Source organism: Mytilus edulis, chromosome 3 (assembly GCF_963676685.1).
Source record: "Mytilus edulis chromosome 3, xbMytEdul2.2, whole genome shotgun sequence".
Lineage (NCBI taxonomy): Eukaryota > Metazoa > Mollusca > Bivalvia > Mytilida > Mytilidae > Mytilus > Mytilus edulis.
Genome location: NC_092346.1, coordinates 69,095,249 through 69,331,720, shown reverse-complemented (window position 1 = coordinate 69,331,720; position 236,472 = coordinate 69,095,249). Strand labels below are relative to the sequence as shown.

The 236,472-nt window shown below is 32.0% G+C and overlaps 3 protein-coding genes and 1 pseudogene across 5 annotated transcripts; 2 read left to right on the top strand and 2 right to left on the bottom strand.

Moving 5' to 3' along the window:
* Window positions 1–14,759: 14,759 nt before the first annotated feature.
* Window positions 14,760–51,433, bottom strand: LOC139517272 (uncharacterized). The gene is made up of 3 exons (XM_071308163.1): window positions 50,778–51,433; window positions 17,372–17,597; window positions 14,760–15,438 (listed from the first exon to the last, which is right to left on the bottom strand). Exons 1-3 carry the CDS (start codon window positions 51,017–51,019, stop codon window positions 15,307–15,309), a joined length of 600 nt encoding a protein of 199 aa, XP_071164264.1. The 5' UTR covers window positions 51,020–51,433; the 3' UTR covers window positions 14,760–15,306.
* Window positions 51,434–112,404: 60,971 nt separating this feature from the next.
* Window positions 112,405–181,992, top strand: LOC139517271 (putative leucine-rich repeat-containing protein DDB_G0290503). Of its 2 annotated transcripts, none has more exons than XM_071308161.1 (23): window positions 112,405–112,512; window positions 127,317–127,378; window positions 137,047–137,298; window positions 139,669–142,961; window positions 143,570–143,821; window positions 145,254–145,403; window positions 158,915–159,019; window positions 159,307–159,430; window positions 160,240–160,353; window positions 161,903–161,947; window positions 165,518–165,603; window positions 165,967–166,014; window positions 167,130–167,194; window positions 169,094–169,148; window positions 169,761–169,892; window positions 170,460–170,538; window positions 171,186–171,331; window positions 174,259–174,355; window positions 174,986–175,131; window positions 175,678–175,763; window positions 176,439–176,517; window positions 180,879–181,000; window positions 181,312–181,992. In XM_071308161.1, exons 2-23 carry the CDS (start codon window positions 127,321–127,323, stop codon window positions 181,475–181,477), a joined length of 5,700 nt encoding a protein of 1,899 aa, XP_071164262.1. In that variant the 5' UTR covers window positions 112,405–112,512; window positions 127,317–127,320; the 3' UTR covers window positions 181,478–181,992. The 2 variants fall into 2 exon arrangements, with proteins under 2 accessions (XP_071164262.1, XP_071164263.1); XM_071308162.1 differs by having other exon boundaries at window positions 174,259–174,359; window positions 174,990–175,131.
* Window positions 181,993–188,937: 6,945 nt separating this feature from the next.
* LOC139517270 (pecanex-like protein 1) lies at window positions 188,938–235,604 on the bottom strand. 2 transcript variants are annotated; one of them, XM_071308159.1, is made up of 38 exons: window positions 235,293–235,604; window positions 233,225–233,403; window positions 232,679–232,842; window positions 231,314–231,421; window positions 229,450–230,391; window positions 228,870–229,190; window positions 228,333–228,476; window positions 227,964–228,014; window positions 225,109–225,283; window positions 223,185–223,351; window positions 222,928–223,021; window positions 222,183–222,494; window positions 220,468–220,621; window positions 219,051–219,083; window positions 218,652–218,823; window positions 217,859–217,969; window positions 217,427–217,518; window positions 217,102–217,229; window positions 213,203–213,302; window positions 212,511–212,603; window positions 212,074–212,224; window positions 211,098–211,233; window positions 210,275–210,452; window positions 208,783–208,891; window positions 208,281–208,410; window positions 207,800–207,858; window positions 205,691–205,906; window positions 205,199–205,258; window positions 204,757–204,950; window positions 203,899–204,129; window positions 203,203–203,309; window positions 202,511–202,658; window positions 200,923–201,074; window positions 197,119–197,197; window positions 196,450–196,724; window positions 194,899–195,014; window positions 194,448–194,635; window positions 188,938–193,564 (listed from the first exon to the last, which is right to left on the bottom strand). In XM_071308159.1, the coding sequence occupies exons 1-38, from the start codon at window positions 235,443–235,445 to the stop codon at window positions 193,283–193,285; spliced, it is 6,504 nt and encodes a 2,167-aa protein (XP_071164260.1). In that variant the 5' UTR covers window positions 235,446–235,604; the 3' UTR covers window positions 188,938–193,282. The 2 variants fall into 2 exon arrangements, with proteins under 2 accessions (XP_071164260.1, XP_071164261.1); XM_071308160.1 differs by having other exon boundaries at window positions 225,232–225,283.
* LOC139518176 (uncharacterized) lies at window positions 213,315–216,662 on the top strand (annotated as a pseudogene).
* Window positions 235,605–236,472: the final 868 nt, after the last annotated feature.

Below are 236,472 nucleotides of genomic sequence, written 5' to 3'. Positions count from 1 at the left end.
CATCATGACTTTTAATATTATCAAATAAAAAATGTCAGAATTAACCTATTTTGTCATAATTACAGTAGGGTAGTCTATAATAAAAAAAAATCATGAAACGATATACTATCTGCGTTAACTATATTGCGTATATGGTCTAACATATACGATTTATCATATCCTGTTTCTACGATTGACAAATGTTGACAGATTGTTTGCATGGCATAAAAACTATGGTTATACTTTAAATCAGTTTCAGAACTGTTTGAGAACTTTTTGGTTTGTACCAGTGTTTATACATATTCTTTAAAAAAAAGATGAGTGCATCTAGTTTGGCATTTTTTTATGTTTAAATCAATTACAATGTCATTTACAATGTTTCAAGTACCTTTGTCCGATGCAACTGTATATACGATTATAATAAAATGCAATGTGTTCATCATCCTGCTGAAGGAACAGGAAAATATTACACGTCTGACAACATATTTCAATGAAAGGAATTCAAAATCCATGTTTATTAACTGTTATATCCTGACGTAACAAAATTTCAAATGAAAAAAAAACATTTGAATTGTGCGAACAAGTGGCGTGATATTGTGAAATGTTTGTTCACGTTAGACTTCAAAAGAGGGCGAAAGATACCAGAAGGACAGTCAAACTCATAGATAGAAAATAAACTGACAACGCCATGGCTAAAAATAAAAATACAAACAGACAAATAGTAGTACAAAAGACAAAACATAGAAAACTAAAGACTAAGCAACACCAACCCAACCAAACACTGGGGTGATCTCAGGAGCTCCGGAAGGGTAAGCAGATCCTGCTCCACATGTGGCAACCGTCCTGCTGCTTATGTTATTACAAATCCGGTTAAACGTCTAATTCAGTAGCGCTTGATGTATAAGTATCGAATAAACTCTTCATATATCGATATCAGGTTTAAAAACATGTTTATGCCAGATGAGCGTTTTGTGTTAAAAAACCTACTGAAATCAAAAGCGTTAAACTGATACTAAGTACGAAGTGGAAGAACATCGATGACTCAAAATTCCGAAAAGTTTTTGACAAATACAGCTAGGGTGTTCTTACCTTTGGTAGAAAACTCTTACGATTTCGTAAAATTCTCAGTTTTGTAAAAAAAGTTAATGCAACGTTATGCCCAGAAGAATGATAACTCATGTCATCACAGAAGTGCTGGCCACTTGGTCGGGGAGAAAACCACCACCAACAATGGTATCGACCTAGTGGTTGTAAATAAATTCTTCAAAGATACCAGGATTAACCATTTCTTCGTCAGACGTGCTTAAATAAAAAATAAAAAAAATAGCACGGTCTTTTCTTATTGTTGATAAAACTGACATTGACTAGCATTGAGGTTTCAAAATTCCAAAAGGTTTTGACCAACTCAACTAAGGTGATATATTTCTTGTTAAGGAAATTCTAAGTAATTCATCATTTTTTTGTAAACAGTGATATTAAACCTATGACATACCAATGATAATTGATATTAACACATAAGTGCTGAATACCTGGCTGGTGAATCGTTTTTTGATACAAAAAAAAATGTTTATATTCAACTTGTTTATATATCAGTTATCCGATTCCCAAATATTATAGATTCAAAATCAAACTCTTTTTTATTTTATGTGAATATTTCTGTTTTAATAAACAAGATAATTCAAAACATTGTAGATGTTTGGAATAAGATAGTTGTTAAATCAATCCTCAGTAGTACATCAACCTGACTTTTTATATTGTATCTTATTGTCAGTATGGCTTGTCTCTCTTTGTCTACATACACTTCACAATTTTTTAGCCACTGATAAGAAGTGGATGATATTTGATATAATTAACTGTGATTTGAGACTGTTTGATATTTCATATTGTGCTTTACATTTTGTTTGTGTCCATTATTAACTGTTGTTTGCTTAACGTTCATGCAAACATTAAATGGGTATTTAGGATATCAATAACAAATTAACATAAATACAATAGGTACAAACATAGGTTCCAAACAGTGAACCGACCTGCATGAAGGAAACTATAGAAAATAAGGGTACATGTGCATGTTGTATAGTAGTTGGTATTTCACCGCCTCCTCTAATAATTTTTTCAGGAGTTTTTTTCATCGTGCATAGAAATAAGTAAAATCACAAAAATACTTAACTCGGAGGAAAATTCAAACGGAAAGCCACTAATCAAATGACAAAGTCAAAAGTTCAAACACATCAAATGAATGGATAACAATCGTCATACTCCTGATTTGATACAGGCATTTTCCTATGTAGAAAATGGTGGATTACGCTGGTTTTATAGCTAGCTAAATCTCTAACTTGAATGACAGTCGCATAAATATAGGTTAGCACTCTCCATCAAGGAGATATTTGAACGTCTCCGTTCCGATCGGTTGCGAAAGCGTACCTATGAATCCATCACCGAAAAATATTCCACTCCAACATAGGTGTAACTGCCTGGTTTGATAAAACCAGGTTACCAAATGTTTGTATCATTTCAACCCTTAAGATTTCTGTACCAAATTATTTACTATTTTCTGAAACAAAATCTTGGTTCATCTTCCTTTGAGGATACATTTTATGTAACTAATTTGCATATTAAATTTTATTATTAGAAAAAGAAGTTATTCTGACGATGGAACTCTTCGAATTAAGAATGTTGGCTACTTTGTTTCAAATGGCAAACTTTTTAAAAGACTGTTATGAGTTTATAATCTTTAAATAAAGAAATTTTTTATTTGATAAAATAAAGGATCCGTGTGCTTGTTTTCGAGATTTGAGCCATTGAAACTTAGTCGAAACTGATTCTCTCTAGATTTTTCAAATATATAACAAATTTTTTTTCAAAAACTATGACAAAGTAGTTTGGATTATAATTTTATATATTTTTTAATATGGCTTTTTTAACAATATGTTATAAAATTATGTAAAGAAAAGGAGAGATTAGCGGGAGCATTTGTTATTTGCACTACATGGATAAAATAGAGGATTTCAAATATCTGACAAAACGTCAAACAGGAGTACCAAACATCTTAAAACAACAATTTCTGTACATATTACTGTCACAAGATACTGGTTGATGTCGATAGTGCTATTGGTTCATTTATTTCTAAGTAATACTTGATTAAGAACAAAACAAGTAAGCGAACAGAAAGCGTGACTGCCTTCTTGTATAAATGTCAGAAATCATTAAATTTGTAAATGTAGCAAAAATATTTGGGTTATTTCTTTCAAAATAAAAAAAAACTTGATTGTCTTCACGCATACAATCAACTGACATGCTTCTTCAAGATGGTATAAACTAGGGATTCTGCATGCCATTACGTCTCAAATTCTTATAGTTAGAACCGTCTATATATACTAGTCAACAAAAGAAACGATACACGACTTTTTTTCAACTTAAAGATGAAGTTTTTCCGTTTATAGGACCACATAATCCTTTTTTTATTACATGAGGACGAGAAATCAACAATCGGAAATTAAAAGTTTTTTTGAGAAAATGTTTCAATGTTTTTTGTTTTAAATTAACGTAATATATCACAGCTAATGCTTAGGCAATCTTTAAGTTCACATGCCGTATTAGTAAAAGGTATACTTGTATATAGATATAACGTTGAAAAATCAATTTAATATTATCTAACATTATCCTATTCTAAACTTCCATATGATGAAGACATAATCTTTCAATCAGTTTAATTGAGGTCTGGAGCTGGCATGTCAGTTAACAGCTAGTAGTCTGTTGTTATTTATGTATTATTGTCATTTTATTTATTTTCTTTTGTTACATCTTTTGACATCGGACTCGGACTTCTCTTGAACTGAATTTTAATGTGCGTATTGTTATGCGTTTACTTTTCTACATTGGCTAGAGGTATAGGGGGAGGGTTGAGATCTCATACACATGTTTAACACCGCCGCAATTTTGCGCCTATCCCAAGTCAGGAGCCTCTGGCCTTTGTTAGTCTTGTATGATTTTTAATTTTAGTTTCTTGTGTATAATTCGGAGTTTAGTATGACGTCCATTATCACTGTACTAGTATACATATTTTAGGGGCCAGCTGAAGGACACCTACGGTGCGGGAATTCTCGCTACATTGAAGACCCATTGGTGGCCTTCGGCTGTTGTCTGTTCCATGGTCGGACTGTTGTCGCTTTGACACATTCCCCATTTCCTTTCTCAATTTTATTCATTTATAGGTTTTATTCCGTCTGTGTTTTACTAAATACCTTATTGCTTTCCGATGACCTGTTGTTTTTAAAGTCTTTTTCCTTTAGTCTTGACGGATACCATATCTCCTTAATTTTATATCAACTATTGAGGTTAACAAAATTGATTAAAGAGGTCAAAGGATTTGTTTGTGTATAGCGCTGGTACAGTATGAATTTTGTCATTTATTCATAAATATGATACTCATTTGAAGTATATCTATGACCGTAGATATTCATTATTAAGGACACTAACACTGTAAAGTACCCTTTATGGAAAGCAAACTATGCGTATACGCGATACTGCACGTAAATTTAGACATGTTGATGACATATTTAAAGAAATAATACAGTTTCCACACATTGCTCAAAATAATGTGTGAAATATTTTGATCCTATAAAGATGCATTTAATGTCAAAAACCACATAACTATACTAGTCAACAAAATAAATGATACACAACTTTGGAATAAAATTGATCAAAAAGTATTAAATATAAAACAAAATGAGATTTACTATTTTAAAAAGCTTTAATTTCCAATCTAGGCACATATGATAATGCATATCAAAACCTGCCGGAAAGTAACTAAATTGCGTGTAAACGATCATAGGGGGCAAATTATTTTTGCGAAAAGTTGGATAAAAAAATCAACACACAATTTTCTAAGTACTAAATGAACTTCTTTGTTTAAAAATATTCAATATTTTAACCAAGTTATGTTCATGTTGTAACTAATGGGTTGATATACCGTTTTTCTAAATTTTTGGTAAAAAATGATTTTTTTTATATCTCAAAAAATGCAAAAAAAATATGCAATTGGTTTCGTCACACATCAATGCTTTAGATATGAAAACAACACAGCTGTAAATTTGGAACCTTTCTGATTAGTTTTAAAATTGTTCCCGTTTTTTAATTTCACTTTACACATACTGTCTATGGTAAATCATAGATAAATTAATGTTTACATCAAATGATCATAACGATTTCTTGTAGGGCAGAACTTTGCTTTACAAATAAACAAAGAAACATTGTGACTTTTAAAAAAGAATTAATGGCAAACATTGTCTCTACCTTTAAATGAGAGGTTGTCATCATTATTTGACACTTCCGTTTTTAAAATTGTCGTTTATGTAAATTTTGTCAATAAATTAAAATTTCGCCAATTAACGTCATGAATTAGAAAAAAAAAATTATATTTCCTTGGTCATTAAGTATTACTACCTTCAATATTGGTCCTATAAACGGAAAAACTTCATCTTTAAGTTAAAAAAAAAGTCGTGTATCGTTTCTTTTGTTGACTAGTATATATAGACGGTTCTAACTATAAGAATTTGAGACGTGATGGCATGCAGAATCCCTAGTTTATACCATCTTGAAGAAACATGTCAGTTGATTGTATGTGTGAAGACAATCAAGTTTTTTTCTATTTCGAAAGAAATAACCCAAATATTTTTGCTACATTTACAAATTTAATGATTTCTGACATTTACACAAGAAGGCAGTCACGCTTTCTGTTCGCTTACTTGTTTTGTTCTTAATCAAGTATTACTTAGAAATAAATGAACCAACAGCACAATGTATCGGAATATTTTTTCATATGTATTATTCTTTTTAAAAAAGGGAAATAAAACAGACAGAAACTATGACATACGGAACAAACAAACATAATTTAACAACATGTAATGCTTTTAAATAAACTAAAAAAACTATGTTCACTATAATCTTTTTTTAATTTGTCATAAAGCTAGATACGAGCCGTCTAAATGAAGGCAGTAGTATACCGCTGTTCGAAAGTCATAAATCGATTGAAAGAAAACAAATCTGGGTTACAAACTACAACTGAGGTTACACTTCAACTATAAGAGGAAAACAACGATACATCAGAAACACTGAAGTGCAACAAAAAACCAAAACGACAATGCAACCCACACATAACTATAACAACGAAGAAGCATAGATGACCACATTACTATTTGTCAGTCAAAAATGACATCAACATGATATAATTGTCATGCGTCCGAGGCTCTTTTCTGGATTTATCTTTATCAGGAACACTAAATGCCAAACCAACCCCTCATGCATGTTAAAATTGAGGTCAAGCAAATATCTTAAAATACTTATAAAAATAAGTTTTCAATGTTTTCAGTTTTGACACCTCGGAACGAAAAGTTCTTTACTTTTCTATATCAAGTTAATATTTTTGAATATAAAAACACAATTTTGTTGATTATGTTTGTTTTTTTTTTTGTTCAATACACATATATTAAAATAAATGAATAAGTAAATATTTAACTTACGACAGTGCGATTCGTTGTTCTGATTTTTGGACATCAATTGTCCGACTACTCTAATTTATAGAAAACAAAGATAATAAGGGATCATACTGCATGGTCCAGTTGCATCTAATATGATTGAAATGATATAAGACACTTATAGTGATAGTATTTTAAACTAGTATAAATTACAACATATTTTTTTCTATTAGTTTATCTTTGTATCACCATGGATACAAGTACATGTATGTACTATTTTAAGTTACAGGAAAACAGAAATACCTTAAATGTTAGTGCTAAATTACGTTCAGCTTTAATTATTTCTATATATATACATATATATAAGATATATATGGTTAATAGACGATTGTAGTTTACACCTATTACAACTTAGCACATTGTTATGTTTTTTAAATGTTATTTGGAAATATAGTATAGTTTAATAACTGCTTCATGTTGAATTTCAGATCGGTTATTGTAAAGTACTTTTACAAATTACTATTCATGAGAATTAAATTACTTTCTCAAGTTTCGATCTGAACAGAGGATTCTGTCTTCTGTCGTACCTTTTTCAAAATCAATGTAGCATTTTGATTTCCAACTGGTTGAAGTTTGTTACAGTTGAAAGTGTCATTTCACCTTTTTTTAATATATGTACTTAAACATTATCATGTTTGTATCTTCCTTGGAGTTCGGTATTTTTGTTACTCTTTAATCATCCATTAAAGAAAAAAACAGGATTCAATATTTCATCGTTGATTGAACTTTAAAACGAACACAGAATTTGTCAATGATTAGGTACTATTTTATCTTTGGTAAGTGTCGTTGTAGAATTATTTGGGTTTCAATGTGAATTATTAATACCCATATTCTTACATCAAGCAGTTTATGTAAATAGTGTGGTTTCACAAACAAAACAACATTCTTTTGTCTACTGTGTCAATTTGTTTGTCATAGATTTATGCAATTTACAGCACTAATCATCTGGAAAGAGCTTTCTCGTTTTCACATTTTTGACCAATGGCTGTTATATACAGCATCAAAATCCATTACTATATTTAAGAAATGTTTTCATTTTATGTTTTCAAGATTATTGTATATCGGCCCTATTATCTAACACATTTCGTAGGGACAAGTGTAAATGACAACGTGTCTGAAACTAGAACTTGTCTGCATGTGTTAAACGTCATCGCTTTGCAATTCCCTGTTTACGGCTTCTTACTATTCTTTGCGCTTGGTATTTTAAATTACAAGTTATCACGTGTTGCAGTTTTACGCTTTGTATGTTGTGTTTTGTGTACTTTTATTTTTTATGTTGGTCTTTTTTTTTAGCCATGGCTTTGTCAGTTTATTTTCGACAATATTGACAACTTCAAGTTTAAACCTCGTGATTGCACCTGTGCTAGTGCCCAATTTATATATAATTTCGACTGTCTACGTTATAGCTGGTACATAAAAATTTTCAATGCACAGACATTGTCAAACACACGTTTCTGTGAAATGCGTTATCCAAAGGCCCGAACTATTGAGTGTTATTTCATGGAGAAAAAAATAGCCAACGTAGATACAGGTATCTTGTCTCAGAGAGGAATAAATAGTACTTTGTGAAATAATCAACCGATTCAAATAAAACATTTATGAATCTGACATTATTAAGATGTTTGATTTCTTTATTGACAACATATTTGTAACGTTTTAAGGACGCGTTTTTCAACAACAATCAGCATTCAATGGAAACCAACTTTTCTTATATTCTTGTCCACTTATTCTTTTATTCACGTGAGGCTGATTTTATACAGGAGCTTCTAATCACGAAAGAAAAGAATCTTGCATTATTCTTAAACTTTATTTTCTGTTTTACAAATGCTGTCTTCTCACTAGATATTTTAAAGTTTGGTGATAACGTTGGACGCATCTGACCCATCGAACTTGGGATGAGGAATACATATGATACAGCTTAATTTGCCTCATTTCTTGACTTCTATATAGAAATTGACAGTGATGGTCGGTTGAAAACAAAAGAGATGCTTCTAACTTCCCAATTGTGAACGTTTCATTTCTATGTAGACACATTCTAGTCGCGGCTGAAAAAGGAGTATAGTTCACCCATTGGAGACGATATTCCAGGGCTTTTATTCTCTATCAGGATTTCCAGAATTGATGATCGCCGCTCAGACGGAAGTTATCAAACAAAGAATTCTAAGCGGTTAAGTTTAAACCATTTTTTCGTAATTTTCTGCACGAATTGGTTGACAGTTATTGAATATTTCATTCGTAGATGACAATAGATCTGTTCAAATTGTCGTAAATAAAATCCTGTCTTCTCTTCCAAGATTTGACGTACCTAATTAGACTTATCACCAAGCTAGTACTTGGAAGACCAACAAGATTGATTCCACAAGTAGATCAGGATATTCTGCTTATCCTTCCAGAGCACCTGAGATAATCCTTGATTTTTGGTGGGGTACATGGTTTTCCTTTTTGCTCAGTCTTTAGTTTTCTATGTTGTGAGTTGATTACTGTTGTATGTCTTTCTGGTTGTTTTTTTTTTCGATGACATTTCCAATTTATTTTTCCCTTTGACCGCTTTTTAAATCATATTCGAACATCATTTTCTTTGTGTTATTTTTGCGCCATTGAGGGGCCTGTATCAATCAGCTAACTTTAAATTTTGGTTGGTTTAAACTATTAAACATTTTGTTATATATCATTTACTTATGTAAGGTATGAATGAAGGGTGATTTAGGGTAAACCTCAATCATTATGCAACCAAATAACACATAAAACTATAATACATCTGGTTGTCAACTTACGGAAGTTAAGTGTCTTGAATTTCAGCATGGATAATTGTTTACACTAAGATTTCTGTAAAAAGATGGCAGCGATTGTCACGGATGTTACGGAAATTAAAACATCATTGTTGAAGCTGTTAAAACTGAATAACAGTTGTCTGTATCTTGCATTGAATGCATGTGTAGAAATAACCTAACAGCTGGCTTTCCATTATTCTTACTAAAATTCACATATGTCAACATGCTTGCGTCAGTGAAATTCATAAGTGGAAAATATGATTAACTAAAAAGACATAAAAGAGAACACCGGACCACAACAGTTAAGAACAATCGACACCTCTGTGAAAATAGGCTTACAAGGACAAATATCAACGTACAACAGATGACCCAGATATCCCAAAAATTAACAGGTACTTTTTGGGGTGGTGCCTTAACACAAACATGCGCGTTTATAAGTCTTCAATATACGCATACAATTATAAAAAAATCGCACAGTTGAGTTACCAACGGGATGACCACTAAGTTGCATATATTGAGCGTGTAAATGTTACTCCTAATCTGCTCGGGCAAATTATTTAACGGAACATTAATTCGCATTCAAAGTCAACTGTGACATACAGCATACGATTTTAATTGCTTTTTTCGTTAAAAATCTTCTTTCTAAACATTCAAAATGTACTTATAAGTCTCATTTAATTGGTGTTCAACATCAGCATTTGCTGGATATTACTAGATACGTAAAGAAAATAAAATCGGTAAAAGACTACTCGAGTCTTCCTTGCGCTTAAGTAAAAAGACATAACAAAAAACAAGCACTGATGACGCTGCACATCAGTAACGGTATATGAACATGTTGCGGGCTAACTTAATTTTTGAAACTCTAATAAGGGAACAAAAACACAGTTACAAGCAAAGAAATGTAACATTATACAGTATAAAAGAATCCTCAATATATCTGACAACCATTTCTTAATTCAACTTTCTGACGTAAATCATTCCGTCATACACTTTTATATCAGAATACGTCATGCGGAAGAAGAAAGCTACGCAAGTTTCACGGTTGCTATCTCGAATAATTTAATTGATACGATGTGTTTGTTTACGAGAGATTTTTTTCGCGAGATCTTAAGCAATACAATAATCTTTTGATTTGTAGATATTCCGATCAAAACCTAACACTATTTTGACATTTTATATCCTTACTTGTCGGGACATAGTCGGGATGTATATGAAAGAGGGACGAAAGATACCAAAGGGACAGTCAAACTCATAAATCTAAAACAAACTGACAACGCCATGGCTAAAAACGAAAAAGACAAACAGAAAAACAATAGTACACATGACACAACATAGAAAACTAAAGAATAAACAACACGAACCCACCAAAAACTAGGGGTGACCTCAGGTGCTCCGGAAGGGTAAGCAGATCCTGCTCCACATACGGCACCCGTCGTGTTGCTTATGTGATAACAAATCCGGTAAATAGTCTAGTTCGGTAGGTCACATTCAGGAAAGGGAAGGGGATTGTAGTTACGACGTAAGGAACATATCCGATATCATTTGTGATACGGTTGTTCCATAACGGTCAACCAACTCGTGATGGCGTCCGTAAAATTTACGAAGGGATGATTTCAACTTTACCATTTGGAACTCTTGGTTTAATAGCTTCATTGTGAGCAGCAACCCTCTATCAAGAAAATCATGATAGGAAATGCAAGCACGGGAATATCGTATCAATTGGGAGATACATACCCGTATGCAGGTGCTGCTGGAATGTTGCTACTTAGAAATGGAAAGTTCACAATTGGAAAGCTGAAATCATCTCTTTTGTCGTAAAGTTTTGTTTTCAACCGACCCTCATTGTCAATTTCTAGATGTCAGTCAAGATATGAGGCCGACTTAACTGTATCTGTAGTATCCTTTATCTCTAGCTCGATTGGATAGATGCGTTCCACATAGTCACCAAATTTTGAATTATTTAGTGAAAGAACATCATCTATATAGCGAAACGTAGAGTTAAAGGATAGTGCTAACTTCTTATCTTTCTTCCTAAGAAGTTCCTGCATGAAGTCAGTCTCATAATAATAAAGAAACAAGTCGGCAAGTAGAGGGGCACAGTTTGTTCCCATTGGAATGCCGACAGTCTGTTGAAAAACACGTCCTCCGAACGTAACAAATATGTTGCCAATCAAGAAATCAAGCATCTTGATAATATCAGTTTCAGAGAATTTTTTGTTCGAATCAGAGTGATCCTTTACAAAGTAGGATTTATCCCTCCCTAAGACAAGATACTTGTATCTACGTTGGCCATTCTTTTTTACGAAGCAGAGCAATACCAACTCTTTTAATTTGTCTTTTAGTTTGGAATGTGGAGTACTAGTGTACAGAGTAGAAAAGTCAAATGTTTTAATACTGTTACAAGATGAAAGAGAGTTAGATTGTATGTACTCTAAAAGATCTTTGGAATTTTTAAGTATCCACATCTGATTCACGCCCCTCTAGAATAGGCAGTTTCACAATAACTTTGAAGCCCGTCTTTGATTGCTGATGAAATAGATGTTTATAATTTAGAAAGAGGTTTCGTGGAGCACTTGGAAGACCCAGCAATATACCGTTGTTTGTAAGGACACTTATGTAGTTTAGGTATCCAATACAGTGATGGCAGATCCAGTTCTTCATCTTTGGTTGAAAGTCCAAAGGAGTACAGAACAGACCTATGATTATTCAGGATTTCCTCTTTGGTAAGTGTCGTGAGTGTATATGTTGAGTTTCCAAGTGAATTGTCAATATCTAATTCGTTTATCAAGCAGTTAATGTAATGAGTTTTACATACAAAAACGATGTTGTTTGGGGCTTTATCTGCGGGGACAACAACATATTTGTCATGGAGGTAGGATAGGTGTTTTGCAACATTTGGGTCTTTAAAGATTGACGTAGCATGGGCATTGATAGACCCATTCAGTTTCTTAATTCTGATTTGTATCAACGACCTCACTGCCTTAATCCATTAGGAAAAAGAGTGTCTACGTCTTCCTTCTCGCGCTTAGCCCATTGCCTGGCATAACCCTCAACTGAATCCATCAAAATTTTAAAGTTGAATTTCCAATTGATGGATTTAGGCTCACGATATTTCGGACCTTTCGATAACACATTTCGTAGAGAAGTGTTATTAACCATGTTGAGGTCACCGATAATAACGTGGCCAGCGGCATTATATGTGAATTGGGAACTAGCACAAGTGCAATCGGGAGGTTTAGACTTGAAGTCGTCAATATCGAGATCCTGCAAAACGTGTTTGTAATTGAAAATTTTAGTTGCAATAGGTTTGGTATAGGTATAAGAAATGATTGGTACAGACTGGTCTTTGAAATAAGGAGGTGTTTTCGATTGAACTAATTTATGATGAAGGATATTGCCTAAGTTGACGCCATCGATACCTTTGTTGACAAAGGAAAGATTAAGGAAAGATCTTTTCTCTTTTTCGTCCGTCACACATTAAATTTAATTTTTTTAGATAGGACTGCTTTTTGAAATCGGTTGGATTTTTAGGGAATATTTTCTACCACTAAACAGAGTACAATTTCAAGTTTTGTCATTTTCTCTTGTTCTGTTCTTGAGTTATGATACTTAGTTATTTGAAAAATTCTTAATATTTAGGTTTCCAATATTTTGGTTTTCAGATTAGATTGATATTTGGGAAACCACACTTTCTGAATATGATATGACTTTTAATGGCATATTTTGGACCACTTAAGATATAATAGGATCAATGTTCGTTATTCTTACTTTTACTAACACAATGTTGTGATACTTTCATTGGAAAATTTCGTTTGCGAATAATATTTTTTTTATTTTTGTTTGAGTTTTTAGAAAAAGTTTTTTTACCACCAAAGATTAGTCACTTTTACCGTTTCAAAATGATACTTCATTATAGAAAAAATCGTTTATCAAATGGATTGAAATTTTTTGTATTAATTGTTTTCATAGAATTTACCTGTTCAAAAACATTTTCCTGGTAAAAACTAACCGCCCCACCACGTTAGTACGTCCGTCCGTTCGTCCGTCTGTCCCGCTTCAGGTTAAAGTTTTTGATCAAGGTAGTTTTTGATGAAGCTGAAGTCCAATCAACTTGAAACTTAGTACACATGTGCCCTTTGTATCTGTTTAGTTAACGCATCAATGTAAATATAACGGATTTTGATGAGACTGTCATCAAAGTGCGAGGGTTAGCGCTATAAAACAAGGTTTAATCCACCATTTTCTACATTTGACAATGCCTGTACCAAGTCAGGAATATGACAGTTCTTGTCCATTCGTTTTTGATGCGTTTTGTTATTTGATTTTGCCATGTGATTATGGACTTTCCGAATTGATTTTCCTCTAAGTTCAGTATTTTTGTGATTTTACTTTTTGATATGATCTTGCTAATTTTAATGCCAAATTAGGTTTTGACCCCAATTTAACGGTTCACTGAACTTAGAAAATGATAGTGCAAATTTCAGGTTAAGGTTTTTGGTCAAGGTAGTTTTTGATGAAGTTGAAGTCCAATCATCTTGAAACTTAGAATATATGTTCCCTATGATATGACCTTTTGAATTAGAGTTTTTAGCTCAAATTCACGGTCACTAAACATAGTAAATGATAGTGTGAGTTGGGCATCCGTGTACTACGGACACATTCTTGTTGAAAAATGATTGAAATTTAAATTATTGGAATGTTTTTTCGTCGTGTATAATGTAACTGTTCTAGGGTAAAGGCACTTTTTGTTGGAAAAAATAATGAAATTGGTTGGATTTTATTGAAACAATTTAAACAACAACCGAATGCCTGCATATTCATTTTACGGTTCCAGAGCTAGGTACATAATTGGTAAATATTCAAAACGGCGTGGTTTCTAAATAAAAGATGGAATATTCCTGATATGAAATTATGTTAGCAATTTAGATTTTTTTTACTGCCCTCTTTACACACATTTCGTTTATTTTGGTCGTTTGTATTTCATTATTTCATTCCAGAGTTGTGCATTTGAATGTTGGAAATTTTGTGGTATATGAATGATGCATTTGTTTTTAATTTTTATTTTTATTTTACCATTAAAAAGTAATAGTACTTGATTGGTGGTTTTTTGGATAATAAATGGAAAATCCTTTTTAATTAATTTAATTAAAATGTAATTGGAATTTTTTTTTGATGCACAAGATAATCATGAATTGTTTCGGGTGGCGCTATCTATGATCACTGTTCACTTCTCCAGTAAAATATGTCGGATGATGCATGTATAGCAGTAATCACTCACTTTGTCGACTACAAGCTCATATTAAAGCTCATACCATTTCCACGTGTACTTTATCAAAAATAATGCCCTCGTCAGAATTTCCTTGATATAAGAAACACTTCTGTAAGTAAATGTGCGTTGAAATTTGACGATGTGGAGAAGCATACGAAAGACAATAGAGGCTAACCATGGCAAATTCAAACCAATATACAACTGAGCTCATGCAAAAGGTTTTTTTAATAGTAAAATGTGTACGAACAAAATACTTAAACACAAACTCGTAATATAGAGGTACATTTTGATATTGAGAATGAATGATTTTGTAGTGAGATGTTCACTGTATTAAATATTAATCATGATCAGTCATATTTCTTCAGCAGATTTCATAGATAATTAACGTCAACTTTAATTATCTCTGTATTATAAACATTCAAGTTGTTGATAACATTTTATAATCATTAAGCCATGTATCTTTTATTGATAGAGTGTATGCTACGTTAACCAGATTAATATCTTAAATGCATTCTAAATTCGTCTGCCATTTCAGGAAATGTTACAGTTATCTAATTGTGTGCTGTTGGTACATGACACATCGACGTCAAAATTAAAATTGATTGTTTATTGACGTTATTAAGTCAAGTGGGAATGATTGTCAATTTCCATACCTAGTATTAAATTTTTTAACAATATAACTGATTATGACCAGTACACTAACTCATTGTAATATTTCGGAACGTCTTTGTAAATAGAATATAAGATACAACTTCTAAAATGTCATTGCTGTTTTCATAAGCTGCGATATCATTTTAAACAAATCTGACCACGCCTCTTCAACTTCTCTATTCCATTGTTCTTTCAAAGCTGGTTGTATTGCCCATATAAACTGCGGGCCTATCAACTGAAAAAGAATAATTTTCAATAGTAAAGATTATAATATTTTTGTGAACTATCAAAATATGCTAATTATAAAAAAAAATCTAAATTCTTATGCATCTAAAGGATATGTAATGCTAAGTTATTTTGCATGATGTCGGCTGTCAATTCCACTGGTGACGGTCGCAATTATTGCCAACAACTGTGTGCAATTATTGTTTATCTTTTCATAGTATTTCAAATGTTTAAATGTAAAATGCTTAACTACTATTAAAATGGGATAACAGTACTGTATTAATTCTAAAGGTTGCAATCGTCAATTGAGATTTGATAAATACTTGTTTCGGTATTTGGAACTTAAAAACCTGAACTGGAGTTTTCAGAACTTGTAAATAACGTCTTCATGCCTTAAGACAAAACTTGTCCTTATAATCGAATTAACACGGTCGATTTTGCTATTGATATAAGTAGATATAACCTAGACTAGTCAATCCAAGGCTGTAAGGACGTATACATTTGGTTACTCTGGATTCTTATGTCCGATAGTAGCAACCACTCTATGGACATTTCAACTGAATAATAAAATGATCATTGATACCAAAATTGAAAATTTGAATTTGTGCCTGACGCGCTTTTCGTCTGCAAATAAGTCATCGGTGACGCTCGAAAAAAAAGTTGATTGGCCAAATGATGTTTGAAGCTGCAGAGTATTGAGGACCAAAATTCCTAAAATTACCAAATACAGCTAAGGTAATATATTCCTTAGGTAGAACTGGTTGTCTACATACGTCATGTCCAGTCCGAATGAAAATGCATTGCAAAGTATAAATACATGTTTTGTGGGGTAAATGTAGAGTATGTTTACTTTTATTACACATTCAATAAATCCATTGGTTGTTTGATGTATATTGGGTAATGTTTTAGTCTTAGATACTTGATTTTTTTTATAGGAATTGTTGTCATTAGATTTGAACTAACTTTCAGTAACTGCAAGTACATAGCATCTTTTGTGAATTTGCTAGTTTTTATTTGGGCTATCTATCGATCTGATGATTTTTAATGTTCAATTAAAGGTTATGTCGTTTTGTTCCAGCATAAAGTAAAAACACAAAAAAAACTGAACTCCGAGTATAATTCAAAACGGAAAGTCCCTAATCAAAGCACGCAAAATCAAATGACAAAACACATCAAACCAGTGGACAATAACTGCCATATTCCTGACTTGTTAAAGGTATTTTCTTATGTAGAAAATGGTGAATTAAACTTGATTTCAAAGCGATCAACCTCTCACTTGTATGACAGTCGCATAAAATTTCCTTATATTGACAATAACGTATGATAAAAATAAATAGACATAATGGGTAAAAAAGTCATAATTAGGGGTACAGCAGTCAAATGTGTCAATCTTCATCTCAATAAAAAACAAACTAATATTTAACAAAGAAGAACAAAAACGTATATATAAAATTTAACAACCTCATTCCTTGCTTTCTTACTTTCGTATTTTATTTGTGTATGTTCAATCATTGAAAGATGTTTAAGTATTTGGACCGAATGATTATATTATCATTAAATCTGACATAGAATCGCGCGTCAGTACCATGTCCGGAATGTGACATTTATGTTCCATTCGTTCTGACGGTTGATACAGTCGAGTTTTCGGTCCTGTCATGTTTTATAGACTCCCCCTTTTTTTAACTTACCTTGGAAATCGGTATTTTTATTCCTTCTTTGATAGAATAAAAACGCTCATGTAGGACATCGGCAATGTGGTCAAGTAATCAACAGTTTTACATAAAGTATTTAAATGTAGATGTGTGGATTGATTTTTTTGTATTTAAAGTTGTAAAAAGTCAGCATGGAAAAATGGTGTAATATTGTTCTTTTATTTTAAATGCACTCCTATATGTCAAGTATTCCAAGAATACTAAAATCAGTCCTCATTTTAAGATACTTACATCAATGTAGTCTACTTTGGCATTGTACATCACGTGTCTAGAGCCTAAATCATGGAGCATTTCTTCAATTTTTTTTGTGTCATCGATTCTAGCAAGGCATTTATCGACAGTCCCCATCACCCGTAAAGCATGTGTTTTCAATTGATTGCTGTATTGCAAGTCTTCTTTTGTCATCCCTTTGAAAGGCATAAAAACTTCCTGTACATCAGGGTGGGTTTCAAATAATCTGGAGAAGAAAAAACGGGTCGCATATAATATAACTATTCCTTATCCAAAATTAAGGGTATTTTGCACAAACTGTAAAATTGACACTACAACAACTATAATACAATGCATAAGTAATGAAATATTTATGAGATGTTCCTACTTTGTGGGTATTTTTTTTAATATTATATATTTTTCTAATCTTTTTTTAATTTCCTAGTATATTTCGATTGAAATTATGTGTTTTATATTTTACTTCAATCATGAGTGCTTGGACGTTCAGAAAACTGAGAAAGAATTTTGTAAAGCATTTGTAATTGAAGTGAAGCAATAAAATCATATTCGTATTGCATTTATCTGTGTAACGTATTGCATAGGTTCACACCTATCCAAACATTTTCCTTTTGTTGACTCACTGTTGATATTTTACAATATGAATTCAATTTTCCTATTGTGAACTATTCCAATTAAACATTATCCCAGAAGAATCTACATATGGAGAATGAGTTTCTAAAATATTCCACAACCTGTATTTTTATCAAGAGAATCTACAATTAAGCAATTATACATCTGGGTTGTACTTGCGAACTAAAGCTTGTTGCGAGTTTTGTTAAACTGAACCTGTAACAATCTTACGGTGTAAAATACCCAGCACGAAAAATATTCAACTCCAAATTATTTACATCATGACCATTATGAAATTTCATAATAGCGATACACTCGTTAGCTAGGGGAATACAAATTCCATTTCATCTAGATTCTATTACAATTGTTTAGGATGAATAAGCATGGTTTTGTCAGGTGTTATTGATAACATGTGTTTTTCTTCTTCTTCTTTTTCTTTATTTTACTTAAACTAGATATGGGAGATAATTCTAAAATGTATATATCAGTACAAATAGATGTTCACAGCACAGTAACACAAATGTAGTTAACTCATCATAGATTCCAGGATTACATTGTGTACACCAGACACGCGTTTCGCCTAAATAAGAATCATCAACGAAGCACGAATAAACAAAACGAAAAGGCCAGATAAAGTACAAAATTTAGGAACATTGAGCACCCAAAAACCTTGGAAGCTTTTGTATTAATGAACTCTGACTTGTTTACAGTTGTGAACAGTTAAAATTTAATTTTGTACATGCCCAATTAAGATATATCAGACAATACCATTAAAACATTTGTCCTAGCATGGGTTTTGTAATATCAATTATCATAAAATATCTAATGGGTGATATAGTTATAGTTTTATTGCATCATGAACAGTGTTGTGTTTCTATTGTGTTGTAGTTCTCTTATATTTGAAGTGTTTCCCTCAGTTTAAATTTGTAACCCGGATTTGTTTTTTTCTCAATCGATTTATGAAATTCGAACAGAGGTATACTACTGTTGCCTTTATTTGTGTGAATTTTCAACTTTTAGATTTACCACAACACATACCATTCCATATACCATCTATCGTAATTTGTGCCTTCTAATACCATGCAGTTTATAAATACAGTTAAAATGCAGTAGTTAATGTACAAGGTGATGTTTTTGCTTCCCAGTGCTATGAAGTTCATTGATAGAAGTTTTTACCGAAGGGTTATACTGTGAACTAAAAAAACCCACTTAGTTTGATTATATACTATCCAATATATTTTAACTTCTGTTCAAGTTTCCGTAGTTATATTGAATACTCTTTGATGTACTCTTTCTTCTGTTTCTTGTAGTTAGATTGTTAACATTGCATAAATAGGGTTTACTTTTCGAACAGTACATGATCGTAAGCCTGTTGGTGAACCCATTCAAAAAATAAACATTTAAAAAACATGATTTTTATTTTGGTTTAGAATAGTTTAGTGTTACTTAAACTTCTTTAAAAACAAAAATGCTGAAATAAAAAAAAACCATAAAAATGCATGCAATTTGCCTGTAAATATTTAAAAAAAATCATATTGCTTTTCTGTGTATTTGAATCATATAAAGTGAACCTCTTCAGTTGAATATCGGCAAAAGATTGCTAACATCCTGTTACTCGTTATAAATCATATGTCATAACTGACTTTCCTTTTACGCTTTCCGGTGTAGCGTTAATACAAGGATAGTTTATCGCGTTCGAACTGCGTTTCTTAATTATGACTTGAGGAACACTTTAAAGCACTGAATTAAAAAGCTTTAAAAATCCTTGGAAAATCAACAGATGTGATTAGTATATGCTATAAATGTAAAAAAAAAAGTATCTGTACAATTTGTTGGAATAAAATCTGAGAGTTACCAAACACTTTCTAATTAATTCCTGCCCAATTCAAGTCGAAATCATAAATTTTTAACATTTATTTATTTTTGTGTCTATTTATTCTAAACTCTTCTTTTTGACCAAAATAGTTCACAAAATTGTAATTTAGGTGTTGAAAAAAACAATTCATTATCGATAACGTTTAGATGCAAAGGATGAAGAACAAGTAAACGTTAAGTCAAGTATGTAAACATATATAGTCTAGCGATAACTGGTATATCTGATATATGATAAACTGGTCGATTGCAGGACAAGACTTATAAACTAAGCTGAATAAATCTGTCATCAATGTATATCCTATCTAATGAACTTCAATCACATTTCGCTATATTCCTTTTATCCTATTTTTCTCCAATTTGAGACGTAATATGAATCCGTAATTGCTATGTCCTATTTCCATAGATCCTTATTTCCACAATACATAAATCCTGGCTTTATTGCAACATTACTAGTGAAATAACAATATCGTACAACAGATATGGACAAAAGGATACAGATAATCATTTCATTTCTATGATAGCTATCGGAATACAAATTAATTGAAAAAATAGTACATATAGAGGATAAGAGGAATTAGGAAAAAAAATGAAGCAGTGCAACCACCTGATTCCTCTGAAAATAAAAGACAAACGAACATCAACAAACAATACATGGTCCGGACAATATGACTTGGCACAAGCGCAAACTATGGTGGAATTACTAAGACGATCGTAGTTTACCGATGTTAAAATCTCCTAAATCGACCAATTAGATACAAATCAGGGTAGCAAAAAATAAAATCACTTAAATACTGAACTCCGAGAAAATTCAAAACGGAAAGTCCCTTATTAAATGGTAAAATGACAAAACACATCAAACAAATGGACAAAACAAACTGCCAAACTGAGCGTAACTTTCATCGGTAATGGTTTAACCATTTCATTGCATATTCATAAAGAAAATTCATTTTTTGCTACTGAAAAAGTTATTGTAACGACCATAACATATATAGGTTGTGTTTTAATTGATAGTCTTTGTCTGTGGAAATGAAACAGAATACAGTGCAGTTTATTGTAATATTATAAAAAAGTGTAATCTCAAAAATACTGAACTCCGAGGAAAACCCAAAACGGAAAGTCCCTAATCAAATGGCAAAGTCAAAAGCTCAAACACATCAAACGAATGGATAATAACTGTCATATTCCTATTTATTTGACAGTCGCATAAAGTTCCCTTATATTGACAACAAAACAAACAGGCATAATAGGTAAAAATGTCAAACTAGGGATACAGCAGTCATCATTGTGTCGAAATCTCAATCAATATGAAAATTAAAAAATATTTGAAGCATTTAAAAATGCCTTATCCCTCATTGTGAATTTTGAAGTCTAGATTTACACCCTTTAACATCGTTGACCCACGTAGCAGAGTTGTAATTTTCTATTGGTTGTATTATTTATTTATTTTATTCTTGTATGGAATATCTGCCATTGAATGTTAATCGTTCTGATCAAACAAATTTTACAAATGTTGATGCATAGGAATGTTTTAAACTGGAATTATTGTGGATTAAATTATTTGATTTTATAACTTTCGAAAACCTTTACAAGTTGAACTTGATCACTTCTTTGTCTGTATATTTCCATCGAGAGCAGTAACATTAACAGTACTTGGTGCTGCGTTATTGAATTGAAAAATTAAAACAAGTCAACAATGCTGAATTACATTGAGACAATCGAGTAAAAGGTCTGCACCACCATAAATTATTGAGGAAATTATTTACAAATTGAAGTATAATGAACTTTACATGAAATTTGCTAACGGATTTTACATATTTAAGTGTAGTAACATTACTTGTACAAGAAATAATTGACAGTTTTGGTGATTAAACTTAAATGCCAATTAAGTAATTATTATGTAACTAGTTTTTTTTCCATCAAAATGATTGACGCCACTCTAATAGTTACAATTACAAAAAATATTTTTTTAAAGTGAGAAGATTCAACGAACTCAAAACAAGTATTGTTTTGTAAGATTATCTCATTATCGCGATGATAAAAAAGAATGTTAACTAACAATATGAGTTAAAAATCTGTTTGCAATAACTATTTTAAAATAACCCAAAACTTCCACAATCAGCAACTCACAAAATCAGATAATTATGACCATAGCATAATTAGATTAAACTCAGCCAAATACAATTAGTCAACTGTAAGCACGTTAATTTATAATAGTAAATGCATTAACCATTCTCAATTACCGAAATATTCTAGATGATTGATAGTACATTAAAGAAATGATATCGTGTTCTCGCTGTTACGTAATCTTCAGGAAATGGTGCTAACCGATACTTAAATACTCTAAATGCTGAATGAAGTAGTAAGATGACACAATGTATTATAGTTTTGCTCTGTTTTCTTGGTATGTCCTTGAAGAGTTATGATCAGTTTTAACAATTAAAAACATGCTTATTTCGTCAAAACTTCCCTAGATAAAAAAAAATTGAGCAACATACGCTGCTTCAATTAATAAAATTGATGATTGTAAGAACACAATAGGGGACGCAACTTTCCTTTCCGCATATACAAATATACAAAAGTTATGCACAACGGGGAGCAACTCTAACATTTCACATTACAAATGCACCACCGAACATTGCATATTTTGCAAATGTGATTTTTTCTCTCTCAATTTTGAAGGGGTACTTCGTCCTTCAGATAATCAAATAAATGACGAAAAACATGATTTAAAGGTTCAAAGACGACTCCTTGGATAATATGACAACTGTAAGCCTGTAATGATTTTACAAAAGAAAGAGACAGTTGTGGCTTAAATAAAGTAAGAGAAATCGAAATCTTACACAAAGATAAAAAAATAGCGGTGCCTTAAATAGTGAAAATGTAAGCTGTGGTTTTATTTAAACCAGAAACAGTTGTGGGTTTAACCAAGAAAGAGACAGAGCTTGTTTTTTTAAAGAAATAAACTCATCATAGATAACAGGATTAAATTTTGTACTTACGCCAGACGCGCGTTTCGTCTACAAAAGACTCGGATATAGTTATGATTGGTTAAACAAAGTAGGAGACAACTTAGCCTTTAACAAAGAAAAAGGCAGTTGTGTGTTTGGTTTTTTTTAAAGAAATAGTCGTGACTAAACAAAGAAAGAAAAAAAACAGATGTGGATTTAAGAAATAAGAGACAACTTTAGCTTTACGCGAAAAGTCTTACAAAAGAAAGAAAGTTTGTCATGGATTTAACTAAAAAAGAGACAGGTGTGGCTTTTGCAATTGGATTAGGGACCTTTCGTTTTGAATTTTCCTCAGAGTTCGGAATTTTGGTGATTCCACTTTTTTTTTACAATAAGAATACAGCTGTGGCTTAAGCAATAAAAAAGAAACAGCTGTGGCTTTAACAAAGAAAATAAAGTTGTGATTTTAACAATTGAAAATACAGCTATGGCTTCAACCCAGATAAATACAGATGTGGTTTCAACCCAGAAAAGTACAGCTGTGCATGGCTTTAACAATGAAACATATAGCTGTTATAAGCCATAATGAGACATCAGTGGCCATAAGACTGTCTCAACTGTGGCTATAACAATAAACAAAAATACAGCTGTGGTTTCAACTCAGAAAACTGTGGCTTTAACAATAAAACAGTTCAGCTGTGGTTTCAACCCAGAAAAATTCAGCTGTGCATGGCAAACATAGCTGTGGTTATAGCACAGAAAGATACATTAGTGGCTTTAACAATGAAAGAGACAGATGTGGCTTAGACAATGAAATAGACAAGTGTAGCTTCTACAATGAAAAAATATAGTTGTAGCTTGAAAAATGTAAGAGACAGTCGTTGTTCCATAAAAAAAAAAGAAATGTGTGGATTGAATAACGATAGATACATCTGTAGCTTTAACAATAAAATTAACGGTACCAATTTTCTTGCACCAGATGCGCATTTCGACAATACATGTTTAACAAAGGTTGATTCGACAATGGCTTTAACACGGAAAGAGACAACTGTAGCTTTAACAAATCTAGAAGTAAATAATTATCTATAAGTAAAAAGATAATTTGGGTATACGTCAATGAAACAGTAGCCCATTGAATTGGAAAAAACATAACGACACCAAAAAAGTCAGCTCAACATTGAACAGGTGCATGTACAACATGTTTATCCAACTGATCCTTTTTTCTTGTTCTTTTTGTAAAACGAATCTTTAATTAGACTCTGAAGTCAGAGAATCTCTTTCGATAGGTAATAATTGTTTGTTACATGACGTTCAATATTAAATCTACCTCAATTATATTGAAAAGCTCTATGATCTTAATAGTTTTATACACCTGAGTCCTTTGTCACGAACATCTATTCGGACACATGTTGTTTTTAGCCTGATTTTCTTGAAAATAGACCAATTTACTTTTTGAGAACTGATAATTATAAAAATAATTGTTGAGGTTTTTGGAATCTTCCTTATCATTAATTCCGTGCCATATAATCCTTGATTATAAAACACATAGTAATTGTTAAAAATTAATAAAATCATGGCAATATTTTAGATGTACTCGTTTAATTGTAAATATATAGATCAGCTTGATAAATGTCCGTACTATTTAAGTGCTCGGTCTTGATTGCACTAAAGTATAATTACTTCTAGAACGATGACCTACAATGTGAAACTCTTGATAAGCATAACAAAAAGTTAACTCACAAAAATACTGAACTCCGGGGAAAATTTTAAAAGGAAAGTTCCATGTCAAATGGCAAACTCAGAAGTCTCACAAATTTCTGCTCTATTCTAAATCTGCATTTCTTTTTATTAGATACGTACTCATGAAATGAAACATTAATAAGTCAGCATTACAACAGCACATGATATCCAACACTTACTTTATGGAGGTCATCGTAGAGTTTTAAACAAGGATGAGCTGCTCACTGGTGAGTCTTTTGTAATCAAAAAACACGCATTTCATACAAATCTGAATCCTGGTATCTATGATGATTTCATTTAATCTATGACCATGTACAAATACTATGTTCCCACTTGCCTTGAGTCTAGGCAATATGTTCTTCCAAACGCCTATTATGCGACAAAGAGATTATTTTTTTGGCTTTCAAGGATTTCAAACGAATTGCTGATTGAAGAAGAATTAGATTTACTTCTCTGAAACTGAAAAGCTATCCTCGACCTTTTAAAAGAGGGACGAAAGATACCAGAGGGACAGTCAAACTCATAAATCGAAAATAAACTGACAACGCCATGGCTAAAAATGAAAATGAAAAGGACAAACAATAGTACACATGACACAACATAGAAAACTTTTAAGTTATACAATCACCTTAAAATAAGGCGTCCAGCAAAAAAGAAAATTCATAACATTAGAAGAGACAAATTGTTCTTTTTATCCTTTAGTCTGTAAGCATCGAGAGAGTTTTTAATATACACTGTAGATAAGATGAAAGGATGAATTTGATTAAAGATAACGAAACAAAAAAGTAACCATCAAGGCATCCGATAATAGGGACCCCAATATATTTGTACGTATGACACTCAACAAAGAGAAAGTTCACAAAATGTTGATGCATACATGTAGAGCATTGAACATTGTATTGGTTACAAACATCCATACTGTTTAATGTACCTACTTTTCATGATAAAATTTTTCATGCTAAAAGCTTTTATGCAATTCCCAAGATAAAAAACACAGTAAAAAATAAATAATCATCTTGACATCTTCGAGAAAATGCAGAATTTTGTCATCCATATCAGGATGTGTAGCGATTCTGCTTAATATTTGAAAGGATCTTTAGCTAGAGAATTGCTATCGTGTGTATTGCAATTTCACGTATGAAAAATAATTTTACAAGCACTTTATAGTACTATTCCTGGCATCTAGGCACCTAGTTTAATCTTATTGATATGTTTGCGACAAGCAGTCGATTATAAATGTTCAAATCAGATGAATTCAATCTGCTAACCAGTGTTAAGTATAATTGTCCTGTAGTCCTAGAATTTTAAAATCCTTTATTTAAGATTTATTAAACAATGGTTGATATATTAGTCTGGCAAGACAATATAAATGTATATTTGGAATTAATGTCCGTTCCACTTAAATTTAGTATGATTGCTATCCAGTTCAGCAACCTTAATTCTATATATAACAGTTTGTTCAGAAATGTATGTGAAGTTGAATATTTAAAAATGTCTATGAATTTATATTCGCCAAATATCAATTATTTGGCGGTCATAAAACAAATATGATACGAATATCAGGAGATTTGAGATAAAAACTGAAATATAACAAAACACGCTATATAAAATAGACACTTTTGAATCTAATATTGCATACGGCCACGTACTGCAGTATTAATAATTAAGGTGGAATTTATTTCTATAAATCTATTATAAAAAATTAATGGACAGTACAGCTGACCACACTAACCATCAACTACACAATTACTAAGGGGGAAACACAAAAACTAAAGACAACATTAACGAACAACCCATGGTCCAGATGGTATGACTTGACAAAGGCCGTGACAAACAGTGGTGGTGTGAAATTAAATTTACGTGCGTACAACCACTTTTGGCATATTTTGATCATATGTTGTAAAAGTGTTGTTAAAAGTGCAAAATCAAGCATTATTTTAATAATAAAATATGTGATTGAATATAAATGTTGGCAGTTTCACGATGATCATGCCAATAATCGACAGTTGGCATACATAAATGACGCTTATCTTCACAAACAGAACATTATGCAAAGCAGTCAAAAGTGTTCACTGAGCGTTCTCAAACGGACGGAGGGTATAAAAACAAATCAATTCAAATTTTGAAGGTCCGTTTTAAAACATGTTGCTCCATTTCCCGAAGTATCTAATCAAGAAAATATGTATTTCTCGTCTTTCTCAATCTTTAAGCATTCCTGTATTTAGTGCTTTGTAGACTATTGTTTGCCTGTATGTTTTGTGTTTTTTTATCAATGACGTCTGTTTTTTGTTTTATTTTTTGTTGTATTGTCTCTTTAAGGAATCACAGTAAACAACATCTATTATAATTCTTAATCATATGTGGCTGTTGTTGGAACAAAATAACCATAACATTAGTTTGAAGTGACAATGGTGTACATCTGATTTTCTGATCTAACTTTAATCTAGTTCTACGTTTTAAGGAGGGATGGAGGAGGTCATACCTGTATGTTTGAGTTGCATAATATTAACTGTGTTACACAATTCTTATACATGTATAAATGGATTATATCAACGCATTCTTATTTCTCAGTATTATATGAGTTGTAAATTACGTTCTCATTTTTTAAATTGTTTATCAAAAAACTTTTTTTTTTTTTTTTTTTTAAATATTTGATGATGTTCACAAACTCTGAAGCATGGAACAAGTAATTAAATAAAACATTCGTCTCAAGAGGTTGACGACAACGATTTAACAGCGTTCCAATTTTATTTTCCATTAGCCTTAACCGAAAACCTTTAATCATTCTACATGTTGGCACACTCTATCAATGATGGAGGATTTACGCTAGAAATAAGAATTATTGTCCAAATGTCACGTCTGATCGAAGTTTGGGACAAATCGATCAAGCCAAATGAAGGACTTGAATTGCTATATACAAGTATCAATCTGAGTTTACTTCGCTTTAACCTTAATACAATATAGCTTTCTGTCTAATTAAATACTTTCTATTGTAATTTCTTCTTCAAGATTGATATTATCGTAAGGCGTGTAGATTTATCAAAGTTACGATCGACTTTCAGAATATTGACGAGGCCAAGTATTGTGTATCTGTAGTCGATATTTATATATTAAAACTGTCAGATATTTCTTTTTTCTAACTTGGGGGTTATTTTCTTTATTGAAGCAAGTCAGTGATTGCATTGACAGAAACACAGTCAGATACAACTTACTTATAAAAAGTTTGCTCATTAAACTTTCAAAATCGATTGCCACAAATGTAGTAGTTGATATAGAATAATTAAATAAAACCAACGATGGATACTGAATGCCGATAAGAGCAAACAAGTGTATATAAAGATTTTATAAAACTAATTTACATACAAAAAAAATGTATATCCAAATGTTAAATGTAATAGTTATCTTAACAGACAGTGAAGTTTTTGGAGGAAAATTGTGCACCTGCAATTTTATCGATCACTTCAGATTGTTGGTAAATATAAACATGTAATTGGAACTTTATTAAGAACAATGCATACTTCCATTAGTAAATTGGATAAGGTTTAGGATGGAGATCTTTGCTGCAGTAGCTGGAATAAATAAAGATAAATCAAATGACTGATTACCTCTTTGGAAATAACTGCTGTGCAGTTGGTGTAGCTTGTCATAAGAAATAAGAATGTGCATGGTATAGGGATAAGTAATTTTGACACGTTTTAGGGTTGGGTTTTTTTTTTGTCTTGTCTGCGACAGAATACGAGACACTGGGGTGCTAATCCGGCGGCGAACACATCTTATACCATTTTAAAAGACTGTATCAGAAGGCAGAAGATCGGGATACTAAACGCCATGAACTTATCTTGTTATAAAGATGCCTCAATTTCTGACGTTTTCTTCTAACATACATTGTATGTCTGTTGTCCTTCACCTCGTTCATATGGTTCAGTTGCTGCTTAAAGAAACTATATAAAAATCATTTGACCTTGATCCCATTTTATAGATAAATGACCAAAGTTAGATTTACGTAGTGAGGTAGGTTCATAATAGCAATATGTCAATATTTCTTAGTTATGTGATATATGTAGTAAAATCATTATCTTGAAGACTTTCAACATTAAATACCATCATAATTGGTAAACTAGGCGATATATTCCATCATGTGTGCAAACTTATAAAAAACTAGTATCATACTGAATATGTAACAATGTAAGGCAATAGATACAAAATCACGTGGAAAAAAACGAAGAATAAAGCAAAAGCAAACAGCAGTCTGCATGACAATACGATAAAACCAAATCAAAAGCCGGTGTGATCTCATGTTCCTATCAGACCCCGCTCCAGAAACATTTAACAGTTTATTGAATAAATTAAACAATAATACATAGGAAATTTCAAAAAGAGCAGTCTAAATTAGGAACCTTCATTTTAAGTATTCGAAGATTTGTATTCAAAGAAATACAATGAGTAAGGTACATGGTAGTGAGAAAGAACCACATAAGTTGCCCAAGTTACCCCAAAGCATTCAAAATTTCAACAGATGATCTTCAACTATAGACAGCTTATATGTACAATGTCAAGCTTAGATTAATTTGCATTGAGTATAATAAAATAGTGAATACTTTAAACAGATATGTCATCAAGTGACACATCCCCCAAAATAACAATAAGCACAAACAGTTAAAAATATGTAAAGACAACCACTTTCAGGGTTCCAGACTTGGAACAGGCAGATGAACATGTGGCAGATTTAGTTTTTAAAACCTTAACCAAATGTGTTTAGCTAAAGATAATTTCAAGTTCATTTATTGCTTAAACGATTCTTTCTATTACCTAAAAACTAATACAGCAGATCCCTGGACAACCACAGACACCTCCACCCCTTTTGCCTTATTAAGGTGTAAAAAGACAATTCTACAAAATTGCACAGAATTTTTAACATTCAACATATATACGAAAAATAATCTATTATAAGAAATGTTATTACTCTGTAGGAATAGCAGAAGCAGCAAAATCTCTATATTCAAGAATATCGTATTGATAAACCAGGTAGTTGTCAATGTTCTTCAACGTCTGCCAAGATAAAGTTTTGCCATCCATTAACGCACTCCTTTCTTCAATTAGAAGTATGAACAATGAAGTCGTGTGACCTTCAACACTTTTCCAGATATCTGCATACTTGAGGGAAAAAATCATTTATTATAGAATGTACCTCTACGACGTGATTGAATGATTTTGCTATACCACTAATTGAAATGAACATTTAATCAAACGAGAAAAAGAAATGTGATCTTCCAAGAATAAATCGACGGAACGGCTTCTTTTACTTGCGCTGTTTAATAACTGGTGTTTGATTAAACTGGCGTCTGGTTCTTTTAGGGATGAATTCGTTTGTTTATAGTAACAACAAAAGTTAAATTGTTTTCCCTGGAACTCTGTACAAGATTGTTCTAGGCATTGTACACGGTCGTGTATTATGTATAATTGTTTGAAGTTGTTTGTATTAAATCAGATTGGAAGTACGGAAACCGATATAAAAGTGTATTGCGTAATGATTTCATTTAGTACTTATTGCTTACAGTAACTACAAACATTCTGTTATACGTGTCTATGTATCATTGTATTGGTTGTGCTCATTAGTCTTCTACTCGGGATATAAAAAGTGAAGTCACAAAATACAGGCAAAAAGCTTATTTGCGAGTAGAACAAGTCGTAACTACAGAATAATGGTTTTTACTAGGTGTTTTAGGGCCATGTCTTTCAAAGTTCAAGTTTCATTAAAATTCACAGTACAGAGGTTTTAAATAAATGCGTGCTCGTATAAAAAGTCATTGTGTCTGTATTTTGTTACGATAAGTTATTTGTAGATGGAGTATGTTCTTTAAAAACATTGACTAAACAGTCACATTAAAAATAAAAGGTCATCAGCTTGACGTTTTCATTACCCTAGTTGTTTGTCATTTTAATCATATAAACAAAGAAGCCGACATTTCTACTATCAGAGAATACGCTAGATATATAAATATTCATCTACAAACAATGACAGGTTCATCTGATATCTTTAAGCGTTAGGTATTCAAGAATCATACAAATGTACTGTCAGGAAAATTGAGATATATGTTTTATTTCGGTTATTGTGTCTTTGGGTTTTGACGTTTGTTAATTTCATCTTTAATGTCTGATTAAAGTCCAGTGGCAGATATTTAAAACATACTAATGGCAAAATGTTAATATCTTGTGAATAAACGATGCTTTGAACAAATGATTTTTCAAGTGCTTGTTCAAACTTGGTTACATTGGTCGGGTAGATATGTCACTCTATCTGGACATCATATTTCTGCTGCGGACGAACCAGTCTTTACTCTTTTTTTCTACATTTCGGGTTCTTTAGTTTCTGATGAAACAGAAAATACATGTTTAACCTTTTAGTTCGATCCCACCTCATATATGCATGCTGAGAGGAAGCGGTTACATTATGCACGAGGTACAAACATGAGATTATTAGCAATTACCGAATGCTAGCTCCTATAATCAAAGAATTGTAGATAGAATATCTTACTAATCTTGATAACAAATTCAGATGGACGCTTGGCGTAATAACATATGACCTATTGGAAATTACTTTCTTTAACTCACTTCGTATTATTCATAAACATGTTGATTTTCAGTCGGTGATGAAAAGTTCTTTAAATAAGAGAAAATAAATCTAAGTTATAGAATTTAGTAAAGATTATAGGCTTATATGAAATGTAAGTAATCTTCAACGTTTGTAAATAAATCTCTATCTAACATTTTAATGAAGCTATTCGTATTATATTCTATTTGAGGTAGACTGCTTGAAAATGATTTTCAGTATCGTTTCACTTCCAAGATTTCAAGATATAAAAATATAAAAATCTCTGAGGTCCTTCCTTGAACATCTGATACTATAGGCATATACGAAAAGCAAATTCATATTTCTCTATCTAAATTCATTGCTCTTTGAAACTTTATACTGAGGGACGTTTTCTTGTATATTAAGCAGCCTGGAGAAAATGTGCAATTTACGTATCTAAATTACTGTTATAACTTGGTTCCTTTTAGCAATTTTGACAGCATAACGATAAAAAGATCATATTGATACAAGATGTAATGTTCTATATGCAACAAACAAACGCAAAATGTCTCATTAAAACAGATGAAAAACGAGAAAGAAATTAGATATATTCTTATAACGAAATAGACAACATATTACTGATGGATGGAAGTCATTACTATAAAGAAAATATATCAAATTTGGACATGTTAGCAATAATGATTATCATCATTATGCAAGTCAAATGCTATATAGCTTGATTTATGTTTAAATCTTCAATAAGGTGTTTCGGTTTATATGAATACTATTACTTCTATCTCAGAAAAAACAAAAGCAAAACATCAAACATGGTGGGTTTCGATCCAGATCAAAACTTGTAATACTAAAAACTATCTTAGTATCATAATGGTTTAATTGTGGAAGAAAATCAGCTGGTCGGTGTAAAAAAACACTGATTTATAATTCCGGTATCTACTATAAAAACTATTAAAAAAAAAGTAACTGACATGCTTAACACAAATTCTTCCGATTGAATCGATTCAATGTGAAAAACTGGTCAATTTACAAACATAAAGCTATCTGACTTAATCTGTTCTTACAGATGACAAAATACTTCTGATCTATTTTGTCAATTGAATATCCTATGAACAATATTTCATCTGCCATTTCTGTCGAATTACTTTAGAATAATTTAGAAAAGTATTGATAAAATTGGTCGAAAGACTAAAAGTCAACCAGTTAATTTAAAAACAAACAGTAAGCTAGATTGAATTTCTTCTTTTTTTGTGAGAAAGAAAAACACTCATCAAAAATACCAAGCTTATAATTCTGTACGTCAGACGCGCATTTCTTGTATGAAAGACTCGCCGATGACGTTCGAATAAAAAAAGTTGAATAAATAAAACACAAAGTTAAAGAGTGTTAAGGATAAAAATTCCAAAGGATATTGATTTGCCAAATACAAACAAAATTAGACTTTCCAAACATACGAAAACATTTTATAATCATTAAAATGCACATAGAGTACCAAAAGGCCGAATTTTCAGGGAAACATACGATACCAAAATATTCAGACAGTCTAAAATAAGGGAATGTGTCAAAGAGACAACAATCCGACCCAGGAGTAGAAAACAAACGAAGGCCACAAATGGGGTTTCAAAGCAGCGAGAAAATCATGCACACGGAGGTGTACTTTAGCTGGCCCCTAAACAAAAATGTGTATTAATTCAGTGATAATGGACATTGCATCTTACTTAACTCCGAAAAACATAAAAGAAACTAAAATAACAGTTGTTTGATTTCATTCATCGCGTTGCCGCAGAGTGACTATACTGCAACGACTGGCAGTTAATTATTTCAAGCTAAGAGATCTGGGATTAGAATTTGCAACTGTTTTATAAAACTACTGATCACGTCACCACACTAAACCTGTTTGATGTGTACTGATTGATGCTTTAGTCTGCATGAACATGATTTATCTATTACATTGTACTTGTTATTGGCTTTCAGTTACAGCGAGTATGTAGGTGCTTCGTGTCTATCGTTTTTGTATTAGTTGTGTTTGTGCCTAGTACCAATCTTTTTAGCTGCGCCAAATGCAACTGATTTTTACAACGGGAGCCTGTAGTTCAGTAGTTATTATTGGTTCATGTGTGTCATTTTCGTAAAATGTTTTGTTAGAAATATGCCTGATAGTTTCCGTTTGAATTATTTCACATTTTTCATGTCTGGCCTTCTAATAGTCGACTATACAGTATGGGGTTTCTCGTTGTTGGTAAAGTACGGTAGCGTATAATTGCTTACACTCACTTAAATTAAATTCTGTTGAACAGTTGTCTCATTGGCAATTTATATATGTCAAAAACTGCTAGACAAAACAAAATTTAAAAAAAAACTTCAAGAAAACCCAGTTTAAATTGTTAAATTGGCCTAACATTTATATTTATATTTGCCATAGAAAATAAGTATTACTTTTTTCTAAAAAAAAATAAAAATAAATAAACAACAAACAAACAACAAACAACAAACAAAAAAAAACACATTTTTTTTTTACTTTTGTTGAATAAATGTTGTAGCTAAATAAGATCTGATTCTCATAATCATAATCCTGTAACGAACAAATTACGGTCTATCTTTTTTTCTTAATAAATCTAATATAATTACCAGCTTTAGCCATAAGCAACTGTTAATTTCATTTTATTGGTTTTTTTGGCAATTGTTAAATTGGTAGATATTAAGTCAGCCTTCGACAGTGTTTGACGTTCTGTTTGATTACTAACTATAAAATGGCGGAGGTGAAATTAATCATGAAAACGTTGTATTGATAAGGTATTCTCTGAAGAAATGCTGTGAACGCGTCATTTGACTGAACATGGTGATTTCATACCGTGAGTGATGTAGGTCTTACAGCCATACTTTAATCTTTTGATTACTTTCTTTGTTAAATGAATGTACTTGATAACAATGCTGTAGTCATTTCTGCTACAACAATTACTTGAAGTTATGTTGATTAATACAAAAATAACAAAATTATAGTAACACTGTAACAAGATTCATAAAGCACAAACAAAACATGTCCATCTATAGGTATTATTCCTTAAACTGGTTGGAATTGCTTCTAATTAATCAGAACGGCATACTGCGACATACGACATAGTTTTGTCGTGTTTTTAATTTTAATTTTACTAAGTGTTTTTTTAGAACTGGATTGAGTGTTTTCTCTATACCTATTGACCAATGGAAATAAAAGAGGGGGTGAATGATACAGAAACAGTTGTTTTTGTCACAGAGGGCACTGCAATTCAAGAAAAAAGTAAAAATGACAAAAATGCCGAACTCCGAGGAACATCAAAATAGAAAGTCATTAATCACATGGCAAATTCAAAAGCTCAAACACATCAAACGAATGGTTGACAATTGACATTTCTGAGTGGTCATGGTAAAATGATAATATAATATTTTTGTTCGATTGTGAAATGTGTAGTCGTTCTGAAACTAACACAGCTATTCAAATATCAAACAAACAAAAACCATTGAGTTTTGATATAATTAAAAACCACCAGTGAGGTTTTCGAATTTCTCTTGAATCAAATGACAACGATTTCAAATTCGGTGAAATTTAGATATATTTGACATATATTGTTGACTTTAAGATGTCTGCTGTTGGTTACCTGTCTCGTCTTTTTTTATTCGTCTATTAGTTTCAAATGCTACATTATTGTTTCTCTATGTATTTTCAAACATCTCTGTCTTATGTCAAGCTTTCTCAGAAAGATTTACGTATCTCTATTGGTGATTTGTAAACACCTCAGTCTAAAGTGTTGTAAATTATTAAATACATTAAGAATCCATGCAGTTATATTTGGTAATGCAAAATGACGCAATTCGATAAAGACTGACAATCTATCGTCTAAGAATTTCATTAGAGAACCAAATTGATGCTAAGAAAACAGAAACTAAACCATTGTACACTGTCAAACACTTAAGAGTTGATTAAAGAAATAAATAACATTGCAAACATATTAAAAATATCACAATGTTATGAATTTGTAATAAATTTATCGAAATGATTTATTAGAAACGACTAAAACTCAAATAACAGACATTTGTTGAAGTTGATCTCAGACACTTTTGAGTTAATCCGACAGCCAAAGAGATGGCGATGCAATTGCATTTGAACTAATAGCATTTTAAATGAAGGGCTGAAATAAATTATTCAAAAAGTAAGAAGTCCAATTAGAAATGGATTGCTACAGCCTACATAAATTTTTCAAAATATCTGACAAAATGTGATAAAGAATAGAAATAGATCAATGTCAGTAGCTATCATTGGTTATTACAACCGTTCCTCCTTTGGTCAAGAGAGCAAGTTAATTACTTATCTATAATCTCAACAAAATTGAATTCGTGGACATCACGAAAAACTAAATGCATTAAAATATCCAGTTAGGCCAAGATACGATCTTACATCCTTGTCTTCGTTTCAAATTATTTGTAGTAGTACTTTACCAGGTGAACGAATGGAGTATTTAAATGGCTTATTGTAAATCTTAACCTGTAAGTATTTAACAGACATATGCATGTAAAGCATACCGGTATTTTTTAAAATGCGTCTTCTTTAACATGGAGGACAACTTATATATCTATATTGAAAAAAAACTGATCTTTCCAAATATTAATGAAATAAAAACAGCACTTGTCGCAAAAAAATCCCCTGGCAATCATTTAAATTATGATTGAAATGCATCTAATGTCAAAATTAAAAGAATAAAAGGAGATGTTGTCTAATTGCCAATGGGACAATTTCATCAACCATCTTCCAAATTACGCGGATAAAAGCATCTATACATCATCGAATGGCCTTCAACAAGTACATTTCCTTAAGGGGGAAGCAAAAACTGCTCAGTTCTGAGTCATAATGATATGGCCGTCTTCCAGTAATATTTTACTAAAAAATGTACATGCACCCATGTTAATGAGATTTACATGTAAGCTATAGACATTTTAAGTACCTGATATTAAAATGTTAAACCGTATTAAGATTTTCATCAAACTTTAAAAATGATAATACTTCTTTTGAAAGAAAATATTCATTTGAAGCTCCTAGGCACAATAACAACGAGGAAAGATGGTATAAAGATCTTAGTACCTAGTAAACAGACTATATATAACCCATCAGGGAAGCTTATCAGATCTAATAAAAAACAAATATATTTTCATCAAAATTTTCGTTACAATCCTAATATTTCATTTTTTTACTTAGTTATGCTCAATATTAAAACAATATTATTGTAATAAATAAACAAAATTCAGCTGAAAAATGATGTCCTCTTATAAGTCTTGGATTTGATATTGCAATTAGCAAGGATATAAAATATATGAACAAAAGAGTTATGAGGCATTTATTGGAAAAATCATTTTGTCATTTGTTCCTCAAGGTGACTAATTAACTAACTTTCTTACTAATACGGCTATAAACAGAAACCTTATAAATTGGTAACGACATAACCCATTGAACCGAAGATAATTTTACAGTTATTTCTTTGTACCAATATAAGTTTTCTAAGCGTCGAAGCTTAGCCCGGATTTTATGTCATAATGAGCTGTCATTACTAATATATGGTGGTGTCTAGACCTTTTACTGCACTTTCTTAGTATTCAAAGTTCGTTTTATTTGATAGCTTGAATTCAATTTCCGGATTGATGCAATAATCAAATGTATAATCATCATGATAAGCAATGTAATGTGATTAAACAGATTTTATAGGAAAATTATGCGTACTAAAAAAATACAACAAGCATAATTTTTTATGTTCTATTCTAAGTCCATCCTTTAAACTTCTATTCTTGGACTACACGAAGAATGCAATTAGACCGTTTGTTTTCCCGTTTGAATTGTTTTACACTAGTAATTTTGGGGCCCTTTATAGCTTGTTGTTCGGTGTGAGCCACGGCTCCGTGTTGAAGGCCGTACTTTAACCTATAATGGTTTACTTTTTAAATTGTTATTTGTATGGAGAGTTGTCTCATTGGCACTCACACCACATCTTCTTCGAACGAACAAAATATTCAAATTTTCAAACATGTTCAGAATTACATAAAAAGGTCAAACAGATTTCTTATGTCTTGATAGAGCGTTATTATTGCTGACACAGGACGTCATCGTTGCCATCAATCCACAAGTCATCGTCACAGAAGTATACGATTTTTCAAACTTTCTTTTTCCTTTTTACTTTGTCTCCTCTTTGTTCACCTATGAAAGCTAGTATTATATTGTATAAACTGTTTGTTTTATATGCATGTCCATTATATTATACTATTATTGTAACTTTATATTGTATTATGGAGAAGACTTCATAAGTATGATTTACTTGTGTCTAATCCATTTTGCTTTAATTCAGCAAATAAAATATGTTTAAACTAAACCACATCTTCTTATATCTATAAAATCTGAACTTCGTTCCAGATTCTCACCTCCATCGACAAAGTGAAACACTCAACATTGAAAATGAAACATAGAGGTCCACATGATGTCGTGAAAAGTGTACCCTACTTGTAATCAGTTAATGAAACATCATGTTGAAGTGTGTAAAAATTCAAAGTATCGTTTTATAGAAGAAATAAAATGCTCTGAAGTTCTTGAAATCCCTTACAATGAATATAAAACTTATATACAAATTTTCCGATAAAAAATCAAACAATTCCTGAATACATAAGCTTGGAAATAAGAATGCTAAGTAGATATCATAAAAATGTTCTTTGTCAATATCAAATCTAAAGGTAATGAACAGCCTCAGTTAAATATAACAAACATTTTAAATGGACTAACGAAAAGTCTGGCGAAATAGAGAACGTAGGCAATACCATATACTGAGTGCCGCACTCCGTCAGAGAAAAGATAAAGAGCATGCAGATATGTATGGCGACATTTCTAAACCTCATGTTTAAACAAACGTTTTTTTATAGGCCAGCGTTGGCCGACATATGTTATACCGCTTTTTACTGTTAAACATGGTATTGCCAAGTGGAGCAAGTGGCGGATGTTTAGATGTATAAATAACGTTCAGTCGTGTATTCGTGCGGCTTTAACAGCAGACTAGTACGTTGTAAATGAATGTCTGATTAACATACAACGAGACATGGTGATCATTCAATTATTATCAAACATTTATGTAATGTTGACCGTTATTCTACTTGGATATAAATATTTTCGAGGAGATTTTCATACCAAAATTAATGGCAAATGTGACGACTTGCTGGCTGCTGTATAAATGTACATGTTTCAATACAATGTACAACGAAAGACCATGGCAAACTGACAAAACATATTCTAAAATATGAAGACCAAAGGAATTGGCGGTCAATCATATTTTGAATTGATTATACTCTTTGATTGAAACTGCAGTACAGAAGGCATCGATTTAACCATATTAAATTATCACATTTCTATTATCCGGTATGAAAACTATTCACCAAGAACCTGCAATACATCATTTAGTCATTCGCTTATGTGATTGAATCTTGTCTTCTGTACAAAGTCGTAATCCTATAATTCATCAAAAGTGTCACTGTGGACAAAAGCTTCTTCTCAAATGAAATCGTTGTTTTCAATCTTTTTATCCCGACTAATATTTTTTCTTGTCGCAGGTAAAATTTAATCATGCTATTGCATATCAATTCTAAGAATAGCTTTTATTTTCAAAGTTTGGCATGTTATGCAGTCCAAAACAATTTTTCAAATTTAAAATGTATTGTCATGTACTTTACTTTCTGATTAAAATGGATGTAGGCTTTTTATTATAGGGGTATCTTTACTGAATAATTGCTATATCTCCTGCGTATGTCTTAATGATCAATATACTGTAATGGGGTTCAGTGCTTAAACACGAATACTCCAGCAAAGATTCAGTTTCGTTCGAAAATGAGAAAATCGTCAAAAAATAGAACTATACAACTGGGGAGGAAATTATTTTTGTAAAAGGATAAGAAACTGATTAAGAAGTAATATCGTGAAATATAGGAATAGCTTTATCCGCTTTCAGCTATCACTCAAGCTTCTTTGGTTCGATTTAATACTAGGATTTATCCCTTGCCATTGCATGACTGTGCAGAGCAAACTGATCCATGTGTATCCTACCTGCTTCCTCCCACTCAAACTTTTTGATTTTAAGATAACAAGTAAATTATTAGATTTTACATTTTTTTTCTTCAAATTACTAAAAACAAGAATAACATGCGAAATTTCTGTAATTGGACTTTCAACTTTTGTAAATTTGCTGAAAAACATTAAATGGATCTATTACCCTTTGAAAAACATATCGTAATAATATTATAATACTGGAAACAGAAGAATAACATCAATTATGGCCAACAAACCATTTTGATAAAATATAAGTATAGATGAGTGATTGCTTTTGATGTTGTTTGAAGAAATATGTCATGCGATAACCAATGCATTTATTGAGATTAAAGAAAAAGTATATTCAAAGAATTTCGAACATTTATAAAAGGATATTTTATACCGCTTACATTTCATATTGTAATAGAATACTGTTGAAGTGATGCTTCAATTTCTGAAATCATTTTAAGACAAAGCATTGTGCATGAAAGCTTTTTCTTTAGTCAAATCGCCAGAAAATGTTATATTGCTATCTTATAAGTGTTTGAAATTCATTGACTTTTACGACTAAGGTTGGTAAACCCTGGAGAAAACATTACTTATGGTTGACCCTATCGACTTATGATTTAGACAGCTTTATGTATTTTTGCAAGAGTATACATAGACTGAGGGATTATATACAGTGTCTGATGCTATAAAATCACCTCTTTAAAGCAAAAAACTGTCATATGAGTTCATAGTCTCCCAGAAGAAATATGTATACATTTCAAACCTTAATTCAAATAATTTTCATCTGTTATAAGGGAAATCATCATAGAAATGTTTGAATAATGTGACGGGTAAAAATATATAAGCAGCCGGACAGCAAATGTTGATCAACAATTGATACGTACATGTGGATTAATGACAAAAGAAACTTGTGGACAATTAACAAAGTATCATCCCAAATTTTTATCACCCGAAGTCTCATAAAAGCTGTGAATGAATATATCAAAAACGACAATAGATGAACATCACACAAAACTGACAGTAATATAAAGTATAAGTGGCAAGAAATGCCAAGCTGTTGAGGTAGATCAGACACATGTGTAGAATTCATTTAGTTGTGAGATTTCTAAACCTACATTATTGACAGATTAAAAAATATTGAATTTACGATTTACTTAAAAGTTAATCCATAAAAATAAAATTTTGGGACTACAAGGTGAACAACATGTTATGCAACACAAACTACATATAATAAAAGTAAATTGGAAAAAGAAACTGCATATAATGAAAACCCATTTTCAACTGAGCTACATTTTGTAGTGAAAAGGTTCCAAAACATAAATATTGCCATTTATAAGTGTATCGTATAGGACTATGTATTCTAGACAAAATATACTTTCAAAATTTATTACGTCCGAATGGCTTTTCTGCCTTAATTGTCATATAATAGCTTGTTTACATTCAGGAATTCTAAATATTTAACGATGACTAAAGCATGTTATGCTCAATGTTACACTTCAACTACAAAATGTAACTGTACCAGCTTTCTATTTTATTCGAGTCTCACAATTTGAAATTCTGTTCGAGTCTCATAATTAGCTGTTTTACATCATTATGTTGTTAATTTCAATAAGCCTTTTATAGGACAATATTCTAGAATCAGCTTCTGTCTTTAAAATCCTGAAGACACAAAATTTGTCAATAAACTCACAGTTTTAAGTTGTGCTAAATGTCGATCCATTAATGTATTTTGAATTTTCTGTCAACCTTTTGCACTTAGTTCAAATATATGTGCAGGATGATTTCGAGGTCAAACAAATTCGATCGCAAACATTTCAAAATATTTTTTGTTTACAGTCATCGAACTTTTAGCAGGCATGAAGATTAAAAGACATGTAGACTATTAAAAAAACCAGAATCTCCACGGAAGTGAAATTATTACGACAGGAAACTTTTCTTTGGATTCAATTAAGTCCTGCTGTCAGTCTTTTAAGGTTTCTTAAATAGATGTTATAAAGTGCGTGATTAAAATATATTAAATGTAGTATTGTAGGATTTCTATTTGCATTTGATACAAAAACAATGTCCCTGGAGATTTATCTGCTCTATCATAATGGGATTTTTGTATATAAATCCTGCTTAATGATTCCTATTCGTTTACTTACAACTGCTTTAACGACGTAAGACAAGCGTAATCTGTTTGAGTTTTACCAGAAAGGAGACGGTATTGAAGGAAGTGTGTAGGGTCATAAATCATTATTTGCTTGATAGACCACTTACGAGCGTGCTTTATCATGTAAAGAAGGGAGACAAATATAGTCTTAATGGTAACTGACTGGTAACATCAAGTAATGGCGAAAGTATTTCACCAAAAGATTATGCCCGAGTATGTATTCTATTGATTATTCTCGATACAGAAAACTGTATTAAGCAGTTAAAAATAAACTGTGTATGTATGTGGCCATGTATGCAAGTTTCATTGTTTTATTTGTATAGATTAAAGATATCTGAATTAAGAGATTGTTTTTGTCTAGATCGTCCATGCAGTGTATAACAAGCAGATGAAATGACCACCAGGACGTAAAATTATTGTAACGCTGACTGAATAAATGATGAAGTTAACCATGTGCTAAATAAAAGTAGGGAACTCACCTTACGGAACACTGAATCAGATGTTGATAGAGAAGCTTAAGACAACAAGTACATTTAAAGAGAGACATATATGTGCCAAAAAAAAAATGGAACAAATAGTTGCCAGTACTAATTTGCCAATTCGGAATTAACAAATCTGAATTTCACTGGTAAGATATATTGAGAGAAAAAACTTTCTACATCAGCGAGGTGCCCCCGCAAACAAAGTTTTTTTTAAATGCTGATGGGTAGTGCCACTGAAGGTCATATTCTATTTTAAAAACTTTTGTCACAGCTGAAAAACTAGTAACCCAAACTTCAGTAAAATGCCAGATGAACGTAGGAATAACTGAAAGAGAAACAGTTCTATTTGAAAAGTAATCACAGTTAGCATCCTGAAAATAAAGGCAACAATAGAATACCGGTGTTCAAAAGTCATACCTCGATAGAGAGTAAACAAATCCGGATGACAAACTAAAACCGAGGAAAAAAACATCAAATATAAGTGGAAAACAAAGGACCAACAGGAACACTTAAGAGCCTAGAAAGGTTGACAAATAATTTCAATTATTCTTTTATTTTAAGTACTTACAGAATCTCTGTTCGTCAATTTGTCACTTACTACTTAATACACAAATATAAACATATGCCCTCAGAATGATACCAATTTGAGGTAAACACGGTCACGATGGCCCTTCACCTTTAACATGTTTCCCATTTGAGGTTAGCCGGAAGTCAAATTGACAATTCGACTTTCAACAAGAAATCTTACTACGTCTTTAACTATGCCGTCTTTTCTATCAAGTTTCATTGGAAATGATATACAGGAATGAAAAGTTCAAGTACACTTGGTGGGTTTTTTTTTTGCAAATATTAGAGTAAAGGTTTGCTGTGGGTTTTTTTTTATTAGTAACATGCCTTTAGTTTCTTACAATTTAAGCTAAGGCTGAAAATGTTTAATACACCAGGGGGATATAATAACAGCTATACAGCTATCAAACTTTATTTTTATTGGTACATAAAAATACCCTAGTTGTGTCTTTAAAAAGACGAAAAATCTTTTGAATACAAAGTAGGGGTGCTCTTTTCAATTTTGAAAAACATATGAAATGTATATGCGTAGAAGAGGTCAAAATATAAGTCTGTAAAAGATATGCAAGACCAATTACTGCTGATTTTATTTCTTGGCAACGTTCTAAATATTTCTAAATCATCAACTTGTTTTAGATTATGATCACATACTTTGGGGTTTAAAACATTTTGTCGATTTTTAACATGATACCCAAGTATAGATGATTAGAGGTGTACAAACTTAAAAGTGTTGATGAATGTTGCAAATTCTGAGTTTTTATTTAAACAAAAAAGAATAAGAAGGACATGCTTAGACAAAACCTAAATTGAACCAAATGTGGCGTAATCAATTCCATCTAAGATTTGATGGTCAGTTCTTAATCAGTTTAATTACCTTTCATCTTGTTTAATGTGACACTTTATACGATACATTAGTTGCACAGTTGAACTGCAATAGCATTTACAAGTTTATCCAAATAATCCAAGACCATTAATCAATGCCTTACATAAATTAAGAACATGTTTATAGCTCGATCTTGTGAGAAACTTTATGTATTGGTCAGAGATATGAGAGTAGTAGCTTGAAGTACCAAGTTGTATGAACGAACGTTAATTGGAAATTATGATTAAGAATATTTATTATACATGTACTGTTATATAAAGATTATATATATATATATATGATTAAACATGTGAACATTAAATGGACTTCGTTATATAGACAGTACTAAGTGAGCTTACGGAGAAACTTTACAATAACTAGTTCCCTATGTTAACGGTCAACATGGATTACGATCCCGGATACGTAGATCCGAAATAATGACATAGTTCTAAGACACACACAAGAAAGCCCCGTTATACATGTCTTAACCTATGGAATATTTTGAGAAGGTCTGCATGGTAATTTATTTTTGTTCAAGATATTATTACATGCAAAATGTATAAACTTTTAAGGCTTGTTATCACCTCAGGCTTAAAAAATCGGTCAATCGTAACTCGCGTGCTCGTCGAAGAGCATAACGAAATCAGTGATCTATATTTAATAAGATTGGTCCTATTACAGTTACGGATTGTTTTCCTTCGTAGTTTTTTCACAAACAATGAATAACATCATTAATATTTAGACCGTTGACTTTTATACAGTGCCTAACTTGTTTTCATTTCTTTATTAGACTAATGAATTGCCCATGTTTTCTTTCAATAATTCAAAAAAAGTGGCATATTGCACAAAATTAATTTCAATCACTTGGAAATCGTGTGTGGCTGTAAAATTTCCTTATGAATTATAAATAAAATATAGAATATCATTCACCGTGGGTAAAATTAAGTTATCATTGATTTTAAATCAAAATAAATAATAAATAGATCATTCACATTTCTTTAATACTAGGGAGATGTAAAGCTTAAAATATTTATGAACGCATATTTATTGTTGAAGCTTGTATGTTGACCTTTTTACCTTGGTTTTTGTTTTGTTTATTTGGTTTTTTTTCATATGGCATGTGCAGTCTTCATTGACGTCACTGTACAATTAATTTATACATGCTTTAGGAATGTATTGTTTATTTAAACAAGCATTGATATTTTGAACATTTTACCCTAGATGCCCTTTTGCTAAGTGTCTTTTGTTTGTTTGTAAAATAAGATGTGTTAAGCAACATTCTTACGTTAAAAATACATTCTCACAAGTGCAAATTAACAATTTTTTCAATTATGTATCTTTTGAGCAAAGAATCCTTTTGGGTATCAATGTTTGCTCGAGCATACATATGAATGATAAAGCATCACAGTTGGCTACATTTAGAAATTTTGTATCTAAACGCCAAAAAATCAAGGTAAAAGAGGATTATTTATGACTGTTTTCGTAAAATATTCCGAAGTTGCAGGTCTGGGCTATGTATAAGGTTTAATAATTTGATTACTTTACTCGTCAGAAATCCAAGTACAGGTATGTTACTGAGAAGTTTATCAAACTTTCAACAGCATTTGAAAAAAAAATATTGTGTCTAGACCAAACATTGTGCGATATCTTCCTTAACTATAAGAGTACGGTCAAATTATAACAGGTTCTTATTATACTTTTTATATTAAATTACAAACACTAAAACATTGTATCATTTGGATATATATGAAAAATATTTATGCCAGTTATGAAAAAGGAACAAAAGGCTTGACATTTCACATTTCCGCTTAAGAGAACATGGTTCATCTATGAATCAAAATCGGGCTTTGAACAAACTTGCAGTATCAGAGCCAATCGTGCGAGGGCTTTATAGCCAATTAAGATCGTTAAAAAACATATATAAGTAGGTAACAGAGAGAACACTGTGAGTTTGGTACTTTGTGTTGTTTTTCTTTTCTTTTTGTAAATGTTTGGTTCTTGAAACTTAAAACTCGACAAATTTGTCTTTGTAAGTGAAACAGTTAGGAGTGGGCGCAGGATATTTCAACTAAAAAATTGTAACTTTTAGAGGTCAATTTAGTGCAGACACATTAACCGATTGAAGTGCTCAATTAATTCTAACACCAGTATTTTCTATAGCCCATTTTAGTGAAATCTTGTTTGACCATGATACATGTAAATCAGATCACAGTAATGTATGTTAGCTAAAAGTTTAGGATGTTTGCATTTACAATTTGGTGAAAAATGGAAATGATTGCGTTATTATCATACTATATACATTTGTTATTATTCTATGTATTAATTTTTGTCGCTAAAATAGGTTTTACTTTTGCGCTAAAGCATCAATGTTTTTGTCGCTAAATTGTTCAATCTATGCGCTAAAATATCCTCTCTTCCTTTTCTCTTATTTTATTTATCAATATTTGTATAATTAAATGCTTAACTGTAAGATAAACCTTGAAAAGTGTCGAAATTCTTTATAAAATTATACACTTTTATAAAACGTGCCAGTCTTTAATTTTTACAGGACAGGTTGCAGCTGTTAAAAACAATAATCATCTGATACAATACTATAAAAAAAAATGTATCTATACATTTTGATAGTTGTATCTTATAAATCTATGTTAAAAATACCAGCAACCACGTATAAGAAAATATTGATAAATGAAGCCTTCGTGTGTGCAACAAACAAAGTATATCAACGAAACTTAAAACACATACGATGTATAATACAGGTTAGAATATATACAAATTCAAAGAAAAGATCTCCTTTATAATTATTTGGCGTCAGAGCAGGATGAATTGTTTAGATGACTTTCTCTTTCTGTTTACCACATGTGCATATTCAATAAAAATATATTAAGTACATTCTTCTCAGTAGATTATTGCATCAACTTCAAAGCAGTTTGCTGAAACGTAAACAAAGGCTGAAAATGTGATAGCTGGCTGATCATTTCTTAAACATCCAAGTATTATTGTAGTTGTATGCATCGCATTGATAATGTACGTTTTATGTTAAGGACGCTATAATAAAAGGGTGATTCTTAAGCAAAGGTATAGATTCTTAGCAAAAGTAGCATCCATAAAACAATAAGAAAATAAGAACACCATTAGTGCTCAATTATATTTTGGTATTGAGAATTTTTATAACTTGAAATCGTATTCTTCAAAAAATAAAATAAATCAAACATCGTGCTTTTCAAAAATATAACTCATTTCCTTTACTTTATTCAGCATTTATAAAAGCATGTCCATGTTAGTTAATAGCTGGCAGTAATACATTTATATGTTTTTCTAAAAATTATCGCATACATACAACTTGACGCATCTGTAAATAGTATCATGAATAGTAGATAGCACTTAAAACTACGTTGGAAACATTTATAACGGCAACAGTTTTCCCGTAAATGTTTTAAATGTCTATTGGAGTTTGTTGTTTGTATGTTTCTTATAATAATAATATTTCTTTTTATTGAATAGTTTCAAACCGATACTAGATGATAATCGGTGTTATATGAGCTAGAGTGGGGTGCTCATTTTCGCCGGGGACACAATTTCGCCGTTTAAGGATTTTGAGGTGTAAAAACTTCAAAGGATGGCTGAAATGGAAGAAATGTACCCGTAAATTATATTTTTATAACAAATATAATATTTTTTTAAACTGAGACAAAATTGCGGCTCCTACCGAAAATGACCGAAAAACGGACAACGATTTTCGGACAATTTCCTGATTAAAAAACTTAACATTAAAAAAATTGTTAAAAGCTGCGGTTATTTGGTTTGAAATAGATATGTAAAAACGGCGAATATGTGTCCCCCATTGACAAAACATCCGGAAATTTCAAACACCCTTTAATCTAACTTTTCAGATGATTTTCTTAAAACAAACCGGTTTTCAAGCTTAAGTATATTTTGCATTTGAAGTTATCTTCATATAGAAATATCAGTATACTTCAAAAACATTTAGACCTGAACATAAACTGTAGAAAACATGGAAAGATGTGTCGAAAATGAGCACCCCACTCTAGCATTTTAAGTTCTAAATAATAGTGTTTTTATTAAATATGATAAGCAAATTGATAAATACAAACAAAGGCAACACTATAAGCACTAGATATATGCACCAATTCCCAATTGTATACTTAAAGGGGTTACAGTCTGTTGGTCCATGGAAGTAATATTTTAAAATTCAATATTACTTCCATGGTTGGTCCATTACAATAGCTCATTTTAATGTTCCTTTAATTGATATCTCCGAGTGATGCCATAAAATTTTGTCAGAGAATGCTAAAAACTAGTAGAATATAAATAATATCAAACTAACCGTGATAACAGATTTCTTATGAGAAACTTAAACTGAATTCAATATAAATTGGCACAGACATTTAACATTCACAGAATACATATAGCTTCCGATGGCAAATGGGGCTAACTACATTTTATATTATTAACTGGCCGACTGAAACATATAGCGACTCGTAGTGTACAATGAGGATTTTTACGACTCAAGTGTCAAACCTTAAAATAACTACAATGTCTTCTGAAGTACATTTATATTGTTAATAGTAACACTTTTATAATTAATTCCTTGTTTTTAAAATTAAAATTGAGAATGGAAATGCGGAATGCATCAAAAATACAACAACCTGACCATAGAACAGACAACAGCAGAAGGTCACCAAACAGGTCTTCAATGCAGCGAAAAATTCCCGCACCCGGAGGCGTCCTTCAGCTGGCCCCTAAACACATGTGTATACTAGTTCAGTGATAATGAACGCCATGCATATTTTGATAATTGATAAATTAGCAATTTTGAATTTTACCAAATCACCATTAGTCGAACTGCTGACTGGAGCCTTGAGTGCCAACCAAGACATGAATGAACTCCTTGAACGTATTTGAAACTGTTATAAAACTTCATCAATCTTTTAGCGCTTGATTAAAGGGGCATTTGTTGCCAAATTTATCATTATCAAGTTGACTTAAACTCTTCGATTTGTTTTATAACGTAAAACATATATAACAGAATTTTCTAGTTTCGATAAGAGAAAAACAATGCACACAGTGGTAATAAGGTTTAGAATTTCGAGTGTTTGAGGACTAGAAACTAATCGATCATCGAAATGACCTCCGAAAATGGTTTTATTGTCTGATAAAAGCATAAATAAAAAAAGACAGACAAACACGTGCTATATTATCAAGACGATTTTTTTTATCAGTTTATCAAATGATTCTCTTTTAAATTGTTTGTCATGTAGGGGTCTTTTATTTCTGACAATACGGTATGGGTATTCCTCAATGATGTAGGCCATACGGGAATCTGTTATAGTTGCTTCTGTCTACGTCATTTGAATTTTGGTAAATAGTTTTCTCATTGTCAATTTATTTTATAGGTTAACTGGTATCAGTGGTCATACATTATCATTGTACGATAAACTAGGTTTACTGGCATATAAAAACAACCATTGTCATTGTACGGTACACATGAATTACTAAAATCTACGGGCAAATATTTTCATTGTACGATAAGCTAGGATAGCTGGCAGCAATGGACAAACATTGTTATTGTACGATAAACTATATTACTGACATTATTATTGTACGATAAACTAGGATTACTGACATTATTATTGTACGATAAACTAGGATTACTGACACAAAAATGGACAAACATTGTCGTCGTATGAAATTTTATTGTACGATAACCTAGGATTACTGTCACATTACTGGACACACTTTGTTATTGTACGATAAACCAAGATTATTGACATCAATGGACAACCAATGTTATTGTACGATAAACTGAGATAACTGACAACAACTGGCAAACTAAGATTACTGACATCAATGAATAAACATTATTATTGTACGATCAACTAAGATAACTGACATTAGTATTGTACGATCAACTAAGATTACATTAGTATTGTACGATAAACTCGGATTACTGGTATCAATAGAACAACAATGTTATTGTACGATAAGCTAAATTTACTGACATCGATTGACAAACATTGTCACTGTACGATACACTAGGATAACTGATATCTATGGATACACATTGTTATCGTACGAAAAACTACGATTACTGACATCAATGGATAAACATTGTTATTGTACGATAAACCAGAATTATTTACATCAATGGATAAACATTGTTATTGTACGATACACTAGGATTACTGACACACCAATGGACAAACATTGTCGTCTTACGATAAACTAGAATAACTGACATCAATGGATAAACATTAATATTGTACGATAAACTAGGATTACTGACATTAATGGATAACCATTGTTATTGTACGATAAACTAGGATTACTGACATCAATGGATAAACATTATTATTGTACGATAAACTAAGATTACTGACAACAACTGGCAAAACGAAATTTGTCTGTGTACGATAAACTCGGATTACTGGTATTAATGGACAAATATTGTCATTGTAAGTGTAAAACCACCATTGATTTTTCCCTATTAGTCTTTGTTAAATTTGCACTTTTCAAAATATTTTGCAGAATTTATCTTTGTTGCAAATTAAGAAATACTTGGCATGAGTAAAGTTTTATCCTTTCCAGTACTTAAGGAAAAAATTTCACATAACATTGCATTGCATACAAGAAAATATCCAACACTGGAAGTTAACCAATCAAATGTTCACCTTTTTTTACCTGTTTGCAAGCTTTAGTAATCATATAACCTCAAGTTTCAAAAATATTCTATAGAAACACCAAATAAAAAAATAATGGTGCTTAGAAACAACTAAGATGTATGTTTATGACCCAGAAGTTTTTTACTGCAATGAAATTTAAGATTAATTTCCTACAACTTTAAAATTCAAGGAAATATTTTTTTCGACTATTTTTCGAATGTATCCGGATGTGATATACTATTATTTGGTGGTATTACACCTGTACGATAAGCTAGGATTATTGAAATAAATGGACAAACACTGTCGTCGTACGATAAACAAGGATTACTGACAACAAATGTCAATGGACAAACATTATCGTCGTACGATAAAGTAGGATTACTTACATCAATGGACAAACATAACTACTAGATCCAAATCAGTTCATAAAGGTTGAGCGATAAGGTCTGACTATGGATGTATTCGATATAACTCATATTTAATGAGTTAGACACATGATTCATAACTAAAACTTATTTGTTTCTAAATTTTATGACTTTTTTCAAATACATATTTTTCAGATATTTATGCCTAATGTAGAGTGAATGAATTGAACAATTTAATACTGGACTATTTGCTCGAGTGTAGATACACTACTTTAATGCTACGTTTCATTATATTCATTAAAACAAAAATAATTCATATTCGCATTACATGTATGCAATATAAACAACCCTCACATGTCAATATTAACTATAGGAATTGAGTTCAAGTCTCAGATAAAATGATTGTAAATTGCTCGATGTGTACGGTATAAAAGTAAATTTAACTTACTTCATAAACATTACAACTCCAACTTTAGACATGTCTTCTTGGATAATTTTCCATGAATCCAACACCAGTTGTTTTTGTCGATCTGTAAATTCCGGAAAGGGTTCGGAATGACACCTTCCATTGCTTGGCGAATCGTTTTGTTCATTGTTTTGTTTCAAATAATTTTTGGTCCGCTTTGTTGGAGTAACGTCGATTCCTTTGCGGAGAGCATCTTTCCTTCGTTTCGTATTAATACATCCCATGATACGGAAAAGTTGTATTTTATGTTTTACTATAGTTCAGTTGTTTGTAAAAAATCTCAACCGTTGTAAATAATATGTAAGAGCTTCATTTGAATTCCTTATCGAAGACAAGACATTCCTAAATGAATAAACTCTGATTTTAAAATCATTACAACGTTTGCGGTAATCATATCCCACAATTTTCTCTATTGAATCTACTCGAGAATGAATTATAACGGAATATTATCCAATAGGAACAGTCAGAACGCCGAATGATATTTGTCGATAAACAAAATCACATAGATTACACAAGCTTATTGAACCTTTGATTTGAAGTAAAGATTCTCAATATTAACCCCAGCAATGATCGAAATCATTCAAAAACTGCCAAACAATTAATTCGCTTTATTATAGGGATGTTACTTAATAACTTGTGGTTATGATTGACAGATCAACAGCGAACTCTGTATCAAATTGTTTATATATACAATTTCTGAAATAAGTTAATGTAGGAAAATAAATATATTGGTTTGATCTGGCTGCTGAAAAGATAAATATGATTTTTTCCACAGGACGCAAGAAAGTGTATGTTAATATATGTACTTGTTATAAATAATTAAATAAGTAAGTTACCTCATTTAATGAAGTTATAAACCATGCAAATGATACTCATAACAGAAAAGATTGACAGTTATAATAACTAAAATAAATAGGAAATGGATTCGTACTTTTAGATGTTACGTAATATCTATCGATACGTAATATGTAGCGTATAAAATAAGTCAATATACGAGTTATCGTTGTCTAAATCATGAAAAAGCTAATGTAGCATTTCTTTTATAGTTATTATGATCAACCCCAACAAGGAAGTAATGTACAAGATTTATGAGATACGAGGGCTTTTCTTTCAGATATTATCATTCTGTATCGTGTTAACGTGTTTTTTATGCCGAGATAGAGATGTACGTTGGGTAAAGCATCTGTATTTTCAAAACAGTTTTCCCAGATGACAATTTTTGTTCTAGTTTTTGTTTCATCTTCTGTAAACTTTAGATAAGATGTTTACATCAAAGTTAGCTTTGTATTTATCAGTGTGGTAAGGTAAAAGAGGCATGAATGATTAGAAAGCAATTGGCATATAACTTTTCTTCTCTGTTGGTAGTCTTGTTGTTCAGTACATAGTATAATTACCATTCATCCATTCTAATTTATTTGGCTTTCATAGTAAAACATCCCTAGAGGCAAACGATACGCGTGCCTTAGCAAACTCTCGGCAAAAAAAGTTTGCTTGTTTTTTTGTGGTAAGTGTATGATATATCGTAATATGGAAATATTGTTTTAAGTATGAAGTTGTTTAACCAAAGGTGTGGTGGGAGTTTTATAACCATGTGTGCGCTCGCACTTTTTATTTAATCAGAGAATGCAATTAATATTTACAAGGAAATTGGACCTTTAATGTGATATTTGTCACAGCATGTACATTCATAATTTGATTTATTGATTGATCGTTGCTTACTTACCGCCCAGGTGCAAAGCAATTTAAGCATGTATATTCACGAGAAAAAAATAACAATCAGTACACTATATAGTCTCTGAAAGGTGGAAGGACAGTGTTTGGAGAGATAGAACCTTAAGATGAAAAATCTTCGACTAAACAAGGTTAGTCTCAAAAGCGTCATTACTGTTCGATATCATATGCAAAACAAATCTAAGCAATATCTTGCAAAATCACAAAACAGCACACGAAACAAAGGAGTAGGTTCAGTAAGACCCCTTTTTGGCCCCAAAATATAGCAGTTTTACAAAATTGTGAAAATGTAATCTTTTAGCTATTTATTAGAAAGTATAATGCTTCTGCTACATAAATATGGGCTGTTTTTGACAATACAGTGCTTATATATCGGGTACTAGAATCATTAAGTCATGCTAAATTACTGACATCTTCACAATCTTAGCATTTTAGTTAAATTTTAGACGGTTGTCGTGGTTGCATTCGTGTTCATTCATAATATTGAAAGGTAAGTTGTATTTGATTATAATACATAACATATATTAAGTTTGAGGATGAACACGGATGCGGCCACTTTCATTTTTGACAAAAACCATCTGAAAAGTGACGTTTTTTTGCATATTTGATAGATTTTTCATATTTAAGCTTGAATCGGAGCGTTTTTTATGACTAAATTAGTTAAAATCTTTCACATAAACTAATCGAATCAATTGAAATAAATACTTAAGTGTTCAAAAAGTGTTCAAAATCTTTCGTTAGATGAACCTGAAATTTGAGGCCGAAATCGGCCCTTACCGGACCTACTCCTTTGGCAAAAGATGAAAAAAAATAATAAGAACAAATACAATAGGTCTTTTCATGGAATAGTGGAAAGACTAAAAATGTCAATATGGTATTGTAAACTACAATGATTTATCATATGACTACCAAGACACTTGTTCTTGACAATAATTTATTACATTTTGTATATGTGTATTTAGCTTTGTGTATGTGTATTTAGCTTTGTATATGTGTATTTAGCAATGCATATGTGTGTTTAGCTTTATATATGTGTATTTAGCAGATGAATATTTCGAACGTCTTCGGCAACAAAACAGGTAAAAAAAGATGGAATAATATAAATGTATCTTTGCATTATTCCTATGTGCACAAGAGGGACATTCAAACTCATCAGCCGAAAACGAACCTACAACGCCATTGCTAAAAAAGACAAAGACAAACAGACAAACGATAGTACACAAAAAACTGCATAGGAAACAAATACTGAGCAACACGACCCCAAGTGAAAATGGGGGTGATCGCAGATGCTCTAGAAAGGTAAGCTGATCCTGCTCAACATGTTGCACCCGTCGTGTTACTCAAGTTTGTACAAACCCAGTTATAAGTCTTATTCGGTAGGTCACATTCTTGAAAACGAGACAGGATTGTAGACATTTAGGACATATCCGCTATCATCTATGGGACAAATATTTCATAATGGTCAACCGAGTTTTGACAGCATTTGTAATACTTACGAAAGGATGATTTCAATTTCATCACTGGGAACTCTTGGTTTAATAGCTAACTTGTGATCAGATAACCTCTATCAAGGAATTCGGAATATTGCTACATAGAAACGGAAAGTTCACAATTTGGAGGCTGAAATAATCTCTTTTGTCGTAAAATTTTGTTTTCAATCTACCCTCGCTGTTCATTTCTAGATGTAAGTTAAGATTTGAGGCAGACTTAAGTGAATCTGTTGTATTCTTTATCTCAAGTTTGATTGCCTAGATGCTTTCAACATAATTCACCGAATTCATTTATGTAGTAAGAGAACATCATCTATATAGGGGAAGGAAAAGTGAAAGGTTACTGCTAACTTTTTTTTATTCTTCCTCAGAAGTTCCTGTATGAAGTTAGACTCATAGTGATACGAATAAAGGAACAAGTCGGCAGGAAGACAGCAAAAGTGGTCAAATAGCAATGTCAATTGTTTGTTGAAAAACACGTCATCCAAACATAACAGTTATGTTGAAAATCAAGAAGTCAAGCATCTTGATGATATCAGTTTCAGAGAATTTTTTGTTTAATCAGAGTGAGTTTTTACAAATAGTAAATATCCCACTTTAAGACAAGATACTGTATCTACGATCATCATTCTGTTTTATGAAACATGTAGAATAGGTAGTTTAACAATAACTTTGAAGCCCGGCTTTAATTGCTGATAAAATTGATTCTGATGAATAAGTAGGAGGGGGGGGGAGCACTTGGAAAACCTAGCAATATACCGTTGTTTGTAAGTACACTGATGCATGTTAGATATCCAATACAATAATGGAATATCCAGTCTTTCATTTTTGGTTAGAATTCAAAAGGAACATAAAACAGACCTTGCTTATCCAGGGTTTCCTCTTTAGTAATTGTTGTGAGGTTAAAGCAATGTACAATTTGACATTCTATTGTCCTCATGCATTAATAAAAAATGACTAGGAACGCGTTTTGAATTTAGAAAGTTCTATAAAGGACCCAAATGTAATCGTCTCCAGCTCACCATTAATCGAGAAATAAAGTATTGAGAGAACTGGATTGCGAGCAGTATGGTAGCGGCTACATACGGCTACGTAGATTTATGACTATTGCACGTGTAGCTAGCCTAGCTGCTTCATAGATATTGATAGCTGCTAGGCTAACTACTCGTTCAGTAGACAAAAATCTACGTAACACTACGTAGCCGCTACGATATTGAACGCAATACTGTTAGAGGTAGCTAAGTCAAAAAGAGCAAAGAAACAAAAAACCGCTTTAATTATCCATGATGATTAGAAGGATGATGATCTAAATAGCTTATAGAGAACGAAATTGAATGACGATTACGTCAACAAATAGATAACTTCAATACGTCATTCAATATCATTCTCTATCAGCTGTTGTGATCACCATTTTAATCATCCTGGATAATTACATCCTTTTTTTACATTGTCCTCTTTGCTTTTGTCGACTAAGCTGCCTCTAATAGTTTTCTTAAGTCTTAAGCTTTCTATTAGTTTTCTTCCTGCATTGTGAAAATTTCACTTTGCCAATAAATCGCAGGTGCATTTTATATAAGAATTGTAATCAGGCAACAAATATAATTTCAAAAAACTTTTCAATTATACTTCACTAATGATACATAGTAAGGTATAAAATTCCACAGATATGAATGCTTTAAACAGTCGAAAATCAGGATAAAGGAGCAGAGTCAAATATATTAATTAGACGAGTCGTCTAATTTAAATTCATTGTTGTTTCGAGTTCTTTATAGAATTTAAAAAAAAATATTACTAGTTAAAAAAAAATATCGAACTCTAAAGAATATTCAACTGACAAAATCAAACGTTTGAACTATATCAACCAGCGACATGAATGCAAAACAACTGTCATATTGCTGACATGGGACATGAATGCAAAACAACTATCATACTGCTGACATGGGACATGAATGAAAAACAACTGTCATATTGCTGACATGGGACAGGAATTTTCAAGCGAAAAAAAAGGGTCAAAACCTGGTTTTGTAGCTAGCTTAACCCCCCACTTCAGTGCTGTGTATAGTTCCATGTTATTGTCAAAATTTGGTAAGCAACCCAAACATACATATTTGGTTATAGTGGCAAAAATATGGATCCAGCACCAAATAGTTATCAAAGATACCAGGCTTATGATTTGATACGCCAGACGCGCATTTCGTCTACATAAGACTTATCAGTGACGCTCAGATCAAAAGTGTTATAAAGCCAAACAAGTACAAAGTTGAAGAGCATTGAGGACCCAAAATTCCCCAAAAATGTCCCAAATACGGATATCGACCAAAGGTACCAGGCATATAAATTAAGTATGTAATAAAATTATGAATGGAAATTTGGAATATGTCAAATAGACAACAACCCTACCAAAGGGCAGACAACAGCCGAGGACCATCAACGGGGAATCCCGCACCCGGAGGTGGTCTTCAGCTGGTCCCTAAATAAAATTGTGTACTAGTTCAGTGACAATAGACGTCGCACTAAATTCCAAAAACGTCTAAACGAACTAACAATAAAAAAATATACAAAACTAACAAAGGCCAGAGGCTCCTGACTGACTTTGGACAGTCGCAAAAATGCGGCGTGGTTAAACATGCATCACAAATATACAATGCTGACTGAAATATTCAAAGAAACATACAAATAAATCTGACAAAGGCGCCAACAACAAAATTATTGTAGTTGATAGTTAAACTGACAAAGACGTCAATACAAATATGTTTGTATTTGATAGTCAAACCTGTTTTAAGAGACCATTCAAGGGAAACCAAAATGTGGTCTCTTAAGACGGGTGGTCTTTCGATACAGGTTGAATTTATATGAAATGTACTACAGAGGTATCTAAATTGATGGTCTCTTAACACAGGTGTTTGCTTAATATAGGTGGTCTTTTAAGCAGGTTTGACTGTATATACAGTTTATTAAAAGTACTAGTATAAACTTTCCGATAAAGTACGCATCAAAGATCAAACAAAATGAAAATATCACACCTGCACCAGAAATGTCCAGAGCTGGATGTACAAATACTGAGTCACGTCAAAATCACACTAGTTGTGAGGGAACTGTTACAATTCGGACAACCCATTTCGATGCTGTATATTAATTCTTAATAGATATTGATATTCCTCTTTCCAGAAAAAAAAATCGAATAATAATCTTAGATAAAAATAAATACCTCAATTAACACATATCACATGCACGGGAAATCACGCATCTAGGCTAAAACAACGATACAAGTCTTCACGAAGTTCAATTATAATTAACGTTGTTTCTAAATTCAAAACTAAATGAGAACTCGTAGAAAAAGGTTATAGTTCCCTACATTTTTTTCTACGTTACAAGTCGACTTTTAAAAATAATTACTACAAATGTATTATAGGAAAATGTGCAACCTTTGATCGAGCAACACTGATTACTTACTCATGCACTACATGCTTTCGTTAAATAAAGCGCTGTTCGGTCACATCGGCGTGGGTTATATTTTGACATTAAGTTTTTCTATAAATCTATATAAATGCTGCCGTATTTAAAAGATGGATGATTTAAAACTATAAGAATAAATCTTATCATTTTCTGACAGATCGTTTGATAGGTTTTTTCTCATTATTTTAAAGGCAATAAATCTTCACTAACAGGTAGAATTTGCCAAGAATAAAACAAACGAATTATCGGTTGAAATTTTTCATGCTCGCAGATATTGTTAAAATACGAGAAACCGAACGAAAATAGAAATCATTATTTTCTTATCTTTTATTGCCTTGAAGTCACGCCTGATAAGTCTGAGAAAAGGCGCTTCGAAATTTCAGTTAAATGCATTTTTAACATTAATTTGCCAACAGTAAATTGATAAAGGAGAGCAGGCTATCATGGAGATAAACCATGTATAAGATTAATTTTCAAAAACACTTACAGCTCATAAGTAAAAACAATAAGCATCAATCTGTTTTATTTACATATTTGCAATATCTGGCTGAAGCTCAAAGTTAAACCTTATTTCTTATACTCCCAAACAATATGTGTCAGAAATTGGTACAGTATACTGTATTTTCCATTTTGGTCAAGCATAAGATATATCTTCATTAAATTTCCTTTGTTTGTATTTAATGTTACATTATAATGGGTTACATTTTTTCACATATAGCTGTTAATATTGATTTGGACATCAGCTGTACTATTATTGGAACATTTAAATCAAGCCAAACGATATAAAAGTGTACGTATAATAGTTTCAAATTCTGTATGAATTATTGAATGAAACTGTATAAATTATTAAATAAAAGTGGTCCAGAACAGATTCACTTTAATGGAATTTTAGGATATCAAACGAAGTGCCGGGTTGAGTTTTCTTGTACGTTTGTGATTTTAACTAGTACGTAAACTCTCAAACACCCCTCTTGTCGAGTAGACTTACAAAAAATAATTATAAGGATATCAATTCATAACATGAATACGATGTCAGAAAATTGCAGTCTTACAATATTAACATATAGTATCCCCTTGTATCCATATAATACCTACTTTATTTATTTACATCCGGGAAATGACAGTGAGGGACAGTTGGAATTGATTTTAGTTTTTCAATTGTGAACTTTACATTTATATGAAGAAAACATTCAAGCAGTGCCTGTTAAGGAGTTTATAACCCCAGTTGATAAAATTTTCCAGAGTTGCTTGCATTTCCTATCATGAATTCCTTAATAGAGGATTACTACTTAGAATAAAGATATCAGAATCAAAGTTTTAGTTTACGACATCAAGAGTCGATTGATCATTATATAATATCTGTTTCACAGATGACAACTGATATTTTCCAATTATCATAACCATAATTCCGTCTTCTCTTCCTGGAATATGACCTACCAAATGAGACTTTCACAGGGTAAGTACTGAATGAGCAACCCAACGAGTGCCACGCGACTGGCAGGTAAAGAAAGCTTCAAGAGCACATGATATCACCTCTGTTTAAGGTTGAGTTCCAATCCTTGGGGTTTCTATTTATGTTTTGTGTGCTGTAATTTGTCTTTTGTTCATTTTCGTTTGTTTTTTTGCCATGGTATTGTTAGTTTTCTTTTTTACTTGTGAGTTTGAATATCACACTGCTATCTTTCGCCTCTGTTTTTTAAGGAGTTGTCCTATAACACTATGAGAGGGACAGTATTAAATTACGGGAAAACATATCGAACGAGTGCATAACCCTAAGCGCTTATCTTATGATTCGACCAGTGTATTCAAGACAAAGAAATTCCCTTGATAAGACGAGTTAACAAAATTTAAAAAAAAATAATTTTAAGCTCGATCTTATGCATGGAAGGACCTACATATAACGTTTTCATCGTCTAATAGGCAATGTATGGATATAATGAAACAAATTAGTTCTACCTACTAGTTAGCTCATTAGCTTAAAGCAATGAACATACATCAAGATGAAGTTTTGTCATTACTGGAAACAAAGAGCACGATATTGTTAGGAACTGTTCTTAGTGATCTTTTTTCAAGTTATGTTATGAAAGTCAAGTTGTATGCACTGTGTTAACTTTTAAATAGATGAATAAATTTGTAGGAAATATAATTTTCCCGACATTGTACTTGTATTAAGCAATGACACTATCTTAATGGGTTGTGCTACTTTTGTATCTATGGTCTGTCCCTTGAGAAATACCATAAGCAAGGGCAACAATGTACTGCTTGATTACTTGATTAGGGCTTCATGTTCAATTTCATAGTACAATATGGGCGACGCAAAACAAATTGTCATGTAATAAAAGACATTTGTTTAGTTCTGTTTTATTTGCGCAATATTCATTATTCATTTTTTGATTGTGTGACCGAAATTTTGGTAAAGATATTTTTTACTTAAGGTGGTACCTAACACTATAGGGAGATAACTCTGTAAAATCAGTTAAACGTTTTAACTACGTTGTGTTGTTAAGGAAATATTAAGCTTCTCAATGATCAAAATTGATCTTTGTCAAACTGCTATATAACCAGTGTAATGTTTCTGATAAAATGATTTGTTAAATTTTTTGAAATTTTTATATTTGTGTCATAGGGTCAAAGAATATACTTTATCAAAATTTTATGAAAATTAAACGAGCCAAATTAATTTTAGTGAAAGTGTTGGGTACCACCTTAAATTGAGTTTAAACTTCAAGTTATTGACCAATTTACTACATATGTATACAGTTTAGACACTGGGGTAACATGACATCACGAACATCATTTTGTCTTGTAATTGGTTAATTTTCAATTTAAGAAATACATCTATCAATCGTTCATAATTTTTCGTTAGTTTAAGTGGTAAAACTGAAGGAAGCGTATGTACATTTCCAAATAAATCTGCTAACTATTAAAAGAAGTAGATATCATTTTATAGTCAGCTTGTTTATCGTATTATCTTCATAATATATTTCTCTCCAAAATATGCTCAAATTGAATTTGTTTGGTCGGCATATATATTATCAACAACATACATTTTCTATTGAAAAGTAAGTCTACTTAAATCGTCTTTATTCCATGTAATATCACAATCAGAGAAATATCTAAAGGCAACATCAGTCAGTATATATCTGATTTTCCGTTTATTCTTTAAAGGTTAAAAAATGTACGATAGCAAATGTTACTGTCGAAAGATGCATTTTTTAAATGTATTATCGGAAAAAATAAAACTGCATTATGCAAATATTTTTGAAGAATTTGGTTGGAATCTGTTTTTTTTTTCTTTCAACAACCGACCGTTGGGAAGGATTCTATATCATTTTTAATTATTTCTCCTTTCCAATTTTATTAAATCGTACAACTTACGATAGACTGCAAGGCATAACAATTATTAAAACTGAGAAATAGGTCAATATTATATCAAACTGTTCGTTAAAAAACGAAAGAGAGTGATACTTTATTGTTTCTCAGTAAACGATAGCTGAATAGGGACGCTTTCAATGCTCAAAGGTATTGTTCATCATCAATATTAATTTACTTTATAAATGTAGCTGTAATTTTATTTATGCGAAGTACTTTATCTCTTTAAAGCTATAGTTGGTTAGGTCCTGACATGAATTTTTATAAAACGAATCCGATTTCTATATTGTAGAAAATGTGTTTTATATTGTTCGTGAAAAACTCATACCACATCATCCTATATCAATAAACGAACTTTATATTCTTATTTTTTTCTGTGCATATTTTAAAAAGATTTCATTTTCATTTTTATTTAGTTTTCAACATTTAAAAAAGAGGCAAATATACCAAAGGGACAATTAAATTGATAAGTTGAAGAAACTGATCATTGCAAAAGGAAATACGACAAAAAGAAAAACAACAGTCAGCAAAACGCTATATAGAAAACTAAAGATTGAGCAACAATAACCCTACAAAAAACAGAGGTGATCTCAGGTGCTACGGAAGGGTTAGCAGATTTTCTTAATTAATGACATGCACCTATCGAATTGCTGGTGGCAAGTAAATTCACTTTTAGTCGCATTTAGTGTTTTTTCTCGTTTTTTTGTTGTTTTTTTTTATTCAGTTAGTATTGTAAATAGTTGCACAGATTCATTCAATATATTAATAAACTATTATATCTTAAATTATTGGAAATGTTTTTCAACAAATGACCCTATTGTAAATACTTGCAACCTGTATCATCTAAAAAGTAAGCCAACAAATTCTGATTCAATATCATGCACAGACAATGAATATTCGATACTGAAATACACGGGATAGATTTATCTTTAAGAAAATTTTATGAGCCTGTATTATGCATAGGTGATTATCCTATAGGAATTTGTTATTCATTTTTATCAATATGATCGTTGGGTATGTGGAAAATATTTGAGTTCTACAGGACATTACAACAAATAGATACATAAACTATATGATATAAGATATAAACGTATGGTCAACACCATATATTTGCATACAGTTCCGTTTTGTTTTTGCTAGTTATGCAGAAATGTGACCATATTTAAGTAAGCTAGCTTAAAGACGCGTTATGTTATGGCAGTTTCGTCTCCATACTTAATTAAAATTAGAATATGTGGTATGATTGCCAATGAGACAACTTTTCACAAGAGACCAAATGACATATAAATAAACAACTATAGGTCACCTTAAGGCCAACAGCATTGAGCAAAACCTACACCGCATATTCAGCCATAAAAGGCTGCGATATGATATTTTGTAATATTGTTTTGCAGCACGTATCAGAGTTTTAATCTTATAGATTACAGTCACACTAGCTTCAATTCTATAAATTACACATTTATCTGTTATATTTCAATACGAAAATAAGGCGTTAATCTTCGATATCAAATAAATTAGTTTTTTTCTATAAAGGGTACAAATGTGTCTCCGTCTGGAAAATATCTCAAACCTTTACCACTAATATACTTTTAAAACCTAAAAGTATAAATTAGTGAGAAAAGTAATGAGATATTTTTCAGATGAAAATTCAGACAACAATGATTCTCTTTTTAAGGTTATCAAATAAAAAGACAACACATAGTTGGCGACGGCTACAAAATTTTAAGATGAAAATGTGCGTCCCTCCAATGAGTTTCTAACGGAAAACAAAATATCTTAGGTACATATGCAGATGCTGGTTGCTCACAAGATTATCTCTAAATACTGACAAGTAGAACAGTTTGATTGACAAATCGTTGTTTGTTTGACGTCATTTAACAAATATTTCATCTGTCTTTATGACGGAAAAAAAAATAAATAGATTAGATAGTTGCCAAATTTGTTAACAGGAAATAAGATCCACTAAACATTACAAACAGAATGATATTCATAAGTGCAACTCATGAATCGAAAACGAACTGGCAGTGCCATTGCATAAAACGAAAACCCACCCCAAGATAATCAACATTCTACAAATAACACCCCAAATAAAACTGTTATCTGAGCAAAACGAACCCACCAAAATCGGAGTGATTTCAGGTGCTCCGAAAGGGAACGAAGATCCTGCTCTACCCGTGGCATCCTTCGTGTTGTTCATGAAAGTAGACATTTGGTGATAAACCTTATTCGGTGGGAAACATTTGAGAAAACAAGCCCACTGGGGTTGTGATAATGTCTACTGTGTCATCTGAAACATTTATTCCATTATGGTCAACACATTTGTGAACTGGTTCTTAACAATATATAAAACATTGAGAAAACAAGCCCACTGGGATTGTGATAATGTCAACTGTGTCATCTGAAACATTTATTCCATTATGGACAACACATTTGTGAACTGGTGTTGACATGAATATCAATTATATGGTCATTTTTATAAATTTTCTGTTTACAAAACTTTGAATTTTTCGAAATACTAAGGATTTTCTTACCCCAGGAGTAGATTACCTTAGCCATATTTGGCACAACTTTTTGGAATTTTGGATCCTCAGTGCTCTTCAACTTTGTATTTATTTGGCTTTTTAACTGTTTTGATCTGAGCGTCACTGATGAGTCTTATGTAGACGAAACGCGCGTATGGCGTATAAAATTATAATCCTGGTACTTTTGATAACTATCTTAACAATAAATAAAGGATCACAACTTCACTACTTAGTATTCTTGGTGTATTAGCTTCCTTGTAAACACCAATCAGCTATCAAGGAAATCATTATAGTAAATGAAAGATTTAAAAGATCGTAGCAAGCTAGAGATACATAGTCCATATGTAGGCGCTTCTGGAATGATGCTGAATAGAAATGATCAGTTTACACTTGGAAAGCTGAAATGATCTCTTCTGGATATCTAGTACAGTGAATGACGATGTAGTTCTTCATCTTTGGTTGGAATTTCAAGGGAACATATGACAAACCTATGATAATTCATGTTTTTGTTTTTGGTGAGTGACATGGGGTATAAATCGAGTTTTCACAGCTTACACAAAAAATAAAACAATCAATACACGGAACTGTCTTCTAACTACAAATATTCCAAATGGCTAGGAAACTAACAAACATTCCAGGACATATGGAAAAAAAGACGGTAGATCAAGAATAATATAGCTGTTCCTTCACATCAATTTTTATTTGCAGTCAATATCGGTGATGTTTTCAAATGCTGACAGGAAAGCCACACCTTCAGATTGTGCAATTTTACAACACATAGGTTCCGCACATTGCTAAATTGTTTAGATTAAACTCATTAACATCAGCATAAATATGGTACAAACTAATGATAATTATATGTCGATGCACTAAATTTAAAAAAGGATACCACCTGGAGTCATGTCCTCTAATAACAACATATATATACAAATTAGTCATCAGATTATTTCAAAAGCTTAATTTAACGTCAACGAGATAAAACTTTCAATAGCAACAGAACTGTAGCATTTGCATACAATGTAGACATCGTCTACTTGATACTTTATTTAAGACGTTTCTTATCAAGATTGCCTTGAAAATTAAAAAAACATATTCGCAAATTAGTCTACACGACAGGAAAAATAATTCTGAGAGTATTGGAATACAAAACCCCGACCGGCAGGAATATTGAACAAGCATATACTGAAATTGGAAAAAGTACCTAATTGAGGAGGCTAGGGGAGAATTGTTATCTGAATGGAAAATAGTAAAATCACAAAATTACCGAACTCTGAAGAAAATTCAAAACGGAAAGTTCCTAATCAAATGCTAAAAATCAAAAGCTCAATTGCATCCAACGAATGAATAACAACTGTCATATCCCTAACTTGGTGCAGGCGTTTTGCTATGTAAAAAATGGTGGGTTAAACCTGGTTTTATAGCTAGCTAAACCTCTTACTTTTATGAAATGTCTTTTTTTATATGACGTGGTTGGAATTTTTATCTTATCAGAATCGAACCGCAAGACATATTTAAGTTATGTGATTTTTTTGAAACTGCAACTCCACCTAATGCTTTAGGAATAATGTTGTTTTTCTCCTCTTGAAACACTGATATTATTTCTACAATTTTCTATGTCGAAAACATTTTTTTTAAAAAGAACAGTACTCAAAATTAAATTGTTGCTTGTTCTTGTGATATATATTAACTTAAAAGGATATGATAAATATCTATTCATATACTACAGGCTTTACAAAGAAGTGCGGAAAACTAATATTTGCAATCAATGTTTCTATATCCACGTATAAGGGCCAAATATAAAATAAAAGCCTCGTCCAGAACGAAAATCAGAGTGGATCTATAACTTCGTATGGTATAAATGTATACGAAACATCTAATCATTGCCGAAAACTGTCTAAAAAATAAATTCTATCTCATAAGACCTCAACTTATTCGAAAATCCATCAACAAGAAAATTGAATTTTGTGAGGATAAGAAGAGAGATATCAGTGGTATCTAAGATCAAGTCATCTCTTTAAAAATATGCATGTTCTGGTTGACCGTTAAAAAATATCTGTGTCACTGATCGCTCTGTTTTTGTTTCGTCATATTCATTCATCGGTTCATCTATTATTAAATTTACCAGATTTGAACATCGGTAAACTAATGTTGACTATGTTTCCAACCATCGAGTCGGCACCTCTGATGATATTCAGGTTTGTTTCGAGGATCCTATCATCCAGGTACCTAAGCATCATGTTCAATTGTAGAAAAAGAAGCAATACATGATTCAGTTGAAGAACATTAATGAAAGCGCTGGGTTTTTTTTATTGTTTTTTGCTGTACATTTACTGGATTTGTGTCATGAAATGATTCTCCATATCCTTTTTTCTACAATATACTCGATGACAACTTACCAACAATAAAAGGTTTAATCTGATGTCGTCAATGACCCAACAACACCGAATGAAATAGGTAACCCTACGATAATCTAAAAAGGTGTAATGAAAACGACCTTCGCCGTCTTCCGATTCCTTTATGTTCTACGAACATAAAGTTTGTCTATTTAGGTAATAGAACTGTACAACTTGCGACATTTTGTTCATTTCTAAACGTAATCGTCATAAAAGTAAAACCAAAGTACACTTTTTACTATACCTCTTTTCAAAAGAAATTGGCCACCATCTATTACAAACACGTAGTCATGATGATATAATTTTTACTACTGTTTATATTTTGTACGATATTGAATGTACCTTTAGAAGACTCATCTATGTCGGTGATACATGACAAACACAAAAGAAATAATTAATACAGGTTTAAAGTTAATGACCTTCATAATATAAAGCCAGGATTATAAAGAAAATATGTTATTAAAAAAAGACCCACATAGAGAATACAATATGGCTAACAAAGAGAAGAATTCAGGACTGTAATTATTGAAACAGCGATTCCTTACGGATGCTACGGATGCTACTACAAAATTGGTGTTGGTGATTTCTTCAGTCCCTAGTTTATTGATATGAAAAAATCATAATTATCTAACATCGTTGAACAACGCAAAAGGAGTCACGGACATTGAAAGTATACACCACCTGCAGTTCCCATCGTGCCTAAGGATGATTTAGTCTTAACTTTTGGGAACTCATTATATTAGAACTAAACTGGTTTTATATCATTATCAATGATAGTATTCTACTTCTAAAAGCCCAAAACACTTCCATTATCAATTCAAAGTCTCAGTAGTACATATTGGTTGCAGTAAATATGGACAATGAAATACACAGGCTATTCACTGAAAACTACTTTCAAAATTGAGTAAAAAAAAAGTTTATTTAATGTAGTATACATAATAAATAATAAAGGGTTCTATTCTATCAATATAATCGAAGTTTTCAAAAGAAAACAAGGCTGACTATTGCAAAGAGAAAACTGCACCTGTCATAAGTTACACCAAACCTATTAAATACACGATTTTCATTCACAAGATGGTATTAGAGACCTTTACCCTCACGTAACGTTAATGTTATTGAGGTTGAATACATCGTCTTTTCAAAAAGAACTTTTCTTCATAAATGGGAGTCGACGATATATATTGCTTGATTTAGATAAAAGCCGGAGGCGTCCTTCAGCTGGCCTCTAAACAAATATATACACTAGTTCAGTGATAATGAACGCCATACTAAACTCAAAATTGTACACAAGAAACTAAAATTAAAAATAACAAAAGGCTCCTGACTTGGGACAGGCGCAAAAATGCGGCGGGGTTAAACATGTTTATGAGATCTCAACCCTCCCCTATACATCTAGACAATGCAGAAAGGTAAACGTATAACAATACGCACATTAAAATTCAGTTCAAGAGAAGTCCGAGTCTGATGTCAGAAGATGTAACTAAAGAAAATAAACAAAATGACAATAATACATAAATAATATCAGACTACTAGCAGTTAACTGACATGCCAGCTCCAGACTTCAATTAAACTGATTGAAAGATTATGTCTTCATCATATGAATATCAGGCACAATCCTTCCCGTGAGGGGTTTAGTATCATACCATCATAACGTATATTAGAAGAACATAACCCGTGTCATGCCAACAACTGGTTTTTAAATAAATGTGTTTAGTTCCGATTCAAAGACCCTATAAGTGAATCAATATTAACGCCAAAATATGCAATCTTTAATGACCTGACAACAGTATCGTAACTATATCCATTCTTAATAAGTCTATTTAAAGGTTTTGTTAGCTTCTGAGGTGAATACTGACATTTTTGTGCTTTATAAAGAATATTTCCATAAAATATCGGATGTGAAATACCTGAACGTATAAGAAGTCTGCATGTTGAGCTATATTTACGAATGGTGTCCTTATACCGATGATAAAATTTAGTAAATGTTTTGACTAGTATGTGATATCGAAAACCCTGGTGTAATAATTTTTCAGTAACACATATATTTCTCTCGTTAAAATCTAAAACATTTTTACATACACGAGTGAGTCGTACAGGTTGAGATATATAAACACCGTAAGATGGTGACAAGAGAACGTCACCATCTAAAAATGGATAATTAAATTTTAGTATTTCCGTAAATGATATAGATATCAAGTTCGAGGACAGGGCAGTGGTCATTGTTTGTATTAGCTTTATTTAAAGTAAGTTCAACAGGATAATTTTTTTAGTATACATACTGAAGTCGTCTCAAACATAGTTCAAACGAAATCTTCTCATATTCAAAAAGATACAAAAAACTTGGAAAGTTCTTTACTTTTAATTTTAGATATATTGATGATGTCCAGTCTCTCAAAAGCCAATATTTTAGATAGCCTTTGAATCTAACATATCCCTTTAAAATTTAGATAAGGGATACTACGGAATCTAGGAAAGTCTAATTTTATATTTTGATGTTGACAGATATGGATGCCTTCAAACTAAAATCTATAGCTATAACACGACGATTTCCACTTTCCAATTGTCTACTTTCCATTTCTCGGCTGTAACATAACCCTTCCTTCATCGTTTGTCGTTTACATTTCAATTGATACATTGTTCTTGTGCATGTTCAAACTATATGGAATTCATAAGCAAAAATAATGTGTTTCTTAAACATATACTGCTCTAACAGAGATATGAGGTACGATAAAATTGTATATTAACTTACTAGCAATATGCTTTCGCAGTCTTTTAACTTTAGATTCTAAAAGATTTCTTCAATCTGTAAAATTTACTGATCATGACCGCTTCCCTATTGTGAAATTTGCCAAACGGTGATGTATGCAAGCAGAAAACTCTTGCCTGGTCGACGCACCAAGTTTCGTTTATTTTTGAATGTTTTTGCCACATCCCGTAATTATATGTGTTACCTTAACTTGTCTTCATTATCGATTAATGAAATTTTAAAATAGAAACTATTGCCTTTAATTATGACACACTTGACTGTGACTCATCACTAAATATTAACTAGTCATGAGCATCACGACGGGTGCCATTTCAATAACCTGTGTTTTTTTCAAAGGGGGATAATGGTATACCGCTATCTTGGATTCCAAAATATCAGTATATAATGGGTAACATCTTTGCTTAAACTGCAGTTATGAGACAGAATGGAAAGTTATGAGTGATATTGTTTATTTAGATAAAGAAATTAAGTAAAATGTTGCTTTATGCAGATTGATTCTACAAATACCAAATATTTGTTTTTGTTAGATTTTCAATATAGCCATATAAGAGGAGATAACTCCTACAGTGAAACATTTATAAAGGTATGTCAATAAAATGTTCTATGTAGAAACAAAACCATTTCAGTAACACAAGTTTTACTTAAAATCTAAAAGTATATAAAATAAATATTAAACCTATATTTGATTTGGGCGTCAGACAGTTTTAATCTTGGTGTTCATGATATACTTATGTGTACGTCAAACGAACGTTTGTCTACAAAAGACTCATTAGTGACGCTTCAAATAAAGAGGTCAAATAAAGTAAGAATTGTTTTTGTCTATGATAAATTTTTCACGTAATGCAAATCATAAACATATCTAATCGACAAAAACATTATAATTGTATATTGTAAAAGCTGTAGAAGTTTCTCGAAGAATATTTTTCGTTTGATGTGTTTGAACTTTTGATTGTGCCATTTGCCTAGGGACCTTTCGTTTACAATTTTCCTATGACTTCGGTATTATTGTTATTTTACTGATTTCATCATATATGATCGTTCAAGAAATCTAGAACTGTCTGTTTGTGTATAATCCATCAAAAATACTTAGATTAAAAAAAAAATTCTTCTGAAGAGTCTGGAATCATTCTTTTTTATTGTTTTCCTATTGTGTCTGTATCCTTATCAAGTGAATCCTAACATGCATCATAACCGAATTTAAATCATAAACAGATTACTGTATCACTAATGGAACAGAAACTGCTCATCCTGCAGAGCACTACAGTTCATTGTCTTAATAGTAGCATATCGTCACTCAATCTGTTCAAATATTACAGTTATCAGCGCTTCAATGTTTACATAAAACATCATTAATGAATTAATTGTTATGAATTTCTAATGATAAAAATACGCATCCAAGGTGACAAATTTTGTATTCTTGGTAAGAGTTTCCCCCATCTATGACATTCAAATTGGTTCATATGGGTTAGCTAATTTGCAAATATGGGTAGTTAATTAATTTGGAAATATTATATGGTCAAAAAAGAATAATTTTCAAATCATGTTTGTATTTTGCATGTTATATACCTGGATTTTTCCGAATATTTCCTTTATTCGCTCTACATCGTTCTCCTCTTTTCCTTTTTTTTTTTTTTATCTTTTAAGATATTCGACGCCCCTGCAAACAAATAATAAAAACAAAAAATGATGGTATGGTAAAAAATTGTGTTCCTGGACTTTTGGATTTTTTTAAAAACTTGCATTACCTTTAAGTTCCTGTTCCGCTTTATACGGTAGATATTGTCCTTCCACTTTCATATTCAGTTTCATTGTTAAGGTTCCCGATTTTTAACAAGAAAATGCAGTTGCATGGTCTATTTTACCCAATTATGAGCCTGGCCTTTTGGAAATCTGTTACAAAATGTAAACCAGTTATCAACTGAAAACAATATAGGCACTGCTGGTGGACGTTTCGTCCCCGAGGGTATCACCAGCCCAGTAGTCAGCACTTCATATAAATTATGTGGTCATTTTTATAAATTTGCTGTTTACTAAACTTTAAATTTTTCGAAAAAATAAGGATTTTCTTTTCCCAGGAAAAGATTACCTAAGCAATATTTGGCACAACGTTTTGGAATTTTGGATCCTCAATGCTCTTCAACTTTGTACTTGTTTGGCTTTATAACAATTTTGATGAGTCACTGATGAGTCTTCTTTAGACGAAACGCGCGTCTGGCGTACTAAATTATAATCCTGGTACTTTTGATAACTATATTAACATGAAGAATAAAATCATTACTTCAGAATAGATAGACCCTTTATAATAAATCGATGCAATAACTGTAGACATGCGACGCAGAAATTGCGTATCTATTAGTGTGGACTTCCAATTCCTGTAAACTTTCTGAGAATAATATAGCATGTGTACTTATTTTATAACAAATATGATTTCTGTGCATAGATAAAGAACTACTTTTTGATTAATGACACATTATAATGATATCTGAAATAATCAAATAACTGACAGTGCCACATACCTTTCCAACTTTCAAAACTCCTCTCCTACGATAAAAATAAACTGATGTAAAAACAAAGACAAAGAAAAAACAATAATGACACGCGTTCTAGATAGAAACTGCTACAAAAAGATTACTACAGTAAATACCATTGTTCGTATTTTGTATTTTAAAAGTATACTATCAGATTTCCCTATTGTGATGAAAATGCTATAAACGAAAATAGACAGGAAAATAGACAGGAGATATTTATTAAGGTCTTTCCCCTACGAAAGGAAAGACCTTTTTGTTTTTCTAATGTTTTTTTTTCTTTTTCTCTTTTTTCTTCCAACATTTTTTTGACATGCCCGCCTCTTGTTTCTTTTGAAGTTATGAAAACCAAATATGGACCATCGATAGACCTCATCATAAAGTATTACCAGATGACATTGTTAAGGATTTCATCATCCCCTTAAGAAGTTATCTCCCTTTTATTGATTTTTTTCAAAATAGCCCCCCCCCCCCCTCGTTGTTTTTAAAGATATCATGACCTTTTTAGGACCATATGTAGATCTCATCATGATGTATTACCGTATGAGGCTGAATAGTATTTCATCATCCCTTATGAGAGTTATATCCCCTTAAGCAATTTCTTTCCTTTGCATTTTTCTCAAAAAGTATTAGAGATAGAATCAATTTGAAAACAGCAACATGTACAGGAACAGATGGCAATGTTAATGAACATATACAATCTTTTGTTCTTAACCCTTATAAGGAGTTTTTCCCCAAGAAAAATTGTACACAATTTAAAAAAAAATTGTATTTCCAGAACCGGAAGTCGTAGAGACGTGTGACCTTCACCAATAATCTTTAATTCATGTGACCTTTAATAAGCACCCAAGGTCAAAGGTCACAGAGTGCAAAATAAAATTACGCTGCAATTTCAAGCTTACATATTAGGAAAACGATAAGATTTTGCTGCATACATACAGCGTATAATTTGTTCCTCTCGACGAGCTCTACATTTTATATAATAAGCCCATAAAGGTCCGACCGTCTGTTCAAAAGTTACAACGGGATGATTCTTAAAAGTATGGTATTTTGTGTATATCTTTGAAAAGTTAACAGATATCAACCTACTATAAACTGCAAAGATGATCAGTAATTCAAGACCGTCAATTTGAGGTCAATGTCAGGTCATGATGAAATTTCACCTTGACCTTCACATTATACTATGACCTTGACCTTGTGATATTTGAAAGGTCAAGTGGTTCTGAGGTAAATGGTGATAGTCCCATGTCTCTACGACTTCCGGTTCCCAAGTTTGGTATTGCATCATATATTTGATGATTAATTGTGACCTTGGTGAACTTTGAAATTGTTCCAATTTTCTATAATGTTGTCCTTCAACTGTAGATCATTTACCATTGAACAGATTTGAGATATCTATTGTAGTTTAAGAGATAATGCAGTTTGAAATTTTGCGAGCGACGGCATGTATTTCTGAATCAACAACAGGTTACCACTTTAAATGTTTAAGAAATTGAAGAGGTTAACATAGTTATATGTTTGACCAAATACCAAAAACATTCCATGGAAAAAAACACCAAAAAATCAATTTGAAATTTTCATGTTTTGCATTCAAGTTTCAGAAGGTATGCTTGTCGTATATCAAACGAAAGGTCGTACAAAGTACATTACGAAAACATCACTTTTACAGGAAAGACCTTTCAATTGTTTTACAAACAAATGAGACGCTAGTTTTATTTTATTTTCTTAATGAACACCGCAAAATATCATGTTCATTTCAAGAGGACAAATATTCTTGAATGATAATAACACCAATAAATCAGAAACAGCTGTATATCACAAATTAAACTGAAACAAATTGATAGCTGATCGTTTGCTTTAAAGATGAATAAAACTATTTTGCGACAAGTAATTACAAAACAAAAATTGCCTGAAACTGTACCTTTTAATGTACATAAAGCCAACAATTTGTTAATATTCAACTCAGATATTGTATGTTATTTCGATTTATAAAAAAAAGATCAATTAAATGTATTTTTGTGGATTATCTCAAACTTTGATTTCAGTTGGAGAAGGAATAATTCATTTCAAATTGTTAGTTTTTCAAATTGAACAATTTTTCTTAAGTGTTTTGTTAATTAGATTTTCTATTGACTAGAGTTTTATGTCTTCCCAAAAGAGATATTAAGGCAGACTTGATGACGGTTGAAATTATATGGTTTCCATTAAGTCTTTTTATAATATCCCTTTGTTAGAACTTTGTTTCTATATGCTTATAGACTTTTGTACATTTCCTAGATCATATAGATTTTGAAACTTACATTTCCACTAGCTTTTATCGTATGCATCTTGAAGTTTTACTTATTAGTTTGATAAATACCGGGTTTCCTGTTATCAAATAAACATAACTTTTCTTTTAACAATATGAATGCAAAAATAATTTTGAAAATTCTTGTTTGACTCAAGATGTCTATACATACTAGCAGGCCTTAAGTTTCAACAAACAAGAAATACGAAAGCAACAAATCAGAATGTTATTCTTAACTGAAATTATCAAGTCTATGATAGTAATGGTAAATAAGACACAAGATAAATAGTCCATATCTTTAATGGTCATTGTTCTGAAATTTCTTGTCAGTGTTTTCAGTAACTAAAGCTGTAGACCATTAAGCTATATATCGGCTTATATTAGCATACTAAGTGCAATGTATTATTTGAAGTACTAACATGTGTATAGCATGAACTGTTTTGACAGAATCTGTCATTACATATACCCGTATACGTGAAAGCAAAAACAAAATGCCGTTAAAAAAATTCAGACTAGCATGCGAATATTATGATTTAAATCATTTACGTTTTGATTATACTTTAAATGATTAAGTTTAACAGTAATGATCTATAGCAAAATGTGATTTTATTTTTTTTAAATATATGGTGATAGGATGATATTTTTCATTGTTATTGGTGGTCAATCAGCATATACAATTACACTACTAAAAGAATGAAATGGAATATTGCAATACATCGGAATTGCTTCTCCAAACAAAAAGCAAAATGTATGTGGTAGATTTTAATCATCATGATATCATTATGTCCGCAATAAGAAAAAATTAAAAAAATTAAAAAAAATTGAGAAATCTCTCATCATTAATGATTTTTTCTGTTAATCCCCTCCCCCTGAACTGCAAAATATCTGTTAAATTGGAACATCAGATTATTACATATGCCTATGCTTTAGTATCAATGATCAAACATAATTTTAAACTCTTTAAGTACAAAGTTTGTCTTGTTATATGTGGATTTAAGATATTTGCTTGTTATACTGTTCACAAACTTTTGCTTGCATTCAATCTATTACTCTTTAGTTATTTTTTACTCAATCAATATTTTGTTTTGCACTGATCAAAAAGAGATCCTAAACTTTCCGAAAGCAGACTAAATACATCTTACATGACAACAAGTTAAGTGTCTGACTATCCTGCAATTCAAACTCATAGGTTCACATCGAAATGGCCTTTTAAGTTCAAAATCTATATCTTCTGTGATGTACTATTATATACTAGGTTTGATGCGCTATTTTCTACATAAGGAAATGCCTGTACCAAGATAGGAATATGGCAGTTGTTATCCTTTCGTTTGATGTGTTTAAGCTTTTTGTTTTGTCGTTTGATTACGGACTTTCCGTTTTAAGTTTCCTCGGAGTTCGGTACTTTTGTTATTTTAATTTATATTACATCACAACATTCTTTTAGAGAAACAAATTATTTGACCATGACCTTCAAAACTTCGTGAACTTACTCTCCATTATGTATGTGGTAAATGGGATCAGGTGTGCTTCCCCAAACCAGCTACAGGGTCCAATTGTTGTTATTAGCCAATGAAAACCGTGTTCCTTTTTTTCGAAAATGTTTTCCATTCTGTCCTGATTGTCTATGAATGTTTATACGAAAAGCTAGAATGCATAATCTTCTTCTTTGGAAATCAGACCTGTAGTGATAACCAAAGATCCTGTTATTTACTGGATTTATTGTTTAGAAACCGTATTTAATCAAGTACCATCAAATTTATCAAAACAAATGGAACCTTCGGTATTTCTTTGTTAATTCATTATGTAATCATCAACATTGGGTTTTGTCCATATTACTTATGTATTTTACATTAACAGACGAAAATTTTTAAACGAAATATCAACTAAATCAGCGATTACCGACTTATATCTCAGTCAGTTAAACAGACAGAAAATATTAACCGAAATATAAATTTAATTCGCGACTCCTATCTCAGTAAAGGATATGATTAAATCCGAATTTGTTGTTTAATAATCGTGTTTGTATATAAATGACGAAAAGAGTTAGTGAATAAAACGGAAGCAATATAAATGTTTACACTACGAATTAAACGAAACCACTAAACTGAAAGAAATATTAGAAATTCAGAAGGCAGAATAAAACATTAAACATTATTAAGAAAACTTGGAATACTTATAACATCAGTTTTAGTAATATGTATGTCAATGCAGTTGATATTGTTAGGTATTTTTGGGGTTAATCAATTATCCTTCTTTTGGCTATGGACAGGAATATGATAATTGGAACATAATTACATTATTAATTTTTATTATTGATTAATATTCAGCCAAATCTTTAATTTTCTGGATTTTTTGTTTTGTATATTTAGTTAAAGTAACCAGGAATTAAATTCACAAAATACTGAATGAGCGAAACGTTTCTTGTAATTTGTATAATGAAATAAACTACTCCATTAGAAGAAAAAACAAATGTTGATGCAATGTAGATACATTATAGTGCATACAATCAACGATATTTGACTTTATAGAAATAAAGACCTCTGAAAAATACCCAATCACTTGCTAAATCCCATGAAATTTCAACAACGATATTTAATCTCGTTTCTCTTTAGTATTAAGTGCTTTTCTGTGATATTACAGATAGCTCTTAATGATGAAAGTTTGTTCATTATCAAAGATAATTCGTGTTAATTGTACCCGAAGGATTGGTAAAACTATCAATATAGTAATGATTTATGGTATATCTTTAGCTCAATTTTGCATTTTTATAGTCATGAAATTCACATTATTCTCTCTGAGGGCAAGGTGGTTTAAATGATTATGCCTCGTGCGACACGAACATATGAAGTGTAAGTCCAACTACATTTGAAGGCTATCGCCAACATTAAGCATTGCTATCAGACGTCAGAAATAATCCCAGTAGTATAAATTTTACAAATTTCGTTTAAATTATGCCATAACAGTACTGCAACACACGTAAAAAACAAACCCTTGACCATACAACCTTAAGAAGACATCATATTGATGCAAGTGACATTGGATGACCAGTAATTTGGTAAGCGTGTGCAAAAATTCAAGCCCTTTAATAAAATGGGCTATGGCCTGTTTCGGGTGTATGTATTTCAAAAGCAGGTCATTTTTTGAAAGATTTTGAAACTCATAAATTGGCATAAATGTTTCTTCTTTCGTTCTATGTGCTTGGTCCTATTAAGTTACTGTAGCTGCTGTGATCCCATGTAATTGTCTCTACTGCTGAAGATGGTATTTGGCCATATAATATATATTTAATAACATATTGTGTGTATACGTTACGAGACAGCACCGGATCAATACAAACCAGTATTGTAGAGGTCAACAAACCTGTCTTCAAATTACAGAAAAATGTGTATACCATTATGCCCAACTCTATGAAGAACAAATACAATATATGACTATTTTCAAAGTTGTCACTTAGCCCTTTTTTATATATGATCAGTAAAACAACAAAAGAAGCACAGAAGAACGTACATAATCATCAGTTCTATATAACGGTTGTATATATCAGTATAACAAACAAGTAAAAAATAATGAATAATAATATTTCAAAGAGTACTCGTTATAACTTTTACAAAGTTTAAAATACTTATATTATCTGACAATAAAGAATCGTGCTATTCAACAATAAATCATTGAAAGATGAATTTCCGGATTTTAGTAACAACGTGAATAATGAAGAAAAATACGATCTTGTGAAATGCCCAAGTGAAGAATATCAATACAGGAAAACAACAGTTTTGTCGTGTTTCAGACTGTAAATAATCAAACTGATATATTGTTTTTTATTATTGCAGAGGCAATGTTTTTATAAAAGCCCAATTTGAGTCTACTTTATGAATATGAGAAAAATGTTATATATTTCGAGTTTTGGTTTATCTTGGTTTGTCTAGTTGATTACTACATGTATATATATATTTTGTTTTATTAACCACCTCTTATTTTTAGTTTGCCAAACTCTGTTTCTTATGTGGAATTCGTTTTGTAATTGTGTAATATGTCTGTTGAAAGTTTGTATACACGCACGATTATCCAGAGTTTATATTTGTGAGCACTTCCTCTATATTATATATCTTATATGAATATTAAAAATAGGAAAATTAAACAGTCTTTATATTTAATAACTTCAGGATTTAGATGAAACAATGTACAAGAGACACTTTTTCCAGGTTCACTATATTGATGATATTATGTTACACGAGTCAAAAATGAAATGGATTATACGATCCAAGCAAGACCAGTCATATGCTCGAAAGTGGTCAATAAACAATGAACATAATCCCATTACACTGCATAAAACATTATTGAATGACCATGGAAACAGATGAAAACAATAAAGCGAGACCGAGTTGCTTTTTTTCTCACTTAAACTGGATATTTGCCAGAAGCAGTATATAAATTTCAGAGGACAACATATGACATTTCGCTTTTTATGGTCTTCTATAGCAATTAATAGACGACATATATAATTCTTTGTAGTCATACATTAACAATGAAGTCAACTATCTGCACTGATGTTTCCTATACTTTATGTAATAAAGCAAAGGTCTTTTTAAAACAAATTATATAGCATTACATAACTTTACGATAACTATGAAGTATTCCCGATTTGAGGTATGAGTGTAAGTCACTGTTAACATTTTATAATTAAGGTCTCATGACCTTAATGTTCCTGATGAAAGATTAAACATTATATTCCAATGTTAACATTTGTACCAGTTTACGAAATGCTTTGAAAAAATAAACAAACACAAACACATACTATGATTGGTATGAAAAAAAAATCCTAATAGATACAAGGATTGAAATTTTTACACAGAAGTTCTGACTACTGTGTTGGTGATACCCTCGGGGAATAAAAACTCGACTCAGGGGTTGCAAAAAACTCTTCATAGATACCAGGAATGATTTTTTTTATTTGCGACGGACTCGCGTTTCGTCTTCAAAAGACTCATCAGTGGCGCTCGAATAAAAGAAATTTAAAAATTAAGTACGAAGTTGTGAAGTTGTGAAGAGCAATGAGGACCAAACATTCCTAAATGTTTTGCCAATTACAGCTAAGGTAATCTATAACTGAGGTAAAAAAAAAAACTTATTATTTTTAAAATGTAGTGTTTTGTAAACAGTTAATTCATAATTATGACCATATCAATGATAACTAATGTCAACACAGAAGTTATGACTGATGTGCTGGTGATACACTCGGGAAGTAAAAACTCCACCAGCAGTCGCTTCGACCTAGTGGTTGGAAAATAACTCATTATAGATACCAGGAATGTGATTTTGTATTTGCGCCAGACGCGCGTTCCGTTTAACAAAGACTCATCAGTGACACTCGATAAAATGATTAAAAAGGCCAAATATAAAGTGCAGTTGAAGAGCAATGAAGACCAAAAATCCAAAACATTTTGCCAAATACAGCTTAGGTAGTCTGAGGTAGAAAAGCCTAAGTATTTCAAAACTGTTCAGTTTTATTAACAGGTTACTATAAAAAGGGTAATATATAAATGCTGGTATAAAGTTTTTGAATGGGATCACAATTAAACAGTTGCATGAATAATGTTGTATTAACTGATTCACGTGTGGCATATCTTTTTCAGCCGTAACAAAGGCCAGAAGATGACGAGTAAAGGAAAATAGCGTAAATACGAACTCCAGAGAAAAAAAAACAGAATGTCTTTTAACAAATGGCAAAATCAAAAGTTAAAACACATCAAAGAAATGGAAAACAACTGTCTGCGTTGAAAAATTTCTCTTTATGTTACATGCACTATGTCATAATTTATAATAGACATGCATTGACAGAATATTTTGAAAATGAAACTGCATGATAAAATTTTATGTTGGTTGTCAGTCAGTACAAAACAACATCAGAAAATATAACATTAGCAAGTTCACTGCCTTCAAGTCACAATATCGTTATATGAAATCAATTATATAATACCCTTACGTATTAATTATATAAAAACAAAATATTTGCTTTGCGATTGATGTCTTCGTCTTTATCCAATTAGTTTGAACATTCCGATGATATCTGAGTATTCTCGTACTTTCTAAATACAAACGACAAGGGTAACTAACGACTTTACACTAAAAAGAATCTGCATTTACAATAAATGAAAGCTGGGTCGTCTGCTTCTTTTAGGGATCATCTTATAAGATCACCCCACTTTTTGTTTGGGTTCGTGTTGATTAGTCTTTGGTTTTCTATGTTGTATATGCATACTGTTGTTTGTCTGTATGTCTTTTTCATTTTAGGCCATACCTTTGTCATATATTTTTGATTTTGGCCAACAGAAGCTTCGACAAATGTTAAGGCAAACAATCAGAACAGATATTTGGTGAGTACTAGTTTCAAAAGGACGTAAATATAACATGAAACTTAAAGGTTTGCACCGTAATGTGCAATAAAGTTAACAACACCGTTAAACAATCAAAGAAACCAAATGATATGGAAAATTACAAAGCTATTTATCCAAAATGTTAGTTTTAATAACGAAAAAGACTACAATAGCAGCTGGCATTACATCCTTAGTAAGTGATACTACACCAATAGTATCAGCACGCTTGCTACTGAATGACAAGAAAAGTTGAGGTGTTATTTTGTATGTATATTTGTTGTATTCTTTTAAAATTTGTTTGTAAAAACAGGCATATGTCTCTTGAATTTAGTTTTGTTAGTCGTGTTCCGTGATATTTGGTATTAATCTGGGATTCATGTAATTTCATGGTTGCTAATTGCTAACTCTACTCAATAGACTTTTATGTTTTGGTAACACTTTTCTGATGATTGTTCTGTTAATCTATTATACGATTTGATGTGTATATTGATGTTTCTGTTTTCTAAGGTTAGATGTTGAACTGTTGGGCAACAAAAAAAAGGCCAGCTACGAGAAGATGTGTTGATGAGCAGCATCCAGGAAACATTTGCTATGGAAAGAATATCATGTGTTGTAACCCTTATTGATGAGGACTAATTGATACCAATAATCATACCGTTTTCTTGCTTTGTCGTCTAGAACTTTAGGGCCCCAAATAAAATATGGATTTATAATAGTATCTACAGACCGAGGATTCAGTTTCATTTTTTTTTAAATTGTACAATTATTAAAGCACATATCATACAGCAGACTTTTACCACAAGTTTCTATGTGATAAAAAGCCTCTTTGTTTTGTGTGTATGAATATGTAAGACTATATTAGATGGCAATTGGTTGGTAGGTTGTGGATTGATTAACCATAAAAACAAAATCAAATCTTCAATTTCATTTGAATTGTTGTCATGAGATTTGTAATTGGTTAATACAAAACTAAAATCTATTTAAGCATGAACATCTTGGCGTCGATGGAATATACTTGGATAATCAGAACTAATTGATGCATGCTTTTAATGTTGGGAATCTAAGAATTATCTTTATTGCTGTACTTTTATAAAGTTCATCAATCCATAATCTTATAAACACTTTATTGTCTGAGGTGACTTTAGAAAAGTTTGTGCAAATTACGTGACATAATTTGTTAAAATGTAGCTTTTACATTTGGAGATGTGCTATTTACTCGTTGATTTTGATTTCATGCACAATTCAGTTCTGAATTTGATCAATCTAATCTGTTGTTGAGGACTAAGCAATTAACTCAATCCCCCTTGTTAAATTTTGTTAGCAAACAAGTCAACGCCAAATGGCGCTTCTTCAATTAAATTGCGATGACTTCTTATTACCAACAATGACTTGGCAATTAAAGATCGATCGCTTAATTACGTTCTGCTCCAACCATGTGCTATTGCGGAAATAGCACTGTCCTAAGAAGCGTTTGAAGTATATTTTTCAAAATATTTATGTCGGGATGTCTTGAACGTAAGAACTCAATGTAATAGGGAAAGTAGATAACTGCTAATGACTGACTACCAATACACTTGATTTCAGAACGAGAAATAAATAATCAACAGTTATAAGCCAAGTAATATCAAAGATTTATAAACGCCATTATGCATTTCTGTATCTCAACTTCTCAAGTTATTAACTTCTTTGCGGTGTAGTTTTCACAGTATAATAGTTTAAAGTTTTTTGTTATTTTAAGGAATTTGTGATGAGAACAGACTTTTGATAGGTCCAGTAACAATTCAAAACTTTTCTGAAAATGGGGCACTATCGAACTTAACATACTGTATCTAAGTTCGAATCAAACAATATGGCGTCTGAAATAATTTGTTAAACCTTTACTGAAGTTAGTCGTTCGTTTAACTATATGCATTTGTGTAAATACGCAGTCATGTTCGGCATTCATGTGGACGTTAATTCCGACGCATTATGTATGTTAAAAAGTAAACTAACAAAAATATCGAACTTCCAGGAAAATTCAAAACGCAAAGTCCTTTATAAAATGGAAAAATCGAAAGGTCAAACATATCTAAGAATAGTAAACACTCTTTCTGCACGTTAAAGAGATTCCGCAACATTTTGATTTTATGCGGTAACATGCAATATTAAATATTTTAGGCAGACAAGTTGAAATGAAAATAGTTTATTATACATTTTTACATAAAGATATTCTATTTATTCTCACGTTGTTTTAGAGATATCCAGTTATTATTTAAGCAAATGCCGATACGCATTATATGCTATTATCTAACCTTTTTTATCAGTGGGATTAATTAGTTATCAAAAGTACCAGGATTATAATTTAGTACGCCAGACGCGCGTTTCGTCTACGTTAGACTCATCAGTGACGTTCATATCAAAATATTTATAAAGCCGAACAAGTACGAAGTTGAAGAGCATTAAACTATATATTCAAGATGACAAAACATGAATTAAGGTTTAAATCAAAAGAAGTATTGTGAGACCCCAGTATAATCAAAACCCACATGTATGAAGAGACATTAGAGTGTTTTTTTATTACTTTTTTTAAACTAGAGGCAATTGAAAACCTTTTATATAAAGCCTAAACCTTGATTGTAGACTTTTAGCCACACATGCATTGTTGACTGTTGTACTCTGGATGAGTTTGGGTTATTTTGTGTCGGTTATCTGCTTTATCATGCACGTATACCTTACATATTCAATTATTACTGGTTTGAACACATATGTTTCACCAGTTTATTCATGTTCAAACTATGCTTAAGTGCTAAAGTGCGATTTTGCACCGAGTTTACACGTCACAAAAACTTTAAACTTTGAAAACAGGGGTGTATAAATACGAAGAAAACGTTAAGAGTTAAAGACCAACAGATATCTTACTATTAAAAATTGTGTGCTTTCTAAGAATTTTTTTCTGGATTAACCTTCAACAGCAACGATTGTTTTTTTTTCTATTTTGGCATAGAATTTTTCTATCTTTTTTTCGATCGATTATTAACTTTGTTTGTTGACCCTTGGAACTTACTTTTTGTTGTTATATTCTTGTGATCACAAGTCGTATCTAAAAGAAAAGTCAAACCTTTAAGCAGCGGGATTGAAGAAGACAACATTTTCATCCAATTATTGCTATAAAGTCGGTGTTCTTAACCCAGGATAAATTTTGCATCTGTTGAAATAACGTTCCATCGATTTTTATGGTCAAAGGAAAAGAAATAATTAAAAGAACATTAACAAGAGATTGGTGCAATGAAGCCATTAGTTTTCTTGGTACAAGTATCATGTTGCAGAGTAATTGTATTACATAACGGAAATTTCATAACTAATCCAATGAATTCATTGTTAGGAACAAAAATTAGGGAAAATAATTCACCGATTTGTCAATGACAACTGTGAATTAATAAGTCTGAAAGTTCGTCAGCTTAAATACTTGCTCTAAAGGTCGAACAAGACTTGTTATCATATACCTACTTGGGATTTAATCAAACTGTGATCGATTTCTGATCAAACTTGTCAGTTACTTCACTAACAATAGCTTATAAGAATCACATCCGTTTTCATTTATTCAAATTGTATGCATCAACATTTAGACTTTCATGATAAGAGAATGATATTTTCCCTTTTGCATGTTTCTGTAATCGTTGTGCATTTTCATTTTACAGGGGAAAAACCGGATACGGTTGTCAAGTTTATATGTTATCTTACAATCTTTTCTATATTGGAAGGTTTCCGGTAATTTCGTGACATAATTGGCTAAATTGCACAATGCACCATCCCTACAAATTATATGTGTCTAGAATATTTGTATACGAATGTCACGGAAGCGACACATGGCGATCCTAAGTTCCGTTGTCGTCGTTTGCATCTATGTTTAGTCTATGATTCAAGTTTTTTTTTACTAAATACAGAAGAAACCAACAGTGTCCAGTTCAACTTCTTCTCAATGAGCCAAAGTTCAGGCATCGTCCATCAATAACTTTGTCAAAGCGTCATGGAATTTTACGAAACTGAAGCAGAAGCCTCTCAATAATCCAAAGATAGTTTCAAGTGCAAAATTTGGAATTAAAAAAAACATTTCCGAATGTAGCTGCTTAATTTACTAAGATTGTTGTTAATTCAACTTGTTGCTTTTTTCAAACTTACATTTGTTGTAATGCAGACATTGTTCCGTTGATTGATAGCGTTTGATTTTGACAGTTTTGTGAACTTCCTCTTATCGTATTGGCCTTGAAGTTCAGTTTTTTTTTTGTAATACTATTTTTTAGATAATGTCTTGGAGCTAGATTTAAAACAAACCGGACATATAATATCGTTGATTGCTACCTTAGTTTGCTATTAATAAGTATTGAGATGTGCATTGTTATTAAATGTAATATCAGTATTTAGTTCAAATATAATCTTAAATCAATCCATATTCTATCTTATTCATTCAATTGTGACTTCATTTTTCATTTTTTGATGATCTGTTTTACAAATTCAAATGTGACGTAATTTTTTTTGTCATTTTTTACAATTTCAAATATGACGTCACTTGGCGTTGAGGTTTAAACTTATTCGGATGTGCTGCATTTCTTCGGGTTATGTAGTGTATTTCGGTTGTTTCCTGTAACTAGTTAATACTTCAGTTTTATCATATATCTTTTGTAAAGTCATTTTATAAAATTTACTGTTTGAAAAAGTATAAATTATTCTAAATAATAGGGATGTTCTGGTACCTAACAGAAAACCCTGGCCGTTTTTGGCACAACTTTTTTGAACTTTTGGTCCTCGTTGCTGTTCAACTTTGTGCTTGTTTCGGCTTTTAAACTTTTGTATCTGGGCGTCACTAGTAAGTCTTGTGTGGACAAAATGCACTTCTGGCGTATTAAAATTTTAAAATTGTTGAATTTTGTTAGCTATTATTCGTGTGTTTCTTTGTCAATTATGTTCTCCTATTTATCTATATTGTAGTCCTGTAATTTTGTGTTGTCATTTTAATGTTATATTTCACATGGCCATAAAAAAGGGAGGTTTGGCATGCCACAAAACCAGGTTCAATCCACCATTTTTTCCTTTAAAAATGTCCTGTACCAAGTCAGGAATATGGCCATTATTATATTATAGTTCGTTTCTGTGTGTGTTACATTTTAACGTTGTGTTTCCGTTGTGTCGTTTTTGTTTTCTCTTATTTTTGAGTGTGAATTCACATTACTATAAGACGTGTCACGGTACTTATCTATCCCAAATTCATGTACTAGTATTTGGTTTTTATGTTATATTTGTTATTCTCATAGGATTTTGTCTAATGCTCAGTCCGTTTCTGTGTGTGTTACATTTTAATGTTGTGGTGTTGTTCTCCTCTTATATTTAATGCGTTTCCCTCAGTTTTAGTTTGTTACCCGATTTTGTTTTTTGTCCATGGATTTATGAGTTTGAACAGCGGTATACTACTGTTGCCTTTATTTGGGATAAAGTTTTTTAAATACAAATATTTTGTCTCCTTTTTCGAACTCTAGTAAATTTAAACAGAAGCTGCTTCCATATAGTCTGGGATTGAATTTTTAGACAATAACTCGGCCATTGAATATCGCAAAACCGTGACCGAAGATTCTGCGTGATTATGAAATGGTAACTTTAGGGGTTTGTATTGTTTTACTTTTCCGTATTTTACTTATAGTGAACTTAGTCTTTGGTAGTCATCGTTGTGCTTTTATACTGGCACAGAAATGTCATTGGATCTTAGTTAAAATGTTTGGATAAAAAAAAGTGCGCTATTAATGAATTATAAAAACAAGCAAAGTCCATCCTGTGTAGTACTATATGAAAGGCCACGGTAAAACAAATTTGTTAAATACAAAAATGAATAAAAAATATCTATGAAAGATAGTAATCATTGGAAACCATTAGATAACAGTTTCCTGGCTTGGTTCGTGCATATGTGGCGGGTTTTCACATGTTTGTGAGAACTCATTCCTCTCTCTCAACCTTGAACTGCCAATGAATATTTGTTCCAACTTACAGACGTTTCACTAAAAACTTTGTAATAAACAATGTCATAATATCTGTCCCTATTGGAACAAATATTCTATACCCTTTATTCGGTATGGATTTGGATGTGACATTACAGGTCGATTGAAAACAAAACTTTACGACAAAAGAGATGATTTTAGCTTTCCAATTGTGAACTTTCCATTTCTAAGTATCAACATTCCAGCAGCACCTGCATACAGTGTATATATCTTCCAATTGATACGATATTCCCGTGCTTGCATTTCCTATCATGATTTTCTTGATAGAGGGTTATTGCTCACAAGGAAGCTATTAAATCAAGAGTTCCAAATGGTGAAGTTGAAATCATCTCTTCGAAAATTTTACGGACACCATCACGAGTTGGTTGACCGTTATGGAATAACCGTTTCACAAATGATATCGGATATGTTCCCTACGTCGTAACTACAATCTTCGTCCCTTTCATAAATGTGACCTACCGAATTAAACTATTTACCGGATTTGTTATCTCATAAGCAACACGACGGGTGTCACATGTGCAGCAGGATCTGCTTACCCTTCCGAAGCACCTGAGATCACCCCTAGTTTTTTTGTGGGGTTCGTGTTGTTTATTCTTTAGTTTTCTATGTTGTGTCATGTGTACTATTGTTTGTCTGTTTGTACTTTTCATTTTTAGCCATGGCGTTGTCAGTTTATTTTCGATTTATGAGTTTGACTGTCCCTCTAGTATCTTTCGTCCCTATTTTACAGAATATATCTTCCACTTGGGACTTATACTTACAATATTACACTAATAGTACTTTTACTGTTTAGTCTGTTTTGGTGATATCCATTTGACGTGACTCTTTATTTATGCATCCCGTTATTGTGTTATTGTTCTATGATAATTTTAGTATTCTTTCATTTTTGATAATGTGCTTTATATCGCAACTCGTTCGGTTTGCCCGTGTGTGTTCTGATGTCATAGATTTTAACGAACGTAATCAATGCATCACTGGTAAATTGTTGTGTCAGGGATTTCGATACCATAAATTACTTAAAACTTTTACTAAATTCTTTCATAGATACAAAGATTTGATTAGTAAATTTGGCTATACCTGTAGAAAGCTTATTAAAAATGGTATTTCACATCCTAAATTTTATGGTAATATTGTACTTAAAGCGAGGAAATCACTATGTGATCCTTGTAAACTCATCGAACCTTTAAACAAACTTATAAGTAAGGGTTATCGTACCGATATTGTAATAAGATCTCTGAATATAGTTCACATTGGCACTAATATTGATATTGTCACTAGCAAATTAAAACATAACTAAATTTCATTATCTTTTGAGGCGAGATGTATAGAGACACAGACACATTAACTTTTATTTCTATAGAAGTCGCTCTTCACTATACTACTACCTGTCGATACATTTATTTTTGGCATTGCACAAGTCATGTCTTCTTTGACTATTAATGACGTTAAAATACTAAATCCCTGTGATGTGTTTTAGTCGATTTTAGTCTCTGATGCATGATTTTTTATTATTAATTGGTTTTGGCTTTTAACTAGCTGTCAGTAACTGCGAGTACTCTCAAATCGTATTTTCTTGTTAATTCGACCTGTTGATACTGTTTATAATGCTTTTTTGTCATTTTTTATTTATACGGATCTTGTCTGTACACCAGCTTTGATTATTTGTAATATCTTCACTTATTCTTACAACATTTGTATAAACTTCAAGATTATAAAAAAACCGGTTTTTTTCTAAAGTGAACATTGATTGGTTAAATATTTCTCAGTCATGTCCTGTTTTTGAATTTGTTTGTTAGCTTTTTGGTCATGAATGTTTGTCTCTAATATTTAATTAACTGTGCATTTGTATTCAGATATCGCAGATCAAATTTATTCGTTCATTGTTTAATCATACGTTTTTTGATTGAGTTAAGTCTGCCAATTGATATTTTATCGTATGTTTTTCTTTGTTGTGATGTTATGCTATTGTTTCAGAAAAAGGGAGAAGGTTTGGATCCATTAAAACGTTTAATCCCGCTGCAAATGTTTGCACCTGTCCTAAGTCAGGAATCTGATGTACAGTAGTTGTCGTTTGTTTATGTAATATATACGTGTTTCTCGTTTCTCGTTTTGTTTATATAGATTAGACCGTTGGTTTTCCCGTTTGAATGGTTTTACACTAGTAATTTTGGGGCCCTTTATAGCTTGTTGTTCGGTGTGAGCTAAGGCTCCGTGTTGAAGGCCGTACTTTAACCTATAATGGTTTACTTTTTAAATTGTTATTTGTATGGAGAGTTGTCTCATTGGCACTCACACCACATCTTCCTATATCTATTTGTCTATATACCTAGTGTGATTAAGTGATTAAGATTATAACGCAATATTGATTGCTGTACCCCTATTTTTTACATTTTTGTCTTTTGTGTCTGTTTGTTTTGTTTGTACATCGTTGTCAATATAGTAAAGTTTGATACGACTGTCATGCAAGTGAGAGGTTTAGCTAGTTATAAAATCAAGTAAAATCCAACATTTCCTACAAAAGAAAATGCAAATATGACAGTTGTTGTCCATTCGTCTAATGTGTTAGTGCTTTATGATTTTGCCATTTGATAAGGGACTTTCCGTTTTGAATTTTCCTCGGAGTTCAGTATTTTTGTGATATTACTTTATACAGGAACTTCTTTTACGTGACAGAACTAAGGTGTGTTACTACACATTACTCATTGAAAACGACTAAATTTCAGGTCGGACTTGGGACAGGCATATACGTCCACTTGTATTTTTGTCCATCTGATAAGTTAAGCCTTTTTCAACTGATTTTTATAGTTCGTTCTTATGTTGTACTGTTATACCACTGTCCCAGGTTAGGGGGAGGGGGTTGGGATCTCGCTAACATGTTTAACCCCGCCACATTATTTATGTATGTGCCTGTCCCAAGTCAGTAGCATGTAATTCAGTGGTTGCCGTTTGTTTATGTGTTACATATTTGTTTTTCTTTACATAAATAAGGCCGTTAGTTTTCTCGTTTGAATTGTTTTACATTGTCTTATCGGGGCCTTTTATAGCTGACAATGCGGTATGGGCTTTGCTCATTGTTGAAGGCCGTACGGTGACCTATAGTTGTTAATGTCTGTGTCATTTTGGTCTTTTGTGGATAGTTGTCTCATTGGCAATCATACCACATCTTCTTTTTTTATATACACAATGTAACGGGGTTTAACATGTTTGTTAGACTTTATTCATCCCTGTTATTTTTTTAACGTGTATAACGTAACAACATTTCTCAGAAAAACTATAAAAATTAAGTTGAAAATCAGATTGGAAATTAGTAACAAAAAACAGATAAAAAACACAAGAAACTCAAAGTTCCTATCTAAGTTTATAGCAGTTGATGAAAGCCCATCCTTTAAAGAGAAAGTTCATACCGTATATTCTAACACACTTTATCTTTGTAAGTGTTACATTAAACAAGGATGACAGCTTGGTCAACATATCACAATTTGATATTTATATTTATATGTGATGGTCAGACAAAAGCTTATTAAGAGAAATTGCCTATTTCTTAATGGCTTACGTATAATACGTATTTTTGTTTAGAATCAAAATTGAACTTTCCGTTTCAGTAATGCATGGAGATATATAATATAATATAACAAATGGAGTTACTTATGGATTATGGCAGATGGTTAACATACCATATGCCTTTAGAAAACTACCTTCCTCAGACATTGATATGCTCTTTCAACATTGTTTGAAAAATTTTAGTATAGCTTTTTAATTATTCGTAGGTAAAATCCTATTAGCAAAGATAATTGGTGATTGATGAAATACAGTAACATAAGCAATAATACCACATCTTTTTATTTTTATATTAGATGACGAAAAATGCATGTAAAAACCTATAAATAAGACATATGCTGCAATTTATAACAATGAGTACTAATTAAGTTAACCCTTAAAATATTCTTCTGTATTCAATGCCATTCACGTAAGTCTTGTATGTAGGAGGCTGAACCCCTTCACATGTATTTATGGTTGGAATTATGTTTATTCTATAGATTTGTTCTTTTTATCTGTTGGGTCTTTAATTCATGTTATTGTCTGTTTGATTGGTGGTCGACGGAAATGAAGGTAGGGAAATATGACAGCTTTTAGAAAACTAGGGTATTAATAATAATGTTAAAAATTTCCGACAGTCCATTAACTAACCTCTTAGTGAGCTGTTGCAAGGGTTTTAAGCGTACCGAAAGCGTGACACTTACCCTAACATCTGATCTGCAGTTTCGATTCGTAACAGGAAGTAAAGCTGCGTATGTATATACAACAAAAAAAACGGATATCTTACTTTAGCAAGGATTTTGATGCCAGGCGAAAGAAATTAAGGCTAGAAATTACCCTATTTCTATAACCCAGTCAAGCATGTGGGTCTTATTTTACAGTATGCAAGACGTTTGACGTTTGTGACGTAGTAGATAGTTCGTTGCCTTCCTGTTCTGTAATTAAAAAGTGTGTCTCTTTCTTCTATCTTTCATTTTAACTTGACATGTAATTTTGCTTTCAAAAGATAATTGAATTAATGGATTGTCGTATTTTAATGAATACTTTTACTTAAAATTAGAGGCAATTTTCTAACAAAATTAGAACTGTTAAAAATTAAAGTTTGGACCAGTAAAATTGAAGCAACAGTTTCCATAGCGTTACACTATGGCTGATCAATTTTCATTAATGCAAGATTGTCGTGCTTTCGTGTCGTCGTGTTATACCATCTGTTTTACTTAACTCAAATGACGCAGAACAAAGTCACTTTAAATGAAATCTTTAATTTAAGGATAAAAAGAGCACTTTTAACTGTAATTGACGTATAACTTTCAAGTCGTGACATTTCGCTTCGTCTATTTCTTGTCACATCATTCATTAGAATTAAAGATTCGAAAACTTTTAGTTAAATATTGTACTCTAAATAGGAGAATGTCTTCCAATTTGAAAACGAAAACAAAAATAATACATAAAAATGGAAGTAAAATGATGAATCTAACGATTTAAATTTCAACAGTCGACTTTTGACCATAAGTTTAGCATAATGGCGTGCACTGCACCGCCTTTGTGATTAGAATATATAATACAAAAAGATTGCGCAGAATGACAAGAAGAGGATCAACTTCTGTGTTTGTTGTTTATGTTTGTTGTTATTGTTTTTTTTTTTTTTTTGTGGTTTGGGTGTTTTATTGTTGTTGAATGAACTTTGATATCTATTTTAATTTTATCTTTTTTTAATATCAAGGATCCCAGGGTTTTTCATGGAGATTGGTTTTTCTTTAAAATACCAAGTGATTCTTCTGAAAATTTATCCCAATTTTGAACAGGATTGATTATAGCTCATTTTTGTTTTTGTTTTAAAATGAAGGAATTTAATCCAACCATTAACGTTTGGGGTGATATTATCTTTAGTAGCATATACATAATTCGCCATCTAAAAATCACATTATCCCCAAAAATCTGATTGAGAAAAATGACAACACAAATTGTTTTTGAGAAACTAAATGATTATTTGATATTATTACAGTAATTCATTTCTGAACAAATTGAATGTCGGCAATCGTTAGAGTTATTTTCAAAAATGAATTCATCTCGGGAATTCATTCTTTCATAATGACATTCTATTTTAATTCCAGCTTTAGTATCGTCATTAATAGAATCATGTCTTATGTTATAAACATTCGACAATTCAGTTACAGAAGCATATGAATAGTAATTTGATAGTTTCTGTTATTATTTGACAAAATTTTGAAAAAATGACATCATAAGTCAATTTTTTCATATCTTAACTGCAAGGAAAATCAAACTGCCATTCCATTCTTTACAAGCGACATTCCTAAAAGCACGTCTACGGAGATTTAAATGAGAAATTTCCATTCCATATGCTAAGACTCACATACTTTTTCATACTCCTATAGGGGAAACAGGCAAGGGCCATTCGTCTTGCTTTCTTTATATTAAACACGTGAGGTACCTTTGACGAAACGCGCGTCTGGCGTAACGAAATTTATTCCTGGTATATCTTTGACCAGTTAAACAATCAATGCTAATACTTATGGAGGTTACATCCGCGAGGATGTCACTAGCCCAGTAATCAGCACCTCTTTGTTGACATGAATTATTATTGATATGGTCATTATTATATATTTTACTGTTAACAAATCTGTTTGCCCCAAAGAGAAGTTTCAATTCGCTGTGTTTGGTAAAACCTTTCGAAATTTTGGGTCCTCAATGTCTTTAACTTCGTACTTCATTTGTCCTGATAACTTTTTTGACAAGCGTCACTGATGAGTCTTTGGTCAACGAAATGCGTGTTTTGCGTAACAAATTTTGAAGTCTGGTCTTATGATGAGTCAATATGTACCTTCTAGTTAATTTTTTCATTCAAATTTTGTTTAGAATTTGTTTTGACATGCTTATCAATGTCACTGAATGGCCTATCGGTGGTCGCAGCCTTGGTTTGTTTTCTGCTCTATTGGTCTAGTTGTTGTTGTTTTTACACATTCCTTATTTCCATTCCCAATTTCATTTCACATATCCATACACTACTAAATTTGAATTTTGATTCGATGAACTTTGCCATTGTTTTATCTTAGAAGTACCTATGATTTATCAACAACTTCTCCTAAATCACTTATTTGAATTTAAGGATAACTTCCTAAATCTTAAACATTTAATGCCGTTGTATACTTGCTTAGATTTCTCTCCAAATTACTTAGGGGTTTCCCTCATCAAAGCAAAGACTTTACTTTACTGTATCTTAGGAATACTGATGCTGTATCCATTTATCAATCCATAAGCCCTGATTGGAATTTGAAGTCCAAGAATCTATGAATAATTGAAAACATAATGAGCTACATGTGTAAAGGGAAACCAAAAAGATAAGCCAAACCAACCTAAAGTCGAATTTGCCTGAGGGTTTTAAAAAGCTTTAATAGTGACAAGGAAAACAATTGTTATACAATTAGGAGGTTTCAAATTTCTAGCTATAAAACCAAGTTTAACCCAAAAGCCTATACCAAATCCGGAATATGACAGTTGCTTTCCATTCGTTCTGTTGATTGGTACGGTCTAGCGATTGACTGGTTTGGTTTTATGGACTTTCACCTTTGAGAATTTGCATCGGAGTTCGTAACGTTTGTTGATACTTATTTGCATACCGTCAGCGACACAACACGCTTGAGCCTCTTTAAAGGATTCACGTATTTGACTCTATACAAGTAAACACAATCATAGCAAAATTACTGTTTGTTTATGTAAATCTCTGCGAATTTTAAGGTTATCTATTTTATTTTTGTATTTCTTATTTTCCAATAGATGACAATTTCTAGGTATTATTACATTCAGATCAGATTCTAACTCCTGGAAAGTAACGCGACACTCTTGGTCATATTACTGCTGTAAACTATTCAGAAGGTGCTTAAATAGCGACATGCTTTGTTAAATCATTCGCCTTCATTAATTCAAGATATTGTAATTACCGTAATTATTGGCACTTGTTTGACTGTTTAGTCACATTTGAAATTTATAATTGAATTATTTCCATTAAAATGAATTTTCATGTTCTGAATATCGTTGCATGGAACAACAGTAGAGAAGTATAATTGGATACTAATTAGATTTTAACAAAACTAAGTGATTTAAGTACTCATTTGAACATTTGGTAAATAAATATTCTGTGATAGAATACAAATTTTGTAAAGAATGCATATATCCAGCTGTTTTCATTAAGACGTCGTGATTTTTTTAATGAGTAAATGAGTAAAAGAATACGTTTCAAAGCAATCGAAAAATGAACTTTCTTATCTGCAGATTTAGTACATTATTACTTTTTTAGTAAGTGTTAAATTTTATCGGCAACGATATTGGTTTATTTTGTAAATTTGTTTGGTTCTATGATTTTTGTCGAAGACATCGAGTCTGATACAATATTTATAAACTCGATACAGTTATATTTTCTTTAAAACGCGAGGCTAGCTGATCCTTTTAAACATTTAAAATTTAACCATCGAGAGTGGATAAATATCGTATTACATGAGATTTGGTGATGGAATCTGTTTCTCTAATGATTTTTAAACAATATGCAGGCAAACTTATTCCTTCTTTTGAAATGGTTTGCAAAAGATGTGTTCTTTCTGGTGTCATCGGGCATGGTCGCTTTTTATCATGGCCGTCACAATAGTAAATTCAGAGAAAAGCAAGAAATTTTGACGTCATAATCGAATTTTGACCAATGAAGAACTGAGATCAAGCGAACCACACGTTGATTAAATAGATTTTGAAATAATCATGATTGAAAAAAGATAAATAGTATAAGTATTAGAGAAATACCCTTATCCAAAATTTGTATTGAACCTTTTCTATTATATTGTTTTTTCTCTTATAGTTGATGTGGTTTCCTCGGTTTTGGTTTGTGACCCGAATTTGTTTTGGGTAAATCCATTTTGATATGACTAGTGACCAGCAGTATACTACTATTTCCTTTACTTATAAATATATTACGTTTCAAACGTTGACATGTAAAAGTACACAAAACGAGGCGTTAAAATTAGCAATTAATAAACAAAAAACAAAACAGTTACAGTATCAGAAACTTAGAATAGTAATAAAAGCATTTGAACTTTGTATATAAGTCTGTAAAATGTGAGAAATTTCTACCAAAATAAAAGGTTTTAGAAAAAATATCGTACAAAGAACGACAAATCTTTAATTTTGTCCGACCATCAACATTCCAAGTTATGTTCATGCAATGTGATTGTCAATATCATTTCAGTGCTAAAAAGCCGTTATTTGTCATGTTTTGTGCAAACTTGAAGAAGTGATATGTTCTCTTCCTACTATTATCGAAAAATAAAAACCTTGTTTTGTTTCCAGCGCCAATGATGAGTCTCATGTAGTTGAAAGGCGCGGCCAAATTATAGTCATAGTATCTTTGATAAGTTGTATTTTCGTTCATCGTGAATTCAAGCTCATATTCCACTTTATTATGCATATTCCCTCTTTGAAAGACCAACATTGTATGATGCCAGGTTTCAGACAGTGTATGCAAGATTAAAGACCGTCTTAAATCAGCATTGAACAACGTAATGAAATTGCTTATTTATAGAACATAAGAAACATTCTATCGTAGTCTATTATGTAACTTAATGCATTGGTAATCATTACAAAGTACTAAAGTTATGGCCGTCTGTATATTCTCTTATTATTTGAGATCATCTCACCATCCGTTTATACAGAAAAACTGAACTTCAATACTTTCCGTTTTTGCAACTAATAAGAATTGCAAAATTGAATTAAAATTGTCACGATTTTTCATTAGCATCATTTGATGGTCTCTTTGTTTATTAGATTACACCGTGAACTTCATTATTGGAATGTCTTATAGGATGTTTTATAATTATACGGTTTCTAAAAGAATCCTTTGTTGCCTAGACTTTTAGATTAAGCTGCATTAATCAGGCTTCGATCAAAATTGGATATAAAGACTTACGTAATCAAATCTTATTTAACAATTCGCTTCTTGTCGGACTTAATTCTTATGTTTCAATTGTATGTTTTAAAAGTTGAAATCGAAAATACCTACATATATTGAAGGTATACCGTACTTGAAGGTTGACCCAGTATTCAAGATTTATGGATGCAAGTTCAAAATATGGCGCAAATAAATCTATGGTCATCTCTACCTTTTTATAAGCTACAAAAAAGGTAAATTCCAAAACAGGAAGTTCATAAAAACTGACAAACTAAACGGTATTAACCAACGCAACTTTAAATTTGTTTAAAATTTGAATACCAATACAAAGTTTCAGCCGGTTAATTGGTGCTATCAAAATGGCCTTGTTCGATGTGTCAACGTGTATTTGTTCCATCTTACAGAATTTCCATTTAAAACTTAATTATAAATGATAGGAAGGAAAAACAAAGAATATGGGGTACAAAAGCAATACATGCAAAGCAAAAAAACACAAAAGCAGCAGATCATGGAAACAAATATTCTATAATCTTCATTCCATTAAAATCAAATACTGTAATATTTGTTCCAGTGGAAGTAATATTCCATTATATTTCTTTCATTTAGAACTTATATTATAAGGAATTTATATTTTTTGAAAATCAATAACAATTAATAACCAATTGTAGAGAACAATTTAAGGTCGATCAATTTTGATATATGAAAATTCAGTTTGAAATATCCTATCCAGCGTCAAATGATAGCTTATTGTACACTGATTCCAAAAATAGAATGAAATTTAAAACAGTGTGGCTGTGGCCATTGATTGACACATTAAATTCATCCATTGACTGGGACAATTTAGGTGAACGTTTGTATGTAACGACCACTGCTCACTATCTACTATTTAAAGACACTTAAACTATGGGGTCACAAAAGGTTCTCAACACCTTAATAAAGTAATTCGAAAAATTAATCAGAAATAACACGATGTTTTGATTTATATCAATTATATAAATCAAAACATAAAGGTTATTCCTGAATAATTGAATTTTGGATGTAACACGTCTTCTGATTGGCTGACGTTATTTTGTTATCAGACAATAGACATAATTTAGTCATGTGACCGTGACGTCATCAACGTTTTTTTCAAGGTTTTCTACGGTTAAAATTGAATTTAAAATTAAATTATAAGAAATGACTGTAATATTTTTTCTGTCTATTCGAAATAACATAAAAAATGTGGTGCACACTGTTAAATAAGCCGCTACGCGCGTTATTTAGTGTGCACCACATTTTTTATGTTATTTCTTCATAGACAGAAAAAATATTAAGTCATTCCTTAATTAATTTTTCGAATTATTTTATAATTAAAGGCGTTAAGAAACCTTTGATGACCCCACAGTTTAAATGTCTATCGTAGGTACGTCGTGAACAGTGGTCGTTACAGACAAACGTTTACGTAAGTTGTCCCAGTCAATGGATGAATTTAATGTGTCAATCAATGGCCACAGCCACACTGTTTTGAATTTCATTCTATATGGTTTCTATACATATTTTTTTTCTAAATAAGGAAGATAAATTGTTACTGATTCCAAAAAATATATGTTTTCTATACATTTTTTCCAAATAAGGGAGATAAATTGTTACTTCCGGTTTTAAAATATGTCACTTCCGGTTTTATTTGATAGTTTACTTGATACTGATTCCAAAAATATATTGTTCATTGTCAATGTTGAGGGTAAAGTGAAATAATTGTCATGTCTTTTCTTACTCAGTTAGATAAATACACACTTTCTGTTGTTCCGTTGATTTCCTCTTAGTGTATGCGTGTTCCCTCAATTTTGTTTGTGATCCGGATTTGTTTTCGCTTAATCGATTTATGACCATTGAACAGTGGTATACTACTGTTGCCATTACTTCATCTTTGACAGAGTTGCCCGAACCTAAAAAAAAACTTAAAATTGGGAAAATGTGACCTATAAAAGAAAGGTGTAAGAGAAACGTATTAAAGCTGGGTTGCAGATGTGTCTGTTTTATTTCTTTTGAAACTTCAAACGAGAAATGTCAATGGAAAAACATAGGATAATTATTCGTTAGAAACCAAGAACTTTGAAAGTGCTACAGAAGACAGCGTCCTTTAAAACAGAAGATGAATATCAAAGTTTGTATAGCAGAATGTGTTAAGAATTCCTAAAGTCAGTTATTTCATATTTTTATATATATAAAAAAATGGCCCAACATTAGACCTGAGTTGTAATATGGACTTAATGAAGGAAGAAATATTATAGGTTACCGACTCAACAACAGAATTGAAAATATCAGTAATAAGATGAATTATATGGTGTTTCATAATTCCACATTACCATATTTTGCTGAACATCTTGTAGCTTTAAAATCAAAGAAATGAGAGAGGTAGCGAAGTAGCAAGGCTATTTCAATAAAAATGTATGTGTTTGAGCTTTTGATTTTTCATTTTTATGAGTGATTTTCCGACTTGAATTGTCCATGGGGATCGGTATTTTTGATATTTTACTTTTCACATTATACATGTTATATGAAAAGGACTCTGCTAAATACAAATACCGAAATCTGTGACACCATATGCTTTTGCGTATATAGTCAACCAATTATCGCTAAGGAGTGATGTAGTGATAGGGTAAGGGAGGAGATGCTGCAAATACAAAGTGGACATTTCAAATTGCTGAATGAAACAAAGTGAATGTTTATATGAATAGTTGTTCTTTTCATCAATGTATGATTCTCCCATGTAGGCATATGTTACGATTAAAAGAGGTTAAACAAGCAGATCTATGTCCTGCAGAAGCAATATCAGAAAGATGGAAGTTGAGTATAGTAAGAACATTCACATAGGTTTTTGGAGAAGACGCTAGTAATTTGAAAAAAAACTTGTGTCTCATTCGTTAGTCCGTTTTGAACAATAAAATCTGCTTGAACTAAACTATAATGTGAGCGGTTTAGCTAGTAATCCACCATTTTCTACCTAAGAAAATGCCCGATTTACTAATTTGTTCGATCATCAATACATTTCAACGTAGCAGGAATCTTTCACACACAAGGTGCAAAATACAGAGAGACACAATTAATATCATTACAGCTTGCAAATATTGCTTCTGAAGTGACAGGCAATGAATATCAACATAGAATATACCATAGTTAGAGAATACCGGTAGTTGATTACAAGGGTAAACATAAAACGTGCATGGTATAAGAAGTCCTGCAAACAAGATTATATGGAATGTTCAAATAACTGTAGGAACTATAAAAATGAAAACAATGGTACAAATGTGTGAGAACAAAATAGACGATGAAGAAGAAATATAAGAGAGTCCTTTGGTTGGTCTGGAATCAGAACAAGAGCAAGATGTTATCGGTAAGAAGAAAAGCTACTAGAGTGTGTAATTTGTACAACAGATTAATATATAAAAAAAGAAGATATGGTATGATTGCCAATGAGACAACTGTCCACAAGAGACCAAAATGACACAGAAATTAACAACTATAGGTCACCGTACGGCCTCCAACAATGAGCAAAGCTTATACCGCATAGAAAGCTATAAAATGCCCAGAAATAACAATGTAAAACAATTGAAACGAGAAAACTAACGGCCATATTTATATAAAAAAAATGAACGAAAAACAAATATGTAACACATAAACAAACGACAACCACTGAAATACAGGATCCTGCCTTGTGACAGGCACATACATACATAATGTGGCGGGATTAAACATGTTAGCGGGATCCCAATCCCCCCTCCTAACCTGGGACAGTGGCATATATATAAAACAGTACAACATAAGAACGACCTATAAAAATCAGTTGAAAAAGTTTTAACTCATCAGATGGACAAAAATACAAGTGGACGTGGCCGGGTATTTGTACATCCCGACAACAAAAAGACACTAGGAACAGATCTGAGAGTACTCGCAGTTATCTGACAGCTTGTTCAAAGCCAATAACAACTAATCAAAAAAATCATGCATCTAAGACTAAATTGTTAATCCGTGCACATCCAACATCCAATGGCTTTAGTGTAATGACGTCATAAACAGTCAGAGAAAAACATGACGTTGTGCAATGCCAAGTTACAGACAGATTGTAGATCCATGAATGTGTATATGTATATTACATACTAGTAATATTTAGTTTGCTTTTAATTTACTGATAACGAAATCAATATTTATACCAATAAAAACAATATTCAATGATTTTATTACAGTGTTGAATTGGTAACCTTTTAGAATACGTTTATTTAAAGGAGCGATAAGTCTACAAGGATCATCTCATAAAGGTTTTAAGTAATTTATGGTAACGATATCCCTGGTTTAATAATTTACTAGTAATACATAAATTGCATTCGTTACAATCAAACATGTCACAACAGACACGGGCATAGCGAACGAGCTGTGAAATATAAATACCGTAAGATGGTGCCAAAGGAACATCATCATCTAAAAATGGAAAATTAGCAATAGGGAACGAAAAATCGTCCTTTTTGTCGTAATTTTAGTGTGGAGTTTCCCGTTTAAAACCGAAATATCTAAATCCAGGAAAGGACAGTTATTACCGTTTAAATTTGATTTATTTAAAGTAAGTTCCTTGGGGTAAATTTCAGCAGTATATTGAAAAAAATCTTGATTATTTAACGAAAACATATTATCAAGATAACGGTAAGTGTTGTTGAATTTATCAATTAAATGCAATTTTGACGGGTCTTTACTGAGTTTAGTCATAAACTGTGATTAAGTTAACTTCCATCAGCTATCATAAAACGTGGAAAGCTCCAGGGGTATGAAAAATACTGTAATTGTGTTGCCAAAAAATACGTTTGCGCAGCAGTAAGTGTTAACCGTTTCTAACGAAGATTTCAATACACTTCTTCTTGATTTATTTCTAGGGAGTTAGATTGATGCTAAAGCTGTTAGTGAATAATTCTGGATTACAGAAGATCTGTGTTCAGTATAAACAAAGATTATTACCTCACCTTGATTGTCATGTAGTCAATTAATGAAGTACTGTGACTCAAATGCATGGAGATCTGCCCAAAATATGTATTTGGAAAAACAAATGAATCCAATGCACATTTACAAAATATGTGATGCGAAAACATAACGTGTAATTTGCAGTTTACACCTACACTGAATGGCAACATTTGTCACATGCGATTGCCTGATTAAACACATCTAAGTCAAAGAACTGGTTTTGTTACAAGTCAAATGTAATTTTTTAACTAACTTTTACCATGGAAAATTTGAAAGTAAATGTTGAATTGTGGAATATGACATTTCAGTTGTGATACATGGTATCCGGTCGTTCCGGCCCCAAACTGATCCGGCCCCAAGTCAATCCGGCCCAAAGTCGATCCGGCCCAAGTCGATCCGGCCCACGTCGATCCGTCCCCAAGTCGATCCGGCCCCATAATAAAATATGAATTAACTATATTGATTTTGGAGGAATTTGTCACACAAACTTTAACAGTATAAATGAAATTTGAAAAAAGTGTCCAATCGATGATGGACGCCGACAACAGGTCAGTGAAGTATTGGAGTACCAGTTAAAGAACTATTAGTTTTAAATCGATACGAAAATTAGTATTATTGTGTCTGTTTGTATCGCAGTTTCTACATTTTTAAATTATGAAGTTATTTTCCATGATAATTTTTACTTTGAATTTCATGGCGATTTTTATTTTATTCAGTTCACAAACAGAAAAACTAAATAAATATTTACAGTCCAATGGAGCTATTAAATTTAACGCATCATTATGACTTATTTAATCAAATCATTAGTTTATAATTGGTTTGTTTATTCAACAGTTGTCTGCTGATTATGAACTAAGGTAATGCCACTCGTAATCACTTTTAAATTCAATCCAATGCTGATTAATTAAAGTTACGTAATCTGTTTTTCAACAAGGTCTTTATAGTTTGATCTTCTGGTTGGTGTATATCATAATAATTATTTGTATTTTTTTAGGTTACATCAGAATCTACGGGGCGCCGAATGGGACTCTTGTGGTTTTGTACTCAAAATTCAATTTTGTACGGACAAAAGTGACTTTTGTTCAACAAAAATAAGTTCAGTTTAACAAAATTTGTATCATACTACAAATTTAAAATTTTGTCATACAAAATTATCTATCAGCGGACAAAAGTCACTTTTGTCATGACAAAATTCATTTTTGTTACACAGACTTGAATTTTGTTACCTAATTTGAAAATTGGGCGACAAAAGTCAATTTTGTATTCAAATTAGTTTAGTTTGGTTTCTGTGAACTAATTTGCATACAAAATCGACTTTTTTACACAAAATTGACAAAAATGAATTTTGTCTCAACAAAATTGACAAAATTGACTTTTGTCTCAACAAAATTGACAAAATTGAATTTTGTCTCAACAAAATTGACAAAATTGACAAAATTGACTTTTGTCTCAACAAAATTGACAAAATTGACTTTTGTGAGACAAAATTGACTTTTGTCTCAACAAAATTGACAAAATTGACTTTTGTCTCAACAAAATTGACAAAATTGAATTTTGTCTCAACAAAATTGATTTTTGTCTCACGAAAGTCAATTTTGTCTCACGAAAGTCAATTTTGTCTCACGAAAGTCAATTTTGTCTCATAAAAGTCAATTTTGTTGTTACAAAATTGAATTTTGTTATCACAAAAATGAATTTTGTCGTCACAAAATTGACTTTTGTCTCAACAAAGTTAACAAAATTGACTTTTGTCTCAACAAAATTAACAAAATTGACTTTTGTCTCAACAAAATTAACAAAATTGATTTTTGTCTCAACAAAATTGACAGAATTGACTTTTGTCTCAACAAAATTAACAAAATTGACTTTTGTCTCAACAAAATTGACAAAATTGAATTTTGTCTCACAAAAGTCAATTTTGTCTCACAAAAGTCAATTTTGTCTCACAAAAGTTAATTTTGTCTCACAAAAGTCAATTTTGTCTCACAAAATTGAATCTTACCTCACACAATTGACTTTTGTGATTTAATTTCCATATCAGGTAACAAAAGTCAATTTTGTATGCAAATATGTTTATATTTGCATACCTTTTAGACAAAATTTGGCAGATATTCTGTATTTAACTTTTAATAGATATACATAAATTTTAATATATATATATATATTTCGTTCATTGATGTAAAACCAAAACAAAAAAAAGTACAAACCTAAAGGCAATAAAATGCTTCGCCATGCACAGCCTGATACAACCTCAGATGTATGTTTAGCATATAAAATATATTTATGTCAGTTAGAATCAAACATGTTTTAATTTTGGATCCTTTAAACTTCAATATGGACTAATTTAAAAACAGGTATCAGGTGAACCCACATATTTCTATTCAGCAGCAGTCTCTAACTACATATCTCCTTAATTTCATATGATAGTAAGTCCTAAAAAAATATTGAAAATGTGTACATTTAATTTTTTTTCTAGCTTCTCTCATGTGAAAGCAGTACCTTTTTGGTCACTATTTATGTGTTGCGTCTAAATAAGAATTGTAACACTTTATAGTGACTGAACAGGTTAAACAAATACTTCTCAAGAAACAGAAAAAGAAGAGAACTTAAAACAGCACCAGCCATGCCAGTATATGTATGAATAAAAACTCAGATCAGAATAGCATGGACAATATGTTAGTTCTAGTGTACTTGTGAATATATTGTGAGGAAAGATATCAATAACTCTGCAGATAATGCAATTTTATCAAGTGTTTTGTACATTTTCTGTTAAAAATGTTCATAATCAGTGAAACTTTCAAACAGGCTAAACTAAATTTTTATTACTGAAAGTTTCAAACAATGACAAGTGTTTTATTTACCAAATAACTCATGTGTTTCTGTGAGAACAAACAATCATGTGTAATTTTTGGAATTGAAGGGATTTTCAAAGAAGATCCTTTTGCAGTGCACTTGAGCAAGTCAATTGTGAATATATACTTACTAAATATATTTTCTTCATCATGATACTCACATAGACATTATCAAGAAGTACATATCATTGGAAAAGTGCACAAATTACAAATAAAATATTAAATAAAAAATGCCCTATTTTGAGTGCATCTCCTGCCAAATCACTATTTGTTGCATCTATATATAATACTAGACGAGTATAATCAATGTAAATAAGGTAATTTTTGGAAGAAAACCCCAAAATTTGGAAAAGAACCCTCCCCAATAATGTTGTACCAAAATCAATTCTAATCTTCCTTTTGTGTATTAAAGTTTCATAGAGATCCATTCACTTATACTCAAGTTATTGTCTAGAAACCAAATGTGTCTTCTTCACTGGGGTAAAGCTGATGACCGTAACTGCATTCACGGTCATCCCAAGATGTCGGATGAAAAATTAGGTCAGTATCTGTATTGTCTGTTACAGTGTTTCTATATCATTTTCTTTACAAAGGAGACATTGATTCGATGTAAATTTATAAAAGATTCACACGGAAATCACAAATTACTTCCGAGAAATGTGCATGAAACAGGAAATTCGATTTAAAAAAATCGCTAAGATGACCGTAAATCACAATCGAGATGACCGTAACAGAATCAGCAATTCATAACAAGGGTGACCGTAATTGGTTAAAAGATGACCGTAATTTGTAAAGGATGACCGTAATTTCTAAATGATGACCGTAACTTTTAAAGGATGATCGTCAATTCTAAGAAATATCCGTATTTGTATGACTACTTTTTTTTTGTATCAAATGATTAATGGTGTTGATATAAATCATATTTATATGAGAGTATTATCCTATAGGTAGGAGAAAATAAGACGTGCTTTAAATACAGAGTTCACCATATATATCTTTTTTTACGGTAGAGGGTATAATTTTTAAAATGAACATACAACAAAACATGCACATGAAAAAGTGGGGAAAACATGCAACAAAGGCGCGATTAAAATACGGCAAACAGTTAAAAATAAATTGATGAAACATGTTTATATCCGCTACCTAAGCCCCTATTGAGACAAACACAACAAAAAGCTATGAATACAAATACGGATATTCTTAAAATTGAGGGTCATCATTTAAAAGTTACGATCATCCTTTATAAATTACTGTCAATCTTTACAAATTACGGTCATCTTTTACAAGTTACGGTCATCTGTTTACTAATCACGGTCATCCTTGTTTTATGTTACGGTCATCTTGAAAATATTTTGATAATGATTTACGGACATCTTAGCGATTTTTTCAAATTGAATTTCGCGTTTCCTGAACATTTTTCGGTAGTAATTTGTGATTTCTGTTTGAATCTTTTATAAATTTACATCGTATCAATGTATACTTTGTAAAGAAAATGATATAGAAACACTGTAACAGACAATACAGATACTGACCTAATTTTTCATCCGACATCTTGGGATGACCGTAAATGCAGTTACGGTCATCAGCTTTACCCCAGTGTTCTTGAAAACAACTATGATACAAAAATATGACATGATTACTTTTGTATGCTTGTATTATAAAAAAAGAAGATGTGGTATTTGCCAATGAGACAACTATCCACAAAAGACAAAAATGACACAAACATTAACAACTATAGGTAACCGTACGGCCTTCAACAATGAGCAAAGCCCAAACCACATTGTCAGCTATAAAAGGTCCCGATAAGACAATGTAAAACAATTCAAACAAGAAAACTAACGGCCTTATTTATGGAAAAAAATGAAAGAAAAACAAATATGTAACACATAAACAAACGACAACCACTGAATTACAGGCTCCTGACTTGGGACAGGCACATACAAAAATAATTGTATTTCCCATTTCCATTCTCAATTTTATTTTGCTGCCATTTAAAAACTTGAAAAGTAAGCTACATCCTGTACATGTAACAAAAAAAAATATATATATGTATGCAAAAAATAACATAAAACCGACTCTTAATTAGTACAAAAAATTGATGTAGAACTCACAAACTGACGATGATCAGAATTACAAATGTTTGTTTATTAGAGTCTGATTTTTTTTACGAAAGCCCTTCAGCGCTATCAATTAAACTTATTTAGTCAAAATTTAACACTAGTTTAAAGGTATATCATAACAAATTGGCAAATACAGCCTTATTATCACCTTAAAAACTACTGTGTACGGAGTTACATGTGCGGTTTGGGAAGTTTTATGTTTTTAGATATATAAAAGTTCAATTTATTTTGCATTTCTGAAAGATAAAATCATTTTTGGTCAATATCAAAATATTTTTTTTGTCGTATGCTTGAATAGATTTTTTATTCATCAATTTGGGAATCAGAATATTTTTTTCAGGAAAAATACCATTACCCCTCATGCCTTTTCAAGTTCAATGTTCGTTCCCTACACATTTTCCATCTGAACTTATAATTTTATTTTAGACATAAACAATATATTAATGTAGCCTAGGACATTCGTTCTGAACATGCATGAAATATTTGCCACTGGACGTTAAACAACCAACAACCTAATCTATATTTAGGACATTGTCTTAGTACAAAGCTGGCATTTAAGGTAGCGCCTTCCTCATATTATATAGTTATTTTTATTCCTTAGAAATATTTTTTTTATTGGGGCCGGATCGACTTTACATATGGGCCGGATCGACGTGGGGCCGGATCGACGTGGGACGGATCGACTTGGGCCGGATCGACGTGGGGCCGGATCGACCCGAAAGCGTGATACATTACACTATAAATTGTGATACCGGTACATGCTGGTTAAAATTTACGGCTTCTTTCCATCTTTTTAATGGTATAAAAGTAGCAACTAGGCTATAGATATAGGAAGATGTGGTGTGAGTGCAATGAGACAACTCTCCAACCAAATAACAATTTATAAAAGTAATCCATTATAGTTCAATGTACGGCCTTCAACACGGAGCCTTAGCTCACACCGAATAACAAGCTATCAAGGGCCCCAAAATTACTAGTGTTAAACCATTCAAACGGGAAAACCAACGGTCTCATCTATATAAAAAACGAGAAACGAGAAACACGTATAAATTACATAAACAAACGACAACTACTGTACAAAATTTATATATATTTTTCAAAACTAGTTTAGTGACTTTTACAAAATGAAGTTAAACACGGCAGTTATTGATTGAAGTTAAATTCCTGTTTTAATAATGATTCATTCTTACAAAATAATTCAGCATTTTTTTTGTGACCGACTTCTTTTTACAGTTTTGATATGTAATACTTTTTAAGTATTATACAAAATATGGATTCCTAAATTCTTATGAAATTCTTTGTTTTGTCCGGTGTTTGCAGAAAAGTCTGGATGTTTTGGAAAATTTAATCAAAGCGATACCTTAATATACAACCACAAATACAGTTATTCCGTCTCGTGTTTAGACAATGTACCTCGAGTTTTACTTCAAAGGGTTTTGTCAAAGACAGTCTTTTTTTTTTCTCTCAAAAAGATCATTGGAAAGTTAAATAAAAATACAGTGTCTTCTTCACAAATAAAACAGGATGCACTTAGTTTAAACATTCTATATATGTTTGTTTTTTTACATTACAGTTTTCCATTTTTAAAATTGTCTCTACAATATTGTATGGATATTGACGTGTTTCGGTATTTGTTCTTCCAGATTTTAGGTTTTAGCCTTTCCTGAAGCGGGTTCGTCAAGAGGTGTGATTACGAAGCTTGAGGTTTTTATCTCATTTACTAACATCAAATTCTGCAGTAACCGAATTCATCCGGATTCTTGTTCGCCGGTTGTTTTCTTCACTAAGCGAAAACCATTCAGCACGAGATAGGTACTCGAAAATTGACATTATTTTTTAGACAATGTACCACGAGATTGACTGCAAATGTCAAACCAACCTATAGTAAACAAATACGATTTCCCTCACCTTAGCAGCAATATTCCAACTTTATCCGTGCATCAACTCATAAGATATTCAAAATTTTTTTTAATTTCGATCTGATTACTCTAACGTATTCTAATCACTGGTATTAAAGAGATAATAGTAACTGCAATTACGATTATCCCAATATGGCGACGGTAGATATAGGTAAAATCTTTACACTCATTTTTCTTAAATGTAGCATGCTTTTGTCAATAGTTACTCAGCTGCAAGGTTTATCTATACCATTCCATCATATTTGAATCGTAACGGTGCACTGGAATCGTCTGAGCGCTTTGAAAATTACCGTAGAAAAATTCGGTATGATAATCGTAACTCTATGGTATTTTTCTTCTTTGATAATCGTAATTTTCTTTATCGGATAATAGTAACTGAAACATAATAAATGTGTCTTTCAGCATTTCAATGGTATTTTGTGTGTTAAAAATGCAAATGTCAAGTTTAACGATGACATAAACGCATATAAAAATAAATGAAGAAACTTACAGGTTAATATCTAGGACAAATTTACCTATATATATATATACAGTCATGGGACTAAAGTGAGTTCCCAGTAAAAAAAAGTCCTATCATTTCAACTTGTATATCTATTTATAACTGACAACAATATGCATAACCTTTTAGTTTAAACATATTTTACTTGCAAAAGTAGCAAAAGGGATTGGACACAAGTTATAACAACATTAGAGACGTCCTCTCCCAATATAAATATAATCACAAAGTACATTAGATAATGGCGGAAAAAAAAACACAACATAGTAGTAATGCATGTAATACATACTTCAAACAAAAATTAGAAATAAAAAGAAAAAAGAAAAAAAAATACAATATAATAAGGAATAATAATGAAACAACTAGACTGAAGTGAAAGGTTGTAAAGTAGAAATTTAGAATGTTAATTGACTGCTTTAAATCTTTGTGTTATTCTGATATAAGATTGTACGGACTCAAAATGTCTTTGTTTTGCTGAAAAGAAAGGTCACCGTCACCAGCTAATAGAAGCTCAATGGATATAGCATAACTTTCTAATTTTGAAAACAGTATTTCTCTGGCTTCGTTGTGAAGAGCGCACTGTAAAAAATAGTGTATACTATCCTCAACAGGGTGGCCACAGCTGCATGCGGGACTAGGTTTAATATTAACACGATGTAAATCTGAATTTAAAGAACTGCACATATTTCTCAAACGTGTATGAATGATATTAATTTTCTATCCCCACAACTAAAATAGAAAGGTGGCTGTATCAATTTGGACTTCATCTTTCGTTTAAAAATATTTATGTTTTGGACGTACGTATGTCGGGGGGAAGGCTATTCCATTCAAAAGTAGTGGATGGGAAAAAGGATTTTCTAGTTATGTCTAGTCTATAACCGGGTACTACATAATTATTACTGTTTCGCAAATCGTAGTTAGATACTTGACCAACAAGCGGGGGCATTAAATCACAGAGATAATCAGGGGCAGTCTCATTATGTTTAGAATAGAACATATTGAGCATTCTGGATTTTCTTCTGTTCACAAGCAATTGCCAGCCAGTTTCAAAATATATAGCTTCCCGACTAGCAAACACGGGCAACCCAGTTACTAACCTCCCTGCTTCTAACTGAACATGTTCTAAATTGTCGGCTTCTTGTTGAGTACAACCATCCCATAACTCACATGCATATTCCATAACGGGTCTTATAAAAGTTAAATATATACGAGCAAGATAATTTCTATTCAATACATATTTCAATTTTTTAAGAACATTTAATCTCGTGCTTGCACACTTTAAAATATTTTCTATATATTTGTATGGAATTTATCATTGGAATCAAAAGTAATCCCTAAGTGTTTATGACAGGAGACAAATTCTACTAATTTGTTTTGAAATTCTATTTCAATATCATCTGGGGAAGTATGGCAGGAGAATATCATAGCCTTTGTCTTATTAGGGTTAAAGTTAATAAGCCAATCTTTAGACCATACTGAAATTTGTTCTAAATCGCTGTTTAAGACATCCTCTATAGTGTAAGGGTTATTGCTGGAATAAGAAAGAGATGTATCATCAGCAAACAATCGAGTTAGACTTGTCAAATTATCAGCTATGTCATTTACATAAATAAGAAATAGTAGGGAACCTAATACAGAGCCTTGCGGAACTCCTGCATTAGTATTATCAAAAGGCGAATAGGCATTTGAAACGAAAACGCTTTGTTTTCTATTTGAAATATAACTTTCAAACCATTTATACAGATTTCCATCAATACCATACGCTTTTAGTTTTATTAAGAGGCCACTATGCCATACCCTATCAAAAGCTTTCGAGGTATCACATAATATAAGAGATGTTATACAGCGATCATCAAGTGACATGCATATCCTATAATAAATTTCTATTAGCTGGTGAACCTTTTGATATATACATGTACCTGTTAAAGATACGGAAAATGAAGCAGCTGTCGAGACAGCTATTGTGGTAAGTAGATATTTTGATTTTTTTCAAAGTTTCAATGTTGTGTGCGCGTTTAAGTCCGTTTTTGTTTGTTTTTTTTAGGGGGGAGGGGGAGGGGGATTAGCTATATCCCATATCCCAAAAGTGCAATCCTTTCAATTCATTGCTCAAAATGAAAGTCACGTATACCACATTTTCATATGTCATATATATGTTTTGCCTCCAATATCACGTTTATATTAAAATTCTGCGCGAAATGAACAAAAGTTTCCGTCAATAACTTTATAACTGCATTATCGGATTTAACAGTTGATACCTTTATCGGTAGATATGAGTGTTCATATTTCCTTTTTCCTTATAATTCAATAAATATAGCCGTCCATTTTTCCCCTTTAATTCCCTTTTTTCTATTTTATACTGATATAATATATGATTTTAAAAATTTACTTCAAATGTTTTGATCAAATACCCATGTATTTTATGACGTTTCTTTAAACAGTGTGTATGGTAAAGGATCTAAAATAGTTACATTTTATTGTTACTATTGTTTATTGTTACTTTTGTTTATTGCTACTTTTGTTTATAGTTACTTTTGTTTTTTGGTTTTTTTTAGCCTTACCTATAGTCTTAATACGAAGCACTTGACGGACTGAAAAAAACACACACAAATATGTATATTGATAAATTACATCAGAAGGCATAACATGTACTTCATCACAGTCGGAACTTGTTTAATTACAAAGATTTTTATAGATTTTACAACAAATATTTTGTGCTTCAGAAAAATACATGACAATTAGGTTAGGCTAATTTTTGTTTTCATTTAATAGAAAATAACTTATTGTATGGCAAGTATGCAAATACAAAAATGTTCCTTGTTTAGTACCTTCAATATTTGTCTCTACAATATCTTCCATGCATATGTATGCATCATACTTTTCATATACCGAGTATTTATGAATTTTTGAATTAGTTTGTTTCTAATATTGCGGAATATTTGTTATTTTATTCTCCACTTTGCAGTCATTCTTTGAATAAGTATTCCTTGTAAGACAATTTAAAGCCACATCAACTTCAATTCTTCATTTTCGGGCTTTTGGCCAAACTATAAGAGAACACAAACCCATGTTTGTCAAAGAACTCCACGTTACTTAATTTCATAATACACAAAAAATCCCAACCTTTCTCTATTCTTATATAGCATTAACTGTTTAAAGGATGTCATATTGTTATAATTCAAAATTAAATTTGTGTTGTTTGTAGTTATTTTCTGAGATATCGAAATTTCAGTGACAGTCATGAAGTAGCTAAAATGCCAAAAAAATATGGTATGATTAACAACGAGACAACTTTCCACAAGAGACCAACATGACTCAGATATTAACAAAAATAGGTCACCGTACGGCCTTCAACAATGAGCAAAGCCCATACGGCATAGACAGCTATAAAAGGCTCCGAAATGACAATGTAAAACACTTTAGACGAGAAAACTAACGGCATTATTTATTAAAAAAACTAAATTTTATGATATACTAGTATGTAGATATAGGAAGATGTGGTGTGAGTGCCAATGAGACATGCAACTCTCTATCCAAATAACAATTTATAAAAAAGGTAAACCATTATAGGTCAATGTACGGCCTTCAACACGGAGCCTTGGCTCACACCGAACAACAAGCTATTAAGGGCCCCAAAATTACTAGTGTAAAAAAACAATAGCATAACATCACATCATAGAAAAACACACGTTAAAATATCAATTGGCAGACTTAACTCAATCAAAAAACATAAATTAATACACATATGTAGCTGTTTTCCTAAGAACTGTTAATAATATATGCATAAAAAGAAATGTCATAAGATGTTGGAACGTTTCGTAAATAATTCATCGACATAACTTCATTATATGCTATTAGATATATGTTTTAAGTGTCAATATCAATAAAACACTTTCCAGTTACGATTATCTTTCCATTTTTAAATACCATAATTACGATTATCTTTTTTTCCGAGTTACGATTATCATCCCGAATTTTTCGACGGTAATTTTCAAAGCGCTTAGACTAATCCAGTGCACCTTTACGATTCAAATATGATGTATTGGTATAGATAAACATTGCAGCTGAGTAACTATTGACAAAAGCATACTACATTTAAGAAAAATGAGTGTAAAGATTTTACCTATATCTACCGTCGCCATATTGGGATAATCGTAATTGCAGTTACTATTATCTCTTTAATACCAGTGCTAATGTAATGACTAGGAAAAAGAATTCACTTTAAAACTAAAGGTGGAGTGAACACAATTCGAAATCAGTTAAGCGAGAATATCAAATGATCGGCCAAAGGGGGGTAACTAGAACATATTTCGCATCGTAATTACTAGTTTTTTAGAAAAAACAAACAAAATATTCTGGTCAAGCAGATGACAAAAAAATATTCTGAATGCAAATTCCCCCCATACCTTACAGACTGTTAATTTTTGAAAATATCATATGGCTGATCGGTCGAAAAACTTTTGACCAAGAAAAAAGAAACATGACGTAAACCCCTCTTTGAAGTTAAATGGTTGCTACCTAATTATCAATCGTCAATTCTTTACTGAAATTTCATGCAATTTTGAATAATATTGATTTGAGCTGAAAAAATGATATATTTTACTTTTTAAATTTGTCGTGCCATGAAAAGATCCTGAAAGCATTGTATCAAATCCTGAAAGCATTGTATCAAAAAAAAATTATATTTCAACAGATCGATGAGACAACTTTCAATGAATTTAATTTTGCATTTATTCATGAGTACCCAAAACTATATGAGAACTGTATTCATAAAGTGTGTGTACATAGTCCAATTAATTATGACTATCTATGACTAATGTGTACACACAATGTGAAATTTTTTTCCGCATCAGCAACACGTGGGAATTTCCCGCCATATTCTCATATCAACACATCATTACGACAGGCTTAGACAGGGTTAGTTATAACAGGAGGTCGAGATCTGCGTATTTGAACCTCTTCTTAAGAAATCTTTATATTTTTATAGCCATTGCAGTGAAAGAAATACTAAATTGACAATTATTCTGTTTGCCAGAGATTTGTTAGTCCAATAATCATGACGTCTTGTAGGCCAACTAATTTTTTGCGTTGACGCCTTCTGTAGTGGACTAGTCTATAGAGATCATAGTCGAATCCAGGGGAGTTCCCGCCCCCCTCCCCCCAAAAAAAATAGATGCTGGATTATATAGGGAATCACTGAAGCATGCCTGATGGAGCCCCCCCCCCCCTTTTTACAAAAAGTTCTGGATCCGCCACTGGAGATGTGTTTGATGTTTGTAAATTGGCAAACAAAAATAGTAGATTAGGACATGTACTCATTTGTTCCGGTGTCAAGATATCTATTTGATGTGGCCGCCCAATCAAATTAATACCTTCACACCTCATAGGAAACTTTAACTTCAACATGGAGAAGTTGTTTTTCCCCCTTAACAATATTATTATCCCTTATCAGTGGCGGATCCAGGGGGAGGGTTCTGGTGGGTTGGAACCCCCCTTTTTTGGACAATCAATGCATTTGAATGGGGAAATGTAGTTGGAATTCCCCCCTTTTAAAATGGCTGGATCGATCTGCCCCTGCTTTTTTGGTGAAATATTGTGGTCAAGCAGCTAGATGAACAAAAAAAAATTTCCCCTTACCTTGTAATGTTAAATTTTGAAGAAGAAAAAAATTTGATCATGTTGATTGAAAGTGTAAAGATAATTCTATCCCGATGAAATATCTGACATCCAGCGGAAATAGTGTTACAGTAGTTATTGTTTTATTTTTATCCGGAAGAAATTATTTCACTATGATATATTTTCCATTGCCATGAAATTCTATCTTGGAAGTTAAAATATTGAATAGTTAATAAAAAAAACCTTAATCTTCAGGCGGATCCAGGGGGGGGGGGGGGGGGTTCCGGGGGTGCGCACCCCCCCCTTTATTTTTGCCGATCAATGCATTTGTATCGGGACATATGTTTTGCACCCCCTGCACCCCCCCTTTGCCCTGGGTTAGCACCCCCCCTTTCGAAAATTCCTGCATCTGCCCCTGATCTTTGCAAATACTATGGAATAATAATAGTGTATTAATTAGTAAATAAAAAAACAAACATGTATTATAGTGGGAAATAATTTCATTGATTGTAATTAAAAATGATTTCCTGAAATATTAAAGTGAATAGCATTCTTTTAAAGAGACAATTATCATGAAACATATATAACAAGTATAAATTTCACAGATCTTAATTGTGAAATAATATCATGATCAATTTAATATGTAAAATAAGGTACTGTGGATTCATTTATTTTCGTGGGTATCAATTTTCGTGGATAGAGAAAAAAAGGCATTTCGTGGTATACGTAAATTCGTGGATCGCTGATTACAACAACAAAAAATTAGATACGTAATTCGTGGATTTCTTTTTGATTTATGAGATCATATAACCTCCTTGGTTTGATCAATAATAAAACAAAACAAAAAAGAAGGAATTCATTGAAAAAGTTTTGAATTGTCAAAATCCTCGCTTGGTCATTCTAGTTTAAAGTGTTCATTGATAACTTCGATTACAATAATGGACAGAGACAACTAATTATTTGTTTGTTTTACATTAATAAATTCTTGTCTGAATTCTATAAGGCATTCAAAACTTTATGATTGAAAGCTCATTTCCCTAATCACGATATAATAAACAGTGATATAAGTATAAGGTGTGAAAATAAATGTTCCTGTCATAAACAATATTACCTACGGGCAATATCCCGTACTTAATCCTATTGATTTTTAATCACTGGTAAACCAAACTATGACACGGTAATTGACAACTTGCAGTTATTTTCCATGAACAGTTTTAATCAATTTCAAAAAGTAAATTATCACTGATATTCGATATATTTATTATAGATTTAATCAAAATACTTGTATCTTCTTTCAATAAAAAACACGTGTTATGTTACATTGTTTATCACTAATCAACACTATACTAGAACTGCATAACATAACCGGAAATAAACATCCGACTCCATACACATTTCTCGGGATTATTCTTCGTTGAATTCTTAAATTCGTGGTTCGCTGTGACCCACGAAACCCACGAAAATTGGTATACCACGAATAAAAATGAATCCACAGTAAGTGAAATACAGGTAAAAGTGAGTTGTTTTCAGATCTCAGTACAAATAAAAAAGTAAAGGTAGAAATATAGTAGAAAACAATAAATTTATTTAAATTATAACAAGTGTGGACACAGATGAGTGTGGATAGTATGTATGGATGTTTGACAGTGTCTTATGACAAAATGAGTTCTATGTTTTTTCTATATGGTGTTATTAACTATGTTGCACGATGACAACCAATCTGAGCATTATGAGTGTTATTTATTAAATGTTTTATGCCCCCACCTACAATAGTAGATAGGCATTATGTTTTCTGGTCTGTGGGTCCGTTCGTTCGTTTGTCCCGCTTTAGGTTAAAGTTTTTGGTCAAGGTAGTTTTTGATGAAGCTGAAGTCCAATCAACTCGAAACTTAGTACACATGTTCATTATGATATGATCTTTCTAATTTTTAAGCCAAATTAGACTTTTGACCCCAATTTCACGGTCCATTGAACATAGAAAATGGAAGTGGGAGTTTCAGGTTAAAGTTTTTGGTCAAAGTAGTTTTTGATGAAGCTGAATTCCAATCAACTTGAAACTTACTACACTTGTTGCATATGATATGATCTTTCTAATTTCAAAACTCATAACTGCTCCAAAAGTAATCTGATAGAATTTCAAGCATTTTAAGCCAATATTATCAACATCTACTAATGAGTCTTAATATGTCTACATATCTAAAAAGTCATAGTATTCAAAAGGTAATGCAAAATTATTCCTTTTCATTTTTTTTGTTATATGGATACACATTTGAGTGATACATGTACCAATACAATATTTGTTGTGGTATGAAAGTGCAGTAATTAGCATTTACTGTAACTATGTTAATTCACACAAATTGAAAAATAAACAAATGAATGGACCAGATGCTCCGCAGAGCCCAGCTTTATACGACTGCAGAGGTCGAAGCCTGAACAGTTGGGGCTAGTATTGACACAACATTCAAGCTGGAAACAGCTCTGAGTTTGAATTGTGATTAAATAGATGACACAGCTTAGGTTTCTGACACAGAATGAATGTGGTCTAATGAACTTAAATATTTGTTTTGCTTTTGTGTTAGGAGCAATTCACTATGCTGCTGAATATTAATCCTTTCAAACAAAAATATCTAAAGAAATTTTCTTTTTAATTTCTGAAATGAGAAACATTTAGAGGAGACAAACTTCAGTTAAGAGATCAGAAACTAAAAAAATGTATAATTTTTCCATTTGTAAAAGGGCATACCCTAGAAAGTGCTTGCAATCACTGAATGGTTATTAATGACTGCTTTAATTTATCAGTTGGTAATAAAGTGAATATTGCATTGTATATTGTATAATTGATTTAAGTTGACTGAACAAAGAAAGATAACTCCAATTTTCAAAGAAGATTTCATAAAGCATTGGTATTAGGTAATTCAAGAACCATTCTGGACAAACTCCAATTAAGGGTCTTGAATTTACAAAAATGTTTGTTTTTGGTCCGTAATTATTAGACTGTTTGTCCCATAACCCACACAATATATCCGAACCTTCTACTTATGGTATTAAACATTGTGGTACAATTTCAGAACAATTGAAATACTTATACACAACTTTTTAAACCGACACTAGATTAAAGCTTGTTTTGGGCACCTTTGTACCCCTTATTCCTAAACCTTAGGGACCAAAACCCCCAAAATCAATCCCAAGCTTCCTTTTGTGGTTATAAACGTTGTGTTATAATTTTGTTGATTTCTGTTGACTTATAATAAAGTTATTATCCAGAAACCATCTTTCGGACAGGATACCAATTTACGACCCCAAATTTTTTGTGGTTGTATAAAAATGTTGAACATGTGCAATGAAGTATAGTTTTAGAAATCGATAAGGGAGCTACCATTTGATTTTTATGGGGGGGGGGGGGCTAGGATGAAAAATTTTGTCCTGCCTTTTTTTTTAGTTGTAATCTCTGTCCTGCCTTTTTATTTTTCAGTCTTTCACATCCAAAATTTTATGGAAATATTCTTTATAAAGCACAGAAATGTCAGTATTCTCCTCAGAAACTAACAAAACCTTTAAATAGACTTATTAAAAGGGGATATAGTTACGATACTGTTGTCAGGTCATTAAAGATTGCATATTTTGGCTTTAACATTGATTCACTGATAGGGTCTTTGCATCGGAACTAAACACATTTATTTCTAAAAAAACAGTTGTTGGCATGACACGGGTTATGTTCTTCTCGTATATTTTATGATAGTATGATACTAAACCCCTAACGGGAGGGATTGTACCTGATATTCATATGATGAAGACATAATCTTTCAATCAGTTTAATTGAGGTCTGGAGCTGGCATGTCAGTTAACTGCTAGTAGTCTGTTGTTATTTATGTATTATTGTCATTTTATTTATTTTCTTTTGTTACATCTTTTGACATCAGACTCGGACTTCTCTTGAACTGAATTTTAATGTGCGTATTGTTATTCTTTTACTTTTCTACATTGGCTAGAGGTATAGGGGGAGGGTTGAGATCTCATAAACATGTTTAACCCCGCCGCAATTTTGCGCCTGTCCCAAGTCAGGAGCCTCTGGCCTTTGTTAGTCTTGTATGATTTTAATTTTTAGTTTCTTGTGTATAATTCGGAGTTTAGTATGACGTCCATTATCACTGTACTATTATGCATATTTTAGGGGCCAGCTGAAGGACACCTACGGGTGCGGGAATTCTCGCTACATTGAAGACCCATTGGTTGCCTTCGGCTGTTGTTTGCTCTATGGTCGGGTGGTTGTCGCTTTGACATATTCACCATTTCCTTTCTCAATTTTACTATTCGGTCCTGCCTCTTTTTTTCTTAGCTTATCCTGACTTTTTTACAACAATTGTCATCCTGCCTTTTTTTTTTTTGCCAAGTTACTCATCCTGCCTTTTTTTTTTACTCAAAATCCTGTCCTGCCTTTTTTTTCAAATTTCATCCTAGCTCCCCCCATAAAAATCAAATGGTAGCTCCCTTAGACTGGATAGGCCTTATAATTTTTTTCCCTCCTAATTGAAGGACCGTTTACACTCAGGGCCGAGTCATCAGCAGGCAATACAGATGTATTAAAACAACCTAGCATCATATTGCTAGTAGTGGGAGTAGCATTGTCCGGTAAATTTGTTCCCACTTTTTTTTATAAAATGTATGGTTCAAATCAAAATAGAATGCTTTTATCTCCTGAATACTTACATTGTACATAGAGATGATACTACTTTGACAAATCCTTGTCCATTAGAGTTGTCTGTCAAATCTTAATTTCACAAAGAATGAATTGCATAACAATGAACTGAGCTCAAAGCAAAGTACTTTAATAATACACTTAGACAAAGAGCTAAATCCAGTGATATACTTTGTACTACAGGTCCTTCATGACCATTCATCCACCCAAACCATATCTCAATAACATTCCATACTACATGATTGGATTCAGAAGTCCTGAAAAAGACATGACTTTTTTTATCTTGTTTTAAGTATATATGCACAGGTTAAACCTTTATTGTGGATATAATCATTCAGTATCTAGCAACTTCATGCACAAATTGATATAGGTTGATTGCTCCTCTGTTGGAAATTAGAACACACCTCCATCTAATTTTAGTCAACTGACGAAGAAAAATTCAAAACTATATAAAATGTTATCTAAGACTTGTCAGTGTCTATTTCCTTTGCCACTGAATAAGATTCCATATTTACAACCAATGAAAATCAAATATCCCTCTAATAGACTTAGCATTGAAATCGTTTTCTAAAATGGTAGTTACATACCTGCCAACTTTTCAAAATGCCCATGGGGGTTTTGCGTGCAAGATGGCTGTCATAGTCCTAAAAAACCTTCAAGGGGGCCTGCAAATACATTTTAATGTTGTTTTTTGGCTTCTTCATACTTTTATAAGCCTATAGTCATTGTAAAATTAGTTGTTTTGTTTAAATTGTGGACAAAACTGATCTTTCAAAATTTCAATTTCGGAGCCTCCATGGGGGAAATCCCCCGCAAATAGTGACAGTTGGCAGGTATGTAGTTATGTGGAACCTGGAACTAAAAAAATTGAAACAATATATCTTAAATATTTCAAATGCATGTACATTTAATAATTCTCCAAAATTCACTTTATTTTTCCTTTTTTGGTTTTCTGTTGGAGACTGTATATTGACCTCTATGTAGCCTTTTCAACTTATAAAAGGGGGGATACATTTCCATAGAATTAAACTTTTCTGAAAGAATTGATTCCATTTATTTTCAATAAACAATAAATATTGAAGTCTATAACAGGCATCTAGGAACAGGCTCAACATTATTTCTAAACATGTATTAATATATACCAAAATGTGGACAAACCTACATTAAATATTCTACTTCAACGACTTTAATTAGTGGAGTAGATCAAATTAAAAAGTCACAATGGTTAAAAACTCCAATGGCAGTCTTTCCTGCTAAAATCTTGATGTGTAGAATGTGATATACCATTTTTGGGTCTATATACTGTCCTTTAAATTTAGGTCATTTTGACACGGCAAAATATGAAAAAAAATGTAAACTATGGTCTGGAAAGCACACAGTTTGTGATATTTTAAGGTATCTTTACTAAGAAAACCTGCAAATCTCAGTGGCAGATCCAGAACTTTTCAAAAAGGGGGGCTCTGATGGACCAGAGGGTTGCCCACTCCCATCAAGCTTCAATGATTTCTTACATATATGTCATAAGCTAAATTTCCCCCACCCCCTTGGTCTGTCTATGCATCTGTTTATCGTTCTGCGAAATAGTACTAATACTAATTTTTCCCCTCCCTTACCTGGCCCTAGACAGTTGCTTACCTTTGTAAACATTTTATAATTATAGTCAGGTATATATTGATTGAGAGTAACTTACATAGTAGTTAATGGGACTCTTTTTCACACGGTTCTGTGAAATATAATACGGCAAATATATACCCGTACATACTATCCGCATAACACAGAAATCTGATAGATTTTCACTCCTCTGGGAAAAATCAACCTGTGAAATGAAATACCATGCCTGGAAAAAAATTACCGGGACAAATTATCCTCAGGATAAAATATCACAGAGGACGAAATAAACCGTATCATTACATGAGAAGCCGGTTTGGTTACAAATAATTATGTCACGTGAAGGCGCACTGACGTCACAATTTGCATTAATTTTGCAATACACTACAGTTCACTCATACAGAACCCATTATCATGCAAACATGCAACGTGAATGTGATTGGTTATCAAATAATACAGAATTTATGCACGTACAGTTAATATAGAAGAAATTAGTTCATCAAATGTGAGTTCGTGATCTTGTGGTTAAGACCGATGGCTACAGTGCTGAAAGTCCTGAGTTAGATTCTTACTTGGGGTGCTAAAAATATCAGTACATCAGAAGGGTAATTTTCACCCTCTCACACACATCTTTGTTAATGTTCCGGGATTGTTGAAAACTTGCATATTCATCAATATTTGATTTTGTGGTTTTAACAATCCAGACAGACAAATAGCAATAAGGTGTTTAGGAAAACATGACCTAAAACCTCCTTCATATATGACAAAAATACATGGGAACTCATATTGAATGGTCAAATGTGTTCAATATGAAAATTGAAATTAAGATGGTAAAATCAAATATTAGCCGTTACTGTAAATGGACTTAAAGTATGACTTTTCAGCAAATTTAAAGGGAAATGACACGGAAGGGGCCAAATAGTGTTCAAGGGGAGCAAATGCTATTTAAATTAGTATGCAGGTTTTAAATATAGAGGGAAGTTGAGTCATCTTTTTGGGTGAAGTTAAATACTGACTAGTGTGTGGTTCTCATTGGGTCTAAGCGTGACCAATATTGACAATTTTTCGCAAGCGTGTAACGTGAAAGTCAAATTATTGTGTCATGAAAACGGGAAATGAGGTCTGTCGTGAAAACGGGAAATGGGGTTCTGCAGGACCCCGGAAATGACAAAAAAATGAAAATTGCTCATGTACATAGTGTAAGCGGGATATGGGAATCTGACAAAACAGTAAGTGGGATCTGGGATCAGAACACCACCCCCCCCCCCCCCCCCCCTCCAATGAGACCCCCTTATGTAGATTTATCTTCTAATTCTATATAAAAAAAACACAACTAAGAACTACGTTTAATTCACTTTGACTACTGATATGCAAACCTAGAAATATTTCATAAAATAGTGATTGAAAGATTCATAACACTTTGAAAGGATAATTCAGACACGTGTTACGCGGGGAGCATGTTTTAAATTTGTTTACAAATAATAATGTCACGTGATCGCGCACTGACCTCAAGTTGCATCGCCCTTACAATTCACTAATACATGACCATTTTCATGCAAACATGCAACGTGAATGTGATTGGTTATCATATAATACAGAAATAATGCATGCACAGTTTAAGAAGAAATTAGTTCAATAAATCGATGCGATTTTCACTTTTGACACGAATAGGTCGGGTTGACATTACTGTCATCGGAGATAATATTGAGATAAATGGGATAAAACGGACCGTCAAAAAGGTCTAGAGGAGCACATCAGTAGAACCTTAACATTAATAAGTAATACTTACCAAAATTTCTCTAATTAAAGAACTATATAACTGAAATTTCACAAAAATAACGGTAAACATTTTGTTGATGGTGATGATGCTATTATCGATCCGTTGAATTCAGGGTCAACGGAATTTTTTGCGTTGCGTTTAAATCATTGAGGCCATCTATTTTTATTGCGGGTTCCACATATATAAATCGGAATTAAAGAAAAAATGGAATGTTGTTAGCAGAATCAAAACAGAAATGATGAACATTGCAACATTTTCAGCAAAATATAAATAGGATGGAGGATCTGTGTATTCACATTATTTGTAAAACTCTCCTTATTCATGTGAAGCGTGTGCTTTACATCGAGGCTTGCTATGCTTATCATTGACGCCACAGTACTTCAACCAATCAGACAATGTTTATTTTGGGCATTTGACTTTTTTTAACTCAGATTTTGGAATATTTTAATCGAAATTATAGAAAAATGGAATGTTGTTAGTACATATAAAATAGAAAATGATGAATACTTTTAGCTAAAGATAATTTGGATGGGGGTTCTGTGTATTCACATTATTTGCACAACTCTCCTTACTGATGCCATATTTTGGAATTTCCGTGACCTAAATGGTTCGCGAAAATTAATATTTTTATATATAGTATAGTAAAAAGCAAGAGTCAGAGATGTAGTTGTTGATAATGTGGAAACCAGATGATTCATAGCATAACAATATATATAGGGGTTACAAGAGTGCAAATATTCGTAATGCATTTTCCTGAGAGTACCAATGGTGTTCCTCATTTTTTTCTCTCGAAGACTACTTAAACTAGGGAAAAATGGGTAGCAGTTCCTGTTTCTAGAAATGCCAGTGTTGCATTACAACCCAAAAAATATATAGGGTCATGAGGCAGAAATTGACTTAAAATGAAGTTGAAAAAGATCGTCTATTTTTTTCGCTTAATGAAAAATGCATATTTTTAATGGCTCTGACATGCAGAAATGCAGGGCTTTCCATTGAAATTGAAGTAGAAGGCTGAATTAAAATTATAAGCAGCTGTAACATGCGTTCGGCGAAGCCGGACGCCCACCAAGCTGTAAGCTTGGTGCCTTACGGCAGGGGGTCTGGGGGCCGCCCAAGGCCCCCAGAAGCTCTGACATAAATAGAGCAAAATCCTGCATTCTCGCAATCTCCTGGCACCTAATTTTATCTTTCAAATGACCATTATTTATGTATGAAATTAAAGAAAGAAAAAAAAAAAACTCAAAGAAATTTCATTTTTAGCTCACCTGGCCCAAAGGGCCAAGTGAGCTTTTCTCATCACTTTGCGTCCGTCGTCCGTCGTCCATCGTCGTCCGGCGTTAGCTTTTACAAAAATCTTCTCCTCTGAAACTACTGGGCCAAATCAAACCAAACTTGGCCACAATCATCAATGGGGTATCTAGTTTAAAAAATGTGTGGCGTGACCCGGTCAACCAACCAAGATGGCCGCCACGGCTAAAAATAGAACATAGGGGTAAAATGCAGTTTTTGGCTTATAACTCAAAAACCAAAGCATTTAGAGCAAATCTGACATGGGGTAAAAATGTTTATTAGGTCAAGATCTATCTGCCCTGAAATTTCAGATGAATCGGTCAATCGGTTGTTGGGTTGCTGCCCCTGAATTGGTAATTTTGAGGAAATTTTGCTGTTTTTGGTTATTATCTTGAATATTATTATAGATAGAGATAAACTATAAACAGCAATATTGTTCAGCACAGTAAGATCTACAAATAAGTCAACATGACCAAAATGGTCAGTTGACCCGTGTAGGAGTTATTGCCCTTTATAGTCAATTTTTAACCTTTTTTTGTAAATTAAAGTAATCTTTTACAAAAATCTTCTCCTCTGAAACTACTGGGCCAAATTAATCCAAACTTGGCCACAATCATCTTTGGGGTATCTAGTTTAAAAAAAGGGTGGCGTGACCTGGTCAATCAACTAAGATGGCCGCCACGGCTAAAAATAGAACATAGGGGTAAAATGCAGTTTTTGGCTTATAACTATGAAACCAAAGCATTTAGAGCAAATCTGACAAGAAGTTAAATTGTTAATCAAGTCAATATCTATCTGCCCTGAAATTTTCAGTTGAATCAGTCAACCCGTTGTTGGGTTGCTGCCCCTGAATTGGTAATTTTGAGGAAATTTTGCTGTTTTTGGTTATTATCTTGAATATTATTATAGATAGAGATAAACTGTAAACAGCAATAATGTTCAGCAAAGTAAGATCTACAAAAAGGTCAACATGACGAAAATGGTCAGTTGACCCGTTTAGGAGTTATTGCCCTTTATAGTAAATTTTTAACCATTTTTCGTAAATTAAAGTAATCTTTTACAAAAATCTTCTCCTCTGAAACTACTTGGCCAAACTAATCCAAACTTGGCCACAATCATCTTTGGGGTATCTAGTTTAAAAAATGTGTGGCATGACTTGGTCAACCAACTAAGATGGCTGCCACAGCTAAAAATAGAACATAGGGGTAAAATGCAGTTTTTGGCTTATAACTATGAAACCAAAGCATTTAGAGCAAATCTGACAAGAAGTTAATTTGTTAATCAAGTCAATATCTATCTGCCCTGAATTTTTCAGATGAATTGGACAAATGGTTGTTGGGTTGCTCCCCTCCAAATGGTAATTTTTAAAGAAATTTTGCCGTTTTTGGTTATCTTGAATACTATTATAGATAGCGATAACTGTAAACAGCAATAATGTTCAGCAAAGTAAGATCTACAAATAAGTCAACATGACCTTAATGGTCAATTGACCCCTTAAGGAGTTATTGCCCTTTATAGTCAATTTTTAACAATTTTCATTAATTTGGTAAATTTATGTAAATTTTTACCAAATATAGTTCTCTGTTACTAATGGGCAAAGTTCATTATAGATAATATTGTAAGAAGCAAAATCGTTCAGAAAGTAAGAACTTCAAACACATCACCATCACCAAAATACAATTTTGTCATGAATCCATTTGTGTCCTTTGTTTAATATGCACATAGACCAAGGTGAGCGACACAGGCTCTTTAGAGCCTCTAGTTTTTTATGTTAGTTTTTTATTTTCATAACCTATGCTTAAAATTCATTTACTTTTAAAGGAGTTTTATTTAAATAATCATCCGGTTTGTTAGAAATCTTGATCGATTTATTTTTGCATAACTACGTGCATTTGTAAACAAATGACCCCCCTTTTCTCTCTAAAGACTGTTACGCGTGTTTAAATCATAATTATTTCTCAAGCATTGACAGAAAATTGATATATCCTTTGATTTTCTCTTTTTTTTTGTAAACTGTTCAATAAGTAGCACTGTAGGATACATAAATCATTAGGAAATGTTATTCATTTGAGGTCGAGTCGACAATATTCTACTTTCGTTTTTGACCTTGATTCTCTGAACACCACGTGGGCTTTGAAAAATGAACTTCAAAAGATACTGTTTTCCAGATTCTGAACAATATGATCTACTACACTTTCTTTAATTTGATTAATAATATTCCATAACATAAGATTGTCATTCTATCTGATTGTCTTCACGTTTCAAAAGCCAAAAAAAGCCAACGAGTTAATGACCATTGGAACGTCTCTATTGTTATCGTTCAATGACCACCGGAACGTCTCTCTTGTTATCTTTGAAAAGAAACGATGCATTCTGACTTTAAATAGACAACCAATCAGTGACCTGAATTCATGTGAACTATATTTAGCCCAAGGTAAACACTGACTTTTCATCCTTGTTTATCGTGACCGCGACTTTGCAACAATACGTCTCTCGGCTGCCTGTAAACATTTGAAAAAGATATTTTTTTCTTTTTGAATTTATATTTTTGTCAGTGAAGTAGCCGGCACTTGAAGCCACCGTAAGCGGCGGATTTCCGCCGGCTACCGGCTTCAATGGAAAGCCACCGTAAGCGGCGGATTTCCGCCGGCTACCGGCTTCAATGGAAAGCCCTGGAAATGTAAGGTATTTTTTATATGTCGTGAAATGTGAATATGATTTTCTGCAATTTTTAAACCTAATTGGATAAGCTATCGATTCAATATAATTCCAATCCTGTATCATACAATCAGAAGCCATATAGGATTCTATTCTGAGCACTTGCCGGTAAAATTTAAACAAATAATTGCGCTCTTGTAACCATAGGAACAAAAACAATTTCAACAGCTGGATAGTATTTACCTGTGAAATATTTTCTGTCTTATTATTAAATCATGTTTTAAGTCATCTTTTTATGTAAGTTAACATAAAAAATTAAAAATAAAGGAAAAATTTCACTATGAAATAGATTCAGAAATATTCTTTAAAATATAAATTGCTCATAATTACCTCCTTTGATTGATAAATTATGCGAATATGTTCTACCTTGGTGAAACATTTATGATAATGGTCAAGTTTATTTTGATTGTGAGTACCTTACATTGTAGACTATGGGACTGTATTTCATAAGATTCTGTAAAATATTGAACGGAAAATATATAGTGGTAAATACTATCTGCATAAGAGAGATAGAATTTTACTCCTGTGGATAAAATCTATGTGAAATACCATGTCTGGAAAAAAAGTACTGACAAATTATCCCCAGGATAAGATAACAGAGGAAGAAAAAAAAACCGTTACCAAAGGCTAAAAAAAACAATGTTAACGTTTTTTCCAAAAAAATAATTCTTAATTATTTTTTTTTAAAGGACTTTTTAGCCAACCTGTCACAACACACCGTGATTCTAACAAACAAGGTATTAATTAGGCATGGTCGAAGAGTGTTTATCATTGCTTTATTTAAGAATTGAATGCTTCTTTTTGTAAATTTATTGGGGTGTAAAAGCGTTGACCGAAGTACATTTTGTATGAAGCGCATAAGCGCTTCATTCTAAAAATGTACGCACGGTCAACGCTTTTTCAACCCTATAAAGTTACAAAAAGAAGCATTCAATACTTATAATTACATTTTTTAGCTATGATCATGAAAACACGAATTTTATATATTTTATTATTTAATTCACCTGTGCACTTTATTGTTGGAGCACGTGTTATCATGAGTGAAAAGTTGTATTGAGCAATGCAACTGCTTACGGAATAACACGTGATGTGCAGTTAGCCAATCAGAATAAAATATTATAATGAAACATACATCTAATTTAATTATTAAACAATATCAAATTTATAAAAACTTGCGTTGTAAAATGTTCTCCTTTTTCAAGGCACTATAATCTGGGCTTTCAGTATAAAATAAGAAGTTGTGGTATGCTTGCTTATGAACGACACTCCTCCTATAAAGACAAAATGTTGTTGTTAAAGAGATATTTTGACATTGTGCTATACAGATGATATGGATAATGTTGTTTTCAACATTCAGCTTCAGATGCATATTCAGGATATACATTTTAATGTAATATGATATCTTACTTATACAAAAATCTAATCTGGATTAAAACAAATGAGGGTTATAATCCTGAGATGGGCAGCACTAATAAAAGTAGTCATAATTATTCATGTTGTATTTTCTAGGGCTAAAGGAACTTGTCATTCAGTTCAAGTTGCACACTAGATGGTTTGGATGTTGGAAAGTTTGATTAGGGTTGCTGTCTCATTGGAAATTTAGCTACATCCCATGATCTGTTTCCTAACATGGCAATCATCAGCAATCATCAGCAGGACATTTCAATCTTTTAAAAAATTAACTCATACTAAAATATTTCTTACCCCAACTCTTTTTGGTACCCACAATTTCAGCCTGGTCAGCAAAGCACTTTTCATCTGCATAATCCGAACAAATATCCCCCTCTGTGTAGCTGAGTTTGCAATTTGGTATTCTGGTGGTCTTTTTTTCATCTATCACTGATTTTATTTCAAATAACAGCTGGGGATTTCCAGGTAGTTTTTAGCCTCACCAGCCATGCTAAATATTATCTACTGGAAACATGCACATTCATGACATTTCAATTCAAATATTCAACTTACAGAATTCCTGATCATAACGTATTAATCTAGTTTTTCATATATATTTTTTAGAGAAATGAAGAAGAAAGGGGTGAAAAGGGATAAATCTAAAAGCATCAAACAGAATAGAACTGGTAACTATATTCTATGTATAAGCAACCTGTTTCATGTTAAGGTTTTTGTTTTGCCTCAATCCTGATATGGATCCATGATCAAGGTTAAGTTTGCATTGTCAATACAGTATCTCAGGTACTGTGGATTCATTATTAATCCATGGATACCAATTTTTTAGGGTACAAGTGAACCACAAATTTCTATAAAATTGTATCCAGTGTTTGCAGGAACCAGGAAATCGCATACCCACAAAAAAGCAAGGTTTCCGTAATCCACAAAATGGGCACTAAAATAAATGAATGCACAGTACATTAAGAAAGGCCACCTATATTTGTTCTATGTAATGAATGTTAAGGTGTCCATTTCCAACTGGCAGGTTCCTCTGGTCTTGACCCCATTTACATTGTTCATTTAACAATGCTTAGTTTTTATACGACCGCAAATTTTGAAAAATTTTTCATCGTATATTGCTATCACGTTGGCGTCTGCGTCGTCGTCGTCGTCGTCCGAATACTTTGTTTTCGCACTCTAACTTTAGTAAAAGTGAATGAAAATCTATGAAATTTTAACACAAGGTTATGACCACAAAAGGAAGGTTGGTATTGATTTTGGGAGTTTTGGTCCCAACATTTTAGGAATTAGGGGCCAAAAAGGGCCCAAATAAGCATTATTCTTGGTTTTCGCACAATAACTTTAGTTTAAGTAAATAGAAATCAATGAAATTTAAACACAATGTTAATGACTACAAAAGGAAGGTTGGTATTGATTTTGGGAGTTTAGGTCCCAACAGTTTAGGAATTAGGGTCCAAAAAGGGACCCAAATAAGCATTTTTCTTGGTTTTCGCACCATAACGTTAGTATAAGTAAATAGAAATTTATGAAATTTAAACACAAGGTTTATGACCATAAAAGGAAGGTTGGTGTTGATTTTGGGAGTTTTGGTCCCAACAGAATAAGGGGCCCAAAGGGTCCAAAATTAAACTTTGTTTGATTTCATCAAAATTGAATAATTGGGGTTCTTTGATATGCCGAATCTAACTGTCATGACTGTGTATGTAGATTCTTAACTTATGGTCCCGTTTTCAAATTGGTCTACATTAAGGTCCAAAGTGTCCAAAATTAAACTTTGTTTGACTTCATCAAAAATTGAATAAATGGGGTTCTTTGATATACCAAATCTAACTGTGTATGTAGATTCTTCATTTTTGGTCCTGTTTTCAAATTGGTCTACACTAAAGTCCAAAGGGTCCAAAATTAAACTTAGTCTGATTTTAACAAAAATTGAAATCTTGGGGTTCTTTGATATGCTGAATCCAAAAATGTACTTAGATTTTTTATTATGGGCCCAGTTTTCAAGTTGGTCCAAATCAGGATCTAAAATTATTATATTAAGTATTGTGCGATAGCAAGTCTTTTCAATTGCACAGTATTGCGCAATGGCAAGAAATATCTAATTGCACAATATTGTGAAATAGCAAATTTTTTTTTAATTAGAGTTATCTTTCTTTGTCCAGAATAGTAAGCAAGAAATATCTAATTGCAAAATATTGTGCAATAGCAAGATTTTTTTTTAATTGGAGTTATCTTTCTTTGTCCAGAATCAACTTAAATCTTTGTTATATACAATATACAATGTATATTCACTTTTTACTACCAACTGATAAATTAAAATAATCTTTACCATTCAGTGATAACAAGCAGTTTTTTTACATCTTAATATTTTATGATGTATTTAAATGAGTAGTTATTGTTGCAAACTCCATTAGAAATTTTGATTGAGATTAGTTTTGGAATAAGGGAAAGGGGGATGTGATTAAAAAAATTGGGTTCAATTTTTCTCATTTGAAATTTCATAAAAAAAAAGAAAATTTCTTCAGACATTTTTTTGAGAGGATTAATATTCAACAGCATAGTGAATTGCTCTAAGAGAAAACAAAAATTTTAAGTTCATTAGAACACATTCATTCTGTGTCAGAAACCTATGCTGTGTCAACTATTTAATCACAATCCAAATTTAGAGCTGAATCCAGCTTGAATGTTGTGTCCATACTTGCCCCAACCGTTCAGGGTTCAACCTCTGCGGTCGTATAAAGCTACGCCCTGCGGAGCATCTGGTTGTGATTTGGTCTTATTTCTAGAATATGGTAATTATATTTGCTGTATGGAATCATTCTAAGTAGCACATGTCTATAGACTAACAGGGTTCATATAATCACGATCTTCAAGGTTAATTGTTCAATGGCAGTTTTCCTGATTTTGTTGGTTTATCAGATACTATAAGCAATAAGTCAACTATATTTGGTGTATGAATTGATTATAAGTTTTACATGTAAGTCTGGCAGGGTTCATATGACCTTGACCTCATTTCCATTGGTCAATGTTAAGATTTTATGGTTTGATCTGTTTCTCAGATACCATTTATATAAGTGATAGGACCTCTATTTTTGGTGTATTGAATGATAGTAAGGTTTAAATGTCAGTCTGACATGATTCATCAGTCCATGACCTCATTATTACAGAACATTGATAATGTTAAATTTATATGACCTTCATAATACAGACTTTCAACATAAAATGAATGATAAATAAAACAGTAGATATTTCAGTGTGTACACTCTTATTTTTCTCATTTAATGGATACTTGGTACTGGTAAAATCAACAGATAACTGCTCCAGATGCACATTTTGACAATATGTATATCCTGTAATGCTAAAGACCAATAATTTAAAGGTCCAAAACCTAATTTACATTGATGAACTGATAAAACCAGAAAGTAACAAAAAAAAAAGCCAAACTTGGACAAGGAGTCTGAGCTATTTATGAAGTATAAATGGACCATAATTTGGTATTCAGCCTTTGGTTTCTTTTTGTATCCTTTTTTATAAGTTCTAAAATTTTAACTTTTATTTTGTGGGTTATGTTGGTGTTAGAATAGTATGAATGAAACAATTACATTTTGATTCACCGTTTACGTGACAGGAAACCAAACAGGAAACCAATCTTTATTTTCTTTATTTTGCACAATATAATTCAAAAGGCATAAATAAACACCATTACTAGTGTTACTTGCTTCATGTTAATATTTAAAATCTATTTTCAATGTTATATTAAAGTTTTTTTTAAACGTGACAGGAAACCATAAGAAACCGAAAGCATTTTTTTAGTTTTATTTTATTGCAAAATCTGCTTAAAATAATCTGAACAGTATACTTTTTCTTAAAATCCATCTTAAATGTAACAGTATTATAAAACTCCTAAATATGTGCTTGTTTTGAAAACAATTATTACAATTTATTCAGAATTTTCCATATTTTCTTCATTGATACAGGATACCATAATCGTTGTATCTTGATGTTTGGCCAAAAAAATATATTTATATTTGGTTTTGAAATTCCAGTTATATAAAATTTATTCCAAATCATTGGCAATGTAAAATTCTTTAAATCCAGTAAAGAAAAAAACTTTTAACTTGGAATTAAAATCTTTAAAATAGGCACCATGTGATATTTGTGACCTGTACACCATCTACATGGTTTCCACATTTTAACCTACTTTAGTGGGCTAAAATCAATAAAGTACTTCCTTTCAAGTCATGCCTGGTAAAAGTTTACTTTTCCTTTGACAAGTTTATTGTGTTTCTGAAAAGTGTTTGCAGAACATGAATAAAAAAAAATAATTAAAAATTGTGACAAAGTTACCAACTTTGTACATTCCTAGTGTAACGGTATATTAACATGCATTTTTCATTTAATTATCTTTATTCACCTAAAATATCCAGTAATATTTACTGCTGAAGCAAAATCAATCCAACGAACATCGGCACCATGATAAGAGACGTAATTTCGATTGAATTTTCCAAGGACCCTTTACATCGTTATTGGGAAACGTAGTGTGTTTAAACGTCGGTCAAATTTGAAATCGATTTTGTCAAGTCATTGGGCATTTATTTTCACACAAGATCGTATGTAACATTATGCACATAGGAATAATAATAGACCCCCGGCGCAATCTCTTTGAAAATTGTATTTTCCTTTTTTAAACAAGTCGAAACAAGTCTACAGATTATGTTTGCTAACATCCCGTTGGAAACAAAAACAATGTTTAGAACTAGTATATCGTATGTCCGGCTGTAAGGGTGTGATCACATGTTAGTCACATGTTTCACGTATGACCGGAAATGATTAGAACTTAACGACAAAAACAATTTTAATAAATAACTGGACTTCTGTTTCGTGTGAAATGTAACGCATAACGATAACGTCATTTTCTTATTTAATTATTACGAAGATCAAAACAAGAATGTAAATCATCTCTGATTTACCTGTTTGAACATCTCGCGAGAGTTCATATTTGCATATTGTTTTTAAGAATTCTATTACAACAAAGCAGATTACATCATCTAAAATTTGCGTTACGAAATCGGACACAAAAATCACGCCACTGTTCTTACATCTGCTACATAAATATTTATAGTTCTCGGCATTTTCTTCTCACTATTCTTATTGGTCGATGTTCTTTGTTATTTGAAAGCAAAAGTTACGAATTTGCCGGTGAAGATTATCTATAAATCAGTCAGCGTTATGCTCTTCGGAAGCAAAAAGTAACGCGAGAAACGACACAAAAATACGGTTGTAGAATCTTTGAAATTCGTATATTTCAATTTTTAAAGGCAGTGCTTTAAGGCCTGACTTTCAAGTCATGAGGTTCATCTTTCCTTACGCAAATCTTTGCTGGGGGTCATTTTGCAAGAAATAGATCCGGAAATGTTTAAATTTCTCCTCTACTTTTTGTGGTATGTATTGGTTTTTGTTCCTTTCATTTACATTGGGAAATAAAGAAATGATCAGTGTGTATTGTTCGTTTTAAAAATCTGTTTATTAATGTGTCTTTTGCATTATAAGCAGTCAATCTGATTACAAACTATCATTATTCGAATTCCGTGTGGAAAGAGGTCCGTTCAATTTCGAGTACTATTTGCGATCTAAAGATATTTTAAAATCATTTCACTCGTTGATATAACATGATATTATAATTAAAAGTCGACTGACCGTGAATTATATTGCATAATATACAATTTAAAGTATTTCTGTACGTGAAGCCGTATGACGTTATAGTTATTTCGGTCTCAGTTATGTAAAATATGAAATTATCGTTCCTGAATAGGGTTCCACTAATTAAAGACAAGAAGCGTCAAAAAGTGATAAGAAGCGACAATAAAATTAAAATAGCGATAAGAAGCGACAATATAATTAATTTAGCGAGAAGAAGCGTCAAGAAGACTATATAGCGACTATACATAAATAAAAAAAATGTCATTGCAACAACTTATTCCCCATAGATATTAAAAAAAACCATGCATTATTTTTTATTATAGGGGCGGTTATTAAACATTTTTTTATATTACTGTACATTGATAGATAAAAATATGTTTTTATTAAGAAGAAAGGGATTAGTTTTTATTAGATATAAAAAAAATATATTTTATGCACACGCTAAAAATTGGCCATCAAAACAAAAAAATTTCAATTTCCTTTTAAAGAATTTATTGAATCAAAACCATGCAATATCATTTCCTTTCTAACAGTGAAATTTTTCCTTTTCATAGGGACATATTTGATAGGTGTAGCTTCACCCTATCACATCAAATGAGAATAGCCTCGTGAGAGAATTACGATTCGCTTGTCCCTTGTTAGTTATTGTCGCTTCGTCACTAAATTAAACTTCTTGTCGCTGTTTGTCTCTAAAATTCTTCTTGTCTCTTATTGGATTCTTTCATCTGAAGATTTGTTTGTTACTTCAAACTTATCTAATTTATTGCACTCCCTTTTTGAAGAACGAAAGAAAATTATAGAAAATATTGTTGTTTGAAAAAGAAAAAAAAAATAGAAGAAAAAATATATATAGATATATATATATAGGAAATAAAATTGATCAGGAGTTGTCTCCCATAGACATAGAACTATAAAGATTTATGTAATTTCTCCAGGTCACAGTGGCACCCATAACTATGTTTTGTCAATAACTTGATTTATATCAGGTTAATTAGTGAAAATGTGTATTCATGTGTTTTTTTTTTTTTTGTTTAAATGTACTTTAATCATTCTAATCATTTTCTGTGCTTTATTTTGTAATTCATTTGATTGTATAGCTCAAATTTTGGGCACCATGATTGGTTAATAAAATTATCTTATCTTATCTATTAGTGAGACCAGTCAGTTCCGTCCTTAACTTCCGTTTTTGCACTGCAAAACAATCACACAATTAACGATGCCTAGTCCTTGTTGGTGTGTACCTGAGTGTCATTTAAGAGGAGGACTTGCATTTCTAAATGACTTAATAAGAAGGAAAAGTTGGATCAACGCCATGGCTCAAATGTAGATTGTCATGTGCGATGCAATCGTAGAACCCATATCAATCAGCTGTTGTTTGCAAGGCACATTTTACTGAAAACGACTACGTTCAGGAAACTATTCATGGTAAAACTTTATTTTCTTTAAGAAATATATACTGTTATTTATATAATCGCCATGCAAGTAAACCAAAGTCTGTTTGCAACCGCAATTATCGTTTTAGAATAAAAAGGGGGGTGAATTCAAGTCGTCATAACTTTTGGGATTACGATTCAATATCATCTGTTTGACATTTTTTGGTTAATACTACCAGAGACATATAATACATTGTATTATATGTCTCTGATACTACAATTGTATGGTTTTTCTACAAGAGATATATTATACTGATAATTATTTTAGCAGTAATTATGTAAATTTCGGTTGTAATGACAAGAATTCATGAGCTATGCCTCGGGCTTTCTTGAAAAATATCAATGACAATGTAAACAGGAACAAAACATTGACATGAATGATGCTCTCCACCTATGTTATAGTTATTTAGGTATGTGTGTTGCACAAGTCTTTCACAAGTTTCAAAAAAGCTAATGTTATAAAACTTTTTTCAGGGCTCATACCCACTTTATAGAGACTTGTCTACTGCCATGCATTCCCATCCTATTTTCATGCACCATTTGTAAGCAAGAGACTGAATGGTTTACAAAATTAAAAATCAGGACGGTGTCCCGTTAAACCAAAAGAACTAAACTGGATGAATATTGTAGGAGAAATCTAGAGGAAAGTTTTGATTTGTGAAATTGGTTTTCCTGAACAGATGTACATTCATCCTGCAGGAAAGATTTATAACTGTCCACCACCAACTGACGAGCTAATGTTGAGCTTCACAGATGGAATTACTCAAACACCATAAATGCCTATGTTTTCAGCACAGATTTCACAAATCATGACACAGCTGTGCATTTTTATGCCCCACCTACGATAGTAGGGGGGCATTATGTTTTCTGGTCTGTGCGTCCGTTCGTCCGTCCGTCTGTCCCTCTTCAGGTTAAAGTTTTTGGTCAAGGTAGTTTTTGATGAAGTTGAAGTCCAATCGACTTCAAACTTGGTACACATGTTCCCTATGATATGATCTTTTTAATTTTAATGCCAAATTAGAGTTTTTACCCCAATGTCACGGTCCACTGAACATGGAAAATGATAGTGCGAGTGGGGCATTCGTGTACTGGGGACACATTCTTGTCTATACCTGTTAAGAGTCGAAAACTAAATATTATTTTTGTGTTAAGAGTCGAAAACTAAATATTATTTTTATATAAATAAACATATATTGTGTCATTTTAGAACTTATATTTTTCCAAAGGATGCATGAATGAAAGTAGTGAAATTCATTTTGCTTTGATATATAGATTTGAATTACAATTGTTCATGTTATTGTAATGCATATAAAAATAAGGAGATGTGGCACAATGTAAATATATGATATTCTGTGAGTTTATCAAACTAAAGGGGATAAGAAATGGGTATAAGCAGTTACAGGACTGTGCTACTGTACAATCTCCAACAATGAGAAAAACTCATACTTTAAAGAGAATTTCATATTTACAAGTAAGTTTTGTTTTTGCATTGAATAATTTTCTTCTATTGTCTTAAAAGCAAATATGGGAAGTGGTTAAAATGCTAATGAGACAGCTTTTATGGCCACCAGATGTCATTGTTACCTTGATTAAAAACTCCTTTTTAGCTCACCTGACCTGACTCATCACTTGGTTTCGTCGTCCATAAACTTTTACAAAAAATCTTCTCTGAAACTACTGTGCCAAGTTTAACCAAACTTACCCAAAATCATCATTGCGGTATCTAATTTAAAAAATGTGTGGTTAGACCCGGTCAACCAACTGAGATGGCCACTATGGCCAAAAATAGAACATACAGGTAAAATGTAGATTTTGGCTTATAACTCTGAAACCAAAGCATTTAGAGCAAATCTGACATAGGGTGAAATTGTCTCTTCAGTGAAGATCTATCTGCCCAGGAACTTTCAGACAAATCTGACAACCCGTTGATGGATTGCTGCCCCCAAATTAGTAATTTGAAGGAAATTTTGCAGAGTTTGGTTATTATCTTAAATATTATTATAGATAGAGATAAACTGTAAACAGCAATAATGTTCTGCAAAGTAAGATCTACAAATAAGTCAATATGACCAAAATTTTAAGTTGACCCCTTAAAGAGTTATTGCCCTTTATAGTCAATTTTTAACAATTTTCATAAATTTTTGTATTTTTTGTTAATTTTTAAAAAATATTTTCAACTGTAAATACTGAGCCATGTTTATTATAGATAGAGATATTTGTAGCACCAAGAATGTTCAGTAAAGAAAGATCTACAAACACATCCCCATCATCAAAAACACAATTTGTCATTTTATATGTGTCCGTTGTTTAATATGCACATAGACCGTCCAAGGTGAGCGACACAGGCTCTTGAGAGTCTCTAGGTCATTAATACAGGTAGATAACTTTATCATGTTTATACTGAAAAATAATTTTGCTTGGAGGGAGAATTTTAAAAAAGTTCTGTCTTCAAAAGAGTTGACATGTTACTATGTACATTAACCATTATGTTACTTGATGTTCTAGCAATACACACAGAACGGAGACTAGTCAATCTTTGTGAATTATTTTTCATAGGATAGGAGTAATTGAATATGTGTATATAATCAATAATTAAAAATAGTTTTATTTACATTAAAAAGGAAAAGTTCTTATGTCTTAAAAATGCATTTCATGGCGAGGTACAGAAAATATACTGTAAACAGTAGACTATAGATATAGGTGAACTAGGTACAAGAGAACTCTAAATCTTAAATACTACAAACCACCTCTGTTCTATGGAAGATAATGATATAACTGGACTAGAAATACACACAACCTGTAATTAACTGCCTTTACAGCGCTTTCGCGCTTTGATTTTTCTAGGGAAGAGTAGCATACACTTGTATGTTAATAAAAATAATGGCATCTTTAGATGTAGTTACAACTTTTCTTACAGTAATTCAAATTTTATCACTTTTCTTTAGTTATAGGAAACGGAGCCCAATAGCAAATTATGGTCCAAATACAATCCATAATTTCAAATGGTATCAAAAACTATATTTCATTTAACAATATCTGGATCAGTATTTCCATGTTATCTGAAAATAAATGTATGCAATAATTCTGAATTCACTGTAGTTTGCATTTTTAAAGATTTTACATGTAGAATAGTTTGTGCATATTCAAAAACTTGTCTTTTCTGTGTTATTTAAAGCACTGCAGTTGATATTTTGTGTTTACAGAAGACAATTCTTCGGTCAGAGAGATATCTGTACAGACAGAGGAGACTTCACCAAACTTGTTATATATAGCTTCTAGGCTATCCACTGATGACATGGGACTCTACCAGAGTATTCTGTCCAAAGATCCTGTACTTCCAGAGGTTTTAATGGATGGAGATGACATTCAGGAAGAAAAAAAGACAAGATCTATTCAAGAATCAGAACAAGGAGAAAATAATTCTACATACAGAGTTGATGACATGTCACCAAAAGGTACCATTTAATTGCCCAAAGGTTCATATGATCAAATGCCATCACTAGATGACGGTACAACCCTTCTCCTGGTAATGTGATATGATTCTTTTCTGAAAGAACTTATTTAGAATATTTTTAATGTTTCTTACCCGGAAAAAACATTCATATTAGACAGCACTGAAGATCAGAGATATTTCTTTATGACCCAAACTGTCTGTTGATACCTTGAAGGAGTTATTGTCATGAAAATAAAAGTTTATGCCAGTCTGCACCAAAAACTTTTTCAACTACTAGTCCAAAGACCAATATTTTGACATTTTTCTTATTTGGTTAAACAAAGTTTTGCAAAAACTTACTAGTCCGAATGAAATTTTACTAGTCTGGGGCATCGGACTAGTGGCTAACCGTGCAGACTGTTATGCTCTTGAAAAACTATTCATTTGCCCTTTAACTGTACATAGTTATGAACCTTTCAAACTAATGAACCTGTTAAAGAACCTAAACAAAAGGATTTTGTATATAGTTTTCCAGATTTTAGTTGACGTTTGTGAATTATAGTCCAGTCTATCATTTCTAATTTTACTCATATTATTCATTTGCTTAAACAAATTACAAAATATGTCAATTATAACATAAGAAAACACATATGGTTATATAGTTGGAGTTCCTAGAATATTGTTGAGAGCAAAAGTTTCATATTTTTTATGTATGTAAATGGTGGCACATATATTGCAAGCCGTTTTACTATTTATTCTAACTTCAAGATATCTAATAAACTTTATAAGATATCTCATATAGTTTATAAGATATCTTATATACCGGGTACTTTATGATATATCTTATATAGTTTATAAGATATCTTATATACTTTATAAGATATCTTATAAAGAAAATTATATGAGATATCTTATAAACGCGACTTCAACCATTATTTTAAAATAATTTTAAATATAAGACGTGTCCTGAACCAATCCAATGAACCATGCAGAGGCTTAATTGATCCGTATTGGTACATATGAATGTTTGATTAATTGAATCTCTTCGTAGATTTAAATGATTATAATCACATGTCTAGTCTAATATTATTTGATACACCTGTTGTTTCGGTTTAGGCTTTTGGCCAAGGCATTCCTCATCAGGTACCCCTAACCCGTATTTTTTAAGTCTAGTTTTAATGATTGTATACATTAGATATTGAATAATATAACTGGGTCATGACACCTGGCGTATTCCTAGATTTTCCTAGATTTTGCCTAACAACTAGGCAAGTTCATAAGAAAGCACTGGCACATTATTGAAAAAGACAAAACTGCTAAACAGCTTTTTCCGAGACCACCCATTATAGCCTACAAGAAGCAAAATAGCTCGAAGGACATGCTTACATCATCAAAACTCGGATAATTCATTGAATAAAACAAAGCTAATACTGTAAACCATACTTTGAAAATCTAGGAATACGCCAGGAGTCGTGCCCCAGTAATATTATTCAGTATCTAATGCATACAATCATTAAAACTAGACTTAACAAGAATGTGTCCCCAGTACACGAATGCCCAACTCGCACTATCATTTTCTATGTTCAGTGGACCGTGAAATTGGGGTAAACCCTCTAATTTGGCATTAAAATGAAAAAGATCATATCATAGGGAACATGTATACTAAGTTTGAAGTCGATTGGACTTCAACTTCATCAAAAACTACCTTGACCAAAAACTTTAACCGGAAGCGGAACAGACGGACGGACGCACAGACCAGAAAACATAATGCCCCTCTACTATCGTAGGTGGGGCATAAAAAATACAGGTTAGGGGTACCTGATGAGGAATGCCTTGGCCAAAAGCCTAAACCGAAACAACAGGTGTATCAAATAATAATAGACTAGATATGTGATTATAATCATTTAAATCTATGAAGGAATTCAATTAATCAAACATTCATATGTACCAATACAGATCAATTAAGCCTCTGCATGGTTCATTGGATTGGTTCAGTACACGTCTTATATTTAAAAGATTTTCAATGCAATTATTTATATAAGATATCTTATAAATTTTAGGAGATATCTTATAAATAATTTTTATATAAGATATCTTATAAAACATATAAGATATCTCATATAATATAAGATATCTTATAAAGAAAATTATATGAGATATCTTATAAATTATATGAGATATCTTATAAAAACTGGATTATATAAGATATCTTAAAAATATCATATGAGATATCTTATATATTATAGGAGATATCTTGAAGTAAAACGGCTTGCCATACACATAAGACATTGTGTAATATTTAAAGATTCAATGGACTTTTCTTAGGGAAAAAAAACCTTAACCCCAGATTAATAATTTTGAAATAAATTCTCAACACTGTATTTATTTTCAGAGCCATTCACACAAAGACTGTTTCATAGAATTCCTTTGAGGAAAACTGCACCTAGAGGTAGGGCCCATGTTATACAGAGGACTACAGGTAGGACAGCACAATCCAATATTAATGCAAACCAAGAGACTAAACACAAGAGTAGTGAAACGTCTGGAGAGAATATTCTACCATCTTGCTCTTCATTCTTTAATGTAGATCCCCAGAAAGGTCAGAGTTCATTCAAAAATTTGGAATCAACCGTGGAGGTTCATGATAAAATTTCTGAACAATCATGGTGTAGACAAAAAGTTAGAAATGGCATTGACGAGATATCAAATACTCTCACTGATAATGATGTTAGTTCATCTCTAAATAGTGCTGCAGTTATTCGAGAATATAAGAAAATCATTGAAAATCGTAAAACAAACATTCTGTCACATGCCAGTTTGGGCATAGGGACAAAATCTACAGTAAATACACAGGACATCACTGATAAATCATGTGTGTCTGATATAGAGGTTTGCCAAGGACTTGCAGAACAAAAAAAATGTATGGAAGAGAGAAATAATAATAGTTCCTATCATGTAAATTCTGATACAGTTAAACAAGATAGTCCTAAGATTGCTCTCCCTTCACTTGAAATATTAGTAGCATCTAACACGGAGGAAAGTAGTCCTATGATTGCTCTTTCTTCACTAGAAAAAGTAGTAGCATCTAACACAGAGGAAAGTAGTCCTATGATTGCTCTTTCTTCACTAGAAACAGAAGTAATATCTAACACAGAGGAAAGTAGTCCTATGATTGCTCTTTCTTCACTAGAAACAGAAGTAGTATCTAACACAGAGGAATCTTGTGAGTTTGATAAAGAAAGAGCAGAAAATCAAGATAATGTATCTTGTCATGAAGAAAGAACAGAAAATCAAGATAATGTATCTTGCCATGAAGAAAGAGCAGAAAATCAAGATAATGTATCTTGTCATGAAGAAAGAGCAGAAAATCAAGATAATGTATCTTGTCATGAAGAAAGAACAGAAAATCTGGGTAATGTTTCTTGTAACTTGAATAGTAAGATAGTCGAAGATGATCTTCATGATAGGGATGTACTTGAAGAAACAGTTGAAGATGCCAAGAAGATGACTAACGAAACTGTTACCAAAGAGCCAGAAGTTCAAAAGTTTGTACCGTTGTTATCTGCATCTATAAAAACAGTGAAGAGCAAATCTGAAAGTCAATCTTGGAAAGAGCAGCACAATGATAACAACAAAAAGGAATTAATAAATGTGGAGAGTAAGATTAAGAAAAATGTTAAGGGTAAATCTGTAAATCAATTGTCGAAAAAGCTGCACAATGATAACAACAAAAAGGCATTATTAAATGTGGAGAGTAAGATAAAGAAAAATGCTAAACAAAAGAAAAACATGAATACAGACAATAGTGAAACTGTTCATAAGAATACAAATTTGATTGCAGGCAGTCCTATTGAAACAGGTAAGGAAGGGATAGAAAAATCCAGTAACTGTTCAAATAATGCCATGTTAGAAGGAGTTGCTTCCTACAAAAGATGGCAACATGAAAATTTATTGAAGAAAAAGTCCTTTGTTTCTCCAAAAGAGGATTGCAATAATAATAATAAAACATGTGGTAAAAATGGTGACAATTCAATAGCCATACAAAATCCACATAAAAAACCATGTTATACTTTCGATCAAAAAGAAGATTCAGGCCAAAACAGAAATAAACAAAACAAAATCAAAAAGTGTGGACAGCATCAGGGAGATGTATTTTCCATAGGAGGGAGTGATGATATGAAAGGATCTGAAAATAACAATGCTAGCAGTGATTCACATACACATTTAAATAGTATGTCTCCAATCTTAGAATTACAAGAACCTGATGTTTCACTAGATAACAACTGTTTTAAAAGTCTCCTACCTCCTCTTTTGAGACCAACAGTAACAGTAGAGGCAGAAGTTCATATATCCATGAGAGAAATGGAGAAATTTCAACAGAAGGAAAATAGTTCTGTCCAAGGGCTGCATTCCAATCTTAGTCAATCACAAAATAAGCAGATACAAGAATTACTAGGACAACTTGATATAAGTGATATAGTAGGTACATCAGGTATAAATAGTACACCAGAAAAGATGACGAAAGGCAAAATTAAAAAACAAAAGCGTAAGAAACCTAGAATGGTAAATAAAGGGAAAGAAATGACAAGAACAAGGCATATTAGAAGTTGTGCTCCTACTGTGTTTTATAAAAAAGGCACGAAAAAACTTAGGACAGGAGAAAAGCTTGACACACAGTTTGCAAATAATTTGAGCAAGAACGATCAACTTAATCATCATTTCATGGAACAAGAATTTGGAAAAGTTGAAAAGCATGAATCAATGACCAATAAGGATATCATTGAACATACCACGGAAGGTATCACGGATGTCAATCGTAGTTCACAGAAAATAACCACCATTTCTGCCCCACCACCAGTCACTGGACGTATTATTAGGAAAAATTGTATTATTATGAAGAGAAAAAGGTCTAAAGAAGAAAAAATATCAATGTCTGAACCTCCCCTTAAACTCAGAAAAATAAGTTCAGATGAAAATGGTGCATGCATAAATAACTATTCTGATGAACAACCTGAAATAGCAGCTTTAGATCAAACAATAGAAAATGACAAAAGTGAAGAAAGAAATGCTTTTCTGGAAGATAAGGAATCTGAAAACATCGATGTAGAAAGTTCTGAAATATTGAGTTCAAAAACTGATGTAGCTGAAGTATACAATGAAGACAAAACTGGAAAGGAAAAAGACATTAATAAAGATGTATATTGGAACCACGGTGCAATATCTCAGGTGGAGGAAGGTATTGTTGAGTTACAAGTTGACGAGAGCGATAACATTGAATCTGGTATTGGGTCTGATTCTGATTGCAATAACAGAGATGGTGGAGATTTAAATGGGGAACCAGATTGTGTCAATGTCCTTGGTACCAACAACAATCTTGAAGGTCAAATATCAACTTATGGATTAGATACAAAAATAGATAATATTTTGAAGAGAAGAGATGAAGACCAAGAAAGTGTGGATTTTGAGGAAAGTAGAAATGTAATGAACACAGGATTCAAGAACTCCCCGCATGATGATAGTTTCATAAGTGAATGTTCTAGTCTAAGCAATGAAAACCAAGTGGAATTGAACAGTGAGAAACATCATGATGTAAATCTGCATACTGCAGACATTGAAGAGATGACAGATTTTATAGCTGGTAGAATCAAGGAAAAAGCTGCAAAAAAACATATGAAGTTGGAAAAGGTTTGTTTTTGTTTAGCTTAATTTGTTGTAGCACATCTACTGTTGGTTTACCTACACTTTATTAGGTTTAAGAGCTAATCTGAATATTTCAAATGGCTTATGGTCTAAGGTTTTCTGTCTTGTAAATGTCACTTGACCAACTTCTAATTATTTATGCAACAAAAAATGTGATTGTCATGATTGTTTAGGGCACTTGAAGAAAAATAGGATCGATTGTTAGTAAATGATAAGGTAGGTAGGGAAATAGTAAGCACACATATTTTTCATTTTGGACTTCAATAAAATCATTGGTAACTTTTTGTTCTAAAACTAATTTCTTATTCTACTTTGATTACAAGAGTATCACCTGGAACTCTTTTGTGATTCACTACTAAAAAAAGCTAATAGAATCTTAAAGGAAGGCATGCAAACCCTAAGCTCAAGATTTTTTTCATTTTGGCCTTGAGGTTCATTTGTTTGATTTCTAATTTTACCTTGAGTACATGTGTTTCATCTGTATGAAACACATCAAGACTCTGAGAGACCATTTGATATAAAGCTTTTATACTTGGTGGGATTATTTGTTTTAGTATTCATATGACCATGGACACATTTGAATTTTCTTATAGATTGGAAGAGGTGCAGCAGGATGGGAAGATTCATTAAGGCAAAAACCTAAGAAGACAGAGATATTTCAAGTCAATCCTGCTCCTCAGAAATTACAGTCAAAAGATGCTCAAAACTCTGGTTCTGGAAACAGTGAATTGAATGAAAGGAGTAAAAAAGCTAAACGTGGAAGGCCCAGATTGCATGAGAAGGCCAGTGGAGACCATGAAATTGATCCAACCTTAGAAATAAGAACAGATCACAAATTATCTGATGTAAGTTTTGTTGATCCTGGTCTTTAAATGTAACAATGTAATCTAATTTATGAAAAGGCAAAATAATGAAATTATTATTTCTTGTCATTGTTTAACCCATTGCTTTAAAGTTTAAGTATTGGCACCGTCTAGATTGTCTTGTCCATAGACCAGGTTTATTTAGTCGTAGTCAATCTTACTATTTCTGATAACAATAAGTGGAGGATGAAAAAATTGACTTATTAAGGTCAAAGTCCTGATCAAGTAGATGCAGATTAATGACCATATCCAACCCTCATCTGACTAGTGTTACATATAAATTTATAATATTAAGAGAGGTGTATTGTGTTATATCTTGCAGATCAAGTTAAAGATTTATTGATATTTATCATATGGTTTAGTGAGAAAATGCTCATCATTTAGCTGCCAATGTTTGAAGGTTTAAAGGACAAATGGTTTTTAACCGGATTTTTGTGACAAAAATGTCAGTTATTGATTTGGGGATGTACGGCGGGTGGCCAGGCGGTCGGGCAATCGGGCAGGCAAGCGGGCGGCAATCAAATGTTGTCCGTGCATTAACTCATGAACCGCTCAACCAATGCTTTAAAATTTTAATATGTTGTTACTGACAACTAAATGAAGGTCAAGTTCAATAATGGCGATTTTGATTTTTACCGTTCAGGAGTTATGGTACTTGAAAGATTGAAAAATGGAGTTTCCAGTCGTGTCCGTGCATTTACACATGAAATGTTCTACCAAAGCTTCCCAAATTTTAATATGTTGTTACTGATGACAAAATGGAGGTCAAGTTCAATAATGACGATTTTGACTTTTACTGTTCAGGAGTTATGGTTCTTGAAAGATTGAAAAATGGTGTTTCCAGTCGTGTCCGTGCATTTTCTCATGAACCATTCAACCAAAGCTTTTGAAATTTTTAAATGTTGTTACTGATGACAAAATAGAGGTCAAGTTGAATAATGACGATTTTGACTTTTACCGTTCAGGAGTTATGGTTCTTGAAAGATCGTAAAATGGCGTTTCCATTCACGTTGTTGCATTTACTCATGAACCATTCAATCTAATTATATATAAGCTTTTCAAATTTTAATATGTTGATACTGATGACAAAATGGAGGTCAAATTTGATATTGACGATTTTCACTTGCACCATTCATCAGTAATGGTTCTTGATATATTGGCAGGACACAAATAAATGTTAATAAATCCGGTTTGCTGTGGTTATGACAGCTTCTTGTTATTTTGTAGTTTGAAAATAAATGAAAAATTGATGTCATGTTTCAGTGAGTCTCTATATTATCAACCAATCTTTTCCCACCATGTAATCTCTTGTAGGTATGATTTTAATGCTAATCATCAACATTACTTTCAAACTGAATTAAAATATTTAATCTTATTTTTTCATTTTTTGTTCTATGAGTTTTCTGATTTTTAGGATTCAAACTTTGGGCAAGTAGTTTGGGGTAAGCTAGGAAGACAGCGCTGGTGGCCAGCCATTGTCGTAGAAGGTTATATGGTGCTGAGAAAACAGGCAGAACCTGGTCATTCATGGCTCTTTTGGTTTGGAGATCACAAAATAACGGAGGTAAGAAATAAAAAAAACTTTTCTTCGCAGCCATGCAGAGTGGAAAATTAAGAGAAAAAGTCCAGGTCATGAAGCTGGTGATCATTTGGTCAGATATTGAGTGCAAATTTTTTTTAGTTAACCTTCCTTTATGTCCTCCATAATGGTTTGAACTTTGTTCCAAAGTTGCTGATTTCTGTTGTCCTATATTTCAGTAGCAAGGGGAGAGGGGAGATAATAATGCATTCCAAAATAATACATTGTTTTTGCAACTTTCTCATGATAATCATTCAAAATAGAGGAAAAATCAGTTTTGTCATCTGAAAAATGACCACATAACCCTCCATTTTTAGCTCACCTGACCCATAGGGCCAAGTGAGCTTTACTCATCACTTTGCATCCGTCGAATGCAATCTGTGGTCGTTAACTTTAACAAAAATCTTCTCCTCTGAAACTACTTGGGCCAAATTGAGGGCCTCAGGGAAGATTAGTTTATTGTAACTAACTGAGTTTAATACCCTCTTGGTCCGAGTTCACAGTTATCGTCCTTTGATTTTCGTTGTCCACAAATATAGTCCTTAGTGTAGACAGTGTGTTACTTGTCAATTTTTATTATACCCCTTCCAAAATTATTTCTCCATGTTTTATGCCTCATATAGCAAGTTGGGGGGTGAAATGACACTGTAAAAAAATTTGGGTCATAAATATTAATGTAAAGTAGTGATTAGGTCCAGCTGAAAAGGGTAAAAAATTAGCACTTCGGAAGCTGTCAAAAGATTTCAAGACCCATATTTTGAGTAAGAGCGATGAAGCTTTCTATAATTTTGATATAATTTGTCCCAAAAGTAGTACAACACACTGTAAAAATATTATTGAGAAAGCGCCGGTGGGATTTTTTTAATTTTCATTTATTGTCTAAAAGAAATGCAATACGAAATAACTGTGTACTCGGACCTCTTGTTGTTGTTTAATGAGGGTATTGGGATAGAGGGTGTTTGCTGTTTGTCAACAAAAAACGACAGCCATGGGTACCTAAAGGCTTGCTATAATATTAATGTTTGTCAACTTTATTTAGCTCAATATATGGTCATAAATCTAACAAGTTCGTGCTTGTGTCAATTTCTTTAATCCAGTCATGTTTTTTGGACTAATCTGTTTCACGATTCTTGCGCTTTTGATATCATTGCAGGGGTGTGGAAATGCTATGCCCGACTCGCCCGACTCGTTCATTTGAACAACTGGACAAGTAATTATTTTTGTCTTGGTTGCCCGTGGACAAGTAAAAAAATATACAAGACAAAGTTCAAATCCAACAAAAACATAAAATTAATTTCAAAACGTATAAAGATGTTTAATTTATGTAAAAGAAACCAATGTTCAGCAAGTAAAAACATCAATGTTCATGACGATAAATGTTACATGATACTGGAAATAGATCTATTACCAAAATAAATTAAAAAAAGTATGCGAACCCGAGTCGCGTAACATTGCATTGGCTTTGTCAATTGACCCGGGATTGTCGATTAGGTTTTATCCATCATTTACCGGAAGTGTCATTTCTTTAAATTTTGTATCGAGATTCAGATTGATAAATACTTAATAAAAAGGTGGGCAAGCAAGACAAAAAGAGTCATGAGTCGAGTACAAAACCTTAAATGCAAATGGAGGACACAGTATTTAAAAACAAAAACGGAAGCGAGAATTTCAGACATCGTGGATATCAGATTGCCCCTGGCTATCTATGGAAATTCGGAAAATAAATTAAGTTTTTGTCTTATTTATAGATGAAGTCTTATTTATAGATGAAAGGTCAACATTATTTGTTGTCAAAGGGGAAAATAAAAGGGACGCTTTAATTGCCCATCAAGACAATACTAAATAATGAAGAAAAAACCAAGTGTGTCAGTTGAGAGAAACACCACAAAATCAATAGTTTATCTATTATTTAGTTTACATTTCTTCAATCACTGTCCTCAAATTTAGTATATGTACCTACTGGCTACAATTTTTATTCAAACACTGCTGCAAAATTGTCCTTTACCATGTTTACATGTCATTTCATTGGTTGGTTTGCTGTTAGGTTTCTGTCCCATTGATGTCAACCCATTTCCTACTTTCCTAATTTTTTACACATATAAACAAATAGATTTCATTTATTTGTGATGCACAACAGTGCTAAGTACGAATCATATATTAGCCAACAAGAAATACTTCAATATTTATTGGGATAATCAGGGCAAGTAAAAAAATTTCCGGACAAGTAAAATTTTAGGTTTCACTTGCCCGGGTACAAGTGCTCACAACAAATATTTCCACACCCCTGCATTGAATTTACAGTCCAAATTTCCTGAAACAAAGTCATTGTATAAATTTTAAAAAAAAACGGTTTTCTAATCATTTGTGACATACCGCGATTTGCGTTCATGAACACTGCATTTTACTCGTAACCCGAATATTTCATGCACTTCTCGTAATCAATCTCTATTCTCTGTATATGATGATGTTGTCATCATAGAGCAGAATATGTCAACTTTTTTCAGTTAGATTACTCGAAGAAATACAAAACCAAAATTTGAAACAGGAAGTTTTGAATGAAACGATATTATCGATGGTTACCGGTAACGGACATGAACAAAATCCGTAAATCATAGTTTTTTCAAAATAAAAAAAATCGGGGTGGGCGGGGATGAAAATCTATCAATTAATTTTAATTGGCCTAAGGTAAAATGCAGTTTTTGGTTAATATCTCTGAAACTGAAGCATTTAGAGCAAATCTGACTGGTGGCAAAAAAGTTCATCAGATTTAGACATATCTTCCCTGAAATTTTCAGACAAATCCGACAACCAGTTGTTTGATTGCTGCCCCTGAGTTAGTAATTTTATGGAAATTTTGCAATTTTTTGCTATTATCTTAGATATTATTAAAGTATCTGATGATATCTTATACAGTCGATTCCACTTAATTGCATACCGCTTAATAGCATAATTCGGTTAATTGCATCCTTTTCTCCTGCACAAAACCATTTCCCATTCATCTAATGTTAAATTGTCTGGTTATATGTATAGCCTTACAAGTGGCAATCCGGTTAATTGCATAAAATCAATCGCCAGCTAATATGCTTAGTAAAAACTGACGAGATTTTTGACCAGAAACGGCAATTTGGTAAGTATATTTTTCTTGAATGCATCATAATTTTCGTAATTATTTCACATTTACTTCTGTGTTATTTAAATACAGTTTTAAAACAGTTTCTTTCGTGTTTATATGATTATAAAAAAGCCTCGATGTGTACACAGGTAAAGTTTCCCATATTCTATTTTAAGCCTCAAGGTCATAAAAATGTCAATCAGCTAATTGTTGTAAAAACACAATCTATGATCTTCTAACTCTTTAAAAGGGGTTAATTATTGATTGGATTTCAAACATTTGAATGCCTGCTAATTATCGATCATTATCAAATGTGTAATCTAGTAATTCGGCATATTTATGTTAAATATTACAGGGCATTTATATATGGTTGAAGAATTTTATACATCAATCTTTTATTTTTAATATTTTAGGAAAAGAACATTAACTTCTAATTATCATATTTTCTCACTTACAACACTTGTGTCCAGCAAATAACCTGTGCAGGGCCCCATTACCGGTTAACTGCTTTGCATATACAAAACTAACGAGGTTAAAGTAACGGTGTTACTTCACTGTGCAATCGATAAATACTGCATATCAAAGGCAGTTCATTAAACATTTATTGTTTAAAATGATTATAAACTGTGTAGTATTTTTAAACAGTTTGTTTTAATCAAAGTGTAATAATGTAATTTGTACATCCGGGTCATAGAAACAAATCTTTTTTTAGAACAATTTATTTTTCGTATCTCATGTAGGAAAAGTCGGTACATAAATAATCTAAAACAAAATGTGTTTATAAACTTTATTGAAAGAATACACAATGAAATAAAATGTATGACACTAGACAAATAACTTTTATTAGAATAAATAAGCATTCAATATGTTGAAGTGGATTATGAACGTTCATCTTTCTTCAGGGATTTCCTTTACTGATCTGCAATATCGATGATATTTGACTCTGTTATTTGTCATTTTGGATATATATAAGCATATTGCATTATTGCATAATTTCATCTTACAAATAGGCTATGCAAATAACCGGAATCTACTGTACTATAAAGTATGATTTTAACCTTATTTACATGATTTCCAAAGCATCAGTAAATACAGTTTCATACGCCTGTCAAAATTTTGACGGGACTTATTGTGGTATACATATGTCCGTCTATTTGTCTGTTTGTCCGGCGTAAACATGTCGCACTATAACTTGAGAATGACTTATTCAAATTTCATGAAACTTGATAAAGTTGTTTCTTGTGATGTTCAAACAATCTGAATACTTTTTGGTGAAAATAAGATTAAAACGTTTTGAGTTACGTGACTTTGTAACTAAGACAGCGGTGTGTTTTTTACATGTTATCTCAAAAACAATTTATGATTATTGCTTTAAACTTTACACACTTCTTAGTTATATTAAATTTTAAGATCTGAATACTTTTTGGTGATGATTCAAATTTTTTATTTTTGAGTAATTGAGTATTTTGTTAAAAAAAAACGGGAGGGGGGGGTTACATGTCGTGCCATATGGACCATAATTTGCTATTGGGCTCCGTTTCCTATAACTATAGAAAAGTGATAAAATGTGAATTACTGTAAGAAAAGTTGTAACTACATCTAAAGATGCCATTATTTTTATCAACATACAAGTGTATGCTACTCTTCCCTAGAAAAAAAATTGAAATTAACAAATTTCAAAGATTATACGACCGTATTTGTGTGTCGTTTCTCGCGTTACTTTTCGCGTCCGAAGTGCATAACGCTGACTAATTTATAGATAATCGTCACCGGCAAATTCGTAATTTTTGCATTAAAATAACAAAGAACATCGACCAATAAGAATAGTGAGAAGAAAATGCCGAGAACTATAAGTATTTCTGTAGCAGGTGTAAGAACACTGTCGTTATTTTGGTTTCCCATTTCGTAACGCACATTTTAGATGGTTTAATCTGCTTTGTTGTAAAAGAATTCTTTGCAACAATATGCAAATACGAACTCTCGCGAGATGTTCAAACAGGTAAATCAGAGATGATTTACATTCTTGTTTTGTTCTTCGTAATAATTCAGTTAGAAAATGACGTTATCGTTATGCGTTACATTTCACACGAAACAGAAGTCCATTTATTTATTAAAATTGTTTTTGTCGTTAAGTTCTAATCATTTCCGGTCATACGTGAAACATGTGACTAACATGTGATCACGCCCTTACAGCCGGATATACGAAATACTAGGTCTAAACATTGTATTTGTTTCCAACGGGATGTAAGCAAACATAATCTGTAGGCTTGTTTCTTCTTGTTTAAAAAAGGAAAATACAATTTTCAAAGAGATTGCGACGGGGGTCTATTATTTTTCCTATGTGCATAATGTTACATACGATCTTGTGTGAAAATAAATGCCCAATGACTTGACAAAATCGATTTCAGATTTAACACACTTCGTTTCCCAATAACGATGTAAAGGGTCCTTGGAAAATTCAATCGAAATTACGTCTCCTATCATGGTGCTGATGTTCGTTGGATTGATTTAGCTTCAACAGTAAATATTACTGGATATTTTAGGTGAATAAAGATAATTTAATAAAAAATACATGTTAATGTACCGTTACACTTGGAATGTACAAAGTTGGTATCTTTGTCACATTTTTAATTAATTTTTTAGCTCACCTGTGAGCTTTTCTCATCACTTGGCGTCCGTCGTCCGTCGTCGTCGTCCGTCGTCGTTAACTTTTACAAAAATCTTCTCCTCTGAAACTACTGGGCCAAATCAAACCAAACTTGGCCACAATCATCATTGGGGTATCTAGTTTAAAAAATGTGTGGCGTGACCCGGTCAACCAACCAAGATGGCTGCCACGGCTAAAAATAGAACATAGGGGTAAAATGCAGTTTTTGGCTTATAACTCAAAAACCAAAGCATTTAGAGCAAATCTGACATGGGGTAAAAATGTTTATCAGGTCAAGATCTATCTGCCCTGAAATTTTCAGATGAATCGGTCAATCGGTTGTTGGGTTGCTGCCCCTGAATTGGTAATTTTGAAGAAATTTTGCTGTTTTTGGTTATTATCTTGAATATTATTATAGTTAGAGATAAACTGTAAACAGCAATAATGTTCAGCAAAGTAAGATCTACAAATAAGTCAACATGACCAAAATGGTCAGTTGACCCGTTTAGGAGTTATTGCCCTTTATAGTCAATTTTTAACCATTTTTCGTTAATTAAAGTAATCTTTTACAAAAATCTTCTCCTCTGAAACTACTTGGCCAAATTAATCCAAACTTGGCCACAATCATCTTTGGGGTATCTAGTTTAAAAAATGTGTGGCGTGACCTGGTCAACCAACCAAGATGGCCGCCACGGCTAAAAATAGAACAAAGGGGTAAAATGCAGTTTTTGGCTTATAACTCAAAAACCAAAGCATTTTGAGGAAATCTGACATGGGATAAAAATGTTTATCAGGTCAAGATCTATCTGCCCTAAAATTTTCAGATGAATCGGTCAATCGGTTGTTGGGTTGCTGCCCCTGAATTGGTAATTTTTAGGAAATTTTGCTGTTTTTGGTTATTATCTTGAATATTATTATAGATAGAGATAAACTGTAAACAGCAATAATGTTCAGCAAAGTAAGATCTACAAATAAGTCAACATGACCAAAATGGTCAGTTGACCGGTTTAGGAGTTATTGCCCTTTATAGTCAATTTTTAACCATTTTTCGTAAATTAAAGTAATCTTTTACAAAAATCTTCTCCTCTGAAACTACTTGGCCAAATTAATCCAAACTTGGCCACAATCATCTTTGGGGTATCTAGTTTAAAAAATGTGTGGCGTGACCTGGTCAACCAACCAAGATGGCCGCCACCGCTAAAAATAGAACATAGGGGTAAAATGCAGTTTTTGGCTTATAACCCAAAAACCAAAGCATTTTGAGGAAATCTGACAGGGGATAAAAATGTTTATCAGGTCAAGAACTATCTGCCCTGAAATTTTCAGATGAATCGGTCAATCGGTTGTTGGGTTGCTGCCCCTGAATTGGTAATTTTGAAGAAATTTTGCTGTTTTTGGTTATTATCTTGAATATTATTATAGTTAGAGATAAACTGTAAACAGCAATAATGTTCAGCAAAATAAGATCTACAAATAAGTCAACATGACCTAAATGGTCAATTGACCCCTTAAGGAGTTATTGCCCTTTATAGTCAATTTTTAACAATTTTCATTAATTTGGTAAATTTATGTAAATTTTTACCAAATATAGTTCTCTGTTACTAATGGGCAAAGTTCATGATAGATATAATTGTAAGAAGCAAAATCATTCAGTAAAGTAAGAACTTCAAACACATCACCATCACCAAAATACAATTTTGTCATGAATCCATTTGTGTCCTTTGTTTAATATGCACATAGACCAAGGTGAGCGACACAGGCTCTTTAGAGCCTCTAGTTTTATTCATGTTCTGCAAACACTTATCAGAAACGCAATAAACTTGTCAAAGGAAAAGTAAACTTTTACCATGCATGACTTGAAAGGAAGTACTTTATTGATTTTAGCCCACTAAAGTAGGTTAAAATGTGGAAACCATGTAGATGGTGTACAGGTCACAAATATCACATGGTGCCTATTTTAAAGATGCTAATTCCAAGTTAAAAGTTGTTTTCTTTACTGGATTTAAAGAATTTTACATTCCCAATGATTTGGAATAAATTGTATATAACTGGAATTTCAAAACCAAATATAAATACATTTTTAGCTCACCTGGCCCGAAGGGCCAAGTGAGCTTTTCCCATCACTTTGCGTCCGTCGTCGTCGTCGTCCGTCGTCTGTCGTCCGTCGTCGTTAACTTTTACAAAAATCTTCTCCTCTGAAACTACTGGGCCAAATTGAACCAAACTTGGCCACAATCATCATTGGGGTATCTAGTTTAAAAAATGTGTGGCGTGACCCGGTCAACCAACCAAGATGGCCGCCACGGCTAAAAATAGAACATAGGGGTAAAATGCAGTTTTTGGCTTATAACTCAAAAACCAAAGCATTTAGAGGAAATCTGATATGGGGTAAATATGTTTATCAGGTCAAGATCTATCTGCCCTGAAATTTTCAGATGAATCGGTCAACCCGTTGTTGGGTTGCTGCCCCTGAATTGGTCATTTTGAGGAAATTTTGCTGTTTTGGGTTATTATCTTGAATATTATTATAGATAGAGATAAACTGTAAACAGCAATAATGTTCGGCAAAGTTAGATTTACAAATAAGTCAACATGACCGAAATGGTCAGTTGACCCCTTAAGGAGTTATTGCCCTTTATATTCAATTTTTAACCGTTTTTCATAAATCTAAGTAATCTTTTACAAAAATCTTCTCCTCTGAAACTACTGGGCCAAATTAATCCAAACTTGGCCACAATCATCATTGGGGTATCTAGTTTAAAAAATGTGTGGCGTGACCCGGTCAACCAACCAAGATGGCCGCCATGGCTAAAAATAGAACATAGGGGTAAAATGCAGTTTTTGGCTTATAACTCAAAAACCAAAGCATTTAGAGGAAATCTGACATGGGGTAAATATGTTTATCAGGTCAAGATCTATCTGCCCTGAAATTTTCAGATGAATCGGTCAACCCGTTGTTGGGTTGCTGCCCCTGAATTGGTCATTTTGAGGAAATTTTGCTGTTTTTGGTTATTATCTTGAATATTATTATAGATAGAGATAAACTGTAAACAGCAATAATGTTCTGCAAAGTTAGATTTACAAATAAGTCAACATGACCGAAATGGTCAGTTGACCCCTTAAGGAGTTATTGCCCTTTATATTCAATTTTTAACCGTTTTTCATAAATCTAAGTAATCTTTTACAAAAATCTTCTCCTCTGAAACTACTGGGCCAAATTAATCCAAACTTGGCCACAATCATCTTTGGGGTATCTAGTTTAAAAAATGTGTGGCGTGACCCGGTCAACCAACCAAGATGACCGCCACGGCTAAAAATAGAACATAGGGGTAAAATGCAGTTTTTGGCTTATAACTCAAAAACCAAAGCATTTAGAGGAAATCTGACATGGGGTAAATATGTTTATCAGGTCAAGATCTATCTGCCCTGAAATTTTCAGATGAATCGGTCAACCTGTTGTTGGGTTGCTGACCCTGAATTGGTAATTTTGAGGAAATTTTGCCGTTTTTGGTTATTATCTTGAATATTATTATAGATAGAGATAAACTGTAAACAGCAATAATGTTCGGCAAAGTTAGATTTACAAATAAGTCAACATGACCGAAATGGTCAGTTGACCCCTTAAGGAGTTATTGCCCTTTTTATTCAATTTTTAACCGTTTTTCATAAATCTAAGTAATCTTTTACAAAAATCTTCTCCTCTGAAACTACTGGACCAAATTAATCCAAAGTTGGCCACAATCATCTTTGGGGTATTTAGTTTAAAAAATGTGTGGCATGACCCGGTCAACCAACCAAGATGGCCACCACGGCTAAAAATAGAACATAGGGGTAAAATGCAGTTTTTGGCTTATAACTCAAAAACCAAAGCATTTAGAGGAAATCTGACATGGGGTAAATATGTTTATCAGGTCAAGATTTATCTGCCCTGAAATTTTCAGATGAATCGGTCAACCTGTTGTTGGGTTGCTGCCCCTGAATTGGTCATTTTGAGGAAATTTTGCTGTTTTTGGTTATTATCTTGAATATTATTATAGATAGAGATAAACTGTAAACAGCAATAATGTTCATCAAAGTAAGATTTACAAATAAGTCAACATGACCGAAATGGTCAGTTGACCCCTTTAGGAGTTATTGCCCTTTATAGTCAATTTTTAACCATTTTTCGTAAATCTTAGTTATCTTTTACAAAAATCTTCTCCTCTGAAACTACTGGGCCAAATTAATTCAAACTTAACCACAATCATCTTTGAGGTACCTTGTTTGAAAAATGTGTCCGATGACCTGGCCTTCCAACCAAGATGGCCACCACGGCTAAAAATAGAACAGGGGTAAAATGTAGTTTTTTGCTTATAACTCTGAAACCAAATCATTTAGAGGAAATCTGACAAGGAGTTAAATTGTTAATCAAGTCAATATATATCTGCCCTGAAATATTCAAATGAATTGGACAACCAGTTGTTGGGTTGCTGCCCTCCAATTGGTAATTTTTAAAGAAATTTTGCTGTTTTTGGTTATTATCTTGAATACTATTATAGATAGCGATAAACTGTAAACAGCGATAATGTTCATCAAAGTAAGATCTATAAATAAGTCCACATGACCTAAATGGTCAATTGACCCCTTAAGGAGTTATTGCCCTTTATAGTCAATTTTTAACAATTTTCATTAATTTGGTAAATTTATGTAAACTTTTACCAAATATTTTTCTCTGTTACTAATGGGCAAAGTTCATTATAGATATAATTGTAAGAAGCAAGAATGTTCAGTAAAGTAAGAACTTCAAACACATCACCATCACCAAAATACAATTTTGTCATGAATCCATTTGTGTCCTTTGTTTAATATGCACATAGACCAAGGTGAGCGACACAGGCTCTTTAGAGCCTCTAGTTTTGGCTAAAACATCAAGATACAACGATTATGGTATCCTGTATCAATGAAGAAAATACGGAAATTCCTGAATAAATTGTACTAATTGTTTTCAAAACAAGCACATATTTAGGAGTTTTATAATACTGTTACATTTAAGATGGATTTTAAGAAAAAGTATACTGTTCAGATCATTTTAAGCAGATTTTGCAATAAAATAAAACTAAAAAAATGCTTTCGGTTTCTCATGGTTTCCTGGCGCGTTTAAAAAAAGCTTTGATTTAACATTGAAAATAGATTTTAAATATTAACATGAAGCAAGTAACACTAGTAATGGTGTTCATTTATGTCTTGAAATATTTTGTGCAAAATAAAGAAAATAAAGATTGGTTTCCCGTTTTGTTTCCTGTCACGTAAACGGTGAATCAAAATGTATTAATTTTTTCTCGAAAAACTCAATTGTTCCATTAATACTATTCTAACATCAACACAACCCACAGAATAAAAGTTCAAGTTTTAGAACTTATAAAAAAGGATACAAAAAGAAACCAAAGACCGAATACCAAATTATGGTCCATATCTCAAAAACGATTCATGATTATTGCTTAAAACTTTCAACACTTCTTAGTTATATTAAATTTTAAGATCTGAATACTTTTTGGTGATGATTCAAATTCTATATTTTTGAGTAATTGAGTATTTTGTTATAAAAAAAAAAGGGGGGGGAGGAGGGGAGTGATACATGTCATGCCGTATCTCAAAAACGATTTATTATTATTGCTTAAAACTTTACACACTTCTTAGTTATATTAATCTATAGATTTCTATATTTTTATGCCCCACCTATGATAGAAGAGGGGCATTATGTTTTCTGGTCTGTGCGTCTGTTCGTCTGTCCGGCCGTTCGTCCCGCTTCAGGTTAAAAATTTTGGTCAAGGTAGCTTTGGATGAAGTAAGTCCAATCAACTTGAAACTTAGTATACATGTTCCCTATAATATGATCTTTCTAAATTTAATGCCAAATTAAAGTTTTGACCCCAATTTCATGGTCCACTAAACATAGAAAATGATAGTACAAGTTTCAGGTTAAAGATTTGGTGAAGGTAGTTTTGGATGAAGTTGAAGTCCAATCAACTCGAAACTTAGTATACATGTTCCCTATGATATGATCTTTCTAATTTTAATGCCAAGTTTTTACCCCAATTTCATGGTCCACTAAACATAGAAAATGATAGTGCAAGTGGGGCATCCGTGTACTATGGACACATTCTTGTTTGGTGATGATTCAAAATTTTATTTTAGAAATATTGAGTTTTTTGTTTAAAAAAAAGGGGGGGGGGGTTTCCACATGTCTCACTGTATCTCAGAAACTATTTATGATTATTGCATCAAACTTACACACAAGACAACAGGCGTATCACATGCTCATGGCGCAGCTGTTTACTGTCCTTTTGCAATTGACTATGAACTACTTCATGAAAGTTATATCGAAATTGTCAGAAAAAAATTAATATTGTCAAGAAAAATGTCTACTGCTTTAGGATATCACAAAATTTTGATTGCTTTCAGTCTTCATCTTAGGGACTTTCTTGTAGGCATATACAACTAGAAATATTTCTTTCAGTTTCAAAGTAGTTTATATTAGTTTTTTGGAAAAGTACTGAAAAATTAAATATTTTGTTATTACATGAAAAATGCAAATTTGAAACTGAAATGTCTTACAAGTAAGTCATGAAGGTATATTTGTCTTAATAAGTTTCAATAATGCATATTAGAATTGACTGTACCAAAATTATTAATTTCTGTATCAGATGCCAATTAAGGCCACGGTTTTTTAATTTGTTGGTTTACGGATTTTCTCCATGAAAAAGTCGGGTCGGTCGGTCGGGAAAAAAATAAAAAAAATACCTTTCAAGACAGAAAACTGTTATGCAAAATAAATATATATTTCACCTTTCTAATAATATGTTTGTTATCCTATTTTGTCATCATTTCTTAAATTTTAGTTTAATGAAATATTTTTGCTCAGTTGTAATAAAAATTGCATGACATTGCCTAATAATTTCCCGTAAAAAAGGGGGTGCACGGACAAAGACGTAATTAAATTTCATAAAGGAAGACAAATTCACATAGCTCTTAATCAATTCCAGAAAACTTGGTTAATAATGATCTTCAAGAACGAAAACTGATAAAGAAATAAATGTAAAAGCGTGGTAAGAAAATAATTTTCAACACACGCGTCAAAAACGTAAGACTCGTCCACTGGAAAAAACGAGAATATCGGGTTAATCTGTTGTCACGCATTCCCGTTTTTATCCAAATGGGCAAAGTTTTTTTATTATCTATGAAACAAGAAAATTTTAAATGATCTGTTAATATTCAGTACTTTAACTTGATGTCCTGAACTTCCACCTGTCCACATTTGGACAAGTCTATTTCTATGAGAAAATGCATCTTACGGACTGTTGACAAATAAGAGAAACGAACTTATTGTGTAATTGGTTTTAAACACGGGTTTCGTTCCACAAAAATATTTGTCCAAACGACATGTCAAGGTCATTAATAATTGATTTATCTATTTTTAGAAACGTAAACTGGAAGTTTCATTTTTTCACAATAGAAAGTGTTATCAATTCTGTTAGTGATTAATGCATTTCATTTTATAAAAAAAAGGCTAATTTATTTATTTTTCAGGGATAATGCATTTGTTAGGGTCGGCGGGAATGAAAAAGCATGAAAAGTCAATTTTATTTTTATTCTGGAAATAGGCAAAATCAGGTTGGAGGATCCGTAAACCAACAAATTAAAAAATCCTGGCCTAATGTAAAAGACAAATTATTCATCTTTCACTATATTAATTTTCAGGTTTCCAGGGAGAGAATTGTTCCATTTGTTGCTAATTTTACTAGAATGTATGAAGGTAAAACTATAGGAAACCTCTTCAAACATGGAGTAGAAGAAGCAATCAAGGTACATACTTGTACTTTTACAAAATTATAGATAACTACTAGTTATTTGAGTATAAAGGTTTACTTAAATTGACAAGATTTTAAGTTTTCTCAAGTGATTGATGTAATTATGCCACATTCATTTACAAGAGCTACAAATAAAATGTATCATAACTTTTAAGTCCCATTATTTTCAAAAATCATAAAAGAAATTGGTTCTGTATAGATTACTGGTGTTTCCATTTATGTGTTCTGCTGACATCGATTTTGAAATTGTAAAAGTGCGGAGACAATTTTGATATTCTTCAGGTTTGTGCAGAAAGATGTAACTACAATGATTCTACAAACCAACTTTTGGATTGGGCATCAAAAGGATTTTTAGAAGAAAATACTTCTTCCCCATTTGATAGCAGTGTTTTTCTTCCTTCAAAAGGTAAATAGTTACAGTAGCTGAATGGTTTCTTGCCTGAAATCAGTAAAACATTTAATTGTTCATGAATTTTTCTTAGTGCAGTCAAACCTGGTCACCTCGTTTCAGCAGTCATCTGCCTCAAATGTTCACTTTCAATTGAAATAGTGTAAATCAATCACAAAGACATTAACAAAAACAAGTAAACATTGACAAAAGAAATAAATTTGATCTATGACACAATATAATTACAATATTAATTTTAAAAAAAAGGGGGAGATGTTAAACAATATCAGAAAGACAAATATAACCTTGGACAAAAAGGGGGAGATTGAAATAATGTACACTGATAAATATAATAATTTTGTTGTAAGAAGTACATGGAGTACGGAAATATTTTTTACAAAATAAATATATTTGTTGTTCACAGTACCAGAACTTGATTGAATTTATTGTCATACTAAATTTATACTTATTAAAGGTATGCAAAGTGTATCATGTCTTTTGGGTTTCTGTTTTCTGGGTTCCTATCTTGTTGACCTTTACCCCACATCTATACAGGATAGGGCCGAGTGGTCTAAGTAGTTACTACTGTAATCACTAGCCAGTCAACACTGAGGTTGTGAGTTCGAATCCCGCTTGTACGACTCCAATCTTAATTGACTAGGATTGTCAGTTTTCCTATTGAAGGTCAATGGTTTTCTCTGGGCACTCCAGCTTCCTCCACCAATAAAAACTGACCGCCGCAAAATAGCCTAAATGTGGTGCTTAAAAGTGGCGTTAAACACCAAAAATCAATCAATCAATCTATACAGGATATTATTTATCTGTAGAAAAACCTTTGTCAGATTTTGTCTTGGAGGCTATCAGTGAATTGAGATCAACAATGAGAAGGAATATAGATGACAGTGATGATGAAAATGATAATTTAAAACCAAGTGACCAAGGTAAATATCTTACCTGTTATTTATTACATGTATACAATGTTACAAGTCTGAAGCAAAAATGATAGTTAGTGCTTTATACCAATCAACCATGCTGCTATAACAGTTATTCAGTTAAATAATTCATCAGTAACTTCCCCAAAGGCCGAATAAATAAGCCAGGTTCAGTAACTTCCATGAAACTTGCCAACTTAGGGTTTAACTCTAAATGAGATGCATTATTGCATTCCTGAAATTCTACAAATTGTATAATATAATATAATATAATTGAGAGTAAATGGATATTATCTTATCTTGAGGCATACATGTGATTCTTCCGGCGGGAGTCAAAATCTCCCGCTTTTCAGACCCTCTTCCGTCCCTCCCGTTAAAATTTTAAATCTTCCGCTTTTGAAAATGTCAACCTCGTAAAATTTTCAATACACATTTTTGTTTACAAAATCGATAGGGACAGAGAAAAAGTCTGAGAAACTCGAAATTGATATGGGAAAAGTCCGAGAAAAACGGAAATTTCCTGTTGTGTCAAAACAAAACATGAGGTCATAAAATAGGTAAAATCAGCCTAAGGTGTTTAGGATTAAACTGTTTATACAGCAATAAATTAAAGATAATAGGCAATTACCTGGTTACAAGCCTGGTTGATTAAAAGTGAAATACTGACAAAGGATTAAATTGACTAATTGTACAAGTTGTATAAACAACGATGCAATTCACTATGTGATGCTGTTGAAAACATGGAACATTTACTGAACCTCAAAGACAAATGAAATCAACTCAAATATGATATTTATGGCTAGTTCTCTATCCAAGCCAATGGAATACCTATATAAGTATAGTTGTCTTGGAAATTTTAGAATTTGACAAAATGCAAACTGTTTTTTTATCACCAAATCCCAGCAGCAAATAAAAGAAGACCAAATATCTAGCCCAATTCAACTCTGTCTTGAGATTTGATTTCAAATGGTGCAGATCCAGTACCAAGGGTCAAGACCATGCTTACTACACTTCATGCAAAGCTGACTATGATGGCCCCAATGACTTGACCACACTTATGGAGACAGCTACCAACCAGCAAGCCTACATATCTATCAATTTAACACCTTCTGTTACAAGCCAGTAGTGGTACCAAAGTTGACAATTTAGCTTTATCAGAGATACTTTTTGCCAACTATGTATGATGGCTGATCACTTTATTTTGAATTATACATAATGAATAAATTTTTGAAAACCCCTTATCTTCTATTTTTATCAAGTATCAGGTGTTGAAAGGTATGGAATTATTGTTCCTTTAACCAAAAAAAAAGGAAGATATGCAGTTTAAACACACAAAAAAATCATTGCGTACGTCGATAAAAGGTCAATAATAAATCTCCAGTTTTGAGACCTAAACTCCAGCTGAAAATTTCCAAATCTCCAGTTGTGGCTTGACAACTCTGTCACATGTATGTTGAGGTGTTTCATGCATTACTTTACTTACTGCATAATTCCATATCACAAAGTTAACATTGTGTAATTTTGATAAGGGATATAAAAAAATATGTTTTTTATCCAGGTGATGCCCTTGATGAAGTAAAAAGCAAAGAAAGAAAACTTGAAGGTATGACTTTACTTTTTTCATTATTGTTAATGGCCCTTAATCAGCTATTCATATCACATAATTTTTGGAGTCTGTTGCCCTTTTCAGCTTTGACTGCAGGTAAACATTACGGGCGATATCTTTTTGTGCCAAAAATTAACTCATTTGTGCCACAACTTAATTGCGCCAATACTTCTTTTTCGCCACCTAATTTTCAAAACTATAGGTATCATTTGCGCCAATAAAATAATCATCCTAATAAAATTATCTCGCTTTCTGGCTCGTTACACAACACAAAGTCATCATCTTTGTTTGTAACAACACCAATATCATCCAATATTCTGTGAAATTCTGCTTGACTTTTAGGTTGAGCAGTTTTATTCTCTCCATATACATTGACTGACGCACATATTTTAAATCTTTCTTTTCTAAATTTTCTTCTTCAATTTTGAAGAGCTCTTTTTTTTTTGATTTTTGAAGGTCGCTCTGGCAACATAATGGTTGCTTTTCTTTTGCACGCAGTTCTCAAAATTTGACGTTCTTATTTCTGGACTTTTGTTTCATGACATATAATAATCTAATTCTCCATTCAAAATAATTGTACACAATTCATCTGTGGATAACCTAGCACAACAAGACTTAACTACATCTCCACCTTATTTCTCCAGTTTTCCTTAACTGTTACATCTCCACCTTATTTCTCATTTTCTGTACAAATGCCTGACGGAATTTTGTGTTCTTCAACAATGATGACGGGTTTTTCCTCTATCAGACTCTATTTTCTTGAATGGTATATCAGACACTCTTGACTTGTGAAAAAATATTCTATTACTAAACAATTTTTTTTTTGGTGAGTTTTCTTAAATTTGATGAGTGTTCAATTAAATCTTAAGTGGAAATTGTAATAATCGTACATGTATGGTGTAGGTAAAACATGTACAGGTATGATATATTAAGTAAAAAATATTTACAGGTAAATGTGGCGCAATTTCATTTCATTTATTGGCGCATTTATTGCGAACCCTATCGTAGTTTTCCATAGATTCACCTGCAAGTTACCTGTCCATTTAAACTTTTGGCAGTTCTATTGTCCCATCTAACAAATACAACAGGTATTGTTCTCTGTGTAGTTTATTCACTCAGACCTTTAAATTTCTTCTAGGAGAAATATATCACTCATTGATTAATCTACCTGAGTAAAAAATTGAACTGTCAATGAAGAAAAAATACCTGTACCAATACTAAGTAAGGACTCACAAAACTGCATGTGGTGTTGTATTTATTCGATACCTGGAGTAACTCGTTTTTAATGTGTTCAATATTACATTTGTAATACTGATTCAAAAATTAAAAGTTGATTTCTGATCAAATATTCAATATTTTTGTGTGTTTGATAAATAAAAAATTGAATATTATTATTTTTAAATTAAGGTCTTCATAAACATAAGTCTATAAATGAACAACAACAAAAACATGTAAATTCATTGGAAAATACTAAAAAATGTGTCTGAAATAAACTTTTTAGTATTAAACCAGATTTTATATTGAACAGATTGAAAATATATTAATGATAATATTGAATAAATACAATATTGCATACAGTTTATGTGAGTTATTAGAAGTATTTCAATAAAAAAAGAAGATAATTTTTTGGTCAGGTAAATTAATCAATGAGTGATATATTTCTCCTAGAAGAAATTTAAAGGTCTGAGTGAATAAACTACACAGAGAACAATACCTGTTGTATTTGTTAGATGGGACAATAGGACTTACAAAAGTTTAAATGGACAGGTAACTTGCAGGTGAATCTATGGAAAACTAAGATAGGGTTCGCAATAATACCATCAAAATAAAAGAGAGTGGCGCAATTTATACCTTTTCAAAACTGCAATTGGCGCAAATTGATTCTGCCCAACATTACTGGATATGTTTGCCACAATATTGCAGAAAATTTGCATTAACATAAGGGGAAAATATACAATCTAAACATGGCTAATAAACTTCATACTTGAATTTGGAATAGAAAATCGGCTGAATTAAAATTTATTTAATTTAAACGATGTATTTTGTATTTAGTATATAGTAGACAAGGAAGCATTAGTATAAGACCAACTAAAACTAATTAGTAGATTTTCATCCAAAGTTTTGAAAAAAATGGGGCGGGTGGGAGGGTTTAATTTTTTAAAATTTTTAATATGAAACCATTTTGTTACATTAACTTCATATAATTATATGCAAGTGTTACAATTAGCTTATATCATGTACATGTGTATACATGTAAAAAGAACCGTACATAATTTTTCAAAGTCTTAAATAAATATCTCTGATTGGCTACCACTGTTCTACATGTAATTGCTACTTTAGAAACCTATTTTCAATAAACAGTAAAATCATGGAGAAATTCATTCTTCAGTTGGACTACCAACTCCAAATCTATTTTGCTGTCTAAGCAATGGTTTGTAGTCTCCATAAAATGATGCAAATGCATTGGTATGCAACACAAGTATTATGAATGAAATGAAAACTCAAAACATTGTTGGAAATAGTAGGGTAGGTGCTTTTAAGATTCTTATGCAAGAAGCAAATATAATTATTAATGTAAATCAAGAAGTTTTATGATACTTTTCAGGGTATTGGGACAGAGGGTGTTTGGTGTTTTACAACAAAAACAATAGCCATGGGTAAATCTGAGGGCTTTCTACAACACAATGTGTATGTTTGCCGACTTTTAACTCAAACTACGGTCAGATCTAACATAAGTTTGTGCTTGTGTCAATTTTTTTAATCTGGTTATGTTTTTGTACCAATGTTTTCCACGATTCTTTCGCTTTGGAAATCATTCACAGCCCAAATTTGCTGACACAAAGTCAATGAATTATAAAAAAAATCCATGGTTTTCTAATGACAGAAATTTCCTATTTGTGACATACCACAATTTCCTTTCTTCGACACAGCGTATTACTCATAACCCAAATATTTCATGCCCTTCTGGTAAATTATCTCTATTCTCGGTAGATGATATTGTCATCATTGAGCAGCAGAATATGTCAACATAATCGTTTGAAAGTACTCGAAACAAGAAATTTGAAAAAGGAAGTTGTGAATGAAACGAAATGATTGACGATTACTGGCAACGGAAATGAACAAAATCTGGAAATCGTAAATTTTTCAAAATAAAAAAAATCGGGGCAGGACGATTTCAGAGGGGCGGGCGGGGATGAAAATCTATCAACTAATTTTAATTGGCCTAATATCCATAACAGAGTAAGTGAATGTCATTTATTGAGATCATCATGAGAAAAATTTTTAAACTATACATAACCCTTTGTGAAAACACATTTACAAATTAAGGTTAACATAAAATTACAAGATATCTTATGGGAACTTTTTGAAATATAAACCAATCCATATTTTGCAACTCACTTAAGTGAGGGAAAAACTCACTGTGCTATAGACCCAGATTCATGTTATTATCTCTTTCTTCAAACTTTTAAAGTGGAAGCAAAATATTCAACATGTTGCCTTTTAAAGTCTGTTTTAAAATAAACTTAAGTCTATTTGTATTTTATTTGTATTTTCATATATCTCCAGAAATCTGTATCTCCTGTAATGATATCACACAAGAGGTCATACATCAACATCCATTATTTGTGGGAGGATTGTGTAAAGAGTGCAAGGTCAGTAATTAGATGGAACGAACAGTTAGGTATACTTATTCTTCTTTATATAATATTTGATTTATATTAGTTACAATCTTCTATTATGCTCCAGAAAAAAATTCAGGAGCAATAGTCATTATAAGCTTTGTCTGCCAATATGTCCATCCAAATGTCAAGCTATGCATTCAGAATAAAAGTTTGTGTATGAAAACTTGAGTTACCCTTGCTTGATCAGAATGAAACTTGGAAAGGTTTTCGGAATAGTGAGTGAGAAGAAGCCTATTGATTTGGGGTTCAAAAGTTCAAGGTCACATCAATTTGCTATCATGTTGTAGTGGCAAATCATTTTAATATAAATTTTCCCCAATTTTTTATTTGTAGCAAGAATTGATAGAATCTTTCTTTGCTGTTGGAGAGGATGGCACAGGGGTAAGTATTTACTTCTAAACATGGAGTTTGACTATGTAAAGAACTAAGGCCAAATAAAAATATATGTGTGGTTCCAATAACCCGACCGACCCTAGTTAAAACCCCCTGACCTTAGAACTTTTTTTTTCATTTCTGAAAAATAAATTTTCAAACAATCAAATTTTGAGGATTGTGAATTAAAATAATTAAATTCATAGATTTCTGTCATCCGAATTTCCATCACAAGTATCTGTTATGGCTAAAATGCAAGAATTCATAACAGAATGCAACAAAATTAACTAAAAAGGTATCATGACTGTTTATTTTACAACCAAACACATGTAAAAACGGTGGACTTCCGGTTGGGGCGTGTATAATACCGGAAACAATTTTGGTAAACACACGATTTTTTTTCCGGATTTTGACATTCAAAAAAAAAAAATAAAAAAAAAAAAAAAAAATTGCCGACCTACCAACCCTATTTTTTAAAAGTATGTAACTGGAACCACACATTTATTTGGCCTAAGCACAATCGAGTAACGATAAAATATGTTATAATTAAGCCTCACATCAAATTCAAGAGTTGCATAGATTTAGCTTTGCACTTTTTTCTGTCCATTTGTCATTTCTTTTGCCACCACTTCTAAGTGGCTGGTACATATAATGATTCTGACATCTTTCATTCTATATTTTTTGTACATTTGTTTATAATTTTGACTTGAGATTTGAATTTTGGAGGTTTTTTAGGGCTTGACCAATTTTAGCTGAATTAAGACCATTGGAGTTAAAAAAAAATCAATAGAATTTGTACTTTCATATTGACACTTTTTGTATTGCCAGCAGATGGTAACTTTTATGAACCGATTAGAACTAAAAGTACTGATATATGACATATTTTATTAATATATATTTGTCAGACTTTTAGATTTCTTAGTTTCTGATCTACTGGTAATTAGTAATAGATATGTTAGTTTTCTCTTTTGATTTGTTTCATATTTTTCATCGTAGGGCCTTTGAATGCTGACTGCATTTTGGGTTTTTCTCTGTGTTGCTTGCTTACATCTGTTTCATTCATTCAGCATCTCCTTATTTTATATGCAATAGAATATCAGATATATATAATTTTTGATTAACAGATGTTTTGCATTGTGTGCTCCAGTGGTGGAAAGTTGTTCGTCTGTGAGGAATCAGAGTGCAACAAGTAAGTATTGTCAGATAAGTTTACTACCGTATTGCAGGTTATTTTCGTTGGTTGTAAAGTTTTGCTAATTTTCGCGGATAGAACAAAATCGCTGAAATAAATTCTGCCAATTTAAAAGTGTATATGCAACTGTATTGATAAAAGTTTTGAATCCGCCAAAATAATTTGTATACCTTATTCAATGAAAATCGCGAAATTTAGCACCCGCAAAAATAACCCTCTATACGGTACCGGTATTTGAATACGGCTGAAAAAATCATATTTTCATTCATTTATTAAAAAAACCTTGAGAAATAGATATGTATTCTGCAAATGTTGTGGTAGTGTAAAAACAAATATCAGAAAAAGACAATTGGGAAGTATTGTTTCAATTGTAAGGGTTATTTCAAAAACATGAAATGTAGGAACTTGTAACCAAAATAAAGAAGACCTTTCTGTTTGCATATATCTATTAGAAGTTTTATTCTGAGAAAGTAAAATTTTTCACCCTACAATTTCAAATTTTAAACACTAGTTTTCAAGCAAAAAATATGAATGAAAAGTCTTCAGAAATTTGTTGGATTGTCAGCTAATTTCAAAGAATGTATTATAAATGCATACAGTCGATTCCACTTAATTGCATACCGCTTAATAGCATAATTCGGTTAATTGCATAGTTTTCTCCTGCACAAAACCATTTCCCATTCATCTAATGTTAAATTGTCGGGTTATATGCATAGCTCTTCAAGAGGCCTTTCGGTTTATTGCATAGAAAATTATTGCCGTCTAGATATGCTTAGTTAAAACTGACGAGATTTTTGACCGGAAACGGTCATTTGGTAAGTATATTTTTCTTGAATGCAACCTTATTTTCGTTATTATTTCATATTTACTTTTGTGTTATTGAAATAAAGTTTTAAAACAGTTTCTTTCGTGTTTATATTATGGAATTTGATTTGAAAATAAACCTCGATGTCTACACAGGTAAAGTTTCCCATGTTCTATTTTAAACCTCGAGGTCATAAAAATGTCAAACAGATAATTGTTGTAAAAACACTGACCATTCTACTTCAAAGGGTGTTAATAATTGATTGGATTTAAACAATTGTCCATAGATTACATTTGGGGTTAGTTTTTAAAACAAAAACTCCTGATAATTATCGATCATAACCAATGTGAACTCTATTGGGCTTGGGGTGATCTGTATTAATGTTAATATTATAGGGCATTTACATATGGTTAAAGAATTTTATACATCAATCATTTGTTTTTAATATTTTATGAAAAGAGAATTTACTTTTAATTATTATATTTTTTCACTTTCAACACTTGTGTCCAGCAATTAACCCGTACAGGGCCCCACCATTACTGCTTTGCATATACGAAACTAACAAGTTGTTACTTCCCAACTGCATATCAACAGCAATTCATTACACATCTATTGTTAAAACAATTATAAATTGTGAAGTATTGTTTAAAAGTTTATTTTAATCAAAGCCTAACAATGTACATTGTACATATGGGTCACAGAAACAAATCTATTTTTAGAACAGTTTATTTTCGTATCCCAGGTAAAGGAAAGTCGGAATGCAAATATTAAAACTAAAACTAAATGTGTTTATAATCTTTATTTAAAGAAACAAAATAAAATAACACATATGACACTAGAGTAGACATAAATTTTTTATTAGAATAAATCAACATTCAGTATATTGTATGTGGATTACAGACGTTCATCTTTCTTCAGGGATTTCTTTTACTGATCTTTTCTATCGATGTTATTTGACTCTGTCATTTGGCATTTCGGATATAAGCATACTCCGCTTTATTGCATAATTTTGTCTGACAAATAGGCTATGCAAATAACCGGAATCTACTGTATATACTTCTATTTAATTTAGTTCATTATTTCTTTTACAGTGTATATTGCTTGGAATGTATACGACTGTTTGTAGGGGAAGACCATGTTGAAAAGGTGAATTGAAATATGTCATTGCTTTTTGTAATATAACTGAGAGTCTTTCTCAATGTTTCAATCCTGTCCTCTTTTCCTTAAATGTGACCTACAAAATTAGACTCACAGTGCCTGAAATGGCCAATAACTAGGAATGTTCTGACAAAACAAGCTGCATTTTTTTAGCAGAGGAATACTTTTTAATTATGTTAACTTTTCTGAAATTGGAAATGTCAGAAATGGGGTGAGAGGTCTTACAATTTCTTCACATTTTTCTTTAAAGATATGAACAAAATAGAGGGAAAAGGCGGTTCCAAAATGTCTTATATTGGGATCATGTGAAGACTCAAGACTATTCTGACTACGAGGACTACAGTTCAGAAGCAGGTGTCTTTTGGGCAATGTGCAGGGAAGTCGAGAGGGAAGGACTCATTGAGGAATAGAAATAATAAATTATTGGTCCTTATTTGATTTTTCTTTACTTTTTACTATAAAAACTTGTTCAAAATATTTGGGCTTGTACTATATCATTTGGGCCAGTAATCCTAAAATTTTACTTGCCCAAAAAAAAGAAATATTTTTATCCTGTTAAGATAGAATGACCAATTTTATGTTCTGCATGTATATTTACAGATAAAACAAGCTGATCCATGGAAATGCTTTTTGTGTCGTCCATATTCTCTGGAAACACATGGCTATTTAATGCCTAAAACTGACTGGATGCGTAATATTCTTAGACTGTATAACGCAGGCTATCAAGTACAGGTTTGTTATTGTATGCAAGATTTGTTCAATAAAATTTGACGATTGGATTCATTTAATTTTAGTTTGTCCATCTAACATGTTATATGGAACTTTATCTTGTTTTTAGTTTTGAGAGAAAAATATCTAACATTTTGAATTGGGATCATGAAATTTATGACTTTTGGAAATGTGTCCTGTAAAAGAGTTTAATAAAAACATGAAAGATTTTCCTCAATAATTTTTCATATGTTAAACATAATTGGTATGCAAGTTTATGTCTGTCTGGTATATGAGCTATGGCTTATCAAAGACAAATGTTTCATTGCTAAGATGCTACTGTTTAAAATGAAATGCTCAAAATTTGCAACAACTTCTAAAGGGATCATTTAACACAACATTTTTCTGGCCAATGATTGCATGATATAGGCTGTTCAAAGATCTCATACCAGTTCACATAGCCAAATGTTTTTTTACCACAAGCTTTTGTAACATTTCTTGGGGAGTAGAAAATGTAAAAATAATTTGAAATGAATCAACTTCTGAAATCTATGTTTCACAATAAAACAAAATTTCTTTTATTTCTTACAGGAGCAGGATTTGAGTTACCTCCTAGTAGGAGAAAAGAAAAAACTAAGAGTTCTCTCCCTGTTTGATGGAATTGGAACTGGTTTGTATAAAAAGTTGTTAGCCTTAGAACAAATGGTTAAAGCAAGTGTATTTGGGCAAGGTGTATCATAAAAGGAAGAATTTGGAATACACCTTATTGCTATATGCCTGCCATGATTGGACATCACCAAAATAACCCTTAAAATTTTGTTAAATGGAAGAAAACTTGCAATACTGTAAATTCAGAAAATATTGCGAAAAATGTGACAGGATTATAATCGCAATAATTTAAACTCACATTTTGAAATTTTGTATATGAATTAAACAGGATTTTCTCAATATTGCAAAATTAAAATCGCAATAATAAATGCACGCAATATTTACTGAATTTATTGTAGTTGAGTGTCCCAAAATTTCAAATTAAGTGTTGTAAATTCCAAACTTAATAAAATTCTTTGCTTACAAGAATCAGAAAACTATCTATTCAACTTTCTGTTTTAAAGACCTTTTGAGATCTTCTGATTTAGTCGATTTTGATACACCTGTTCAAAAATTTACAGGCTGAAAGGAGCAGGGGCAATAATTACTTATTCTTTTACCGTATTTTTGTAAAGAGTCTTCTGGTGGGGCCTTTGTAATGTACTGATACATCTAGTTTTATTTTTGTTAAGTAAATGATTTTCTATGTAAAGTTTCTATTGACCACAGGAAAGGTGATATTAGATTCATTAGGACTGGACGTTGAAGTATACTACACTTCTGAAATAGACCAGGATTCCTTACTAGTAACATCCTTTCATTATGGTGATACTGTGACTCCTATTGGGGATGTGACCAAATTAACTGAAGAAAAGGTAAGATGTCCAACATTGTTGACAGCTCATTAAAATAACTTGTTTTTATCTGTAACAATCCAGATAAGATTTGTTTGCTCAGTTTATGTCTTCTACTGGTAATATGTGGCCCTCTTTCTTTTTCATTCAAGACATATGAGTAGCACCCTTCTCTGTTATAAAGTACTAGTTTAGAAGTAAACTAATTATTTTTGGATGTAAGTGTTGTTACATTTATTGATTAGTAGACTTCTATTATTGTTTTCTATTAATATTGTGATTATTATTGATGATTTGAACTATAATTGTCTTGAGGCAGAAAAATGTGTTCCTTTAAATACAATGTGTGATGTTTTTGATTATACAAATTTAGTAAAAAATGCTACATGTTTTACACAAAATTCACCCCCAACCCTTATTGATGTAATACTTACCAATAGACCAGAGTACTGTCAAAACATTACAAATTTCTGTTGTGGTCTTAGTGATGTCCAGAATATAATTTCCTTTCAACTTAAAGGGCATATCCCTAAATTTAAGAGAGATCTTATCCAGTACAGAAGTTTCAAGGATTTTGATAATGAACAATTTATTAAAGATTTGCATGCATTAGAGCTTGAAAAAAATATTATTCAAACTTTGAGAAAGAATTTCTTATTGTTGTTGACAAACATATTGTATCACCTGTACCTTACATGAATAAGAACTTAAGAAATGCAATTTATAAAAAAAAGAATGTATTATAATAAATTCCAGAAATGTAAAACTGATGCAAACTGGGAAATGTATAGAAAACAAAGAAATCTTATAACAAAAATGAAGAAAAATTCTATAAAAACATATTTTTTTGAAATAACAGCTGGTGGACCAAAATCAACCACTTTTTAGCCAACAATTAAACCATTTTTTATCAAATAAAGGTATAAAAACAAATAACAACATAATTCTGTGTGAAAATTATAAAATAGTCAGTGAACCTCAGGAAGTCTCTGAAATATTTAACAATTTCTTTGTAAATGTTGCTAAAAACATTGGAGACAGTAGTAAAAAAATTGACAAAAACCATCCAAGCATTAAACAAATTGAGAAGAACAGAATAAATAAAGAAGAACTAGTTTTTACACCAGTAACAGATGATTTTGTCAATAAACAGATAAACAAATTAAATGTAAAAAAGGCTACAGGGTATGATGGTATTTCTTCTAAAATCATAAAGCTAGCACAATCAGCTATTGCAAGTCCTATTAAAATGTTAATTAATAAATCTTTTGAAAACTTAAATCTTCCCAGAAAAACTTAAATCTGCCCAAGTAGCCCCAATTTTCAAAAAGAACAACACCCTTGAAAAGGTAATTACCGTCCTGTAAGTGTGCTAACAGCTATTTCAAAATTTCATGAGCGAGCAATTCAAGATCAAGTAATGGAATTTCTAAAAACATTTTAATCCCCTTTTGTCAGCTTTTCGTTCTGGTTTTGGTTTTCAAACAGCGTTATTAAAAATTATAGAAGATTGGAAAAAAGCTCTCGATGAAAATAAATATATTGCTGCCATACTAATGGATCTATCAAAAGCCTTCGACTGTTTACCCCACGATTTACTTTTATTAAAACTAGAGGCTTATGGCGTCTCTGAAAGCTCGTTAAAATTATTTAAAAGTTACCTTGTAAATAGGAGGCCACGTATAAAGATTGGCAACACTTACTGTTACTGGGAAATACTAATAAAGGGGGTCCCTAAAGGGTCAATTCTTGGTCCAGTGTTGTTTAATGTCTTTATAAATGATATTTTCTACTGTGACAAGACAGTACAATATATAATTATGCAGATGATAATACCCTGTCTTACTGTGACAATAATGTAGATAATTTAGTAAAAACACTTGAAAATGACAGTGAAAAAAATGATAAAATGGTTTTCACAAAATTTAATGAAAGCAAATCCGGATAAGTTCCAGGCCATTGCTATTGGGAAAAAGACTAAAAATTATAATTTAACTTTTAATTTAGAAGGCAATAAATTTCATGTGATGAAGATGTTAAACTCCTTGGTGTAACGATAGATTTTGAACTAAATTTTGATAAACATATCTTACAAATTTGTAAAAAAGCTTCTAAACAACTAAACATTCTTAAACGTATTGGCAAATATCTAAACAGGTTGGGAAGTCTAACAGCTTACTACTCTTTCATTCTTTCAAATTTTAATTATTGTCTGGTAATTTGGCATTTCTGTAGTGAAAAAAATATGCAAAAAATTGAAAAAATACAGGAAAGAGCTCTCTGCTTCATATATAAAGACTATATAAGCAGTCATGAAATTTTACTTTTGACTTCTAAACTTCCATCTTTAAAAATTCGCAGACTTAGAACCATTGTAATTGAAACATTTAAAATTGTACACAAGAAAAGTCCCAGTCATCCTCATGACCTAATAAATATTAAAACTCGACATAATTTTAGATCTAAGGAAACAGCTGACATACCAAAAGTTATAACTACAAGATACGGGTTAAAATCATTTGGTTTCAGTGTTGCACAATTATGGAATGAGCTGCCAAACCACATAAGACAGGAAAATTCTTTAACTCAATTTTCCAATCTAATACAGAACTGGAATGGCAGCTCATGCCAATGTAATGCATGCCATTAGTGATTTGAGCATAGCTTTGCTTCCCCCCTTTTTTTTTTAAATACTAAAATTAGCTAGCTATGATTTTATATTTTTATCTGCATGAACAGTATTATTTTATTTGCTTATGTCATGTATTTGCTTTTAATATCCTACTGTAATGTATGTATGTTTGTCTTAATATGTGTGTTTTGTTATATGCTTGTGTGTAATCTATTGTAATGTCGATTTTGAAAGCTCACTTGAGCTTGTGTTACTTTGTTTACTATGTATCGACAATAAATAAAACTTTGATTTGATTTGATTTGATTTGTTACAGTTAAAAGAAATTAGTCCAATAGACTTGGTGATTGGTGGATCCCCATGTAATGATCTGTCTTTAGCCAATCCAGTTAGAAAAGGTTTTTCTGATTTCAGTAAGTCATGTTTTTTTTAAAACTAATTAAATTTAAAAATATCATAATATGTAGGTACAGATATTTAACTAGACTAATGTGCTGTTGCATTTTGTGTAGGGTGCTTTTAACGTCATACATTGTGTTGCAGTGGTGAAGTGTAGGGTCAAAATCATTAAAAATAAATCTGCCAAATTTTCATTAAGCTATAAAGGTTTGACAAAAGTAATTAATGGGTAACAAACTTTAACCTCTGACTGTATCTTCTTGTTTACTTAAAAAAAAAAAACTAAAAAAAAACCATTTATCTATTAAGTCTGAAAAAACTGGATACTGTCTTTTGGTCATTAAACCTATCTAGTTTTCTGCCTTTGACATAAATTGTCAGCAGAAGATAACAAAACAAAAATAACCCCACAAAACAATACTCTTAAAATGTCTACTAATTCTCTTTAAAGATAACAACTCAGTCAATGCTCTACTTTTTGTCTTAACAAATCAAACAAACAAGCTAAACTGTATGATGCATAATAAACAAGCTGAGAGTATAATGCATAATTTCTTTAGACATATTTGTTATTCTGATCAGCTAAGAGGCATGATGTTTTGTGAGCAGTTTCTCACAGCATTGCTTGTATTATGTCTTTTCAGGCAGCACAGCTCTTTTGTTCTTTGATTATTTCCGTATACTAAGATATGTTCAAAATTTATCTGACGGCCATCATGTCTTCTGGCTGTATGAAAATGTGGCTTCAATGAGAAGAGAATATTCTGACGTTATATCCAGATTTTTACAGGTATTTAAAAACGCAAATAGATGATTTTACACACACATGCACCCACAAATCAGTCCAGTAACAAAAGATTTGGAAACGCAAGGAAGCTGAGTTGTGACGAGGTTGCAGAAGTGTAATAATACGCCTGGTTTCAACATTTCATATTTTGGAAAAATCTTTTGAACTGTAATTATTTATTTTTTTACTAAACTTGGTTTGATAATAACTGATAGGATGAGAATAAACCCTATTGGTTTTCAAGGTCACAGAAACTAGTGAATGAAGAAAATTTTGGTTTCCTAATATTATCTTTTGAACCATATGCCCTACTTTTACCAAACTTTTTCGATAATGCCATTATGCACCAGTGAGATGAGAACATCACTATTGATTTTAGGATCAAATGGTCCCTTCAATTATCCATAGTTAAAATTAATGTAAAATTTTAGGAAATCCTTAACACGAGCCTAGCAGCTAACAAAAAAATTTATGCAGGCATGTGAGTAAAAACTGTACTTGTTGCATTTATTAAAGAAATATTTGATATTATTTGTTTGTATTCTTCAGTGCCAGCCAGCATTATGGGATGCCAAGTATTTTTCAGCACAAGCCAGGCCAAGATATTTTTGGGGCAATATTCCTGGAATGTATAGGTAAGAAATAACCAAGAATACTTGTGAAAGATGAAATGCAATCAAAACCCTATTGTACTGACTTTATATCTATATCTTCTAAGGTTTATCACTACTTTTGATATACACACAATATAGTGCATTTAATATAACATTTTATCCATCCTGTTTCTGAATCGGTGGGGACATTTTGTTTGCCAAGTGACAATGTGGGGAAGTGGGGTTATGAAAGCATGCTCACAAGGGTTCTTTGTGGAGAAGACTTCATAAGTATGATTTACGTGTCGAATTCATTTTGCTTTAATTTAGCAAATAGAATATGTTTAAACTAAACTAAGGGTTCTTTAATTATTAACTAAATAACATTGTCATGAATTGTGATTGCAATTATTTTCACAAAAGGCATACTTTAAATTCCTAAGTCAAATTAAAGAGTCTAAAAAATGGGTTTTCAAACCTTTGTCACTAAAAACTGTTGCATAGTGCTTTAACTTTTAAATTTGTACACTCATTATAGAAAATTCTGAGATGAAGACAGTAATGACTTTACTATTGTGAAAGATTATATTCACCTTATGAAGTTTTTTGTGGTTTTTTTTTCTTCATACCTCCAGTTATCTTTTTATTTATATTTTGTTGTTGGGTTGCTGCCTCATCACTGCATATTTTACCTAGCCATCTGTATACTTATTACAGCACACCAGATTTATCCGATATCAAACTTACTGCAGACCTAGATGATATTTTGTCTAACAAATGCAACAGAAAAGCTACAGTAAGTTTAACTCATCATGAGAAATAAGGGGGGTTGAGGTATGAATATCGGCATTCATGTTTATGATGTTAAAAAAAATTGACCGCCCATTGGATGGTTGCAAGGATGAACTGACTAGACTAGTCCATCCTTGCAACCATCCAGTTTCTGTTTCTGCAATTTAACTTTAGTTTACCTCGTGTAATTTGTGTTGTCAGTCATTTATCATTCCAAAGTTATGTCCCTTTTGAACTTGAAAAATTGCAAAGCTTGATCTGGGGCATTCATGTCCTCCAACACATTTTTAGCTCAATCAACCAAGATGGCCGCCATGGCTAATAAATAGAACATAGGGGTAAAATGCAGTTTTTGGCTTATAACTCAAAAACCAAAGCATTTAGAGCAAATCTGACATGGGGTAAAATTGTTTATCAGGTCAAGATCTATCTGCCCTCGAATTTTCAGATGAATCGGACAACCTGTTGTTGGGTTGCTGCCCCTGAATTGGTAATTTTAAGGAAATTTTGCTGTTTTTGGTTATTTATCTTGAATATTATTATAGATAAAGATAAACTGTAAACAGAAATAATGTTCAGCAAAGTAAGATTTACAAATAAGTCAACATGACTGAAATGGTCAGTTGACCCCTTTAGGAGTTATTGCCCTTTATAGTCAATTTTTAACCATTTTTCGTAAATCTTAGTAATCTATTACAAAAATCTTCTCTGAAACCACTGGGCCAAATTAAACCAAACTTGGCCACAATCATCATTGGGGTATCTAGTTTAAAAAATGTGTGGCGTGACCTGGTCAACCAACCAAGATGGCCGCCACGGGTAAAAATAGAACATAGGGGTAAAATTCAGTTTTTGGCTTATAACTCAAAAACCAAAGCATTTAGAGCAAATCTGACATGTAGTAAAATCGATTATCAGGTCAAGATCTATCTGCCCTGAAATATTCAGATGAATCAGACGACCTGTTGTTGGGTTGCTGCCCCTGAATTGGTAATTTTAAGGAAATTTTGCTGTTTTTGGTTATTATCTTGAATATTATTATAGATAGAGATAAACTGTAAACAGCAATAATGTTCTGCAAAGTAAGATTTACAAATAAGTCAACATGACTGAAATGGTCAGTTGACCCCTTTAGGAGTTATTGCCCTTTATAGTCAATTTTGAACCATTTTTCGTAAATCTTAGTTATCTTTTACAAAAATCTTCCCCTCTGAAACTACTGGGCCAAGTTCATTATAGATAGAGATAATTGTAAGCAGCAAGAATGTTCAGTAAAGTAAGATTTACAAACACATCACCATCACCAAAACACAATTTTGTCATGAATTCATCTGCGTCCTTTGTTTAATATTCACATAGACCAAGGTGAGCGACACAGGCTCTTTAGAGCCTCTAGTTTTCTTATGTCCTTTCATAAAACCATTTGAAAGGACTTGGTGTATAATACGATGACACGTGCCATCTATTCAATTTCTGTTTATTTTTATATCTCATTTTATATATTTATGTAATGAGGCACGTGTTCTATTTTGACAGGAACATTTAATAAATGATTTTGCTAATGTTCTATCCAAATATAATTAGGGCCCCGCCGACGGCGGGTCGCCCTATAGTGGTCCGTCCGTAACACTTTCATGTCCGCTCCATATCTAGAGAACTGTTATGATTTCATACTTAATACTTAACATGATTATTAACCAACACCAGAGGGTGTGTCATGTTGTATGTACAACTTCCTAGGTCAAAGGTCAAGGTCAAAAACTTTGGTTTCAGTTGACAACCCCGTGTCCTGTGGTGAAGATCGTGTCCGCTCCATATCTAGATAACCATTATGATTTCAAAGTTTATACTTGACATCCATTTTAACAACCACCAGAGGGTGTGTCATGATGTATGTACAACTTCCTAGGTCAAAGGTCAAGGTCAAAAACTTTGGTTTCGAGTTGACAATCCTGTGTCCTGTGGTGAAGATCGTGTCCGCTCCATATCTAGATAATCGTTATGATTTCAAAGTATATACTTGTCATACATTTTAACCACCACCAGAGGGCGTGTCATGATGTATGTACAACTTCCTAGGTCAAAGGTCAACGTCAAAAAAACTTTGGTTTCAGTTGACAACCCTGTGTCCTGTGGTGAAGATTGTGTCCGCTCTATATCTTGAAAACCGTTATGATTTCAAATATTATACTTGACATCTATTTTAACCAACACCAGAGGGTGTGTCATGATATATGTACCACTTCCTAGGTCAAAGGTCTGTCTGTCTGTTGGTCTGTCCATCGCTAACAAATTTGATCCACATTATATTTTGAGAGGACAGCTGTTATTATTTCATACTTTATACCTGACAAACATTTTCAACTTAACATATATATCAACCAACACAAGAGAATGTGTCATAATGTATGCATCCTAGGTCTAAGATCAGTCTGTCGGTCTGTCCATCTGTTCGTTGTTTTTAACAAATTGTGTCCGCTCTACCTCTCGAGAACCATTAATATTTCATACTTTATACTTGGTGGGTCATAATATATTGAAGGCATAATTCTAAAAATATGTGACAAATATCAATTGGGCAGCACCTTTAAACATATTGTTCAAACATCAATCCATATATCCAGAAGTCACCTTAGAGTAGTAATCAATGAGTTCACATCATGCAGTCATATCACTATTATACTATGAAAGTAAGATGAGAATATTTATCAGTTTTAACTTAAAATCTTAGATCAAAATCACACATGAGACTATGTAATAACTTCAAATAATGCTTCATATCAGATTATCCATACAACTTATTTACCCCACGTTATTGACAGCGGGGCCCACAGAGATGGCTCCCATCTCAATGATATCTAGTTATATATATATATGTAAACCTTCAAAATGATCATTAAATATTATGCCCAGTGTGCTATATTATAAGATTGTAATCTGCAGAAATAAGACGTTTTGTTTTTAAATTCCTATAAGATTTAATTAAGTTTTAATAAGAATAACTTGAGAGTGTTTCTACCCGGATGTATTCGTATATTACATGTAATTGTGCTGTTCAGTATTAATTGCTTAAAGTCCTGGTTAATAATATATTTACTAGATTTTACCGTTTTCCATTAAGTGGGGCGAGTTGGCAGGAGTAATATTAACGGGATTAACCCATATACAACGGGATAACATCTTTTTCCATAAGTGGGGCGAGTTGGCATTACTAAATTCAGCCTGGTTAATAACATATTTATCTAGATTTTACCGTTTTCCATTAAGTGGGGCGAGTTGGCATTACTTAATTCATCCTGGTTAATAATATATTTATCTAGATTTTACCGTTTTCCATTAAGTGGGGCGAGTTGGCAGGAGAAACATTAACGGGATTTAACACATTTCACAAGTGTTGCGATATTTTTAAAAGTGGGGCGATTTGGTAAACCAGTTTGGGGCGGTTTTTTTTTAATGGGACGAGTTGGTGAAAAGTGGGGCGATTTGGTAAACCAGTTTGGGGCGGGTTTTTTTTAATGGGACGAGTTGGTGAAAAGTGGGGCGATTAGGTGTGGGGCGATTTGCCAGTGGGGCAATTTGTTATGATTACATCCGCTGCATCATCGTCAATGATATCATCACACATCATTACATGTGCCTGAATCTGTATAAACAGTTTACTAATAAACTTTTTTGTTTGTTATTTGTCTTAAAATTGACACGAGACGACAGCGTAAAGTACTCCTCCGTGACTTCATGGATACCTGTAAACAATTTCCATGTGCTTTATCATTAAATGGTGACATGAACGCTTGACGAGAAGCTAAGAAAAACCGAACTTGAAATGCGTAATTGACCCAGACTTTAAATCATTTCCAGAAAGGACCCAAAGTTCCGGATCGCGTCAATAGAAGTATTAAAAAATAATTCTTCAAATTTAAAGCAATAAAATTTTCACAGTCGGGAGGATTTTCAAGGGTCGGTCGGTAAACTGCAAACAAACAATATTTTAATTTAAGCCTTATATGTATGAAACTAGAATATAAATACAAATATCACTTTTTTTTAGCTGTGAGATATTACATTTTCACAATGTATCTAAAATAACAAGAAATGAGCAAAACTGCTCTGGAAAAGGATAATCAGAATGTCGCCCACCTCAAGTTAGGCTCAATTTCTGTTCAAGCTGTGAACTTTAAATGTAAAGAAATGTACAGAAAGGACACGGCATAGATGGCAAGATTTGCCAAATTCTGTATAACAGTTCACTTCAGGGATTATTAATCCTGTTAATGCTGGAAGAATACCCATATGAAACTTTAGTATTGTTCATTGCATTGAAAATCTTATAGAATGATTTCTTTGACCATAAATATTTAATTTTAGGTAAAGATAATTCGTACTGTTACAACAAGACAGAATTCTTTGAAGCAAGGAAAAAATGATGCTTTCTTCCCTGTAACTATGAATGGCAAAGATGATATTATCTGGATTTCTGAATTAGAACGGTATGGCTGGTGACAATGTATGATGTACCATGATGGTCACCTTGACATTTGTAAATACTTAATCTTGAAGTAAAAAAGAGCAGTTCTTGCAAAAATGACCAACTTTGAAATTGAAATTATTTATTAATCTTGCATTTCTGACTTTTATTCAACTATTGCAATAAAAGTCTGTAATATAAGCATATAATATAAATAAAATTAAAAGATTGTGAAGGATACAAGATTTTTGAAATTTTGTCAGAAAAATATATAAGTGTTTTGACAAATAACTTTCGTGCAAAAACGCTAATTGTAAAAATTCAATTTTTCAGAGTTTTTGGATTTCCAGATCATTATACAGATGTAGGGAACATCCCAGTTACTAAACGTCGACAGATGATTGGGAGAGCATGGAGCATACCTGTTGTGAAGAAAATTCTTAATACTCTTACAGATTTCTTTGCTGTCAGGAACGTGGAAGAAAGTCCTAAAGTATAAATTTATATTGGTCTAAGACTGTTGAATTAAATTGGAGACTTGTTTTATTTTTATTTTCCTGATGTGTATCCATGAAAATAAATGAGGGTTTACACAATGTTTTTTTATATCACATAAATCAACTCTATATGCAATTTGATAATTGTCAGATGTGACAGTGGTTCCAAAGTAATGTGACTTTACATGTTGTTAAAATATGATGCCATCCCAAATGATATTTCTGGTGTATATTATGTAGATCTTTAGGAAATGCTTATGCAATGTTTGATGCAACTAAAAATATGAACTCTTTTTTAAATTTTGGATTTTTTTTGTGTCCTGCTAATTTTATATCCCCCTTTTCAATTTGTCGAAATTAATCTGTGGATATAAATATGTACCTATGATGCATCTTTTTTTTATAGACAAGTAATGTAAAGCATGAAATTTTTAATAGCTGTATGATTAGAAAGCTGACTGTATTGTATAACTTTTAAAACATTTAGGTTTTGTCATTGATTTATTATAAATATTAAGTTTTTTTCTTAAGATTGGATGAAAGGCTCATTAATTTGTTATATTGCCGATATATTTTTGTTTTGATATTCTTACAAGTTTCTAGTTATTAAAGATTGTATGTTATATATATTTGTTTGGATATTTTTACAAGTTTCTTACTAAGGTTATATTTTTTCTACGACCGCAAAAATTAAAAAAAATTTGGTCGTATATTGGTATCACGTTGGCGTCGTCATCGTCCGAATACTTTTAGTTCCAAAATTGAACTTTGTTTGATTTCATCAAAAATTGAATAATTGGGGTTCTTTGATATGCCAAATCTAACTGTGTATGTAGATTCTTAATTTTTGGTCCCGTTTTCAACATGGTCTACATTAAGGTCCAAAGGGTCCAAAATTAAACTTAGTTTGATTTTAACAAAGTTTGAATACTTGGGGTTCTTTGATATGCTGAATCTAAAAATGTACTAAGATTTTTGATTATTGGCCCAGTTTTCAAATTGGTCTATATTAAAGTCCAAAGGGTCCAAAATTAAACTAAGTTTGATTTTAACAAAAATTGAATTCTTGGGCTTTTTTGATATGCTGAATCTAAACATGTACTTACATTTCTGATTATGGGCCCAGTTTTCAAGTTGGTTCAAATCAGGATCCAAAATTATTATATTAAGTATTGTGCAATAGCAAGAAATTTTCAATTGCACAGTATTCAGCAATAGCAAGAAATCTTCAATTGCATACTGTGCAATAGCAAGAAATTTTCAATTGCACAGTATTGCACAATAGCAAGAAATCTTCAATTGCACAGTATTGTGCAATAGCAAATATTTTCAATTGCACAGTATTGTGCAATAGCAAGAAATATCTAATTGCACAATATTGTGCAATAGCAAGAAATTTTCAATTGATTGGAGTTATCTTTCTTTGTCCAGAATAGTAGTTGAATCAACTTAAATCATTGTTTTATACAATATACAATGTATATTCACTTTTACTACCAACTGATAAATTAAAACAATCTTTACCATTCAGAGATAACAAGCACCTTTTGTTACATTTTAATATTTTATGATGCATTTAAATGAGTAGTAATTGTTGCAAACTCCATTAGAAATTTGAATTGAGATCAGTTTTGAAAAAAGGGAAAGGGGGATGTGGAAAAAAAAAGGGGGGGTAAATTTTTCTCATTTCAGATTTCATAAATAAAAAGGAGATTTCTTCAAACATTTTTTTGAGAGGATTAATATTCAACAGCATAGTGAATTGCTCAAAGGCAAAAAAAATATTTTAAGTTCATTAGACCACATTCATTCTGTGTCCGAAACCTATGCTGTGTCAACTATTTAATCACAATCCAAATTTAGAGCTGAATCCAGCTTGAATGTTGTGTCCATACTTGCCCCAACCGTTCAGGGTTCAACCTTTGCGGTTGTATAAAGCTGCGCCTTGCGGAGCATCTGGTTTTATCTTTGTTTGGATATTCTTGCAAGTTTCTAGCTTCTATTGTGTTTAAGAATATTTGCAGAAGACTAATTTATATAGAATTTTTAGTTCATTCTTCAGTTACAAGTGTTTAGCTGGGCTAAAGCCATTATTTTTGGTTTAAAGTCTATTAGTACTTTTTTAAAATCACATACCTAGTTTAGATAAATATAGGCATGAATGATTGAAGTTTCGTTTTTAATGCCCACCTACAATAGTAGAGGGCACTATGTTTTCTGGTCTGTGCATCTGTTCATTTGTCTGTCTGTCTGTCCCGCTTCAGTTTTTATACGACCGCAAAATTTGAAAAAAATTTCGTCGTATATTGCTATCACGTTGGCGTCGTCGTCGTCCGAATACTTTTAGTTTTCGCACTCTAACTTTAGTAAAAGTGAATAGAAATCTATGAAATTTTAACACAAGGGTTATGACCACAAAAGGAAGGTTGGGATTGATTTTGGGAGTTTTGGTCCCAACATTTTAGGAATTAGGGGCCAAAAAGGGCCCAAATAAGCATTTTCTTGGTTTTCGCACTATAACTTTAGTTTAAGTTAATAGAAATCTATGAAATTTTGACACAAGGTTTATGACCACAAAAGAAAGGTTGGGATTGATTTTGGGAGTTTTGGTTCTAACAGTTTAGGAATTAGGGGCCAAAAAAGGGCCCAAATAAGCATTATTCTTGGTTTTCGCACAATAACTTTAGTTTAAGTAAATAGAAATCAATGAAATTTTAACACAATGTTTATGACCACAAAAGGAAGGTTGGTATTGATTTTGGGAGTTTAGGTCCCAACAGTTTAGGAATTGGGGGCCAAAAAGGGACCCAAATAAGCATTTTTCTTGGTTTTCGCACCATAACTTTAGTATAAGTAAATAGAAATCTATGAAATTTAAACACAAGGTTTATGACCATAAAAGGAAGGTTGGTATTGATTTTGGGAGTTTTGGTCCCAACAGTTTAGGAATAAAGGGCCCAAAGGGTCCAAAATTAAACTTTGTTTGATTTCATCAAAAATTGAATAATTGGGGTTCTTTGATATGCCGAATCTAACTGTGTATGTAGATTCTTAATTTTTGGTCCCATTTTCAAATTGGTTTACATTAAGGTCCAAAGGGTCCAAAATTAAACTTAGTTTGATTTTAACAAAAATTGAATCCTTGGGGTTCTTTGATATGCTGAATCTAAAAATGTACTTAGATTTTTTATTATTGGTCCAGTTTTCAAGTTGGTCCAAATCGGGGTCCAAAATTAAACTTTGTTTGATTTCATCATAAATTGAATAATTGAGGTCCTTTGATATGCCAAATCTAACTGTGTATGTAGATTCTTGATTTTTGGTCCCGTTTTAAAATTGGTCTACATTAAAGTCCAAAGGGTCCAAAATTAAACTAAGTTTGATTTTAACAAAAATTGAATTCTTGGGCCTCTTTGATATGCTGAATCTAAACATGTACTTAGATTTTTGATTATGGGCCCAGTTTTCAAGTTGGTCCAAATCAGGATCCAAAATTATTATATTAAGTATTGTGCAATAGCAAGAAATTTTCAATTGCACAGTATTCAGCAATAGCAAGAAATCTTCAATTGCACAGTATTGTGCAATAGCAAGAAATCTTCAATTGCACAGTATTGTGCAATAGCAAATATTTTCAATTGCACAGTATTGCACAATAGCAAGAAATATCTAATTGCACAATATTGTGCAATAGCAAGAAATTCCAATTGGATTTCAATTGGAGTTATCTTTCTTTGTCCAGAATAGTAGTTGAATCAACTTAAATCATTGTTTTATACAATATACAATGTATATTCACTTTTACTACCAACTGATAGATTAAAACAATCTTTACCATTCAGTGATAACAAGCACTTTTTTTTACATTTTAATATTTTATGATGTATTTAAATGAGTAGTTATTGTTGCAAACTTCATTAGAAATTTGAATTGAGATCAGTTTTGAAATAAGGGAAAGGGGGATGTGAAAAAAAAATTGCGGGGTCAATTTTTTTCATTTCAGATTTCATAAATAAAAAGAAAATTTCTTCAACATTTTTTTGAGAGGATTAATATTCAACAGCATAGTGAATTGCTCAAAGGCAAACAAAAATTTTTAAGTTCATTAGACCACATTCATTCTGTGTCAGAAACCTATGCTGTGTCAACTATTTAATCACAATCCAAATTTAGAGCTGAATCCAGCTTGAATGTTGTGTCCATACTTGCCCCAACCGTTCAGGGTTCAACCTCTGCGGTCGTATAAAGCTGCGCCCTGCGGAGCATCTGGTTTGTATTTGGTTACGGAAGATTTTGATGAAGTTGAAGTCCAATCAACTTGAAACTTGGTACACATGTTCCCTATGATATTATCTTTCTAATTTTAATGCCAAATCAGAGTTTTGACCCCAAATTCAGGGTCCACTGAACATAGAAAATAATAGTGCCTGTAGGGCATCCATGTACTATGGACACATTCTTATTAGAATTGTACCTGAGGGTATCTTGAATAAACAGTTTTGTCTGTTACAGGAGTAAATTATAAATTTTAACTTTCATAATAAAAATGTAACGATTTTGTTGATAGATTTGCTTAGGTTATTTACTTTGTACTATTAACAGTGGTCATGCAGCAATTTAAATGTAAGAATCAAAAATTTTCATTCAAACCAAGTAAACAACCAGGACAGAACTCTTTTGCTGTTTTTCAGTTTATTTTTTTGGTTTACCATAATTTGTATTTAAAATTTGTGGTCTTGTCATATAAATGTAATAATTTTTAGAATGATTTTGTATTTTAGTAAGATTTTTTTTTTTTTAATGATTAAAACATTATTTGTTACATATGCCAGGTGCATTATTGTTAAATTTTATATTTAATTTGTTTTTGTTTTTGTTGTTATTTTCAAGGAAATGAAAATTAAAAAAGTAAACTCTTTGTCATATTTTATTTCATATACAACAGCACAAATTTCACATAGAAAAGAAGCATGAACAAAATAGTGTGTTCAATATTTCTTGCATGAAAAGGAAGGAAAACTTTAACCAGACAGATCTACACTTTGTTAATTAATTAACTTTAAAACCAGAGTATATTTGTGTACTTGTTTTAAGTTAGAAACCATTTCATGTTAATACAAATATGAAGATGTGGTATGAGTGCCAATGTGACAGCTCTCCATCTAAGTCACAATGGCCAGCTTCATTTGGCAACCGAGTTCTGAAGTAGATGGGATTGACATGGTCATATATAACACCTGTTATGATTGGATATAGCTTTCCTGCCATTAGAACTTGAATTTGAAATTAAACATATTCAGAGTAGGGGCCTTGTACTCCTGGTAGTCTAGAGACCTTACTCTTCAAAATTATTTACTGTTCATCTGGCTCTCTAGTTAGAACTCAGGTTCCAAATGATGTCGGCCAATGTAAAAAGTTAAAGTTTAAAATTGACATTTTTCATTTTTGCTGTTCATGAGTTATGGCCATTGATTGATTGATTGGAAAATGGTGCTTTATGTCTACTGGTAGTAAATGATGAACCAAACAACCAATTCTTTTTAAATTTAGATATGCTGTAACTGATAAAAAATGTATGTCAATTTCAATATTAACAATTTTCAATTTTTACATGTGCTGTTGAGGAATTGATGTCCTTTATTGATCAGAAAATAGCCTTTTCTGATGACAAAGTTTAGGTCAAGTTTCCCTGTATGTTGCTCAGGACTTATGGTCATTCGATGCTTCAACAATGAGTTTATGACATTAACAAATTAAATACATTTGTTGACAGTTACCTCTTGTTTTATCTTGCTTGAATCTGTACCTTACTTTGACACAATCAACCTTAGAGTGGGTATTTAAACTAAATGACAACATTACTGTCTGAAATGACCAAGTTAACAGCTTTTCCTTTTTTTATTGGGGACATTGTGTTTGCGAGATAGATCACTTAGAATTCTTTGATTTAGACATGTTTGTGTTTTTGGCTATAATTTTGAAAACAATAATAGATAATCATAACTGGGAGGCAAGCTACATATGATAAATTATTTGGTGTTGATTGGGTGGCTACTGTGGCACATAGATTTCAATTGAAGCCTATGTGAAATCACATTTTCATCATCTCTTCTGAAACTAGATGACCTACTAGTCTGATTCAGCAGCGTACTGCATCGGATTTGTCCTAGGTGAAGACGACTTCTATACCTGAGGGATTTTATTCATATTTTCCATCATGACTTGCAACCAAATGAAAACTACTATTTTCCTATCGATTTTCACCAGACACATACTCAAACTATATCCAACAAAGGTTATATCAAAGGCCACATGAATACATATATTCAACTACTGTTGAACTAAAGTACATTGGCTATGTTTTTCAGCTTAATATGACAAAATTGAGCCAAACACTGCATAAAGCTAAACTCAGTTTTTCTATCTATAACAACGAAAATAATAAAAAAAAAATCCTAGCCTATGCCCCTTTAATATATAATGTGTCTCAGAATGTTATGCATCATCTAAACTAGAACATGTGATATTGTGGGTCCTCGAATGAATTTAATGACAAAATTGTCAATGCCCATTTAAGTGAAATACTTTATTATACATTGTAATAAATAATATATAATAAATAAAAAACTTTAACAATCAAGAAAGCACAATATAAACATATACCCTAGATAAAATACACCATTAAAAGTCAAAAAGCTTATAAATCAAATGTAAAAAGAAGTTTCTAGCTTGGAATTTGTATCCTAAAGAAAGTATGTAATGGGCTCTGGATATACCACCTGTACAATAATGTTCAGAGAATTGCATTATGAACTATTTTCAGCTGGAACATGTAGCCTCTGTCGGAGCACAATTTTTTAACAGCTGACGTGCAGCTAATATACACCTCCTCTGATTTTGAAGACAACACGCAAAACACAAGCAGTATATATAATGCCCATTTGTGTAGCCATGGATCGTATAAAGCTGTTTGTAGAATTTATTCAATCAGGTAAGTTTTTGCTAAAATGGGACATCGAAATTACAGGTGAACTGATTAACCCAGCGCTAAATTGGGCTCCAATGTGGGCGCTATAACATGTATAATGTCCCCTAGTAGTTTCAATTTTTTGGCTAAAATGTCCTGCGCCGGAATTCAAGTACCTACTCCTTTTTGTAGCCTGGATTTTTGTCTTGCCATGACAGAGTCGACAAGTGAGACATACTTATGCTGTTTCTGGCTGTGGTAGCAGTGTCAGCTGACAAATTGGACCTAGTTATTTATTTAGTAGTATATGTTTTTAATTCACAATTTATGAGACTGAAATGACAATCTACAGACAATAAATTGTAAACAAAAGGCCAACACTGGTGTCACATGGTTGTAAATGGAGGTGTCAAAAATAACTATCAATTTTTTGTAATAATTTATTGTTTTTTTCAATGTTTTATTTGATCTTTAAGTTGACACTTTTCATTTTCATTACATACACATTTATTCCACATTCTAACAGTATACCATGTGAATATAATCATTCTTATACTATGTAAATTGAAACACAATGAATGGAATGACTTTGGTAAAAATTCTACACATTTTTATTCTTTCTTTAAACACTAAGGAATCTAGTCTATAGAAAACATACACACTTAAAACTTGCAAATGATTCAAAAAGTGTTAGACTATCAGCACAATGAAAAATAACTCTTCCAATTGTTACTGAAAAGACATGTTTTCAGAGCACTATATGATAAAAAAAGAAATAAACCTATGGTTTCACTTTGTAAACAGTTGTCTATTTCATAAAAATAACTGATAAAATAATTTTTAACACCATAAAATGAATTTTCTTAAAAGTTTTTACTTCGAATTCATTTGAGTTTCAAAAATAACTGGTGCCTCCATTGCAACGTTAATAATGTCCGAAGTATGCCATTATTTAAGCAAACATAAAACACAACATACCTGCACAAATACACATATATCAACAAAAATACACATGTACAAACACAAATACACATAATACTAATTGCACATTTTGCAGACATAAAAAAATAAAAAACAAAACAAACTGTAACTAATAATTTAAATAAATTTTCAACAACATTTAAAACAAAGTTAGAAAAAGAATCAAATCAAAATTACTCCTATATCGTTAAAAGTTGAGACAAGAAGAGTTCTCACAGCTCGACTAGCTCTTAATATATACTTAAACTCCCTTAGATTAGTTAGTAGGTTAATTGATGGCACAAAGTGTTATTTTCATTGAAATAATTATGGAAGTTTATTCTGTCTCTTTAAAATTGGAATTATAAAGCTTTCATTCTTCTTCTGTTTTTTAATCAAAATTGTACTGCCTCTAAACAGTAAATGTAAATCACTGAATACAAACGATGAAATTAACTGAAATTAATATTCCTGATTTTGCAAGACTACAGTACCAAAAATTAATCAGTGATTTTTTTCAATAAAACAGTCGAATCAATAGTTAGGAGAAAGAAATATTAAGACTGTTCCAAAATCTTATATCTATAACAGAAATTGAGAAAATCTATGCTAAAAAAATAGAATCAATGGTTAGAAAGACCATAGTTAGAAAGTTTCATAATATGATTCATTTAAGGAGTTGCAATGACAAAATGGTTGGTGATAAAGGTAAATATATTGAATTTAAAAAAAAAAATAACTGGATGAAGAAATAGAGATACACTCTGGAAAAAACCTAAAAAACACAACAATTGACCCACCAGTAAATTTGCTTTACACAGAAATCTTGATATATGTGAATTTCAATGTGTCTTGAGTCGTTTTCTCTCTGAGAAACTTACAATGCACCAAAAATTGTGTAGCTAAACTAACCCATTTAGGATAAAATGACATGACAAGGTAATTTCTGCATAACACAAACTGTTATAATTGAAAGAAGTATGCCCGAACATCCTCCCTCAGTAAGCAAAGGACTAAGCTCCTGTCATTTGATCACCATAGAATGTCTGTTGACTGTTGAGAAGTCAAATAAACATTGGTTTTTAAACCACAAATAAATTCTTTTTAAATGACCTCCATAATCAATCTTATTTTTTCAGTTTTTACAAAAATAGAGCATTTGGAAATTTTTTAACAAATGACGGGAAATAAACTGTGGTAGTATTTCACATTGGTCTTTTAACCTGGGGAGTTCAAAAATGTGTACTACATTCTTAATGATCTAAAGAAATTTTATTTATAAAAAAAAATCTTCTCAGGAAGATTTCTGACTAATGCAAAAAAATAGAAGTAATAAAGCACCAATTTAAAATAACATTTATGCGAAAGACATGCATACTAGACAGGTATACAATAATTATAATGTTTTACCAAAATAATCCATCAAATATCTACACATACTTCCTTTATGATATATTGTATGATGATGAACCATGTTATAATAAATATAGAATCTCTGATTTCATACAAACAATAAAAGGTAATGTTTTGTACAATCTGATATGTACGTTAATTTACATTTGTACATTTAAAAAAATCTTAAATAATCTTTAAAAATATGCAAATTAAATAAAACATGAAGTATGTAAGTTACCAGTATCTGATTTGAGCAGTATAAATTACATGCTGCAAATAAAAGTTGAGGAGTTCTGTGTGAAATAACTAACACCTAAATTAATGGGAAAATGATTTCAATTTAAGGAATGTTAAATAAAACTGAAAAAATATTCTGGTTATACATGTATATGAAATTACATGAGAATTTGTTTAACAACTGTGCAATGTCTTGTTCTAAGATGTTACTTAACATAGATACACATCTATATATATATAATGTCAAATAACACTGTTTAATTTAAAAACTTGGGAAATAAAGGAAAGAAATTTGATATGGTCTGAACACATTAAAGTCCAGGTGATATTGAATATCAGTAATATGTAGAATATCATTCTTAAATTATCAGTATTTATAAACTTAATGATTGTCAATTTTTGCATAAATGACCTAAAACACACAGAAAATAATAATTTTCTTGAAAATCTGAAATTAATTTAGAACTTGATTACTTATTGATCTGATACAGATCATATTCAGCCCTCAGAGGTGCAGCAAATCATTCAAAGGTTAAAATTTAGAATGACTGCACTGACCAGATACCTATGTCACATGATATGTAACTGTTGATCAAATTTACGCCTTTTTGTGTTCACATTTTAAATTAAGTAGTTGGTGTCAAAACTTGAAAGAATAATCACTACCTTCTTGGAAACACAATTAAACAATAGATTACTATAAATAAAATGGCGGAGAAAAACAATAGAAATTTATGCATCTCTTTTTGTCTGAGATGAAAATGAAATTGCATAAAGACATGAAGTAAACCATAGATTAAATATAAAGCAGATATCACATCAATAAGCATAACAACTCTGTGTTACTGGAATTATATACTGAAGGACCAAATATACAAACATGGCACGATTTCTAAAATACACAAAATATACAGAATATACAGAATGGTTAAAACACAGAATAGAATAGCTAGTTTAAAAATTACAATACATACATTTACACAAAATCACATATTTTTGATTTTGAAATCACCAATCATGTACAAGTTATCAAATTTATTTATATATTTACAAAAAACTCTGCTTTATAAGCAGAATAAACATGATAATAAACCCTGAAAATAGTGCCAACATAGACAAAAATAACAATAATACATGGTCACACAAACTTGGGTTTGTATGTAGATTTGGTTATGCTTACACTCATTATACATGTCTTACATGTTCATTTTGATATATATAAACACAAAACTCAAGCTAGATGTATACTGAAGACTGTCTAATGTTAAAGAACATGGTACCTAGAGAAGGCACTGCAAAAATGGGGTATGCGATGAAAGACGAAACTTGATCTTAGAAGAAAGGCACCAGAGACGCAATATTTGACATCCCTCTCTGGGTGGTTAATTATTTTTTATAATAAACCTGCTGTGCTTTATTGATCAAGAAAACAAATGGAGGAAATAAATATTTGCCTTTTAAAGTAAAGAAAAATTCACTAGAACAATTATAAGTTTTAAAGTTTTCATGGTTTAATATAAATTATTCATCAATTTGGTCATTCATTGATATTCAAACAAACTACCATGTTGATTACAATATCTAACAATTTATGATGCTGGTCAATAAATATTCAAATTTATAATTTAGATTTATAAAACACTTGCAACATAATATGAAAAAGAAATTCTGGAGACATGGCTAACAGTTACCCATTTAAGTTTCATCAATGTAAGTTGAAATCTCCGTCAAAACTTACTACAAATCTACAAATAACAAACATGACAAGCCGTTGTAAACTGATGATGACTGACTATACCTATACAGGGTCTGTAAACCTTACATCACCTGTGTAAAGATAGAACTGTATAAAAATAATTCTTCAATAACTTTCTATTTCTGTCTCTTTCCACTTGCCACTTAATTCTTCATTACAATATGTAATAACATAATGTCATTAAGGGTCTTATAACTTACTAACAAAGTCTCTATTCAATACATAGTTGACAGTGTTATGTGTCAAGTCCATATCTACTACCATTCATGATTTAAGTTACATGAATCTCCATGACAGTATAACTTGGCAGTTTTCAATGAACATCAGTCTGATAATATACCCATGATAGAAATGGTACTAACGTAGGTTCTACTTAATCAGTGGTTACCAAGTTCATTCGTTCCTGATGGATATTCTCATTACATGTCACTCACACTCTTGTCGTGAAAACTCATTTTAAGACTGCTAATAACTGTGAAGACACTGGAATCGTCAAACTTCAGCACCAAGATCCATTACCCCAGAATCTGCAATTGGAACATGTTTGTCACCTATTTGCACTAAAAGTATGACTTTGTCCACATGAGACCTTTTGACGGTTTCTCGATGACAAGGAATCCATTTATGTACGACTATTCCCACCATGCCTTTAGCAGGAAGCCAGCCCTGCCATGCATTACTGCCTCCATTCAGTCGCCATTCTTCACACGGCCATTGGACATCAATACGTCGACCAAGATTAATGTTCATGAAAACTAAAGATGGATCCATTATCTGAAAAACAGCAAAGTACACATTAAAATATAATACTCATGTCATTACTATATCTGATAATAAATTTTAGAAAACAGACTATCCCTACCTTCACCATAGTTTAAACAGAACCATGTGATGGACTCCACATTATCAAATGAATGTATAAGGGGGTCAATTTACTCAACTTTAAAAATCTCAATCACTGAAATATGAATGATATAAAAGAACTATTCCCAAGATGAAGGCATTTTATAGTAATAATGGTGTTCACTTACTAAAATAAAAATTTTCATGTAAGAAAGATTTGAAGAAATTTTTGTTGAAGTAAGGTCATTGGTGATGGAGTAATTGTAGGTACAAAATGTCGACCTTTAAGTATATATAACATACGACCATATTTGCCATTGGAAAACCCTTATCATATAAAATAGGTGTCCAATACCATATAATACTAAATATTCTGTGAAAGGTTTAGTAAATTCAAGTCAAGATCTAGGAGGAGTTGTAGATACAAAATGCAGACAGGCAAATGGACAACCAGACACAATTACTGTATGTACACTATTTCAGTAAGCTTTGAGCCTACTTTCTGAAGTTCCCAAAAGAAGGATATGTTGTAACTAATGTGGATTCATTCATTTTCCTGGGTACTAATTTTTGTGGTTTGAGAAAAACTTGCATTTTCATGGATATTTAATTTCATTGATACGGCAAAGGCTGCATGCATTCCTTTAAAAAATTTGTAATTGGTTGAACATTTAAATTCATGGTTTGTCTGTACCCAGGAAATCCATGAAAATTGGTATCCAACAAATAAAAAATGAATCCACAATATGTCAACATGCTACATTCAAACTTGTGAAAATCAGATACATTGAAATCATATTTTGTGTTTACTTACTCTAACTTTTTGATTAAATGTTTCTTTTGAGTTTATTTCTGTCAACACTCCAGCAAATGCTGCCAAAGCACTAGGTTTACCCAGGGAACTTGTTGTGGATATCAAACTCCCTCTATTCCCTAATGTTTGTAGAGCTATGTCTTGTTGATTTGTTGGTGTACCAATAACTGTTGCTTCTTTGATACTTCCTGATGAGAAAAACATATTGTTGTTGATCAGTATTTTGTCAGTAATAACACCTATTACCTTTATTCACTGGATAAATTCTATATTCATTACACATTAGTATGCCAGGAATAATTTTAATGTGTAATATTACTATCAACATTTTTAATGGAATACATAATAACATGCCCTTGAAATTCATGCCCTTGAAATTAAATCAATTTCAATGGCAGTATATGTATGCAACACCAAATAAGAAATATTTGTTATCCATATATTATTTTACCTGCAGTGCCTAAAGCAGAAGCTGCTCCAACATGAGAACAACCTATTGAGTACGCCATTTCTTCCTGGAAACCAGAACTACTTCCTGCACAGGAGGCACCACATCGTCGTCTCAACCTTTAATATTAATAACATAACAATGTATGACCCAACATACTTCCTATGCAAAATGCTAATATATCATAAACAAGAATGTGTCCATAGTACAATGATGCCCTACTTGCACTATAATTTTCTATGTTAGGTGAACCATGAATTGGGGGGAAAACTCTAATTTGGCATTAAAATTATAAGGATCATATCATTCACATTACAAAAATACATAAGATGTTTCTTCACTTTCTGTATCTCTTCTTCTTTTACATTTTCTAGTTGTTTTTAATTAATATCCTTCAAATCATAAAAAAAACCCAGTATTTACATGAAATGGGTAACAAGATGAATTCAACTAGTGGTTCGACCTTGTATTTTTGTGAGGTTTGTGTTATTTCATCTTATGTTTCATAGAATGTTCTTTGTCTTTTCATCTTTTTTCTTTTAAGACAAAGACCACTGGTATTCATGGATATCGCATATGCTTTGTGGCCTCAATCTTGGTAGAAGTCATTTCCAACCTTATCTATGATCCACTATGTTGGTATACAAAGAATTCTGATATTGAAATATCTTTGTTTATTAGAAATGTGGTAGGTAAAATTAACCCTTTAACCCCCCAATCCCGCCTGTAGGCGTGATGGCGACAACCATTCTTTGATGGCCCGTATGACCCTCCATACCTTTTTCAAACTGCCCCACCTGAACTGTCATGATAGCAGGGACTTTAACCAAGCAGTTCATGGTCCATAAACTCTTCTCAGACGTCTGTTTATGAAAATATGGCACCTTCAAAGCCGTTTAAGAGTTCAAAATCCGAAAAACATGAAAAGTAGCCAAAATCAGGTGGGGGTGGACATCTTTAGATAGCCACTACGTAACTGGTAGTCATTGTAGGTATAAACTATTATCGTAAATGCAGGCATAGGTGGTATAGGAACACAAAGAGGTCAATAGGAATCTAGTCTGTAAAATCTAGGTCACCGTTTTGTCAACAATCCGTAAAAACAGACAATTAGGCACACCTAACTTGACAATAATAATTCGGTAATAAAACTATAGGGTAAGACTTGAATGACAAAGAAACACAGTCTGGTCAATGTTCATCTCTCAAGGTCGTTTTAAAGTTGGAAAATAGACGGAAAATTACCATTTTTCAGTGGGGGTAGGTTCAAACCCACGAGAAAATCTCACATATGATTGCAAATTTTCGAAAATGTCTGATTTTCCAGAAATCTCTTGGGGGTGAATGAGTGAAAAGAAATTTATGACACTGAAGTTGAATTTCATAAGATTTTCCAGCTTTCTGGCTTCACTCCCTTTCCTGGTGGATAACATTAGTACCGATCATAATTAACATTTTTAAAAGCATGTAAAGGCTATGTACCCAGCAGGCAGACAAAGCGATTCCTAGATCATTTTTCATGTAAGTTTCCTTAACTATTACTCTAAACCTTACCTTTTCCATACATTTTGGAAGAAGCTTTTAACATTAGCAAGTATAAATTCTCCACCAATGATACTGGCTAGCTGATTATGTGTAGAAGAATATGATGTTGTTAATGGCGATACATAAATAGGGTAACCAATAGGCTGATCACATGATGAATTGATCATGTTCCGCAATGCTTGCTTGGCATTTTGTATACTGCCTCTTTCTGGATTCCTGTTCCGTAAAAAGATCAGCTCTTGCTGTTGTCCTGCCCACAATCCTCTTACACATTCTCTGTTTACCTATGTACGTGATGAAAAAAAGATACAAAATCTGATGTTCAGTAGATGTCGTTTGTTGATGTGGTTTATAAGTGTTTCTTGTTTTTTGTTTTTTATTTATATTACCGTTTGAATGGTTTGAGTCATTTTGGGGGCCCTTTAAAGCTTGCTGTTTGGTGCGAGTGAAAGCTCCCTGTTGAAGACCGTACTTTGACCTATAATGGTTTGCTCTTACAAGTTGTGATTTATAAAAAGTATTGCAGCTTTTGATTTAAATTGTTTTTAAATGCTATTGATTAAATTTACATAAATTATGTATAAGCTTCCTTTGAAGCTTCTAATAATGAATGATCAATTAAAAGAACAAATCATTATACATGAATGTTCTTTTTTTATAAATGGCTGTTATACCTACCTTGACAACTCTAAAGGTGAGGAACTTTTTGTTGAGCATAATAACTTTGTACTCATCAGTACCTTCATCAAATACATGTCTGAAAATGGAAATTATAATACATGTTAACTATATAACATTTCATGAGATGTATCGAATTTGTATTTCACAAGATAATTAAAAATACTCTTATCTGTAACAAAAAGTCATTATATTCTACAACACATTGGCAGTACCAAGCCACACAAAAAGGATATTGAAAAGATTAAATCAAAGCGCTGTAAGCACTGTAGGCAGTTAACCAAAAACCAAGGCAAACATAATTATGAAAACTGTGCTTCAACATTTTTTTTTAAAGATTTAAAAGAACAAACATTAAACATTCATATATAATTGTACATTGATGTTCATTTAATGAATTAATCATTAAGGCAAATAATTCATATTTTATCAAGGTTTTCAATAGCAACGCACATGACCACGAATGGTCATGAGTCTTTCATGAGTCAGCAATGGTACAAATTTGCAATGATTGCAGTTCTTCTAGTTGATCGTAATTAATCGTATTAGTTGACTGTTAGTAGTTCAAGTTGACTTTAGTATGAGCTTGTAAAAGTATGAATGGACTTGCTTCCCTGGAAAGAAAACTGAGTTTGTGTTGTACAGTACAAAAGTTATGAGACACAAATCAGACAAATGTTTACTACTACAAGGATCAATGGTGAGGTCTGACTGACCTGTCCATGGTAAATGTAAATGACTCCCACCTTCACCCCAAGTCCATGATGTCTATGTTTGGAATAAAATGACAGGTGTTAGGGTCTAGCAAAGTGATATGCATATGTGTCGCCTATGAGATTGACCTTGTATGTCATTCAATCTTTTTTGAAATGACAAACAGGAATGAATATGTTTTAGGCGTTGGTATCTCAATCTTTTGCAAGTTCTCAAAACACACACAAGAGGGTGTGGGGTGACCCTAGGGACTACCCCTATTTTTCATTTGATTTTTTACATTGTCCCATACATGAATATATATGGTTTATGGGTGGGGATCTCGACCGTTATCAAGTTTTCAGACAGGAGGGGGTGGGGGACCCAGTGACTTCCGCTATATTTCATTTGATATGTTATATTGTACAATACATGAATATATATGGTTGAGGGGTGGGGATCTCATCTGTTTCTAATTTATCAAACAGGAGTTGGTAGGGTGACCCTAAGGACTCTCCCTATATTTCATTTGATTAGTTCTCATACATGAATATATATGGTTTTACTTTATAATTTAAAGGTGGGAATCTCGACTGTTTCCAATTTCTCAATCAGAGGGGTGGGGTGGGGTAACTGCAGGGACTCCCCCTATATTTCATTTAATTTGTTATGTAGTCTTATACATGAGTATATATGGTTAAGGGGTGATGATCTCGAATTTTTCCAAGTTCTAAAAACAGGAGCGTGTACAGTGACCATAGCGATCCCTTTATAATTCATTTGATTTGTAATATTGTCCCATACATAAATATATATTGTTTAAGATTGTGGATCTCGACCGTTATAAATTCTCAAACAGAAAGGGGTAGAGTGGACCCAAGAACTCCACCTATATTTCATATGATTTGTTATATTGTCCCATACATGAATATATATGGTTTAGGGGTGGGGATCTTGAGCGTTTCCAAGTTCTCAAATATGAGGGGTGGGGTGATCCCCAGGGACTATCCCTACATATTTCACTTGATTTGTTATATTGTCCCCTACATGAAGATATATGGTTTAGGGGTGGGGATCTCGACCATTACCAAGTTCTCAAACAGGAGGGGTGGGGTGACCCCCAGGGACTCCCCCTATATTTCATTTGATTATATATATATTGTCCCATACATGAATAAATATGGTTTAGGGGTGGGGATTTCGTTTGTTTCCAAGTTCTAAAATATGAGGGGGTGGGGCAACGCTAGGGACTTTCCCTATATTTCATTTGATTTGTTATTTAGTCTCATACATGAATGTATATGGTTGAGGGGTGGGGATCTCATCCGTTTCAAAGTTATCAAACAGGAGGAGGTAGAGTGGCCCAATGGATTCCTCCTATATATCAAATGATTTGCTTACATTCAGGTATCGTATAATATAGTTGCACTATTTGTGCCTGTCCCAAGTCAGGAGCATGTAATTCAGTGGTTGTCGTTTGTTTTTTGTGTTACATATTTGTTTTTTGTTATTTTGTTATATAAATAGGGCCGTTAGTTTTCTCGTTTGAATTGTTTTACATTGTCTTATCGGGGCCTTTTATAGCTGACTATGCGGTATGGACTTTGCTCATTGTTGAAGGGTGTACGATGACCTATTGTTGTTAATGTCTGTGTTATTTTGGTCTCTTGTGGATAGTTGTCTCATTGGCATCATACCACATCTTTTTTTTATATAAGAAACTTCCAGCTATTTTAACTGACCTATCAAAATTGAGAAGAAAAAAAAAACCTTGAAATTGCAGTAATATGTTTAACTTGAAAAGCATCTAACATGCATTACCAACATTTATCACTGATAAAGAAAATTTATACTGTTACCAGGAACATATATATTGTTAGATAAACTGTTCCCAGCTGTCACGTTGTAATGGATTTTCACGTTAAAATTGGTGTACAAAATATTTTTTGCTTTTTCTTTCTTTTACATATATCTTTTGGTTTTCAATTCTAGTGTTTATATTTATTTACCATGCATAGATGTATTTTGTCACCTGTCTGGATTTTTTTAGTTGATATCCAAAACCTGGGATTACCCTTATCCGCTTCTGGAATCGGATCCGATATTGTAATTGTCTTCTCGCGGCAGCCATTTTGTTTTCAATGTTGTTTTTGACAGATAGTGAGATACGATTTTACTCGGATTTACACATTATTTGTCGGCGATTTTCTTTATAAAGCTAGCGGTTGAACAAATTGAACATCGCTGTCATGAATAGTAATGATGAAAATAAGTTTGAGATCGTTTATTAGGAAACTTTGGTAAAAAAATTTTGCAAAGTTATTTTTTTATTTTCTTTCAAGGTCCGTCGGGCATGTCGGCCATAGAAAGTAACCAAGTAGAAAGTCCGACTGCAAAAGTGGAAGGTCGCAGACCTCGGACCACCGCTAATTTGAACCCCTGCGTCCAAATTGAAAAGATGAAAATTTCGTCTTCTAATTCAAAATTGCCGCCAACAGCGTGATCAGTTGAACTTATATTAATAGACTACTGACGTAGTTGACTACGTATTGACGACAAACAATATTCCTACGACTTTGACAATTTGGGAAATCTTAACTACTTGTCTTAAGAGATTTTCGGCGATTAAATATTTCATACATTTGTTCTTTGACATCTTAGCCAAAAGCTCAGGGGAGAATTAACTACATAAGGATTCCTAATGTGCTCTTCTTCCTATGTGCAACTTCAAAACTTTTGGGAAAATCGACGATCATTTAAGGTTTTTCTGGTCATATTTTTTGTAATCCAGAATTAAAAGTATGAAAAAACTGTCCAATAAGTTATAAATAATATAGTAGCCAGCTAGATGATAACAATGACACGTATTTCAGCATTTACTGGGTAGAACACAAATCCAGGGTGCTCGCATAAGGCAGCTTAACTGCCTAAAAATCTTGAATAGACAAGTGCTCTGTTATTTTGCAAGAACAAACATGATTCATCATAAACAAACATCATAAAATCAGGTTTTTTTTCTTATTTCTTGCTAGCAGTGGTCTATAATCCACAATCCTGACCTGCAATTTGGATTTTGGAATGAAAAATTACATGTCAGAGTTCTGAACTTACCTAAGAGCTAAGAGTGATGGTGTATTTGATAAGACAGCATTTCTCCACTGAGGATCAGCTTCATGTGATATGACTAGATTACTCTCATAGTTACTTATGGCAGTATATAGGAAGGATTCGTCCTCATATTCATCTGTATACATGAAACAATCCTGAAATACACAAATATACTTTTGACTTTGGAAATAATTGTGATGGATTTCTAAATACATTACAAATAAAATTTTATAGAAAAACAAACATGTTTGTGTTAGCATTATCATAATATACATGAAAACTTGAATTATTTGGCAGTATTATCAAAATCAAAGAAATGCAGTATTTCACATCAATGAAAAGGTATAATTACAAAATGAGAAACAATTAAAAATAAAACAGCACAATTTATATAACAACAGTGAAGTAAACCAGGTGCTCTGCAGCGCACAGCTTTATACGACCGTAGAGTTTGAACCCTTGGGGCAAGTATGGACACAACATTCAACCTTGAAACAGCTCTCAATTAGGGTTGTGATAATAATTTGGACATAATATTAGTTTTTGACACAAAACAAATGTCAAGATCTTACAAATCTATTGCACAATATTGTGCAATTAAAAATTTCTTCTTCAAACTTTTAAAAGATTTGGAATTTAAGAAATTTGGAAAAAAATTGAAAACTACTTCCACCCCCCTTTTTTTTTTGCAATTAGTCCAAAACCTGACATTTCTTTATACATAATTTACAAGTAGTGTTATCTGAACATGCCCAACATTGTATGTAAATGATTTAATCCCTTACACTACTTTCAAATTGTTTAAATTGTCCATTGACCAGAAAAAACTAGTTTTCCCCCTTTTTTGGCCCTTTTGCCCCTTATTCCAAAATATTTTGAGCAGTAATCCCCCAAAGTCAATACTAACCACCCCTTCATGGTATTGAAACTTGTGGTATAATTTCAGAGAGATTCATACACTTTAACACAAGTTATTGTTTGAAAACTACAAAAATGCTTATCTTGGGAGCCATTTTTGGCCCCTTATTCCTAAACTATTGGAACCATTACCCCCATAATCAATCCCAACCTTCCTTTAGTGGTATTGAACCTTCTGGTAAAAATTTATAGAGATCCATTCACTTAAACAAAAGTTATTGTCCAGAAACTAAATGTGTCTTCGGACGACGACGACGCAGACGACAACATGATACCATTATATGACGCAAAAAAAATTTGCGGTCGTATAATAAAAACTGAAATGGTAGACAGCAATCAGACAACCAAGGGATTACAGGTTCATGGCTTTGGGCAGGTATACAAAGAGTTTTGTGGGGTTTAACATGCTTGTGATCTATCAACCATACATCTTACCTGAGACAGTTGAGTAACAACACATTAGAACAACCATAAAATTCAGTTGAAAAGTGTGCAACTGATGAGATTGAAAGACAAAAGACACAAAAAAATATTTTTGGTTATGATGTGGTCTTTATCAACTATCTCATTCATCTTAATCTTTTAGTTTCTTTCACATATCTTGACTCTTTAGTGCCTTTCATTCATATGTTTTTAGACATTTCATTCATACATGTTTTACAGTAATTCTTACCTGGTGAAGTTTAAGAGCCATTCTGATTGCAGGGGCAACAACTCTCCTCAGAAGTTCCATATCAGCAAACACCCATTCATCATGTGGTGAAGTTATTCTAAAGTCTCCTTTAAACAAGGCATGCAGGCCAAATAGGAATAAATCAGCACTGTAAAATATCAAAACAAACAGGTTAGTCTAAATGTTACCATGAAAAGCATTTCATACTAAATTCAGAAATTATTGCATTCATTTATTATTGCAATTTCAAAGAATTGACAAAAAGGCGCAATTTAATTATGGGATTTCAGGAAAATCTACATACATATATATCCATCAGATATCACAATGCAAGTTCTAATTATTGTGATAACCACCAAGACACATTATTTGCATTGATAAAAACCTGAATTTTCAGTATCAATTGAATTCTATAATAAATTTAACAAATGCAATTCATTGGCTTTTCATTTTCAGTTCATATATCTATTTTATACATTACTTTTACAATCACCAAATGATAATGTGCAATACATGACTTATTTGACCAAATTTTTTCATATTTTTGCACATATCTTAAGGTTTGAACTTTGCACATTTTATCAATTTTCTTGTTATAATAATTCCATTTTTTGGCTGAAAAAGGGCCCTTAGTGCTCCAAATGTACAACTCTCATATGTGTATGTAATATTTTTGAAGGCTTTTACTTTACCTTGTAGAAATGGTATTATGAGCTGCTGTTCCTAGGGCTCTTCTCCCGAGAAGACTAAGACAGTAACACAGGGACACAACAGGTGATGTTTTAATTATTATTTGTTCCTGTAAAGTAGAAAACAAGGTATCTACTGTAGATTTTGCTAAGGTAGATACACTTTAGTGATACATAGATTGATAGAAACAGAAAAAACAATGTTTTAATTGACTGCAATTTTTACTCAAATATAAGGGAAGTACTTGTTAACTGTATTGATGATTTGAATAATTCATTTAAAGGTTTTAAGTAAGATGACAAGTTCGACTTTATCATTATCTGTCATGATACTCACATTTTATTAGCAAAAAGGTTACATCTTGTGTTTAAATTTAGGTAGAAAAATTTGTAAATTTTCAATCTTTTTATCATGTATGACTGAATTTTAACGAGTATTTGAATTTTTGAGCATCATTTATCAATTAAATATTCATTTTCTAATATTTCATAATAGCATATATTTTTATTTCAAGAAGGATTAAAGTGTCTCATATGTCTTAAAGGCAGGGATCTAATAAGGTTTTAAAGATTTGATTCTAAAAATTGAACAAAAAACAAATGCACTAATACCCAATATGTAACAAAGTATCATAATATGCAAACTAACCAATATCATTTTCCCTATTCCTTCAATACAACAAAATTCATTTGTCTTACCTTGTCTCGTCTTTCATAACAATTTTTGATCCATTTAAGATAAACAGAACAAAACTTATTTCTTGATACACCTTTTAGTTTGGAATCATAATCTTCATCAATATAATATGAGAAAATAGGATCAACATCAACATAGTTATCTTCAGTCGTAGCTTGCAGAGCTTCCAGAATTGTCTCCCCTTCTAACCAGTCCTGTAGTCGTGGTGATCGTACAGTGTAGTATATAATACTCTAAAACATATAGTTAATCATTGATCATGAACATTATGATATATAGCATATTATAATGTGGACTACTGTAAATTCAGAAATTATTGCCATTTTTTATTATTGTGAAAATTCAACAGGGTTATAATCACAGTAATATAAACTTGCATCTTGAACTTTTAATATGAATTAAACAGGATTATTTCTCAATATCACAAAAATTAAAATCGCAATTTAGTCTAAAATGGCAAAATCACAATAATAAATGCACGCATGAATTTCTGATTTACAGTATTCAAAGTCATTTATAGATGGTATTACTTATAATGTGTATTATACGATTCTCTGGAGAATTCTTGTGAGTCAATTAAGTTACATCATCTTACTTTATTTCTGAGTTGACAATCATACTAAAACATTTTGAAAAGTTAAATTGATGATATTAAGAGCAGAGTTTGTAAAACATTTTCCCTTTACTTTGGTAGTATTTTCAATCATAATTGTCAACATAACCTATTGTTTCTATGAATTTTTTAATTTAAATCTTCACTAGAAATGGAAGTTGTAGTAGCTTCATTCGACAAGAAATGACAATACATGGTATATAAGTGAAATTTACATTTACTCATTTTAATTGATATAAAAACTAACCTTAATGTAAAATGAAATGAGAATTTTTCTAGTTTCATAACTCTGGACCATAGAAGCTGCATTGTTGTCTGATATACTGTATCCATCCAAGACATATTTAGTCACAACAACTTCCCATGCTAATCCTCGCTGATTAAAAGCTGCATTCAGTGAGAGAAAATGAGGTAGATGGCCAGGTTCACAACAACAAAATCCTGAAAAAATATAATGTTGAGAGATTTCGTTAAAACAGTCTCTTTAAGTTAAAATAGGCAATCCAAAAGAAGCAACTCAAAAAACCTTCTTTCTAAAGCATAACAAGAGCATAATAGGTATAAAATAAATCAATAAATCTGATTTTATTATTTTAAAATTTTGTAAACACGTTTGTTTTTTTCTGAAAACAAAAACAAGTGCTCTGTTAATAGATTTTTTTAAGAATAATTCTATAGAATTGACAAACCTTCATTATCTTCAACCCCTTCTGTAATTGCTTCTACTTCTCTTTGTTGACAGTATGTTCCTGGAAATCAAACAGAAACTTTTTCAGCAAAATGTCATATACTATGATTATCTAACTACTAAAGCCTCGCATATTTCTTTTTTCAGCAAAATTTTATTTTCAATATCTGCTTTTTTTTGTGCTGCAAATTTATTTAGCCGTTAACTTTTATCAGTTTAAGGGTAGACGAGCAATCAACATACAAAGAGAAGGGAAAAGAATATTTTTGTTTGACAAATCTGCCTTTTGTATATTGTGTTTCCTGCTGAAAGGCCTCTATTCATCTTTTTTGTGCAAACCACTTTAAAAACATCACTGACAAAGCTTCTTTTTTTTTTAAATAAAGGGCAAAATTCACTTTTATTTTAATTTTTGCATTTACCTATCCACCTTGTATGACCTTATGAAAAAGGTGAATATAAAATAGCAGCAGATATTTTCAAGTAGCATTACCTCTAAATTCTAATCCTCTGAGTTGGAATGTTACAAGTCCATTTCCCATTTCAATGACATGTACCAGTGCATTGAGGTAGTCTGATGCCATTATAAAACAGTCTCCCTGCTCTGTATTACCCCACCGTCCCATCATTAAATCTCCACATAAACTGTGCTGTAGTGATCTCGTTAAATGTTCATAAAATATGGAATTTAAATTATTGTCATCTGCACCTGAAAACAGAAATACATTTTCGGTAGCACATACATCACAACATAAGTTCTGTAATTCTATTAACTAACATCCAATTCTATAAACAAAGAACACACAATAAAGATACACATACATTACATCAAATAAAGAACATACACATTTGGCCAAGTCTATGTTTTGATTAATGAAATTCCTAATCCAAAAAGATAATGCAATACTTCCAATTTCCTAAAATACTTTGCTACTTTAAGAGATTTGAAAGGATATTCAGATTAGATATATACTGAGTGCCAATGAAAACGCAACACTTGGTTTTTCAAAAATAAAATTTATATAAGAAATGATAATCTCTCAAAATAAAATGTTCTTGAAAATTAACTATTTGAACAATAGATCGATATCAAACAAAAATGTTTTATTGTCATCTTTCGGGCGCAATAGGTAAACGAAACATCCAATGTCGAATCACTAACTAACAGTCCTAACAAAAAATGTTACAACCCCGTGGTGCAGCGCAATCTTGACAGCGCCGTGGAATTGATCATCCCGGACGTTTAATGTGATCCCGAGGAATGTTATTCCACTTGTCCCGCAAAGCAAACTCAAGCTGACTTTATGATATTGGAGGTGGTTTTCATCGTCTAAAACATGTCAAATCTGATGCAAAATTTAGACGATCGGACCAAAATCCGGCGAAAAGCATGACCCTTAGCCAAGGCGGGTGCCAAATGTCTATGTAACCTCCATTGACGTTTTTTTGTACATAATGAATGATTTTTGGTCTACAGAATTCGATATTTACGCCAGACGGCCGTTTAAATGTCACTAAGGAAAGACTGTGGTGCTCTTAAATAATTTCTGCGCAAATGGTGCTTTCAACTGAATTGCTCCAAAGGTTCTACCGTGACCAACATTGAACTCTTTGACATTTGGACAGCCATCATAGTCGATATCGGATATGTGAAAGACCAAATGTATCGGTCTTGCTGAGCGTTTCTTGCTTTTTGTACCCCGGGATGTGGCTTATCATTAAATGATCCATTTTGGTTTAATTTGTGAATGATTTGGGTTATTGTAGAGGCTACAACTTCAGTCTTCTCGTAATTGTATGCTGTGAAAGGCTTCATTGGATCATGCCCAAAACTGCATGTCGCTGGTTGTCGGAAAGGCCTGGCATTTACTCAGATGTTTATTGCAGTTTCCTAACAATAAGGGCGGGAAAATTCATGACATTAGCCAAGCTTGAAATGACAAAATCGTAAAAATGATGCGTATGTTGAAAAGGGGTGAACTCGGTTTTTGTTCGTTCAAAATAACCCTTACTTCGCATTTATTCCAAAAATCGCTCAACCGTAAAGTTGTCGAAAATTGTCATAAAAGTCATTTTCAACCGACTATACAAAGTTCTAATATAAATAAAATAAAAATTATAAGATTTTTTGGAAAAACAAGAGTGTTGCGCTTTCATTGGCACTCAGTATACAAATCACCATATGAACAATGTGAAAGTCCTAACTTGACTCTGTGAAGCCCCATGACTCTGTGGAGCCTCATATGTAAAAGACTAAATTGAAGAGAGATATTGAAATACTACATTTCCTATTGGATTATTTTTGGTTCATTTAGTTGCAGCCGAGTAGCTTCAGAGGACTTGTTGATAAATATATATATTACCCTTAGCAATCAAGCAAAAGCTACTATTTGGATATGAGAAACAGCATAAATCAATGCTTTCAAAAAACAAAACAGATGGTGCAAAACTATCCATACTATTACAAATTATCTTCTTGTATGGATATTTTCTCTCCAGTATTTCTTTTTTGTAGACATGTTGACTTTTCTACACATTCAATGAAAACAGTGATATGACTAATTTTTTAATTTTCTTTACTTTGTAATTACACTCCACTTACCTGGATTTCTTTCCAGTTGTGATGACAGTCTTGTATTTGAATGGTCCACTCTCTTTGTACTGTAATACAACAAACAAAAGTTTGCATTAGGTTACAACACTATACATTAATGAAAAATTGAAGAAGCCAACCAACATTCCTAACATCACATCATCCATGTTAAAAAAAGATGTCACTTAAAAAAACACTCTATTCTTTATTTTTTATATATAGATCTAATTCTAATTTATAAAATTACACAATTTTTAAGTTGGACAGTTGATCACAGTGGTGGTAAAAGGAAACAACCCACTGAAAATCAAGTTAAAAATTACAAAAGTTAACAAGAGTGGATAACTTCATAGATTCTTAGGACATTTCTAAACTAGTTATTGATGATTTTTTGACAATATAATTTTGCAATTTTGTAAATTTCTTTAATATCATTTTCTTATGCAACAAATTAGGATGTCACTTATCGCACCAGTTGTAATAAACTTACTTGTAATCTTTCTCCCAGAATTTCACTGGACGAGCATAAGATGTAATAAATATAGCACTACCAAGGAATGGATTTAACGGTGTAGAAAAGAAAGCAGATACACCTGCTTGTAAAAATAACATGGCTGAATCTGATATTGGTTAAGGAAATCTGTAAATTATTTTTACTTTCTTATTGGCTTATAGTGAAATAATTGTTTTACACAACTTAATGGAAATATTTTATCAATCAACACTTTTTAAACTTTTTCTCTGTATAATAGCAATTCAATTCAATTCAATATTTTATTTACGTCTCACCTTATGTATAAAATTACACAATACATTTATAAAAGATACATTTTGTATACATAAGCCAATCTGTACAGATTTATGAGAGACAATTAATTGTTCCTATATTTAGTTTCTTAAATTGTCTATCTGAACTGTAGAAAAAAATGCAAATTAGATTAAATAGCAGTAACTATACTAACAAATGTTTATAACAAAATAGTAAAGGATACGTGGAACACTGAATGGTTGAGCAAAGGCATGGAAGGCAGATCCCCATGTGATCTGCCACGGAGCTATATACGTCAGAATAAACTTCATCTTTAATAATAAATCACAGAACTGAAAAGAAAATAAATATTTTATTAAAATGGTTACACAATAATAATTTACTATTCTTGCAATTACCGTTATTCAGTTATCACCTGAACTTGACTTATGTTTATAGATGAACAAGAATGTGTCCATAGTACACGGATGCCCCATCCACACTATCACTTTCTCTGTTCAGTGGACCATGAAAATGGGGTAAAATCTCTAATTTGGCATTATAATAAGAAAGATCATATCATAGGGAACATGTGTACTAAGTTTCAAGTTGATTGGACTTCAACTTCATCAAAAACTACCTCGACCAAAAACTTTGACCTGGAGCAGGACAGATGGACGGACGAAAGGACGGTTGAACGAACAAACAAACGGATGCACAGACCAGAAAACATAATGCCCATAAATGGGGCATAAAAAATGATAACATTTAAAAGTGTGTTGTTAACAAAGTTGTATTATACTGATAACAGAAAACAGTTTGCAGATAGTTTCTGTTTCATTAACTACTTTAATATAGCTCAGGAAGATTTAGAGCTTAACACATTGATGAGGGTACCTGTCTATTGAGGAAGAATGTTTGTTACCCTCTAGATGTCTGCCAGATACTTTAGTTATTCGGTTGCTGTCTTAATCCATATCTCCTTTTACTTACAGTGCTTATCCAGTGACCTTTGGGGTATCACAATAGCAATGACCAAAACAGTTTACCAAATTGCAGTTATAAGACAAAGCTATAAAATATACATCTACAAAACAATGGTTTGAACTATTTATTTATAAAATCTATTATGATAGAAGTTTCCATGTCAAAATTAGACCTTCTTATTCAGTGACTCATATTATAGTAAGTCATTTTTGTGTTTGAAACAAATGACAAAGATATCAACTAACTGGATCTGGATGGTAAGTATTACTTTTGATTTCACAGCACTCACTTCATACTAACAACATTTCACTTAGCAATCTGCTAAAACATTTTACCAGTTGATCAGTTAGTTGGAAAAGAAATCTAACTGCAATTTGGTAAACTGTTTTGGCCATTGCTATTGTGTTACCCCAAAGGTCACTGGATAAGCACTGTAAAAGAAATATTTCTCTCACAGTCAAGACAAGGAAAATAATGCTTCACAGTTCAAGTAACTTAAACACAAGTTTTTTACCTTTTGATCTTCTTTAACATATGGGAGAGGCTAGAATTACCATAATTAATATGTTTTTTGGTTTAGTTATATTTCTCAATTCTCAATGTAAGAAAAACTAATACCCTGAACATTGAAGTCTTAGATCTTTGTTCTTCTGGAAAATCTGTTCATTTCAATAATATAATGTTAAATGAATGGACTAACAAGGCAAACAAAATTACCAGCCAGCAATTTTTTTGGTGTATATACTTACTTTAACAAATACAATAGATATAAAAAAATAATCTATAAGGAATGTCTCTGAGGCATCTCTGTAGTCATACTTGAAGAAGAACACAGTAAATGTCATGATTAGATACTGCTTTGATGTCTGGGAGAAGGCAAATCTCAACAACTTCAAGGAACACATTATTATTAAAAATGGTCCAACACTGAAAAATAAAAAGATTTGTTGACATCGTTAATATTGTAATAAAATTGGAATTCTTCTAAACGTCATAAATACTGCAACTAAATGACAGAAAGACAGAAAGACTTTCTTATTCAGTGATAAGAAGAAAATGAAGAATTTAAAATGACAGATGGATTCTTGGTAACAACTACAGAATACTGTTTATTTATTTTCAGGATGTTATATTTGCATTATATTCTTTTTAGGCTTTAAATAGTTTACTTGACAGATCAAGCTGTTATGTACAGTATTGTATCATTCTGTTCTACATTTTATACATAAAATAAATGAATCAAGCCATTTGTTAAGAATAATATACAATGATACAATCCAAACTTCAAAGCTACTGCCAGCATTGTAACATAATCTTTGTGTGACATACGTGTTGCCTTACTTCAGATTAGTTTATTAAAGTCATATGCTTTGCTTCTTTGACCTAATCTACCACTTCACAATATTGCGGTACATGTACTGTGACTATGATTTTTCATACAATATGTGTAAATTGTAAATAAAATAAACAATTCTCTTATGTAAAATTTACATCCTTCTAAAGTCTAAATGGTAATAACCTAAAAATTTGATAGGTAAAGCAAAGTACATAAATAAAATATTCTCAACTTACTATTTTCCAAATTTACACATAATGGTGGGTGTTGAACTTGTTAAGGCACAAAGAAAGACAACAGGGTACATCACATTTCTCTCAAAAAATCTCATCCAAACATACATCTTCTCAAACCACATTATCATTGGTAATGCTGAAACAAACAAATATATATATCAATGTGTTGCCATTTTAAAGTAAAGGAGGTTATGTTTTCACCACCAGGTCGGGTGAAACTATAGACTTGGAAATTAGTAGTTGCTACTTCTCAACAAAGCATTAAGGAGTAAGACCAAAATCCGGTTGGCCTCAATTAAGAAGAAATGTGTCAGAGAAGGGTTACATGTTTTCCTGCAAACTGTTACCTTGTGAACTAGCACATTATAAATCTTACTCAGAGTGTCAGTCTAGTGCAAAACAGGGTTCTGTTTCATGTCACATTAAGGATGTTCGCTTCTCTTGTTTTTTTAATTTTTGACAAGATATTCTCATTTCACTGGTTTTGTTCATGTAGTGCCATTAAAAATTTGGCCCTAACCTCTACTTTTCTTTCCATAATTTGATTAAATATTGTTGTAAATGTCATCTTTGAAAATTTTATAAAATCCTTGTTATTTTTTTATCGTATTTGAAAGAAAAATGGTGCCAATAAGAAATGTATGAAAATTCTAGAGAGAAATATTTCCCGCAAAATTTTCAATGGCATCTAGATCTATCTTGAAAACTAGCACACAGACTCTTATTTTTCTTCTGCATTTTTAGTTTCTTTATCTATATACTATCCATTTATAACAGTCTTTTAAATAGCTTGTTTTTATGAAACAGAGTAGCAAACATCCAAATAGTAAAACACATGCTTACAATTTTTCTGATTCAGTAAAGTGAAAACATTGAGTGGAGAGTGAAATTGTTGAACCTAATTTAAATTTATAAGTTCAATTTCTGAAATTTCCAATTATAACCAAATGAGGATGTATATAATAGAAATACATACCAGTTACTTCAAAGAAATTTCTCTCCCTACTATTCAGTACTGGATGAGAACAACATAGCCATGGCATTTCTTTACGTAGTTGTGGAATAATGTAATGGATAATAAAGCCAAGGCCACCAGCCATGTAGTATATAATATCACTGACAACAGGCTGAAATACAAAACAAATATAAATAAAAACTGAACTGTGAGTGTGTCCTTTGTGCTTGTATGTTGTGTGATTCATGACTTTAGCATTGATTATCTTAAATAATATTGTAGAAAGTGTCTAAACTGAAGTATTTCAAATTGTATGAAAATTATTATTTACAACCTTACTAACAATCCCATAATATCTGTCTATACTTTAATATATAGATAGAGTGTAACAAAACAATAAGAAATAAGATGTTATCATAAAACTAGTAGAACTGATCATTTACATATTGTTCACTTACCTGAAGACTGCTAAAGGCTGTACTCAAATGAACTGCAAATACTATGACTAGAATTATCAAACTAATTAACAAATCTGACTGTAACCTTTCACTCTGAAAATAAAATATATGATTTAATATTTATAGTATTGAGGGTGAATTTTGAAGATGAATGAATGTCATGTTTGTTTTTCTTTAACTGTTTTGTTATAAATTAGGCCATTAGTTTCTCTATTGAAATGTTTCCTTTTTTTCTTGTCAGGGCTTTTTATATCCAACTGTACATCATGGTTTTTTCTCATTGTTGAAGGCTGTACAGTTGCTCATAACTGCTTACATCCAATTCATTTGAACTTTTCTGGTTTATTTTCTCATTGGCAATCATACTGCATCTCCTTATTTCTATATAGCTTTTACTATATATATTGGACATGTCATAGAGTACAGGCACTCAACTCTTATGATTCTGTAGGAAAATACAAAGAGAACCAGTTTATAATACTATAGTACTAACTGGGCTTTTCTCATTGTTGAATGCCATACAGTGATCTATTTTCATAGTTGTTAATTTCTGTGTCATTTAGTCTCTTGTGGAGAGATGTCTCATTGGCAATCATACCACATCTTCTTTTTTATAATTATAGATAATATTGAAATAAATCATTTATATTTTATTAATTATCTCTCTACTGCTGATGGTTCTGTATACTCACAACACACTGTTTAAGTTTCTCTGGTAAAGGATCTTCAAGATCTTTCTCATCAACTTCATCCTCTTTCTGACTACTACATATCAAATCTTTTACAAGCATCCTGTTGATTAAAATGACAACTAGTATATATTTATCTCAAAGCTTAGCTACCAAGTTATATTCGTACTTCAACATCAACACAGATTCTTCAGGTCTCATGTGTCTTAAATCACTAAAAGCAGATGTCATTTTGCTAACTGTAAATCATTTAATTCTGAATATAAAAAAAATACTATTATTGTGTTTATCAGGGTTTCCCCTGGGTCAATTATTTTTTTCGCCACTTCTTTCGCCAAAACAATATATTTTTCGCCACTTTATTATTTTTTTCGCCAAGTAACACAAATATATATTTTTTTTACTTCAAATTTTCCTTTTTTCCAGCCCCCCCCTCCCCCCTCAATAAGAAGTGTTTTTTACAACAAAAGGAAGCATCTTATCACTTGGAATGTAAGGTGTAGTCATTACATTGAAGGGTTACTCTCATGCCAACCTTTTGAATAGATTTCTTCATAACGACAGTTTTCTTTTCTAGACTATCGTAAATAAGTAAAACGATATGCTTGAAACACGTGTGTAACTGAAACGACTTTGAAGTTCCCATTCAAATCAATGACCTATTTGAAAGTTAAATGATAAAGTTTTAAATCAGAGACCTTTCTTGCTTTAGACCATTTTTCGTCATAACAACAATTTTCTTTTCTGGACTATCAAAGGAAGCGTAAAAATTTTGCTTCAAACATGTGCGTCGCAAAGTGGTTAATAAATCCCTTTTGTGACATGTGACAGAAGCCATTTAACAATATCATTTTGTCATATCATACAATTTACACCTTTATTAATTAGTCCTTTGATGTCGATAGCTATGAATGTAATCAGCTGATTATTGATTTTCTGTCAAAATCATAACGAGTTCAAGGTGAATTCCGAGTATTGTCTGATCGGTAAAGTCAGAGAAACCCGAAAAAAGTAAATAAACAAGATGGCTGAAAATAAATCGTTATATATTTCTTTCGCCAAATTCTTTCGCCAATAACGAATTTTAATCGCCACAATTATAGTTTTTTCGCAAGTTGCGAAAATGGCGACCGCCAGCGGAAACCCTGGTGTTTATTAAGCTTTAATAAATTAGATGAATTCAAGACTAACCACAAGACTCTTTTGAGTCTGGAACCTCTCCTCAGATGGTAGGGAGAAATAAATGACTGAGGACTTACAACAAGACTTTTGAATCACTGGTAACTATTCTGAGATGGTGTGAGTGAAATAACTGACTGAGGACTTACCACAAGACACTTGGATCACTGGCACCTCTACTGAGATGATATGAGTGAAATAACTGACTGAGGACTTACCACAAGACACTTGGATCACTGGCACCTCTACTGAGATGATATGAGTGAAATAACTGACTGAGGACTTACCACAAGACACTTGGATCACTGGCACCTCTACTGAGATGGTATGAGTGAAAAAACTGACTGAGGACTTACCACAAGACACTTGGATCACTGGCACCTCTACTGAGATGGTATGAGTGAAATAACTGACTGAGGACTTACCACAAGACACTTGGATCACTGGCACCTCTACTGAGATGGTATGAGTGAAATAACTGACTGAGGACTTACCACAAGACACTTGGATCACTGGCACCTTTACTGAGATGATATGAGTGAAATAACTGACTGAGGACTTACCACAAGACACTTGGATCATTGGTATCTCTACTGAGATGGTATGAGTGAAATAACTGACTGAGGACTTACCACAAGACACTTGGATCACTGGCACCTCTACTGAGATGGTATGAGTGAAATAACTGACTGAGGACTTACCACAAGACACTTGGACCACTGACACCTTTACTGAGATGGTATGAGTGAAATAACTGACTGAGGACTTACCACAAGACACTTGGATCACTGGCACATCTACTGAGATGGTATGAGTGAAATAACTGACTGAGGACTTACCACAAGACACTTGGATCACTGGTATCTCTACTGAGATGGTATGAGTGAAATAACTGACTGAGGACTTACCACAAGACACTTGGATCACTGGCACCTCTCCTGAGATGGTATGAGTGAAATAACTGACTGAGGACTTACCACAAGACACTTGGATCACTGGCACCTCTACTGAGATGATACGAGTGAAATAACTGACTGAGGACTTACCACAAGACACTTGGATCACTGGTATTTCTACTGAGATGGTATGAGTGAAATAACTGACTGAGGACTTACCACAAGACACTTGGATCACTGGCACCTCTACTGAGATGGTATGAGTGAAATAACTGACTGAGGACTTACCACAAGACACTCGGATCACTGGTATCTCTACTGAGATGATATGAGTGAAATAACTGACTGAGGACTTACCACAAGACACTTGGATCACTGGCACCTCTACTGAGATGGTATGAGTGAAATAACTGACTGAGGACTTACCACAAGACACTTGGATCACTGGCACCTCTACTGAGATGGTATGAGTGAAATAACTGACTGAGGACTTACCACAAGACACTTGGATCACTGGTATATCTACTGAGATGGTATGAGTGAAATAACTGACTGAGGACTTACCACAAGACACTTGGATCACTGGCACCTCTACTGAGATGGTTTGAGTGAAATAACTGACTGAGGACTTACCACAAGACACTTGGATCACTGGCACCTACACTTGGATCACTGGTATCTCTACTGAGATGATATGAGTGAAATAACTGACTGAGGACTTACCACAAGACACTTGGATCACTGGCACCTCTACTGAGATGGTATGAGTGAAATAACTGACTGAGGACTTACCACAAAACACTTGGATCACTGGCACCTCTACTGAGATGGTATGAGTGAAACAACTGACTGAGGACTTACCACAAGACACTTGGATCACTGGCACCTCTACTGAGATGGTATGAGTGAAATAACTGACTGAGGACTTACCACAAGACACTTGGATCACTGGCACCTCTACTGAGATGGTATGAGTGAAATAACTGACTGAGGACTTACCACAAGACACTTGGATCACTGGTATCTCTACTGAGATGATATGAGTGAAATAACTGACTGAGGACTTACCACAAGACACTTGGATCACTGGCACCTCTACTGAGATGGTATGAGTGAAATAACTGACTGAGGACTTACCACAAAACACTTGGATCACTGGCACCTCTACTGAGATGGTATGAGTGAAATAACTGACTGAGGACTTACCACAAGACACTTGGATCACTGGCACCTCTACTGAGATGGTATGAGTGAAATAACTGACTGAGGACTTACCACAAGACACTTGGATCACTGGCACCTCTACTGAGATGGTATGAGTGAAATAACTGACTGAGGACTTACCACAAGACACTTGGATCACTGGCACCTCTACTGAGATGGTATGAGTGAAATAACTGACTGAGGACTTACCACAAGACACTTGGATCACTGGCACCTCTACTGAGATGGTATGAGTGAAATAACTGACTAAGGACTTACCACAAGACACTTTGATCACTGGCACCTCTACTGAGATGGTATGAGTGAAATAACTGACTGAGGACTTACCACAAGACACTTGGATCACTGGCACCTCTACTGAGATGGTATGAGTGAAATAACTGACTGAGGACTTACCACAAGACACTTGGATCACTGGCACCTCTACTGAGATGGTGTGAGTGAAATAACTGACTAAGGACTTACCACAAGACACTTGGATCACTGGTATCTCTACTGAGATGGTATGAGTGAAATAACTGACTGGGGACTTACCACAAGACACTTGGATCACTGGCACCTCTACTGAGATGATATGAGTGAAATAACTGACTGAGGACTTACCACAAGACACTTGGATCACTGGCACCTCTACTGAGATGGTATGAGACAGCAACAATCATTGCACATAAAATAGAAAATACTGCATTCTGGGCACATTCTGCTTCACATTGACCATGACATGTTCCTACCTGAAACAAGGTAGTAAGATACAACAATAAGATTTACAATTTCAAATGTAACACTATCTAGAGTACTAAGTATTTTCAACATGTGAATATATATACATGTATGTAAAGAATTATCAAATAAAAAGTTTTTAAAGAGAAGATTATAAAATTCAAAATTGTTTTTATACAGTCCGATGTAATAACCAGGTATAACTTACCTGTGCAGCTAAATAACAGAAAGGGTAGAGAAAAGCTGTTGCAATTATACTTCTACAAAACACATATATTGATGATCCTAGGCTGACTGTGGCTGAAAAATACATGTACATGTATCAAATAAAATAAATAATGCAGGACTTTAATCAATATTTTACTTTTTATGGTGTCATTCATGGGTGTGTTACTATATCATTCATATGTATTCTAAGAACTTTTTCTTGTTGCTTACCCAATGTCTTTACTGATGTTATGTTTTTTTCATGAATATAGTTTAATTTAAAAAGATCAATTAAACCAAAAGGAATACTCAAAATTTTTCTGACACCGACTTTCTTTACATATTTGATCTGTTTAAAAATATGTAAAGTGAATATTTGTCCACTTAATGATATCAGATATGCTCTACCGTAGAAAAAACTCAGATTACTTACCATTACCTCCAAATAGATGCATATCAAGCTGCTCAAATAGATACATTAGAAATGTATTGACTTGAGGCAGAAGTCCTACTGTAAAAATCACAGGGAAAAACAAAACTAATACTGAAATAAAAAATTCAAAACAACATATAAATTCTCTTAATTTTTTAGAGTAAACTAACTTTTTCTTGTGGATACTTTCTTTTGGGACTTGTGGTCTTTTAATACAGGTTAAACATCAGACTAGAAGGAACCATTTTGCATGAGTTCTATGCACATTTGTTTTACTGTATTGGTCTCATGTGTACCTCTATCATTGTATGCAATATGATAAATGAAAAAGAGTTGTGTTTTTCTAGCTTGATTTTATAAATTCTTCCACATATTTTTTCATCACAAGAAAAGGTTTCAGTTATATTTAGTCCAATCTCATCTGCATACTATTTTTCTTCTGCATTTCACATACTTTTGTTTGTTATTTAAAAACAGCAGTTCTGTGTACAGGCAATATTTAAATAATTATATATATACAACTCGTCTAAACATCAACCCAACAATGTTAGATCTGTAAATTTGCTTTCGCAAATTTTTGGTTCTTCCCTCGCCGGGATTCGAACCCATGCTACTGTATATCATTAAACTTAAAAATCATTTGTAATTTATTGATCAATGGCTCTGGTATAGAAGTCCTGATTTTGAACTTATAAATACATTGTTTGATTGTCAATGAGGTCAAAATCTACTTATAAATTGTCAACTGCAAATTATAATGTGTTTTACCAGCAATGGTGTGATTCAACTTTACCTTTAAGTAGATCTCTGGTAAATCTCAGAGATGATACCATTCCAAATGGCATACCATAAACATCTACAGGGTTAGGTGAGGCAAAGCTAAGTGCATAGTCCAGCAGCAACATAAGGCCACAACATACACAGAAATAAAATGGACGGCTGAATACAACTAATCTGTTATACCCCTAGAAAAAAGAATATTACATTTATGTATATGAATACATCAGCAAAATACTAAAAATATTTATATAACAATAAAAGCGCAAATAACAATATACATGTATAAGATGAAGGCTTAGGAAAAGAAATTTGAAATATTTCAAGGCATCAGAATGTTGATTAATTAGAATTTGCTAACAGGGCTATTATCATAGATTAAGTACTAAGAATCTCGTAAGAATTGATAACTTACATGTGTAGGAGAAGCAGCATCTGGTTGTACACTCTGTAAATGTATATAATACATATGTTAATACATTATAAATCTACATCAGCTAACCTGCTGAACACAATTACCAAATTCTGAATTAAAAAACTTTCTGTTTTCTTACCATAACTTCAAAATAATTGTGCTTTCATTTTTCTAATTAGAAATAGACTAAACCTGTATACAATTCTTCAATTTTTTTTAAATCTTCATAACAAAATAAAAATCAATGTGAATTTTGAAATTGTTAAATATTATACTTATTGTTTTTTTTTAGAATTTCAAACTAGAGGCTCTCAAGAGCCTGTGTCGCTCACCTTGGTCTATGTGCATATTAAACAATGGACACAGATAAATTCATGACATAATTGTGTTTTGGTGATGGTGATGTGTTTATAGAATTTACTTTACTGAACATTCTTGTTGCTACAATTATCTCTATCTATAATGAACTTGGCCCAGTAATTACAGAGGAAAATATTTTCTAAAAATTTATGAAAAATGCTAAAAATTAACTATAAAGGGCAATAACTCCTATATATCATAGACTTAAGGGGTCAATTGACTATTTTGGTTATGAAAAACTTATTTGTAGATCTTGTTTTGCTGAACATTATTGCTGTTTACAGTTTATCACTATCTATAATAATATTCAAGACAATAACAAAAAATGATGATTGTGGCCAAGTTTGTATTAATTTAGCCCAGTAGTTTCAGAGGAGAAGATTTTTGTAAAAGATTACTAAAATTTACGAAAAATGGTTAAAATTTGACTATAAAGGGCAATAACTCCTAAAGGGGTCAACTGACCATTTCGTTCATGTTGACGTATTTGTAAATCTTACTTTGCTGAACATTATTGCTGTTTACAGTTTATCTCTATCTATAATAATATTCAAGATAATAACCAAAAACAGCAAAAATTCCCTAAAATTCCCAATTCAGGGGGCAGCAACCCAACAACGGTTTGTCAGATTCATCTGAAAATTTGAGGGCAGAAAGATCTTGAACTGATAAACAATTTTACCCCATGTCAGATTTGCTCTAAATGCTTTGGTTTTTGAGTTATAAGCCAAAAACTGCATTTTACCCCTATGTTCTATTTTTAGCCATGGCGGCCATCTTGGTTGGTTGGCCGGGTCACGCCACACATTTTTTAAACTAGATACCCCAATGATGATTGTGGCCAAGTTTGGTTTAATTTGGCCCAGTAGTTTCAGAGGAGAAGATTTTTGTAAAAGTTAACGACGACGGACGACGACGACGACGGACGACGGACGCCAAGTGATGAGAAAAGCTCACTTGGCCCTTCGGGCCAGGTGAGCTAAAAATCTTATGCAAGTTTTACATGTTGTAGTTCAGTGAACAACTATAACTATATTTCCTTTCACAGAACACCTACCTTCATAACAGAATACTGACAACCAGCAATTACAAAACAAAACATGAAGACCCAGAAATCATAATAAAAGTTTGCAGACAGCACCAGTGCCCCAACAGCACCTACAGCCACGGCTATTATCACAGCTATACTATTCTCTATTGTTGTTAAATTTCTGAAATCACAAACAAATTCTCCTATATAATTTCAAACTTAGGAAAACCACTTCACTAATGATTTCACTTGTTTTAATCAAATGTGAGCATAAAAAAATCAACTTATGACGGATTAATATAGTTTGCAAGACCACTATTAAAGGCCATAAGTCAAACTTTGATATACATCTTATCATTGAGTTTTCTGTTTCATTTGAATGTTTTTACCTAAAAAATATGTATCATTCAATAATTTTTTTTTACAGCAATAAATAATATTTATTCATAACCAAAACACCAACCTATTTTTATGGCAGGAGACAGACATATGTTTTTGTTGGCCTTAAAGGTCAATTATTTTTTAACAGAGTAAAGATGACCCATTATACAGCTGACGTAAATTGATCCAGTGTTCTCCCCAGGCCGTTTTAGGGCTGCGCTTGTCAGCGCTATCCAATGCAAATGCGTTGCTATATTTAAAAAAAAAAAATCAAATTTCCTGCTTATTTTTCACTTTGGATAACGTGATCGACTGGTTTACTATTTCTGAATGAATTATTTCTGTTGTTTTAAGTAACTCCGCGGGACCAGTCGAATAAATTTTACAAAATGGCCAATCTGAAAGATCAAAATAAACAAAGATTTCAACATTGACATCTATTTTTTTAATTTAAAGAATATATAGAGGCATATATGAATGAAAAGAGATGAAATAAATTGACCGCATTTCCCAATGACTCTCACAAACTTGTGTTACTAACTTTGAACAAGCAATGATTTTAACAACGATCGAAACACAGGGGTTTGTTATCCATACGAACCCTGAAAATTAGCAAGTCTTTGAAGTATTAGTTATCACCTATTCGAACTTATAATTGTTAAATCAGCAATTCTACAGTAATAAATAATTTTTACCATTTGAAAATGATTGAGAGGATATGATTAGAAAAACAAACCTGAAGCTGATACAACTTGAGAAATTCACTTTCTCGATGTCCAGCTTTGATGAAGCCATTTGAATATTATAATTTGTCTGTGATAAAACGTTAAGGTCAGAAAAATGAGAAATCATTATGCTAAAAATGTCAATTCCTGTCAAACATCGTTAGGTTAACAGTATACTGATACAGTGGGTTACAAAACCAAACACAGACATGACAGAAGCTGGCAATGACTTTATTGTTGCCAATGTTGGTCCTAAATGTTCTTCAACATCACCTGTTAGTGCTTAGAAATCTGCACATAGGCAGTCTGGTATAGACCCATCATGGAAAAAAACTTCTCCTTGGGTTTTATACACAGATAATATGAGATTATATGAATTTACAGTGGAGAAAAAAAGACTCTTCTTCTATATCCAGATAATAACATTAACAAACAATGGGGTAACTTCCATGAGCATGATGAGGACATCATTACAAGAGAAAACATCAATAACATAATATGAAAAAAACACATAACAAATCAATAACAATCAAACCGCGCACAGCAACAAAAGTACTGAGAATTGTCGAAAATTACGCGCTTACCACAGCGCTATCCAAAAATCCTCGGGAGAACACTGAATTGATCATTACTAACCTGTCTAACAATGCTAATAAAGCTAATCGATCAAATCTAATCTTTAAAAATTTCTTTGGAAGAAATTGGAATTTGTAGAAATGGTTTCTTTTTGGCTCTTTTATGCTTGCTTTTCCTGACGAATCAGAATCTGCAGAACTATCACATGCTGCACCAGCCATTCTTCTTCTTGTCATTAAAAGTTCCTCTATAGTTTGACGACCGACTGTTCCTGGAAGATCAAGCTCATCTAACACTGGTTCATCTTTTTTATCTTCCGTCTTTGAATCTATCATCACAGTTGAGCCAGATCCACTTGACGTATTACTCCAACTGTAATATTTTAAATGATTAAAACATAACTATCATAGGAAGGGTATAGAAACTCTGATTTCTTAGTTAATGACATAATACAGTGGATTGAAGGATATAAGACAACAAATCAAGTTTCTATCCTTTTGACACTAACAATTAAGTGTTGTTTCACAGTCTCCCTCACATTTTTTTTCAAATGATAGAACTCATCCAATATCATGATAATAGAAAACCTTTACTTGAAGTTTAAAAGGTATTAGACAATATATCCCTTCTTTCCTATCTAAAGGTTTCTACCCTTGAAGTATTTATACTTTTGGGTATTCAGTTATATTGTCTTGGACGCTACAATTGGCTCCAAATGTCAGACAAAATATTATACAAGTGTAAATACAACTACTTTAAAGGCATCAACAAGTGATGATAGACAGATGTACTAAATTATTCTTACCTGTCTGACCAGAAACTATTATCTACAGGAGTTTCATTGGCGGTAAAAGCTAATCCCGAACTGTTTTCCCCAAAGCTATAGGAAAACCATTTACCTGTAATATACAGAGTACATTATGTCATATCTTAAATCATAACTTTCTAAACAAAATGTTTTTTAATAACTTTTAAGAAACAGTGGGTCTTAACTGATGCATTATTTAATCCATAGACTGTAAATTAAATGTTTGTACAACTATCAATTAAACATTTGTTTACCATTTTCATCTTGGAACCAATGAAGAGCTCCTTCAGTTGTATCATCATGATTTGAAGCAGTATGAAACTTCCCCGATTGTCTAATGCTATCTCTGACACTACCTGGTGGTGAACCACTTCGCCTTACACGTCTTCTTGACTTTCCTACTCCTCGCTCTCTCTTTTTACTAAAAGTTAAGATTATGTATAACTTATAAATCAAGGAAAAGATCATCTTTATTAATAATTTTTGTTCAACACACCATTCATTGAAACTAAGAAAGTATATTTCGTTAATACATTTAACAATTATTTTCAAATTGCTATCACCAACTTAAGGTTATATTGACAATGATGATATTGATATGTATGTCCAACTTACCGAATTATAAATATTTAATATCAAAATTAAGAAAATAATAAAAAGATTTGTTAATTCTAAAACCATGATAATTGAAAACAAAGCAAAGTGATGACATGCATTTTATTGCAGGTAAAGGTTTGTGTAGCAGGTAATGGTTATTTACAGAAGGCAAGTTATCATATACGGTATTGTTACCTGTATTGTCTTTTCATCTTAGCTTAGATAAAGCTGCCGAAGCTATAAGGTAAAAGTGTGTCACAGTGTATGGTTGCCTGTCATGCCTTTTAATCTGATATAATGCTGCACAGGATATCAGGCAAAAGATTAAGTCAGATGGTAGTTACCTGTCTTTCCTTTTTATCTAAAATGTAGCTAAACTCACAGAGGACAAAAAAGTTCTTAAGATGTTATAGTTACCTGCCATTTATTTTTAATCTGAGATGAAGCTGCTAAAACTATCCTGACAGAAGGCAAATATTTGTCTGATATTATAGTTACCTGCCTTTCCTTTTGAGCTGAGATAATGCAGAGGCTATCCTAACAAAAGGCAAAAGTTACCTGCCACTTCTTTGAGGGGGCTCACGGCTATAAATCTTTTTTTTTTCTAATATAGGATTTCGCTATATTTTTCTAAAAATTTACTTTATCCTATACCTTGAAATGAAATAAAAATATGGGGTAACCGTTCATTTGAGCTCACAATCTGCCTTCAAATTGATTTTTTTGGTTGATTTTTGTACCATACCATAGAGTAACAACTAATTGTGTAATAAATAAAATTTGTAGTGTAAAAAAAAATGTTTAAATATTTGCTGATTTTTTTGGTACCTGCGAGCCTCCTTAATCATGTTAATAATCTGAAACTTAGCTGCTACATCTTTCCTTACAGAAGCAAACAATTTACTAAATTTTATACTTGCTTGGGTTACCTATTTAGCTGAAACTTTCACATTAAAACAAACAGAAGGAAGAAAAGGGAAGGGTCGATACAGGACCAATATGGACCCTTTCTCCCTTAAATTTCAAATCAGGATTTGTTTGCCATTTTCACTATGAATAAAAGATCAAACAATGACTATAAAGGAAAAAAGACTTTTAGCTAAGAACTTAATGACGTCATCAATCGAAAACAAATGATTCGCTTATCAATTTCCATTGGGTTTTACCATCAGAATTTTGCATCAGAATTATGCAGGTCAAGTATAAAAAAAAAGGGCTTTTGTTTGTTTCAACCAATTATCTATCCGACTTGAATATTTAGTTTGTCAAATCCTGGTCTCTTTGATTCCAAGGCATAAATTTGGTTGAAATCAAGAAATTTTGTAAACTTTCATTTTTTTAGTCAATTTGGGGTGTAAAGGTCAACTCCTTATAAGAAAAGCACGACAAAACTAGCTGTTATTTAATTTTTTTTACATTTTTATACATCAAATTGAAAGACTTTTAATCTTAAAATATCCTTACAGAACTTAGTCCTATTTCAGATATTATAATTACCTTCCATGCCTATTAATCTGAGATAAAGCTGATGAAGACCTTTATTACAACAGAAGGCAGGAATTTGTCAGATGTTATAGTTACCTGCCATGCCTTTTAATCTGAGATGAAGCTGCTGAAGCTATACTAACAGAGGGTAAAAGAGCAGAACTTTCTGTAGGTGACCCTGATTTAGAGTCGGGTGAACCTCTATCATGTTCTCCTAACCTTGGTGTACTTTCTCCTGTTGGATCTTCTGCACAGTCTGATTTACTTTTACCTAAAATAACATTATTCATAACATAAATAAACTGTGGATTCATTATTATTCCTGGAATACCAATTTTCATGGATTTTCTTGGTAAAAGCAAACCTATCATTCTATAATGTTCAACAAAGTACTAATTTACTATAGGTTTGTATTCAAATTTGTAAGGGTTCCCCGAAACCCAGAGTCTCGCCTACTTTTGCTGTTAATTGCAGGCTCAACAAAAATGAACCAAAAAAATAATAAAAATATTCCTCTCGATACTATGTTTTTATTATAAGAAGCTTCTGTCCCAGTTTGGTAAAGAAACAGAATAGTTTATGAATCTAATAAATGTTTTAAAAAATTTAATTGCGGACTGTATGTAATGTTACATGTAACTGGAAGAAAAACTAATTAGAAAAAAAAGGAGATGTGGTATTATTGCCAATGAGACAATCTCTACAAAAGACCAAAATGACACAGAAATTGACAACAATAGGTCACCGTACTGTATATGTAACTAGGTGACAAATTCATCCATAATTATGACAAACTTATAACCCTTCATCTCTCTATTTTGGCTGTTAGTTGTGTTAAAGTCTATAGCTAAAGGCCATGTCAATATGAGGAACATCAATAAAAGCACTATTCTCTTTATTTTGGGTGTAAGTTGTCAAATAGTTCAATGTGTAAAACCATTTCAGTGAATGTTAATATGAGGAACACCCACAAAAGAACTGTTCCTGTAATTTATTATTATTTGCAAATATTTCATAAAACTATAGCATTTATATCAACCCATCATAATATCAAATGATTCAATCAATTACATGTACTAAATTTTTACATATTAACATGTTAGTCCCATGAATGCAGATTTCTGACTCCTATAAGCATCAATACATGTGGAGAAAGGGAATGGGTCTATTTGGTCATAAAAGAAAGCATTTATCACATACAACTAGATTAATGGTATGCATAATAAACCCAATGCAAGTAAAGGGAAAATGTAAAACTGTCTGCACCTTACAAAAACAATTGTCAAATCTCCAAGGAAATCAATAAATTAATAAAGGGCTTTAGCGCATGATACACCCCTTGCTCTTTTAACTGTCTTTTATGCTTTAAATGAATTCATATGATCAACTAGAAATATATATACAAATCAAAAGGGATGTTACATTAATATATTCACCAAAGTTTCATAATATCCCCCTTTTTTAAGTATAAAAATTCATTACTTAAGAAAACGTAAAATCTAAAATTTATAAAAATGGAAAGGGAGCTTATATCAATAGATACAAACAATTTATCAAAGTTGCATAAAATTTTGTGAAAGTGTTAGTTATTGTCCCAAAATTGGAAAATCCCCCCTTTTTTAAGCATAAAAATTCATAACACGGAAATGTAAAATCTGAATTTTATAAAAATTGAAAGGGAGCTTACATCAATAGATATAAACAATTCACCAAAGTTTCATGGACATTGGTGAAAGCCTTTTTGAGTTATTGTCCGAAGTGTTGAAAATCACCCTTTTTTTTTATGAATAAAGCCCCATAAATCCAAAACTTAAAATCTGAAATTCATAAAAATTAAAAGGGAGCTTACATCAATAGATATAAACAATTCACCAAAGTTTCATGGACATTGGTGAAAGCCTTTTTGAGTTATTGTCCGAAGTGTTGAAAATCCCCCTTTTTTTTTATGAATAAAGCCCCATAAATCCAAAACTTAAAATCTGAAATTTATAAAAATTAAAAGGGAGCTTACATCAATAGATATAAACAATTCACCAAAGTTTCATGGACATTGGTGAAAGCCTTTTTGAGTTATTGTCCGAAGTGTTGAAAATCCCCCTTTTTTTTATGAATAAAGCCCCATAAATCCAAAACTTAAAATCTGAAATTTATAAAAATTGAAAGGGAGCTTACATCAATAGATATAAACAATTCACCAAAGTTTCATGGACATTGGTGAAAGCCTTTTTGAGTTATTGTCCGAAGTGTTGAAAATCCCCCTTTTTTTTATGAATAAAGCCCCATAAATCCAAAACTTAAAATCTGAAATTTATAAAAATTAAAAGGGAGCTTACGTCAATAGATATAAACAATTCACTTAAGTGTCATGGAAATTGGTGAAAGTGTTTTTGAGTTATTGTCCGAAGTGTGGACGACGTACGGACGGACGGACAGACGGACAGACAGATGGACGGACAAAGGTATACCATAATACGTCCCGTCTAAAAGACGGGCATATAAAAATGATTACCAAACCTAATTACTTTTTTTATTTTCAAGGGGAAGTAATAACATGTATGTTCATTAAACCTAGCCTAACAACTGCTGAGATCCACAAATAGTGTTAAATTTTGCTAATCCTTCATGCATGAAATATATTACACTGAATGTAAAGACACTTATGATTAGATTAAAATGTGTTATAAACTAAACTTCCTTACCATATATCCATTTTCAGCCTCAGCTGATCATTAGAATATTTTTTATTCAAAAATACATACATGTATCTCTGAATGTACATAGTTGGTTTTTTTTTATGAATAAATAAATTCAAAGGCCATGAAAAATTCATTAAATATCTGCTGCTGGATGATTTATAGATTTTCCAATAAGTTTGATATAGATATATTTAGGTGTGTAATTGATCTTGTGAATACCTATCAGTACATAATAAGTAACTTTGCCATTCTTACTAGTTGTTCTGTCTCGTCGTGGACTGTTACCATCTCTACTTCCTGATCTCCCTGCAATAAATATTGGTGTAATAAGTATATAATTATACAAGATTTTACATTTTTTAATAATTATAATTATTTAAATGAAAGTCATTCAAATGCCTAAATTTCATCTTTCAATAGTTTGTGTTGAAAAAATTACCATGTGTCTCATTATTAATTCTGTGTAGTGGATTTTGAATTAGTTTTAAACATATTTCAGCAATTAATTTTATCTTTTATTTAAAGCTACACATACATGATATATGACCTATGAATTCAAGAAATTGCAAGTAACAAAAAGGATTTTTTTTTCTTTTTATTCATATAAAAGAAAATCAAACACACCTTTGGCTTCAATAACAACTTTGAAGAGTTTCTTCATTTGTTCAGGATTATCTGATGTATCACTGAGTATCTCCATGATCTTGCGTCTGAAGTCTTCAGGATCTGGTAACTCTCCAGAAGATGGACTTCCTGCAGCACTCTCATCTAAAATAATTAAAAACATGTGACATGTTTTACATACAGGGATATGCACTTGTAGATTTCATACCTGTAAAATCAGTGTTAAACAACACATTATAGATCATTATAACTCCCACACAATATGTTTTTCTGTTGTTTATATCTATCTTAATAGATGTTTTACTTTAAATAATGTGTACATCAAAAGGCTGAAAATAATGTGTACATCAAAAGGCTGAAAATAATGTGTACATCAAAAGGCTGAAAATAATGTCTTACATGGATTCTTTACAGAAACTATGGAAATTAAATGATATTTTTGCTTTTACAAAAGAGGGCACTTAAATTCATTTACAACAAGGATAAAATCAAAAGATAGGTAGAAAGAAACATCTCCCTTTTTACATTTCTTTTTACCTGCAGGTGTAGGTTTTGGTATGGGAGGAAGTGGCCTAGTTGACGGCCTCTTTGGTATGGCACCTTGTTGTCTCATCATTTCAAGTTCATCAGCACTAGGTGAACTAGGAGTAGGTGTATCAGGCCGTTTATGCATGGCTCCTTGCTTAATTGCCTCAAGTTCATCAGCACTAGGTGTACTTGGAGTAGGCGTGTCTGTCTCCTTCAGGACTTCATACTTGACAGGAAATTGTGGACTAGTATCAATTATACTGTCCCCTTCATTAGTCATTGTACTTGAGGTATCAGACATGAAGTGATCTCTGTGTGAACCTATTTCCACTGAAATTTTAATTTAAATATTCTATATCTTTTATAAAAGGCAGCCAATTTCTATTTTAATTGCAAAAAGAAAGATATTAGATCTTTTTGGCTTATTTATTTTCAATTTTTACATTTGTAATACTGTAAATTAAGCAAATAGAATAATCTAGCATCAAGAAATGTTATAGTTGGTCATATAAATGTAATGTGTCTTTCATAATTTTATAGCATATTAATCCCAGTTGTTTTTCAAAGGCCTTATAATCTTTAACCTTACCTTCACCAGATGAAACAGAATCACTGTCAGTACTAAACAACCAATCAAGTCCCACAGTACTGCTTTTCTGAGACGCACCATCATTGTCCTTCACCTTTTGTGAATGTTTATGAATTAAAGGTAGGTCTTTGGGTTTACTAATTTTTCCTGACTCAAGTTTATCTGCATGAATTTTATGAATATCGCCTGCACTATTAGGTCTTGATTTCTTTTTATATGTTTTCTCTTTCTTTGGTACATCATTTGAACTTGACTGTTTATTTTTAGATGTTGATTGTTTGTCTTTAGATATTTTGCTTCCTTTTTCCTCTTCACAGTCTTTAGTTCTACTACTGTCTTTTGCGTCTTTTTTAATTGAATGTGATTTTAAATCTAAACCACAGCCTGCTGAAAAAGCTTTTGGTTTAAAAGGCATGAATGCACCATCTTGGGACATACTTCTTCTATACTTTGGTTTGTCAGCTTCATTTTCAGTATCCATTTTTTCTGAGATATCATCTCTTCTTGCATGTTTTGGACTTGACTCTAATTCTACAATCATCATCTCACAATTCGGTCTACTATGTTTTCTTTGTCTTATGATACACTCACTTTTAGGTCTAAACATATTACCACTAGCAATTTCATCATTAATATCAATTTTTACTTCCGATAATTTTGTTCCTTGAGGAAGTGACATGTTAGATCTGTTTTGTCTTGGTCTTTCACGATAGTATTCACCTCTTTCGACATCACTCTGAGCGCGTCTGACAGCTTTACGTCTCTTTTTAATCCTGTGTTTTCCATGAGGAGTCATATCTGAATCTGAATCCTCATGTTTATGATTGACAGCTTTGATTTCTCCATCCTCTAATTCGCCGTCAGAAATGTGATGATTTATTTCTACATGAGCTGTTGTAGTAATCTGACTTCCTCCTGCTAAATCTTTGTCAGAACTGTCCTCTGTAATAGAATACAAAATGAAAGTATTCAAAACAATTCTGATAAATCAAAAACATGTTTTTCTCACAGCTACATGCATATAGTGAAATAACTATCTTATGATCGCTAAATGGTTTTCAAAAGACAAAAGAACATCAATATATGTATTTGTAGAAGGCTTATGACAAATCTTTGTCATTTCACATGTATTTTCTAATTAAGCCTTTCAGGTGGTATGGGTGTCTTCCTCCATCTTGGATTGTAAAAAACAGAGAATCAAGGGTCCAGATTTTCCATCAAGTTAGCAAAATTTGATGCAGGAATGCAGATGTTTAATGTACATTTTCATTTAAAAGTACCAATTTATAAGAATATAACTTCTAAATATTGATATTTTTGCAAATGTTAATTATTTTTGGTTGTTTTTATTTTTTTTTTAAAATTGGCATTTTAAGGGGAGGTAACTCTAAAAAAAGTGCATTTTCTGAAGGATTCTGTATGGAATTTTCCTATTTTGTATTTTAGCCGGAAAAAACGTACGGTGACCCTATCTTTTCTTTTAATATTCTCAAAGCAGTGTCTGAAAGCTATCTCTTCCTGAAGTATTTAACAATTCTATCATTTTGTTTAGTTTCTAATCACAAAATGGTGTTTTTTCCTGTATAATCCATACAAAATGTGTGATTTTGTCCTGTCCTGTAGCTTGAGAAAATGCGCGGTGACCTACCATTTTTATTATATTTTTCAACATGTATCAATAGATACAACGTTTTGGCAAAGTATGAACAAATTCTATCATTTTTATTTTAGACTCCCATACCACCTTAAATATTTAAACAATGCTTTTTTTTTTAGTTTTTTTTTAATGAAAAGACATATTTTCCTAAGGAACAATATCACTATCCTTTACTGTTTTGTTTTTACAAACATGTATGTTTGTTACCTTTTGAACTGATTGTTCCGAAGTCATGAATTTGTTTTAATGATTCCTCTTGTTGTTGATCGATACTGTCAGTTTCATGTTCAGCCAAGGGAGCCTGGCTGCCTTTACCTGGAATAGACAAACACAACTATTTTGTATATCCTACTCATCATCATCATCATCATCATCATCATCATATCAACAGCGAGATGAATGCAACTTCTTCAATTTCAAACTTCCTGGGACACAATGATAATCCGTGTCAGATTGTCCTTACAAAATATGTCAAAATTTATAACTATAAACAAAGTATAAAATTAAAATCAAATTTGTGTCAGACAGTTTACAATTTTTGAAGGTGTTTATCATATCAAATAGTAACAGAAAGAATGTGATCATTAAATGCTATGTTTATTGAGTCAGTTGTTAACTTTAACCAGTAGACAGGGATCGAAATTAGCGGTGGTTTGGTGTTCCAAGACCAATAGAATTTGCATCGGTGAGTGATCCGGCATACCAAACACATTTACCTGCAAATCAATTACATGGTACTAAGGGGTAATAAGTATTACAATTGATCAAGTTTATTAATATCTCGGGTGAGCATCCTTCACAATATGTAAAAACTTCCATTTTCATTTATTATGTTAAGTGGACCGTGTAATTGGGGTCAAAAGTCATATTTGGCTGTAAACTTAGAAAGATCATACCATAAGCAACAAGTGTACTAAGTTTCAAGTTGATAGGACTTCAGCTTCATCAAAAACTACCTTGACCAAAAACTTAAACCTGAAACTCCCACTTTCATTTTCTATGTTCAATGGACCGTGAAATTGGGGTCAAAAGTCTAGTTTGGCTTTAAAATAAGAAAGATCATATCATTAGCAACAAGTGTACTAAGTTTCAAGTTGATTGGACTTCAGCTTCATCAAAAACTACCTTGACCAAAAACTTTAACCTGAAACTCCCACTTTCATTTTCTATGTTCAATGGACTGTGAAATTGGGGTCAAAAGTTTTATTTGGCTTTAAAATTAGAAAGATCATATCATAAGCAACAAGTGTACCAAGTTATAAGTTGATTGGACTTCAGCTTCATCAAAAACTACCTTGACCAAAAACTTTAACCTGAAGCAGGACGAACGAACGAACGAACGGACGAACGGAGCCACAGACCAGAAAACATAATGCCCCTCTACTATCGTAGGTGGGGCATAAAAATGAACATCTATCATTTATATAAGTGTTTGTCAAATGAATGTCATTTTTGCAGGTCCAGTAGATATGGAGCAGAATCTAGATATTTCAGTCAACTGGTCCATCTGGCCAGTAAACAAAAAGCTAAAATTTGACACCTGAGCAGAATATTTTTGAATAAACAGTTTACCTTGTTTATTGATTAGATTAACTTCAACCTGACTATTTTTCTCTTCACTTGAATTACTAGGATCAGATGGAGTAATATTTATATCATCAATTCGTCGGATTGTTGCCATTTCTATTGCCTCTCCTTCTATGGACATCTGTACTGGTACCGAATTACTGCTAGATCTATAAAAATGCAAATCATTTTTCAAATAGAAGAATAAATATAAAGAAGGGGTGACAACTGTAGAGAATACTGAAATTTCGTATGAAAAGAACATAATCAGGTCAAAAATATGCCAACCAGAGCTCTTCTAGGTCTCAATATCTACAATTTCTTTTAAAAAAAAAGGCAAAGATATGCAGTGATAGTGAACATGGTGATTTTTTTTAATTTTACCTAAAAAAAATAACTTTTTAAACAATGAGACTTGGACAGAGAATTGTCTGATTGGTAAATCATAACAAATCTTCTTATTCACATTTAAAACCTTTTAGTTTGAAGAAATTCACTAACAACAACTTAAAATGACTGTGACATTTATGATTATGTATAAATATTACAAACCCAACAACTGCTGGTTTGTTTTCTTTGTTTTCCTCTTCATTTTTGTCTGATTTGTCTTCTATAACTTCACTAGTATCAAACATGTGATGTATTCTAAAGTTGAATATTTTGATGATGGTAAATATAGCTCCAATTACACAGCAATATATTGTCCATACTACCAGGGATGGTTCCAATGTCTAAACAGAAAACACAAATTTAATACCATCAAAACTTTAAATTCCTAGAACTTGTGATAAAAGTGAAGGAAAAAAGTTTTATATACATGTAATCCTTATACGAATCGTACCTTTCAAATTATGAATACATTTCATGTAGTACAGTAGACTCCACCTAATCGGATATCGGTTAATCGAATATATCGGCTATTGTAATATTATTTCAAAACACAGAACCATTCCCGATACATTTCAGTCAAAATACATCGGATAATCGAATATCGGTTATTAGAATATATCGGCTAATTGGATAGAAATATTCAAGGAAAATGTGTGAAAACCATGTACAATCGAATATTTTGAAATAATTTTATATTTTTTTTTACAGGAAATGAAGCCGGAAGTTACGCCATTACGAAGTTTAAGAAAACTTCAGTACAGAAATGTTTCATTTTATTAATAAAAACGATCTTTCATAGTCAAATAAAGCATATTTTTTTTTATTGTCTTGTTTATTTCATGAATTTGATATTATATTCTGCCCAAGATGTGTTTGTTGTGTTTATCCAAATGTGATCGTTATCATTTACTTCACAAACAATGACACGACAGAGATTTTTATCAGAAATGATAAACTGTGCGTGATGTTCATCAATATTTATTAAATATGAATGAACTGTACCTCTTTCTCAACAATTTATTAAAATATAAAGAACTCCCGTGTAAAAACAAGGAATCGTGTGTCAATAGCATGTCCCAGGTGAAATAGAATTATGTAACTTGTACTTTCCTAATTTACATAATATTCAGCCTTTTATTTTGAACCACGACAGATAAGATAGAAAAGCAAAAAAAATTTACTCATCTTGATGCCCAATTTTATAATCATAAACATAGTTGTATTACTTGAAATTGGAAATGGGTTTCATAAATAAAACACTGTAGAAAATTAGATCCGAGTACAGTTAGAATTTTATAGTCAGCATGAATTTGTAGCTATTAATAGAATTTACCTGTGGCCTACTTCCGAGAATTCATAGCTATTTTTAGCTTTTACCTGTTTTAACACACTAATCAAACAAATCACGCAAAAACAACTAGTCACATTATTTAAATGGTACATATTTTATTCAGATAATCAACACATAATTAATAATCAATAGACTGACAGATAAACAAAATACATTATTATCAACTGATCGATCTGTTACTCAATCAACCGAATTATCCGAACTTGTACCTGAAAAAACAATGAGATTAGTTACAAATTTCCATTAATAAAGCAGCTATAATAGCTATTGGTATCTTAGGGTTGTGTCTGTCAATTTTGAAAGAAAAATTGGAGGAATATACGTTCATCGGCTAATTGAATATATCGGACAATCGGATATTTTTAGCTGACATTTTGGGTATCCGATTGGCCAGAGTCTACTGTACAATGTTACTGTAGATTTAAGAAATAATTATTAACATAATTGACAAAACTATGCTAACTTTAATACAATTAAAACCAGTATAGATATTCACAAGAGAAGGAGCGCTCAATTATGTCTGTGATATCTAGTAATGACTAAAAATAAAACCATTTTACAGTGTATCATACATGTACATGTATGTTTTTAGCATGTTTAGTTGTAATTAAAAGTTGATTAAAAACCTGTGAAGAAATTATTAATAGTAAATTATTTAGAAAAAAATAGATTCAGGTGAAAAATATGAAAGTTACAGGTATTTATGTCCATGTTTTGTATAATCATGGCAGGTAACTCGGACTATAAAAATTCTACTTCATTTTCAGTTACAGAAAAACAATCAACATACTGTGATTTATATAGCAGGAAGTACTTGTTATCTCTTTGCTATTACTTTTTAGATGTGTATTAGCTTTTGTTTCTAATCTTTAAACTTACAAGATGAAGAATTAGTGGGAATACAAGTAATGACATCCATAGATACAAATGAAATGTATTGGAAAAGATGCTTTGATGAGGGTCGTAGAACCAGCCTCCTGTGACTGATGCCCAGATTCCTTGGCGCAGGATGTCTATCACATGCGACCCCATAATATATCTTTAAATTTGGGGCAAGTCAAGCTAGTACATTCATCTTTCAAGTCATTGTTTCAAGAATTGGGACTAAAACTCATTAAAACTGTGAGTAACAATTTTCGCTTTCACATTGGAAGCCATTTTCTGTTGATACCGTTCAATTCTCGTGGACGTGACTATCGATTTTTTTAATTGGAGTTGTTTCCCTTTGTCCATCTAATTTTTGTACTTTTATGAACCAAAATGTGGAACCAATTTAGGATCTTTTGACCCAAATTTATGATTTATTAACATTGTTTTTCTAAAAATGATTAAACAGAATTGCATCAGTGGTAGTGTTCTCGTATCACATTGAATGATGGTTTTCCAATGTCCCTCCAGATTTGAGGAAATAAGACGTTGCGGCAATGTACTAAGTCGTTTTGGTAATATTACATTTGCATACCTTTTATAACTTTAAAAATAGCTTTATTTCACTTTTATAGAAACGCAATAGTTCGTCGCTCTTAACCCTCGTAAATATTCTATCCATGTTTTCTATCTCTAGAAATCTATATTATAGTGCTACAGGAACCAATTTTCGATTAGATATACACTGAGTTTTACTGTTTGTTCATCTTTTTTAGGCAACCACCAACATTCCCCTATATAATTTACGATCCTTTAATCTACACAAAATAACATAATCAAACAACAAGATGACAGCTAGTCTTTTCAATTAACCATCAAGTTGGTTGGTTTATTATTAGACACTTATTTTTCAATCACTTTGGCACTTATATTATCACTGAGCTAATCCAATTATTAGACTAATTTAATATACAAACGCATCTGTAGTGCAAATGATTATCGTATACAATAATTATAATTGGTCCAGTATTATTCTAGTATTTTAAAGCAAAACAATACATTCATTTATGTTTGGTTTTTTTTCAAATCATTTTCTATCGACCATTTGGCATATTAGAGAAGGGTGTATGTATTTTGATCTACTTTAATGGAGACTTAATCTAATCATTAGATATAAAAATAATAAAATTGA

Bases quoted from the DNA above. Each gene is read 5' to 3' on its own strand.
- LOC139517272 (XM_071308163.1), bottom strand. From the start codon at position 51,019: ATGGGATGTATTAATACGAAACGAAGGAAAGATGCTCTCCGCAAAGGA. The intron at 17,598-50,777 runs GTAAGTTAAATT...TTTCTTCTCCAG, and splicing joins GGAGTTGTAATGTTTATGAA to ATTATTTGAAACCCACCCTG. The intron at 15,439-17,371 runs GTAAGTATCTTA...ATTCTTTTTCAG, and splicing joins CCAAAGTAGACTACATTGAT to TTGATAGGCCCGCAGTTTAT.
- LOC139517271 (XM_071308161.1), top strand. From the start codon at position 127,321: ATGAAGAAGAAAGGGGTGAAAAGGGATAAATCTAAAAGCATCAAACAG. The intron at 169,149-169,760 runs GTGAATTGAAAT...GTATATTTACAG, and splicing joins GGGAAGACCATGTTGAAAAG to ATAAAACAAGCTGATCCATG. The intron at 175,132-175,677 runs GTATTTAAAAAC...TGTATTCTTCAG, and splicing joins TTATATCCAGATTTTTACAG to TGCCAGCCAGCATTATGGGA.
- LOC139517270 (XM_071308159.1), bottom strand. From the start codon at position 235,445: ATGGGGTCGCATGTGATAGACATCCTGCGCCAAGGAATCTGGGCATCA. The intron at 223,022-223,184 runs GTAAACAAATGT...TGTATATTACAG, and splicing joins TTGGTTCCAAGATGAAAATG to GTAAATGGTTTTCCTATAGC. The intron at 208,892-210,274 runs GTAAGTATATAC...TTTTCTTTTCAG, and splicing joins TATCTATTGTATTTGTTAAA to TTCTGTGATTTATTATTAAA.